This window comes from Anolis carolinensis, chromosome 1 (genome assembly GCF_035594765.1).
Source record: "Anolis carolinensis isolate JA03-04 chromosome 1, rAnoCar3.1.pri, whole genome shotgun sequence".
NCBI classification, from domain to species: domain Eukaryota; kingdom Metazoa; phylum Chordata; class Lepidosauria; order Squamata; family Dactyloidae; genus Anolis; species Anolis carolinensis.
In genome coordinates this window covers 348,963,501-349,246,305 of record NC_085841.1, presented here as the reverse complement: position 1 = coordinate 349,246,305, position 282,805 = coordinate 348,963,501, and the positions used below count along the sequence as shown (strand labels likewise).

General features: G+C 40.5%; 6 protein-coding genes, 2 long non-coding RNA genes, 1 other non-coding gene and 1 pseudogene across 23 annotated transcripts; 5 read left to right on the top strand and 5 right to left on the bottom strand.

Moving 5' to 3' along the window:
* Nucleotides 1–2,448: 2,448 nt before the first annotated feature.
* On the bottom strand, nucleotides 2,449–55,155 carry LOC134295566 (uncharacterized). Its single transcript, XR_010002196.1, has 3 exons — nucleotides 54,760–55,155; nucleotides 52,883–53,075; nucleotides 2,449–2,592 (listed from the first exon to the last, which is right to left on the bottom strand). It is a non-coding gene; the product is annotated as an uncharacterized LOC134295566 (long non-coding RNA).
* Nucleotides 55,156–101,231: 46,076 nt separating this feature from the next.
* Nucleotides 101,232–108,946, top strand: ankrd9 (ankyrin repeat domain 9). Of its 5 annotated transcripts, none has more exons than XM_008115750.3 (2): nucleotides 101,232–101,382; nucleotides 107,817–108,946. In XM_008115750.3, exon 2 carries the CDS (start codon nucleotides 107,890–107,892, stop codon nucleotides 108,775–108,777), a length of 888 nt encoding a protein of 295 aa, XP_008113957.2. In that variant the 5' UTR covers nucleotides 101,232–101,382; nucleotides 107,817–107,889; the 3' UTR covers nucleotides 108,778–108,946. The 5 variants fall into 5 exon arrangements, with proteins under 5 accessions (XP_008113957.2, XP_003224116.2, XP_062824566.1 ...); XM_003224068.4 differs by having other exon boundaries at nucleotides 101,263–101,544; nucleotides 107,820–108,946; XM_062968496.1 differs by having other exon boundaries at nucleotides 101,272–101,382; nucleotides 107,820–108,946.
* Nucleotides 108,947–121,065: 12,119 nt separating this feature from the next.
* Nucleotides 121,066–121,291, top strand: LOC134295758 (U2 spliceosomal RNA; annotated as a pseudogene).
* Nucleotides 121,292–132,673: 11,382 nt separating this feature from the next.
* Nucleotides 132,674–191,176, bottom strand: tecpr2 (tectonin beta-propeller repeat containing 2). 2 transcript variants are annotated; one of them, XM_062968491.1, is made up of 20 exons: nucleotides 191,037–191,176; nucleotides 181,093–181,340; nucleotides 180,620–180,748; nucleotides 180,153–180,284; nucleotides 177,581–177,738; nucleotides 176,798–177,110; nucleotides 174,913–175,045; nucleotides 173,337–173,801; nucleotides 169,380–170,335; nucleotides 167,261–167,444; nucleotides 165,419–165,592; nucleotides 163,055–163,235; nucleotides 161,729–161,870; nucleotides 159,392–159,632; nucleotides 154,131–154,220; nucleotides 153,270–153,503; nucleotides 147,177–147,325; nucleotides 136,637–136,778; nucleotides 135,660–135,809; nucleotides 132,674–134,824 (listed from the first exon to the last, which is right to left on the bottom strand). In XM_062968491.1, the coding sequence occupies exons 2-20, from the start codon at nucleotides 181,324–181,326 to the stop codon at nucleotides 134,667–134,669; spliced, it is 4,365 nt and encodes a 1,454-aa protein (XP_062824561.1). In that variant the 5' UTR covers nucleotides 181,327–181,340; nucleotides 191,037–191,176; the 3' UTR covers nucleotides 132,674–134,666. The 2 variants fall into 2 exon arrangements, with proteins under 2 accessions (XP_062824561.1, XP_062824562.1); XM_062968492.1 differs by lacking the exon at nucleotides 191,037–191,176 and adding an exon at nucleotides 181,490–182,106.
* Nucleotides 138,467–145,777, top strand: LOC134295565 (uncharacterized). 2 transcript variants are annotated; one of them, XR_010002195.1, is made up of 3 exons: nucleotides 138,467–140,858; nucleotides 141,058–141,139; nucleotides 144,794–145,777. It is a non-coding gene; the product is annotated as an uncharacterized LOC134295565 (long non-coding RNA). The 2 variants fall into 2 exon arrangements; XR_010002194.1 differs by having other exon boundaries at nucleotides 138,467–141,139.
* cinp (cyclin dependent kinase 2 interacting protein) lies at nucleotides 191,063–194,241 on the top strand. 2 transcript variants are annotated; one of them, XM_062968495.1, is made up of 5 exons: nucleotides 191,063–191,204; nucleotides 192,450–192,609; nucleotides 192,822–192,948; nucleotides 193,369–193,492; nucleotides 193,883–194,241. In XM_062968495.1, exons 1-5 carry the CDS (start codon nucleotides 191,063–191,065, stop codon nucleotides 194,083–194,085), a joined length of 756 nt encoding a protein of 251 aa, XP_062824565.1. In that variant the 3' UTR covers nucleotides 194,086–194,241. The 2 variants fall into 2 exon arrangements, with proteins under 2 accessions (XP_062824565.1, XP_062824564.1); XM_062968494.1 differs by having other exon boundaries at nucleotides 191,063–191,294.
* A 378-nt stretch (nucleotides 194,242–194,619) lies between these two features.
* znf839 (zinc finger protein 839) lies at nucleotides 194,620–201,927 on the bottom strand. Its single transcript, XM_062968493.1, has 7 exons — nucleotides 201,668–201,927; nucleotides 198,870–199,721; nucleotides 197,762–197,854; nucleotides 196,983–197,126; nucleotides 196,156–196,290; nucleotides 195,543–195,654; nucleotides 194,620–195,444 (listed from the first exon to the last, which is right to left on the bottom strand). Exons 1-7 carry the CDS (start codon nucleotides 201,878–201,880, stop codon nucleotides 195,146–195,148), a joined length of 1,848 nt encoding a protein of 615 aa, XP_062824563.1. The 5' UTR covers nucleotides 201,881–201,927; the 3' UTR covers nucleotides 194,620–195,145.
* A 528-nt stretch (nucleotides 201,928–202,455) lies between these two features.
* trnai-aau (transfer RNA isoleucine (anticodon AAU)) lies at nucleotides 202,456–202,529 on the bottom strand. Its single transcript has one exon. It is a non-coding gene; the product is annotated as a tRNA-Ile (tRNA).
* A 2,701-nt stretch (nucleotides 202,530–205,230) lies between these two features.
* Nucleotides 205,231–228,952, top strand: mok (MOK protein kinase). Of its 5 annotated transcripts, none has more exons than XM_008115755.3 (12): nucleotides 205,231–205,354; nucleotides 207,951–208,065; nucleotides 208,754–208,843; nucleotides 209,475–209,545; nucleotides 210,954–211,032; nucleotides 211,363–211,411; nucleotides 213,173–213,348; nucleotides 214,011–214,112; nucleotides 215,358–215,531; nucleotides 215,786–215,891; nucleotides 218,136–218,339; nucleotides 218,420–228,952. In XM_008115755.3, the coding sequence occupies exons 1-12, from the start codon at nucleotides 205,306–205,308 to the stop codon at nucleotides 218,498–218,500; spliced, it is 1,296 nt and encodes a 431-aa protein (XP_008113962.1). In that variant the 5' UTR covers nucleotides 205,231–205,305; the 3' UTR covers nucleotides 218,501–228,952. The 5 variants fall into 5 exon arrangements, with proteins under 5 accessions (XP_008113962.1, XP_016851008.1, XP_062824553.1 ...); XM_016995519.2 differs by having other exon boundaries at nucleotides 213,170–213,348; XM_016995520.2 differs by lacking the exon at nucleotides 205,231–205,354 and adding an exon at nucleotides 205,386–205,579 and having other exon boundaries at nucleotides 213,170–213,348.
* Nucleotides 223,797–282,408, bottom strand: wdr20 (WD repeat domain 20). Of its 4 annotated transcripts, XM_062968481.1 has the most exons (5): nucleotides 275,277–275,495; nucleotides 274,664–274,730; nucleotides 237,687–237,869; nucleotides 234,923–236,203; nucleotides 223,797–224,939 (listed from the first exon to the last, which is right to left on the bottom strand). In XM_062968481.1, exons 1-5 carry the CDS (start codon nucleotides 275,357–275,359, stop codon nucleotides 224,886–224,888), a joined length of 1,668 nt encoding a protein of 555 aa, XP_062824551.1. In that variant the 5' UTR covers nucleotides 275,360–275,495; the 3' UTR covers nucleotides 223,797–224,885. The 4 variants fall into 4 exon arrangements, with proteins under 4 accessions (XP_062824551.1, XP_003224119.1, XP_008113963.1 ...); XM_003224071.4 differs by lacking the exons at nucleotides 274,664–274,730; nucleotides 275,277–275,495 and adding an exon at nucleotides 282,019–282,408; XM_008115756.3 differs by lacking the exon at nucleotides 274,664–274,730 and having other exon boundaries at nucleotides 275,277–275,912.
* Nucleotides 282,409–282,805: the final 397 nt, after the last annotated feature.

Here is a 282,805-nt window from a genome sequence, read left to right as displayed (position 1 = left end):
CCATATATACTCGAGTCTAATGCGCCATCAAATCGAATCGCACCTCGAATTTCAAAACCCTGATACCAAAAGAGTATTTGCTGCTGAATGTAATGCACAGCGGCAGAAAGTGCTGCATGCTTAGGATTTAAAAGCAAAACTGTTAGAGCACCAAATTATCTAGAGTTTGCTGACTTTTATACTAACCAGGCAAAATGCCATAAAATGCCAAGTTTTTGAAAACTCTTCACACACCGTGGAGAGTACAGCAGAAGCAACCAGTACAAGTCAGCTTTAACAATTGATTTTAAAATTACATTCTGTGTTCATTGTGTTTTAACTTTTGTCTCATGTCTTTCAATATATGTATGTTTTAATAAATGCTTTTATGGTTGTATTTTAACTATGCTTTAATGTGTGCTTTTATAGCTGTATCCCACAATGTTGTGCCCTGCCTCAAGCTGAAAGGAGAGGTGGGTAAATAATAATAACAATAACAACAACAACAACAACAACAACTTAGTTATACCCCACTTTGTCTCCCCTGAAGGGGACATTATTATTATTATTATTATTATTATTATTATTATTATTATTATTATTGACACAACAACATAGCATGACACAGCAAACAAGATAGATATGCTGGATTTCGTATCACAAAATCACAAGTCAAACACTTCCCAAGTGTTTAGGACTGTGTGATGTATTTTCGGATGATGCATGCAGTCCCAGTAAGGTGGCCTTTTGCAGTTGGCAGATCGTAACTTTGTCAATGTCTATTGTTTCCAAATACCGGTTGAGATCTTTTGGCACGGCACCCAATGTGCCGATCGCCACTGGGACCACCTGTACTGGTTTCTGCCAGAGTCTTTGAAGTTCAGTCTTGAGGTCCTGATAGCGGCTGAGTTTTTCCTGTTGTTTTTTATCAATTCAACTGTCACCTGGTATGGCGACATCAATAATCCAAGCCTTTTTCTTTTCCACAACTGTGAGGTCTGGTGTGTTGTGTTCCAGAACTTTGTCAGTCTGGATTCGAAAGTCCCACAGTATCTTTGCTTGCTCATTTTCCAATACTTTTGCAGGTTTGTGATCCCACCAGTTCTTTACTGCTGGGAGGTGGTACTTGAGGCTAAGTTCCAATGAATCATTTGGGTCACATAGTTGTGCCTCTGTTTGTAATCTGTCTGTGTAATAGTCTTACAGCAGCTGAGGATATGATCAATGGTTTCATCAGCTTCCTTGCACAGTCTGCATTTTGGTCATCAGCTGGTTTTTTGATCTTGGCCTTAATTGCCTTTGTTCTGATGGCTTGCTCCTGGCCTGCAAGGATCAGGCCTTCTGTCTCCTTCTTCAGGGTCCCATTCGTGAGCCATAGTCAGGTCTTCTCCTTTTCAACTTTTTCCTTCAATTTTGTCAAGGAACTTTCCATGCAATGTTTTGTTGTGCCAGCTATCAGCTCTAGTTTGTAGTGCAGTTTTCTTGTACTGATTTTTTTGTCTGCCGTTGTTGTTGTTGTTGTTGTTATTATTATTATTATTATTATTATTATTATTATTATTATTATTATTATTAAAGGTAAAGGTAAAGGTAAAGGTTTCCCCTGACATTAAGTGCAGTCGTGTCCGACTCTGGGGGTTGGTGCTCATCTCCATTTCTAAGCTGAAGAGCCGGCGTTGTCCGTAGACATCTCCAAGGTCATGTGGCCGACATGACTGCATGAAATGCCGTTACCTTCCCGCTGGAGCGGTACCTATTGATCTACTCACATTTGCATGTTTTCGAACTGCTATGTTGGCAGAAGCTGGAGCTAATAGCAGGCGCTCACTCCACTCCTCAGATTTGAACCTGGGACCTTTCGGTCTGCAAGTTCAGCTGCTCAGCGCTTTAACACACTGAGCCACTGGAGACTCCAATGTTATTATTAACAATTATTATTATTACAGTATTATTATTATTGGTTCTTATCTCAGCACACAGTGCAAAATGTAACTGGACACTTGCACACTTGTCAGTGATTCATTCAGTCCAAAATGTTAATCAAAACTAAGGACTTTATCACTCCAGCCTGTTGTCTCATTGCAATCACATTATTTAAGCAAATGGAAACATATCTATATAGCAATGATCTCTTAAACTGGTGACACTGGTACATCGTTGTTGATGTGAATTTCCATGATCAGACTTCCGCACAGCCTCGCTTCCTACCCATGTTTGCCCTATACAATACATGCACCTTTTCTGTTTATATTTCCCCCTCCCATTTTGCAGCAACTGTGTAGTTACACAATTTTGGCGATATCGGGAGACCCCCCTCTGCTTTGCAATACTGGGACTACAGCCAAAGGTGATTAGGGCAGAAGGAAGAAAAACAGAACAGCAATACTGGTGTTATTAATGGGTTTTCCTGTCAATGAAAAGAGAAATCACAAATCAAGCACAGGGCAGCTACAGGGCAGCCACAGCGTCTTGCAGTAATTGTGTTTTTATTTTGCCGTAATTGCGTTTTAGCAGCCTTGTGCGATAAAGTCAAAAGTCTTAACTTGCAGCCTTCATGGTCACACGCACTGAGCAGATTTTCACACTTGTTTCCTTCTTACTCCATCACACCACCTGTGCAATCATAAAATAAATAAAAGACTGAGTAAAATAAGTCAAATAAATCAATGCAACCTTATATGGCTTTATAAGGCTACATGCTTTTCAAGTGAGCATAACAAGGAGAACCAAAATGTCAGACATGTGAATTCTTCCAGGCTGAACAAATATTAGCTGAAATGCCTTTTTATCTTAGAAGTGCATAAAGGTAGCCCTAGTAGAGGATGTTTCCTATTGAAAAAAAAGCCACAGCACATAATGATTTCATAAACAAAGAAAGCTGGCTGGCTGCTTCAGAAAGTGGAAGTGAGAAATAACCCAAGGACGGCCTCATCCTCTTTCACTGTGTAGCCTGAAGCAAGATGAAAGCAAATGCAAATCTTTGCAGGTTCAGCTTTCCTGAATAGGTGGTGCCAGGAAGAATAATGGTATCAATGGTATCAAAGTGCTTTTAGATTATCTTTCTATATAAAGGTCAATTTATTTGTGTGTGTTAGTTGGTTGGTTTGATCCACAAAGGCTCCTACATGGCTTGATGGATCTGGACCAAACTTGGTACACATACCAACTTAAAATATTTGAGGGATTGGGGGGAGGGGCTGGTAGAGAATGATGGGAGTTGGAGTCCAGTGACAATCAAAGAGCTGTGTCAATCCCAACTATGATGGATCTCAATGAAACTTGGTAAACATATCCTTCATGATCCAGCCTGAAATACCGTTTGAGGGTTTGGGGGGGGGGGGACTAATAGAGGAGGATGGGAGTTGGAATCCATTCGCAATGGCAAGCTGTGTCAATCCTACCCATAATGGAACTGTACCAGACTTGGTGCACATACCCTCCATGTTCCAACATAGAGTAGTGGTGGTATTGTTTGGAGAGGAGACTTGATAGAGGATAATGGGAACTGATGTCTAGTCACATCCAGAGACCCAACCCAGCCAGATCAGGGGCTGAGATTTCCAGCCAGCTAGATCTATGGCTAATGAAAGTGAAAGTTGCATTCGTTCAGGTTTGGGGATGATGGCAGATGGCAGATGGATGATGGCAGATCCAAATGGCAGATCTAGTCCTGATGGGATTCGCAGCTGGTCAGACTGAGGACTGATGAGAGTTCAAGCTGACGACATCTGGAGCTGATGGGACTAGTTGCCATACCATGTTTTGGATTAATGGGAATTCCAACTCATCACCTATATTATTTTACAAAAGGTCCCATTATATGGATATACATTTTCTAATGGGACCATGAAATGAATCATAAAGTTAACCATTACTATTTCTAATAAATAGCTTTAGTGCCAGGTACCCTGTTTCCCGCAAAATAAGGCAGGGTCTTATTTTCAGGGTAGGTCTTATTTTGGGGGAAACAGGGTACATAAACAAAAAAAGTTTGCAGTAGTCTGACTGTTCAACAGAGCAGCCCTGTCGGTCTCTTGCAACATAAAAAAAGAGGAAGGAAAGGAGAGGGAGGGAAATGTGACAGTGCTTTTAAGACTAACTGGTTTTTATTTTTACAAGGTTTCGGGGATATCAACTCACTTTTTCACTGGCAGTTAGTCTTTAAAATGCTGCCACAATTCTTTCTCTCTACCTTCATTCTTGGCAATCTGAGGACTTTTATCATTGAGCATATGACCTGAATTTGGAAACAGGTGTCTTCTTTAAAACCTCCTAAAACACACAACGACAGCCGACTTGAAAGAAATATAAACTGCACTGGAAAATCCCAGGGTTGTTCATCTAGGCTCTGAGAGGGTGATATATTTTCCAGGTTGTTGCCTAAAGTTGTGCTTTCTATTCCTCCCACTAAACTTACTGGTACTGCATCATTCTATGCTTCCCACTTAGAGGCAATATGCAATAATAGGTACTTCACACATTTTAACAAGTTCTAAAGGATATGACCAGATAACATCAGAGCATAGTTCAGATGGCCATGTTAGTTGATGAAGAAGCAAGGAGACGCTGCAGCAGGTTGCTTTTGCCTGACCCTACTGAGAAGGGCAAGACTTTGCTCCGTCCAATCATCTCCTTTTCTCTCCTCCTCCTCCCTGCCCTGGGGCTGAGTACAAAGGAATTTTGCATTTTAAATCCAGTTTCCAATAATTGAAGCAATCTGGAGATAAATTTCCAATGCAACAGCCAAATAGATCACCTTAAATCACAGTTGGTGAGGATTCGGTTGGTCCAGCTGAGTGAGAATTCAATGCATAGCCCTGTAACAATGGTCCTCCTATGTACGTATATCCCATAGAGGATTCTGGATAGTGATAATGATAGAATTGTAGAACCATAGAGCTGAAAGAGTCCCCGAAGTCCACCCAGTCCAATCACATTCTGCCATGCAGGAATACACAATCAAAGCACTCCCAGAAGACATCCATTCAAGCATCTGCTTAAAGACCTCCAGAGAAGGAGACTCTGCCATCCTCAGAGGCAGCAGATTCCACTAATGTACATCTCTTATCATCCTGTTTTTGTGGACACTTTTTTTTCTGCAGTTTGAATTCATTGCTCTGTGTCCTAGGGCCCTTGCACACAGCCATCTAACCCAGAATATCAAGGCAGGAAATACCATAATATTTGCTTTGAACTGGAATATATGGCAGTGTGAACTAAGATAACCCAGTTCAAAGCAGATATTGTGGGATTTCCTGCCATGATATTCTGGGTTAGATGGATGTGTGGAAGTGCCCCTAGTTTCTAGAGCAGCAGAAAACAAGTTTGATGATGATGATGGCAGTAAAAGGTAAAGGTTTCCCCTGACCTTAAGTCCAGTCATGTCTGACTCTGGGGGTTGGTGCTCATCTCCATTTCTAAGCCGAAGAGCCAGCGTTGTCCGTAGACCCCTCCAAGGTCATGTGGCCGGCATGACTGCATGGAGCGCCGTTACCTTCCCGCCGGAGTGGTACCTATTGATCTACTCACATTGGCATGTTTTCAAACTGCTAGGTTGGCAGGAGCTGGAGCTAACAGTGGCCACTCACGCCGCTCCCGGAGTTTGAACCTGGGACCTTTCGGTCTCCAGCTCAGTGCTTTAATACACTTCGCCACCGGGGCTCCTGGTGATGACAGTATTAACACAACTCTCGTGTTAATCACACTACTGCTGGAACCTAAATCTGTGAAGACTGTGTGTTGACCGGCTGTGCACCGACCTCCACACATTAAAAAAAATCACGCACAGGCGTCTTCCAAGAAATGGAGGACCATCATCCTCGAACTACGAGGGATCGTCTAAGACATATTATTTATTTATTATTATTTATTTATTGTTCACATCTCCCAGAGCCCTTTCATACAGCCCTATATCTCAGGATATCAAGGGAGAAAATCCCACATTATCTGAGTGTGGACTCAAAGCAGATATTGTGGGTTTTTCTGCCTTGGTATTCTGGGATATAGGGCTGTGTGGAAGGGCTCTGGGTGATCAATTTGGGATGAAACCGGAGTGTCAAGTGCTACAAGGTAATCTCCCAAACTAGGTGCCCTTCTACACTGCCATATAACCCAGAATATCAAGTCAGATAATCCGCATTTTCTGCTTCAGATTTGATTATCTGAGTCTACATTGCCATATAATCCAGTTCAAAGCAGATAATCTGGATTGTATACAGCTGTGTGGAAGGGGCCCCAGTGGTCAGCTATTAGACTCAAATCTACCACCTTTCCATAATTGCACAGAAATCTGGATAAGTGGTAGCAAAGTGAGGTACAGACAGTCATCTGTATCCATAGATTAAACCATCCACAGCTTCAAAATATTCCACAAACAATCTGAAAAGCAGACCTTGATTTTCCCATTTTATAAAAGAGACACCACTTTATTACACTGTTATATAAAATAGGACTTGAGCATCACGGATTTTGGTATCAATGGGGGCCGGGGCGGCTGGAATTAAATCCCAGCAGATACCAAGAGCCCAGTGTGTTCACAGGAGTTGCAGACTCTCACCATCATTGGCATGGCGAGGTGTTTTAAAAGAAGTTTTGCTTCTTTAGCAAAGGCCTCTTTCCTTTCATCTCAAGGTCGTTCTAGAGGTTGCTGCTGACTCAGGGTAATTGTCTGAAACAGCTGCCAGAGTCTGGGGAAAAGTTGTCTCAGGGTTTCTCCCCCACAAGCCCTTCCTCCTCAAATCGGGTCAATTTCAGGTCATTTGTGTTTAAAAGGAGCCCTGCACTCTGCCAGCATGTGCACATCAGAGATAACAACCCAGAAATCGTTGGCTGGTCCCAGAATGACAACGAGATAAGATCCTCCCCCTTTTTTAAATCCAGGATTTGCCAGCTTCCAATTTACCTCTTGAATCTGTAAAACAAGTAAGCAACTGAACACAGTTATAGGACTGATGTCTTAGGAATCATCCAGTACTACTACCCTGTTGCTGTGGTCATGACTGGAGTATGATAGATTAAAGAAGTTGGAAGATTTTAAGGACAGGTTGGAAGGGAGTTGTGTTTTATATGCTGCAATTTGAATTTTGAAGCTCTTATGGATCTTTTGCAGAGATCCACAGGAGAATCGGTAGCACATAAGGCAATAAGATTACAAAGGACACAGAAAGGGAAAGAGAAAAGGGTTTCTGATGGGATGGATGAAAAACCAAGGATCTATTTCCTCACTGAAACTCAATGCAGCGATAAGAACAAGAAGTAAAATCAAGAAAGGCGTTTTTATAATAATAATAATAATAATAATAATAATAATAATAATAATAATAATAATTGTATGTTGCCTCCATCTCCCCCAGCAGAGGACTCGGGGTGGCTCACACGGGGAACAAGCCCAATATAATCACATAAAATCATAAAATAACAATTTGGACATCAGACAACACAATTTAAAAACAATTTAAACAGGTCATAGTTAAAATCGACATAGTTAAAATGTTAAACAATCATCCAATCATTTTTCAGCTTCATTTTGTAATGGTTTTGGTGTAGGCTTTTCATTTAAGATACAATAGAGTCTCACTTATCCAAGCTAAACGGGCCGGCAGAAGATTGGATAAGCGAATATCTTGGATAATAAGGAGGGATTAAGGAAAAGCCTATTAAACATCAAATTAGGTTATGATTTTACAAATTAAGCACCAAAATATCATGTTAGACAACAAATTTGACAGAAAAAGTAGTTCAATACACAGTAATGTTATGTTGTAATTACTGTATTTACGAATTTAGCACCAAAATATCATATATATTGAAAACATTGACTACAAAAATGGCTTGGATAATCCAGAGGCTTGGATAAGCGAGGCTTGGATAAGTGAGACTCTATTGTACTACACATTTATTTGTTTAGGTAAAGTTAAAGGTTTCCCCCTGACATTAAGTCTAGTTGTATCTAACTCTGGGTGTTGGTGCCCTTCTCTATTTCTAAGCCAAAGAGCCGACGTTGTCCGTAGATGCCTCCAAGGTCATGTGGCCGGCATGACTGCATGGAACGTGGTTACCTTCCCACCAGTGACGCACCTATTGATCTACTTACATTTGCATGTTTTCGAACTGCTAGTTTGGCAGAAGCTGGGGCTAACAGCAGAGCTCACCTCGCTCCCTGAATTCGAATCGCCAACCTTTCAGTCAGCAAGTTCAGCAGTTCAGCACTTTAACCCGCTGCACCACCAGAGACTCCATGTATTTATTTATGGTATTTATATCCTGCCCTTCTCACCCTGAAGGGGACTCTGAGTGGCTTTATAACAGGCAGCAATTCAATGCCACATAAAACAAACATATAGTAACGTAGTCAAAAAATAAAATAGTCATACACATTAGAAACATAAAAATTAAAAACATATAAACTTTAAAACTAGTTTTTAAAGGTCACATAATTTGAAATCATAGTCAGGAGCCATTCCAGTCAAATTGCACATATTCCATCTTCACTTATTGCACTACATTACTGTCCTAAAGCTTGGTCACACAGCCATTTTTTTTGTTTTTTTCCTGAAGGTCAGGAGGGAAGGTGCTAACTTGATTTCACTGGGGAGGGAGTTCCATAACCAAGGAGCCACCACTGAGAAGGCCCCTCGTCCCCACCAACCGCACCTGCAAAGGCGGTGGGACCAAGAGTAGGACCTCCCCGAACGATCTTAACCTCTGAGATGGTTCAAAGAGGGAGATACATTTGGACAGGTAAGCTGGGCCAGAACTGTTTAGGACTTTATAGGCTAAAGCCAGCACATTGAATTGTGCTCAGTACCAGACTGGCAGCCAGTGGAGCGGGCGTAACAGGGGGTTTGTATGCTCCCTGTACGCCGTTCCAGTGAGAAATCTGGCTGCCTCCCATTGGACCATTTGAAGCTTCCGAACAGTCTTCAAAAGCAGCCCCAGGTAGAGCACCTTGCAGTAGTCTATTCGACATGTAACAAGAATGTGTGCCTCCGTGGCCAATCCTGGCTTCTCAAGGTATAGGTGCAACTGGTGCACAAGTTTTAATTGTGCAAAAACTCACCTGGTCACCGCCGAAACCCATGGTTCCAGGCTCAGTGATGAATCCAGGAGACTCCCAAGCTGCAAACCTGTGCCTTCAGGGAGAGTGCAACCCCATCCACCACAGGCTGTAACTCTGACCAAGAGGTCATGAGTTCGAGGCCAGCCCTGTGCCTGCGTCTTGTCTCTGTCTCTGTTCTATGTTATGGCATTGAATGTTTGCCTTTATGTGTGCAATGGGATCCACCCTGAGTCCCCTTCGGGGTGAGAAGGGCGGAATATAAATGCTGTAAATAAATAAATAAATAAAATAACTCTATACCTTGTTTGGCCTTACAACTCTTGTCTGGATTCAATTTCAATTTGTTTGCCCTCATCCAGATCGTCACAGCCACCAAGCATCGGTTCAGGACCTAAAGAGCCTCCTTAGCAATAGGTGGAAGGGCGTGATAGAGTTGTACATCATCTCCGTACAATTGACATCAAACTTCAAAACTCCAGATGATCTCGCCCAGTGGCTTCCTGTAGATGCTAAACAACTTGTGGGACAGTATTGAGCTCTTTGGACTAAGGACTAAGACTGTGGGGCTGAGCATGTGCCCCCCAGCAACACCTTCTGAGAATGAACCTCCAGGAAGGACTGGAGACACTGCTCTTTGGTATCGGAAGCAAACTAAGCTCCACAAAAAAACAACAAATCTAGGGACTCAACAATATGAAACTCTGTGGCAGTTAAGTTTGCATCAAAGTGTTTGTAATTGTGCAAAATGGATATTAAACTTCATTTAAACAAAAAACATACTGTATATCCTCGAGTATAAGCTGACCCAAATATAAGCCGAGGCACCTAATTTTACCACAAAAAAACTGGGGAAACATTGACTCAAGTATAAGCCGAGGGTGGTAAATTTCAGAAATGAAAACAGATACCAAGAAAATTACATTAATTGAGGCATCGGTAGGTTAAATGTTTTTGAATATTTACATCAAGCTCAAATTTAAGATAAGACTGTCCAACTCTGATCCATTCATTATTCTCATCTTCTTCAATATAAATGTGCTTCTGTATCATTTTTAATAATAACAGAGTAAATTAATACATATAATAATAATTATTATAAATACAGCAAAATAATATGTGTAATAATATATAGAGTAAAATAATAAATGTAATAATAATAATAATATCAGAGTGAAATAATAAAGGCATCTAATTTTACCACAAAAAACTGGGAAAACACTGACTCCAATATAAGCCGAGATACCAATAAAATTACATTAATTGAGGCATCAGTAGTTTAAATGTTTTTGAATATTTACATAAAGCTCAAATTTAAGATAAGGCTGTCCAACTCTGATCAAATCATTATTCTCATCTTCTTCAATGTAAATGTGCTTATGTATCCTTTTAATAATAATAGAGTGAAATAATACATGTAATAATAATAATAATAGTAAATGCAGTAAAATAATAAAAGTAATAATAAATAGAGTAAAATAATAAATGCAATAATAATAATAAGATCAGAGTGAAATAATAAATGTAATAATAATAATAATAATAATAATAATAATAATAATAATAATAATAGAGTAAAATAAATAATAGTAGCAACAATGATAGAGAAAAATAATAAATGTAATGGTAGCAACAATAATAGAGAAAAATAATAAATGTAATAATACCAATAACAATAGAGAAAAATAATAAATTTACCATATATTCTCGAGTATAAGCTGACCCAAATATAAGCCAACCAGGCCCCTCACCCGAGTATAAGACAAGGGGGGCTTTTTCAGTCTTAAAAAAGGGCTGAAAAACTAGGCTTATAATCGAGTATATACAGTACCAGTGATCTTTTTACCATTTTTAAATGTAGTGTAAATACATTTTTTGGTTTTTAAATAATGAACTATAAACATTAATATTTTCCAGTTAACTTTTTTTTATCACTGCTCTCATAAATACATTGAACAAAAGGGAAAGGTGCGGAACAAACACAGCCAAAAGCTTTCAGTCTCCTCTTTGATAGGAAGCCATGATATAAATTTTTCAATCAATATGGAAATAGGAAAAAAGTAAAGGAAAAATTCTTTTTCTGGATGGTAGAGGTTTAGTGCTCCAGCATGTTATTTAGTGGTGTTAAAACATGTTACATTTTTCCTTCTTTTAAGAAGATATCTCTCTTTTTTAATGATCTACCACAAGACAGAACCATCTCCTTCTATTAATAATGGTTGAAGTCACATCTTTTCTCCAAGGCATTTATCACTTGAATATATTCATTTTCATTTTCCTGTATATTTAAAGTGTCACACAGGCACTGTATTCTGTCTTCACATACTGTAAATGTATGAAGAACAGGATGTGTTGTATTACTAATAGTTGCTTTTTCATACATTTTTCCAGTGGTTATTTTAGTACATGTATTATCAGTGTCAGCCTCATATATATATCTTTGCTTGTCAGGTACTGTAAGAGGTTAGATGGAAACAGACATATGGCTGTTTTTCGGTTCTGTCAACAGCTTTATTTTGGTTTTATAGCATGTTGATAAGTTTATTTATTTATCGTGTCAGAAGCGAACCATAGGTACACTTGTAATGTATTTAAAAACACAGAGTTTTAAAACTTGGCATTATATTAAATGTCCTTTGACCAGTATCTGGCCACGTGGAGAGCCTCTGGTGTGGCTATTAGAAGGTCCTCAATTGTGCACTTGGTAGGGCTCAGATTGCATTGTAATAGGTGGTCTGTAGTTTGCTCTTCTCCACACCCGCACGTTGTGGACTCCACTTTGTGGTCCCATTTCTTAAGGTTGGCTCTGCATCTCGTGGTGCCTGAGAGCAGTCTGTTCAGTGCCTGTGCCGTCCGCCGGACAATAAAAAACTATAAAACTGAAACGTGCTGTCCTTTATCCGGGCGAACTGCAAATCCCTATAAGCTGTCCTATAGATATTGAACGACTGAGTCTGGATAACTTCAAAAAAGGATGTTTATTCATACAAGGTTGTAAACCTGGCACAGATCTTAAAGTTGCAGAAAATGAAACAAATTTCTATAGGTTTTAGGTACAGAATTATCCCTGGTTCCAGAAAGCAAAGGTGATTATAAAACCACTATACCCTAATCACGCTGCCTATATTAGAAGGAGAAACTCTTTCCTTCCCTATCTTTACAGCAAAGATTAGTTCTAGAAGCGACAGAATAACCCTGCTCCTCTAACTAGATTTCTTATTCCAGATCAATATAATTCAATACTTATCTAATTTGGATAGGCTTAGATTGGCCTGGTTTTGAGGATGATTTGTCCCAGTTAGCCTTGCACAGCTCCAGCACGTTGGAAGACTATAGCCAGAAAGAAACTCTAAAATGGAGACTAGACCCTGGTAAAAAGGGCGGTCCTAAGATGTTGTACTCTTTGACCAATCATTGCAAAGAAAACTGCAGCCAGCTCTTGCAGACTTCAAGCCACCTTTCCTGGGCTTTTGCAAAGGAGGGAAAACAAACAAACGACCAATAAGTAAGGCAAACCATCGTCCTGGGGGACGGAACACTCCCCGCTTAAATTCCCAGGATGTGGGAATTTACCACTCAAAAACATACAAACACCTTTGCACATATGACAATACAAACACTAGAACTTTAAACATCTCCAATAAGCAACACGAGGTCACTAATTGGTCTGTCCAAAATGGACACTTTGTCTCTGTTGCAAGTCTTTAATTGAACTTTCCTGACCTTACCATCCGGGCAAGGAAAGGTCTTTAATACAATGCCCATGGGCCATGCATGGCGGGGCAAGTCTTTGTCCTTTAACAACACAACGTTGTTAACCTCAATGTTGTCCTGTGGGCTTTGCCAGATTCTTCTAGCTTGAAGCTGGCTTAAGTACTCAGCTTTCCACCTTTTCCAAAAGTGGTTGGCCAAGGACTGCACCTGTTTCCACAGGGCACGGTGAGTTCCGTCCGGAACTGGCAACATGATGTCCTTCCATCCTGGCACCTTTTGTGTCAAAATAAGTGCAGGAGTCAGTGGTTGTAAGTTCTCAGGGTCACTGGTAAGGGGAACCAGCGGCCGGTTGTTGATAATTGCGGTAACTTCCGCCATAAGTGTCACCAAAACATCATGCGTCAATGACCTATGACTCAAAAGCATGGCATTAAGGATTTTGCGACTAATACCAATCATCCTCTCCCAAACACCACCCATGTGGGAGGCGTGAGGAACATTGAAAGTCCACATAATTTGTTCAGTATTCGTAAAGTTCTGAACCTTTGGGTCTCTCCCAAACCTAGACACACAATTGAGTTCTTTGGTCGCACCTACAAAATTGGTGCCACAGTCCGACCGAATTGACTTAATTGGCCCTCTGAGGGCTATGAACCTTTTTAATGCGTTTAAAAATGATGAAGTGTCCATCCCTTCTATGACTTCTATATGGACAGCTCGTATTACTAAACAAGTAAACAAAACTGCCCACCTCTTGTTATTTACAACACCACCCCTGGTTTTCCTAGTGACAACCTCCCAAGGACCAAACACATCGATTCCCACATGGGAAAAGGGTGGGTCTGTCAAAGTCCTATCCTGAGGTAGTTCTGCCATCAACTGACTTTGACAGTTACGTCTGAGTCGCCGACATTTGACACACTTAAAAATACAACTGTTGACCAACCTTTTGGCATTAACTACCCACAGACCTTCATTTCTAAGGGCTGCCTCAGTTAGAGTTCTACCCTGATGATGGATTTTCTCATGGTAGTGACGAACCAACAACAAAGCAATATGGCTATTGGGGGGTACAATGATGGGGTTCTTTGTACACACTTTGAGTTTAGCCTTAGCTAACCTCCCTCCCACTCTTAAAATGCCCTCCTTGTCTAGAAATGGGTTTAACTCACGCAAGAAACTCCGGCTGGGGGTGTCAAGCCCTTGTTCTAACCTGGCTATTTCTAGACTAAACTCATGCCTCTGAATTGACCTGAATATTACTCCCTTAGCCTTCAACATGTCCTGAACTTGCAAAGGCTGACTATCTTTGCAGACTAAGCGATGTATAAGCCTAGCAACTGCTCTAAGAAGACTGTGCCATTCCGAAAAACGTTCAAAATGGTGTCGTTCCAGGCAAGATCTTTGGCCCATCTTGATTTCTGTGGTCATCTTGCAAACTTTCACCTCTGGAACGGACTCGGGCAATTCTGTATTATCGGTGGGAGAAAAGGCTGATGGAAAATTGACTTCGGCGTAGTTACTTTGGAACATGTCTTCCATAAAGCCAACGATTTGCTCTTTTACCTTGGGGTCTTTCTGCATCTTCTTCTTCAGTGACCAGAGTCTATTTTCTGCCACATGCCTGTTGTTTGGCAAAGTGGGTTTTTCTGCTTTAAAAGGCAGAGGGGCTATCCAACTTCCCTCTGGACTCCGGGAAACTTGAGAGTTCATGATCTCTAAAAACCTCTGTTCATCTTTGGAAAGCGCTGTAGTTTCATCCCTTTCGGAGACTTCAAAGATGGAAGAATACTCTGGTGTTATCCCCTGACAATAGACCGAGACATGACTCAAACAGCTATGCATTAGTGTGGGGCGACTGCCTTGAAGCACGTGCGCATGACGAGTGCCCACCGACGATGGAGGGTGCATCCTATTTATGCACACCGGGCCTGTAACTGTCCAGCCTAGTGGTAGCAGCTGAGCAATGGGCGCCCCTGGAGGTCCCTTAACTTGGTCGTTCACATAGAACAAGTTCGGGCAGTCCGCACCAAGTAGAAGGGCAATGTCCACATCTGGACGGAAAGCAGGTAAGGCGTTCTTCAGCTTTCGCAAGTGAGGATGGGCTTCCACGACTTCTCTGGTGACAATCTGCCTTTTGTTCCGGGGAATAGAGGAACACTCAATGAGGTCTGGTAACTCGAACAGTCTCTTCTGGTCACAAGAGGAGACAACAAAGCCGGATGCTATGCGACCCTGCAACTTCTTCTTCCCTACACAGGTGGACATGGTGTAGTCGACCGTCTGGGTTTTTATGTCAAACAGTTGGAAAAACTCTGGAGTCGCCAGGGAGGCGTCGCTTTGTGAATCCAAAGCCACGTAAAGTCTCTTTTTAAGCCAAGGTCTTCTGGCTGGATATACATCTGCTAGGCAGATGGGATGGCAGACTCTGAACTGGTGCACGTCAGAGCATAGTTCAGTACAGGCGACCGATGGAGCATCCTCCTGCATCCGTGATGCGGTCTGCACGTTGGTGGCTTCAGTAGATGACCCTTCTTTGGAAGACGTGTCCCCTTTGGCGCGGGAGACAGCGTCAGAGTTGTGCATCGCGGTGCAATGCTTAAGGCTGTTACACCTTGCGCATTTGACGTCCTCTTTGCAGTTGGATGCAAAGTGAGGAGTTGCTCCACAGCACTTAAAACATATGCCCAGCTTCTGTACAATCTGTTGTCTTTCTTTATAAGGCTTCTTGCCAAATTCCCGGCAGTTGGCCAAACTGTGAGGCTTTTGGTGAATGGGGCAGAGCACCTCTTTTACCTCCGACCTGGGTTCATCAGTCTTGTGTTGAGTTTCGACTGCCTTTACGCTGACAGGTCTATTGGCCTCTCTAGGTGGTTTCTTGTCCACTTCAGGTGCCTTCTCTGGCTGAGTCCCTTGGTATAAGGTGGGGAGGCCCGTCTGCGGATCATTCCTTTCTCTGGCCGCCCTGGTGATGAACTGGACCAAATGAGAAAATGGAGGGTATGCCTGGGAGTGGGCCTCCTTGTAGTTGAAGACCTCCTGTCCCCAGCGTTCTTGCAAAGTGAAGGGCAGCTTGGTCAAGATCTGCCTCTGGGACAGGTGCTGATCGAGGCACTTCAAACCGGGCAGTTCTGGATTCTCCTTGGCCGACTCTAATTCCGTAAGGAGATCGCTGAGGTCCCACAAGAGTTTGAAGTCTTTGAGTTTCAAAGCTGGGAACCTTTGGAGCTTGTCCATAAGAGATGCTTCAATCTCTGTGCTGGCCCCATACCTCTGCTGCAACCTGGCCCAGGCCTTTTCCAGGGCTTTGTCGGGATCGGCTACGTGGGCTGCGTAGATCTTCTTAACTTGTGAGGATGAGGCTGGGCCCAACCATGCAGCCAGAAGAGTCAGTTCTTCCTCAGGCAATAACTTTAAGTCTCTGATTGCTCTCTGGAAGGTGGCCTTCCAGAGAAGAAATTCCTCAGGCTTGTCCGAAAACTTTTCGACACCCTTGTCCTTAAGATCTCTTCTGGGGCTTCTGATGATGGAGACAAGCTGGGACTCTGGCGTCGAAGGGAACAATTGAGGAGTTTGCTGTTGTGGAGTGGACTCCCACCGTGCACCTTGCGTCAACCTTTGGCCTCTTGGAGGGATGACATCGACCACTGACGAATCGGTGGCTCCCTGTGCAGCTGTCTGTAAGGGCCAACTAGCACTTGGCCTTGAGGCCCTGATTGACTGACCTAGGGATTTAGCAGGAGGCACAGGTAGCTCGGGCAAGGGTGAGCTCCCCGCTATGACGCTCTGCTCTGCAGGAAACTCAAAAGTGACTTTGGGGCCCTGCTCTGGGTAAGGAGAGAAGTCTTCCTGTTCCTCATCCGAAAACTGGCTGTTTAAGCTATTAAGATGCACAAGCACCTTGGAAGAAGGGTCCTGCTTCGGCAACTGACTTACATTTTCTTCTGTGAGTGGCTCAATTAGGGCCTTGGCCAAAGTCTCAGCCCTTACCTTTTTGGCAGTAGCATCCATCCTTATTCTAAGCATTTCTATTTCACCTTGCCTTTGGGCCTGTTCCATTTGCATTTCACTTTGTCTACGGGCCTGTTCTATTTGCATTTCGCTTTGTCTACGGGCCTGTTCTATTTGCAGTTCGCTTTGTCTACGGGCCTGTTCTATTTGCAGTCGTTGCTCTTCTTCTTTAAAGGGAAGGGTGAGATCAGCTGCCTTAGCATCAGCTTCCGCCCCCGCTACCTTGCTCTTTAGCTCCAGACGTGCAGCCTCCTTAATGTGCAAGGCAGCTAGGGAAGAGATGGCACTCCCAGCAGCAGAAGACTTGCTAGAGTGGCTATGTTTAGATGATGCACACTCCCTTAGCTTAGATACCTGGCTAGAGCGGTTGGACTTAAGACTAAGTGCCACAGCAGGTGATTTTAAAAGATTGGTCTCATGGCTGCATAAGGAAGACTGATTTCCTTTTGGCTCAGACCTTAGATTAACAGGTGGAGAACTAAATTCCAAGGCATCTAGAATTGCCCTCACCTTATTTTCTTTCTCATTAGTGTCAGCTAAGACACTCACTATTTCTAACTCTGAATCCTTGGCGTTAATGCGCTCGAGGACCTGGACTATCTTAGACACCAAACCCCTCCAGAGACCGAAGGTCTCTTCAAGGTCGGTCTGTAATATGGATGGCACCCTTGTAATACCCAAGCTCTCAATTCTGTCCATCAATGTTACAATTCGCTCCCATGCCGAACCTAACCTCACATGGAGGAGCTCCTTTTCACCTATTAGATGGGCTAGCATCTTGGCTGAAGGGTGCTTTATCCTTTGGGGCCTTTCATTCCTACTTTCAGCCTCAGAAGGAGGTATACCATCTGCATCATCTTGAAATTGCATAGACATTATGTATTCTTAATAGCAAGTAAATTTACAACAAAAGCAAATACAACATACCAGCAAGTAAATTTACAATAAAAGCAAATGCAATATATAATACAATGCACAACACTTAACCATAGCAATATATATCACTAAGTAACTATACTTTACAAAGATTGTGACCTTTGGCGCCAGATTTTAGTGGGCAAGCTGCAAAATGCCAACTGACAGCAACTTGCCACTTGATACCTCCCTTGCCCGAGTGACGTAAACTGCCAAAATGGCGACTTCGCCAAATTTTCAAGCACCTCGTGCTCTGCGGCTCGAGGCCTGCCGCCGAAGGAGCACCGAGGCTGACTTTGGAAAGGAGGAGAGAAGAGACGCCTCCTCCCCGCTGTGAAGGGAGGTCACCACCGCAGGACGATGAAACAGGTCACCACCGCAGGACGATGAAGCAGGTCACCACCGCAGGACGATGAAGCAGGTCACCACCGCAGGACGATGAGGCAGGTCACCACCGCAGGACGATGAGGCAGGTCACCACCGCAGGACAATGAGGCAGGTCACCGCCGCAGGTCAATGAGGCAGGTCACCACCGCAGGACGATGAGGCAGGTCACCACCGCCGGACCATGAGGCAGGTCACCACCGCAGGACGATGAGGCAGGTCACCACCGCCGGACCATGAGGCAGGTCACCACCGCAGGTCGATGAAGCAGGTCACCACCGCAGGACGATGAGGCAGGTCACCACCGCAGGACGATGAGGCAGGTCACCACCGCAGGACGATGAGGCAGGTCACCGCCGCAGGTCAATGAGGCAGGTCACCACCGCAGGACGATGAGGCAGGTCACCACCGCCGGACCATGAGGCAGGTCACCACCGCAGGACGATGAGGCAGGTCACCACCGCCAGGCGATGAGGCAGGTCACCACCGCAGGACGATGAGGCAGGTCGCCACCGCAGGACGATGAGGTAGGTCGAAGCCGGCCGAGTGCTCCGGCCGAACTCGCAGCAGCGTTGCCAGGCCTGTCCAGGTTCTAGCCTGGTTCTGGTGGGCTTCACGCCTCAGAGCCAGCCAAAGAACTGTCGCTGGTGCTCCGCGGCTCGAGGTCTACCGCCGAGGGAGCCCTGGACGTTGCTGGGAACTGCACAGCCTGTGCAAACCCAGAAAGCCACTGGGCCACGTGCGCACACGCGAGCCAAATAGCAAGGAAATAGAGCCCCACTATTTGACTCCTTCAGGTCTGAGAGCGGGCTCCACTGCCTCAGACGCTGGTAGAGTCTTTAGGTATGCAGACTGAGCTCAGGCGGAAAAGCCGCGGCCTAAACTAAACTTCCTAAACTATAAAAAACTATAGGCTGTGCAAGCTAGCTCAAGCGGAAAAACCGCTGATCTACCTCAAAACTGTGCCGTCCGCCGGACAATAAAAAACTATAAAACTGAAACGTGCTGTCCTTTATCCGGGCGAACTGCAAATCCCTATAAGCTGTCCTATAGATATTGAACGACTGAGTCTGGATAACTTCAAAAAAGGATGTTTATTCATACAAGGTTGTAAACCTGGCACAGATCTTAAAGTTGCAGAAAATGAAACAAATTTCTATAGGTTTTAGGTACAGAATTATCCCTGGTTCCAGAAAGCAAAGGTGATTATAAAACCACTATACCCTAATCACGCTGCCTATATTAGAAGGAGAAACTCTTTCCTTCCCTATCTTTACAGCAAAGATTAGTTCTAGAAGCGACAGAATAACCCTGCTCCTCTAACTAGATTTCTTATTCCAGATCAATATAATTCAATACTTATCTAATTTGGATAGGCTTAGATTGGCCTGGTTTTGAGGATGATTTGTCCCAGTTAGCCTTGCACAGCTCCAGCACGTTGGAAGACTATAGCCAGAAAGAAACTCTAAAATGGAGACTAGACCCTGGTAAAAAGGGCGGTCCTAAGATGTTGTACTCTTTGACCAATCATTGCAAAGAAAACTGCAGCCAGCTCTTGCAGACTTCAAGCCACCTTTCCTGGGCTTTTGCAAAGGAGGGAAAACAAACAAACGACCAATAAGTAAGGCAAACCATCGTCCTGGGGGACGGAACAGTGCCTTCCAAGTTGCCCAGTCTTTTGTGTGCCCAGGAGGGAGCCCCTCATCTGGTATGAGGTTCTGGGTTTTAGCCTGCCACTTTTGGACTCTCGCTTGCTGAGGTGTTCCTGCAAGTATTTCTGTAGATCTTAGAAAACTTGGATTTCTTGAAATCCAAACAAGGGATGAGCCAGAGATGACAGTGCCTTGGTCCTTTCATTATTGGCTGCTACTTCCCGGTAGATGTCAAGTGGTGCAACATGTTGATAAATGACAACCATATATAGTTAATTCTCATCACAGTCAATTGAACATGCTTTCTGAACCTACTGGATTGTAGTTTAACCATGTCTGAAGATCAATACTAACTAGTTTTCATGTAGCGAACTGCATTAAAGCACTGAGCTGGAGACCGAAAGGTCCCAGGTTCAATCCCCGGGAGCGGCGTGAGTGGCCGCTGTTATCTCCAGCTCCTGCCAAACTAGCAATTCAAAAACATGCCAATGTGAGTAGATCAATAGGAAGGTAACGGCGCACCATGCAGTCATGCCAGCCACATGACCTTGGAGGTGTCTACGGACAACGCCGGCTCTTCGGCTTAGAAATGGAGATGAGCACCAACCCCCAGAGTCAGACATGACTGGACTTAACGTCAGGGGAAAACCTTTACCTTTTTATAGTTTCATGAAGCACTTGAAATTCTCTGCTGGGAAAGCTCTAATGCTTTATAGTTCAAGGGAATGAATGAAAGAACAAAAAATTCCAGAATTTTGTACAATGCAGACAAAGCAGTTAAAAAGAGGCCACATTTCCAGAATGGCATGGTATGAAAAAGACTGTAGTCTTCTAGTCTAGCTCTGCTGATCAATGATGGGCAGTTTTAAGCTCCATGAGCTCCTTACAATTACAATTCATACAATTATTTTATCTTTAAATCAGATTGGACTACGCAGCCCTTCAAAGAGAGAATGTCTGCCTTAAAATAAAAGCCATAGACTCTGACAGCCCTCCACATTCTTCTCTATTAGTATTCCCCAACTCTCTTCTAAGGTGTCTCTGGCTCCGTTCTGCTTTCTTGTCCAGGCCAATGTCTTTTTCTTTGCGTGATCCCCTGTAGAGCTCAGGGCTTCAAATAATGATGCTGAGTGGACAGTGTTTGGAGGTATGCTGAATTCTCACCCTGCTGACCAAGCTCATGTCTCTCCAGCAATATCTGCGTGCGAGTGTGCAAGGAAGTGGAAGAGGCAAAGAGAACCCTTAAAGCAATTTTGGAAATTCTGATTCCATAGAAAGATGGAAATTTCAGCAAGGTCCAAACAACTTTCTTTTTCAATGCATTCAAGGTTAAAAGGTGATTGCCATGATATGTGGCATTTCACTCCTTTAAAGTAACTCTTTTCTAGTTCTGGAAAAAACTGTGGATTTTAAATTTGTTTCAATGACTGTCTGTCATATTTTTACCACCCCATATATCTGACTATGATTTCAGAGCAAGTGAAGCAGAACTGTTAAAAAGTCAGGAATTGCATTGTAAAATTAGTGCAATTTGACACCACTTTAAGTGTCGAGGCTCATTGCTATGGAATCCTGTGATTTATCGTTTGGTGAAGTAATAGTAGTCTTTGGCAGAGAAGTCTACAGACCTTGTAAAACTGCAGCTCTCATGATTCCATTGTATTGAGCCATGGCAGTTAAAATGTTTCATTATGACTGTTGTTTATTTCCTCCTGGCATGGAATGTTTGCCATTTTTGTTATACTTTGGAAAGTGCCCTGAGTCCCTCTGAGGAGAGTGGATGGGGTATAAATAAAGATGATGATGATGATGATGATGATGATGATGATGACAACGACGACGACTATTATTATTATAAATGGTGTCAAACTACATTAATTCTCTGGCGTTTATGCACCTTATGTCTCTTTAGACATGATATTAAAACACAAGGAACTGAATGTCCATTGAAAATATATCGTCTTTGCTGCACAAAGACATAAGGCCCGGGCTGTGGCGCAGGCTGGTGAGCAGCCAGCTGCAGCCAGCTGCAACAAATCACTCTGACCAAGAGGTCATGAGTTCGAGGACAGCTCGGAGCCTGCGTTTGTCTGTCTTTGTTCTATGTTAAGACATTGAATGTTTGCTTTATATATGTGTAATGTGATCCGCCCTGAATCCCCTTCAGGGTGAAAAGGACGGAATATAAATACTGTGAATAAATAAATAATTTTGCTGCCTGAGACAAATGCCCCCTGATGTATTTATTTATTTACTTATTTACTTAAATAATTTATATTCCGCCTTTTTCACCCCAAAGGGGACTCGGGGTGGATCACAGACATACATATGCGGCAAACATTCAATGCCGTTTATACTCAGACAAGACAGACAATTGAACATAGATAGAGGTGTATAGGATTTTCCCATCTTCAGCTTCTTGGAGGCTTGTGATCAGTTCCAGCCATGGGGAGGGGGGGATGCTGTCGCTCCATCTCCCTGCCAAAGAGCTTTGTTTGTAACTTCCTTTTGATCAAATCATCAGCATTTTCCTTATGAGTGCCTTAATACCTTCCTGCTTTTAAGTGGTCCCTATTTATCTACAGTAGAGTCTCACTTATTCAACACTCGCTTATCCAACGTTCTGGATTATCCAACGCATTTTTGTAGTCAATGTTTTCAATACATCGTGATATTTTGGTGCCAAATTCGTAAATACATGTGATGTCTCATGGGCCTTGTAGTCCCGTTCCTAGTACTATTGTGGCAGACGAGGAGGAAAACATGGGATTTCCACCGGTTCAGCCAGAATCGGAGCCCCTGCACCTGGAGGATGTTTGCCCTCAAGAAGTCAGCCAAACAAGCCTTGGGCAGAATTCTCCCCCATTTTCCCGAAAGAACAATTATAATAGAGATAGAGGAGCCGGGAGGCTAATCGGCGGAGCCTCAGAATCGCAGCCAAACAACTAGCTGATTAGGTCTGCTTCCCTTGGGAAATTCTAAGGAGTCATGCATCTGGACAGAGTTGGGTTTCACTTCTCGTTCTCCAAGGAAAGTGTTCTTCTGGCGGGAAACGAGACCCTATTTAGGTGTTTTGCCGCAAAGGAAACCTTGCGGAGTCAACTTGTCAGCTTGAGGAGTGAGATCGTGTGTGGACTTCGTAACCCCAGTTCCGTGTTTCCCGGACCAAGTTCCAAGCCTGCCTTGTTTCACGTTTTGCCGCGGACCTCGCCACGGACCTTGTTCTTGCTTCTTGTTTGCCTCGTATCAAGTCTTGTCTAGCCAAGAATCAAGTTTGTTTTCCAGCCTTGTTGTCAAGCTTCAATGGACTAAAAGACCTTGTCATCTCCCCACACTATTGCTTGGCAAAGTGTGTGTTTCGGTTAATGGATTATAACTTTGGACTTTAATATCACATATTGGACATTATTTTCCTGGACAATATTTGACCTTTCCTGAAAGGTCTACTTCTGAACTATATTCTTCACTTGTTTTTATTGACTTTATATATTTCTTTAATAAAGATATTAGATAGAATCTGGCCTCTGCGCTTGGTTATTGGTGTTCTGTAGCCTGGGTCTTGACAGTTTGACTCCGCCACCCTAAGCACCAATTAACCTAGGCCAGAATGTCTACAGGAACCGGGGCGGAAGCCCAACCACTCAGCTACACCATTTCCAAGGAAGAATTCGACAGGATCCGAGATACACTCCGTACGCAGGAGGGAGAAATACGGGGCTTGAAAGACCGTGGTGTCCGGCTCCCTGCCCTAGCGCTTCCAACCAAGTTTTCTGGAGAAGCCTCCAAGGTTCATGTTTTCCGTCGCCAATGCCTGGCGTACATAGAAGCCCGCCAGGCCGAGTTTCCCCAAGAAGAAGTCAAGGTGGCGTGGATTTACAGCCTCCTAGATGGGCCTGCAGCCAATTGGGCGACGGCGCTATTTGATGCGGGTTCCATGCACCTAAGTTCCGCGCACAACTTCCTGAATCACCTTAGAACGACATGGGGGATCGAGGACAACGAGGAGGCGGCCGGCCATAAACTCTGGCGTCTCTTCCAAGGGGACAGGCCGTTGTCCCAGTACATAGCCGAGTTCCGGGTGCTGGCTCAGAACACCGGCTGGAACGATATAGCCCTCAGAGGACAGTTTCGTGAGGGTCTCAACATCGAGATGCAGGAAGAAATCTCTAAGGTGGATCCTCCAGATTCTCTTGAGAGACTTATCAATCATTGTTTACGAGCCGAAGTCCTGCTTGCCAACAAAAAACAGTGGCTCCGAGACCAGAGTGGAAGAGCCGGAGTGAAACCTCCCGCTTCCGCCAGTATTCAGCCACGTCCAGTATGGAGACCCCCACCACCAGCCCCAAACCCCAGGGGAAGCGAGGAGGAGCCGATGCAGTTGGGCAATGTGCGCCCCAGACTAGATGTTGCCGAAAAGGCCCGCCGCCAACGTTTAAACCTCTGTTGGTACTGCGGGAATGGGGGGCACTTTGCCAAAGGATGCCCAGCCAAGGGAAAGCCCACCGCCCGCCTGGCGGCAGCGTCCTCCGCGGAGCCGGAAGCGGCCGCGGCGACTGGAATCAAGCCGGCGGGGGAAGCCAGTGACCGGGTGTAGAGAGGCTCGACAACCCGGTCAAAAACCCCACTCAAGAGCCGCAAACCGGGGTCCTATTTCTCCTGGTGATTACGCTGTGGTCGGTGAAAAAGGGACCCGTCATGATCCATGCCATGATAGACTCAGGGGCAACAAACAATTTCATCGATAGAGAGTATGCCAACTCTCTGGGATTACAATATCACGATTTCAAGAATGCCCGGGTGGTGCAGGCCATAGATGGTCGTCCCCTAAAGACGGGTCCAGTAAGCCAATGGACTGAACCCACCAGGATGTGGATAAGGGAACACATGGAAGAAATTTCCTTCTTCGTTACCGAGGTTCCCCACTTCCCTGTGATTTTGGGGATTCCATGGCTGACGCTCCACGACCCAAACATCTCCTGGTCCAACAGGGAACTACAGTTTGCCTCAAGATATTGCCAAAACCATTGTCTAGTAGCCAAGGTCTGCCATGCCACAGACGCTGAACCCATCATCACCTTGCCCAAGAAATATTCGGACTTTTGGGATGTTTTCAATGAAAAGGAAGCCGAGAAACTACCCCCACATAGACCCTACGACTGTGCCATTGACTTGGAGGAGGGGGCCCCGATTCCGCGAGGACACCTCTACTCCCTGACTGAACCAGAGCAAGAAGCTCTCAGGGAGTTTATAGAGTCAAACCTTCGCAAGGGATTCATCAGACCCTCTCAATCCCCAGCTACTTCCCCAGTGATGTTTGTGAAAAAGAAGTCAGGGGACCTACGCTTGGTTGTGGACTATAGAGCATTGAACAATATCACGAAGCGGAATCGCTACCCCCTGCCTTTGATCTCGGACCTATTAGACCGGCTTCGAGGGGCCAAGGTTTACACCAAGCTGGATCTCCGGGGGGCTTACAATCTAGTTCGCATCAGAGAAGGGGACGAATGGAAAACCGCCTTCCAGACCAAATTCGAATTATTTGAGTCCCTAGTCATGAATTACGGATTATCCGGAGCTCCCGCAACATTCCAGCATTTTGTCAACGACATCTTCCAGGATTATCTAGGTTGGTTCTTGATCATATACTTGGATGATTTTTTGGTGTTTTCTAGATCACAATCGGAGCACGAGCAACACGTCAGGATGGTGCTACAACGATTGCGGGATCATGGACTATATGCCAAGTTAGAAAAATGCGCCTTTGATCTGCAAGAAGTAGACTTCCTGGGGTACCGCGTCTCGCCACTAGGGCTCTCCATGGACCCGGCAAAGGTTTCAGCAGTATTGGAATGGCGGGCGCCAACCAACAAGAAGGAAGTGCAGCGCTTCTTGGGGTTTGCAAACTACTACCGCAAATTCATCCCAGACTTCGCGCGCTGGTCTGACCCAATCACCAGCTGCATCCGTGGGAAACAGCCTTTCCACTGGACGGAGCAAGCAGAGAAAGGGTTCCAGCAGCTAAAGAAGTTATTCACGACCCAGCCAATTCTACAGCACCCTTATCCTAAAACCCCTTTTGTTGTACAGGCTGACGCCTCTGATGTGGCAATTGGGGCTGTACTCATGCAATCAGTGGGAGAGCATCTTCATCCTTGTGCCTATTACTCCCGTCAACTAACAGCCCCAGAGAGAAATTACACTATTTGGGAGAAAGAACTTTTGGCCATAAAGGCAGCTTTTGAAAATTGGAGACATTGGTTGGAAGGGGCCAAATTTCCCATTGAGGTACATACTGATCATCGTAATTTGGAGCATCTAAGAACTGCACGAAAGCTAAATCAAAGGCAGCAGCGCTGGGCTTTGTTCTTTGAACGTTTTGACTTCCAGATCCATTATGTGACCCCGGCTCAGACCAAGCAAGCAGATGCTCTATCACGGAAACCGGAGTATGCTGCAGGGCGCAGAGAGACCTCAGAATCTCGATTGCTGCAACCCGAAAACTTTGCCACGCTCACAGTGGGAAACACCAAATCCACTCCAACTGAACCAACTCCCTCTAACCCAGAATCCCTTTGCTCTCAAGAAATTAGAGCCAGTCAACAGACAGATGCCTGGGCTCAAGAACAGATTCGCCAAGGACTACGTTTCCCATTCTCACTTAAAGATGGCCTGCTATGCTACAGGAACCATGTTTACATCCCTCCAGGCCCCGGCAGAGAAAAGGCACTTCGTCTGTGTCATGACAGCAAGCCAGCAGGGCATTTCGGGCTATTTAAAACCATGCACTTGATCCTGCGAGACTTCTGGTGGCCCAAGATCCGCAAGGATGTGGAGAAATATGTCAATACCTGTCCTGTATGTCAGCGCTCCAAGACACGAAGGGAGAAGCCCTCAGGGCTACTTCATCCCCTTCCCACTCCTTCTCGTCCATGGGAGATAATTTCCGCGGATTTTATCACTGACTTACCACCCTCCCTTGGATTCACCACAATTCTAGTAGTGGTGGACCTTTTTACCAAGTTGGCCCATTTCATTCCCTGTGATGGCCTTCCCACGGCCAAAGAGACTGCAGATTTATTCCTTCAACATATCTTCCGCCTACATGGTTTGCCCAAGAGTTTAGTCACTGACCGTGGATCTCAATTCACCTCTCGTTTTTGGAAGGCACTGCAACAACTATTGGGCATAGACTCTCGTTTATCTTCAGCTCACCATCCCCAAACAGATGGGCAAACGGAGCGTACCAATGCCACTTTGGAACAATACCTTCGCTGTTATGTAAACTATCAACAGGACAATTGGGCGTCCCTATTATCCCTGTCAGAGTTTGCCTACAACAACGGTGTCCAGGCTTCAACTAAAGAAACCCCGTTCTTTGCAAACTACGGTTTCCATCCACGTTTCTTTCCTTCTGTCATTGAAACCTCAGAAGTCCCCGCAGCGGAGGACTGGCTGCAAGAACTCACAGCGGTGCAACAACACTTGCACCAGTAACTGGATCAAGCCAAGGAGGACTATAAACGCCACGCTGACGGTCATCGCCAGCCGGGCCCCGAGATCAAGGTAGGAGATCGGGTTCTATTGTCCACTCGCTTTTTGCCCTCCCACCGTCCTTGCCGGAAGCTAGATGCCCGTTTCATTGGTCCCTACCCAGTGGTGGCGCAACTTAACCCTGTGACTTTCAAACTCCAACTTCCACGCTCCATGCGCATTCATCCAGTGTTTCATCGTTCCCTGCTCCTTCCGGCGGATGGTGTACGCCCTGATGCGAGCCGGCCGGCCCCCACCCCTGTTTTGGTGGACGGGGAGGAGGAATTCGAGGTTCAGGACATTTTGGATTCTCGCTTTCATCGCCGCCGCCTTCAGTATCTCATTGACTGGGTGGGTTTTGGCCCCGAAGAACGCTCTTGGGAAGACGCTTCCACAGTCCATGCCCCCGATTTAGTCCGACGCTTCCATCAGGCCTACCCTGCCAAGCCGCGCCCCCGCGCCCCGAGGAGAGGGCCCATGTTGGAGAGGGGCCTTGAGGGGGGGGGGGATAGTGTGATGTCTCATGGGCCTTGTAGTCCCGTTCCTAGTACTATTGTGGCAGACGAGGAGGAAAACATGGGATTTCCACCGGTTCAGCCAGAATCGGAGCCCCGGCACCTGGAGGATGTTTGCCCTCAAGAAGTCAGCCAAACAAGCCTTGGGCAGAATTCTCCCCCGTTTTCCCGAAAGGACAATTATAATAGAGATAGAGGAGCCAGGGAGGCTAATCGCCGGAGCCTCAGAATCGCAGCCAAACAACTAGCTGATTAGGTCTGCTTCCCTTGGGAAATTCTAAGGAGTCATGCATCTGGACAGAGTTGGGTTTCACTTCTCGTTCTCCAAGGAAAGTGTTCTTCTGGCGGGAAACGAGACCCTATTTAGGTGTTTTGCCGCAAAGGAAACCTTGCGGAGTCAACTTGTCAGCTTGAGGAGTGAGATCGTGTGTGGACTTCGTAACCCCAGTTCCTTGTTTCCCGGACCAAGTTCCAAGCCTGCCTTGTTTCACGTTTTGCCGCGGACCTCGCCACGGACCTTGTTCTTGCTTCTTGTTTGCCTCGTATCAAGTCTTGTCTAGCCAAGAATCAAGTTTGTTTTCCAGCCTTGTTGTCAAGCTTCAATGGACTAAAAGACCTTGTCATCTCCCCACACTATTGCTTGGCAAAGTGTGTGTTTCGGTTAATGGATTATAACTTTGGACTCTAATATCACATATTGGACATTATTTTCCTGGACTATATTTGACCTTTCCTGAAAGGTCTACTTCTGAACTATATTCTTCACTTGTTTTTATTGACTTTATATATTTCTTTAATAAAGATATTAGATAGAATCTGGCCTCTGCGCATGGTTATTGGTGTTCTGTAGCCTGGGTCTTGACAATACAGTAATTACTACATAGCATTACTGCGTATTGAACTACTTTTTCTGTCAAATTTGTTATAAAACATGATGTTTTGGTGCTTAATTTGTAAAATCATAACCTAATTTGATGTGAAATAGGCTTTTCCTTAATCCCTCCTTATTATCCAACATATTTGCTTATCCAACGTTCTGCCGGCCCGTTTATGTTGGATAAGTGAGACTCTACTGTACTCACATTTTGCTGTCAAACTGGTACACGGTACAAAAATAGCCAATTTCAGTTCCAAAGCCAACTGGATTGGCAGTTCTTTTTTTTTTCTCTAGCACAGGTAGTCAGAAGACATCCTCCAATGCTCTTGAAAGCGGCAACACGAGCCACTAAACTCCTTCAACACCATTAGCATCCACACCCTGAAGGAACCACCTCCTTCTCCCATTCTCTCCAACTGTCCTGATTTGGCAGAGACAGTCCTGTTAACCATATTCCATCCGTCTTTTCAGGCTGTTTTTACAAAACCCTTCCCTCTCCCTTTGTCCATAGCTTATTTCAGTTGCTGCAAACTGAATTCAAAGTGCATTAGTAGTTGACATTCAATTAATTTAGAAGGAAAAGAAAAGAGAAGGGATATAATTTTGCCTTCCCTCCGCCAGAAACAAACAGCTGCCAGCTCTCCTAGCTCATGTGTTTTGCTCATTAACACATTTTGCCATCTTGATCACACTTTATACATATAATGCACCACATTTCCCAACACTTACAATGTTTTCCAGGCTACACATGATTTATACTGTGAATATACTATAAAATAATGTATTGTACTGATGCTCAGTGGGTAGATTATCATTCTAAAGCAGAGCAGGATCGAATGACCTTTTACCTAGGATAACACAGAAAGCACTATTATTCTCATATTGATCATACCAACAAAAGGAAAGAATGCTGGTGTAATACATGTGTATGTTCGGTTGTTGGGTGCAATGCTTTGTTATGCTAGAATTGTGCAGGATAGTTCAGACTTGGCTTTGACATCAAAATCAATTTAGGGTTGGACAGACAGATAGCTAGCCATTGCCTTTATGTCTAGAATCAAAGCTTTTCTCTTGTTTGGGATGTGAATCAATCTTTTCCAAGGTCCCATCAGTTGCTTAGAGCAAAAGAAGACCTGATATTGCCTTTTCCAGCTGTTGACTGACTTTGCAAATTAAAGATACGTTTTATGCATGGACAGTCTTAAGACTCAGCAGACAGCAGATGGTGGGAAGCAACAGCAGGATTTTGGATGTAAAGCCTGTGAGACACACAGCCTCGCCTGCCTTGGTGAAGGATCAGGATTTGGAGAAGTTAGGTTTTGGTTTGGGGCCCCTTCTATACTGCCATGTCAAATTCTGATTATCTGCTTTGAATTGGATTTTACGGCAGTGTAGACTTATATAATCCAGTTCAAAGCAGAAAATATGGATTTTCTGCTTTGATAACTGGGATTATATGGCAATGTAGAAGGGGCCTGGGTCTCCAAGACCTGATGGGGTGTTTTAGAGGTCTCTCATTCATGGAGTCACCATAGGCCAAAGGCAACTTGAATGCACTTAGCAACAACACTCTACAACATTCATAGGGTCACCCTAAGTCAAATGTGTCAAGGCCTGTAGGCTGAGTCCGGCCCACCATATTTTTTATGTGGCCCAGTAAATCCTGGACTACAACTCCCGTAGTCCTCATCATTGGACATCATGACTAGAGCTGATGAGAGTTGTGATACAGTAACATCTGGAAGGCAGAAGTTTGTTCTGTTTAGTCAGGAGAGTGGGGTTTGAATTTAGAAACAAGGTTTGTGGAAATGATGCCTGATTTTAAAATGCTCTTTAACCTTTCCCCAACCTCAGAGCCACAAGTGCTATTGGGATGCAATTCCCATTATCCCCAGTCTGAATGGAGGATAATCAAAAGTAATGGGGGTTGTCGTTCAATAACATCTGGGGATCCAAACTGGATGAAAACTAAAGAGCATCAGTCACAGAGTAAAAAAAATATAGTTGGCCCTCTTTATCCAGAGATTCCATGGATTCCACGGCCCTTTGAAGGCAATGATGAAAATGAGTTTACACCCCTGCCCTAAGTCATCAATTGACCTAAAGGCTCAGGCATGCAGTGCAACCCTCACTTACTCTTCAAAGCTGCATAAACCTACCCCTATTCATGTAACATCCGGGCAGAAGCGGCCCTAGGTAATTTTGCCTTGTAGGTGAACCTAGCGGCCTGCCCCCCCAAAATAGCGCCCCCCCAAAGGCCCCGCACATACCTTTGGCAGCGGCGGCGGCGGGGGGACCATCGGCTCCCATCCCGCCGAACGCGGAAGGAGCTCTTCTCGCGAGGTCTCATCGGCCCAAATGGCCGATGGGACTCTTCTGCGCATGCGCTGGGGTTCGCTCGTGCGGTGACGTAAGGCACACAGTGTGCCTTAGGTCACCGCGCGAGCAAGCGTGTGAACCCCTGCGCAAGTGCAGGAGAGTCACGTCGGGCATTCTGTGCGCAGGGCTTCCATCGCTCACGCGGACAGGCGGCTTGGGTGCCTTACGTGCCGCGCGAGCGAACCCCTGCGCATGCGCACCGGTCGTGTCGGCCAAAATGCGCAGGGGTTCGCTCGCGCGGTGACGTAAGGCACGCAGCATGCCTTACGTCATCGCGCGAGCGAGTGAGCAAACCTCTGCGCATGCGCAAAAGAGTCACATCGGCCATTTTGGGCGATGCAACTCCTCTGAGCATGCGCAGAGATCCTGAAGCATAAAAAAGAATGGTCAGTGGCGGTGGGCGATGGCGTCGCCGCCACAGCACCACCATTACACGTGGGCGCCTTGAGTGCGCCCCCTGTTGGTGTGCGCCAGCGGTGGGCGCCTACTTCGCCTCGCGGTTGGACCACCTCTGCATCTGGGCAACCAATTCCCTACTGGTTTCTACATTTTCCCCAGCCCTTGTAGCAAAACCTCTAGAAGGGAGGTTTTGCATACAATTCCATATACAATCAATTAGATCTATTGTGCCTGCTTTTTTATTCATTTGACCAGAATTATAGAAAGCAAAGAGGCATCAATACTTGTATAAAGTGATTAGGGGGAGAGGTGAGCCTAAAAAATTCCTTCTCTTTGTTTCGCCTCCCTGCCTTTCTTTGGTCTATTTTTGCTTCCTCCTTACCTGTTGAAGTCTCTTCTGCCTTCTTCAGGAAATTATTTCCTCCCTTTGTTCTTTTGTCTGGGAAGGGAGGATCTATGGGGCTCCAACTCCAATAATGTCTGCTCGCTCAACCCTGTACATGAAGTTCTTTTGTCTATCTCCTTTCCTATCGTAAGATCCATTTCTTGGAATAATAAACATAAGGTGTGTGTGTTTTTAACATGACAAGAATAGCCTGCGTAAGCACACCTGCCTCTATCAGAAGCTCATGTTCCACTCCTGCATTCTGCTTAATATAAATACCAAATATTCCTATGACAGTCAAGGCTGGAGCGTGAATTAAAGCAAAGCGGGAATTTATTCTGCAGGATTTATTTTCAAGGTAAAAATCTAGCTTGTTTATTCTGCTAAGTGTAACTGAAATAAATAAAATCTGGATAGTTCAAGTTCAAAATGAAGACGGTGAGATTGACACAGTGAAGATTTCTGTTTTAGCTGTATGGTTGGTGTGCTGCATCTTTAAATGAAAGTCTCCCTTTTCTTTTGTGCTGTCATTTCAAATACGGAAAGCTACAGCAGGAGAAGCCATGTGGCTCTGTTCTCTTTCTCCTTCCCACTAATGGAGACTTTAGGGCAAATGCCAAAATGTCAGGCATGCATGTACTCATACACACACAGACGTTGGGATAATGATGGGCAGAAAGACTGGGTTTCTTGCTTTTTTTTCAAAAAGAAAAACCAACATGTCAGGATGAACAGTTGCAAAACATGGGATTTCTGCGAGAGAAAAAGCCTTCGAAGGATTGCAAAATGAATGTGAACAGACACAGTTTGTGGGGAAGCTACACTTGCTGAGTTTCCTTCTTCTTCACTATTACAGGATCCCTGTTTTCCTGTCTATTAATCAACAACAAAATCTGCATAAATTTGCATATGTACTAAAAAGTAAAAATGTTTCATAATTGTTTCACAATTACTCTCAAAACAAGAATACTCCGCATGCTTCACTATCTTTCAAGTGCAGAAATGTGAAGGCTCTCTCAAGATAATGCTGATCTTACACATTGTTGGCATTATGATTCCATTTTAACTGTCATGGTTCCATCCTATGGAATTATGGGAATTGCAGTTTGGGGAGCTTTATGCTACAAAACAATGATGTAGAATTTTGGGCAATCTCCACACACACACACACACACACACACACACACACACATATACTGTATATACTCGGGTATAAGCTTAGTTTTTCAGCCCTTTTTTTAAGACTGAAAAAGCCCCCCCCCCTTGGCTTATACTCGGGTGAGGGTCCTGGTTGGCTTATATTTGGGTCAGCTTATACTCGAGAATATATGGTAAATTTATTATTTTTCTCTATTATTATTGGTATTATTACATTTATTATTTTTCTCTATTATTGTTGCTGTTATTACATTTATTTAACTCTATTTTTATTATTATTAATACATTTATTATTTCACTCTGATCTTATTATTATTACATTTATTATTTTATTCTATTTATTATTACATGTATTATTTTCCTGTATTTATTATTATTATTATTATTATTACATGTATTCTTTTACTCTATTTTTGTTAAAAGGATACATAAGCACATTTACATTGAACAAGATGAGAATAATGATTTAATCAGAGTTGGACAGTCTTATCTTAAATTTGAGCTTTATGTAAATATTCAAAAACATTTAACCTACTGATGCCACAATTAATGTAATTTTATTGGTATCTATTTTTATTTCTGAAATTTACTATTCTCGGCTTATACTTGAGTCAATGTTTTCCCAGTTTTTTTGTGGTAAAATTAGGTGCCTCAGCTTATATTCGGGTCGGCTTATACTTGAGTATATATGGTACATATGGATGAGTTGAAGAGAGCCAGTATGGTAAAGTAGTGTGAACATCAGACTAGAACTCTGGAGAAAGGGGTTCAAAATGACCATGGAAATACATTGGGTGATCTTAATTAAGTCATACTCTCAGCCTCAGAGGAAGCCCCCCCAAAAAACCCTAAGAGTCATCTGACAGTTGTTGCAACAACAACAACAACAACAACAACAAATAGGTTGAAATGAGATTTAGGAACATCCAGGGAAGCTGTCTAAATTGGATGGTTCTATGCTATTCTCCCATACCTTCCAAATAGCTTCATTAAGCAGGAACAATCTCAATCAATCCTATTTTACCCCACTGTTTCACTTATAAAATGTCCTACATTCTCATTTCTTCCTTCCCTATACCCTCAGCTAATTTTGACTGATGCAGACTTAATCGACATCCTACACTATGGAATGTATGCAGTTCAACACCACTTTAACTGCCATTGGTCAATGCTATAGAATCATGGGCGTTTTACAAAGTTTTTAGCCTTCTCTGCCAAAGAGTGTTGGTGTTTTACCAAACTATACCTGCCATGATTTATCTGTAAAATATTGGAGGGTATGCACATAGACTGCTCATTGGAGGGAAGGATATTAGAGGCAAAAATGAATACCTTTGGCCACATAATGAAAAGACAGGAAAGCGTGGAGATGATAATGATGCTGGGGAAAATGGAAGGAAAAGGGAAGAGGGGCCGACCATGGGCAAGATGGATGGATGGTATCCTTGGACTGGTTTGACCTTGAAGGAGCTGAGGGTGGCGATGGCCGACAGGGAGCTCTGACGTGGGCTGGTCCATGAGGTCACGAAGAGTTGGAAGTGACTGGACAAATAAACAACAAAAACAACAATACACACAGAAGGAGTGTGTGCTTTCTTTTTGCCAGCCCTTTCTGCTACACAGAAAACTTTGCTGATTTGAGCCAGGGGGACTTCAAACTGTATAGAAATTATTTCTGTAAGCAGAGTAATCTCTTCTATGAAAAGCCACCTCTGGATCCAGCAGTGCTCAACTGACTTTGGCTACAAAAGCTGGACACATCTGGGAGAATTCTGGGATGCAGAGTCCAAAAATAACTGCAAGAGACAATGTTATCTGAAAACCCAGACCCTAAAAGTTGGAGCCCTGAAAACTCAGCCCAGCTGGATGATGTCAAGAACCTTGACCTTAAATCTTCAACAGAATAGTCAACCAGTTCAAGGTCAAGCCAGTTAGTTCATGGTAGCCCCCTTCTCCACAATCCTGGCTGAATGCCTCAGCTGAGGCTTCTCTTTCTTATGTTCCACAAAGAAAATCCCAGTGTACTCTTCCTCACCCTTCTCCTTGGATGCTTCTTAATTTTGGCCAGCAGGCTGAGTAGTTGTTACTTCTGGGTGAGGCTGAGGGAATTGTGGTTCCAGACTGGGCTCAGCCAAACCCTAATAATAATAACAACAACAACAACAACAACAACAACAACAACAACAACAACCTGGCTCTGGCTCACGAATGGGACCCTGAAGAAGGAGACAGAAGGCCTGATCCTTGCAGCCCAGGAGCAAGCCATCAGAACAAATGCAATTAAGGCCAAGATCGAAAAATCTGCTGATGACCCAAAATGCAGACTGTGCAAGGAAGCTGACAAAACCATTGATCATATCCTCAGCTGCTGTAAGAAAATCGCACAGACAGACTACAAACAGAGGCACAACTATGTGGCCCAAATGATTCATTGGAACTTATGTCTCAAGTGCCACCTCCCTGCAGTAAAGAACTGGTGGGATCACAAACCTGCAAATTGGAAAATGAGCACATAAAGATACTGTGAGACTTCCGAATCCAGACTGACAAAGTTGTGGAACACAACACTCCAGACATCACAGTTGTGGAAAAGAAAAAGGTTTGGATCATTAATGTTGCCATCCCAGGTGACAGTTGCATTGATGAAAAACAACAGGAAAAACTCAGCCGCTATCAGGACCTCAAGATTGAACTTCAAAGATTCTGGCAGAAACCAGTGCAGGTGGTCCCAGTGGTGATGGGCACACTGGGTGCCATGCCAAAGGATCTCAGCCGGCATTTGGAAACAACAGACATTGACAAAATTACGATCTGCCAACTGCAAAAGGCCACCCTGCTGGGATCTGCACACATCATCCGAAAATACATCACACAGTCCTAGACGCTTGGGAAGTGTTCGACTTGTGATATGAAATCCAGCATGTCTATCTTGTTTGCTGTGTCATACAATAAATAACAATACACTATTTATATTTATATTCTGCTTCCCCAGAGGGACTAATCCACTTTATCCATGACACCTGCCTCCTTGATGACTATCAAGGTGGAATGGTGGTGGGATTTCCTAACTCCCTTGATGAACCAATGGGAAGCAGGGCTGTGGTGATGACCTTGGACCTGCTTGACTTTAGAAGCAGGAAAAAAACCCTACTGAGAAGCCCTACCTGGCTTTCCTCCTTCCCACCAATAAACAATAGGCACAAGTCACCAGAACTTCCTCATCAGCCTAGCCACTAGGTTCAATAATAGGATCAGAATGCAGATAATCATCAGATGGCAAGCCAATCATACAAAGGGACCCAAGTACAATGTATCCCACCCAAATGAGTCCTAGCTCGTCACTGCAGCCCTGCTTCACATTGGTTCATCAAGGGAGATAGGAAATCCCACCACAATTCCACCCTAATAGTCATCAGTGACTTACAGTATAGTCTCACTTATCCAAGCTAAACGGGCCGGCAGAAGCTTGGATAAGCGAATATCTTGGATAATAAGGAGGGATTAAGGAAAAGCCTATTAAACATCAAATTAGGTTATGATTTTACAAATTAAGCACCAAAACTTCATGTTATACAACAAATTTGACAGAAAAACTAGTTCAATATGCAGTAATGTTATGTCGTAATTACTGTACTTACAAATTTAGCACCAAAATATCACGATATACTGAAAATATTGACGACAAAAATGGCTTGGATTATTCAGAGGCTTGGATAAGTGAGGCTTGGATAAATGAGACTCTACTGTAATTGTCCCCAAATTAGCTCCCATTCACCACCCGGGAAGCTCCCGCCAGCCTAAAAGGGATGGACTCGGCCAAACCAGACATATGGAAGTTTCCTCCAATGAATGCTTTATTAAAGTTCCTGCCATACACACTTTACTAATCACAAGGTATTTCGAACTAATAAGATAGGGGATCTAATCAGAATAATGTCTGTTATTCTCAAATGTCTATAAAATAATGATGTCTGAAAACAGAGGGCATGTTAGAACTGGGGAATTCCTCTGACATCCTTCCTTGGCCAACTGAAGTGATAAACCTCTGATTTAGCCCTCATCTCTGGGTGTCTTAATTGGAAAATATTGGAACGGGTATGCAGGACCTTGAGATTTTGGACAACAACAACTCATCTGAGGGGGAATCTGTAGGAAAATTGTAGTTTGGCCCTACTTTAACTGCCGTGGATCAGTACTATGGAATCATGGCAGCTGTAGTTTTACAAGGTCTTCAGCTTGCTCTGCGAAAGAGTGCTTGTTCCCCACCAAACTACAACTCCTATGATTTCAGAGGATGGGAGTTCAAGTGGTGTCAAACGACATTAACCTAAGAAACACTTCACTTGCAACATTCCAGGCATTTATCTTCATAAATGCCAGAAAAGTTTAAAAAATAAGTTGGCAGCTCTTATGAAAGAGATTAGGCAATAAAGGGAATGTAATCCCGAGCAGATCAAGTTGACAGGTCTTACGCTGAGAAAAGGAAAGACCCTCCCCTTGAAGTCTGTGATTCATAGCAAAGAGATGATGAGAGAGTCAAAGGCCTGTGATCTTCAACAGAGAGCAAGGGAGAAAGAACGCACATTCAGTGGCATTTTCCCAGCTGCTGTCATGTCTCTGCGGCTCATTGAGCGAATGGCACAAATTAGAAATGCGGACGGGGGGGGGGGGGGGGGAGGCACTCAGCTGCTCAGGTCGATAGGGCCTTTGAGGACTAGTGGATAAATGACTGAAAATCATGCTGTAATGACGAGTAAAGGGGCTGAGACTCAAGATCGTTTATCTCACACTTTTACTTAGCAAAATTGAGAACAGGGATAATGGCTTAGCCAAAGTCACTCAGCGATGTTTTGGCAAGGGGTGTGTTAAACCCCAGGCTAAGCAAGATCAGAAGCAGCGCTTGGAATTAATGTATTGCAAGTAACCGGGAGCACATTGGGAGTAGTGTTTACTCATGATGCCTAAAAGCTTGATTTTTAAAAGGTTATTTTAGGGATTTGGTGACATTCTTCTAATTTTAGAGATTTAATAACAATGATTTTAAATAGTACATTCGTAATTCGTAATGCATCACTAGTTCACTAGTTCTCATCAGATCTTGGAAGCCAAGCAGAATCAGTCCTGGTTAGTATTTGGATGAGAGACCATCAATGAATATTAGGTGCTGCAGACTATGTTTCAGAGGGAAAAACTGACAAAATCAACTCTTGCCCAAAAAGACCCTATGAATTCGAATCCAGGGAGCAGGGTGAGCGCCCACTGTTAGCCCCAGCTTCTGCCAACCTAGCAGTTTGAAAACATGCAAATGTGAGTACATCAATAGGTACTCTCTGGTGGGAAGGTAACGGTGCTCCATGCAGTCATGCCGGCCACATGACGTTGGAGGTGTCTACGGACAATCCTGGCTTTCTTTAAAAATGCCTTTTAAATTTATTTGTGTGTTTTTGTATTTGATATTTATATTTGATATCACTGTATGCTGGTTTTATATCTGTGAGCCGCCCCGAGTCCCTCTGGGGAGATGGTGGCGGGGTACAAAAATAAAATTATTATTATTATTATTATTATTATTATTATTATTATTATTATCTTCGGCTTAGAAATGGAGGTGAGTACCAACCCCCAAAGTCGGATACAACTAGACTTAACGTCAGGGGAAATCTTTACCTATCTATAGAGGAAAAATGAACAGATCTCAGATTCAGTCTTCGGGTAGAGATAGTGCTATGGAACCAAATAGATCTAGATTATTTGATGTAGAGTGCAGTTACACTGTAAAATTAATAGTTTAATGCCACTTTAACTCCCATGGGTCGATGTTATGGAATTGTTGGAGTTGTCGTTTTTTCAAGATTTTTAGCCTTCTCTGCCAGAAAGTGCTATTATGTCTTCAGACTATGGGCCCTTCTAGCCAGGCCCTATATCCCAGGATCTGATCCCAGGTTTTAACTGGATTATATGAATCCGCACTGCCAGATAATCTGGGATAAACAGAAAATCTGGGATCAAATCCTACAATTCCGATGTCTCCACAGCATTGAGCCTAGTCAATTAAAGCAGATACACCCCTAGAGATTCCTAAGAGGTGTTCTCCCAGACTGTTAAAAAGTGGGGATTTTATTCATACCTTTTTAACTTTCCAATGGGTCCTGTGTAGCTAGCTGCACCCTTGATCAGTTACTGGTTGTGGCCCAAAATATCTAAAGGACATGGAAATCTGACTGATAAAGTTGTTGCATTACCTCAGCAGGCTATTGTTAAGAGCACAATAACCTTTCAAGTACATATTTTTCCAGGTCAAATACATAGGGACATCCCATGGTTGCCATCATCACCATGAACATCCATGGCTGTTTCAGAAAGAGGGTTTTGACGTTAAAGTGAAAGTCCTGCTATAGTGGTAGTATGAGAGCCCACCAAGCTCCTAACTGAGGATGCATCTACACTGACAGTATGACCCCACTTTAACTGCCATGGGCCAATGCTATGGAATCATGGGAGTTTTAGTTTTACAAAGTCTTTAGCTTCTTCTGCCAAATAGTGCTGCTGCCTCAATAAACTCTCATGACCAATGGCAATTAATAACCTTGTATTATTTGTGGTATCAAACTGCATTAATTTGACAGTGTATGTACTCTGAGATGACAGAAATTGACTATGCATAGTTATGAAACACCCACATTTGGTGTGGATTGAATCATGTGCTACAAAGAGTGGTGATTCACACACCACCATGATCTGTGCTTTGTTCCTGGAACCTGGGTACATGGTTTTTTTTTTAAATCAAAGTTATTATTTGCATGGAACATCAATTTTCAGTTTTGTGTGTGTATGTGCCTGAGACGGACAACTTGGTTCTTTATGAATTTCAGTGGAGTCTTTTTTAAGACTACATATATCTTTTCGGCTCGTTGGGTGGTTTTGTTTTTTTAAAATTTGTGTCTTACACAAGTGTGGTCTTAGAATGAGATAGGTTAGATGCTGAATCAAAATATTGTGTACTCACCAGTGTATTTTTGACAACACTATCAACATCCTTCTCTCCCTTGTCCCTTCCTACAATATTATTTGCTCTTCCTAGAAATGTAAATCATGTTAGGTTTGAGTGAGTGGCTGACCTCTGCTGGTTGATTTTCAGCTTGCATATGTGGCTTTTGTTTTGTTCTGTTTTATGCAAAAGTCAAATTCTTTTTTCTAAATTCTGCACTATAGAATTAATGCAGTTTGACACCACTTTAATTGCCATTGCTCAGTGCTATGGAATCATGGGATTTGTAGTTTTCTGAGAGAGCAGCACTGTTTGGCAAAGGATAAGGGCCTTGTAAAACTATTTATTTTATTTATTTGTTCATTTTGTTTTATATCCTGCCCTCTCTCCCTCCTAGAGGGATTCAAAACTGCAACTCCCGTGATTGCAAAGCATTGGATCAAGGGGGTTAAAGTGTTGTCAGTTAACCAAACGCTGCAAATACTATGTCAGTAGAAGATGTGCATTGTAGAATATCCACGTTGTGTGTGTGTGTGTGTGTGTGTGTAGTGGTTTTTAGGTTACTCTCATTTTAAACTATTGATAAAACTCAACAACATAAAAATACTTAACTTTAAGGACTACAGTGAAGTATGTACTATACTAAAGGCAACTGTTAGTGAGTGAGCACTAATCTCCAGGGACAACTAGTCCTCCATTAATCATCTCAAGGGACAACTAGTCCTCTGCTAAATCCCTGGAATTAAACTGATCTTTACAGTTATTCATCCAGCATCTTGATGTATAAAATAGAATTATGTTTTCTGTTCCAAGATTTAACTTTTTTTTTTCATGCCCACCCAAATCTGCTTCATTTGTATTAGAATCTGCAGCTTTCTGTTCTTTTCTTAGCTTCAGGAAACATGTGCCATCCAATACAATCCTTAACACAACTGTAGCCCATTCATACTACAACAATGCTATAGTTCTATTTTGGTTTTGGGACCCACGGTTTAAGTAGTAGTAGTCTAGACCACCTGCTTCTTAAACTGTGGGTCCTGCCACCAAATGGGATCTCCTTAGCTCAATGTTGTGATCCTGAAAAAATTGTGACCCCAACGTTGAATTTTCTGAACCTAGTGGCTGTTTTAGATATTTACACAAATCTGTTGTGCAGTGTTTACAGTGGACTCTGCAGAAGATGCTTCAGTTGTATTTCTTAAAAAAGAAAATCGTCCTGTTTAGGAAGTCTTACAAATGCTGATTCATCAGTAAATGTTTGATTTTTATGCCTATGTTAAATACCTATATATCCAAAGTCACACAAAAATGTTTTAGTCTGAAATGAGTTGAAAGTAGAAATGTTTAAGAAGCCCTGTTCTAAATGGATGATGATGATGATGATGATGATTATTATTATTATTATTATTATTATTATTATGTTTGTTATTACGTGTATTTATGCCCCGCTTTATCCCTCCTGAAGGAGACTTAAAAGTATGACCATATAATTTAAAATATAGGATTAATCTACAATGCAGAATTAATGCAGTTTAATACCACTTTAACTTCCATGACTCGATGTTGTGGAATATGGAAGTTGCAGCTTTATAAAGTCTTCTCTGCCCAAGAGGGCTGATGCCTCATCAAACTACAAATACCACAATTCTATAGCATTGAGTCCTGGCAATTAAAGTGGGGTCAAATTACATTAATTCTACTGTGTAGATGCACCTTAGGAAAAGGCTGTTGCCTGTATTCTTTTAAGATGTCATTTTATCATATTATTTTACTATGACTGAATTATATTGTTTTGTTGTGTTTTAATCTGCTTTATTTTATCTGTATGTTGATACTGTTTATATATGCTTTTAATCTTGTTTACATTTTGTCTTTGGGCTTGGCCCCATGTTAGCCGCCCCGAGTCCCTTCAGGGAGATTGTGGTGGGATATAAAAATAAAGTATTATATTATATTATTATAAGATCTTCTGCCCAAGCATAAATTGCTCTAGTGCAATTTCTATTCATTTCCATGAGCCCTGGCCCATTCTACCTTTGCATCTAGCACCTGGGATGGGCAATCTTGTGCTTTAAACCAACACTCATTGGCCTTTCTTGTTGCAAAGGAAGACTAGGATGTTAAAATGAGATCAGAAACAGAAATAGGTGTTGATTCATGGGCACCGTGAGCTGCAACAAGGAACATTTGTTCCTAATTCAATTGCAGTGCCTGTGGAAATGTCACCTTTACAAAGGCATGCCTGGAGCACTGCAGGTATGACCTTGGAGAACTTCCAGATGATTCCTTTATTATTTGTGGAGAGTAGCATCCTGAGAATGCCATCATCTATTTGCAACTCAGCAGTGTTCTCTCATTTGCTCTTCTCCAAGATTTCACAGTTTAAAATTGGGATTTGTGTGGCCAAGCAGCACCAGACTGTGGTCAAGGTGGCAAAAGTTATTAATGGTGAAGAACACACAAACTAGAGGAGCCTAGGGTTACCCAATGCATTTGAATGGCTGAGTAGAGATTTCAACCCTTGTCTCTTGAGCTTCAAACCACAATGCTGGTTCTCTCTGGCATATTATAAGAATCTCATGAAGCATGATTATAATTATAATTTTAGAAGGAATGAAATTATAGTCAATTAATTGCAGAAACAGTAAAGACATTTCTGGATAAGGTTGATATTGAAGACCCTCAACCCTCCCCCCAATAAAAAGATGGAGGACCAGATGAATGGAAACATCCTCCGTCCCCACAGTCTCCTTGGGGCCTCCCCAGAACCAGCAGCAACACACCAAACATGGCCTCTGAACCCCCAACACACGCTTTGACCACTTGGCTAGACAGTATCTTATATTAATTTTTGTTCCCAAGGATGCAATAGGTCTTATTTTCAGTGGATGTCTTATTTTTCCATGAAGAATTCTCATTTATTGTTAAAAAATGAACATTTATTATACACTGTACAGTAGTTGTCATCACAAGCCAGCATAACCAGACAAACTGTGAATCCTATCAAGAATTTCTTGTTACTACCATTATTTCCATGTACAACAATCTATGGTACGTACATTTACCAATCCTGCACGCTTTGGTGTTCTGTTTGCCGGGCATGCTTCCAAACACAAACTTTGCTAGGTCTTACTTTCAGGGGAGGCCTTATATTTAGCAATTCAGCAAAACCTCTACTAGGTCTTATTTTCAGGGGATGTCTTATTTTTGAGGAAACAGGATATGTATTTCTTCCTATTTCTCTATCATTTATTTATTTATTTATTTGCAGTATTTATATTCCGCCCCTCTCACCCCGAAGGGGATTCTGGGCAGATCACATTGTACACATATAAGGCAAACATTCAATGCCATATAACATAGTACAGAGACAGAGACAGACACAGAGGCAATTTAAACCTTCTTCAGCTTCCAGCTTCCTGAGGATATGCTTGATTCCGGCCACAGGGGGAGCAGCTATTTCATCATCCACTGCAACAGCAACTTCCTCATTCCAACGGTGGCTGGATGATTTTTATGGTGTCATAAATTAGCCTCCCCACATATAAGTGGTACCTACATTTCCTACTTGATAGATGCAACTATCTTTCGGGTTGCTTAGGTCAACAACAAGCAGGGGCTATTTTTTATTTTAATTGTCGGGTGCTCATCTCAACACGGGCTAGACTCGAACTCATGACCTCTTGGTCAGAGTGATTTATTGCAGCTGGCTACTAACCCGCCTACGCCACAGCCCGGCCTCTTATTTTTACTATTCTTTTTCTCTCAGCGAATATGCGCATGAACGGATGAGCAAAATATAACAAAATACTACAAATGACCTCTTCAGCTGCTGCTCAGCCTTGGCAAGACCCCCCACCCCTCCCCTTTTCTCTCTATCTCTCCCCCTCTTTCTCTCTTATCAAACACCACACAGAGTATATAACAGGAAAGCAAATGTACATGAACCCAGAAACTATGAACTCTAGTAACCTCTCCCTTGAGCAATTTCCAGACATCATATCTACACTCCAGATGTCAGCCAGAGATGGGCCATAATCCTTGGACAAAGGACCTTCCCGGATCCCAGAAGGAGGCCATTCGTTCACAGCCCTGGGACTTCCTTTTGGAGATCTTGGACAATCACAGCACAAAACTGTGATTGCAATCCCATCTGCAAATCTACATCTCCAGACTCTCACTTTGTCTTTGGACATGAGAACCCATCTGTGACAACAACCTCGCATTGTGCCATCTGGCAGGTCCAAGTATTTGCAAATCCTGTCAGATCGGCTTAAGACTTTTCTGTTATTTACCATATTCTTGGACTACACTGATATGACCCCCAGAGCTCCCTTCCTCCCACGGACTGCTTCCACCGGCTGGTAGGAGGTTCTGGGTCTATGCAAAGTGCTGGCATAGACCCGCCTCCCAACCAATCAGAGGCCATGGAAAGCGCCGGCTGGTTTCACCGAGCTAGCCAATCAGGGAGGAGGGAGGGAGATTTCAAAATGGGACAATGTCAGTAAATTGAAACTTACGCGTATAAAAATGTCTGCTTGTGAATACCTTTTTACACTTGTATCTTTCAAGCATCCATGTGGTACAAGTGCCCTTTTTGCGCAAATTGAATAAAGTCTATGCCTTCATCCTGGTGAAGTCTTTGGTTCCTGGTTCCTGATTCGTTATCCACATTAGCTAGCTCACCAGGCACCCCTTGGGATTTAGGAGAACTGCAAATTTTGGCATCAAGATGACAAGCTTTCATAGACACAAAAGGTAAAGGTGGTTGATGACACTGACCTGCAAAAATTGTTCAGGTTCTTAATGGTGTGCCAGGACTACTGTTCCTTCTTCAGTTAGAATATTCTGCCTCAAAGCAATTTGACCAGGTCATGCATTATATAATACCATGTAATTATGAATAATACGAATACGCCACAGTCCAAGGGCTTATTTAAAAAGCTATAGATGGAGCTGAGATTTCCTCTGAGGCCTCCGGGGCAAATTTCACATGAAAGCAGCCTCAATTCAACTGCACCTCCTTTGCAGTCGCACAGAGATGGCTTTTATAGGGAAGGACTAGACATTTTCAGCTAAGGGCAAAGGCATTTTGCTTCCCTGAGAACAAAGCTGTGAATAGCTTACTCTTCCATGGAGGGAATAAGTTGCCTTCTATTGTTGTATGCCTTCAAGCCATTTCCTGACCCGACAGTGACCCTATCCCAGGGTTTTCTGGACTGAGAGTGTGAGACTCACCCAAGGTCATCCAGTGGGTTTCCACGGCTGAGCGGGAAATGAAACCTTGGTTTCCAGAGACACGGTCCAACTCTCAAACCACTCCATCATGCAGGGAGTTACCTTTACCTCTCCAAGACTTGAGCAAAAATGTATAGTGGTTTGAATATTGGATTATGGATGCATTTCCGCTTTAGAATTAATGCAGTTTGATGTCACTTTATTTTTTTTATTTTTTTTTATTTTTTTAAAAATTTTTAAATTTTTATTGAAGGGTAAGTGAAATACATAGACACAATTTAAAAACAAATGACAGTGAGGGATAATTGGGAAGGAAAATAAGGGGAGGGGGAGGGAGTGGAGGGGAACAAACACATAAGGACCAACACAAAAAGGGTAAGGGTACAGTGAAGACTTCCATTCTATCCCCTTTTCGGAAAACAAATTCATTAATGTATAATTGTTACTATGTCCCGGTTCAATTTACTGTTTTAATTTTCCATTAATGTATAAGTCAAAATTTTCCCAATTTGTGTTTTTGATCAGTTTTCCTCTAATTTTTTTCAAATAAAAAGTTAATTTGTCCATGTCCTTTATTTCTTCTACTTTTTCCAACCAATGTTCCAGTTGCGGAATCTCTTCTGTTTTCCATCTTTTTGCGATTATTATTCTTGCTGCTGTGCATATATACATAAATAGTTTATCGTCATTAGTATCTAGTTTCAGCGATGTGTCTAATATTCCCAATAAGTAGTACTCAGGTTTCATTGGGAATTTCATATTCAAAATTTTTTGTGACTCTACGTGGATCATTTTCCAAAATTTTTGTAACTTTTCACATGTCCACCATGCATGAAAGAATGTCCCTTCCTGCTTTTTACACTTCCAACACTTATTCTGGTAATTTTTATACATTGAATTTAACTTTTTGGGGGTCATGTACCATCTGTGAAATATCTTTAACCAATTTTCTTTTAAATCCCATGCATAAGTATATTTTAACTTCTTATTCCAAATCTGTTCCCATTCTTCCATTCTTATTGGGCGACCAACATTTTTTGCCCATCTAATCATGCAATTTTTCACTGACTCAGTTTCAGTAGACCAACCTAGTAACATATTGTAGATCTTAGAAATTTCCTTCCTGTTTGTTGATAAAATTTTATCCCATGTGCTCTCTTCTCCACTGAAACCTACTATATTATCTTTTATAAATTGCTCTTTAATTTGCGCATATTGGAACCAGGAAATACTTTTAAACCTATCTTTCAGTTCTTCCTGAGGTTTTAATTCGTATTTTCCCTCCTTTTTCTTCAAGAGGTCTTTATATCTGGGCCAATTCTTCCATCCTAGTATATTTCTCTGATTCGCTTCCAGCGGCGAGGTCCATAGTGGGGTTTTATTGTACAAAACATTCTTATATTTCTCCCAGACTTTAATTAAGGATGCTCTAATAAAATGGTCACTTTATTTCAATGTTATGGAATCATGAGAGTTCCAGATTTATAAGATGTTCAGCTTTTTCTGCCAGAGTGCTGGCAGAAAAGTAAAACTACAAATCCCAGTGTAGATGCACTTTAGGAGTCCAGGAGACCAGTGTTCAAACACATTTTCAGTCATGCAAACCCACTGGACCTTTTCAGTTTCAAGGGAAATTTCCTCTAAACAAATCAAAAATAGGTTCATCCTTAGAAACCTAACAACGACAATAGCCACAAGAACAACCATGTGTTCGATAATTGCATTTATTATTGCTATAGCTCAGTGAATACTGAAAGTATGGTATCTCACCTATCCTTACAACAGTCCTGTAAAGTAGGCAGGTTTTAGTTTTTCCTTTGTGTAGCTACAGGGGATGGACATGAGATGGCTCACATAAAGCAGCTTACAATACAATTATTTTGATGCCTGTTCATAATTATCATTAAGTCCAATACGACTATTTTCCTGGGAAATAAGTATAGGGTTGCAACCATTATGATTTTAGCATAGAGAGATTTATGGTTTGAGCCAGAGACTTTGTGATGCAGAGGTATTTAAAAAAAAATCTATGATGTGCTTTGAGCATTGACCTACAATTCCAGAAGCCAGATTTCAAATCCCAACTTGGCTATGAAACTCTGGACAGGTCACACTCTCTCCGCCTAAGAGGAAGGCAAAGGCAAGGCTTTTCTGAATAACTTTTACAAGACAAGCCTTAGGGTCGGCATAGATCAGAAACAATTTGAATATACAGAAGAAGCAACCACTTATATTGCATCAGTCTTCATAAAATACAGCTGCCATTAAAATATTCCATAGCTTAAAATCACAGATTTGTTATAAGAATGTCAGTGGAAAAATGAAACTATTTATTTTCATAGCATTCTCACCTGAGCAAATTAGTACATTGTATTGGTAAGCAAAACATATATACTCTCTGTCAGGTCTGGAAGATAAGAATCTGTGTGCTTCACCCTTTGTAGAAAGTGATGATCTTCACTGACTTGTGGCTTGGTTTGCTTTTTTAAAAAGATTCTTGTTTCTTTTGGGATTTTTCCTTTGGAAGAGTAAAGCAGACACTGAACCTGAAGGTCTGACCCTCAAATTATTTAAAAGGCTGTTCCTGTGCAGATACATGCCAAACAGCATCTCCTCCAGTCAATTCTGGTCAAAGGTCTACAAGAAACATATTGGATTGAGGATGCTTTCCATATGAAAGGTGACAATGCAAATCAGAACTGTGCCAGGTCAACCACCTTTAGAGCATACCATAGTGGATACATCTGCTGTATTTTGAAGCATGAAGTGTGGCAGGGCATATAAGCATTAGCAAATCTTGGAAAAGTTCCCTTTTTGACATTGCACAATTTGCCGGTCCAGCTGATGTGTAGAACTAGTTCCATGTGTTAAATTGTTGAACATGATGTTCTGTGTTAACATGCAGATGGGTGTGAGAGTGTGAATGGCTCGTGCCGTTCCACATCGTCCTGTGTATTGTACAGCATGATGCCAGCCATGCACATTGGCTTCCAATGCTCCTTCATTCCACTACCAGTATATTGCTGTCTAGGAAAAGGGGCTGCACAATGAAAGGGGACTTAAAATCCACAAGTGGTTATTTACACGACATGACACTGATTTAAGATCTTGATGCTGAAATTCAGCTATCCACTTAAGGAGCAGTGTGGATCCACTGCCTGGCATGCCTGCTACTTTTAAAACAGGTTTTTTTATTTTATTTTATTTTTTACAGTATATTTATATTCCGCACTTCTCACCCCGAAGGGGACTCAGGGCAGATCACATTACACATATAAGGCAAACATTCAATGCCTTGACATAGAACAAAGACAAAGACAAATGCAGGCTCTGAGCTGGCCTCGAACTCGTGACCTCTTGGTCAGAGTGATTGGTCTCAGCTGGCTGCTCACCAGCTTGCGCCACAGCCCGGGCTAACCAGATTTGAAGGCAACAGAAACAAAAGTTTATTACTTTCAAGCCCAAAAAGATGTCTGATACAGAGTTTCAGCTCAAAAGGAATTGGACATAACCTTGCAACGCAGTGCAAGACATTTTATCCCCTTTGACAGCCATACAATCCCCCCCCCCCAAAAAAAAAAAATTGGCAGAAAAGTGGTCAGTTATAATCGGGGCTTTTGTTGGCTAGGGACTCCCTGTGATGTCAGAGGTGGATGGAGTCTTTCGCGTAGTGGGGAAAATAAAAAGCTGTCATTTGTCCATTTGAAGCTGGAGGCATTTGGAAGGTCCTCTTGGGAGGAAAAGGGTGAGACTTGACAAATGGTCTGAGTCAATATGCAAATAGTTCAGAATGGGATTATATGAATACACAAAAGGAGTCCGCTTCTGAGACCATGAAGAAGCATATGCAAACACAGACAATTCAATGGAAAACAGACAGAACAATACAGACCTCATCAAGGTGTAGTTTGTGTCTAATATTTCTGAACACCTGGATATTTTCAGGAATCTGACCCTCATTGTGTGGTGTCTTTTCCTGTTTGTTTTGCCTACCTGAGGGGGTTTCCTGTCACCGGGACATAGAACTAGTTTCACAAGCACCAACAGTTTTACAAGCCCCAACAGTTCCACAATATATTTTAAGGCTTTCCTGGGTGCACGGGATCATATCTGCCTATGCCCTAGTCCAGTGGTTCTCATCCTGGGGTCCCCAGATGTTTTTGGCCTTCAACTCCCAGAAATCCTAACAGCTGGTAAACTGGCTGGGATTTCTGGGAGTTGTAGGCCAAAAACATCTGGGGACCCCAGGATGAGAACCACTGCCCTAGTCTATCCATGTCTTTTAAAACAGCACATATGTATGGGTCCCCCTTGTTCCTGTTCCATTTATAAATCATAACTATGAATGTAGACAAAAGGGAAAACTCAGAGTGCTTAGTTAGGGCAAAACCCTTTAGGTGAAGGGATTTGGGATTAGTTTATGGTCTCTAGGAACATGTTCGAGCTTTGGGTGGCTGTGGAGATGAACCCTTTTGAAAGACTGAATCACAGAGCTGTTACAATTGCAGTTGTATTAGTTTATAATTTCATAACATATTCCAGAGACTTAATTCAGCTTAATATTTTGGGAGCAAGTATTGCCCAGCCAGCATGCTATTTCTCATTTTAACAGTTATTTTTCCCCCAAGATCTGATGGGATGTTGTAGGAGACATTCACTGGATTTGCAATGAAGTTAAGTGAGATTTCCCAATTTCTAAACGCCTATTAATAAACCCAGCACTTTACTTCATTATTATCCATGCTAATGTTGCCAAAACATCACCAACACACACACATGTACATTTCTATTTTCAAACAAGCCAAGGACAAAGCAGGGAGCTCTGGCATTCCAGGGTGTGAAACAAAGAATCACAGTAAAGAAGTATACTTTTAGAGACAAGAGAGACATATGAATTCCAAACTCAGGACAGTGAAGAAGAAATGGCCACCAAAGAGGTCAAAACCTTGAATTCTAGATAAACAGGAAATATACGTGATATTACACTATTATTAGATGCTAATTGTGCTCTTACTCAAGTATCCAGAGATAGGCATGTATCAATTTTTATATAGAGTAGAGTAATTAATATTTTCCATATGGTCACTAAGAAGCTTGTATATTAATAAAGGGGAAATGTGATACTATAAATATCATGTAGAAGCTTGTAATCTTTGACTAACTGGTCTTTTGAGGGTGACCTCGCTGTTTGTTCCTTTTTGCAGACCATCTAATAAAAGTCGTTGAGTGATTGAGTAGTCATGGGCGATTTCAATTATCCCGATATCTGCTGGAAAACAAACTCAGCCAAGAGTACAAAGTCCAACAAATTCCTCACTTGCCTTGCAGATAATTTTATGGTCCAGAAGGTAGAAGAGGCAACAAGGGGATCAGCAACTCTTGATCTAATCTTAACAAATGTGGAAGACCTGATCAATACAGTTGAAGTGGTTGGATCCTTAGGGGCAAGTGACCATGTGCTCCTGCAGTTTGCAATACAAAGGAATGCTGAAACTAAGACAAGTCAAACACGCATTCTGGACTTTAAGAGAGCTGACTTCCAAAAAATGAAGGAATTACTGAGCGGCATTCCATGGACGCCGATATTAAAAAACAAGGGAGTTAAGGATGGATGGGAGTTTTTCAAAAGTGAAATACTCAAGGCGCAAATGCAAACAGTGCCAACAAAGAAGAAAAATAAGACAAGTGCAAAGAAGCCAGAATGGATGTCCAAAGAACTTCTAACTGAGCTAAAGCTCAAAAGTGACATGCACAAGAAGTGGAAAAGGGGAGAAATCACCAAAGAAGAATTCAAACGTATAGCCAACACCTGTAGGGAAAAGGTTCGCAAGGCTAAAGCGCAAAATGAGCTCAGGCTTGCCAGGGACATAAAAAACAACAAAAAAGGCTTTTTTGCTTACGTTGGTAGAAAAAGGAAGAAAAAGGAGGCGATAGGGCCATTGCAAGGAGAAGATGGGGTGATGGCGACAGGGGACAGGGAAAAGGCAGAACTACTTAATGCCTTCTTTGCCTCGGTCTTCTCAGAAAAAGAAAGCCATCTTCAACCTCAGCAACACGGAATGGACGAAGGATTGGGGGAAATCCAACCCCAAATAGGGAAACAAGTTGTCCAGGAACACTTGGGCTCTCTAAACGAATTCAAGTCCCCAGGGGCAGATCAGCTACACCCAAGAGTACTGAAGGAACTAGCGGAAGTTATTTCAGAACCACTGGCAATTATCTTCGAGAGTTCTTGGAGAACGGGAGAAGTCCCAGCAGATTGGAGGAGGGCGAATGTGGTCCCTATCTTCAAGAAGGGAAAAAAGAACGACCCAAACAATTACCGTCCGGTCAGCCTCACATCAATACCAGGCAAAATTCTGGAAAAGATCATTAAGGAAGTGGTCTGCGAACACTTAGAAACAAATGCGGTCATTGCTAATAGTCAACACGGATTTACCAAAAACAAGTCATGCCAGACTAATCTGATCTCTTTTTTCGATAGAGTTACGAGTTGGGTCGATACAGGGAATGCTGTGGATGTAGTGTACCTGGATTTCAGTAAGGCCTTCGACAAAGTCCCCCACGACCTTCTGGCAAACAAACTAGTAAAATGTGGGCTAGACAAAACTACGGTTAGGTGGATCTGTAATTGGCTAAGCGAACGAACCCAAAGGGTGCTCACCAATGCGTCATCTTCATCATGGAAAGAAGTGACAAGTGGAGTGCCGCAGGGCTCCGTCCTGGGCCCGGTTCTGTTCAACATCTTTATTAACGACTTAGACGAAGGGTTAGAAGGCACGATCATCAAGTTTGCAGACGACACAAAACTGGGAGGGATAGCTAACACTCCAGAAGACAGGAGCAGAATTCAAAACGATCTTGACAGACTAGAGAGATGGGCCAAAACTAACAAAATGAAGTTCAACAGGGACAAATGCAAGATACTTCACTTCGGTAGAAAAAATGGAAATCAAAGATACAGAATGGGGGACTCCTGGCTTGACAGCAGTGTGTGCGAAAAAGACCTTGGAGTCCTCGTGGACAACAACTTAAACATGAGCCAACAATGTGATGTGGCTGCTAAAAAAGCCAATGGGATTCTGGCCTGCATCAATAGGGGAATAGCGTCTAGATCCAGGGAAGTTATGCTCCCCCTCTATTCTGCCTTGGTCAGACCACACCTGGAATACTGTGTCCAATTTTGGGCACCACAGTTGAAGGGAGATGTTGACAAGCTGGAAAGCGTCCAGAGGAGGGCAACTAAAATGATTAAGGGTCTGGAGAACAAGCCCTATGAGGAGCGGCTTAAAGAGCTGGGCATGTTTAGCCTGCAGAAGAGAAGGCTGAGAGGAGACATGATAGCCATGTACAAATATGTGAAGGGAAGTCATAGGGAAGAGGGAGCAAGCTTGTTTTCTGCTGCCCTGCAGACTAAGACACGGAACAATGGCTTCAAAATACAGGAAAGGAGATTCCACCTGAACATCAGGAAGAACTTCCTCACTGTGAGAGCTGTTCGACAGTGGAACTCTCTCCCCGGGGCTGTGGTGGAGGCTCCTTCCTTGGAGGCTTTTAAGCAGAGGCTGGATGGCCATCTGTCGGGGGTGCTTTGAATGCGATTTCCTGCTTCTTAGCAGGGGGTTGGACTAGATGGCCCATGTGGTCTCTTCCAACTCTACTATTCTATGATTCTATGATTCTATGATTCTATGATTTCTTACCTTGGGGTGGCGTTCTGTGACATATCTGTTTGAACAGCAACAATGTCATTTTTTTTTCATGGTAACTCATTGGGTGACCTTAAACAAGTTGCAGACTGGGTTTGCAAATGCAGATTTCGCCAAGAGTACCTCATGGTAAAGGTTGATTTCCTCCGATTGTCACAGCTGCTTTTTTTTTAACTGAAGATTGTTTCTAAAAAGTTTGAAAAAATAAGGTTTGACTAGTTATCTTTTTGGGTTATAATTCCCAGAATAGATGTGGCAGCAGTTAGAGTCTAATGCTGTACAGGTATATATAGTATAGAATTAATGCAGTTTGACACCACTTAAACTGTCATGGTTCAATGCTATGGAATCACGAGATGTCAGGACCCAGGCTGCAGAGCACCAATAACCATACGCAGAGACCAGAATCTATCTAATATCTTTATTAAAGGATTATATAAAGTCAATAAAAACAAGTGAAGAATATAGTTCAGAAGTAGACCTTTCAGGAAAGGTCAAATATAGTCCAGGAAAACAATGTCCAATATGTGATATTAGAGTCCAAAGTTGTAATCCAATAACCGAAACACACACTTTGCCAAGCAAAGTGTGGGGAAATGACAGGGTCCTTTAGTCCAATGGAGCTTGGCAACAATGCTGGAAGCAAACTAGATTCTTGGCAAACAAGGCTTGATACGTGGCAGCAAGAGGCAAGAAACAAGAACAAGGTCCGTGGCGAGGTCCGTGGAAACAAGGGAAGCTTGATGCTAGAACAAGGTCCGAGAAACAAGGCTTGGAACTTGGTCCTGGAGGCAAGGGACTGGAGTAGCGTAGTCCACACACGATCTCACTCCACAAGGTGACGAATTGACTCCGCAAGGATTTCTTTGCGGGCAAACACCTATATAGGATCTTGTTTTCCCGCAAAGGAACACTTTCCCTGGGGAACAAGAAACGAAACCCATACTGTGTCCAGATGCATGACTCCTTAAGATTTCCCAAGGGAAACAGGCTTAATCAGTTAATTGTCTGGCAGCAATCCTGGCGCTTCTGCGATTCGCCTCCCTAGCGCCTCTATCTCGATTATAATAATCCCGGCGAGAAAATGGGGGAGATTTCTGCTCAAGGCTTGTTTGGCTGACTTCTTGTGGGCAAACATCTTGCAGGTGCAAGGGCTCCAATTCTGGCTGAAACGGTGGGAAACCCAAGTTTTCCTCTTCATCTGCCACAATAGTACTGGGAACGGGACTACATGGCCCATGAGTCATCACACGAGAGTTGTAGTTTTACGAAGTGTTTAGCTTTATTTATTTATTTATTTATTTACATTATTTATATTTCATCCTTCTCACCCCGAAGGGGACTCAGGGCAGATTACATTATACACACATAGGGCAATCATTCAATGCCCATAAACACATCAGAGACTGAGACAGACAGACGCAGAGGCAATTTAACCTTCTTCTGAGATGATGTTCGATTCTGGCCACAGGGGGGAGCAGTTGCTTCATCAACCACTCTGACAGCACTTCCTCATTCCAGGTCGTAAATTAGATAAACTTGCCTCCCCACTTTTATAAGTGGTACCTTATTTCCTGCTTGATAGATGCAACTATCTTTCGGGTTGCTAGGTCAGCAACGAGCAGGGGCTATTTTTTATTTTTAATTGACGGGTGCTCACCCTGCCACGGGCTGGCCTCGAACTCATGACCTCATGGTCAGAGTGAATTATTGCAGCTGCTCAACAGCCTGCGCCACAGCCCGGCCCTCACCAAACTACAAATCAAGGATTCCATAGCATTAAGCCAAGGGAGCTAAAGTGCTGTCAAACTGCATTAATTCTACAGTGTAGGTGCACCAGAATAAAATAACAAAGCATTCTGAAACAATACCTGGAAGATCTTGACCTTCAAAGGTCAGATGAGTTGGACGTGATGCTTCAGGAACAGACTGCAGGGGAAAGCAAGCAGCCTCCAATAACATCTTGGCGTGAGATCCTTGATCTTGCAGAGGTGCTCAAGGTGAAATCCGGCCAGCTTACCTGTTGCTGGTGGATGATTAGTAGGCATGTCACGTGATAAGCTGGACTGATTCCTTATTCCCCATTAGGAAACCATAGCATCAGCCAACCCAGCAGCCATGTCGCAAGTGCAGCTTTTATTTTTAAATTTGACATCTGGCTGTATCTTTTAGGCTTTGAATCTTCATTGTCAAGCAGCTGCTGTATTCCAAAGGCAACAGCATCAAAGGAGATGCCTCCAAGCAATCTCCTTTTCATACATCAGGCATTCCAGTCCATCTCTCTGTGTAATGAAAGAGTCATCTGGTTGCCCTGGAAGTCAGCCATCCAAGGGTGGAACACAGCCATTGCTGAAGGACCCATTCAAATAATTCAGTGAGGGTGAGAGGCAAGTACTTAACCAGTCAAATCAAAGAGGCAGGAAAGAAAATAAAGGAAGGAGAAGGAGAAAAAGAAGAGAAGGAAGGGGGGATGATGGTGATGACGGTGAGCCTTACCAACTCTGCAAAGAAAGAATTCTAAAGAGAAAGACGTATTCCTAAACCTGAGTTTAGGATAATAATAATAATAATAATAATAATAATAATAATAATAATAATAATAATAATAGACATTGACAAAATCACAATCTGCCAACTGCAAAAGGGCACCCTACTGGGATCTGCACGCATCATCCGAAAATACATCATTCAGTCCTAGACACTTGGGAAGTGTTCGACTTGTGATTTTGTGATACGAAATCCAGCATATCTATCTTGTTTGCTGTGTCATAATAAAATAATAATAATAATAATAATAATAATAATAATAATAATATACTTTATTTATAATCCACTCTATCTCCCTGTGGGGACTCTGAGTGGATTGCAGGTGGATATATGGCAAATATTCAAGGCCATTATACAATTGACAAAAACAGACAGTACATAAACAGAGGCCAGGCTTCCCTCTTTTCATCACCGGCATCCAGCTCTGCTCGACTCAGCCATGGGGAGGTGCTGTTGTTTCATTTTCCACGCTGAGGAGCCTGTCATCCATAGATGCCTTTCGTGGTTGGATTTTTGCTAGCATGTTTTTCAGGGTGCCTTTTACCTTCCTGCCAAAGCGGTATCTATTTATCTACTTCCATTGTTGTTTTTGAACTGCTAGGTGAACAGAGGCTGGACTGACGGCGGGAGCTCACCTCGACCTGGGCTTCAACTGCCAACTTTCCGGTCGGCAGGATCTTCTATAGCTTGCGGTTTAACCCGCTGTGCTAACCTGGCTCTTAAAACATGAGGATGTGCTCCTCCTCATGTTGTTGACCTGCAAGTCCCAACACAGCTAATAGTGAGAAGTGATGGAAGTTGCAGTCCATCACCTTCTGGAAGGCTGTACTCTGCCCATCCTAGTCTCAGCCAGTGCTTGGAAGAAAATGTGTTTGTTTGACCCATTTTGGCTGTGAGGATGGATGAGTTTGGGAAAGTAACACAATAGTAACCTTCCCAAACTCTCTTGCTGGAAAAATACAGAAATTCAAGCATAGACATGCGTTTCTGTCACACAGGAGACAGGACTCCAAGTGGGATGGAAGGTGAAAAGAACTCCAAGGTCCCAGGCTGCGCGAGAAACCACAGTTTGCCAGAGGCGCTTTTGAAGAGAAGAAACATCATGTGTTAATCCAGTACGATGGGTGAAACTCGATGCTTTCAAGGAAACACCCAAGTTACATATATCTAAGTACTTAGCTAATAGCTTCACCTGGGTATTGTATATAGACTTTTCCGTGGTTTTTTTTTGTTTGTTTGTTTGCTTGCTTTCAGGGGGAGGAAAGAAAATTGGGGAGAGGTGCCTTGTTCAGATACCACCATCCACATAATTCCTCACTCTAAATTAGCACAGTGGTTCTCAAACAGTGGGTCCCCAGATGTTCTGGCCTTCAACTCCCAGAAATTTTAACAGCTGGTAAATTGGCTTGTATTTCTGGGAATTATAGGCCAAAACACCTGGAGACCCATAGGTTGAGAAACACTGAATTAGGACCTCTTCAGCCTTTGGCCAGCACTCCAAAGTCCTAATTCGCAGATGGTGGTGTCCTTCTGCTCAGCGCTGATCGCCAAGAGCCCATTGCTTGCCCCAGGTTGACATCTGAGGAAAGTTCTGTAGCTGTTCAGCCATTGATAGAAAAACCCTGTCCCAATTTCACCTCCTCTTGCTAAGAACAGTGTATCCAATGTGGCATAAATGGGCATTGGGAAGAGAAGAAATCAGTTCTCTTGGCTTCACTGCCCAGTCCCCAATGTTTCCCAAAGTACTTCTCACTCGTTACCTACTGTTAACTTAATTGTTCCTGACACAGGCAGGAGGCAAGGAAGGCAATCAAAAGTGCTGACTTGCATTTAAAAAAATAGAAACCGGTCACCTATTTCCATAAATGCTTATTCTGCTTGGCTCAAATTAATTCCCTGTCTCCAGGCAGATGAGGGACCCAAGTACTGAGTAAAGTTATGAAACTAACCAGGCATCATCAGCCACGGTAGCGCAATGGGCAGAGGCAGTCCAACCGCCAGGCAATCTGGGCATTTGCCTATGGCGCCATCATCCTGGGGGCGCCATCGAGGCCCCCGGGTGGATGGCGCCACCCCCCGCATGGCCTGCCATGCCTCCTGGTCCACGCGGCCTGGCCATGTCTCCAATGCAGCCTGGCCCTTCCCGGCACGGCCTGGACCTTGCTGCCATGAGGCCCACACGGCTTGGCCTCATCATACGCCCTGCGCCACGCAGCCCCGGCCCCATGCCATGCGTCCCCGCCCCCGTGCATGCAGCCCCGCCCCCACTCTGTGTGGCCCCGCTCCCCACACCGCGAAGGGGGGGGGCACAAAAATTACCTTTGCCTACTACATTAAAATACCTAAGGACGGCTCTGGCAATGGGTTAAACCCTTGTGCCGGCTGAACTGCTGACCTGAAGGCTGGGTTGCTGACCTGAAGGTTGTTGGTTCAAATCTGCGAGATACGGTGAGCTTCTGTCTGTCAGCTTTAACTTGCGGGGACATGAGAGAAGCCTCCAAGCTAGCACATCTGGGCATCCCCTGGGCAATGTCTCTGTAAATAACTAATTCTCTCACACTGGAAGCAACTTGCAGTATGTTCTCTGTTCGCTTCTGACATGATAAAAAAAATGCTTAAGTAGGACTCCATTCACTTAACCCAGGGGTCCATGAACTGGAAACATCCTTCCATTTTCAAAAGGCTATCCTGCACCTCTTGATGTTGAAGGACAGCAAGGAGAGGACACTTCTAGCCTCTCTAAGGAAGGACTTCCAGAATCTAAGTAACCCCCCAAAAGGCTCTATCTAGCATCCCCACAAACATATCTGTGAAGGTGCTTCAGTAGAAGGAAGGCCCTCTCCTGAGACTCTCAGCGCATGAGCAGACTTGAAAGATAGTCTGTCAATTAATTCATAATTTAAACTTCAAGTTAAATTTCACAGTGTATTAATTGCCTCACTCAGATGTTACAAACAAACTACAAATAAGGGGATTATCTGGAAGCAGTTTGTGACATTGAAGGAGCTATTAAGCAGTAAAATAGACTGCCAAGGAGGTTGGTAGTTCTCCTGCTTTGAAAGTCTTTAAACAGAGGTTGGGTGGACATCTTCCAGCTGTGGATTCCAGCAATGTAGGGGATTGGACTAAATCATTGGTGTCCATCTTTTGATTCTCCAGGTGTTTTGGACTTCAGCTCCCAATTCCAGGCCATTGGACAAGCTGGCCAGGTCTTCTGGGAGTTGGAGTCCCAAACACCTGTGGGACTAAAGGTTGGATGCCACTGGACTAAATGGTCCTTGTGTTTATTTTTATTCCTTTGATTCTAGAATACACCAGCTGTTCTGGGCTATAACACATATAATGTTGAGTTGGAATGATGGGAAGCTTGGGATAGATTAGAAGAGCTCAGGAAAGTTCCTTTTTGGACTCAAATTCTCAGAAACACCTAGTTGATGTTTATGTCTGGCTGGAGGATTCTTGTAATCCAAGAAGTAACTTTCCCCAGTTCCAGGGATGCAATTCTATATTTGCAGAGGTCAAGAATATCATGGAATAGACTTTCAGAATAGACTCAGCAAAGGAGCTTATCGGTGATGACCTATATTTAAAATATGGGGCAAATTGCTTCTAGCCTTGATATAAGGCCCATGCTTTCAACAGACCCAGCATTTCTCAGCACCAAGAGTGGTGGTGAAAGTTATTTCCCTCCTTCCTGTCCTTCAGCACTGAAGCCTACATGGACAAATGCAATGAGGAAGTGGATGCAATCTGCTACTTCTCATATTTTGGGCCTATAAATCCCATTATTTTTTACTATGATTCCTGACTATAATTCCCATGATTCCTAATGATTGGACCATACTGCCTTTGGAAGTGACTCATATAAAGGAGCTTAATAGAAGTCTCATCTGGTCAGCAACGCATCTCAAATGTGTTGATTATCATCCTATTAGCTTCCTTCACTGTGCCTTAAATCTCTTTCAAATTGGTAGTGTGTTGAATAACATCACCAATTTTGTAGTTTCTTCAATTCCATCACTTTCTCCGCATATCCAGTAATTCCCTATAGAATTGTTCACCCAAGACTTTATCACACAGTACCATTATTCCACTAAAATTGCATTATTGTTGATGATGGATACATACCTCTTTGTGCACTTTTGATATCGCACCTCTTTTCATTGTACAATTGTGCCGATTCGCCTATTCGTAGTCCAACAATTGTACTCCCACACTCCCACAAAGCTCTCTGTTTTTGCACCACAGCTATTCCTTAATTTTATATATATATTTTTAATTCTTAAAATCAATCTGCCAGCACAGAAAGTGAAGGGACCCATTACACCAAAGTAAGTGACGGAAAAGTTGCAGGATTGGGAGCTGTAGAAGGGAATTACGGAGAATTATGCGGGGAGGAGGCAGACTGGCAGCAGGATGCACACAGCATCATATGACAGGGTATGATGTCAGTTTACCTTGTGAGTTCAGACATGCAACCCACACATCAATCAAGACCACTGTTCTGCCTTAAGCATGCTTGTTTGCATAGGCAGTTCATGCCATTATCCAGAAGATGGCAGTCATAGAACCAGGTTTAGGGCTCTGCTCTTGCCTTCAGGCAGATACAGTAACCTAGGCCACATTTACATTGTAGAATTAATGCAGTTTGACACTACTTTAACTTTTATGAATAATACTATGGAATCATGGGAGTTATCATTTTTCAAGGTCCAGTCTTCTCTGCAAAAGAGTGCTAGTGCCTCACCAAACTACAACTCCTGTGATTTCATAGCACTGAGCCTTGGCAGTTAAAGTGGTGTCAAATTGCATTAATTCTACAGTGTAGATGCAGCCCAAGTGGCAGGTGCAATGGAGCAGAGAAAAGGGGAAATTTGTAAAAGAATGAAAAGAACTGATCATTTTCTTGGAGGAAAAAAAGTGCAACTATGATATGCAAGTCTATAGTCCTACATCCTTTGAATCAGTGAGAAATTGATTCAATAGGATCTACTTTTATCCTATTTGTTTTGCCACACAATGGTGCATTTAGTGTCCCCACTGGATTACCACTGCGCCTCCTACTTCTGCTTTAAGATCTGAATGGTAGGTGAAAATGCAACAGGTGTAGCCTTTGCTGCTTGGTAATGGCAGTTGTCACACTCATTGTTTGGGCACTGATTTTATGCAGTTCTTTATAGCTTATAATCAACAAGTCAGAGGAGCCACCTATTTCAAATCTTGCTGCCTCACCTATCTAAGCAAAACTCTACTAAATATATCTTTATTCTTGCATGTTGTTTTATTTTCTTGGCAGTGTAATTATTTTGGATTAAATATGCCCAAATCTTCCACACAGAATAGCCAATGGTTGGCAGGGGGATTCTGGGAGCTCTATAAAACCACATTTCCAAGCTCTGAAGCTGTGACAAAGTTATTTGTTATTGATATGTTTTTATTGACTGGTTTTATTTGATGTGTTTTATTATGTCTGTCATGTTCAGGCTTAGCCCCATGTAAACTGCCATGAATCCCTTCGGGGAGACAGTAGCGGGGTATAAAAATAAAGTTGTTGTTGTTGTTGTTGTTATTATTATTATTATTATTATTATTATTATAAATTGCTTGTAGCTTGACTTAATATAAAACCACTTGAAACTATTCTATGAGTTCAGCTACCACTAGAACCGCAGGTTTGGAGCCCGGTGTGTCAAGCTTCCCAGATGGCCAGATGAGACACAGACAGGTTGAAGGCAAAATCAGAGGCTTTATTCTCTTTGGCCAAAGAGTATGTCAAGGAGACAGCATCCCAAAGAACTGACATACTACAATTGCAAACACATAGCATATTTATTTTCTTTTGACAGCTATTCAAGACTACCATGCTGGCTTCTGTTTAGTTTAGAATCTGCTCCCCAGTTGGTCCGGAGCTTTGTCCGACATCATCGCTGGTTGGTCCCCACTGTGGCGGGAAAGTTAAATAAACTGTCATTATATTATTTTGAAGATTGTGTCAGTTTATTGATCCACCCATGAGAGGGGTGCAATCAGAAAGGAATGTGGTGGGACATGCAACAATGGGCTGAAATGGGCTTTGATATCTCAACTCCAGTCAATACAGTGGATACCAGTCTAGACAAACAAAAGGGTGCTTAGAAGATTGACCATTTCAATGGGAGCACCAGGAAGGAGTCTGGTTTGATGGCAGGGATAAGGAAGTGTTCCCAGGAATAAAGCAGGTCATATCAGGATGAAATAGGGAAAGACCCAGAGGCTCTTGTGCAAACCCATCGTGTGTCCCCAGAGTGTCTTCCTGGGTAATTGTGAGGGCAAAAAAAATATATATGGAGCCCCAGTGGCCCCAATATACATATATATGGAGCCCCAGTGGCGAAGTGTGTTAAAGCACTGAGCTGCTGAACTTGCAGACCAAAAGGTCCCAGGTTCAAATCCTGGGAGCGGAGTGAGTGCTCACTGTTAGCTCCAGCTTCTGCCAACCTAGCAGTTCAAAAACATGCCAATGTGAGCAGATCAATAGGTACCGCTCTGGCGGGAAGGTAATGGCGCTCCATGCAGTCATGCCAGCCAGATGACCTTGGAGGTGTCTACGGACAACGCCAGCTCTTCGGCTTAGAAATGGAGGTGAGCACCAACCCCCAGAGTCAGATATGACTGGACTTAACATCAGGGGGAACCTTTATCTTTACCTATGATTACATCCTGAAGTCTGAGGTGGGGCAACATTCCAGGAGAAAATTATGAAAGGTTACTACAGGGCAATGGTATTATTCCTTTCCACCTAAAGCCAAAGATGACATTCTGGTCCTGAACCAATGCCTGTCATCAGTAATAGATGAGGAATTGTTGGATGAGGGCCAACAAGCTGAAACTAAATCCAGACAAGACAGAGGTACTCCTGGTCAGTCATAAAACAAATCAGGGTGTAGGATTACAGCCTGTGGTGGATGGGGCCGCACTCCCCCTTAAGACACAGGTTCGCAGTCTGGAGGTGATCCTGGACTCATCGCTGATCCTGGAACCCCAGCTGTCGGCAGTGGCCAGGAGAGCCTTTGCACAGTTAAAACTCATGCGCTAGCTGTGCCCATACCTTGAAACGCCAAACTTGGCCATGGTAATCCACACCTTAGTCACATCCCGTTTGGATTACTGCAATGCTCTCTACATGGGGCTGTCTTTGCAGATAGTTTGGAAGCATCAAATGGTCCAGAGATCAGCAGCCAGGCTACTAACTGGAGCGCCGTTCAGGGAGAGAACCACTCCCATGCTGTGGCAGCTCCACTGGCTGCCAGTCCGCTTCCAAATACAAAGTGCTGGTTCTTACCTTTAAATCCCTAAATAACTAATGTCCAGACCATTTGACAAACCGTATCTCTCTACAGACCAACTCACTGCGGTCATCGGAGGAGGCCCTACTATCGGTTCCACCCTTGTCCTAAGCGCAGCTGATGGGAACGAGAGAAGGGGCCTTCTCCATGGCTGCCCCCACTTCTGGAACTCCCTTCCTAAGGAATTAAAAATGGCCCCCTCCCGCCCTGCCTTCAAGAAACTGCTGAAGACATACCTTTGCTCACTGGCTTACGAAGAGGAGAAGGAATAGATGGTAATACTACCATTATTCCTCGGATTAATAGCTGTCATCCGTATCTGTGCCCCGTTCACCACACCAGCTCAATAAACATCTTAAGCAATGATCAATCTGTTTGCCCCCAAGGAACTGTTCAATGTTTTGCTTTTTGTCCAATATAACAGATTGCATTTTTAATGTAATTTTAATTGTTAAGTCATAATTTGTTTTTATATGTTAGAATGTCAAAGCAATGTGGACAATTCAGTTCAAGGAGGCAGCAGGATGACCTTAGTAGTAGAATTTATCTATTAACAATTTTGGTTAAATTAAAAACCATGTGAACTCTGTCTAGGCATGACAGAACTACACCTGGAAAATGGTTGAGCAATTCCAAAGCTTTTCAGTGGACAGAAAAGACATCCATTTGTTGTTGCTCACAGACTTTGTGAAAGCCGATATGTAACCTGTCATTAAAATAAACAGAATGCTTTCAGCTCTCATCCCTGTATGATGTTGTTGTCGTGATCGAAAGCTTCCCTTTCTCTTAATTAAAATGCTCTGCAGGTAGAGAGCATTGTGAAACCTGCTGTTCAGTTAGGCAAGATTTTGGCATGCTTCACAACATGGAAGACCTCTGTACCAAGAACGGCCCTTCCCTCACACTGGGCAAATAAAGGCTCATTTGTGTTAATATTAAACGGAGAAGTAATCAGCGGCTTGGTGCAAGTAGGTGGTCAGAGGAATGCTGTGTGCTGAAAGAGCCAAAACAAGGGCAACTTCCATGGCCTGTGTGTATGTGAGAAATATAGCCCATCTGGCATTCAAAGGCACACCAAATGGGGTCTTGTAGGTTCATTGTATCATAGCCATAAACATTTCACAGATTAAAATTGAGACACATATGACCAAACAACATCAGAGTGTAATATTTTCTTGTAGAGAGAAAAAGAAATGAGATTCATGAAAGATTACTTTTCAGGCAAAGAGAAAAACATCCAATGTTCTGACCATATAGCCACAGATAATGATTCATATTTTATATAATTCATATTTTTAGGAGTTGACGTCCAATTTCTCAGTAACATCAGAAAATGTAGCCCACTTAAGGGCAGAGAAGTGCCAGGCCTTGACAATTAGGAAGAAATAAACTATCACATCAACTCTGCAGTAACTTAATGTTGTCTGTAGAGGGTAATATCTGTATTTGCTTGAAAGTAACTCAATAACAGCATATATATATATATATATATATATATATATATATATATATTACTCAACCAACTGATCTTGCGGTATTAGTTATTTCCTTAATGACTTTAAGAAACCATAGAATGTATTGCAAGTGTGTAATTTATTTATTACGTATTTGTTTTATTTACATCCCAGCATTAGTTTCAGTGCCAGAAAGCAAACCAACGAGCCAGCCTTTTGCTTTTGTAACATGATGTACTTTTAAAAAGTAGAACTCTGCTGCAAAAATATTTATTTAATTTTAAATTATTGTCTTTCGCTTTATCAGCATTATCTTTATCAGCTCCTTTCCTATATGTTTTAAATCAAAGGCATGACATGCTAGTGTAGTGATTTAGCTAGGACCACAATTAGAGAGTCTGTGCCTGGAGTGTGTATGCTAAATCAGATAGGCCAGGACAGAGAAACCAACTCACCAGGTTGAAGAACAGCCACATAGGTTTATTATGATTTCGTCAAAAAGGATGCAAGTACCGCAATTTTGCTTCAAAATGTATAAGCATAAACATACAGAGAAGTACAAGACATCTTATATGGTTCAACATTTATTCAGACTTTATTCAGACTTCCCACTCCCTCCCCTGATTGGCTAAAAAAAAGGCAGGCTAGAATCTGTGCCAGGATTGACTGGGAGGGAGAATGGCAGCTGGGGATTGGCCAGAGTGATGGCCAATCAGCTGTAGAGATGCCTTGCTTCTGGCATTTCAAAACACACACTGAATATTGTCACATTCACATTCTTTTGATAGACTTCCCATCAGCAAAATGACTGATCATAGTAGAATAAAGCATTGGACTGAAGAGAGCTGTAGTTTGATCCAGCATTGCTCTCCGTTGACAGCCCTGAATCCACAACAAGATGCTCAGACATAGAAGAGAAAGACAAGAGATCAGGGCTCCCTTAACAGATATCGGGAGGAGAACATTTTGGCAGGAGGAGCTCACATGATGCAACAAGTCAATAATGATTCCCTGTCCTCTTCTGCATCTGGCCACCTTATAGCTGGAGACTGTATTTCTGTGAAATAATTTAGCTGGCAATACAGATTCCAATTGGTAACCCTAGCCAGAACAGTATTTGACAAATTAGTCTTTGTTCATTATCTCTATACAGGAAAATAGAAGATGAGAAGTAGTGAGCAGTAGATCTTTCTTTAGCTACTCCATGGGCATCTCCAAAATTATTATTTCATTTTGACAACCTCATACCTTCCAACCGTCCCTGTTTGGCAGCAGCGGTCCAGATTAACCCTCTCAAGTCCAGCTTCTTCAGCTGTTTCAAAATGTTCCAGTTTATGGCTGCTCCTCCCACTTCCCCCCTTAATCCTCAGCTGTTATTTCAAACCACAAAACTAGTTTGCACTCAAAATGAGTAGAAAGGAAAATAGGGCAATATTTTGCTCTTCAGGCAAAAGCAAACTGCTTCAGCCTTTCCGAACTTGTGTGTTCTCTCTCAATAATAACTTTTGCCACCTTGACCACACTCTGATGTTAACTACATGTGTCCTAGTTTTCATCTGCAAAATGTTGGAAAGTGTGGCAGTTCCATGATACCAGCTCATTGATTTATTAATGTTCAAAGCCAAGTTCTGAATGTTTTTAGCAACACTATAGATTTTAAACCATAAGCATAGCTTTGAAGATTGGGATCATCTATCTTGAGAAAGATTGTTGTGTGCTTTCAAGTCATTTGGACATGAGCCGGTTTGGGTCTTTAAAAAGAGAGAAAATTAGGGTTTAATATTATCATCATCATCATCATCATCATCATCATCATCATCATCATCATCTCATTGATTTGTGGTGACCCTAAAGTAAGCCCATCATGGGTTTATCTGGGGAGAGGGGGAGATTGTTGAGACAAGGGCTCACATTGCCTTCCTCTGAAGCTGAGAAAGTGTGACTTGCCCAAGATCACTCAGTGGGTTTCCATGGCTAAGTGCAGATTCGAACCTGAATCTCTCAGTGTCCTAGTTCAACACTCAAACCACTACATTATTTTACGTCTGTTTGAGAAAGGTTGGGTTGCTGGAATGTCCGTGACACAAAATGTCCTCTGCATTTAGATAAAACAAGAGGCAAAGAAGGGTGGGTTTGGTATTCAGTTTCTGTTTAGAGATACAGTGACAAAGCAATACAGTCAGAAACTAAAACTGAACTGTCAACTGAAGAAATGAAAGTAACTTCAAGATGTTGGAAATGAAAGTATACTGTACTTATACTGCACATGGTTTTTTTTAGGTTTCCCTTTCTGTTACCTGTAGCTTTTACAGTCAGGAAAACAAAAAGGAAACTTGGAACAGCTTGGAATCTTGTGTTTTCCATTTGTGGTAAGAAACTCGCAGACCTAAATCCACCTGCTGGTCTCAGAATACAGAGTTTAATTTAATGCCATTTAAAGCCAGGCAAAACATTTTATTTATTTATTTATTTATTTGCCCTATTTATACCCTGCCTTTCTCTACCTCAAAGGAGACTCAAGGTGGCTTACATATGGTAATTATTCAATACCCTAAAAGCTCATACAAAACGTTAAGCTTAAAAATAAATTAAATTAAAATTAATACATGTTGAGCATTTAAAAAATATTACATTCAATACTAAAATCACATCATCCAAAAAATTGTAGTCCAAGCTGTTTTAAGACTTGAAAACCACACCCATGTGCCAATTTGGGCAAAATCAATTGGGCCCAATGGGTTTTAATAAAACAACAAATGCCAGGGTTGGCAATGGTAAGTTCTTTGAAGGGAAGGTGTTATCAGACCCTCCCCCAAATTTATGGGTTATATAAAATGTAAGATAAATAAACGGACTGACACTTCAAATACATCAGTGACCGTTCATTGAATTTCCTGCCATCAGCAATGACATCGGACAAAGTCAAAATGTGGATCCTAGCTGAACGGTTTCTGAACCAATCAGGGGCTGAGGTGGGTTTCTTGAATAGCTGTCAAATGAAATAAAAGTGCTCTGTGTTCACACTTTGAAGTGCTTTCTTCACTCACGTCCCCTCTGACCATTGAGAAAAAAAACCCTCTGATTTTGCCATCAGGCCATCAGTGTCTGATTCGGTCTTCTGGAAAGCTAGACATGCCAAGTCCCCAAACCCATGCTTCTTGTGGAAGCTGAAATTCACAACAAATGTATTCATAACCGTGGATATGGAAAGCCAGCTGTATTAACATTGACAGAAAACTGCAGAATGACCTTTGAGATCTCTTCCAACTCTCTGAATCTATTTTAAAGACATTAACACTTTTACTTTATTTAGATGATCCCTCGTTGTCCAAGTCTTCCATTCTTAAGTTGGGAGTACAGTAACTGCTTTGGGAGACAGTGATCAGACATTCAGACAACATGACCAGTTCAACGGAGTTGATGGCGGAGGAGCATCGCTTCAATACTGGTGGTTTTGCTTCTTCCAGCACACTGACATTTTTCCACCTGTCTTCGCAAGATATTTGCAGGATTTTACAGAGGCAACATTGATCAAATTGTTCCAGGATTTGAGTGTGACAACAACTGTAAATGGACTACATTTTGCAGGCATATAACAGGGTTGGAGGACAATAGCTTTCTAAACAAACACCTTCATATTTCTGTGGGTGTCCTAATCCTCAAACACTCTCTGCTTCATTTGGATAAAGCACTCATAGAGTGTCCTGCTCATTTCAAACAACAAGCATGAACGCAGATCAAAGACAGCTGCTATCAGAACCGATCTTTATTGAAGAACACACGACTTGGAAAAGTCGAGAATGACATAATGTTTACATACAAGCAATTTTATCACCTTGGTTGCAACGTAACACCACACGTAAATATCATCACCAAATCCCACCCCCTGTCTCACATTTCTACTATTCCCACACAAACTACTCATTATAATTGTTTAGATTTTCAACCCCGAGTTCCCATGCTCTGCTGCCAGGTGCTTTCCTGAGGCATTCAGGATTGTTTATGTTATGGCTCCAAATCCAGGGCTTGCAAATTCAGCCCTGGGAATTGGTCCCATGACATGGCGCCCCCCTTTTCTTCATCCTCCTCTTCCGTGCTTCTTCCATCATGACTCTGAAATAAATCAAACAAGAACACTAGGTATCCATTTTGTCCAAAGTACCCATATACTTTTTCAATAAACTGCGATGGAATACTGGATGTATTTTCCCCAAACTTTTTGGCAAGGACAATTGGAAAGTCACTTCGTTTATCACATCCTGTATCCTGAAAGGTCCAATAAATTTGGGGCCTAGTTTCCTTGAAGGTAGCCCCAATTTGATGTTTTGTGTGCTTAACCACACTAAGTCCCCTTTCTCCAGTTTATCGCCTTCCACCCTTTTCCTGTCTGCGAATGTTTTATACTTTTTGTGTGCTTCTTTCAAGGATGCAGTCACCTGACTCCAACATTCGAGCATTTGAGTTTTCCATTTCCCTGCTCCTGTTTCTTCATCCTCTGCCCACCTTGGCAATTGGGGCAGAGGCTGGATTTCATACCCGTAAACTACTTCAAAGGGGGTTTTATTTGTTGCGGAATGTATGGTAGAGTTAAAAGCTAGTTCAGCGAAGGCTAGCCACTTAGACCAATCATTTTGTCTCAGATTAGAGTACATGCGAAGGAACTGCCCCAGCGTCTGTTGAGTACGTTCTACCGCCCCATTTGTCATGGGGTGAAAAGCAGAACTTAAGCTCCTTTCTGCTCCTAGCATTTCCAAGAATTTTTCCCAGAATTTTGCTGTGAATTGAACACCCCTATCACTGACCACTCTACTGGGACATCCATGAAGTTTGTAAATGTGGTTTATGTATAATTCAGCCAGTTTCTCTGCCGATGGTAGTTTAGCCAGTGCTATAAAGTGGGCCTGCTTAGAGAACAGGTCTAATACTGTCCATATGTAGCGATGCCCCCTGCTAACAGGCAGTTCTCCCACAAAGTCCATGGCTACACATTCCCAAGGCCTGGTAGGTTCTGCTACCGTTTGTAATAGTCCCATTGGTTTCCCTCCTCTCGGTTTATTTTTGGCACAATCATCGCATTGGATAACATAAGTTTTTATGTCCTTTCTCATCCCTGGCCACCAACAGTGTTTTGCTATCGCCTTCGTCGTTTTTGTAATCCCCATATGACCAGCGCTCTGGTTATTATGAAAACGATGCAAAATCTTAATCCTCAATATCGCTGGGATATACAGTTTCTTGTTCACAAACCAAAATCCTCCCTTCTGCTCCCCTTTTCCCGCGTTGGATAAGATCCACTGATCTCCTTCATATGACTGCCTCAGTTCCTTTTCCCAACTATCTTCTCCTTCAAATTTGACAGTAGCAATGCTCTCCCTTTGAGCCTGCGCTCTTGTACTGACAGCTAAACCCCATTGCCTTTCAGAAAATAACGTTCCCTCTTTTGCTGTGGTTATGTCCTCGTGCTGAGGCATGCGTGAAAGAGCATCTGCCAAAACATTCTGTTTCCCTTGGAAAAACTTTAATTGGAAATCGAACCTGCTAAAATATTGTGCCCATCTAATTTGTTTGGGGGATAATTTTCGAGGAGACTGTAAGTACTGGAGGTTCTTATGATCAGACCAAATTTCAAATGGGATTCCACTCCCTTCGAGGAAGTGTCGCCAGCATTCCAAGGCTTTTAATATAGCTAATGCTTCCTTTTCCCATATGGGCCAACATTTTTCAGTTTCACTGAATTTCCGAGATAAATATCCGCAAGGCTTTAAGTTCCCATTTTGATCTTTTTGCAATAGTACTGCTCCGTATGCACAATCCGAAGCATCACAATGTATTATGAAAGGGCTTTGAATGTCGGGGTGCTTTAGGACAGGTTCTTCTGTAAAGCGTTCTTTTAGGGTTTCAAAAGCCTTTTGGCATTCTGGCGTCCAGCTCAACTTGGCGCCAGGGGCTTTCACTTTCGCTGTCTCCCCTTTTCCCTTTTGTTTTCAAAAGTTCTGTGAGGGGTGCGGTTATCTGTGCAAAGCCTTTTATGAATGATCTATAAAAATTTGCAAATCCTAGGAACGATTGCAATTGTCTCCTGGTTTGAGGCACTCCCCATTCCCTTACGTCCGACACTTTGGATGGGTCCATAGCTAACCCCTCCGGAGATATTCGATACCCCAAAAAGTCAATTTGCGTTTTATTAAATTCACATTTGGAGAGTTTCGCATACAGTTTTGCTTCCCTCAGTTTTTGCAAAACTTCCCGGACTAGTTCAATGTGTTGCTCTTTGTCCTCGCTTACGATAAGGATATCATCCAAAAATATGAATACTCCTCGATATAATAGTGGATGTAAGATTTCGTTTATAAGCTGCATAAAACAAGCGCCTCCATTTTTTAATCCAAAAGGCAAAATTTTATATTCAAAATGGCCGAATGTGCAGGAAAATGCAGTTTTCCAAGTATCCTCGGGTTTGATTCTTAATTTATGATAAGCTTCAATTAAATCAAGTTTGGTAAATATGCTTCCTTCCTTTAACACGGTAATCAGATCCTTTACTAAGGGCATAGGGTATTTATTATCCTTAGTAATTGCATTTAAATTTCGATAGTCAATGCACAGCCTTAAAGAGTTGTCTTTCTTTCTCCTAAATAATACTGGGGCTCCCAAAGGGGAGCTGGACGGCTTAATGAAGCCTCGCGCCAGATTCTTATCAATGTATTTCCTCAATTCCTCCTTCTCCTGGACAGACATGGGATACACTTTTGGTTTTGGTAAGTTTGCTCCTGGGGTTATTTCGATTTCTACTTCTATATTCCTTTTGGGAGGTAATTTACTTGCCTCTTTCTGATTGAACACATCCACAAAGTCCCTGTATTCAGGGGGCAATAGTTCTTGGTCTATTTCCCCCCCTTCATCTTCCTCGCTCTCTTCCTCTGCTATTTTGCTTATCTCCCACTGTGTTTGTTGCTCTTTAAATGTCAGGCTCTTTCCTCTCCAATCCACTGCGGGGTTTGCCTGTTCAAGCCATGGAATCCCTAGTATGATATTGTATGTGGCAATAGGGGCTATCACAAAGGATATTCTTCCTTCCCATTTGCCAATTTTACATGGGATCCCCTGTATTTCTTTCGTAGATACTTCCCCAGCAGCAACTGATCCATCTAGCTGCGAAAATGCAATTGGGGAGTCAAGCAGCGTCTGCTGGCACTTTAGTGCCCCTGCTAATTCCGGAGTTATAATGTTCCTAGAGCAACCACAATCCACGAACGCTCTACAGGTGGCCCGATTCTCTAACCCCGACAAGCAGATCGGCACCACCAGCATGCGTTTGTCTTGACTCACCAGCCTCTCCGGAGATTCTCGCACCTCCTCCTCCGCTCGTCTCCCGGCTGCTGGCGTGGGCTTTGAGGCTTTGGGCGGTTCTCCCTTTCGGGCCCAACATTCTGCCGCCCGATGGCCCGTCTTCCCACATACAAAGCATCCCGGTTTAGGTCTGTTGTCGTCTCCTTTGAAGGGGATTCCCGGCCTCCCTCCGGGTTTCTCCTGCTTCCTCGTTTCTCCCCGACCCCTCGCCACCGATCTCTGCTGGCCGCCGCCGCCGCCGCTCCGGAAGCGCTTTACTTGGGACAGGGTGGATTCGACGCGCCCTGCCAGTTGAATCCAACCCTGTAGTGTCTCTGGGTCATCTCTGTGTGCCGCCCAACTAAACACCTCGGGGCGCAGTCCCTCTTTGAATATTTCCACTTTGGTCACTTCGAACCACTCTGGTACCCTTTCCGCGAGATGGAGGAATTCTTCTGCGTACTCGGGTACCGTCTTATCCCTCTGCTTTATTCCTTTTAGTTGGTCTCGAGCCCTCAATTGCTCCAGCGGGTCTCTAAATCGGTTTTCCAGTGCGGCGAGGAATTGGGGCACTGACCTCAAGCACGGGTTGCGTCTGGCATGTAGTTGCACATACCAGCTGGCCGCTCCCCTCCTCAGAGTATTACCAATGGCCCGCACCATGCTTCCTTCGGAGGGGACTGTGTGTGCATTGTCCTCCATGTATCCTCTGATGCCAATGAGGAAAAAGTTCAGTTCGGAAGACTCCCCTCCGAATTCTAGTTTGAGCTCCTCTCTCCTAGGCATCCATTCTGCAGCCCTCTGCCTTTGCATGGGTAGTCTGGGGAGGGGTTGCATCAGGTTCCCCTGAGCTGGCCCTTTGATCATTCCGCGTCCCAGCCCAGCGGTCGTTCCCCGCGGCCCTCGGGATTCCGCTGCTGCTGTCGGCCCTTCCACCCATTTGAATGCAGGTCCTGCTGTAGCCCCCGCACTTCGCACTCCTTCGCCGTATGGGGCATCCTCCCCGTCTTCGGGGATCTCCGGCTCCTCCTCGCCTTCATCCATTAACCCGCTGGAGCCGATCCCTGGTCCCAGCGGTCTTTCAACCCCGACACCCATTCGGGGGGTCGGTAGTACTGTTGGAGTTGGCGGTCTCAGAGTCTCCAAGGCTCGCTGGCGCTCCTCCTCGCGCGCCATCCTTTCCCTGAACTCCATCTCCTGCCAGTACTCCTCGTCTCCATCGCCGCCTGCCGCCGCCGGGCTCTGCATCGATGCGCGCTGGCCCCTTTGGCCCCAAGCCTCGTCCTTACTCGGCTCTCTTTCGGCACCGTATCGAGTGGGCTCCTTCTGGAGATTCTCCTCCAACAGCGGCACCAATCTTCCCACGGTCTCCGACAGCCTGGACAGGTTGGTCTCCAAGATAGACAACCGTAGGGCCACGGTCTCCGGCATGCTCCCTCCAGACCCCCAACTGGTCTCTGCAGCTGCTGAGACACCTCTCCCTCCTCTGGGGATTCTCTGGGTAATTCCGTTCGGTCTGGGGTATCCGGTAGAGGAAGCGATAGCTTGTAGCGTTTCCTCTCCCAGCGGCCGAGCCTCTGGCAAGGGCCCCTCTGCTCCTTTCGGGCTTTGATCGCCCCCTCCACTCATTTCCACTTCACTGCGGCTCCGCAGGAGGGTGAGAATGGGGATTCTCGACTTAATTGTCCTGCTCATTTCAAACAACCAGCATGAACGCAGATCAAAGACAGCTGCTATCAGAACCGATCTTTATTGAAGAACACACGACTTGGAAAAGTCGAGAATGACATAATGTTTACATACAAGCAATTTTATCACCTTGGTTGCAACGTAACACCACACGTAAATATCATCACCAAATCCCACCCCCTGTCTCACATTTCTACTATTCCCACACAAACTACTCATTATAATTGTTTAGATTTTCAACCCCGAGTTCCCATGCTCTGCTGCCAGGTGCTTTCCTGAGGCATTCAGGATTGTTTATGTTATGGCTCCAAATCCAGGGCTTGCAAATTCAGCCCTGGGAATTGGTCCCATGACAATAGAGTGTTGTATTTCAGTATCGATGTTGATTTTTGTGGAGACGTGGCTGCCAAGATAGCGGAAATGGTCAAAGTTATCTAAAGTTATACCATTAAGCTGTATTTCTGGCATTGCAGAGGGATTGGCTGGTGCCTGCTGAAACAGCACTTTGGTTTTCTTGATGTTCAGTTAGAGGCCGAACTTCTCATATGCTTCTGCAAAGGTTTTTAGAGTGGCTTGGAGATCTTCTTCTGAATGAGCACAGACTACGTTATCATCAGCATATTGGAGTTCTATAACAGATGTTGTTGTGACCTTGGCTTTGGCTTTTAGTCTGCTGAGGTTAAATAGTTTGCCATCTGTCTGATAGATGATTTCCATACCAGTGGGAAGCTTCCTACCAACAAGATGAAATGTCACAGCAATGAAGATGGAAAATACAGTTGGGGCAATTACACATCCCTGTTTGACACCTGATTTCACCTTAAATGGGTCACTTTGGGAGCTGTTGCTGTCCAAGACTGTTGCCATCATGTCGTGGAGGAGCCACAGGATGTGCACAAATTTGTCAGGGCATCTGATTTTTTGGAGGATGGTCCAGATAGCTCTGTGATTCACTGTGTCAAATGCCTTTGCAAAGTCAATGAATTCCATGTAAAGAAGTTGATTTTGTTCCCTGCATTTTTCTTGGAGATGTTGTGCAGTGAAGATCATGTCCACTGTTCCTCTGGAAGGGCGGAAGCTGTTCTGGGTTTCTGGGAGGGTGTCTTCTGAGACAGGGAGAAGGAGGTTTGCAAGGATTCTTTCACAGACTTTCTCAGCAGAGGTTAGAAGGGACATACCTTGATAGTTTCCACAGTCTGTTCTTTCCTCCTTTTAGAAAAGGGTGATGATGGTGGCATCCTTGAAATCTGCTGGGATGATTAACACTTTTATCAAGCCATGAATGGGATAGGGAAGACTAGGAAATGTTCACTGTCCAGGGACCACTGGAGAAAAGGAATGATTAATTATAGCATTTTAAAATTATATTCAGCCACCTGCTTTGATCTCATATTTCCGACTGCTGCTAAGCTTTCGTTTTCCTGGGTTTAATTTATGGTGTGTCTGTGTGTGGTTTTGAATGAGCATGAACTCAAATATGTCCCTCAATCATATTTCTGAGGAAATGAACTCCAGCTGATGAAAGTTTAATACATTTGTTAGTGTTTAAGTTGCCAAGAGTTTCTTTGTTTTTAGTCACCTTTCTGATAGCTGCCCTCAGCCCTTGAGATAGGGAGGGGCACCAATCCAAATAACAACTACATAAAATAAACAAACCACATATGGTATGGAATGTTAATCTGGACTGAGGTTGTTTCATGGCCTATTCAAATGTTTTAATCAGAGTTGGATTTGCGGAAGGAATACATGCCTATGCTTGCAGATTGCATGCTTCATTGGCTAGATCTGTGTGCAAGATGTGGGTCATGGGCCACATATTGCCCTTCAAGTGATCAGTAAAACAAAAATGCTGAAAAGCAGGGAGTGGTCAAAAGGAGGACTAGATACAAACAGAAAGTTAAGTCTTAGGACAACCCGCAATTGCAACAGGATGAAAGCACTCTTGGAAGGGGCTTACTGCATGACGCTGTGGTTCTGCCACTGTTATGTTAAGCTTGAATCATGATTGAGATGTCAATGCATCCACTATCACTGTTCTAACAGCACTCTTCCTTGTGCAATAATGCCCTTCAGCTGCAGTTCCAATATTGCAAAGTAGAGAAAAGTCTTGTGAGAACAGCAACACTACATAACGACACCATTTCAGCAAAATGAGGGGGGGGGGGTTAAAAATGCAGGGCACATGCACTGAGTAGTGAAAACATGGGCAGTGAGACTGTGTAAAAGAGTGATTATGGGAATTCACACCAACAAAATGCCAGCAGTACGCAGTTGCAGAAAACCATGAAGATGATAATTCCAATAACATTATGTTTCCATTTGCTTAAACAACATTTTAGAAGAACAGGCTGGTGTGATAAAGTCCCCAAATATTATTTAACAAAGGTGGCATGGGATCCTTTTAAATTGCTTACCTCATTTTGATGTAAGGATGCTAACATACTTTGGATGCAATGCAACATAGTGTCAGCAAAGTACAAATAGATGCCACACTAGCACTAAGCAATCCCTCATATGGGATGCTAACATTGATCAATACAGGCCTCATCTACATTGCTCATTTTTTGCAGTTCCAAAAGAGTTTTGAAGAAAGTGGTTTTGCTACGCAGATGATTTTTTAATTATTACACATATGTAATAATACTGGCAAGAAGATCGGCAATAATTTACCCCCCATATGCACCATGACTTATGCATATGTCTATATATGTAACAACAACAACAACTTGCCAACAACAACAACTTAAAAATTAGGGAATCCTGCAACCAGTTTGAGGCCCAGATGGTGATCACACAAACCACAGATCACTGATGCACATTAAGAGCTTTCTTCAGTGGACTTTTGTGGGAGCTTGTTGTCTGGCTGCCACTGTTTGAAGCTAGCTTGGAACTGCAATAAATGGTTAGTGTAGATGAGGCATGTGTACCACAACGCAATGCTCAATACACAATAAGTAATGTGTAACTAGAGTGCATAATCACAAGGCATGCTGTATGCACAACTTCACTTCCACCATCATCCGCAGAATACATATTTTGCACTCTGGCAAATAATTCACTTTACATGCGCACCATGACTTATGCATGTGTATATCAGTAACAGAATGTCAGAACCTAAGCTCAATTGGTACTCAGCAAGAGCCACAATTGATCAGTTTAATCAATAGGATTTGCAGAAGGGTAGACTGACTATTTAGTAATTACTTCAAAAGGTCTACTCTGCTTGAGAATAACAATTGGATTTCGGTCATTACCACCAAAGTGGGGTGTGTGTATATATAAATAATAATCAATCCAAAGTGTAAATGGCCTAATTGCACCACTTATCAGTTAGGTAGAAGATGAGATAATTTTCTTTATATAGTTGTTTTTAATGTATTTTTGGCAGTTTCATTTGAAAAGCACAATAAAAAATAATGTTCAGTACCCTATTCTTTCATGAATGTGAGATTTTTATCCATTCAATTGTTAATCTATTTTGATTAAGTGCCATGGCTGATGATTTCTCTAAGGTACCTTCCAGATAGGGTAGAAAGCCATGAGAAAGCGGGTTATTTTAACCCACTTCCTCCTGGGTTTCTTCCCCCACCCTCAATCCAAACACTGTTCAACTTTCACAACCATACACAGAAATAAGGAATTAAGGAATATGGGGAAATATGAACTGTCAAATAACTTGGACCTGAACCAGATCCTCATTAATCTTTGAGATTACATAAATTGTGGCTAATTTGTGACTGAAACAGGTTGCACACAAACTACCAGCACTAAATTTCAATGGCTAAAGCAGACAGTGTCCACAAACAGAGAGCATAAAAAAATTCCCTACATTGCCATGTGAATATGCTATAGTTTCCACTTGGGAGACTATGTATACAGACTGGGCAGTGTCCAAAACTCCGCCTTGAATTCATGTTTTCTGTTCCATTGTGGAGACAAAAGTCGACACAGTCATTCAAAGAAAAGGAAGTTCTACTTAAGCACACCCTGAAATTGTTAAGGCTTCTTTTGTGATCATTGCAAATTCATAATAACACTATGCTTAACCCAGAGAGCAAGGAAAAACCAAAGGTGAAGGTTGGTTAATAGTATCTACTAAGTATCTAAGGGCCCTTCCAGACAGGCCCTATGTCCCAGGATCTGATCCCAAGTTTTCTGCTTTAAACTGGATTATATGAGTCAGCACTGCCAGATAATTTGGAATCAGATCCTGGGATATAAGGTCTGTCTGGAAGGGTTTTAAGAGATATTCAGGGTGAACCAAAAATGTGCTTACAAGTGCAGTTTGAGGATATGAGCTGATCTTTTGGCCTCCCTAGACTTTGCTTACTTATGTCAAGGCCTGGCCCTCACCTCTTGTGATCAATGTTTATACTTGCTTAACCCTGTTAAAGCACACTGCCAAAGCAAACACAAATCTGCAATGGTAGACTAAGTCTGTGAAAGGCAGTGTGTCCTTTTTGGTCTTTGTTCAAAGCGAAGGGCTCTAAAGTGGCATCTGGACTGTCCAGAGCTTGTGTTTCTATCAAATCCATTTGCCTCAAGATTATTAAAACTCACTTGTAACTTTGGCTGAATCAAACAACCTCAGCCCCCCCCAAAAAACATGATTGGCCTTAGGGTCACCATAAGTCGGAAACAATTTGAAGGCACACAAGAGCAAAGTATCTTTTAAAATTATATTATCTGACATGAATCCCAATCTAGGGACGAGGAAGGGAGAGAAGGAGGCCCAGAATTCAATTCAATACCACACATGCATATTATTATTATTATTATTATTATTATTATTATTATTATTATTATTATTATTTGAAATACAACAAGATGAGTCCACAGCAGACACTCTGCTGGCTGTTGTATTGGATCACACGTCGGACACTTCCCAAGTGTCTAGGACTGTGGCATTGAGAATTTCTTCCGCTTCTGTAGTTGTTTTGCTTCCAGTTGTCCTACAGCAATGGGTCCTGGTTCCTGTAGCCCACTTGTCGAAGGGTGCGCAGGAGTAGCACTCGCCGTGGTCCTTATTATCCTGGGTGACGACCGAGCCAGTATAGACTTCTTTAGAGTTTGTTTTACCATATTTAAATGGATTGGGTGCACTTAATTCTACTTCTCAGTTGAGACCACTCTGGCTTGGTTGAACCTGCTGGTTAAGCCCCCCGCCAACGACAAGGTGGCACCCGATGGGGGGTTGTTGTTGTTGTTATTATTATTATTATTATTATTATTATTATTATTATTATTATTTCTACCCTGCTTTCTCTTTCTAAAAAAGACCCAAAGCAGTTAATACTTGCCATGATGCACTGGGGGTCAGGACCCCTGGGGGGTCGCGAGGGAGGTGTCAGAAGAGTCGTCAAAAACTACCAGAAAACACATATTGCTCTTTGATTGTAGGTTAACTATAAATCCCAGCAACTACAACTCCCAAATGACAGAATCAATCTCCACCCCCAACCCCACCAGTATTCAGATTTTGGCGTATCAGGTATTTGTGCCAAATTTGGTCCAGATCCATTGTTGTTTGGTTTCACAGTGCACTCTGGATGTAGGTGAACTACATCTCCCCTAAATCACTGTCAATTCCTCCCAAATCCCTCCAGTATTTTCTGTTGGTCATGGGGGTTCTGTGTAGGAGGTTTGGCCCAATTCTATCGTTGGTGGGGTTCAAGGGGCTCTTTGATTGTAGGTAACTACAACTCCCAAATGTCAAGGTCTGTTTTCCCCAAACTCCATCAGTGTTCACGTTTGGGCATATTGAGTATTTGTACCAAGTTTGGTCCAGACCCATCATTAGTCCCCAGTGCTCTCTGGATGTAGATGAACTACAACTCCAAACTCAAAGTCAATGCCCACCAAGCCCTTCCAGTATTTTCTGTTGGTCGTGGGAGTTCTGTGTGCCAAGTTAGATTCAATTCCATCGTTGGTGGAGTTCGGAATGCTCCTTGATTGTAGGTTAACTATAAATTCCAGCAACTACAACTCCCAAATGACAAAATCAATTCCACCTCAACCCCACCAGTATTCAAATTTGGGCATATCGGGTATTTGTGCCAAATTGGGTCCAGTGAATGAAAATACATCCTGCGTATCAGATATTTACATTACGATTCATAACAGTAGCAAAATTATATTTATGAAGTAGCAAAAAAAATTATGGTTGGAGGTCACCACAACATGAAGAAGGAGTCGTGGTATTAGGAAGGTTGAGAACCACTGCACTAGATTGAAGGCATAGAGATGAAATCAAGAGCAGTTTCCACAATCTATAGGGCTCTGTGTCATCCAGTAGACATTAACAGAATACATGCAGAGTTTGGGAATATTAATGTTAGTTCTCATATTAAATCATCAGATTAAGGTAACTCAACATGAATTTGCCAAGAAGTCATAACATTAATTTTTGGAATAATTTGTTAAACAGAGCCTATTTTAAACAAATATTTAAAATTACTAAAGCAGCAGTGATGAATTCTTGTCTCACAAACCATTAATTGCTTCTCTAAATTCATGGTGCTGGCATTAAATGATTAAAATAATTAATGCTTCATTTGCTGCGGAACATTATAATGAATCAGAGGCAGCAAATTAATTCTTAACTAAGTATTTCCGAGCCTTAAGTACATGTAATGCATGTACTGGAAAAAACACAGCACTAGCAGGTTATTTATGGAGGAAAGTGTATTTTTATGAGACTGTAGATATTTTGAATTGCACTTGGTTTAAAAAGGAAACTTCAGGGGTTACTGGATCAGATGGATTATCTAGATTCATCTCAATCAGGTTTAGGACTTCTTATGAGATGGGGACAACTTTGGTTGCCTTGGTGGATGACCTTCACTGGGAACGAGACAAGGTCCTGCTGGACTGTTGATACCCTCAACAATAATGTCCTTTTGGAGTATATCTCTGGGCAGAACTTGGGAGAAAACCTGTTTTGCAGCAGTTCTAGTGGAACTAGTTTTATGTAATATTTTGGGCTTTGGACTATGAATCTGGAGTCCAGGGTGTGAACTCCTTATTCGGCCATGGAAACCACGGGGTGGCCTTGAGCAATTCACACTCTCTTAGCCTCAAAGGAAGACAATGGTAACTCTCTTCTAAGCAAGCAAACCTTGAGGTTCAGTATCACTATTTATTTATTTATTTATTTATTTATTTATTTATTTACAGTATTTATATTCCGTCCTTCTCACCCCGAAGGGGACTCAGGGAGGATCACATTATGTACATATAGGGCAAACATTCAATGCCCATAAACACATCGAACTGAGACAGAGACAACAGACAGACAGACGCAGAGGCAATTTAACCTTCTCCTGAGGGAATGTTTGATTCTGGCCATGGGGGGAGCAGCTGCTTCATCATCTGATGGCACTTCCTCACTTCCTCATTCCAATGTTGTAAATTAGTTAAACTTGCCTCCCCACTTTTATAAGTGGTACCTTATTTCCTACTTGATAGATGCAACTATCTTTCGGGTTGCTAGGTCAGCAACGAGCAGGGGCTATATTTTATTTTTAATTGACGGGTGCTCACCCTGTCACGGGCTGGCCTCGAACTCATGACCTCATGGTCAGAGTGATTTATTGCAGCAGCTGTTTACCAGCCTGCGCCACAGCCTGATGACACGCTTCTCTTTCTCATTTCCATCCAATTTCAAGAAGACTGTCTCAGTACTAAACCTGTGCCAGCTGTCAATTGACAGACTAGATGAGGGCAGACAAATTAAAAGGAATAAATGTGATCTTGATCACTTGAAAGACAGATCAAGAAATAAGGATTCAGCCTGATCTGGATGGGGTTTCATATTCCCTGCAGTCTCGAGTTTGCTGTTTGGACGGACTCATGGGCTAGGATCTGAGTCCAGATGCTCAGCTGTGGCGAGGGGTGCTTTTGCACAGCGAAAACCAGTGCCCAGCTGTGCCCGCTCCTGGAAGCATCAGACTAAGCTGTAGTGACACATGCCTTCATTACATCCCATTTGAATTACTGTAACATGCTCTATGGGAGGCTGCTGTTAAAAACTGTTGGGGAACTGCAGTGGTTCGAATATGCTGCACCTGGACTGCTGATTGTAGGAAACACATTACTCTTTGGTTGAAACCATGTCACTGGCTACCAATCTTGTTTCCAAACACAATCCAAAGTGCAGGTTACAACTTATATAGCCCCCTGTGACTTGGGTCCAAACTACCCAAAATGATTTTTAAGATCTTTAATGGAGGGCTTACTACCATTGTAAGACAATTTATCTCAAAAAGGAGTTCTGGCACAGGAGGCAATGAGAGAAAATCCAGTCTCATGAGAGTACAAAAGCAAAGTTCATTTTCACATAGCTATGAGAAGGCGGGACAGCCGTACACCCCAAAAGGTTTGTACTTGCAAATGGCTGCCGCGAAGCGTGGTGTCGTAAACAAAGGATATACAGTATATCTCGACTTATCTAAACTTGACCAATTTCTGAGCGTCTTCTTCACCTTCATACCTCTTTGGCACAAGTGGTGTCTATGATCTCACTTGTTGATCTCAAGCTAGAATTTGGCCTTGGTACTTTCTGGAGAAAGGTACCAGCTCAAGAGAAAGGGAGGGGCACAGGTCCTTTGTTACTTTGGCTCATACAAAGAGTTTGTTGTCTATATGAAGCTAATATGATATAAGCAGAGGCAAAGCTATATATGCCAAAGTCTACTAATTTCTGGTCCATGGTCCCTTCACCATCACAGGTGTGTTTAGTGTGGCAGGGTTTTCTTGGTGGTTGTTCCCATGTTGTTGAATTTCTCTCCCACTTAAAGTTCGGTTGACTCTGTCTGTTCTTGTTCCACCAGCAGGCAAATATATTTGTATTTAAGCAGCCTTTTAACTCTTAGTATACATGTCTTTAACGGAGTTTGGTATGCTTTCACTAATTTAACTATGGGTTCATCTCTACCCTGTAGAATGAATGCAGTTTGACATCACTTTAACTGCCATGGCTCAATGCTATGGAATCTTGGGAGTTCTAGTTGTACAAGATTTTCATCTACTTTTGAAGATTGGATTGCTGACCTGAAGGTTGCCTGTTCAAAACCAACCCAGGAAAAGTGTGGATGAGCTCCCTCTATCAGCTCCAGCTCCATGCGGGAACATGAGAGAAGCCTCCCATAAGGATGATAAAAACATAAAAACATCCGGGAATCCCCTGGGCAACATCCTTGCAGACGGCCAGTTCTCTCACACCAGAAGCAACTTGCAGTTTCTCAAGTTGCTCCTGACACGAAAAAAACTACTCTGCTAAATTGCAAACCCCATGATTCCATAGACAGTGAAAGTGGTGTCAAACTCATTCATTCTACGATTTAGATGCACTCTACATATTAATTTAGTGTTTATGTCTTTTTCTAGATATGCTACATAGAACTGGGTGTAAATTATGCACAATTTAAATTTGGCCTAGGAAGGGTGGAAAACATCCATGCGGAATATGTGAGTCTGCCATCCTAGACATGTTTACTTGGCCTAAGTAAGCCCCATAGATCTCAACTGAGCTTATTGTGAAATGGGGCCGGGCTGTGGCGCAGGATGTTGAGCAGCCAGCTGCAATAAATCACTCTGACCATGAGGTCATGAGTTCGAGGCCAGCCCGTGGCGGGGTGAGCACCCATCAATTAAAAAAAATTAAAATTAAAAATAATTAAAAATAAAAATAGCCCCTGCTCGTTGCTGACCTAGCAACCCGAAAGACAGTTGCATCTATCAAGTAGGAAATAAGGTACCACTTATAAAAGTGGGGAGGCAAGTTTAACTAATTTACAACCTGGAATGAGGAAGTGCCGTCAGAGTGGATGATGAAGCAGCTGCTCCCCCTGTGGCCAGAATCAAACATCCCCTCAGAAGAAGGTTAAATTGCCTCTGCGTCTGTCTGTCTTGGTCTCTGTTTGATGTGTTTATGGGCATTGAATGTTTGCTCTATGTGTGAATAATGTGATCCGCCCTGAGTCCCCTTTGGGGTGAGAAGGGCGGAATATAAATACTGTAAATAATAAATAAATAAATGGATGCCATTCCTCACCCGTTTTGCCATGTGTGGAGAATAAGCATTATTGTTATTTAGCCACGCACAATCTGTAAATGGGATGCACTTGGAATACTTTGAATGAAACACCAACAGAATATGTTTCCTCTGTACATCTTGGGTTGTGGGTCACAGATGCCCCTTCTGCTTCCCTGTTTTGCTGCTATATTTATGCCCAGCCTTAGGCTCATCGTGTTCCCGTCAGTTCAGCCTATTCCACTAATATGTATCTAATGCAACATTGCCAACAGTCTATATTGAGATGACAGCAGGAGTGCCAAACATCTACTCTTGCAAAAGGTTATCCCTTATTTTAATTATTTTAAAACATAGTTCTGAAAAAGGGACATAATGAATGTTCTTTGCTACAGAATATCATTCTGCTGGTTAAAATTAGGTGTGGGAATAAGCAAGCCTTGGATCACATGTAGCTCCAAGGTCATTTTTGTAGTCTCCTCGCCAAAAAATACATGAATGTATAAAAAGAGTCTGCCACATTTAAAATTCAGTGACAATTTTTTTAAAGTGTCTCCTCTTTCTCAAAATGCCCTTTCCCACTCTGTCATCCAATATTTGATGATTTGCCACTGAATTTGAGAAAGTAGGGATGGCAGCCAAAGACAGGTCCCACAGGGCAACATTGGCACTGGAATCCAACCACTCTGTCTCTAAATATTCTTGTTCCCAAATATCTTGAAAAATGTCACCCTTGCAGCATCATAAAGTTGGAAGAGATCCCAAAGACTTCCCAGTCTAACCCCATTCTGCCATGCAGGAATACACAATCAAAGCACTCCTGGCAGATGGCCATCCAACCTTTGTTTAAAAACTTCCAGGGAAGGAGACTCCACTGCGCTCTGAGGCAGCATATTCCACTTCTGAACAGCTACAAAGTTCAGGTTGAATGTCTTTTCCTGCAATTCGGATCCATTGCTCCAATGTTGGAAATAGAAACCTTCTTCAAGTCTCCTATGCTAGTTATTTGTTATGTATATATATATAATTGTGATTGCTTATTATATTGTATGTATATGTCTGCGTTGTTTGAGGCTGTGAAGGGACTGCTGACCATGTGACCTGATCTGGGACTATTCAGACTGAGACTCCGTTTTAGAAGCTAGTTTGCATCAGAAGTAGTACAGTACAGTTTATGAAGTCAGCAAAATGCAGGTGGTAGTGTCAATATGCTGCAGTGAGTAGTCAGTCTTTATTGAGTCAATGTTCAGTCACATATTAGACCAGGCATGGGCAAACTTCGCCCCTCCAGGTGTTTTGGACTTCAACTCCCACAATTCCTAACAGCTGGTAGGCTGTTAGGAATTATGGGAGTTGAAGTCCAAAACACTAGGAGGGCTGAAGTTTGCCCATGCCTGTATTAGACTGAAGAGAGTGTTAGTCTATATGCAACAGAGAAGAGACTGAAGCAGAATGCTAGAGAACAGATTGTTTAAATCAGTGGTTCCCAATCTTTAGTCCTCCAGATGTTTTGGACTTCACCTCCCACAATTCTTAACAGCTGGTAAAATGACTGGGGTTTCTGGAAGATGAAGTCCAAAACACCTGGAGGACCAAAAGTTGGTAACCACTGGTTTAAACTATCAACCAATAAGAAATGTGCTTGTATGCTGAGTACATGAAGTTTGTAAGTAGATCAACTATGTTACTTTTAACTAAGACTATTTATTTTTGGTCTCTTGAGAGCATAATTTAAAAACTAATATATTTTATGGGAGAGTAATTTTTTTTGGGGGGGAACTTAAATAATACTTCTGAAGATCTGCTATATATTATCTCAGAGAGATAACCAGGTATATCAGTCTAACAACCGAGAAGCCTAATTTGCCTCGCATGAATACTAGTGGATATTTACCACTAAGGAGAAGATTATTTATTTATTTATTTATTTAAATTTTTTATACCCTGCCCTTCTCACCCGAGGGGACTCAGGGCGGCTTACAAGTTGGTTTACAATTGATGCTGTTACACCATTATACAATGAACTAAAACATTAAAACAGTTAAAATGGTCATAAAATATAATATACAAAGTTTAAAACAATGCAAAGTGCTTATGCCATTCATTCACCAGACCTTATAGGTAAATGTTTCCTCTGACGTTGTCCAGTCATGTCTGACTCTGGGGGTTGGTACTCATCTCCATTTCTAAGCCAAAGAGCCAGCATTGTCTGTAGACACCTCCAAGATCATGTGGCCGGTATTACTGCATGGAGCGCCGTTACGTTCCCGCCAGAGCGGTACCTATTGATCTACTCACATTGGCATGTGTTTTGAACTGCTAGGTTGGCAGAAGCTGGAGCTAACAGCAGACGCTCACTCCTCTCCTGGGATTTGAACCTGGGACCTTTCAGTCTGCAAGTTCAGCAGCTCAGTGCTTTAACACACTTCGCCACCAGACCTTATACAAGAGCCTTAATTCACTCAAATGAGTATTTAACTCTTCTCAAGAAGATCATACTTCTTGATTAAAAAGATTATGATTATTCCAAATAGTGTGAATGCCAGTTAATCTCCAAAAAGGGGTCACGCTTCCAAAAGGCTATGGAGATTCCTGGTTTTCCAAAAGGTTATGGACTTTAAAAAGTCATGCCTTTCCAAAATACAATTCCTATTGTCTATAGCAGCTGAGAAAATGCTTTCACCTTCCTCAATGTGACATCCTTTAAAATATTTAACATGGCTATCGTGATGATTTCAACCCTATGGATCCTCAAGCACAGGTTTGGTGGACCCACACCCACCAGCATTTCATAGAAAGTGTCTAGACACCTAACCTTCCTGTGGATGCAGCTTAGAATTGCATTGGGTACAAAGTTTACTTAACTATGAAATACAACAGAAGAAATATTTTGTTTGTTTCATACACAACCAAGATTTGTTTGTAGTCTAGAATGGGCAAAGAGACAGACAAATGGTCGTTGTATTGGGTGGGTCTTGGCCAGTCTATGTTAGAATGGAACGGTATAGTCAAGAGCTGAGTAACATGAATACTTTAAACGGCTCCGTGCCTTGAATTAACCTTGATAAGAATTTCAGTGTTGTTATCTGCCTTCAAGTTAAACCTGACATATAGCAATCTAGTCATAGGATATTCTTGGCACGATCAATTTGGAGGAGATTTGCCATTGCCTTCCTCCAAGGCTGAGAAAAGGTGCCTTGCCTAGCAGTTTTCTAGCACTGAACAACAATTCGAATTCAAACAACACTCAAACCGCTATACTATGCTAGCTCGGTAAGATCATACAATGTGTTGTTTGCCCTATGACAAAGGGATGCTATTTTTCCTAACATGCCATTTATCAATATGGTACTGAATTTCAGACCCCATCTACACTTCCATATAATCCAATTTCTGAAATCAGATTAATTCTGCATTGAACTGGATTATATGCAGTGTAAACTCATATAGGAGCCCCCGGTGGTGCAGTGGATTAAACCACTGAGCTGATTAACTTGCTGACCACGAGGTCGGCAGATCAATTCCGGGAAGCGGACTGAGTTCTCGCTGTTAGCCCCAGCTTCTGCCAACCTATCAGTTCAAAAACACGCAAATATGAGTAGATCAATAGGTACTGCTGCGGTGGAAAAGTAATGGCACTCTATGCAGTCATGAAAGCCACATGACCATGGAGGTGTCTACGGACAACGCCGGCTCTTCAGCTTAGAAATGGAGATGAGCACCAACCCCCAAAGTCAGACACGACTAGACTTAATGTCCAGGGGAAAACCTTTACCTTTACTAAACTCATATAATCCAGTTCAAAGCAGTTAATTTGCATTCAAAAACTGGATTATGTGGCAGTGTAGATCTTGCTTCGGTTGTGCTGGGGAAAAGATCGATTATATATCAATGGATTTAAAAAAAAAACTCCAGCTACACATACACACACACACACTCCGTTTGGGGCTTTTGGGCTTTAATTTGACTTTTTGCCCTAATTTTTCGAGAACGTTCCATTTGTACAATGGCTTGGGTTTTCCAGTGTTTCCACTGGCACTTACACATCTCCAATTTTGCTACGTCTTTGGGGATATTTTTCTTTCTTCTGGCCATAAATCTTGTTGTGATGTTTACACAGAACTTGACTTTTACTAGACCATATTTTTGGCTGGGAGACAGTTCTCAGCAAATCTTGATTTCCTAAGCCACTCTCAATCCTTCTATTACTATTTTTTTATTTTTTGTGTTCCTTTGGCTTGACAGTGCTCAGATTGTTTTATATATTTTCTTTTGTTACTTCTTTATCTTTCCATTTAATGTTCCTCAACCAATCTTCCTTAACTTCAGGAATCTAACCTTTGAAAAAGGTAGCTATATATTTCCTTGTTCTCAACTTTTAGAATAAATTCCTAAACAGTTGTGAGTACAGTAAGCTTTAACCAGAAAGCTAGGAGCCGCAGTGGCGCAATGGGTAACCCTTGTGCTGGCTGGACTGCTGACTTAAAGGTTGAGTTGCTGACCTGAAGGTTGCCGTTTTGTATCTGTGAGATGGGGTGAGCTCCCATTTGTCAGCTCTAGCTTGCAGGGACATGAGAGAAGAATCCCAGTAGGATGGTAACTCATCTGGGCGTCCCCTGGGCAATATCTCTGTAGACAGCCAATTCTCTCACACAAGAAGTGACTTGCAGTATGTTCTCAAGTTGATTCTGACATGATTTCTAAAAAACCAGTAAGCTGGCAAAAAATCAAAGATAAATACAGTGCTTTATAAATCATTGTGTCTAATTCTACTTGATGATGAAAGAAGTCATGCCATCTGATACACTAATTCAGGTTGTTCTAATAAGAGTCTTGGCTTTTCTCTGAAATTCATTGATTTATTGTGTCTTCATTTTTAATAGACTTGAGCAATGATGATCTTCAGTTATCTAAATCAATTTAAATTGATTAGTCCCATAAATAAGCATTGGCTCCTTCGGTTATACAGTTGTTGGAATGTGCTCACAGGATGCATCTAGTCCTGGAAGTCTCATTTGTAGCTTGCCCCTGACCATCCAAATGCTCCTCAAATTCTACCCATCTTTTAAAAACTTATTTTACTGCCATTTAAAAAAAAATTGGCAGGAAAGTCCTCCCAATACATGCAAACTTGCGAAAACACCGTCAATTCTACAAACATAACTAAGAGAACCACCAAAATAGTCACTCTCAAAATGGCAACAGAAATGGATATATCCTAGTTATCAATTTGAGGAGGACTGCACTGACGGGAAGGTAACGGCGCTCCATGCAGTCATGCCGGCCACATGACCTTGGAGGTGGCTATGGACAATGCCGGCTCTTCGACTTAGAATGGAGATGAGCACCAACCCCAGAGTTGGACACGACTGGACTTAACATCAGGGAAAACCTTTACTTTGACCCTTTACAGGGCAACATGAGAGCATTTGGATTTGTGAGCTGAGGGTAAAAATGCATGTGGATATAGGATGAAAAATTGCCCTCTGCCTGTTGTGTCATTGCCCACCCTCTGTTGGAAATAGCAACCTTCTACAAGCCTCCAATACTAGATATTTGTTATGTATGTAATTAAAATTGCTTACTATATTGTATATATATTGGCATGCAGTTTTTCCTTAACTCTATGTTGTTTGAAGTTGTGGGAGGGGCTAAAGACCATGTGACCCAGATCTAAGAATTTTAGATTGAGACTCCATTTTAGAATCTGTTTGAATCAGAAGTCAGTTGGAAGTCAGTTAAGTTCGTTGATGTTTTAGAGTATGAATCTGTTTTACCTCAGAGTCAGTACGGTACAGTGTGTGTTGGAGTTTGCGTCAATCTGTTTGCATCAGTTGATTTATGAAGTCAGTTGAAATATAGTTGAGTATAGCACAGAATTCTGCAGTGAGAAGTCAGTTTATATTGTCAATATTCAGTTCAAACTCTAAACCAATAAGAAATGTACATGTATGCTCAATCCATGAAGTGTGTAAATAAATCAGTTATGCTAACCTTTAACAACAACTATTTTTGGTCTCTTAAGAGCATGATTTGAAAGGAATATATTTTATGGAAGAGTATATGTTTCTTTTTGGGCAGCTGAAGTAATAATTCTGAAGATCTGCTATATATTTTATGTATTGGCACATCTTTGTTCCTAACAGTTCAAAGAGATAACCAGGGATGTCAGTCTAACAGCTGAGAAACCTAAATAGCCTTGCATGAATACTAGTGGATATTTACCATTAAGGAGAAGATAGACTCAAGCGGGTTTATAACTCTTCTCAGGAAGGTCATGCCTTTTGAAAAGGTTATGGTCTCTAACAAGATCATACTTTCCAAAAGGTTATGATTATTCCAAACAGTATGAATGCCAATTAATCTTCAAAAGGGTCATGCTTCCAAAACTCCATGGAGATTCCTGGTTTTCCAAACTACCTGTTGTGTCATTGCCCATCCCTTTGAACCCTCTTGCTCACTTAGAATAATAGAATACCTTAATTCTGCTAATACATGGAGACCAATAGGTTTCACATGCCTGCCATCCATACATATGTATGGATATGCATGTATGTGTGCATGCCTGTAAAATGTGGACCGTCACTCTCAACTTCTGGAATAATTTCATCAGCGTTGCCTCTGAAAGATCCTGCAAATCTCTTAAGAAGAAGACAGGCGGACAAACGTCAGCATCCTGGAAGAAGCAAAAAGTACCAGCAGTGAAGCCATGATCCTCCGCCATCAACTTCACCGGACTGACCATATTGTCCAAATGTCCGATCAAGTAATTGCCCAAAGCAGTTACTTTACTCTCATCTCAAGAATGGAAAATGGAATGTCAATGGACAACAAAAGAGATTTAACAGGGTTAGAGCTAACTTTAAAAACTATGTCAGAAACACCAAGAAAAGGGAAGCCATGGCCCTCGAGCATTGTAACTGAGGTCAGATGTTCCCAACGGTGCTGTGGATTTTTAAATTGCATGAATACAGGGCAAAAGGGAGAACCACGTCAAGAGGAAGATGCGTCAAGCCAACCATTGTCGGGACCGCCTTCCATCTGGAAATCAATGTCCTCACTGCAGATCAAAAGTAGGCCTCTACGGTCACCAGCGGACCCACTGCCAAGACTCTACACTTGGAAGGCAATCAAACTTGGACACCAGTGATATATAATGATGTGTCTCTGTGAGTGAGTGTGTGTATATGCACGCAGACATATATAATACATACACATAAACATACACATACCTACATTTTATAGGAGGGAGAGAGAAACGGATATAATGAATGGTTGACTCTCTGCATTTATGAGTTTGACTTTTGCAGATTTGATTATTCATGAATTTTATTTTTTAAAAATCACTTTTTTATTCTCTTGGTCCTCCAGTGTAACTCTGTAGTCACCTTATGCCAGAGAGATGTTCCCTCTGGTTTAAAAAAAGGCAATTTTTTTTTGCAGGGATTCTTTGCCCCTAACCACTACAAATGTGGCTGACTGTACAAATAATATTCCTGCTACATCTATTTGTATAATCTGCTACATCTATTTGTATAGTAATGATGATGTAAATAAATAAGTAAAGGTAAAGGTTTCCCCTGACATTAAGTCCAGTCATGTCTGACTCTTGGGGTTGGTGCTCATCTCCATTTTTAAGCCGAAGAGCCGGCGTTGTCCATAGATACCTCCAAGGTCATGTGGCCGGCATGACTGCATGGAGCGCTGTCACCTTCCTGCCGGAGCGGTACCTATTGATCTACTCACATTGGCATGTTTTCGAACTGCTAGGTTGGCAGAAGCTGGAGCGAACAGTGGGCGCTCACTCCGCTCCCGGGATTTGAACCTGGCCCCTTTCGGTCTGCAAGTTCAGCAGCTCAGTGCTTTAACACACTTCGCCACCGGGGCTCCTCAAATAAATAAATAGAACCACAAATAAACAAAGAGAACCCGGGGTGGAAGCAGGGATGCTTTCCAGTACCACATTTAGAGACTGACTCAAAGTGGTGCCAAGTCACATGCTTTCACATCATTCCTAACTTGTATCTGGGGAAGGGCACATGTATTTCAAATGGAAACTGCTGGTTAAATTAGAATCTTATCCAAGACGAAGAAGGGTTAATTTAGTGGCTAAAAGGAAATTCCCCTCCAGTCAGTCTCTAGGACAAAGTACAGAAATCTGTCTAAATAATGGTAAATATTTCGTATTAAATGCTGCCTAGAAGGAGGGAATAGCCCATCTTCCCGGGAAATGAGATTTTCCTGCAGCTGGATATCCCTGTATCTAGGCAACAGCAGCACCGATATGGAGATCGCTGTATGTAGGTGGTTGTCAGGTCAAGTACCATATATTTCCTTCAAGTGGATGATTGACTCAGACATTGCTACCTTTGTGTTAAGCAAAGCACCTAGGACGTGCTGGCAGGAAAGCAAATGAACACCCTGAATATTATTAATTTGCTTTGGAGGGCCTGCCAGGCATGAATGTGCTTTCCCACATCCCACAAAAGACCCCAGAATCCAAAGATAATTTCATTCTGTGTGAAGAACGTTTGCTGTATCAATCTTTGATAATGTTTCCTAGAAGAAGGTTTCCAGCTTCTCATCTTGGAGTGCATCTACACTGTAGAATTAATGACGTTTGACACCAGTATAACTGTCATGGCTCAATGCTATGGAATCACTGGAGTTGTAGTTTGGTGAAACACCAGCATTCTTTGGAAAAGAAGGCTAAAAACCTTGTAAAACGAACTCCATAATTCCATAGCATTGAGCCATGGCAGTTTCAGTGTTATCAAACTGCGGTAATTCTAAAGTCACACTGAGTCACAACATTGGTTTGTCTTTCCCAATATTGTTAATTGACAGGCAGCTGCCCTTCCAATTTCAAGCAAGTTACTTTCCTAGCCCTTTCTGGAGATTCCTGATGTTCTCTGGTGGTCTCCTATCCAAGTATTAACTTATGTATATATGTATGTATGTATGTATGTATTTAACACACTTGAATCGCACCTTTCTCACCTTGAAGGGGAATCAGGGTGGCTTTACAAAGGCAACAATTCAATGCCATATATACATATACGTACAGTAGTCTCTCACTTATCCAACATTCGCTTATCCAACATTCTGGATTATCCAACACATTTTTGTAGTCAATGTTTTCAATATATCGTGATTTTTGGGTGCTAAATTCGTAAATACAGTAATTACTATGTAGCATTACTGCATATTGAACTACTTTTTCTGTCAAATTTGTTGTATAACATGATGTTTTGGTGTTTAATTTGTAAAACCATAACCTAATTTGATGTTTAATAGGCTTCTCCTTCATCTCTCCTTATTATCCAACATATTTGCTTATCCAACGTTCTGCCGGCTCGTTTATGTTGGATAAGTGAGACTCTACTATATATATAACTAGCTGTGCCCGGCCACGCGTTGCTGTGGCGAAGTCTGGTGGTATGGGAAATAAAGTATTGAGGAATTGGTGGTAGTTAAGGTCAAGGGTAAAGGTTTTCCCCAGACATTAAGTCCAGTCGTGTCTGACTCTGGAGGTTGGTGCTCATCTCCATTTCTAAGCCGAAGAGCCGGCGTTGTCCATAGACTCCTCCAAGGTCATGTGGGATGACTACATGGAGTGGCGTTACCTTCCCGCCGGAGCAGTACCTATTGATGCACTCACATTTGCATGTTTTCGAACTTCTGGGTTGGCAGAAGCTGGGGCTAACAGTGGGGGCTCTCTCCGCTTCCCCAATTCAAACCTGCGGCCTTTCAGTCCAGAAGTTCAGCAGCTCAGCGCTTTAACACGCTGCGCCATCAGGGGATATTATTTCCTAAAGGTTGTGAATATACAATATTTCTGATTGGTTTTTTTTGTTTGTTGGAGGCAAGTATGAATGCTGCAATTAGGAAAAATGATTAGGATGTAATGGCCTTGCAGCTTTAAAGCCTGGCTGTTTCCTCTCTGAGTGAACTTTTTGTTGGGAGGTGTTAGCTGGCCCTGATTGTTTCCTGTCTGGAATACCCTTGTTTTCAGAGTGATGTTGTTTGCGATATTTTATGTGCTTCTACTGTCTGTGGCCCTGAGAAAACAGAGGATTTTCCAGACTTTGATGATGGGAATACTTTGTTGGGAGGTGTTAGCTGGCCCTGATTGTTTCCTGTGTGGAATTCCCCTGTTTATTTACTGTCCTGGTTTTAGAGATTATATTGTTCTGCATTATTCTATCCCGGTAATTATTTCATATTAAAGAAGAATCTCACTTATCCAACATTCGCTTATACAATGTTCTGGATTATCCAACACAGTCTGCCTTTTCATAATCAATGTTTTTGTAGTCAGTGTTTTAAATTCATTGTGATATTTTAGTGGTAAATTTGTAAATACAGTACAGTAGAGTCTCACTTATCCAACATAAACGGGCCGGCAGAATGTTGGATAAGCGAATATGTTGGATAATAAGGAGGGATTAAGGATAAGCCTATTAAACATCAAATTAAGTTATGATTTCACAAATTAAGGACCAAAACATCATGTTAAACAACAAATTTGTCAGAAAAAGTAGTTCAGTACACAGTAATGCTATATAGTAATTACTGTATTTATGAATTTAGCACCAAAATATCATGATATATTGAAAGCATTGACTACAAAAATGCGTTGGATAATCCAGAACGTTGGATAAGCAAGTGTTGGATAAGTGAGACTCTACTGTAAATACTACATAGCATTACTGCGCATGGAACTACTTTTTCTGTCAAATTTGTTGTATAATATGATGTTTTGGTGCTTAATTTGTATAACGATTACCTAATTTGATGTTTAATTGGCTTTTCCTGAATCCCTTCTTATTATCCAACATATTCACTTATCCTGCCGGCCTGTTTACGTTGGATAAGTGAGACTCTACTGTATATTTCTAATCTTATATTATCTGCTCAGAACTGGATTATATGAGGCTCCTTCTTCACAGCTGTATAAAATGCACACTGAAGTGGATTATATGGTAGTGTGGAGTCAAGATAATCCAGTGCAAAGCAGATAATATAAGATTATAAATGGGTTATATAGCTGTGTGGAAGGGCCTTGAGTCTACACTGCCATATAATCCAGTGCAAATTAGATAATCTGTGGAAGAAGTCTAAGGGAGGCCTAAATCTGCCTGTCCCCTAACTGAAACCTGGCTGTCCCTTGGTTGCTAGGCAACCAAGTGGGCAGAGATTAGCCCTCTAAACTGGCAGCAATTGGATAAAAAAAATTATTGCTCTCCCTCTAATTAGCACTTTATTTTTCTTTTCTTTTTGTTGTATCAACCTTGAGGCGTGGATGATGGGTTGTGTTGTCAAATTTTGAGGTTGGGGGCCTGTACTTTTGTTGTTATGTGAATTGCCGTGATGCCATCACTCTTTTATATATATAGATTTGGCCTAGCTCTGCATATCTTTTAAAATAAAAAACAATCAAGTTTGTTCAGGATGGTATAGTAGTCCACATTATCACATGAAGCTCTTGGAAAAGTAATTATTCGACTACAATTCCCAGCATCCACAAGTCCTTAAAAAGTAACTTTTCTATACTGTTTTCTACTCCAAAGCCTCCACAATAACAGCACAGAAGGTAGCTTTCTATTAAGATTCAATTATTTCATTTTGATTCTGCATCGACTGTCATAACTCCATCCTATAGAACAGCGGTTCCCAACCTTTTTTTGACCAGGGACCACTCTCTAACATTAGTACCAAAAGGATTACGAATCAATTTTTTGGTCAACTTTAGATTTGGTTTGGTTATTTGGGGTGCTGATTCAGAAAATTGCATTGCATCTAGTTTCTGATACAGAACATATGCCACCCAGTAGTCACCATCTGCTCGCCCACAGAAAACTATATTTAATAATCTAGAGCTGATGTGGTCTATCCAGAGCAATTTTCTGAATCAACACCCCAAATAACCCCAGGAACAGGCCTAAAAACCTGTTATTATCCATAGTAGCAATGGTGAGATCGCGGACCATGTTTTAGTTCTTCTGGACCTCTGATGGTACATGGACCACAGGTTGAGAACCAATGTTATAGAATCATGGAGTTTGTAGTTTGTTGAGACACTATTTATTTTATTTATTTACAGTATTTATATTCCGTCCTTCTCACCCCAAAGGGGACTCAGGGCGGATTACAATGAACACATATATGGCAAACATTCAATGCCAACAGACAAACAACATGCAGTATAGACTGACGCAGAGGCATTTAACATTTTTCCAGCTTCATGATTCCGGCCACAGGGGGAGCTGTTGCTTCACCATCCACTAGTGGCTGTACTTCCTCATTCCTTTCCTCATGTTTTGTTGGCAGTTTTATGATGTTGTAAATTAGTTAAATTAGCCTCCCGCATAAAGTGTACCTAAATTTCCCTACTTGACAGATGCAACTGTCTTTCGGGGCTGCATAGGTCAACAGCAAGCCGGGCTATTTAATGGTCGGGGGCTTAACCCAACCCGGGCTTTGAACTCATGACCTCTCGGTCAGTAGTGATTTATTGCAGCTGTTTACTAGCCAGCTGCGCCACAGCCCGACCCACTAAAGACACTAGAGCTCTCTGTCTGAGGATTCAAAGTACCCCTTCCCAAACCAGAAATCCCTGTATTCAATTGAATGGTCCATATCAATTGCAGTAGTATCAGTGATATATCAATGTGACCTTAAAGGGCCCTTCATTTTGTTTATGCATAAACATAACACAAAGGAGAAACGATACATTTCCAGGATTTTTGCTGCCTTGGACTTTCCATTAAGGTGGCATGGAAAGTTTTGATTTCCAGCACATTTTCTTTTAAAGATTCTTTTGATTCTGCAGATGGAATTTGACATGTTTGGTTTTTGTCAGCTCCATATTGAACTGGCATCAGACTTCAGGAAACTCCAGGAATGGCTGGCGTCGGCCCCCCGTTTGGTCATTGTTTCCAAGCCACATCCTCGGCTCCTTCGCCGTCTGACTCATTGTATGGAGTTTCCAAATGAATACAGAAAAGACAGGGAAACAAAAGCATGAAGCAGAGGTCTTTGTTAGTGCCAGATATTTTGGCACACTGCAGTGTAAAACAATGGTTAACACTGAGCAGGCTTTGTCTTGAAGGGTCCTTGTCAACAAACCCAATTGGAGACATTCTGCAGCCCAAAATAAAGCAGTAGTTGGCACACTCTGAGTAATAACCAAGGCGAGTAGCATTCCGGGTTAGCCTTCTTATTTTGGCACACACCAAGGAGAACCTCAACCCAATATCCTGTAATTATGTCCAATTCTGGGCACCACAATTCAAGAAGGATATTGACAAGTTAGAACGTGTCAATGATCACAGGTTTGGAAACCAAGCCCTATGACAAATGGCTGAGGTAGCTGGGCCCGTTTAGCTCCCTCAGGCATATTTAAATATTTGGAAGGATGAACATTGAGGAGGGGCAGGCTTGTTTTCTACTGCTCTGGACATTGATCAATGGATTCAAATTGCAGGGAAAAGAAGAACTCCTTGACAGTAGGAGATGTTTTGTAGTGGAATAGGCTGCCTCAAAGTGTGGCGGAGTCTCCTTCTCCAGAGTTTTTTAAGAAGAGGTTGGATAACCATCTGTTGGAGGTGATTTGATTGTGTATTCCTACATGGCACGGGGTTGGACTGGATGGCCCTTGTGATCTCTTCCAACTCAAGGATTCTATGAACTTATATCCACAAGTCTATGATCTTTATTTCAAGGAGGTGACCAACCAGCATAGGAGCAAAAACTCATTGTTGTTGTGATGGTTCCTATTGCACAATGTCATGCACAACATTGGTGGTACATCGCCTCCTAGCCATTCCCTGCTATTGATGGGCCAAAAGGTTACAGTTTAAAAGTTTTTAAAATAAACCTCACAGAAATTTCAAATTACATGTTTAAAAAGTAATTATAAAACAAATCCATGGAACTATGGGAGGCAGAGTTCCCTCCCCAATGGGACGTCCACAGAGCAGAAACTATGACCAACAAAGCATTCTCAAGATTAAATTCCCAGGATCAACGATCATGTAAATGCCATGGGACTGTTTTGTGTGATAAAGTCCATCTTCCCCCTGTGTATGTTCTTCTTTGTCATTGTGGAGGTTGGTCTTCTCTTTTAGCCTATATTAAAATGGAGCCCCCAGTGGCACAGCGGATTAAACTGCTGAGCTGCTGAACCTGCTGACGGAAAGGTCAGTGGTTCGAATCCGGGGAGCGAGGGGAGCTCCCGCTGTTAGCTCCAGCTTCTGCCAACCTAGCAGTTCGAAAACATGCAAATGTGAGTAGATCAATAGGTAGCGCTCTGGCAGGAAGGTAACGGTGCTTCATGCAGTCATGCCAGCCACATGACCTTGGAGGTGTCTACAGACAATGCCGGCTCTTCAGCTTAGAAATGGAGATGAGCACCAACCCCCAGAGTCAGACACAACTAGACTTAATGTCAAGGGAAAACCTTTAGCTACCCTTAAAATGCAAAACATGGCTTTGGAACTTGAGCATAAATAGATTTTGTATCTCCAGGGGTCAGGGAACCAAACCCAACCAGATACTAAGGACCCATTGTAAGTGTTCAGGAAGACATTGAGTCTTGTGCAATAATGAGAGCAGTAGTTGAGTTCTGCCCACGAATGCTCACACTGGGACAGGCAATGTAAGGTCTACTATAAACTAACCTCAAGCACCAGAGAGACTCTGAGGCTCACATTTTGTTGCAGAAACTTGCTGTGACAATAGTTGGCTTTCAAGCCTGGCGTCTAAACTCAGAACAGTAAATAAAGAACGACACTCTGAAAACAGAGGAATTACAGACATGAATCAATCAGGGGCAGCTAACACCTCCGAACAAAGGATTCCCCCAGGCAGGAATGAATCTGGCAAGGCCATTAATGCTAATCAAGGTGATTAATTACAACATTCACACTGGCCTCCTACAGACAAGAGTCCTTTCTCATACCCTGGACCTTCCACAGATATATAAACCTCCCTTGCTTAATGTATTGTTGAAGGCTTTCATGGCCAGAATCACAGGGTTGTTGTGCATTTTCCGGCTGTATGGCCATGTTCCAGAAGCATTCTCTCCTGAGGTTTCACCCACATCTATGGCAGGCATCCTCGGAGAGTGTGAGGTATATTGGAAAAAAACTAAGCAAGGAAGGTTTATATATCTGTGGAAGGTCCAGGTTGGGAGAAGGAACCCTTGTCTGTTGGAGGCCAGTGTGAATGTTTTAATTAATCACCTTGATTAGTATTAATGACCTTGCCAAATGCAAGTCCTGGCTTCTTCCTGCCTGGGGCAATCTTTTGTTCAGAGGTGTTGGGAGTTAGAATCAACAGAGGTGTTGATTAATGTCTGGAATTCCTCTGTTTTCAGGGTATTGTTCCTTGTTCTCATTTTAGAGTTTTTTTAATACTGGTGGCCAGATTTTGTTCATTTTCATGGTTTCCTCCTTCCTGTTGAAATTGTTCACATGCTTGTGGATTTCAAGAGCTTCTCTGTGTAGTCTGATATTATAGTTGCTCAGCATTTCTCCCTTGCTTAGTTTTCCAATCTACTTCACAACCTCTGAGGATGCCTGCCATAGATGTGGGCAAAACGCCAGGAGAGAATGCTTCTGGAACATGGTCATAAAGCCCGGGAAATGCACAACAACCCATGCACAACAACACCCTGGTGCCTGAGGCTGCGGGTGTGAGCTGCCTCCTCCCCAAAGGCACCTCGGAGTGTCCTTTCCTTCCTGCGCGAAGGTCAAGTTTTGAAAGAGCCTTTCCTTAGGGCTGGGTGGCCAAAGAAGTCAGAGAATAGCTCACAACCTCTGAGGATGCCTGCCACAGATGTGGGCAAAATGTCAGGAGAGAAAGCTTCTGGAACAAGGCCATACAGCCCAGAAAACTCACAGAAAACCAGTGATTCCGGCCATGAACCTGACAGTTCTCCCCAGGAAACAAGGCCAGAGAATTTCCAAGGGGAAGGAAACCAAAAGAGGGAGGGGGGACATGATAATCATAAATAATACAATAATATAAAAAACTTTATTTATATACTGCCCTAGCTCCTCAGGGGACTCAGGGTGGTTTCCAACGTGATAAAAACAATACAAAACACATAATAAAAACATGCAGTGGTGCAGTGTGTTAAAGCGCTGAGCTGCTGAGCTTGCAGACCGAAATGTTGCAGGTTCGAATTTGGGGAGTGGAGTGAGCACCGGCTGTTAGCTCCAGCTTCTGCCAACCTAGCAGTTCGAAAACATGCCAATGTGAGTAGATCAATAGGTACCGCTCCATTGGGAAGGTAACGGTGCTCTGTGCAGTCATGCCAATGGCCACATGACCTTGGAGGTGTCTACGAACGCCGGCTCTTCGGCTTAGAAATGGAGATGAGCACCATCCCCAGAGTCAGACACGACCGGACTTAACGTCAGGGGTGTTGTGGTAATCTCTGAGTGGTTAGACTCAATTTAACCCTCTCTGGGGGAGATTCCACCAAAATGCAGCAGAGTAGCAAAAGCAAAAGCTTTCAAATGCAACAGTTACTTACACGGGGTGAGCAAAGAGAAGCCTTTCAGCTTAGGATGCCAATCGATTGCAGAGACTCAGTAAAAGTTCAAAAAGTATTTATTCAGGTAAAAAGAACTCCATTGCAGATAGAAAGGCTTGGGAGCTGTCTAGTCTACTCTAGACTGGTTTCTAAGGAAAAATAAGAAAGGAAAAATAACAAACATCTAAATACAGTAGAGTCTCACTTATCCAACATAAACGGGCCGGTAGAATTTTGGATAAGCAAATATGTTGGATAATAAGGAGGCATTAAGGAAAAGCCTGTTAAACATCAAATTAGGTTATGATTTTACAAATGAAGCACAAAAACATCATGTTAGACAACAAATTTGGCAGAAAAAGTAGTTCAATACGCAGTAATAATAATTATAATTCACTATTATAATTGTATATTTATATTACATGCAATATTACTAATAATATTGCGATATAGTTGTATAATATATTGTATGTATATATACTTGTAAACCGCCCTGAGTCCCCTTCGGGGTGAGAAGGGCGGTATATAAATGTCGCAAATAAATAAATAAATAATGCTTTGTAGTAATTACTGTATTTATGAACTTAGCACCAAAATATCACGATATATTGAAAACATTGACTACAAAAATGTGTTGGATAATCCAGAACGTTGGATAAGCGAGTGTTGGATAAGTGAGACTCTACTGTAGTTACATCTTGCCAGGAGAGACAGCAAGATGCTGCTTGTTAGCTGGAAGAACAAAGAGAGAAGAGAGAACCAAAATGGTTCCAACCTCATGGTCCAGTTTATTGGGACCATAAAATACATTCTGACCAATGAGAAGTTAGTGTCCCTAAAGATTCACATTTCTACTAACTTCAAAGTAAGAGATGTGACATACACAGGATAGAGTGAAAACACAGTAAAACCTATCTAGGCATGCTTTGGAAATAGGGAAAGGATTCCCTCAATCTAACTCTATCATCTATCTGACTACATTTAGACTTGAGTAGTCCAGGGTGATTCCCAACAAGGGGAAACCTTTACCTTTACCTTAATAAAAAGCAGAACCATACAACAATTTAAAAATAATACAAGCAATAAATATCAATACTCAACAGGCAACCCAACAATGAAAAATAAAACTAGTAATCATGACTTTCCTCCCATAGCTAAGCTCTCTGTGTTGCAGTCCCGAAGAGATTGCCAGCTCAGGCAAGGGCACTGAGGGCAGCCTAAAGTTGTCCTTCTTCCTCCTGCTCCTCCTCTTCCTCCTCCCCTTTGGGTCTCTATGGCCCAGAGGCGAAGTTTCTTGGAACTTCGCCTCCTTGTGACGCAACAACCCTCTCCGGCCAGCCAATCGCAAGCGGGGGAGCCCTGTCCGGGGACCAATCCCGAGTGGCTGGACAGTTCCCCGGTCCTGACCGGCCTTCCCGAGGGGAGGGGGCCAAGGAGGGAGGGAGGGAGGGGAGAGCATAAAAGAGCCCCAGAAGGAGCCCCGGAGCTTTGGCGGCTCCGCAAACGCTTTGGGGCTGCAGTGGGGAGACGAGAGAGAGAAGGAAGAGGAGAAGGAGAAGAAGGAGGAGGAGGTGTGTGTATATATATATATATATATAATTGTGGTTGCAACAGAGGGAGGAGTAAGAGAGGCATTGGCTCATTCATTGCAGCAGCAGGAACAGCCGGCTGGCAAGGGATCCAAGGAAGCCGGAGTTCCCCAAGAAGCAGAGGAGGAGGAGGAGGAGGAGGAGGTGAGGAGCCTGCGCGTTTTCTCCTTTTCCCCCAAGATTTGTAGATCCCAGGATCTATAGATCTCCCCCCATTCCAACCCGGGTGGGCGACTTGGGGTGGAGACCTATGAGGTAAGAGATTTGGGGCGGAGGAGGAAGGAAGGAAGGAATTAAGGAAGGAAGGAAGGAATTAAGGAAGGAAGGAAGGAAGGAAGGAAGGAAAAGGAAGGAAGGAGGCCTTGGCTTGTGTTTTTCCTTCTGGTCAAGGAGAGAAATCGCCCAGGGTTTGCCTCTGTGTTGTCGAAGGCTTTCATGGCCGGTATCACTGCGTTGCTGTGAGATTTCCGAGCTGTATGGCCATGTTCCAGAAGCATTCTCCCCTGACGTTTTGCCCACATCTATGGCAGGCATCCTCAGAGGTAGTGAGGTCTGTTGGAAACTAGGCAAGTGGGGTTTACCTATATATCTGTGGAATAATGTCCAGGGTGGGAGAACGAACTCTTGTCTGTTTGCGGCAGGTGAATGTTGTTATTAATCGCCTTGATTTATATTGCACTGTATAATTTTTATATATGTGTTTTTTGAAAGCCGCCCTGAGTCCCCTGTTGGGTGAGAAGGGCGGGATATAAATATTGTAATAAATAAATAATATAAATTAGCATTGGATAGCCTTGCAGCTTCAAAGCCTGACTGCTTCCTGCTTGGGGGAATCCTTTGTCGGGAGGTGTTAGCTGGCCCTGATTGTTTCCTGTATGAAATTCGCCTGTTTCAGAGTATTGTTCTTTATTTATGTCCTGATTTTCCCCCCCAGTATTTAAAAAAGCTCTAAAATCAGGACAGTAAATAAAGAACAACATTATGAAAATCAGGGGAATTCTAGACATGAGACAATCAGAGTCAGCTAATACTTCCCAACAAATTATTCCCTCGGGCAGGAATCAGCCAGGCTGTGAAGTTGCAAGGCTATTCAATGCTAATCAAGGTGATTAATTGAAACATTCACACTTGCCTCCGGCAGACAAGACTTCTTTCTCCCAACCTGGACCTTCCACAGATATATAAACCTCCCTTGCTTAGTTTCCAGCAAACCTCACAACCTCTGAGGAAGCCTGCCATAGATATGGGTGAAAAATCAGGAGAGAATGCTTCTGGAACATGGACATACTACCTGGAAAACTCACAGCAACCCAGTGATTCTGGCCATGAAAGCCTGCAACAAATTGCTGGTTATGTTGGGCAGCTTGAGGCTGGATCGACACTGCCAAAGAATGCAAAGAATGGCCTTATAATGTAGTTTAAACTGCAATATTTAGCAGTGTAGATCCAACCAAAGAATCAAGGAGGGTGGCAAGTAGGAGAAGTTGGCTTGATGTTGTTGCTGTTTGCCTTCCAGTTGTTTCTGACCTATGAGGACCTTAAGGTGAAGCTATCGCAAGGTTTTCTTGGAAAGATCGGCTCAGAAGAGAATTACCTTGTCTTCCTCTGAGGCCGAGAGAGTGTGGATTGCCCAAAGGCCACCCAAGCAGGTTTCTGTCTCTAAGCAGAGATTGAAATCCTGCTTTCCAAAATCATACTCCCACCTTCAGCAAGTTGAGATGTAGACTGTGAGAAGATCGCCCACTTGGTTTTTTTTTTAATCGTGTCAGAAGCGAATTGAGGTAAGTCGCTTCAGACATGAGAGAACCAACCGTCTTCAAAGACATTGCCCAGGGGACACCCAGATGTGTTACCATCCTGCGGGGGCTTCTGTCATGTCCCCACTTGGGAAGCTAGGGCTGACAGATGGGAGCTCGCCCTGTCTCACGGATTCCTACCATCAACCTTCAAGTCAGTAGTTCAGCCGGCACAAGGGTTTAACCCAGTGCACCACCATGGCTCAGATTGACCCGCCCACAAATTGTATTGTTCTTCCGCAAAACCCAATTGCCCTGTTATGCTTGCAGGTTGTATAAATTTCTCTTGCGGGAGAGGTTATTTAAGGTAAATCAGAGAGTGTTTTTTCGATTCTTAGAAGACAAACCTGCTCAGAACTCAAGGAGTGGCTCACAATGTTTTCTGTATCTTTCTTAAAAGAGATGTGGCTGGCAATGTGAGGCAGTAGGCATACCGAAGGATGCTCGCCCACACCATTGCCTCCCTTGACCAGCTGCTTTTTTGTGTGGAGCCACTCAACCAAGGATTTGCCTGGTGCCAACTTGGTCATGTGAACTGACAGCTTTTGTCACAGATCTATCAGCCAGTTCGTTGGGGAACGCTCTCTGTGGCCTCAGAGGAATCAAATGGCAAGTTTCTTCTAAAGGAGGTGGAAGTGAAGAGCTTCTCCTGCGTTTTATAGCCAGTTTTCTGTGAGTCAGGAAATGAGCATTTTGTCCCTTTTCTGGCAGGATAAATGAGGGTTCATAGGAGCCCCGGTGGCGAAGTGTGTTAAAGCACTGAGCTGCTGAATTTGCGGACCAATAGGTCCCAGGTTCAAATCCCGGGAGCGGAATGAGCGCCCGCTGCTAGCCCCAGCTTCTGGCAACCTAGCAGTTTGAAAACATGCACATTTATTTATTTATTTACAGCATTTGTATTCCGCCCTTCTCATCCCAAAGGGGACTCAGGGCGGATCACATTACACATATAGGCAAACATTCAATGCCTTTTAACATAGAACAAAGACAGACAAACATAGGCTCCGAGCGGGCCTCGAACTCATGACCTCCTGGTCAGAGTGATTCATTGCAGTGATTCATTGCAGCTGCTCTCCAGCCTGCGCCACAGCCTGAACTCAAATGTGAGTAGATCAATAGATACCGCTCCGGCGGGAAGGTAACACTAGAATTAATGCAGTTTGACACCACTTTAACTGTCATGGCCAAATGCTGTATAATCTGAGGAGTTGAAGCCTGACGTGGTCTTTAGCTTCTTCTCCCAAAGAGTGCTGGTGTCCCACCAAACTACAGCTCCCAGGATTCCATAACATTCATCCATGGAAATTAAAGTGGTGTCAGACTGCATTAATTCTACCATGTAGATGCACCCTGAAACAAAAGAAGATTAAAGCTGCTAACAGAATTCACTGCTAGCCCAAGAGAGCACCAAATCATGCTCCCACCTCCACCCAAGCCTACTTACCTAAAATTATTTTGGCCACAAGCATTGCTCCCACTCCATAGCAATAGAAATACAATGTGTACACATACAGTATATGTCTTCAAGTCAAGTGGCAACCCCATGAATTTCATGGGGTTTCCTTAGGTTAGGAATATTCATGGGTGGTTTTGCCAGTTCCTTCCTCTGAAATACATCTTTCAAGAGGAATAAGTGTTTGGGTGCCTGTTAAGAACATCTCTAGAGCCAGTGTAATGTAGTTGTGTGAGCACTGAACTATGACTCCGGAGACCAGTGTTTGACTCTCATGGGAAGCCACTGGGTGACCCTGGACAAGTCACACTCTCTCAGCCTCAGTGGAAGTCTCTTCTGAATAAATCTTGCTAAGAAAACCCTGCGATAAGGTCATCATAGATCTAAAATATCTTGAAGGCACACAGCAACAACGGCACCCCAGATGTGTTGCTCTGAAGTTGTGGCCTCATTCTGCCTAATGATAAGATCAGCCCTGCAGATATCAGTAGGAAGGAAATCAACAAAATGAATGATATGGTTTAAACAACAACCCTAATTAACATGAACCCAGTTTGCTTAGGAACATCTTTTCAAAACAACAGCTTTATTAATTATCTGATATTTTCATCAGCTTTCAAAAGACCATGGTGGTTTACTAGGGAAGAGGACTTTACATGGATGGAGAAAGGATAGATTTGAACTTTGCTACTCATTTCAATTTGAAATTGATACTGAATCTGTATGTTTAGAGAGGAACGATAAGAAAATCCTGATGCAGAGGTTCTTCTCATTCTGATATAACCCCTAAACAGAGTTCTTATTGAGTGTTTAGCTCTGTTGTTTATACCTCTTTATGTTTGATTTTCCTAACCTGTATTTCTAGAATGGCAGTTTGGAAGTTGCTTTTGCAATCCCATGTAAATGTAAGGAATGTGTCTCTACTTTTCCACAACTAGGAATCACTAATCAAGGCAATGGAGACTACTTTGTTCATAAAATAAAAATAATGCATATGGCATGTTTTTTCAGTGTATTGGACATACTCCGGAGAGCAATGTAGTCATGTTAGTCCTCTGGGAAAAAACAGCAAAGAATCGTGTGGCATCTTAAAGGCTTTCTTAAGCATACGTTTTCATAGAACACACCCTACTTCTTCAGATGCCTGAATATAAAGGAGGCTGAAAGCTATGAGAAGTTAATCCATATATAATCCATATATACCAGGCATGGGCAAACTTTGGCCCTCCAGGTGTTTTGGACTTCAACTCCCACAATTCCGAACAGCCGGTAGGCTGTTCGGAATTGTGAGAGTTGAAGTCCAAAACACCTGGAGGGCCAAAGTTTGCCCATGCCTGGTATATACTAATTAGTCTTTATTGCATTAGAGATATATACGGTATCTCTTATCACATCCAAGGAGACCTCAAAGGCATTGGCCTCCAAAGAGATCACCACACAGAATTTGTTTGTCTCCAGTTATCTAGTTAATCACCATCTTGAAAGTTTTCCATGTCACTTGTCTTGAGGGAAATTGGTTTTTGTCTAAACCAGATTTAAGTTACTTGGCTTCTTTGACCATTCACAACCTTCTCTTTCTCTACTATGTCTTCTAAGGACACTAAGGCTTAAATGTAGAGGCACACTACAGAATATAGCAGTTTGACATCACATTAATTACCATGGCTCAATGTTATTATGGGAGGTGTATATACCCTTCTCTGTCAGAGAACTCAGGGCCCATAACAAATTACAAATCTCAAGCTTCCATAGGATGTAGCTATAGCAGTGGTAGTGTTATAATTCTGCAGTATGGATAGGAGATAAAAGACTAAGCTCTGAATCAAGTATCTGGCTTCCTATCTTTCCATTTCAGCCTATCTCACATTCCCACACACAATATGTGAGAGCTGAGCAACCCTCTTTTCATATCCACTGATCTCTCAACTTTTAAGAAAAGATTCTGCAACAAACCTAGGATTGGTTGGTCTGTTTTTCCTCCTCTTAAAGAAATTTCATGATACTTCTTCCAACTCAGCAAAACAAGGGACTTAACACACCATCCCTAGAGCCAATTTGTTATAGCGATCAGAACATTGGGCTAGGACTTGAGATACAGTAAAGTCTCGCTTATCCGACCTTCGCTTATCCAACGTTCTGTATTATCCAACGCAGTCTGCCTTTTAGTAGTCAGTGTTTTTGTAATCAATGTTTTCAATACATTGTGATGTTTTGGTGCTAAATTCGTAAATATAGTAATTATTACATAACGTTACCGTGTATTGAACTGCTTTTTCTGTTGATTTGTTGTAAAACATGATGTTTTGGTGCTTAATGGGTAAAATCATAACGTAATTTGACTTTTAATAGGTTTTTCCTTAATCCCTGCTTATTATCCAACATGTTCACTTATCCAATGTTCTGCTGGCCCACTTATGTTGGATAAGCAAAACTCTACTGTATTACATTCCCACTGAGCTATGAAACTCACTGTGAAACCATCGGTCTTTCTCCTGGTCTTAACTGGCTCACAAAGTTGTGAGGACATATTGGGGCAGAGAAGTACACTATTTATTTATTTATTTATTTATTTATTTATTTATTTTATTTACAACATTTATACCCTGCCCTTCTCACCCGAGGGGACTCAGGGTGGCTTACAAAAATTGGCAAAATTTAATGCCCAAATTGCAATCATAAAAACAAAACAATATAAACAGATCTGTTAATAACATTGTTAAAACACATTATAAAAACCTTAAAAACGTATATATAATTAATTCCATTCGTCCGAGATCCTCATGCTTCATCCTTAAATCAGGCCATGTCAACTTTGTCATTTACTCATCAAAAGCTTGGGCACATAACCATGTTTTCATGACCCTTCTGAATCCCAGCAGGGTAGGAGCCCGTCGGGGAGATATATATATATATATATATATATATATATATATATTGTATTTTTATGTAGTTGATAAACATCTTCTCTTCAGTAGCAAAACCTTACATAATTAAATTAGCCTTCAATTTTATAGAACTCCTAGAGAGTGTAGGAAAATTAAGACATGTCAAGTTATTTTCACATACAATGTCACCAGGGAAGAGTGTCATAACTGCACTGTCCATTAACCCACATTCTGCTTTGGCTTCTACATTGACCGTTGTATGTTTTACTTTTTCTTTTAAAGCAGTTCGGTTGCTCTTGGGTCTTCATGAAGAAGACGTTTTGATAGCCATCCTCCTTGAAACCCTCCCTCCGCGATGCCCTGGAACGTCAAATGGCTGAACGGCTACAGCAGCCACAGCTCCCAGTCCCAGAAGCAATGCAAGAAATCCTCCTTTGCCTTCTACCAAGCTGTGAGAGACCAGTTGCCCGTGTGGCTCTTGGAGGACATGCGGCGCATGGAAGCCTTTCATTGGCAAGAAGGAGGCAAGGTCAGCAGCTACTCTCCTTCGGAGGCCCTTCTCTATGCTTTGGTGCACAACCACCAGCCTTATGCCCACTACCTCCTCAGCAAATTTCCTAAGAATGCCCTGGCGATACCCAGCCTGCATTTCAGCTGCTGCCATTCGTCGGCCCCTCACTTGGCCATGGCCGTCCGGTACAACCGCGTCCACATCCTTTTAGAGATCCTAAAAGCCATCAGAGACTTCCCCGCAAGCGAACGAGCCGGTTACTTAGACCGCCGAGGCTGCAGCCGCGTGGAAGGGGGCAAGACGTCTCTCCACTTGGCCTGTGAACTGGCAAGGCCCGAGTGTTTCCTTTTGCTGCTGGGCCACGGTGCCTCAGCTTGCCTCTGCGATGGTGCTGGAAACACCCCTCTGGACCTCTTGCTGCAGCAGATCTGGGAAAACCCGTCATCCAACCTACGCACCAAGCTGCTCCTCCTGGACTCCCTGTTCCTCTTTATGCCTCAGGGTTTCCATTTTGCACAGAAGCCGCAGCTCCTGGAGGACAGGCAACAATGGCAAGAACTATTGGGGAAGCAACGGTTTGAGTGGCTGGCAGGCTTAGCACCTTCTTCCCTCTTTGTCCAGTCTATGCAAGTCTTACTTGGGACCATTTCTCCAGATCAGTTCCCCGAGGCGCTGGAGGCCCTGCCTTTGCCACAATTTCTGAAGCCCTTAGACCTCAAACTGAAGAGTTAAGAACTTCATACTAGAGACTCTTCCTTTCTGCTCTCCCACCCTGCAGTTCTTGCTTGTGTGATGAAAATAAGGATTTTGGCTGTTGCCTGGAGAACTCATGTGTTTAATGTACACAACTGTGTGGGAGATGGGGAAGCCTTTGTTTTAATTAGAACCTTTTTTAAAAAGACTGGAGTGTGACACTGTGTTTTATTTTAATATTGCCTCCATCACGTTTGAAAGAAAGAGTAAGATTGCTTTATGAGAGGAAATATGGCTCGCGAAAGGGTTGGGCAATCAAGGGGAGTTTAAGGGTCCAATTTTTGTCCTGGAACACTCTGGGAGCTCAATTGACTGTGAGAAATAACCAAAAAGAAGGGGGCAAATGCTCTAAGCAACTGAGAATATATCTCTAGTTTTTAAAATCGATGGATGGCATCCTGCTCAGTAGGAGAGGTGCCAGTATCCCTTATCTGTAATTCCAAAATAATCCATAATAATAATAATAATAATAATAATAATAATAATAATAATAATAATAATAATAATAAATCTTTATTTGTACCCTTCCACCATCTCCCCAAATTGTCCACATGATTAGCTAAAATAGTGACACCTTTGCTTTCTGATGGTTTAATGTACGCAAACATTAGGTTGCTGTGAGTTTTCCAGGCTGTATGGCCATGTTCCAGAAGCATTCTCTCCTGACGTTTCGCCCACATGGGATGCCTGCCAAAGATGTGGACAAAATGTCAGGAGATAATGCTTCTGGAACATGGCCATACAGCCCAGAAAACTCACAGAAGCCCAGTGATTTTGGCCATGAAAGTCTTCGACAACACATATGCAAACATTGTTTTCATGCGCAAAATTATTAGAAATATTATGGATAAAATTGCCTTCAGGTTATGGGTATAAGGTGTATATGAAACATAAATGAATTTAGTGTTTAGACTTGTGCCCCATCCCCAAGATATCTCATTATCTATCATAATCAAATACAGGTATTCCAACCTGTAATAAATTTGTAAGATAAATATGCAATCCTGCAATGCTTTGAATTCATATTTCCAGCCAATGACAATTGAATGTGACCTTTTCAATGTGGCAGCTCTCCAATTAAAGTATTTCTGATATGCTGCAGATCACAACACTGGGAAATTACATCTGCTATGCTCTCACGGTTTGGGGGGCTCTGGAGACAAGCAATTATGACAAGGACCCCAAGGGTTCCCTCCAGCTGCCTGTTCTTGACCTTTCCCGTGGAGTTGTGGACAACACTTCTAACACCCCAATCTAAGCATCTCAACAGTCCTTTCATTGGGGCACTGCCAAGCTGAAATTGTAGGGGTTTTTTTTCAGAGGCTGCATAGTTAGATGATGGAGTTCCATCATCATAGTTATATTTGATGTTGCAGGATCTTTGCAATTTTAATACTAGACAGTGCAGTTGGTCTTAAAGGTGAATTGGCCCACATAGTGCCTTCGGGAGATCCTATTCTGTCACAGGATAGGGGAGATAGAAAAGCAGAAATCCAAGAAATCTGGAAGTATAAGAACTGCTAAAGCTGGGTTTTCAGAATTGTGTATTAGATTAAATTAGTGGTTCTCAACCTATGGGTCCCCAGGTGTTTTGGCTTACAACCCCCAGAAATTCCAGCCAGTTTACCAGCTCTTAGGATTTCTGGGAGTTGAAGGCCAAAACATCTGGGGACCCACAGGTTGAGAACCACTAGATTAAATAAACAAGTAACCTCTATTCCCATCCCACAATGTTAGCATAGCAGGGCATTGGCAGTAACAATTTCCAGAGATCAGTCTGAGCTAGGGAAATATTTAAAATGAGGAAAATATATATACGAGGGTTATCCAGAAAGTAGATTACGTTTTGGAATTAAAAATGAACAAAGTATAGGAGAAAACATTTACCATATGAAGTTGAAAGCCACACCCAAATACCACTTCTCAACATAGTTGCCATTCAAATCTAGTCACTTATCATAGCGATGAATGAGCTTGGAAACTCCTCCCACACAAAACTCTGCCGCTTGCGTCCTCAACGCAGCGTTTTGGCGACGATGCGCAGCTGCGGAAGGGGTGACTGGTTGGTTGAGGACGCAAGTGGCAGAGTTTTGTGTGGGAGGAGTTGCCAAGCTCATTCATCGCTATGATAAGTGCCTAGATTTGAATGGCGACTATGTTGAGAAGTGGTATTTGGGTGTGGCTTTCAACTGCATATGGTAAATGTTTTCTCCTATACTTTGTTCATTTTTAATTCCAAAACGTCATCTACTTTCTGGATAACCCTCATATATATAAAAAAAACTTTTGTCATCCCATTTTCTTTCAAATGACAACAAAAGAGTGGTGGATTTGATGATCCTCGATAGGGGAATTGATAGTGTAAGCACTATTTCCTTGTGGCGTGTCTTCAAATTGTTTCTACACTATGGTGACCCCATCACAGTGTTTTCCTGGCAAAATTTGTGCAGAAGAGGTTTGTCATTGCCTTCCTCTGAGGCTGAAAGAGTGTGATTTGCCAACCAATGGATGTCATGGCCAAACAGAGGTTCAAAAGTTGGTCTCATTGTCATTGTCCAGTGCTCAAACCATTACATTGTGGTGGCTCCTAAGTACTATTGGAGCCTCTCCCCGATAGTACTTAGCCACCATAATGTAATGGTTTGAGCATTGGACTATGACTCGAGGCCAATATTTGAATCTCTGCTTGGCCATGAAATCCATTGGTTGACCTCCACTCTTGTATCTGCTTGGTGCCAACACAACTTTACAGTCAGTGGCTAATGTTGAAATGTCACTTCTCATCACAACTGTCACCATAACTGCCCCACAGGGAAGAACCTAAAATGCAGCCAACTGTTTCATTCCATATTATCAGGTTTGGACAAGACAGAACCTTTGGTTATATAAATATAAATACTTTTTGGGATGACGTGTCTTTGCCTTGGCTCCGCAAGAGGAACAACTCTATGCATGGTGCTGGTCTTCATATCCAATTTGGATTAGAATTCCTAAAAATCAAACTAAACTAGATAGACGATACTCAGAATGTGGCAGAAAAAGCAGGTTTTCCAAGTTGTGATCTTTTCTGCCAAGAGCAGGTGTTTTACAAAGATTAAGAGCCTCCATTGCTGTTTAAGAGTAAACAGCACGCACACAGACACGTCATTACTTTGCATTATAAGAAGCATAGTCTGCAATATTTTATTGCTAGGGAAAATCTGATCCTCCAATTTTATCCTCGGCATCTATGAAGACTGCAGCTAATCTCTGAGCAAACAGTAATGCCTGGGATGGTGGAAATGCATGATGTCACGATCCTTTCTAACTAGAATGGCTCAGCATTTCAACACGGTGAACTTGGACTCAGTTACAACATCGTGTCAAGAGCTTTGAAGCAGAAGCTCATTTGAAAGCCAGAATACTTGGGGAGTTACATATGGAGAAGGACAGTCCTTAAAATAGGATGTAAATAAAACCACAGCCCAAAGAAAGCTAAGAGGACTTGAGGCCAACTGAAATTAAACACTCTTGATCTGGATAAACATGTAAATGTTAGGTAACCTCTAGTAGTAACTAGATGTTCTATGTTGTTGTGTAACTTCAAGTCATTTTTAACTTATGGTGACCCCATCATAGGGTTTTCTTGGCAAAATTTATTCAGAAGGGGTTGCCATTGCCTTCCTCTGGGGTTGAGAGAGTGTGATTTGCCCAAGGTCACTCACTGGGTTTCATAGCTGAGTAGGGAGTCAAACCCTGGATTTGATCTTCGGAGGGAAGGGAGCCGCGTTGGCTGAACTGCTGACCTGAAGGTTGGTGGTTCAAATCGGCAAGATGGGGTGAGCTCCTGTCTGTCAGCCCGTCTTCGCATGACGGGACACAAGAGAAACCTCCCATAGGATGATAACACATCAGGGTATCCCCTGGGCAATATCTTTGTAGACAGCTGATTCTCTCACACCAGAAGCAATTTGCAGTATGTTTTCAATTTACTTCTGACACGATAAAAAAATCTACAGTGGGTTCCTCATCTGGTTGCACTCTTCTTCTGCTATTATCTTCAATCAGTCAAAGTGTTTGTAAGAGATTGTGGCGTTGAACTGAGCTGTGCTTTGCAACTTAGAGAACGGTTGCATTGCAGCTCAATCCTAAATATCCTAGAATCAAGATGAGGTTTGTGTGTGCTTGTGGTGGGGAATCTGAATTAGGTACAGACTACCTCTGGCCACATTTCTCCCTTGGCCCTGCCTTGTGCTTTCTTCCCAAATTGGAATAAAAGAACAAATTAGATGACCAGGCTGAAAGAAAGAGAGAACAGTCTCCTCATTTCGTGGTTTATCTCAGAGGCAGGTTGTTGTCCAGGTAGCCCTGTTGGTTGTTCTTACTCCCATATCTGAGCAAATTTCCTGGCTTCCCAAGGACAAGATAACTCCCTTACTTATGTCAACAAATATATATTTTTAAATCCTGGTGTTCCCCCAGTATCTGTAATAAAAACTTTAAAATGGGAGCTGGTGTGTTCCTGGCAGATAGATAAACCAAAACATTGGCTAAAAATGCCCGAAAGACATACAACAACATTGGCTAATGTTAACTCAGGCTCCATCTACACTGCCATGTAATCGAGTTTTTGAATCCAGATTATCTGCTTTGAATTGGATTATATGGCAGTGAAGACTCATATAATCCAGTTCAAAGAAAATAATCTGGATTCAGAAACTCAATTACATGGCAGTGTAGATCCAGCCCCATCCAGCTCCTAGAAACGCATGAAGTTGCCTTGTGTGACATACTCTCCAAATTTTCACTGAAAAATCCAAAATACATCTAACCAAGCAACATCTGAATGTGGTAAAGTTAACAAAAACAATTAATGAGGAAGAGCACACCGGCCAGAAGAGAGTGCAGCAGTTCGCTTTGTAGGAATCTACAGGGAAGAAGAGCAAGATTCAGTTTCCTCTTCTCCTTTCGCTTTTCCACCAAAGTATTGTAATGCAAACAACTTTTGCATCCCAAAGGCAAGTCGCTTGTGAAGTTTCCAGCTTTAGGGTTTTCTTACTTTATCCTTGATGCACTTGTAAAAAAAAAGACTTTCTTTCCTTCCTTCCTTCCTTCCTTCCTTCCTTCCTTCCTTCCTTCCTTCCTTCCTTCCTTCCTTCCTTCCTTCCTTCCTTCCTTCCTTTCTTTCTTTCAGGGCCCTTCTACACAGCTGTATAAAATCCTGATTATCTGCTTTGAACTGGATTATCTGGCAGTGTAGACCCAGATAAATCAGTTCAAATAATATAACCAGAAGACAGGAGCAGAATTCAAAATGATCTTAACAGGTTAGAGAGATGGGACAAAACTAACAAAATGAAGTTCAACAGGGACAAATGCAAGATACTTCACTTAGGCAGAAAAAATGAAATGCAAAGATGCAGAATGTGGGACGATGCCTGGCTCGACAGCAGTACGTGTGAAAAAGATCTTGGAGTCCTCAGGGACAACAAGTTAAACATGTTTAGCCTGCAGAAGAGAAGGCTGAGAGGAAACATGATGGCCATGTATAAATATGTGAGGGGAAGTCATAGGGAAGAGGGAGCAGGCTTGTTTTCTGCTGCCATGGAGACTAGAACAATGTCTTCAAATTGCAGGAAAGGAGATTCCACCTGAACATTAGGAAGAACTTCCTCACTGTGAGAGCTGTTCATCAGTGGAACTCTTTGCCCCTGAGTGTGATGGAGGCTCTTTCTTTGGAGGCTTTTAAACAGAGGCTGGATGGCCATCTGTCAGGGATACTTTTAAAGTGATTTTCCTGCTTCTTGGCAGTGGGTTGGACAGGACCACGAAGTCTCTTCCAACTCTATATTCTGGATTATATGGCAGTGTAGAAGGGCCCAAGAGCATCCAGAGTAGTTACATTTATTTTATAATCCCAGGTTTACAGTACTAGTCCATCCTGTTAGGATATATATACACCAGATATATTTTACAACAGCTTAGAGGCATCTGGTGACTGTATTATTTGAAGGTTATTTGGAAAGAATGTCTGCCCTGCATGGAATTCTTTCTATTAAGGCCAAAGCAAGCTGCTGACTTCATCATAAGGAAACACCAGAGAATACTTCATAGAACAGATGTTTGAGAGAGAAAATACTCGTTCCAGGTCAAGATCATAAAAATCCCTTCCAAGGAGCAAGCTGGTTGAACAATGCGGTGCTGCAGAGCCTTTGGCCCTCCAGATCTCTTGGATGTTGAGTTCCCAGGAGTTCAAACCCATATGGCCAAGGTTGAGGGATTAGACAGCGGGTCCATACTTCACACTTCTAGCACTTTGGTTCCACTTAAGCAACTATGACCCCATCCCAGTTTGGTGAGAGGCCCAAAGTACCCTAAATTTCCTTGAACTACATCATTAAAGCTGTGTGGTAATGAATGAACAAAACTCAGATGGCTACAGGATGTTTGAAGTTGTATGAAATTGCTATCATTGGGCAGTGTGGACAGAGCCTTACTTTAGAAGGTAAAAGAAGTGGTTCAAAGCAGAGTTGAATTAACACAACTGAACCAACAGCATGACGTTTTCTAATTTCCCTTTCCAATTCCTATTTAAATAACCTGGGCTCACCATTCGTTGTATGAAAGGCTGGATTGTCCAATGCCTGGAACAAGAAGCCTACTGTTTAGGCATTTGGTGTAACTTCACAAGCAACAACATTGTTTCCTAACTCTTGACACTCTGCCCATGAAGGACTTTGCAAAGTGGCGGGTGCTTTAACCATCCTTCTCACGGGAGACTTTCTGCAGGGATTGCTGATTAAAATAAATGCCAATTAGTACCCATTACGAAGGTGCTGTCAAGCTCAATAAAGCCATCTGGGATTGCTATGTCAACCAGACTAATATGTAGCAAAAGCTGGGTTCCAGAGAGAAGAAAAACATAGCGGAAACAAAGGAGAAAGAAAAGATCCGACTTTATAAATGGACTAAGTTCAGTTCCAGTTTTTGATGAATTCAGCCCTGGGACATGGGAAACATATAAAGAGGATTACTATAGCCATATGCAGAATGACTTCCTTTACTGGCGGCCACACATGGAGAATTAGGGCAGATATTATTGTTGTTGTTGTTGTTGTTGTTGTTTGTATTGCATTCTTTTTCTTCAAGACTGAGACTCAAAGCAGCTCGCAACTTTATAAACTACGTAATTAAACACATACAAAAGAGAAATATTAAAATAGAATTAAACATAACTATTAAAATATAATTTAAATAAATAAACAGCTGTTTATAGGCAATAGTGAGGTTTGACGTCAAAGACAGTCCAATCAGAAATAGAAGGCCACATGTTCCCTGTCTCTAATCTACAAACATAAACAGAGATGGCTCATTACATCAATGTCATACTCCCCGACTGTCCCAACTTGTGTCCAAGCAACATCAGAGCAAACAAGATGGCAAATGTTATTAATGAGGAGGGACACATAAGCTGAAAAAATGAAATGCAAAGATACAGAAAGAGGGATGTCTGGCTCGGCAACAGTACGTGTGAAAGAGAGCCTGGAGTCCTCATGGACAACAAGTTAAACATGAGCCGACAATGTGATGCGGCAGCAAAAAAAAGCCAATGGGATTTTGGCCTGCATCAATAGGAGTATAGTATCTAGATCCAGGGAAGTCATGCTCCCCCTCTAGTCTGCCTTGGTCAGACCACACCTGGAATACTGCGTCCAATTCTGGGCACCACAATCGAAGGGAGATGTTGACAAGCTGGAAAGCGTCCAGAGGAGGGCGACTAAAATGATCAAAGGTCTAAAGGACAAGCCCTATGAGGAGCGGCTTAAAGAGCTGGGCATGTTTACCCTGCAGAAGAGAAGGCTAAGAGGAGACGTCATAGCCATGTATAAATATGTGAGGGGAAGTCATAGGGAGGAGGGAGCAGGATTGTTTTCTGTTGCCCTGGAGACTAGGACACGGAACAATGGCTTCGAATTACAGGAAAGCAGATTCCACCTGAACATTAGGAAGAACTTCTTCACTGTGAGAGCTGTTCAGCAGTGGAACTCTCTGCCCCGAAGTGTGGTGGAGGCTCCTTCTTTGGAGGCTTTTAAGGAGAGGCTGGATGGCAATCTGTCAGGGGTGCTTTGAATGTGATTTTCCTGCTTCTTGGCAGGGGGTTGGACTGGATGGCCCACGAGGTCTCTTCTAACTCTATGATTCTATGATTCTAAACTGGGATAAGCTGCAGCAGTTTGCTTTTTCCTGATTCTTCTGTGAAGGGCAAAATTTCACCTTTCCTCTCCCCTCCATCCTAAGAAGTTAACGGAAATGGGAACTGCTTTTTAACTTTGAACTCAGTTTGCATGGATTGACATAAACCGAGGACAAAGAGAAACAATTTTAGGAAGAGAAGAAAGAAACTGAGGCCCCATCTGCATTGACTACTTAGATCGGCGCAGATTTGGATCAGCCCCATGACAGCTACACTCTGCACAAGGCTGATCTCCAGTAATATTGGGAAAGCCACCTTAACATCGCCTTGACCCACATTACTGGAAGCTAGAGGAGAACCCAAAGTCTGAGCCACCAAGCTTTCTCCCTTTGCTTGCTCTGATATCAACCAGAGTGAGAGGGAGTGCTGGGAAGGGAGGAGGGAGAGGAAGGGGTTTTCTCCTCTTTCCTTTCCTCTAGGGCCCCTTCGCTCTGGCTGATGTCAGGGCAGGAAACAAAAAAATAGGTGCCATGACATTTGGAGGGGGAAGGGGTCATTTTGGGTGCCTTGATTCAGCGTCCAGCTCTCCAGACCAAGCCCAGTTTAAGGTTCAATGTACTGGGACATTTTCAAAGTAGCTGATAAAGCAGTACAGCAGAGGATCAATTAACCCTGCACCTGCCAACTCTGGATTGTTGATGGGTTCCCCATTATGTAGGCATTTTGTACTACTGCTGGGAACATGCAGCTCACAGGGACGGATCAAGAGGAAATTTGCCATAAACTTAAAGGCTGGTTAAACAGGAATTTTCTTTGTGTTGTCGAAGGCTTTCATGGCCGGAATCACTGGGTTGCTGTGAGTTTTCTGGGCTGTATGACCATGTTCCAGAAGCATTCTCTCCTAATATTTTGACCACATGTATGGCAGGCATCCTCAGAGGTTGTGAGGTCTGTTGGAAACTAGGCAAGTGAGGTTTATATATCTATACCCCCCAGGCAGGAAGAAGCCAGGCTTTGAAGCTGCATGGCCATTCAATGCTAATCAAGGTGCCCAATTGCAACATTCACACCTGCCTCAAACAGACAAGAGTTCTTTCTCCCACCCTGGACATTCTGCAGATATATAAACCCCACTTGCCTAGTTTCCAACAGACCTCACAACCTCTGGTGATACCTGTCATAGATGTGGGCAAAACGTCAGGAGAGAATGCTTCTGGAACATGGCCATATAGCCCGGAAAACTCACAGCGACCCAGGAATTTTCTTGCTGGACCACAGTTCCACACTGATCTTCCAAGCTGTTAATATTCTCTGAAGTGCAAAGAAGTCACATCCTGTTTTTAGGAAAGTTAATTCTGTTGAAGACAAAGTCCAGGCAAGTCATTCTGTTCAACTCAACCTTTGTCTGGCTAAGAAGAATTCTTGCAGGAAGCAGCTATCCTTTTTTAGGCTAATTGATGCAGCACTCTACTCCTATCGCTTCCTGTGTAAACAAATAAAGCCAAGGCCGGAAACCAGTGAATTATCCCAGAGTATAGGATAGATAGATCAATCCCAAACCAGTGTGGATTATGAGGTCTGATCTAAAGGTCATAATCTCTGACCATTGACCATATTAGCATCCTAAGAGTGGAACATTTTGGGTATATAGTCAGTTCTGTCCTGTGAAGGAAAAAAGGCTCATAAGTGCATGATCCAAATATATTGCGTACCTTCCAACTGTTCAGAATTGGCAGAGATAATTCTCTGTGATTCCAATTTTTCATCCCAGTTTCTCTCTCCTGCTACTACTCCCCCCTTGCAAATTTGCAAAAGTGGTTTGCATTCCATAACTGAGCAAAAGGATATTGCTTATCTCTGTATTCAAAGTAAAAATGAGAATGTACTGAATAATGACATTATATTATTTCTGGTTTTTTACTATCTCCATCTACAAGGATGAAGATAGTCAGAGTATGGGAAAAAGTAGAGAATTCTTCACTATAGTATTGGTAAAATGGAATATGGGCCATACCTTTATCTGGAAAATTGACATACAAAGATTAGAGAGAGGAGAAATAAAAGAATTTGTTGGGGGTTCTATGGAAACTGTTTATCAGCTATATGTGCCAGAGCAATAGCAAATTTAACACACACACACATCCCTTCAACCAGATAGACTTTGGATAAATGACTAAGGGAAGATATGCCTATTATTAATAAAATCAGACAATTCATAAATGATAGAGGATAGACAGGGAAGTACTTTGTAAAGGTCTAGTGGAGAGAGAGAGGATGCAATAAAAACAACTCGTATTTCTATACTGTAATGTTGTATAGGTAGGTAAAGGTAAAGGTTTTCCCCTGATATTAAGTCTGGTCGTGTCTGACTCTGTGGGGTGGTGCTCATCTCTATTTCTAAGCCAAAGAGCCAGCATTATTCGTAGACACCTCCAAGGTCATGTGGCTGGCATGTCTGCATGGAGCACCGTTACCTTCCCGCTGGGGCTGTACCTATTGATCTACTCACATTTGCATGTTTCCGAACTGCTAGGTTGACAGGAGCTGGGGCTAACATCGGGAGCTCACCCTGCTCCCCGGATTCGAACCGCCGACCTTTCAGTTAACAAGTTCAGTAGCTCAGTGGTTTAACCCACGGTCTACCGGGGGCTCATAATGTTGTATAACTTAGAAGATGGAGAGGAAACGAGGGACTGAGATCTTGTCTTTCCCAGTAGGCTCAGGCAGAAGCAAACTGCTGTAATTTCTCATCGTTTATCTTTTCTTTTTTATTAATAACTTTTGCCATCTTGATCAAACTCTGATGTTGCTTGGCCACACTGAAGTTGGAAGGAATATTATTGTCATAATGTATATACTTCTCCCTGTCTCACAAACCGTTGCCATATTGACCTCACACTGATATTGCTGGGTTACATGGGCCCCGATTTGATGTTGTACCATAGCTTTATTTCATATGCTACATGTAAATGTTAGATAACCATCAGTAATGAACCTGAATGTTCAATGTTGTTGTTATGTGCCTTCAAGTATCACAGGATTTTATATTATTATTATTATTATTGACACAACGATGTTGTATGACACAGCAAACAAGATAGACATGCTGGATTTCGTTTCACAAAACCACAAGTCGAACACTTCCCAAGTGTCTAGGACTGTGTGATGTATTTTCGGATGATGCGTGCAGATCCCAGTAGGGTGGCCTTTTGCAGTTGGCAGATTGTAATTTTGTCAATGTCTATTGTTTCCAAATGCCGGCTGAGATCTTTTGGCACGGCACCCAGTGTGCCCATCACCACCGGGACCACCTGCACTGGTTTCTGCCAGAGTCTTTGAAGTTCAATCTTGAGGTCCTGATAGCGGCTGAGTTTTTCCTGTTGTTTTTCGTCAATGCGACTGTCACCTGGGATGGCGACATCAATTATCCAAACCTTGTTCTTTTCCACAACTGTGATATCTGGTGTGTTGTGTTCCAGAACTTTGTCAGTCTGGATTCGGAAGTCCCACAGTATCTTTGCGTGTTCATTTTCCACGACCTTTGCTGGTTTGTGATCCCACCAGTTCTTTGCTGCTGGCAGGTGGTACTTGATGCATAAGTTCCAATGGATCATTTGGGCCACACAGTTGTGCCTCTGTTTGTAGTCTGTCTGTGCAATTTTCTTACAGCAGCTGAGGAGATGATCAATGGTTTCGTCAGCTTCCTTGCACAGTCTGCATTTTGGGTCATCAGCTGATTTTTCAATCTTGGCCTTAATTGCATTTGTTCTGATGGCTTGCTCCTGGGCTGCAAGGATCAGGCCTTCTGTCTCCTTCTTCAGGGTCCCATTCGTGAGCCAGAGCCAGGTCTTCTCCTTGTCAGCTTTTCCTTCAATTTTGTCAAGGAACTTTCCATGCAATGTTTTGTTGTGCCAGCTGTCAGCTCTAGTTTGTAGTGTGGCTTTCTTGTACTGGTTTTTTGTCTGCTGTGCTTTGAGGAGTTTCTGATTTTTGACTTCAATCAAAGCAGGTTCTTCACTTTGCTTTACATATTCTGCCAGGGCATGTTCTTCTTCTTTGACTGCTTGTTTTACTTGTAAGAGTCCTCTGCCCCCTGATCTTCTAGGCAGATATAGCCGGTTGGCTAAGATCAAGTGTAGTATCTGTTATTATTATTATTATTATTATTATTATTATTATTATTATTATTACACTTTATATTCCACTCTATCTCCCCGGAGAGACTCAGAGCGGATTACAGAACACATATGAGGCAAACACGACAGACAGAGGTAAAGTTCTTCCCCCTTTTTCATTTCTGGTGTCTGGAGGCGATGCTTAACTCTGGCCATGGAGAGCTGTCCTTTTCCAATTTTTTTCATGTTGAGGAGCCTGTTATCTGCATTAGGTTTTAAATGGTGGGTTATGTGTTTTTATGATTGTTTGTTATGTACATCTGTTTGGTGCCGAATGTTTTAATTGCTGAATTTTAACTAACTGTATGTTTTTAATATGTTGGAAATTGCTCTGAGTCCCTTGAGGAGATAGCGCGGTATATAAATAAAGTTTTATTATTTATTATTATTTATATCTCTGATGGTGTTGCCGGCATGTTTTGCATATCTGCACGGAGTGCCCTTTTACCTTCCTGCCTTCCTGTGATCTACTCACATTGACTGCTTTCAAACTGCTAGGTTGGCAGAAGCTAGGGCTGACAGTTGGGAACTCACCCCGACTCACAGCTTTGAACTGCCAACACTCCGGTCAACAGATTTCCTGCAGCTAGCAATTTAACCCCCTGCGCTGCTGCAAGATTTTGCAAGTGGTTTGCCATTGCCTTCCTCTGAGGCTGAGAGTGTGTGACATGCCCAAGGTCACCCAATGGGTTTCATGGCCAAGTGGGGATTCAAATCCAGGTCTCTAGACCCATCGTCCAATGTTCAAACCACTATACCAGTGGTTCCCAACCTTTGGGCCTCCAAGTGTTTTGGACTTCAACTCCCAGAAATCCCAGCCAGCTAACCAGCTGTTAGGAATTGTGGGAGCTGAAGTCCAAAACACCTGGAGGTCCAAAGTTTGGGTATCACTGCACTATACCATGCTGATTTCTAGGCACTACTACAAATGTGGCTTGAGATCTTGCCTTTCCCAGTATTTTAAGGCAGAAGCAAACTTTATCTTGGTTGTGGGATAAAAGTGGGATAGGTAAAGGTAAAGGTTTCCCCTGACGTTAAGTCCAGTCATGTTGGTGCTCATCTCCATTTCTAAGCCGAAGAGCCGGCGTTGTCTGTAGACACCTCCAAGGTCATGTGGCTGGCATAACTGCATGGAGCGCCATTACCTTCCCGCCAGAGCGGTACCTATTGATCTACTCACATTTGCATATTTTCGAACTGCTAGGTTGGCAGAAGCTAGAGCAACAGCGGGTGCTCACTCCGCTCCCGGGATTTGAACCTGGGACTTTTCAGTCTGCAAGTTCAGCAGCTCAGTGCTTTAAAACACTTCGCCACCGCGGCTGCTGGAAAAGTGAAAAGTGGGATAATTATAAATAAATAAATATATAGTAATATGCTCTTGCCAGCTAGTCAGAGTTAGTACAACAGCTGTGAGAAATCTTGACTCAAAGTAATCCATTTTTTTTTAAATTCCGGAGTCAAGAACACTCCTTCCCTGCCTTCCTCTTTGGCACTGATGTGTTGGAAACAGTTACCCAGATACAGACCAAATCATGTACAGCGTTTTCACAGAGAGAGAGAAAGAGGAAAATTTGAGACCTCCTCCATCTCGAGACCTCCTTGTAGCTTGTTTTTCCTTTGCCTTGTATCAGCTCCAAGGAGCTGCAAGTTGTCAGATGAAAGGCTGCCAAAGAGCAACTGAAGCGGAAGGGTGATGACTCGGAGGCTTATCTTCCTTCTGCTCTCTGAGAGGACTCTCGTAGAAGGGAGGGTGCCTTTCAGCCCCATGGAGAATGCTGACTTTATAAAGTTACCAGATCCAAATATGGTTACCTGAACAGCACAGCAGGGCCTGTCTTGCATCACTAATATCCACTTATCTGTACTCTCTTTCCACATTTTATCTTTAGCCACAAAGAGATCCACAGCCTCTTTCACATGATACAGCTATCTCCTTTAACTACAAAGGTTCCATCCTATGAAGTCCTGGGCTTTGTAGTTTGTTAGGGGTTCCTTATTTAGTATTGTCTGCCAGGCAGAGCGATGGTATCAAGGGTGCTATAACTGTGTATTGTTGGGGTGGGGAGTGCTAAGGAACCTTTTTTTTGGCTGACTTTCAGTTTGGGAAGAATCTTAAAGAGATCTACTGCCCAAGAGTGGGCATAATCAGGTACACTGCGCAGATCAAGAGTATAGCCTGCAAAGTACACATTTCAGTTCAATGTCACAGTTTTCAACATGACCATCCATATATCTTCACGGTCAAAGGACTAGGGGTGTTTTATTTTTAAAAAAATATTGCAGAAAAATCCTGTGCACATTTCCTAGGAAGTGTTGCAAGTTTCTTTTTGTTGATCTGCTAAATTTCCATAGGTTTCCAGTGATACTGAAATCAATTATTCCAAAGCAAAAAAAAAAAAGTTAGATATCTTTTAGTGGTATAGTAGAGTCTCACTTATCCAAGACTCGCTTATCCAAGGTTCTGGATTATCCAAGGCATTTTTGTAGTCAATGTTTTCAATATATCATGATATTTTGGTGCTAAATTCGTAAATACAGTAATTACAATATAACATTATTTATTTATTAAATTTATTTATTTATTAATCTTATATACCGCTACTCCCAGTTTGGCTCAGAGCGGTTTACAAAAATAGATTAAAACAATACACTTGGCTTTAAAATAACAATAAAAACAATAAAAGCAACAATAAAAGCAACAATAAAAGCAACAATTACTGCGTATTGAACTATTTTTCTGTCAAATTTGTTGTAAAACATGATGTTTTGGTGCTTAATTAGTAAAATCATAACCTAATTTGATGTTTAATAGGCGTTTCCTTAATCACTCCTTATAATCCAAGATATTCGCTTATCCAAGGTTCTGCCGGCCTGTTTAGCTTGGATAAGTGAGACTCTACTGTACCTTCAAACTTTCTTTTGGGGCACTTGTTTAGGATGGCAGGACATCTTGGTCAATAAAATATTTTACATATGGTATGTTAACCAAGAATCAATTACAGGTTGGGTATCCCTTATTCAAAGTGCTTTGGCCCAGAAATATTTTGGATTTGGGATATATATTTTATTTTGGAATATTTCCATATACAGAATGAGGTATTTGGAGATGGGACCAAAAGTCTAAACACAAAATTCTTGCCATTTCACAGACTCTTGCGTCTCTCTCCAGCCTCATGACTCCTTCATTCGCTAGTTGTGTTGTGTGTGAAACGTGAGGCTAAAGACAGTCTGAGGATATAAGGAACCAGATATTTGGGAGGAAATACATTATGGCACAATACAGGAGTGATCCAGGGAACCTGCCAGCCACCATTGTTTGTGAACAATATTCTCGGGTACCTTTCTTGACTTCATTCCTCAATATATGCACTTTATGGTCCAGTTATTTTATGCGTTTCCATGTTTTTATTCTATCCATACTTTATTGATTTGATATTGATATGTTTTTATTGACTGGTTTTATTTGATATGTTTTTACTATGTCTGTTATGTTCGGGCTTAGCCCCATGTAAGCCACCCTGAGTCCCTTCGGGGAGATGGTGGCGGAGTATAAAAATAAAGTTATTATTATTATTATTATTATTATTATTATTATTATTATTATTATTATAACAAACAATCTGGAGCACATTGAGTTGAAGATGGAATGAGGCAGCTGACTGCAAAAAGTTTGGATTTTGGAACATTTTGGATTTTCATACAAGGGATGCCCAAACTATACATGGCGTTTTTGGATCCAATGAAAGGTGACAAGATAACTTTAAAAGATGAGATGTTACTGGTGGTACATAAAGTTTACCAAATAGTGTATTATTGGATCGAAAAGCAGTTTAAAGGTACAAGAACAGAGTGTGAACCTCGACTATCAGCAAATCAGGTCAGTTGGAGGGTATGGAATTAAAGTGGGATCAGAATTATATTGAAATCTCCTGCATGAACCTGATTCTGTTAATGAAGAAAGCAATATCCACTTCATCGCATTACATCCTTTTCACACTGCGTTCTGGAGCAGGATCATATTTAGGGTCAAGTGGCTCAAGTAACTATGAGAATGTTCCTGCCGTGTGCCGTCTACCCAACAGGTGAAAAATAGTATACAAAGTCCTAAATCTTATTTATTAGTTCTAACTAGAGTAGACTTAATGAATCAATGGGATTTACATAAGCATTGACTTGATTGGTCAATTTCGGCTTGCTTTTTACTTGTTTCTCTCTTCCTCACTTTCTTCCCCTTCATCCTCAGCTTACTTGTATTGCTGCAGATGAAGAATAAAATTCAAATTTTTTGGCTCAGTTAATTCAGCAGAGAGGACAAGGCAGGCAAAATCTTGCTCTTCCCACTCGGCTCAGGCAAAAACGAACTGCTGCAGTCACTCCAAGCTTGTACCATCTTCTTTATAAATTACTTTTATGATCTTGACCACACAATGATGTTGTGTAGCGACATGTGTCCCAGTTCCCATTTGTGAAATGTTAGGGAGTATGACTTAGTTTGGGATTGAACAATAAAATCACAGGCCAAATTGTTCATCTTTGCTTGTCATGCTGGCAACAGATTTCTGCATGAACATGTTAACTTTAAAACATTTCAGGCCAATGCCATCAGTGTGCATTCAGTGAATGGTGAGTGAGTGAATGTGTCAGTCCCCTGAATGCAAACTGATTATTTTCTATGATTAAAATCACTTAGGCATGCAAATTGGGAATCGTAGTCATATAGCATGCCGCATAGTCATCCAAGGGGAAAAAATAAAACAAGACTCACAGTGCAGCTTAAACATTTCTATTTGTTACAGCACATGCGTTTCTACAGCCCACAGCAATGGTTATGTTCTAATGGTTTTGTTGATTTCCCTGTTAAGGGTAAACTTAGTGACTTCTCTGGAAAGGAAACAAAAAAAAGGAGGCATCTTTTTTATCATGTTAGAAGCGAATGGAAAACATACTGCAAGTCACTTCTGGTGTGAGAGAATCGGCCATCTGCAAAGACGTTGCTGAGGGGACACCCGGATGTGTTACCATGTCCCCACATGGGAAGCTAGAGCTGACAGACAGGAGCTCACCAATCTTGTGGATTCGAACTGCCAACCTTCAGTTCAGCAGTTCAGCCTGCACAAGGATTTAACCCATTGTGCCACTGCAGTCCCTAGCATCAAATAAGTAGACATGTTAAAGGGGGGATGGTGACAATATTTCATGCCAGAAGTGCTATTTGTTTGCTCTTCTAAAGTTATTTCTCCTCTCCTCTAAGTAATATTTCTCAAATATCTCTGCTGTGTGGACTCCAGACCAAGGCTAGCACTGAAAATTTAGCAAACACCAAACTCTAAAATAGGGCTGGGAATCCTCCAGCTTCCACTGGACTGCAACTCCTAGCATGCCTCGGCACTGCCTGCTGGGCTGTAGAGTTTCCACATCTGGAGAGCTGCATGATTTCCACCTTGACACTATACTTTGCTTCAATCAACCTGGTTGTTTTAAAGTGAAAATTGAACTTCTCTTGCAGAGTGCAGATACCCGAGAGCTTACCTGGCAAGGAATAGGATACTTCCATTGTTTAATCTAATGGTTCCCAACCTGTAGTCTGTGGACCACCAGTGGTCCGCAAGAACCAAAATATGGTCCACAGCCTCACAGTTACTACTATGGATAATAATAACACAGCCCACCTCCCCCAAAAATTTTTCTTGGTGTCTTCATTTTCAGGCCTGCTCCTGGGGTTATTTGAGTTGCTGATTCAGAAAATTGCATTGGATAGACCATCTAGAGCTGTGGGCGAGCAGTGGTTCCCAACCTTTTTGTGACAGGGACCACTTGATCAGGGACCATTTTGACTGGCGGGAACCACTCTCCAACATTAGTACCAAAAGGGTTATGAATCAGTTTTTGGTCAATTTTAGATTCAGTTTGGTTATTTGGGGTGCTGATTCAGATAGATCACATCAGCTCTGGTTTCTGATACAGAACACATGCTACCCAGTAGTTGTTTGGTCTCTTGCGTAGTTGTGTCAAGTCCCGCAGCTATTTTCTTCCTCCAAGGACAGGAAGGGAGGACACAAAACAAAAATAAGCGCTAACCACTTCATGTCCAATTTGCATCTTCTATTTTAAAGCTTTAGGGGCTTGGTGGGGAATGAATGACACATCAATCATTCTCTAATAAATCTCAGTTAATAAATCTCTATTCAATTCTTATTTATATATGTAAGGACTCTCTGCCTTAGAGAATCCAGCTGGATGTGCAGAAAAAGCTGTATTTTAAAATTCCAGCTGCAAACCATTGAGCTGGAAACAATGACCTTCAGTTTCATCCAACCTTTGGCAAAAAGCAATTTTTCCAAAGACTGGAGAAGCTGATATGAAAAAAGCAGCTGTTATGTCTTCTGGCATTAGCTATAGCTAATGTGAATGAGTTCTTTTCTCGGGCAGAAGTCTACCGGTATATCATATAGGCATCCGAAATAATCTCAGAAATCACAAATCAGTAATTTATGAGACAAGAGAGAAAAAATATGGTTTTGAGCTTCTCCAAGATGAGCAGCCAGTGCTGATAAGACAGAACACTATAAATCTAATATTAGTACATAAAAAAGTAAAAGGCTTAATCCCGAGTGCTGTTCGTACTGTACAAATTAACACAAGCAGAACCTTGCATAGCGTGGCCATGAATCAAGGAATAACGAAACTAAATTATCTTCCCATTCAACAAGACAGCTCGCATAGTATTTGGTGATCTTTCTATGTATACATCATATACATAGAAATACCTTTCACAGAAGTATATGAAAAACTTGGCTTCTCACTAAATATTGTGATAACCAAAGTGCTCAACCAGCAGGCACTAAATGCCTGCAATGGCTGCAATAAAGCACAATGCTGTAACTGGGTTGCTGTGAATTTTCCAGGCTGTATGGCCATGTTCCAGAAGCATTCTCTCCTGACATTTCACCCACATCTATGACAGGCATCCTCAGAGGTTGTGAGGTACCTCACAATCTCTGAGGATGTCTGCCATAGATATAGGAGACATGCCAGGAGAGAATGCTTCTGGAACATGGCCATACAGCCCGAAAAACTCACAGCAATCCAGTGATTCCGGCCATGAAAGCCTTTGACAATATAATGGTGTAATGCTAGAAAATGTTGACCATTTTCACTTCCTTAGCAGCCACCTCTCCATGAAAGTTGACATTGACACCAAAATACAACATTGTCTGAGCCCTGTGAGTGCAGTATTTTTGGAATGAAGCAAAGAGTGTTTGAGGATCGAGACATTTGCAGAGATACCAAGATGCTTGTTTATAAAGATATTGTCCTCCCAACACCTGCAAAACGTGGACTACAGTAGAGTCTCACTTATCCAACATTCGCTTATCCAACACAGTTTGCCTCCTGCCCCTATCCACGGCTGTTTCTCTAGGCAGCAAAGATGGAACTTCTTATGGATTTAATTTCCAACAGTGTTGCTACTGTAAATTCATTTTATACAATTCTATCTTTATTTGTAGTCAATTTGTTAGTAGCCAATGTTTTTAGTCAATGTTTTCAATATAATGTGATGTTTTGATGCTAAATTCATAAATACAGTAATTACTGCGTAACATTACCATGTATTGCTTTTTCTGTTGATTTGTTGCAAAACATGATGTTTTTGGTGCTTAATTTGTAAAATCATAGCATAATTTGACATTTAATAGGCTTTTCCTTAATCCCTCCTTATTATCCAACATTTTTACTTATCCAACGTTCTGCCAGCCCGTTTATGTTGGATAAGTGAGACTCTACTGTATCTACAAATATCACTCTCAACTTCTGGAAAGATCCCATCAGCATTGCTTTCAGAAAATCTTGCAAATCTCCTGGAAAGACAGGCAAACAAATGTCAGCATTCTGAAAGAAGCAAAGACCACCAGCACTGAAGTTACAATCCTTCGCTATCAACTTTTCTGGACTGGCCACATCATCCAAATGCCTGATCACTGTCTCCCAAAGCAACTTAAGAACAGAAAAGAGAATGCTGATGGACAACAAAAGAGATTTAAAGATAACTCCCAAAATGTGGTATAAACACCAAGAATTGGGAAGTCCTGGCATGTCAACATTCTGATTGGAGATCAGCTGCCATCAACAGTGCTATGGACTTTGAAGAGGCACGAATGGAGGGCAAAAGAGAGAAATATGCCATGAGGAAGGCGCGTTATTGCCTTCCATCTGGAAATCGATGTCCTCAATGTGAAAGACCATGTGGATCCAGAATAGGTCTCCACAGTCACTTAGACCACTGCAAAGACCCTACCCTTGGAAGACAATCATACTCAACCACGAATGATAGCCTATGATATGATATGGTACAGTATACATCATATACCTTCCAACTGGCATGTCTTTTTAGGAGTTGTTCTGATTAATCCTCTGTAGTCTTGCTTTTTCAGCTACTTTAAAAATGTCCCAATGTTTCTCAACTTTCCTCTTTCCCCCTTTTTCCACACTTTCCTTCAGTTGTTGCACACTTGTACTTAATTTTACATCAATTGAGGTCATCTTGGAACAATGGGGGGAAAGCAGAAGAAGTAGAGAAAAATTGGGACTTTGAAAAACAGCTGAAAACCCAGAGGGTTAATTGGGACAGTCCTTGCCCTAGTTTGAAGGTATGTTGTTATCCAGGCATTGTGTCATTAAAACAGTTTTGTAAGATAGAGCCCCGGTGGAGCAGTGGGTTAAACCACAGAGCTGCTGAACTTGCTAACTGAAAGGTTGGCGATTCAAATCCAGCGAGCAGAGTGAGCTCCTGCTATTAGCCTCAGCTTCTGCCAACCTAGCGGTTCAAAAACATGCAAATGTGAGTAAATCAATAGGTACAGTTCCAGCAGGAATGTAATGAAGCTCCATGCTGTCATGTCAGCCACATGACCTTGGAGGTGTCTACGGACAACGCCGGCTCTTGGGCTTAGAAATGGAGATGAGCACCATCCCCAGAGTCAGATATCACTAGATTTAATGTCAGGGGAAAACTTTTACCTTTACTAAGATGTATAACCCACTGTTTTGGCCAACATAGTAGTGCAAATATGTAGTTGTTGCGTTTTGTTCTTTTTATTATTTTTCTCTCCTACTAAGGTCAATGCTCAAGATCAGCAGCATTAAAAACAGATTAAAATCAAATTATAGACGGATAAGACAGCAAAACCATTAAAACGATCTAATTAATCAAGCAATTAACATCCCACAGTAATCAGTAAAGCAACGGAAAAGGTCACTTTGAAGAGAGGTGTCTTGCCACCCTTGCTAAAAGAAGCAAAGATATAAATTAACCCAGAGCTTTCCAAACTGTGTCATGACATGTAAATGTGTCATCCGCAGCGTGTAGGTGTGTCACATGAACATAATGAGAACCCTCTGAGTCCATCTGAAATAAGCAATACATCCTTCATTTAAATGAATATAAATGGAACATTTTCATGAGATAGGTTGTGTCCCCATACATTTTGCTATTTATGTACTTATGCATCTGTATCTCTTATAAGGGGTTGGTTTAACCTCCAGTTTGACAGTAAAACTGAATTAATATGTTGTGAAATGATGCATGACTAAACAGTGTGTCACTAACATGAAATGTTTGGAAAGCTCTGAACTAATCAGAAGTCTAAGGGGAATATGTCCCACAGTCAGAAACCAAGATGGGAAATTCCTGCAGGCCGCAGGACTCTTGAGAAGGCCTTTTCTGAAGATCTTAAATATCTAGAAAGGTCCATACCAATACCAGCAGACCCAAGACAGTGTATTCTACTATTGGAACATTTCTTGCCTTCAGGAAGTTTTCCTAATCTTTGGGTAGAATCTTTTATTTTCCTGTAGTTTGAATCTGTTGCTATGTGCTGGTCTCCAGAGTAGCAGAAAACAAGCTTGCCCCCTCCTCAATGTGACATCCTTTCAAATATTTAAACAAGGCGGTCATGTCCCCTCTGTCTTCTTTTCTCTGAGCTAAACATACCCAGTTCCCTAAACTGTTTCTCATAGACCTTGGCTTCCAAACCATTGATAATGTTGGTTGTCCTTCTCTGGAGATATTCTACTTGTCAATATCTGTCTTGAATTGTAGGCACAGAACTGGATGCAATATCCCAGATGAGGTCTGACCAAAGCAGAATAGAGTGGGACTACTTCCCTTGATCTAGCCACTATGCCTCTATTGATGTAGCCTAGAAACTTGGGGTGACCATTCCTAAAAGTCCTTACCAAAACTCAACCAACTTATTTTCCCCATGTTGGCCATAGGTTTCTAAGGCTTCTTCCACACAGCTGAATAAAATCACGCGTTGGCTGCTGGTTCAAATCTGAGGAGAGAGCAAATGAGCTCCCCCTGTCAGCTCCAACACAAAATGGAAGGGAAAATATTGCTCTTTCAAGGATCCCAGGAACTCATGTTTGGGTAACCAAGCATCCTCTTTTGGATCTAAAAGATACAGGAACAGTGAAAGCTAATATAGCATTAGAGTTCAGTAGAAAAACTGGGACAGCCTATTCTTCTTCTTGCATACTGGAAATCATGACAAGAAATAAACAGTAGAATGCAACGGATTTGAAAATAATGGGGAATAAATAATGTGGTCCTCTTTACCTGCTTCAATTCTTATCTTTTTACCACCATAGGCTACATAATCCAACCCACACAATTGTGTTGAACTTGTTAGCTTTTGTAAATTACTGTGAACATTTATTTAGATTTTATGTCACTATATAATTCTTGTTTTGTCGAAGGCTTTCATGGCCGGGATCACAGGGTTGTTGTGTCTTTCGGGCTGTGTGGCCATGTTCCAGAAGTATTCTCTCCTGACGTTTCTCCCACATCTATGGCAGGCATCCTCAGAGGTTGTGAGGTATGGACATATTCCATACCTCACAACCTCTGAGGATGCCTGCCATAGATGTGGGCGAAACGTCAGGAGAGAATACTTCTGGAACATGGCCACACAGCCCGAAAGACATACAACAACCCTATATAATTCTTGTCTGATTCTGTCTGACTATATTGGTTTAATTTATCAATGTCATGTTCAATTCACTGATATTAGGTTTAATTTGATGTTAGATTTTTAACAATGTTTTCATATATGGGGTTTCGTTGGGATTTTATGCCAGTATTTATCTGTTTTATGGAGGCATCTAATGTATGCTGTTGTTTGTTGGAATCCGCTCTGAGTCCCTTCAGGAAGATAGGGCGGAATAGAAATAAAGTTTTTATTATTATTATTATTATTATTATTATTATTATTATTATTATTATTATTATGTCCACTGCCATCTCTGCAGTAGTGCTGCAATATAGTTAATTAAAAACAAAACCTGGAATTCTGCAGTCTGTAGTACCTGTTTTTGTATTTCAGTATTACAGTATAGATTAGAAACCTCTGTTTGAGCACATGATTCACTGAGGCTGAAAATCTTCTCTTAAGCTTCAAGTAAAATCTCTCATGCTGTTGCCCCCAATACCCACCTAGTATTGCTATATTAAAAACAAACGTAAGAGTTATTTTTTAAGAAAAAGGCTAGTTTATTGCACTTATCGGAAAGCACTAGGGAAGGGAAATACAAGTGTACAGAAATGAAACTAAGGATGGTAAACATTTCAGGTTGTTAGATAGGACAATACGGAAAAAAAACCCACCCCTCATTGGCTTAGAAGAGTTGTCAACACCAATTCATATTCAGGAACAAAGCAAGGTGCACTACTATTATTTGGAATACAAATGGCTAGCAAGCCAAACCATTATCGCATACCTTTTAGAAAGTGTTAAGTATATATAAAATTGTATCTTTAATTCCCCCCACCCACCAAATACTGTAATGTGAATATCTGGCCGGTAAGAGTGCAAAATCAAGTTGCTTCCCATTGCTCTGAAGTTCTTGACTTCGACGTAAGTGTGTTTTGGGTTCTTTTTACAACTTTGAAGTCCCACTTGCCAAGAAGCTGCTCAAAGTAGTCCACCGAGTGAATTGGGTAAACTTCGGTAGCTGCGTAGTTAGTGACGATCCAGTGACAGACTAAAAAAAGAAACTCTTGAGGCCAGCTCCATATATAGATGAAGTAGAGATGAAGCAAAACAGATCAGCTCTCAGAGGGAAACAAACATGACCTCCTAGTTGCTCTAAATTGAAAGAGCAAAGCAACAACCAAGGACTAATTATGCAAGACTTTTACAAAGCAGGTGTGAATGGTGACTCTTTAGTGTAGAGAGGAACCATGTTTCCTGGTTCACGAATCCATCAGAGGTCATCTTAACGAAAAAGCATGTTGCTTTGTCTCAATCTCAAATTCACATATTTCTCCTCATCGCTATCACAACTGGGCTCATCTGCAGATTCATTAGCAGCTGTTCAAAACATTCCCTATTAAACATTAAGGAAAACTTTAAGTCTAAGTCACTGGAATAACATTTATTTTTACAGCTTTTTTTTAAAAAAGTAGCCTTCATGAAATATATGCTGCAGTGATTCGTAAATTATAAAGTTATGCACCCCCACTGTAAACATCTCATATAGAAGACATTGCCAAATGTAGCTAATGTAGCTAAAGAATTGACCATTAAGGAGAAAAATCCTGACAACTATCACAAACTCTCTTATGGGATACATTTCTTTATTATCATAACAACTTTGTTGTCATTTTAAATTATGGTACAAAAAGGAAAATTGGAATCTACTCTGCTTACAGGCACAGTTTAATCTATCTCAGTGTGGTGCTAAAGCCCACCCAGAGAGCCATTTTTAGTTTACAAGTCTAGCTTACGATGTTTCTTTTAGCCTTGGAACAAAAGCCATTCATATGCCGGTAGATACACAAAGGGATCTAATATTTGGAGACTGGTGAATCCAAACTCATCTGCGATGTGTGAAATTAGTGAGTTTTTAACCTAACCCACCCAAAACAAACACTTAGTGGTGCTCTGGACCTTAAAGTGAAAATTATCTCAAAAAGATTTTCAGTTGAACTACGCACAATTAATTTGACTTTCTGTCAGGAAATGTTATAATACATTGTTCCTTTCTGTAACAGCAAGTTGAAACGGGATCTGCATCCACATAATAACCATGTTCTTCTGCTCAAGTGTTTTCAAGTATTAGAAAAACTGGGGTGAAAACACTGCACTTTGCTGGAAGTTAATGTAACAGACAGCCTTTCCTCTGTAGTCACAGATACAGTACTTATTTGCATGCGAGAGCAAATTAATCTTGCTGCTAATATGGTTAAATTGGTAAGCTATATTTGCAAACAGAAGACAAGTTCACAATTTCTGCAAACCATGTTGCCCATCGCATCTGAGAGATAAAGAAAAAACTGAAGCAAGACACGTTACTACACAATTGAGGGGCTCATTGAATAAGTCAGGTTTTTTAAAAAATATACTCCAAAGTGCAAATACTGCCAAATGTCTGGGGCTTTACAAGTCTGACGTTTGGCATAGAACAGGATTCCCAACCGTGTTTTCTCACTATTTTATCATTTTATAGCCTTGAGGACCTCAAATTACTTCCCATTCATCTTCAAAATCATCAGAGTGAAACGACATAGAAGCACTGCCATGTTTCTGTAAGGGGCGAGAATGGTGGAAGGTCTTTGTGAGGCGCTGAAGGAGGTTCCCTGAAGGACCAACTGCCCAGAGTTCATCTTGGGGTGTAACTGTGGAATAAAAAGTTACCACATTCAATTAGTATGATAGCAGAGCACTAAGATAAGGAGCAGTATAAGAAAAGGCTGGGAAATCTGTAGTCATCTAGATCACTGCTTCTTAAACTTTTTCCACTTGTGACCCCTTTCCATCCGAGAAATTTTTTACTTGATCCTTGGTATATAGATATATAAATATGTATAAAAATCAAATGTGCACAGGACTGATAATAAATCAGCATTTACAAGGCTTACTAAACAGGCTGCTAAACAGGCTGGTTTTCCTTTTTGTGAAGTAAAGCTGAATATTTTCTGCAAAGTCCACTGCAGATACTGCATGTTGTTGTAACAGATTTGTCTAAATGGGTGGCAGCCAGAAACCTTTTACTGTTATCAAATTTTTGGGACCCCAACTTGAACTAAGGGGCCCATTTGGGATTGGGACCCACAATTTACAAGCAGTGGTCTAGATGTTGTTGGGAGTCCACTTTCTAACTGAACCAGCCAGCCTGGTCAATAGTAAAGGATAATGGAAATACTAGTTTATTAACATTTGGTGTCTCCACCCCAATCCATCCCCTTATGCTCCTATGGCAACAATACTTGATTTTTTGAGGAACCAGAGACTGAAACCCTATACTCATTTAATATCCTAAGAACCTCTAGAAGAGAAAACTGTAAAGTTCAACATCCAGATACCATGTTCATCTTTTAATCTGTTATCTTGTGAACATAAAAGCCAGGTTGGTTGAAATAGGCAGCATCTTTCAAGCATTCAAAATCTGTGATAACAGATTTCTGTTACAACCCTTGTAAAGTTACCTAGTGCTTCAAAAGACACCCTTACCTGTCAGACAAGAGACATTGCCTGGAATCTTCTTCCAATAGTCTCCAGCCGGGTTCTTATCTGTAATGCCATACCGCCGTGCAATATCCCCATTTGGGCAGCGTGCCCAAACGGTCCGTATACTTATGGCCAGTTCACAGGCCTGAAGCCCTAAAGCCAGAGACATGAGAAGGACACGCTTACTTAATGTGAAGCCCCTGCTCTCCAAGCCTTCCGCACACAATTAAAGACTGGCTTTTCCGACAAGCCTTCAATCATGATTAGACTTCCTAATAATACTAGATTACAGCATTTAACCATTACTTGTGCTGGACAGGGCTGATGGGAGGTGAAATCCAGAAACACTGAGCTATGGCTTCGTCTAATTGCCTTTCACAGTCATCTCATCTAGTGACTGCCATCATCACATCTTGTGGATGAAAATTCCAAATTATCTCCCTTTGAGAAGATTATTCCTGCAATAGGGGTAGCATGCAGAAAAGAGAGACATTTTCAAAAGTATTGGGTAAGGCAGTATTGTACGACATTGACAGAAATTAAGCTAGTAACAGTAAAATCAGATTGAGACCGCAGACTGTTGGCATTCCAACAGCATCAGAATATGCACATCAGAAATACTAATTAAAGAACAACATTATATGTGTTTTTCTGGAAAATTGAAAGTTAATGTCTTATGTGTTTATTATTTCTATTTTAATGGAGCCCCCAGATGGCGTAGTGGATTAAATGACTTGAAGGTTGGGTTGCTGACCTGAAAGCTGCCAGGTTTGAATCTCACCCGGGAAGAGTGTGGATGAGCTCCCTCTATCAGCTCCAGCTCCATGCGGGGACATGAGAGAAGCCTCCCACAAGGATGGTAAAAACATCAAAACATCAGGGCGTCCCCTGGGCAACATCCTTGCAGACGGCCAATTCTCTCACTCCAGAAGAGACTCAAGTTGCTCCTGACACACAAAAAAAAATTAAGTAATATCTACCTGGAATCTGTTCCCAGTCTGTGCCTACAGGCATCTCTTCAGTAATCCCAATTCGGACATGAATGTTCCATTTGCTGTCTATCGCCCACAGGCTCTGATCGTTAGAACTTGAGTATACACTGATCAGATTGACTCCAACTGGCTGGAAAAGTCAAAACATGATATTTAATGTTAGAATTGTAGGAGCAGCCCTGCTGGACCAGATCAAAAGCCTATCTAGTCCAACATTTTGTTCACATAGCAGCCAACCAGATGCCTATTGGAAGTCTGCCAGGGAGATCTGAATGGAACGATGATGCCTTCCCTCTGGTGTTATCAAACACCCTTTGATAAAGAAGGCCTGTTATGAATCACTGCTGACAGAAAAGGGAGGGGGAATAATAAACAAGACCATTATAGTGAAGAGAAAGCTCTGAATGTCAAGAGGACTTTGTAAATCTTTTGGGAATCTAACATTCTATCTGTTCAGCACTGAAATGGCAGAGAAACAACTCTAAAGATCTGAGTTCAACAACAACTCCTCCAATATTTTTACAGATCCTGTACTTTCATTTTAAATCTGGTATCCTTGAAATATGCACATGCAAATCTGTTAAAAAGAAATAAGGAATGAGAAAGTAAAATGTTCAGAATCTTCAGAAAATGTCTTCCTTCTCTGGAGGTTTTTAAGCAGAGGTTGGATAGCCATGTGTCGGGGATGCTGTGATTTGTATATTCCTGCATGGCAGGGTGTTAAACTAAATTGGACCTGTTGTCTCTTCCACCTCTATGATTCTATAATTCAGCTAGTGTTAGACATGCCACATTGGTGGCAGTTAAAGTGGTGGTGAAGTCAGAAGACCCCTCCTCTAGGACCCTTTCACACTACATACATATTGCATGATGATCACACTGTAATTGCCATGAGTCTAACCCAGTGGTTCCCAAACTTATTTGGACAACTGCCCCCTTTCCAGAAAAAATATTACTCAGTGCCCCCTGGAAAGGGGGGCATGGCTTTGAGGAGTGGGCGTGGCTCCTGCTCAAGGGGGCGGGGCTAGGCCTCTCCCCTACTCTAGTCCAAGATGCAGGGCTGGGAGGGGGAGGTGGGCGGGGCCACAAATGGACGGCCAGGACTGGGATGGGCGGAGTTACAAGCCCTGAGGCAGGGCTGAGCTTCTATCCCTGTCCTACAGCACCTGCCAGGACATACGGGGCAGGGCTAGAGAAGGGGGCGGGACCTCTTCCCAAGTGCCTGACGGGGCTGAACCTCTATCTCCCGCCCCCATGTTCTAACAAGCGCCTCAGGAGAGGTATACAAAGGCTCAGCTTTGTCTCGTGCTCTTGGGAAGAGGCCCCGCCCCTGCACCTAGCCGCCCCCCTTTAGTCCTAAAAGGCCTCTCAGGAGAGGTATAGATTCTCAGCCCTGTCTCGGGCTCTTGGGAAAAAGCCACACCCACTCCTCCAGCTCCGCCCCCTGTGTCCTAACAGGCGCCTCAGGGGCTCAGCCCTGTCTCCGGCACTTGGGAAGAGGCCCCTCCCCTCCCCTGGCTCCACCCTCAAATGCACCTGTGGCCATCACCGCCCCCTGGATCGCTGCAGCGCCCACCAGGGGGCAGTACCGCCCACTTTGGGAATCACTGGTCTAACCTATGGATCCTTGTAGTATTATGATTTTAGAAATTCCAGCTCAAGAGCTCTACGAATCCCAGGATTCCACAGGAGCCAGTCATGGGAATAAAGTAGAATTGTCATGCAATATCTGTGTAGTGTGAAAAGGGTACAAGTGACCCCAGGACAGCCTTTTCTGGGCCAGCTCTTGCCCCCCCAATATGTATCAGACTAGAGTTGTTAGGATCTGCAGCCAGCATACCAGTAAACTCTATCAGCTGGGGATGATGGAATTTATAGTTCAATATATCTCTGGGGAGATGGTAAGATTAGGAATGACTGGTTTAGAATATTCCCCCTTAATGTATCATGTAATTCAGCAATCTGTGCCACAAGTTTAATTTATTAGGTCCACAGATTACACCAAATTATATTTGAATTTTACCGTCTCTGTCTCTCTTTCTAACATAGCCAGATTGTAAGCAAGCATCCAACACACCTGAATCATGCCTTTCCCAAAACCTGTGGGACACTGGGAGGATCATCAGATCACTGTCTAAACTGCACAGATAATTTTTAATATTCTCTCCCTCTGGCATGTCATGCTTAGGAGATATCTCTATCTGAGGCATTTTTAGAGCCTCAGATATGTTGACTGGGGGCTGAACAGGTTTTCCTGCATCTATGCCATGGTCTGGATCAGGGGTCCTCAAACTTTTAAAGCAGAGGGCCAGTCCACAATCCTTCAGACTGTTGAGGGGCCAAATTATCATTTGGGGGAAAAAACCGAACAAATTCCTATGCACACTGCACATATCTTATTTGTAGTGCAAAACAACAATAACAATGAAAGAACAATGCAATATTTAAAAATGAAAATAATTTTAACCACCATAAACCTATCAGGATTTCAATAGGAAGTGTGGGCCTGCTTCTGGCCAATGAGATAGTCAGGTTAATTAGGGTTGTTGTTGTTGTTGTTGTTGTTGTTGTTGTGTGTCTTCAAGTCATTTCTGACTTCGGGCGAGCCTAAGTCCAAAATTATTTATTTATTCATTTACTACATTTATATCCCACCCTTCTCACCCCAAAGGGAACTCAGAGCAGCTGTATGTACATACAATATATTATATTATTAGCATAGCACAATATTAGCATTATACTATATTGAACTATACCACTATACTGTAATATTATATGTAATATATAACATATAATTAATATTATTATATGGTATTATTGTTAGCATTATATTGTATAAAATGATAATATTCTTATCAATATTATATGTATATACAATATATTATATTATTAAAACTGATATAAAAATATTATATTATAAATGAGGGTGGGGGCCAGGTAAATTACCTTGGAGGGCCGCATCTGGCCCCCGGGCCTTAGTTTGGGGACCCCTGGTCTGGATGGTGGGAGCAAATGAAAAAGGCAAGAAATACCTTGCCTGCTGAAAATCAAATGTTTCAAAATGAAGTTCTTGCTGAACATTAAGAGGAATCATTTTCTATGACAACGAGAGCCATGGTAAAATCTGCCTGTGCTACCCCCTTGAAAGACAAATTATAGACAGAGAAATACAGGTCCTTTTTCTACAACTCTGCAGGAACAAACAGTTCTGTCCTGTTCACTCACTTCTTCTGCACAGATGCGTAATGCCTTATCACACCTAAAGCAGACTTTGTGAGCTGGACTGATAGACAGAGCACAGCTATCTCTCTGCACATACTACTTCACATCGCATACTGTCACATCACGAGTCACTCTGTGCTTGATGTAATCGAAACCACCAAGAAGTGATTGTCCCTTCAAAATATAGAGCTGAAACAAGAGCACCAGTGCCATTTCAGACCCTTTTTTCCATGCCTAAGTACTAGAATGGCCCACGTTGTTTATACAAACAATTGGTTTCCATGTATCTACTCCAAAATAGGACTGAGAAGGGAATATTGAGAGCCTTGGTCAAAGATTGCTCCCAGGTAGGGCTCCACAAACTCCTATTCCACTGTTTCTTCCCTGCAAATCATTTGGGAAAGCAAACTATATTTCTAACTATACTTCTTTTATATTTATAAAAAACCAAGGCTAAATTTATGAGACCAAAGACTAAACAACAGGATTTCTTAGTCCTTGGAGTTTATTTCAGACCTCTAGCCAGTCAAGCAGAATTGCGGAACTCTTTGCCAAAGGCACACTGTAACTTACTATCTAACAAAGTGAGCTTTAAGTCACTTAAAACTACAATAACATAGTTAATTGGCACAAAACGGTGTTATTCTATATGCTGGCTGGGATATTCTGGGAGATGTAGTTCATACAGACAAACACACACATATTAAATGTTAACTGGAGCTTGTTACAGGGTACACATTGTTCCCTTGTTGTAACAGGTTCACTGTCTGCCAGCGCATTTCTGGGCATAATTCAACATGCTTGTTATGACTTACAAAGACCTGCGCAGGCTATCTGACTGACTTTATTATCCTATAAAGAACTGCCTGAGCACTGAGATGTAGTTCTTTCAGTCCTACCACGCTCACAGGTGTTAACAGATGTACTCATTTCCCAGGGAGCCTTGAATGAACCCCTCTTTGCTGTCCTTCTCTCATCAGGCATGGAGGTTGTGTTATTCAATAGGCTTTTAGAATTGAAGGTTTTGCAAGGGAAGAGTGCTAAATTGTTTTAAACTGTGCTGTTTTAAAACTGGCTTTAATCTTTTTATACATTAAATTTGCTTTAATACTGTTAATAGTTTAATACTATTTTATGTCAAATTGTTGTTTAATTTTAACTTTCTTACAAACATTTTGATTTTTAAGCTCCCCTAGATTTGAAGGAAAGACCAGATGTAACAACAACAACAACAACAACAACAACAACAACAACAACAACAAAGCAGAGGTGAGCGTGACCCAGAGTGTTGTCAGCCTTTCACTTTTAGCCACACAGCCAGGGATAAAGAATGCTGGAAGCTGCATGCCAACAGGTTCTGCAGGGCCCAACTCCGTCCATTCTGATGAGAGAAACTAGTTAAACAAAAATATATTATTATTATTATTATTATTATTATTATTATTATTATTATTATTATTATTATGGCACGATGCTTCATATGGACTTAGAGAACTGGCAGGAATATCCTTCCTTAACCCTCAGCTCCTACTTAATCATCTTATAAAGACTCTGTGGATCCTTGCAAAGTCATTGAAGTCGAAATGTTCCATTGCTTCCATCTTTGTACTGTTAACTCCAGTCATTCTCTTTCTCAGTACTTTGAAATACTTCAAATAAGCTTCTCTCTTCGTTCACACACAATTATCCTATATCATATTTTGCTTGCCTTCCATTGATCAGCTGCCTTCCGATTCCTTTAGAATGACCCCACAACCTCTCCTTGGCTTTTAAAATAAGTTTTATACTTATTCATTTTATGTCATTTTTAAATTGTTTTAATAACAGTAACACTGAATTCTATTTTAATATTTATATTGTGTAAGTTTTTAAATTTAGTTTTTTTTAAGGTGGTGAGCTGCTCTGGATCTCTGGTCCTGAAACAATTGGGGACTACTACTACTACTACTAATAATAATAATAATAATAATAATAATAATAATAATAATAATAATAATGTGTTAAAAACAAAGTGTGGATCATCGATGTTGCAATCGCAGGTGACAGCAGAATCAATGAGAAGCAACAGGAAAAGTTTACGTGTTACGAGAATTCAGTGATCGAACTGCAAAGACTCTGGCACAAGCCAGTAAAGGTGGTCCCAGTGGCCTTGGCCTGCACTTAAAATCAATTAGCGCTGAGAAAATTACCATTTGTCAGCTGCAAAAGGCCTCCCTACTCAGATCTGCACGCATTATTTGCCAATACATCACATAGTTCTAGACACTTGGGAAGTGTCCGACATGTGATCCAATACAACAGCCAGCATAGTGATCTTATTTGCTGTGTACTATCTTGCTGTGTATCAAATAACAACAACAACAACATAACAACAAAATAAAACCCCTTGAGGAGAAGAGAGCGGGTTATAAAATTTTATTATTATTATTATTATTATTATTATTATTATTATTATTATTATTATTATTAGAAACTCATCTCAGTCTGTATCCCATCTGGCCACAAAGCTTGAAAGCAGGAAGAAAAATGCTCTAACTACTTCTCATCTCATCTGCATCTAATATTCAATGGTTTGTGGATTTGATAAACGTTGCTTCTATAAATTTGTCGAAATGGTTATCTTATTTATTTTTATTCTTAATGAAACACAATCATTGGTGTAAATTCTGAAGTGAACTAATAACAGAGATATCAATGTCTGAAAGCACCCTAAAAGAAAGATGCATTTCAAGAGGAATGAGGCTGAACTTCAATATAACTGGACGTATATTGAAAAAAAATTGAGCAGGATAGCTTTAAGAAGAAAGCCCAGAGATATTTACAACATCTGACATCATCATGTCAACAACTCAGAGACAAGTTTATCCTCACAGCTGTGTTGTGAAAACAGGATTGTGAGAAAAACCAGTGAGGGAAAAGTTAAATATGGATGGCATAAGCAATACAAAAAAGTAGTTTGTAATTCCATCATAACTGCAAAATGCACAGCAGCTAAGCAAGGGCTATACCAAAAATCATTGAAGAAGGGGGGTGTAAAAGCAGAACCCAGTACAGAACTTTATCCTGCAATCTCATTTTACAGGCTTCATTCCCAAAATACAACTGGGCACCCCGAGGAAAATTCAATGCGGCAACTTTGAACATGTGCTTAGACAAACACGTACATGCCCTCTTAACACCTCTGAACACGTTTAGAGACTAACTTGTGCCTATCTGTGATATTTCAGTTGAGAAAATACAGTAAGCTGTGAAATGTGGCTAAAGAACAACTGCATGGCGGATGTGTCCATATGTGAAATAGCCGCTCCCTCCATGAGAGATTTCTTTACGGACAAACCGTAAAGAAATTGTACCTAATTTAGCAGTTCGTGCAAAGAACTGGAGACTTCAGATTCATTTCAGTGCTTTATTTTCACCATTCTGATTATACTATTATTTTTAAGGTTCCAATCCTGCCTCTCAACCGCTCTCCAAGAGTGCATCCCCACACCACCTCCTTCTTAATCTTCAAAACAATCCTATGAACCAGGGAATGGTAAAAGACAGGATCAGTAATCTTAATGGAAATCTGAATTGAACTACTGCACCCACAACGCACCTCTCCTCAAGACTGGTTAGCAATCTTGCATCATTTGGGAAAGCATTTATCGATAATTACCTATCAACTTATGGCAACCCCATGAAGTTCATAGCATGTTTTAAAGGCACAGAATATTTGCCAGAAATCAATGGCACAGATTCATATTCATATTCTGATTCAATAGGAGAGGTAAAGTTTAGTTTCTCTGAAGGGCCGGTCAAAATCCAACTGAGGCAAATTTATTTTAGGCTGCAATTTATTATCATTGTCAATACTAACAGAAGCCACATAACCCTAATGTTCTGGTATGTTACACAACTAAGAAGAAAATTCAGTACTTCACAAGCAAATTTTCTAAAAACCCAGGTTATGAAAAAGCAATAATTCACATTCACTTTTTCATTGAGAAAAGCATGCAGTTATGCTGGGACTGGTGCACAGAACTGCTTATTCATGAAGCTCACATCTACTGGGAAGCTGCTCAGTGTTCCCTGGTTGATTTATGAAGCTGTAATTTCCTATATAGGCCAACTGAGCTTTAAGATCTGCAGGAGAGATTCTTTTCTCCGTTTCCTCATCTTCCTGGGTTGATAGGAATGTAGGAGAAGGCCTTCTTTGTGGCTGGCCCCATACATTGGAACTCCTTAGGATGGCTCCCTCTTTGTTTTTCTTTCTGTACCAGATTAAGACCTTTCTTTTCCTGAAAGGTTTGGGTTTTGACAAAAGGGAGATTTTTATGGTTTGTTACCTTTTTAAATATTTTTAAATCTTAATTTTGTTTTGTTTTTTGCTGAAAATTACAATTTATTTTTAACAACTGTTCAAGCAAACAATAAATTAAGAGTCACACCAAATGGCTAATTTTCCAAAATATATCATCTGACATTGCTGAAATTAAAATACTGAATAAATATAGGAATTAAAATAAAATATTGAATTAAATAACATAAAATAATATTAGCTTTATAATGAAAGGGGCTAAGAAACTTCACTGAATGGTGCTATGTCACCTTCATAATATTAGTGTCCATGTGAACACCCAACAAAAATACAAGCACATGAATCCATGACTAATGGATTCTAAAATGGAAATAGTGCAGACTGTAATAGCAGATTATAATATTTTTCTATTATTCTAGGTATAGGTATTTTAAAAATAGTTAATATATTTTTATATACAACAACCCATATGGCAACTCAGAGTGCTTGTACAATTTTACTTAACATGCATCAAGCCTGCTGCTTCATTTTTCTGCTAAATGGTTGTGCAAATGTTCTGGACCTTACAAATTTTGTATGTTTTTAACGATCTATGTTTTATTGTATTCTTTCCTCTTTTGCAGACCGCTTTGAGTCCTAGCCCGAGAGAAAAACAGGATATAAATAAAAGGATGGATGGATGGAGTAAGACTTTCATGTGTTTTTAAGTGCATTTTTTTTCCTGGATGGACATGTACACTTGGGAATATTGAAGAGAGGAAAACCCCTTCAGGGAAAGCATTGTATGAAATGCTGCCTTTCGTTTCTTCCTACCAAATCCTTTTCTTCTCAAGGAACGTCCTCCTAAAGACCTGAGGTCCACAGCAATTACAGAACACAGGACCCAAGACAACTAAGGAGACTTCATTTTGCAATCAGATAGAAAGAGGCAACCAGCATTCTCCCTTTACTCTTCTGTTCTCCCTCTGCTCACCTACCCTACTAATGCCAGCTGTCTGTCATGAGATAAGCAGAGCTCAGTAAATGATGAGTAAGAAAACAAGTTATTGCAACTGGGCTCTGAATATAGACTGGTATCTTGTTACAGAGAGTACAAAGGACTCCTTGGGAGAAAGAGGAGGGGAAGCATCAGTACCACTCCTAGTGGTACAGGGGAGACCTGCCAAGAAAGCAAAGCTATTGAAATACAGGCAGTAAGTTAAAACTCAGGCACTAGGGTAGCATTCATTTTTTCTTATTACTTTAATGTTCTTTGAACACTGACATTTGTATCATGTTGGCTTATGCATTATTCAGATTTTATTCTGTCTCCGGGGTTGTGGCTAGGCTGGCTTACTCTCTGTTGTCCTACTATCCTTTCATCCAGGCAGGCATTTAACAACTGACTGCTATTAAGAAAAAGACTTTTAATTAGTGAACTCTATAATTTTTTAGACACTAATACATTTTTAAATTACTTTGCAATTGAAGACTGTTTCCATTTTACAATTTGTTTAACTCTAAATATAATTTATAGTCATATCGGGAATTTTGTTCAAAGCAGCCTTAAACTCCAGCACTTGGACAGAGAAAGGATATAAAGTAAATAAACAAGTCAATACATTCCATAGCTTTAGGATAATTGTGTGATTTTCCTCTATTACTTTAGTGTTTGAAGCAATGACATTTATACAAGATTGCCTCAGGCCCTGTCACAGTTTTATTTCATGTCTTCCGCATTTCATTTTTAAAAAAACAAACAGAAAAAACACTTGAAAAGTTTATAGAGACAAACCAGTCAAGGATAAACTTCCAGAGATTTCACTACTGCAAATACTGCATTGCGAACTGTGTTGCATTTGCAGTACTGCTTTGCTTCAAAAACACATACCAGAACAAAAATGTTTGTACCTAAACTGACACATAGTGCCCTGAACACAGATACAAACGCTACCATTCATCCCAATATCTCATTCTTCAAGGAAGCCATCATATGGTATAGTCTCTTTTCAGACCATCTTAGATTAATCACTTTCGTAAGTACCATATTTAGTGAAGCTCCAAGATTAAATGACAACAAAAACAAACACACTAACAGTAAGCTGAATGGTTGAGTTAAATCACCTCATTTGTTTAGCAAGTAAATAAAGCAGGGCTGGCCCAAGACATTTTGCTGCTGAAGACGATGGATGACATTCCAAATACAAAAGCCAACTGCAGTATCTTAATAAATAAGTAAAACAGATAAACATGAGCTGCCTGTGGTCACTATAATATTCTGACAAATGATAGGGATGATCCTGCAAAAAAGATGTGAGGAAACCTTTCTAAATAAGTTTAGAACAACCTTCAATGACTTGGTGTCATGCAGATGGTTGGACAGCAAACTAATTCTCTCAACTACCAAGGCCATGTTCACTAATGAAGAACACAAAATGGAGGTTTAGTTTAGGGTAAATAAAACTCTTTTGTTCAAGATGTCTGGGTAATAGTGAGACTCTATTATGGAAGCATATAGAGGAGTCTCCGGTGGTACAATGGGTTAAACCCTTGTGACAGCAGGACTACTGACCAAAAGGTCTGCGGTTTGTATCCGGGGAGCGGGGTGAGCTCCTGTCTGTCAGCTCCAGCTTCCCATATAGGGACATTAGAGAAGCCTCCCACAGGATGGTAAGACATCCGGGCATCCCCTGGGCAACATCCTTGAAGACAGCCAGTGCTCTCACACCAGAAGCGACCTGCAGTTTCTCAAGTCGCTCCTGACATGAAAAAAAAAAATAGAAGCATTCACAATTTTTGTTATGATGTGAGAGGGAGATTAGGGAATGTGAGAATAGCCAGAAGCAATTTCTTCTCCATAAATTGTGCTTACTTTCCTCTCTTCTAATTTAGCGAATGAATTTAACAGGGTTGTATACCATTTGCTAAACAATTCCATGTCCATGGCATTGTGAAAGCAATGATATAAGCTCATGCCAGAGGAAAGGGGAGAAAGTGATAGATTAAAAGAAAGATGAACTGTTTTACCTGGATTGGTGGCTCAATCATTATCCATGCAGGTAACATCAAGCTTGGGTTCAGAGGCTGAGTTCCAACCCGGAAGTAGATACCACCAGACCTATCACAGGCCCAGATGTGCTGATTTCCACATGCCAAACTCCTAAGTTTCACAGCACCTAATTAAGAGAAAAATTGTTTTCGGGAAGATAGGTATGTTAGTCTGTTCTAGCAAAAAAAAAAGAGGGAAAACAAAAGGAATCTCATGACCAATTTAACATTAAACAACTTATTTCAGCATGAGCTTCTTTACATTTAGTCAAAAAAGTAAACTTCAATTCTGGTTCGGACACTACCAGTGTTTCCAGTTCAAAGTGTTGCTTATGACTTATTAAAAACCCAGTTAGTGACCTTGGACAAGTCACACTTTTTCAGCATCAGAAGAATCACCCCCTCCCTTCTCTCTTTTAAAAAACAATTAAAAACTTATCCCTGCTCAATGGCATATGGAGAGGAAGAGGATTAGAAGTTTACATACAGTTTACATGCCATCTCCCAGATACTGCTATTAAATTCTAATCTTTGTTGGTCTTGGCTCATTTGGTACGGGTGGCTTGCTGGCTTTATAGGCCGTTTAATATTTTAGTAACTATTTTAATGATTGTTATGTGTATTTTATATAATTTATACTTAATGTTTTTATACAAGATCTGAGGTAACTGGTCAATCAATCAACTTTATTTTTGTATCCCACCAACATCTCCCCAAAGGGACTCGGGGCTGCTTACACAGGGACAAGCCCAAATAACAGCATAGCAAACATTACATGCACAGTAATCAAACAGTAAATTAAAAACATTCCAACATAAGATAAAAACAACATAACGTAATAATTACTTTAAAAGCCTAAGCATCAATTGTTAAGCACGGCAGAAGGTGACTTGGTGGGTTATGTTATCATTTAATTTTTGTTCAATCTTCTTGTAGATGTTGTTTAGTTTTGTATTTTTTATTTATGAATGTGTTCAGCATTGAATGTTTTCAATTTTTTAAAATTGGAATCCACCCAGAGTCCCCTTGGGGAGAGAGGGCGGAATATAAATAAAGTTATTATTATTATTATTATTATTATTATTATTATTATTATTATTATTAAAGAAGAAAATTATGACTAAATCTTTCCAGAAATACCCTTGGGTATGTCACCATAAGAAACACAACAATAATATAAAATTTGTACAGGATCTTTTCATATATAATGAAAAAAGGCTGGAATTGCAAGCACAACACCCTGCTTACAATGGAGGCATCATTGGCTTCTTATTTCACCTGAGTCACTAGTGAGGAACAGGATCATCTGAATTAAAGTATTTGTCACATGATAAAATCCAGTAATCAACAGCAAATGCATGTAATTTTGGACCATGGGTGCATCTGTAATGCAGAACTAGCATTAAAACCAAACAAATGAAGGAAAACTTAAAGCACTGGCTTCATTCACTTAGCAGGTCCTCTCCATTGAAATATCCTAGAATAGCAAGGGCAATGTATTTTAGAATGAATTGTTAAAATAATAATTTTCCAAGAGGAATGGAGGAAGGCACATTCTATGCAATGTAATTGGACAGTAATTCTGTGTATAAATTAGAGATGAAGTTTTCACATGACCTCAAGTGAACTTTTCCGGGGAACCAGTCATGCTTACAGACTAAAGTCTATAAATACATTTCAGTGCTTAACATTCCAAATGTTACTAGCAAACAGTGGTTCTGGGATGGGCCTACAGGATAAATTTTTCAAGGTTAGCCAAGCTTTCTTTTCTAGCACACAGTGCAAGACACAAGTTGCTTTCTAAAAGAGCAGGGACATAAATGGGGTATTTTATTTGTGAAACAGCAGCATCAAAACTTTGCCTGCTTGCTTTAGGACCGAGGATGGATTTACACTGTCATATAATGCAGTTTGAACACAATGCAGTTCAATGCAGTTCAAACTGTATTATATGGCAGTGTAGATCCAGCCTGAAATAGAAAGTGTAAAGCTGTGAAATAACTTTCATCTCATTAGTCAATGACAGTACATACTCCTAGAAATTTCAACCATGTTATTTACATTGAAGAAGGTACAAAGAATGCCTAGAGGTTATCAACCTAGATGCAAAATCCAAATCTAGAGTTTCCATACTCTATGCCAGCAGTCCTTGGGGAGGGGGGATGCATTCCATACAGACACAATAGCCAATTACGTAATTCACAGTACATTCACACTGACAAAACAACAAACGTAAAAGAGCCAAAGTTAATCTCACCCATAAACAGAATGTTCTGAACTATGACTAAGATATGTCATTACCAGATATAGTGTTCCTCTTAAGAAAGGAAAGCCTAATATCTTATTTGCATTAAGATTAAGTAAACTACGGATTTGCAAAAGCTGTAAGCAAAATGTCTTACAATCCATCCCTCTTATTCTAGTTGATTCTTTAGCAACTTCAGAAGAAAGTGGAGAGCAGTTTTAGCTTAGTGTTTTCAGGTATTAGAAAAGTGGAATCCTACATTTGAACAGAATGTAATAAGCATTTATGTCTTGCTACTGAGAAACCCAAAAAAGCCCTTTGTCTCAAGATGCCTGGGAGAGATTCAAAGGATACTTGGACAGTTCTAGCCTTTGGACAGCCTATAGTAATCTTTCCTTGGCTTTCATAAACTGACTTAGATCCTCTTGAACACCCCAAATAACTCATACAGGAACTTGAAGAAACTTTCGTATTACAGATTATTGTTTTCAAAGTGCTGCAAATGGAGAAATGGCTGTTTAAAATATTGGTTTTGACCAATAAAGCCCTATGCAACTTGGATCAAGGGTATTTGAAAGTCAGCCCAAGCTTTGAAATGTATAGGAGAGGATTTTACAGGAGTGCTTAATGTAGAAAGGAAACAGGAGCATCTAAGTGACTGTTCAGAGTTTATAGACATTTTTTTACAAAGGAGATCAGCCTAGTTCCCACTTTGTTGTCTTTCTGCCCGCAGACAAAGACCGTTCTGTTCAGGCAAATCTTCCAACTGCTGCTTGCCTGTTAGGGTCACAGGTTTTTAAAATTGATGCATTTGTTAATATGTTACTGTTTATTTGTATGTTATTATTACAGCTTTAAGGTACTAATGAAAACACTTGTGGAACCTGACAACAAGAGAAAAGGAACCCACTTGAGGCAAATATCTTCATGCTGAGTAATTCTGCAACTTTTGTCTTATGAGCTTTGTATCCAATAAGTTGTATCCAATTGTATCCAATAAGTTGTATCCAATAAGTTGTTAACGTGAGTTTGGAGATCATGGCAATGTTGTTTCCCAAAAAGGGCTTGTGATCACTAGAAGAGCAAAAGTTCTCACCTACTACAGAGTTCTATACATTACTCCTGATGAAATGCAGCCTTTGATAGAAAAAAAAAACCCAACTCTTCTAGGCATGGGACAAAGGCAAAGCTTTTCCATTCAAAAGAAAAAGGAGTGCCAACTCCTAGCATAACAAGAGCGTATTAAAAGAAAGATGGGAAAACCATTTTATGTGGCAACATAGAGACTGCAAAGAACAAAGTAGGACAAGACTGACACATGTCTCGTTAAACTCCTCAAATTAAAGACATGACACAATGCATTAAATACATCAGGGATGGGCAACTTTAGCAGATCTAGGGAACAATTTTGACTGAAGACTCATTGTAAGCTGTTTTTAAGTCGTGTGCCTTTCAGTTATTTCAGACCTACAGTGAGTGTTTTCTTAACAAGATTAATTTGGAAGGTTTGCCATTGCCTTCCTCTGAGAGAGTTTTACTTTCTCAGGGTCACCCAATGAGCTTCACGTTCAAGTAGAGATTCGAACCCCAGTCTATAGAATTGCAATCCAGTGCTAAAACCACTACACCATGCCAGTTCCCTTGCTGAGAGACGTACCTCTGTCAGTATGTATGTATGTGCATATAGATTTAATGGGGGGGGGGGGGGAATCCAGCTATACCCTTTTACTAAAACAAGGCCTTCACCATTTTTATTCTTCCCCCTCAGCAGCAGGAGAATCTAGGGGAACAAAAACTGAAGCGGGAGGGTATTTACATACAGCATTTGAACTGCATGTGGCCCACGTCAAAATAATTGGATAGAATAATGATTGAGAATAATCTTATGAAAACAGGGTGGCAACAACAGAACATTAAAGAATTAGAATTCTCCTGCCTTATTTAATAATAATAATAATAATAATAATAATAATAATAATAATAATAATAATAATAATGTTTATTTATATCCCTCTCCCCAGGGGACTTGGGGTGGCTTACAACATAAATAATACAATAAGTGCAATACAATAAAATACATGAAATTGAACAAACAATTAATAACACATTCAATCGATGTAAAACACAAAATACAGCACAATCAAGTAACAAAATTAAGAATAAAATTATGAACATTAGATTAAAAACACAGTTGTTCCTATGTGCTAAAAGGGGCTTGCTACCTTATCAAGGTAAATTCATATCCTAGAGATTGACTAATCACTGTCAAAAGCCTGTTTAAATAACCAGGTCTTCAAGTCCCTCCTAAATGCTGTGCGGGTGGATGACTGTCCCTTATTTCCCTGATAGTTTCTTGACTTCTGTATTTTACCCCTGTTACATAAAGCCTGCTGGACTCAAAATAGCCAGAGGGGAGAAAAACAGGCATCAGCATAATTCTGCTGCTCCTTTGGGTTTGACATTCAGCAGTGTTAGTTAAAATAAAATCTTATTACCCCTTCACAGCACAAAGCTTGTTGGATCACAGGGGCCGCAGTGCTTGATGGCTCAGCTGTTGGTTTTGATCTAAATAAGCGCAGGGGCTTTTAGAACAAGGAATCACATATCACCTGCTCTGAGTTGCGTAAATGGGCACTTACTTACATGAGCAACACACCTACTATCCAGAGACGCCCTCCTGAGGCAACATTTCCAGTTTCTTCTCTCCTTTGTATATATATATATTCCCCATATTAAAACTGATACTCATTGTTCGTTCACAGATAACAAACTTTCAGCTTGCTAACACACTGTCATAGCTCATTTGGCTTTCTTTTTGAAGGGCTGGCGTATAATGGCACAAAGTTAATCAAGTCAAATGTTCAACTTCAGGACTCAGTGTGCAAAGAATAGGCTGTGTAGATCTCAAGTCTAACTGTTTATATAATGTTACTTCAACAGAAGCTATCTGACTTTGAATTTATTATCCAGAGGGCAAAATTGTATTTTAAAGCTGAACACTTGGACACAGAGTGGGAGAGAAAGATTAACAGAGAGAGGTGGAAATAGAGATGGAGTGTTTTGTGTGGTTTCCGGGCTGTATGGCCATGTTCTAGCAGCATTTTCTCCTGATGTTTCGCCTGCATCTGTAGCTGGCATTTTCAGAGGATTCAGAGGATCCGGCCATACAACCCAGAAACCACACAATGCTCCAGTGATTCTGGCCATTAAACCTTTGACAATACACAGAAATAAAGATTGACATCATTTAGTTTTTATTTTTACAAGATATCTTTGACAGTCATCTACAGAAAACGGTGGGCAGGGCATACTACTGCTGGTTCCTCCTTTTTGTTCTCTCCTGTTTAATCACCACTTACCTGCATGAAACGTCACAGATCCTATCATCCTGTAATTCTCTTTATAGTATTGTTTGCTATTTACACTGTTGAGCAGGGTAAAGGAGCATCACCCTAATCACCTTGCAGTCCTTTGGATGCTGTGCCCTTTGCTCTGTGGTCTCCAGTCCTGCGGTTGGGTATCCAACAGCCTTTCACTGCTAGAAATTATCTCTCTTATTGCAAATCCTGATCACTTTCTTTCATTAAGAAAGACTGGTCACATAGAACTGATCACCTCCCATTATTTATCTACCCCTTTCACTGTGAGCAACATGATCAAAAACTTTAATACTAATTTAAATTTCTGAACCTCTAATGCTTTAGCACCGGACTTCAAACACTAGAATAAGAAATGTGTTCTAACTTCAACCTGTTATACTGTAGAAAGGTATATATGTCAACATTTAGGTTGGCAACTTTTATAAGACAGTGCTAGAAAAGACTTACCTAACTGAGAAAGGTCCAGTTTGGTCCAGTGCATCCCACTTGGACAATTTGGTGAAAGTGTCCTTATGAAGACTTGTCCCAGACTATCTAAGCTCCATATGGCATCCTGACAGGCAGAATAGTATACAATTTCACTATCAGTAGGAAGCTGAACAGTCGAAGGATGGAATTGAGGGTTTTGATCACCGACGCAGAAGAGATCCTTGCTACTCTGGCACAGCCACAGAAAGCTTCCTGCAGGAAGTATAAAACATTCATTGCAAAATCTGTTATTCTCCAGAATGTGCCTTCTGTTACAAAAATAATTATCTCTGCATTTTTTTAAAGTGAATTCTTTATTCCATTTTAAAAAAAGTTAAACCCAAGTGTTAAAATCTAGTGTTTAATACAAAGTAATTAATAATTGTTACTGTTTCTATAGTGGATCTCATATGCACAATCTTCTCAAACCTTAGAGGAGACTTGTAAGTTAAACTAGTATTATCCTCAAATTCACAATAGGAGACTAAGGTTAAAATATATCACCTCATTTTCCATTGTAATCAGTCACATGGCTTTGGAAACCCACAAGCAGAACATAAGTAAACCACTTCTGTCTTGTTGTGGGGATAGCTGGAATGAACCTTGTTCCTTTTATCACGTTTTGTCATAATTAAGAACAGAAACTACTACTTGAAGCAGGGCCTGCTCAATTCTATATTTCTTTTCCATCTGTTATACTGTTTTTAGACTTGAGTGTATACACACACACACACACACAAGTAAATCAACATGTCTGCAAACAATAAGACATGCATATTTCTTCGCCTAGCAGAAATGCTCCATAAATTCAGACAGCACCTGCCATAAAACACACTTTACCTTCTTTTGTTGGAGATGCAGAAGCCAACACAAAAGCCCATTTTGTAGCTGAAGCGGTACCACGTGGCACAACATTATTCCAGTAAGTACCTTGGGAATGAAACAAGAATCAAATCAATATGAAAGCACATGTGCTCAATGAAGTCAGCTTTATTTATTTCATTTCTATTTTGATTTCTCCTTGCCCAAGATCTAAGGTGGCTTATATTCAATTAAAACAAAGTGCAGATAAAAAACAAAAACCTATTAGTACAAAAGTTAAGAAACACTTGAACAAATAAAGAGTTTAAATCATTTAAAGCATACTAAACATACACAAGCACACTCCTATTGGGTGTTTCTAAGACGGGTGATTCAAGTTACATACTCCCATCTGGATCACATGATGAAAATGATTATGGAATGATGGAAAAGTTTCTGTTCACAGTGATACTTCCCAATAAACATACTATACAGAATCCAGTTTGAATAACTAGAGCAATGGATGCCCCCTCATATATTGTTAAGACTGCTACACCTTCCATTCTTCATTATTGGCTATGGTGGTTTGGCATCATGGAAGTCAATACTCCAACAATATCAGGAAGCCCATAAATTGTGTTTTATAATTTTGATGTATCAATTTGCTCTGATTGATATGTTTTTATACTGTTGTATTTTATTGTATACTGTTGGGCCTGGTCCCCATGTGAGCTGCCCCGAGTCCCTCCGGGGAGATGGGGTGGGATACAAGAATGTTGTTGTTGTTGTAAATTGTCCATTCTTGAATTTAAGCTCTGAGGTGTTTCCAGCTACATTTTACCCTACAATTTAACTCTAGCTCAGAAAGCCTATGGACTAACTTGGCTGAGGCACCTGAACCATTTCATATCACACTGCATGCTTCTGGAACCTGTACTCCATGTGTGTTGAATGACAATTCTGCTCAGCGTTCTTGCTCCTGATGCTGTAATCTATTGTCCAATGTGTCTGGATGGTTTCTATTTAGAGGAGTAAGTTCTTTGACTTAGACATCTAATATTAACTATTGTTCAAAAATGCTTTTCAGTCTTTTACTTCCCAAAATCACTCAGTTGTCAGACTAATCAGGATATTAATGTACGACAGTATTGCTTTTTATTCACTATGCAAACTGTTTTGCAGCAGTGAATCTGTGGGGACTGCCAAGTCTATTCTCTTGAAACTATCCAGGAACCACTCCTGGACAATTTCCTTTTCATTCTGCAAATACAGAACTATGCTTTTAACTACCATGACTGCATGATTGCAATTTGTATCATATCAAATTCTGGGATTTGTAGTTTAGTGAGGCACTGAAATTCTCTGGCTAAGAATTCTGAACCTCCCCCAAGCTGCAAATCCCAGGATTCTATAGGATGTTGCCATGGCATTTAAAGTGGCATTACAGAGCTATAATCATGTACTGTGAAAGGATTCCTAGAATGTGCTTCCTGCCTGCTGATTCTGTGCTTAGATTTGTTCAAAAATGCACTTGTCAAATACATTATATAGGCAAACACACAAAGGACATGAGTCCTTAAATGGACTACAGAAATTTCAAGAAACTCTCTCAAATGAATAGCTATTGGCCTGCTACATGGAAATACCAATCTTCATTAAATTGTGTATTAATGGACTTGATTGCAACCCTTGAGCAGTGGATAGAGATTACACTTGTGAATACAGAAATGTCTTTTACTGCCCAACAGGACAGCCACCTAACTTCAATTATATTTCCATTTTATCTGTGACAGTTTAAATCTTACACAGACACAACATAATTATGACTTAGAATAAAAGTGTGGCAACTTTATCTATATATCAGCACAGCTGGAGTTCACAGCCCCGATTTAAACATGAAGCATTTCTTATAAATGTCAGAACAGCAATTCTGGAACTGCGTGAGACAACTCTGGAACTTGTCTCACGCAAGCTGTTGAAACAAATGGCTTTTGAGTACCAGTAAGTACTCCAGCAACTCCACTGGGAGCTGTATTTGTCGTGCACAAAAGTGTCACTGAAATAAATGGTTATTGAGTACAGCTTCCATTACAAAAATACCACTCAAGAGCCACTATTTATTGTTAGTGTAGCCTGGGCAAAATAAGGTCATGGTCAGCTGCATATCAGAAAAGAAATCTTCTCTGGCCATAGCAGGTCAAGAAAGGAGGGGGGAGAATGGGAACAGCAACGTAGAAGCAGCCCATGCAATCAAGACAGGGAGTTCTGCATTTAGAAGATGTTGGATATGGAATGATTTATTTATTACTTTACACAAGTATAAAATAAAACACAAGTATGCATATGGTGGCCTAGAAGGTTAAACCACTGAGCTGCTGAACTAGCTGACCGAAAGGTCAGTGGTTTGAATCCAGGAAGCAGGGTGAGCTCTCACTGTTAGCCCCAGGTTTCTGCCAACTTAGCAGTTTGAAAACATGCCAATGTGAGTAGATCAATAGGTGCCGCTTTGGCGGAAAGGTAACGGCGCTCTATATAGTCATGCTGGCCATATGACCTTGGAGGTGTCTACGGACAATGCCGGCTCTTCAGCTTACAAATGGAGATGAGCACCAACCCCCAGAGTTGGACACAACTTGACCCAATGTCAGGGGAAAACCTTTATCTTTACTATGCATATGAAACCACCTGATCACAAAACAGCACATAGGAAACAGCATTTTGCTACATGACTTCAGCCAGACTGTGGAATTGTTATCGGAGCTGTAGTCAGTCTTCTAGAAAGTACCAGGTGGGTACTGAATGAGAGAGGGGAGCAAGGGGAAGAGGAGGATCATTAATACTGTGAAGGAAAAGAACACATTTTGCCAATAGAAATAAAAAACCGGCACAATTTTCCTTGTTCTTCTTTTGAGATATTAGGCAAAAAGGGAGCACATATACCTACAGATTTATTGTAAAGACCATATTGATCCCAGAAACAATTATGAAAAAGCCTATCTGATCTTAGGAGAATTTCAAAAAGTTAAGTTGCTTTCTCACTGGCCACCCAAAGGGGCATTTAAACACTTAGATTGCCCATATGCGACCACAGATTCAAGGAAAGAAAACAGGGCATTAACTCTAACACAAGGTCTCTATATCTGAAAAATGATGTTGCAAATAGCAAAATGATTTCCATGCAGTTCGTAGTTGTCCAAAGTCCTTTCACTGTCTGAAACAGAGCAGCAAATGATGTTTCCCATTGACTTAGGTCAAGATGTATACTACAGCCGATTTCTTCTGAGAAGAAAGGCAGAAAAATCTAATAAGCATTTCTTTCACAGCCAAGAGTAAAAACAGAATAGTCCCAAAGTGTATAATGTACACAATTTGCTGTCCTTCCATGACATCAAAGAGGTTACTGCTTTATTTTACCTAAAGTGAAAGGTAGCCCTGATGCTAAATACTGTGATAGATTTCAATGAAAGACTGCCACTGAATAGCCTTCTTTCTTAAGACATTTTGAGTCATGTTATGCTACAGTATGAAGAACACCTTTGTCAAAGGGTAAGTCTACAGTGGTTGCAATCCAACATCCCATAAGTATAGCATAAATACCTGCAAGGGAAGTTTAGCTATGGCAACACTAGGCCACTCCCATGGAGCCACATTGTGCAATGCATGGTGCTCTAACACATGAATGCCCAAATCCACTTCTGCTGTCAGAAAAACGCTCCCATTCTCAAACTATTATTTGCCCAGTGCACATAATGTGAATAATTGCCCTGCATGCACAGTGTGATTTCTGCATATTTGTGTTGCCAACAGGATGCCACTTTATACTTGTTGTTACGGTATTTTCCCAAAGCAATCAGGCTTGAAAGCATCATGCTCCAAACATTGAGGAAGAAAATGTTCATATGACCTCACCATTCAAGAAAACATGCTTCTTTTTCAAAGGTGGGTACTCAGCTCAGTAGCAGTAAGCACTAATCACCAAATGGGTAAACTTCTAGACTTCTAGAAACACCAGTCTTCCACTCATATTCTTATTTAATAGCTGATGATTTGGACGACATATGTAGGAGCATTTCAAGAAAAAAATGGCAGTACACAGTAAGTCAGAGACACTTTTGCGGCACACAAGATTCGTTCTTAGGCATAGTCTGGAAGTATGTAATGCAGCAACTTTGCTGATGCTGAACCAACACCAGGTTTGGTCAGTGCCAGAAGAGAAATTGCCTGGGAATTCTTTGTACACTGCTAGAAAAAATAGATGGATAGAAATGTAACTGATTCTGGCTATGATATAAAATAATGTCACAAATAGGTCAAAGCTCCTGACATTACTGGTTGGCTCTTTCCCATGTGAGAGTAGAAAAATATGGACACCAAACTAAAAAGTGATGTAAATGTTAATGTATAGCAGATTGTCCTTGATTAGTACAACTACCAGTACTATATTTTTAAAATGCAAATAGAGATCTGTCTAGATGTCTATATATATATATATATATATATATATATATATATATATATATATATATTATAAATAGGCATATATATTGAGTATATTACTAAGTGCCAAAGTCAGTCTCATCTATGCCATTACATTTCCCATTACTACATACATTTTTGAGAATGGACAGTGAAGAAAGATGACAGAAAGAAAGTCAACTCATTTGAAATGTGGAGCTGGAGAAAAGTCCCAGAATAACCATGGATTGCTGAAAAGACAACTAAAGGAGTCCTAGAGAATATCAAGCCTGCACTCAGCCGAAGGCAGGTTGATTTGGGACTGTTGTATTTGGGACATGTCATCAGAAGACAGGACTCACTAAAAATGATAATCATGTCTGATAAGGCAGAACATACTAGGAAAAAAAGACAACATTACGGATAGATAACTCAATTAGGAAGGCCATGGCCCTGGATCTACAAGATCTGAGCAGGACTGTTAGTAACAGGATGATCTGGAGGTCTCCGATTCATAGGGTAACCATAATCAAAACTATATTGACAGCAATTATAACAAATAAATGTTTGTTTCCAAAGGTACCACATCCAATACACACACACATACATATATGGAAAAATGAGTTATAGGTGGCAGCTCATTGTTAGCTAGGAAGGGCTTGGAAAATTGCATTTTATATCCAAAGAATCCACATCCTCAGCACATTTTTTGGATTCTTGTAAAATATATTCAGATGGCTTTGGTACCTTTTGGAAGCAAGCTCCACAAATGGAAACATGTTCCTGTACAGTTAAATGTGCAAAAGCCAGTCAATCTTGCAAGAAAAAGAAAAAAATGGTCCTACCTATTAGACTTCCCTTTGCTACATGGAACTCATTCTTCCCAGATGAGATCCAGACACCGCTGCTGTTGACTGCAAGGAGGCTTGGCTGGCACTGCAGTGGCTGAGACCAGAAAGCCATCCGGAGTTTGTCGGCTACTTTCTCAACAGGGGCCTGGGCTGCTGTGGCTACTGTTTGAGTTGCCTGGAGTATAGTCTGGAAAAGGCTGCTCTGGTCAAACACGACATAATCCGTGATGCTTACCTGAGGGAGAAATATGTAAAGACCAATTCAGATGAAAAAAATATAAAGAGTAGCCTTGCTATATCAGACCAATAGTCTATCCATTCCCAACTAGTACCCTCAATATGTTTTGCACTACAGCTCCCAAATTTCCTAGTCAAAGTCAGCAGCAAGCAGTATTAATGACCATGTTGACTTGTGGATTCTGAGAGCTGTAGTTCAACAGGTTTAAGGAAAACTGGATTATTCCAGCATCCTCATTCCAACAACAGTGGATCTTCTGCTACTGAAGTCCTGTGGAGACATAATATATTCAAAACTATACTTTAAAGATTTTTTTATGTCACCAAAGCATTTCAGCCTTTTTCTTTTGTATTCTTCACTTTCAGAAACTCAGTCATGTGTGCAGCTGAAAAAGATCCCAAACATTATTCCAGAGGCAAACATCAGAATCCCTCATACAGGATTGGTAATGATATTACATGGATTTTTGCTCAAGGACCAAAACTAAAGTGTACAGTACATTATGTATGATTAGACATTTTAAAGCCATATTTCTGTGAAATCCCCTTAAGGATTCTTGGGGAAAAAAATGCCATGGGCAAGCCAAAATTAATAAACAAATGACATACTCAACACTGCCTCAGTACCAAAGGCTAGATGAAAACACAGGTAATGGAAAAGAAGACACTGCTTCTATCTATATATATAAAAGAGTGGTGGCATCAGGGCAGCGGACAAAACAACAAAACTACAGGCCCCCCAACCTCGAAATTTAACAACACAACCCATCATCCACGCCTCTAGGTTGATATAACAAAAAGAAAAGAAAAATAAAGTCCTAATTAGAGGGAGAGGAATAATTGTTTTTATCCAATTGCTGCCAGTTAGAAGTCTAAGCTCCGCCCACTTGGTCTCCTAGCAACCGACTCAGCCCAGGGGACAGGCAGAGTTAGGCTTCACTTAGGCCTCTTTCACAGATTATCTAAAGCCCCAGCTTCTGTCCACCCAGAAGTTCGAAAACATGCAAATGAGAGTAGATGAATAGGTACTGCTCCAGCGGGAAGGTAATGGCGCTCCATGCAGTCATGCCGGCCACATGACCTTGGAGGAGTCTACGGACAACGCCGGCTCTTCTGTTTAGAAATGGAGATGAGCACCAACCCGCAGAGTCAGACACAACTGGACTTAATGTCAGGGGAAAACGTTTACCCTTTACCTTAACTACCACCAATTCCTCAATACTTTATTTCCCATACCACCATACTTCGCCACAGCAACACATGGCCGGGCACAGCTAGTTTTATATATAAAAGCCAAATTGACTGATAGTTACTGTATATATCAGGCATAGGCAAACTTCGGTTCTCCAGGTGTTTTGGACTTCAACTCCCACAATTCTAACTGCCAGTAAGCTGACTGTGATTTTGGGGAGTTTTAGTCCAAAATACCTAGAGGTCCGAAGTTTGCCCATGCCTGGTATATACTCATGTATAAGTCAACTTCATGTGTAAGTTAAAAGCAGATTTGAGGTCAAAATTGTGGGTTTTGATATGACCTGTGAATAAGTTGAAGGTCATTTCATGGAGACAGAAAAGCATCAATGTCATCTCAGGAGACCAGTTACCCTAGCTGCTACTGCCATTTTCCTGCCCAAAAAACCCAGAAATAGTATTGCAGCAGAAATAGTAGAGTAGATCAGTGCTTCCTTTTAGGTTCTCCTTGAATATACAAAGTTCTTGATTTCACCATTCTATTCAGCAAAGGGGATGGTTCCCTTTTTGATAAGGGTTATGGTACAGTACTCACACTGACTCATGGATAGGTTAACCCAGGTTTTTTTGGGGGGGGGGGGGGCGGGCTATCATTTCTAGATTTATACATGAGTCTATAGAGTAATAATATTCTCCATAGGCCCTCACTGAAGCACAACTTCACTAAGGTAGCATCTGATTGGAGGCAGCTCTCTAGGTCTCAGATAGATACCTTTTCCAAAGACTCTTCCTGAGATTCTCTGGTGAAAAATGAATCCATGATCTTATACATGCAAAATACATGTTTTATTAAAAAGCTAAGGCCCCTCTGCATTGACTGAAAGCAGAACAAGGTATGCCTACTTGCCACCAGTGGTTATCATCCCCTTGTGGCTTCTTGGAAGCAACACCTGTCCTGAACCACAAGTTTCCATGGATGTCTAAAATCCATATGGTCTGCTGATCTCCAAGAGTGACACACATGGGCTCTAGAGCTTGCATTTCACTGTGGGAGGAAGAGAACAAATTCATATCATCTTAACAGGCAAACATGTCTTCTTTAAAAATTAGTACACATAGAAGTTAACTTTCTTTATCTAGTCATATGAAGTCAATAAATTGAAAGCAAAACTATTCCGTATAATTTAATATTTTGGTCACTGAACATGCCTCAGTTATCGATTCTACTGAAAGGGAACAAAAACAATTAAGTTATAATAAATCATATGTATATGTATGGTACAAGTGTAAGTATTATTCAGTTATGCCTCCGCCTGTCTCAAAAGTTTCCAAGAAAATACTAAGGGATAACTATGTTTTAAAAATAGTTAACATTTTGAACATACTAAAACAAATAAAATATAACACCAATTATACCAAATAAAATATCAACGCCAACCCAGCCAGTTTTATTCGTGAATTTTAAATTCGTGACCTGTTTTAATCTGTTCTGTTTTAATAGAACCATTTTATAGAACCATGTTTTAATATATATCTTTTATATAAATACAATTAATTTGTGTATTTATATAATCTTTACAATGTTTATGTATTTTAATTATATTGTAACCCACCTCGAGCCACAAGGAAATGTGGGCAAGAAATAAAATTATTATTATTATTAATTTGATAAAGAACTACTAATACAATGAACCATGCAACCTTTGTTACTATTGTCGACAATGAAAATGAATGCAAACATACTCAATTTGTATAGCTCACTTGCGAAGCAGAGTTTGCTTTGGGCACGAGAGGGGACAGAATCTCTATTTGCCTGGATGTGGTTGGGACCATAATCAATTCACTTATTTGTTTCAGTAAACTGCACACACACAGCCCTGATTATGATCATATAAATTAAATCAATATTTAAGAGCTGCTCATTGTAATGTGGTCACAAAAATACCCAGCTGCATTAAACTCATCCCAGGCTTATGCAACACCAAATGTCAACTGGCATAACTTCCAGTGTTGCTCCACTGACACAGTGGTGTTTTCTCCTTTTGTGTGCAATTTCAAAACTGCATATAGAAGGCTGATGAAATTTACTGTGCTGATTTGGAAAGTGGCCTTCTCACATGATACACTATGCTCTCTATGCAAGTTCAAACTAAAATGATGAAAAACCCAACTATTGCAAAACCATGAGGAACTATTACAGAACATCCCTATTGATCAAACACTGCTTACCTGATAATATCACATTTCCATTGCTCTCCTTCAGGGCAGAAGCCGCTCACACCTTCACGGAACAGAAGTGCCCGTTGCTCGGTCAATGCCCAGACAACATTATTCCTGGCTGCCACTTGCGATAGTGGATACGGACAGTCCACCTTTACTGCCCTGGCACAGGGACGATCCACGCTCAGACCTTCAAGGAAAATACAGAGCAGTAATTATTTGCATCACTTTTTTCTTATTATTGAAATGCTTTCTTTTAAGGTTCATTTACAAACATACAGTATATACTCATGTTTAAGACTAGACCTTTTAGTCCAAACATTGACCCAAAAATCTGGCCCATTTAAGGTCAATATAAATAATGTATCTCAACACACACACACACACGAAACCATTACCTTCTCTAAGTAGAATAGGAAAAGGCAAGAACTCAATATGTCACAGGAGAATCTAAAATGTGTACTGAGTGCCTCTACTTTTTCCACTGCAGCATTGTTTCGGGCCTTTTGGAATGGCTGAGCAGGAAAATAGCAGAAGAAGCCCTCTGTGGCCTTTTGAACCAGCCCTGGCCCCCTCCCCTCTCCATATAATGACTCTTGACATCCCATCATCAGTGATTCTTTATGCTCTATGATGACTACAATACAGCTAGTTAAACTGCTTGTTTTCTTGTTGCTCCCACCTCCTAGGATTCTCTGACTCTAGTCCAGTAACAAAGTACTACAAGATGAAGGGGATATCTGCAACTGCTCATTAATAAAGTAAATGGCATGATGTATAATCTATAATTCTGGTCATGTATGTAATTTAAAATGTGTTTCCTGGAATGACTGCATTCTTCTTATAGTGGAGCCTGAGATCTAAATGACTTCACACACTTGTAGTGGCAAATTATGTAATCCCCTTCCCTCCCTTTAGCCATTCTTGCTTGTGTCTACTTCTTTTGTTCAGCTCTTTGTTCATAACCATGATTCTGGCTTTCTCTCTAGAGATGGCTCCAGACCACTCAGGTAACATATACATCCAGTAGATCCCAACGTGTTACACTCTAGATCTAGATTAAGGCTATTCTTCTCTCCACTATAGTTCATCACATGTTCAGTAAAACCTTATTTCACACCAACAGCTCATGCTACTCCTGCCAATTTATATCTGTTTCAGCCATTTATCAAAATTATCCATTAAAATTCTACTAAGCTTCCAGCATTTCCCCCCAGCCAACACCTATTTGGTCTCATTAATCCCTCAATTACAGAAATGGCTTTAGCTCTGTGGAAGCTGTCCAATCCTTTCCCCTCATGAGCCAAAGAAATTAACTAAGTAAATAAATAAATATTCAAATACATTTTAAACTGTTCTGAACTGTTGCTTAATGTTTTAAAAATTTATTTATTTACTATATTTATACCCCGCCCTCTCTCACCCGGAGGGGGACTCACAGCGGCTTACAAGTAGGCAACAATTCAATGCTGCATAAATATGCATAAAATAAAATAAACATATACATTAAAATACACAAAGTTAAAAACATCTAAACATTAAAACCAATGGTTAAAAACCACACAATCCAAAATCATAGTCCAGGAGCCATTCCGGGCTGTGGCGCAGGCTGGTTAGCAGACAGCTGCAACAAATCACTCTGACCAAGAGGTCATGAGTTCGAGGCCAGCATGTGCCTGCGTCTGTCTCTGTCTCTGTCTCTGTTCTATGTTATGGCATTGAATGTTTGCCTTATATGCGTGCAATGTGATCCGCCCTGAGTCCCCTTCGGGGTGAGAAGGGCGGAATATAAATACTGTAAATAAATAATAATAAATAAATAATTGCATTTATTCTGTATCCACTTATTGCACTGAATTTACTGTCCAAAGGCTTGGTCCCACAGCCATGTTTTTATTTCTTTCTGAAGGTCAGGAGGGAGGGAGCTGATTTGATTTTGCACGGGAGGGAATTCTGCAATCTGCATTTCAGATTGCTTTAACTATATTCTTTTAGCATATAACATATGCCACTTTGAGTCCCATATGAGGAGAAAGCAAGATATAAATTAATTAAATCAATAAATACATATGATAGAGAAAGAAAGGGGCCACAGAGAAAAGACTGTTGAATCATCATACAAAGTATTTTGCCATCCATAACAAATTGCATAAGAGCAAATGTCAGAGGAAGCAGATTAGTATTCAACTTCCATGTAACTGAAAGTACATACCACAACATGGGAGAAAGATGATGAAGGGGTCAAAATTTCCATTGAAGTAACTGCTTTTCTTGTGCCTTCTCACAGAGAAACCCTCAAAGTGTGCAGATTACAGTATGAAAAGGAAATCAACACACATACCACACCAGAAGACTATCAACTCATTTCAGTACCTGTCTGCAGATACAGATCACCATTTGTTCGAATAATCCAGGCAGTATCATCGCTCAAAGATACAAATGCAGTTTGAGGCAAAGCTTCATACCAGTGACGTTTGCCTTTTATTGTTACTTTTCCACAGGCAAAAGCTTTGCTGGTTTTTTGTTCAATCTTCCAGAGAAGAGCTCCTAAGGAACAAACCTTACATTAATATGATGAGTGACACTTATTTCAAGATAAATAACTTATCTATCTTTTCACATATGTACTTCACTTTTGCTCATTCACTGCAGTTAGTACTAATGTTTGACAACCTCCTCACATTTCTGTCTTTGCAGAGGAAGGATAGGCATGTTGTTCAAAAGAATAGTAAAAAGACTGGTTCAGGAGAAACAAAAGGAGACGGGAACTATAAAATACCAACTCAAAAAAATCTTCCAAAATTCTCACTTTCCAGCAAAGCTGGGTAATAAAGCACTTCCAAAGGACCTATTTTGTTGCTCAAAACTCCTTTTCACACAACTATTAACTGCAACAAAAAACATATTAAATAAGCACAAGAAAGGTCCTACAAAATGTGTGTTCCTCCAAATCCCCCTTCCATTCATGTAGTGCTCTTTATACTATAAACCTGCCTGAATGTGAGGGCTTTTTCAACTACAAAGCTTTGAAAACTATTCTGGGAGTTTTGAGCTGGACAGTAAGGTACAAATACTTTGGCTGAATAAGTCACCCATTGCAACAACTCTTGTGCCATTTTCTGTGGTTATTATACTCAAGTGTGAAATGTGAACCACCCAAGGCTGTATGGCAAAATATATTTGCAAAGTGACTGATTGTGACTTGCCTTTGCATGTTTAAATTTGTGATATAAAATTTCAAGTTTATACTAGCTTATATAAGGGGTATTTGTAGAAATTAGATGCAGTTTAAGTGAAAGATATGAAGCCACATTTATACTATCATAAAAGGAGAAATTAAACATCTTCCTATACTAAATGCGTCAGAGACATTCAGATGCCACCTAACTGCCCCATCTGCAGCCTGAAGCACTCCAGTCCAGGAAATTTGTTTCTACAAAAAGGCAACCTGAAACTTCGATAAGACTCCCATATCTGCAGAACCAGTACCCAGTGTTTTACTCACATTTTACAAAATATGTCCTCCTTAAGCATTTTCTCGGTCCTCTAGTCCTGTGTTTCTCAAACTGTGCTACTCCAGATGTTTTGGACTTCAAACCCGAGAAATTCCAGCCAGTTTATCAGCTGTTAGGAATTGTGGGAGCTGAAGTTCAAAGCAGCTGGAGGAGCAGTTTTAGAAACTCTGCTCTAGCCAATTTTGTTGAATGCTTTTGCCAGAGGTGGACCATAGATCATGCTGTCTGTCTTAGCAATGTCTAGAAGTGTCTTCTCTAAGCATTTCCTAGGTCCTCCAATGCAACTCTATGTTACACTTCAGCCAGAAGTAATTCATTCAGCAGAGTTCACTATTACCAGAAGTTTCACATACCCTTACAAAATCCTGAATAGATCCCCTGCGGATACAAGGGTTGTACTGTATATTCAACCTACCTTATTTTCATTTGTCTACTTATGCAGTAAAGTATATCCTGCATCTACAGTACTTCATTTTGAGCACCAAACATCCATATTAGACAACACTGTATCCATTTGCGCTTCCATGTTTTGTAAAGTGCTCATATTACAGCAGGCACTGATATTATTTGCTCTAATAATGGCCTCTGTATACCGTATATCAATAATGAAGACAGAATTTAACCCAAGCAAAGAAAAGCATTTGAGTTTTTTCACAAGTTTCCTAGCCAACCACAAAAAAAAATGCTGTCCTAAACCAACCTGAAGGCGAGACTGCCACCTGCTGGACATTGTCTTCAAATCTCTGCCAGCGCAGACCAGCGCTAGGTAAAGCACTGCAGTAGAGGCCACCTTTGTAATCCAGGCACCAAATGTATTTATCAGAGACAACCAGGCTCAAGATCCCGTAGCCAGGGCCTGCATAGCCCATCCAGCTTTCTGCAAACTAAAGACTGGAGAGTTAGAACAGGGTGAGGTATCTTCATGGGTACAAACATTGCAAGTCACAGAACAAATATTTTATTTGCCTGGAAAACTCACAGCAACCCAAATATTTTTATTACTGTGGCGTTAAGTACTCAATGTCCAGGAGGTAATTTCCTTATGGATCCACATCACCTCTCCAAAATAAAACTGGAAAGGATCAGAAATCCATTTATGATTTGCACTTCCCCCTTTGGGGATGTATCAAGATGCATAGCATACGTTTTGTTTTAAAAGAGAATCATCACTTCTTAAGGCTTACAGGAATTGTAACTTTTTGCGACTTTTCCCCCCAAACAGTTTTGGAGTGGGAAGTGTCCTAAAGGCTACAAAAGTAACCAAATCCTAGTGACTTACTCTTGGTGACCTATCCCAAGTGTGAACCATGTCTATTTTTATTTAGCAGAAGGCACATGCTTAGTTCATGTACAAACAACTTTATTGACTCTTTGTAGTCTCTTAGCAAAAAGATTTAATTAAAAATGGATTCAACCAGGGAAAGAGCAATCACACAACACCCCAACCTGAATCCTATTTGTGCACAGAGGCTAACTTGCCTCCTACTTCTTCTGAAGCCCTCCTCCAAACGCTACTTCTGAAGTTTATAGAAAATGTGTTGTCGAAGGCTTTCATGGCCGGGATCACAGGGTTGTTGTATGTTTTCCGGGCTGTATGGCCATGTTCTAGAAGTATTCTCCCCTGACGTTTCACCCACATCTATGACAGGCATCCTCAGAGGTTGTGAGGTATGGAGAAACTCAGCAAGGAAGGTTTATATATATCTGTGGGAAGTCCAGGGTGAGGGAAGAACTCTTGTCAGTTGGAGGCCAGCGTGAATGTTGCAGTTAATCACCCTAATGCTTGACCACTCCAACAACTATCATGTCAGACTACACAGAGAAGCCATTGAAATTCACAAGCATGTGGACAACTTCAACAGAAAGGAGGAAACCATGAAATGAACAAAATCTGGTTACCAGTATTAAAAAACTCAAAAATCAGAACAGTAAATAAGAAGCAACACTCTGAGACATGGGAACTAGGGGCAGCTAACAAAGGATGCTCCTAGGCAGAAAGGAGCCAGTAGATGAATATAGATAATGCAAATTAGGGTGATTAACTGCAACATTCACGCTGGCCTCCAACTGACAAGAGTTCTTCCCTCACCCTGGACCTCCCACAGATATATATAAACCTTCCTTGCTGAGTTTCTCCATACCTCACAACCTCTGAGGATGCCTGCCATAGATGTGGGCGAAATGTCAGGAGAGAATACTTCTAGAACATGGCCATACAGCCTGGAAAACATACAATAACCTTTTATCGAAAATATTTGGGGACAGTATGAGTGTGTCATAGGTATGGGTTTGCAAAGGCGAAATAGCAGAATTTGCTTCTTGAAAGGTAAAAAGGCTACCATATATACTAATGTATAGGTTGACTCCATGTATACATTGAGGGCAGATTTTCAGGCCAAAATTAGGGATTTTGATATGACCCGTAATTATTTGAGGGTCACTCCATGGAGAGGGAGATGCTCCAATGCTGCTTCAGGGGGCCAGCTGCCCCTGGCTGCCACCACCATTTCCCAACCCAGGCATTCATAAAGGGCAGAGGTGATGACACAGCTGAAAGACTTAAGGGGATTGGTGCTTCTGTTGGATTTTCCCAGGGCAGACTAATGCTCTTGCCTTTTGCCTTCTTTACAGAGAGAAGAGGGCAATTCCCTTTTTTGATAAGAGGTAAGGTACAGTACTAACACTGACATGTGGACAAGCTGACCCAGTTTTTAGGGTTGATTTGATTAAAATTGCTTGACTTAATCATGATTATATAGGGTAATCTTGTTGCAAGTACATGTTGGAGACCCTCTGACAGATGTTGCAACTGTAAATACCTGGTCTGATTTTAAAAGCACTCCTTCTTCCATGTGTGTTCGGATCTTGTCCTGCAGAGGAAGACAGGCCCCAATTTCTGCCACACTCGCCTCTGAAGAGGAGTAAGACAAGCCATGCCCATAGATGTCCTCTTCATCACTCGATGCAGATTTCTCAGCTCTAACATCACAAGTGTCACTGATCCATTTGCGGGCAGTGTGGGTGTTGGGCATTGCTTGAAATTCCCCCCAAAACACATTCTCTTGAGGACATACTTCTTTTTTAGAAAGAACAGGGGGGATGGTGTCCTCCAGAGGCTGTTGTTGCTTCTGCTCTGAGTTGTTGTGTATCGCTACAGTGTAACCAAGTAGCCCATTCTCGGCATTAGAGGCTGCATGCACATTTGCAGGCATCCCTTTCTCAGAGCTTGTGTTTTCCAAAGAAACTAAATCTCCTGATTTATCTGAAGTGCTCTCCATGTTACATGGGAAAAGAGCATGTGCTTCATCTTGACATGGCAGCTCTACAATGGCTTTGGTTTGTTCAGATTGAGGGAATGTCCAACTACATTCAGTGTCCTCAGAACCTAGTTTATCTTCAGGCAGAAGCAAGGAGGGATCAGAGGTTGAGAAGTCCATAGTAGACAATGTGCCTAATGCACTTTCATTGTTAGAAAGTTTCAGCAATTGAACCGCACCATTGTCCTCAGGTGAAAGAGCAGCCATAGACTGTGGAGACTGAAGAACACTGAATGTTTCAGAGCCATTTTCTTCCCGCAACACGTTTTGTGATTCAGAACTAAATATACTTTCCTGGTCCACAGAACTCACACTTAAACGGTCTGTGATGCTGCCCATGAGGCTAGAGTTAATGGAGAATGAATCTGCATTTAGAAATGAAGAGCTATCACTGAAGCCTTGATCCTCATAGCATGGTGTGCTTTCCAGAGAGCTGGGATGTCTCTTGGCTCCATTTGCTACATTTGTACATAGTTGGGAAATAGTAGGAGAAGGGTGAGAGAAGTTGGGGACAGAAAAATGCAGTTTGTCAATTGAAAGAATACAGTTCTAGGTCCAAGTAAAATCAAGAAATAATTTCATCCTTCAATTTTGTCCAGTCTATAAAAGTATTTAGAGAGGATAAACCATTAAACCATTGATATAAATAATTAATAAACATTAAATAAACATTAAAACAATTTAAAGGGTTAGCTTGAAGAGAGGAATCTTCATGTCTTTCCTAAAATCACTGAGAATGGAAATGGGTCACAGTTCTAAATGTGCAATCTGGAAGCACAGAGAAAAATCCAAGCCCTTTCTTGGATGTCTGTCCGATAGGACTCTGCAGGCTCTTTTCAGGAGAGGGTTGTCACAGGCCACAAAAAGACACACAGGTCACGGACCAGCTTTTGCTAATCCCCGATACAGATGTTGAATGTGGGCGACAAAATACAACCCTGTGGATTATATGACAAAGGATATGGTGGTTCAACAGTCATTCCAGAATACAGCTTTGTTGGGACAGCTGGGAGAAAGGATCAGAATCACTCCATTGTGATTCTGATCCTCAATAACCTATCCAGCAAGGCTGTCCAGCTAGTATGTTTTATAATACTGAAATCTACTAGGAGGTACAGGAGAACCTACTAGGAGGTACAGGAGATCACAGAGTCATAGAATTGGAAGAGACCTTGTGGGCCATCCAGTCCAACCCACTGCCAAGAAGCAAGAAAATCACATGTGCTCAGTCCAGTTCCCAGCATAGGTCATTCATCAAGGTAAGCAAATCAGACCCACATACATATTCCATTCAAACACTGGATTTCAACAAGTCTAGATAATAAATTGTTCAGATGTGCCGGAGTTATAGTACCCCCACTATTTAGATCAACAAAGCATGATACATGGCTCATAATTTATAAATATTGTTCGGCTGAACATAGTTTTCTTTAATAAAGGTCACGGCTAACCTCTTTGAAGTAGAACAACCCCTTTCTATAAAGAAACATTAATTTCCCTCACCCATAGCCATTACTTCTACTTTAGCAGATTGAATTAGTCAGGAGCGATAAGGATCAAGTAAACAGATGGTAGCTGTCTCTGTTTCAAACAGTCTTGTTCATAATCACAAGATCCATAAGCTAAAAAGGATCTCATATAAGAGGGACAAGCAGGCACAGTTACATCAATCCAAGGTGTCCCAATATAAGAGTCCATGTCATCTTATCAATTCTGTGTGCTGGCTATGAAACAAATACATTATTTGCAGACTGAAGTGCTCCCATAAAATGGAGGCAATCATATAGACTACTTTCTCCAAGGCTACAGAAACAGACCTTCAGATTTGAGGCTTGAAATCTTTTTATCAAGAAATTACAGGCAGTCAAAGTGGAGCTCTTAACACGAATACATGTGTTCTACCAATGAGCAACAATACTCTCAGCTACACTGGCTGGAACATTATATTAGCTAAGAGGCAGTTAAAGGGTTGACCTACAAACAAGGAAGCCCTCTTATTTGAAACTCTTTTCTACTACAGTTTCACAAAGGGGGATATAAAAAGCCTCAATTTTCCATATCCACAATATGGAGACAGCAACCTTGGCCTTTCTTACAAGACTATTGTAAAGCTTACAAGATGATGATAGATGTGATGGACTTTGTATACTCTAAAGCAGCCCTACTCAAAGTGGTAATCTGTTGACCAATGCTACTTCACATTGAGTTTCCAACAAAGAAACAGCTGTAGTCAAAAATGTGGAGTTTGTTCCCAAAGGTACCAAATCCAAAAAAGAATGAAAAATTAGATATAGCTCCAGCACATTTTTGGCTAAGAGTAGAATATTATGTATAGATCATAACAATCAAATGTATCAAATTACTTCAGTACAGGGCTTGGAAAATTGCATTTTATAGCCAAAGAATGCGTATCCTCAACACATGGGTTTTTTTTGCCAATTCCTGTAAAATTTGTTCAGATTGATTTGGTACTTTTGGAAATAAACTCTATAAATAAACTCTATAAACTCCTATGGTACTTCACACCAAACAGCTGAAGAAGGCTCTACAGTACTATAGAAAAGTTTCTGTCATCATCTTTTCAAAAGATTTGATTCTGCGTTGCAGGTCACAGTCTTTCATCTTTTGGGTCAGAAGGAACTTTTCTACTGTAAATAGGTATCAGATTCACTGAATAAGTCACAAGTATCACAGTGGCCCTATGTACCAAAGGTCACAGGCAGCTATTTAAGGCTGCAGTTCAGCATGGATCAGCATAGCACAGAAGTTCAACGCACAGATCTACATTACGATAAGCCCACAGACTTTCCAGACAGCCTCTGAAACTCTTCAGCACAGCCGTCCCATGTCTCACAGAGAGGAGAGGAAGTATCAAAGAAGCTTTTGGCTATCTCCCTGTAGCCAGGAATAAAATAATTACAGTAATGTTGAGATCTGCTAAGGGCCCTCAGATCCTGCCCACTTTTTGCATGAAATGGCTATGGGGAAGACCTTCAAAGACTGTCCAGTAAGGGCTGGGTGCTTTGGATGCTGAAGTGGGAGGAGGGATTATCAACTTCCACAGCTCCCCCACAGATGTAAGGAAAACATAACTGTACGTATATCCCAAATAGGTAATCCAAAAGATGGTAATCCACAAGATCCAATCAGTGAAAGCTTTCACTAATGAATTAAGTTAGATTTGTTTGCTATTGTTTTAATCCAGCTCTACTGATGTAAATAGGATTAACATTGCTTGAATGCAAGTAAATACCAAGACCCAAGGAAGGAAAGCAGATATCTGTGTGAACAAACTCTCCAAACAAAACCAAAGTCCTTCATTCTTGTTCTTAATATTACATGTATATCATTTCTAAAACACAAACATTAACAAGAAACATCTGGAATTGAAATTTTTGTGAGGCTCTAAACCAAAAGGTTCAACGCAGAATGATAACACCTGATTAACTCACTGATTACCTGGCCTTCTCTTCTTCTTTTTCACTTTGATTGCTTTTACAATCAGTTCCTGGTTGAAGTCTTCAGAACTAATCAAGCTGAAGCGCTGAGAAGAAAGTTGCCCTTCCCTCTGTACTTCTGAGGTTTGATCCTCACCAGTCAAGAAACTGGAACTGCTGTTCATAGAGCTGCTCCTACTTCTTGATCCACTTGCTACTGAATAGCCCCTTCTTCTTGGGTTGGTGCTCAAATCCCCTAGTTCATCAAAGCTCTGCGAGCGCAGTTTCTCTATTACTAGCACTCCATCCGGGTCAGCTTTACCTATGGAGCCATTTTTGTCACCAGGTGTTTGGGGTAAAGAGGAGCTACTCAGTATTTGGTTTGTTTCTGGAGAAGGCTTGGATGGCATCGATTCAATGACCAAGTGTGGACTCTGTAACTTGGGGCTCAAATCTGATGGTGGGCTCATCACCTTTGACCTGAGGTCTGAAATGCAAAGTTTAAAATGGTAAAACTGAGGAAGAAATAAACTGTTCACAGTGTCAGACATGGAAACACCAAGAGAGGATTCTGCAAAATTATCAATGGGGACATAGAATAGGTGGAGAGAGAAAAAAATCCTCTTATAGTAAACTGGAACATTAAATTGCTCAATGAAATGAATTGGCACTAGTTGGAAGATCAACCAACCCCCTCCCAAAATAAATACATTTCACATAACTAATAATTAAGCCATGATATTTGCTGCAGTGGTGTGGAATAATGGCTGCTAACCTAGAGGTACATGTATGCAACAATGGGACTTCATCTACTATTTTCATTGTTCATCACAAGCATTGCCACCCATGCAAAGAAGATCTCAGAAATCCACTATACTGCATGACACTCCAGAGAATCCTCCCAATTTCAAGAAATTGTTTTAGGGAAATGCAACAGGGTGAGTAGTAGTTAATAGCACCTGGTAAAGTTACCTGTTTGGTTTTAAAACTCTCAAGAGTCACTCCTCCAGGATTCCCATGGTGATTTGGAGGGAAAATATCTGAGAAATTGAGTGTAAAATGTAACTTTCTGAGCTCTGTTTACTAGGTGTCCCAAGGCAACAAGAGAACAATTTTGTGTGTGTAAAATCCAAGTCACAAATTATTCAAGTCATTGTTTGAATGACAGATAATTTGGGGCAGCGTAGTTCTGAATTTTAAACTGAACTAGTAGCCATGATGGTTAGAGAAATCTGGGAATTGTAGTCCAAAGAGTAATTTTTCAAAGTTCTACTAAGAAAATTTGCTCCATTTCACCTATATGGAGTGAAACTTCAGAATCAAGTCACTACCCACATCTTAAAATTCACTGAGAATTACAACTTGTTTGCCAAGAGACTGATATAACACAAAACGTTGGATACTCTTTTGTCAGCCTCATCAAATTCCACACACGCAAGAAGCAGCAGTCAATGGGGACCTGTGTGCTAAATGGTGAACGTCTCACCACATGGGTGACAAAGTCAAGGTCAAACTGCATCTATTCCAAGAATAGACATTCACTCACACATTGGGTACTTTACATATGGTACACACTCAGCATACTAATATATACAAACCTGTTGACATAAGCCCTTCAGGTCTGCTTGAGATTCTAATGATATCTCTGTCTCCCTTTAAAAGAAAAATCTCATTTTCAGTGCAGGACACGGACACAATATCGCCAGACCCTTCCAAACTGCCAATCATTGTCTATGAAAACAAAAAAAGTTAAAGGTAAGTTGCGAATGTGCCAAGAAGTAATTTAGAATGCAAATAACATGTCAGACTTCTTATTGTATTTTTGTCAAGCAATGTAGCAAAATGTCATGGCTGAACTGCTGAAGAATTAATGTACAATTTATGTAAATCTTCCCTAAGAGCATGAAACGCGTTATAAAATGTTTTAGAATTTAGCTCTCTTGCGATAATAATTCACTCTACTCGGCATGAGAAATGCAATTTCAGACAACATTCTCAGACACTTCCAAGTCCCAAAATAGCATACATTAACAAGTAGTAAGAAGAGAAAGAAGAAGGATATCGCTGCATTTTGGAGCATGGTGAGACATGCACCCAATTTGAGAAAAGTAAACCTTTCATGCATGGTATCATGCCTTAGGCGTGAAACTAGGACACTGAGAAACAAGTGTTGATCTTGGTACATTTTTCACAGCTAACTGATATAGTCTTGGAGCCTCATATCACCACAAGGTCAGACAAAAAGTACAGCATAACACTCCTGTTCAGAAGCAGCTACTAGACCAAGAATAGGGAGCCTCTTTCAGCCTATGATGTGATCTGAATCTCAGATGAGTCCTCAGTAGGGCTGCGAAGTCAGAGACAGGAGCAATTTTGGCTGGAGTTGGTAAAAATGACCAACTCCAATTTCAAGATAAAAACTTACTATAGCAATATACAAAGTATCATTTTATACTTACATTTTACCCCAAATGAATTAAATATGTTGATGTTCTATCAATCTAAGTACCTGATGACTCACGTGGTAGTGATAAAATGCTTTGTGCTATCATTTCACTACAGTAAGTTTATTATTAGTATTTATATTTGCCATTTATGAAGGTATCAGAGTCAGACTTGAAATCAGATAATAGAAATATATGAGTCAGGAGTTAAAGATTTGGGATACTGACTTCACTGTCTTGGTTCTCATGGTCTGCATTCCCTTGTAGGCACAGGAAAGAGAGAGACTGAATATATTTATTTACCATATTTATATCCTGCTTTTCTTACCCTGCAGGTGACTCAGAGCGGCCTTACAAAAAGGCAACCATTTGATGCCTAATAACATACATACAATAAATTAAACAAATGCATTAAAACTAACACGTTAGAACCATCTCAACATTAAAATTAAAAAACAACTAATGAAAACCACATACCACTATATTTGACCTTTAAACTCTAGTTCCAATGACTAAGCTGCAGGATAGGCATTTAAAGCTTTTAGAACTGCGGAGAAAATCTTGGAAACTATCTAAAAATTGTGTTAACAAAGAAGGAGGCATGGCTACTGGTGGAAGTCTGAAGTGCCAAACTGGCAATACAAGAAGGCCAATTTCGGCCACAATACTAGCCGCATATGTTAACATCAAGTCGCAAAAATAGAATGTTGCAATGCCAAAATCTTGTCACAGAACAGATTGATCTAAATATATTCTTCAGATCAGAACTACTCAGTGGCAAAACATGGACCAGTGCCGGTGCATGAGTCAGTGACTGCCAGACTGTGATGAATTTCCAGCAAATTATAAAAATATCGTAATAACATGGCAGAAATTTGGCACCAGTCTCTGTCACATTGAGAAATTAATAGTTGTTCTGCTACATCAGGTAGCTGTAGAAGCGCTGTTTTGGATCACAAGTATGTAACGATTACAGAAAGACATTTTAATGGGATGGTCTTTAAGTGCAAAGAATCAAATGTCTGTTGGCATTACTCACCTGGTTTACTGTGTCCAATAAATAGATGCTATATTCATTCCAGCTCAACACCCACCCTTCCTGGAAAAAGCAGGAAATGAGTCCAATTTGCCTCTCTGGGAAATTATAGCTATTCTTGTTTAAGGGTTCCACTCGAGGATATAATTCAAAAGGCTTCATCCCAGCAGCAAATACATCTTTCAAAATGAATGTAGCCTGAACAGTCCCATGGACATCCGATTTCCAAAGACGAATCCCTGGTCTTCCAGCAAATAATGTTAGGTCACTTCGTTTACATAGACCAGGTATAAAGCATGCTCCAAATTTGCCAGTACTACAATTTTAAAAAAAGAATAGTCAAACGACACAATTATATTTGTGGGTGAAAAATATTGATTCTAAAACTCCAGGTTGGAGTTGACTGACAATAATAATCCAATTTTTAAGGACCTACATTCAACTGCCAACCCCAAATAGAAAATACTCATTGAATCACGTTAACGTTTCAATAAACTTCATTTAATCAAATGCCTCACTGTAGTTAGGACTGCTAATTGTATAGACAATAAAAGGGCAGTTTACGAGATTAACATACTAGCCCTCAACATCCATATTGTATATTTTATGGTAATGAACTGAAGTTACAGGAACAATACATGAAATTATCTATTATGCTTCTTTTACTACTAGTTTTGGAGATGAAACATTTCTTATAAAACATTTTAAGAAAAGCTGTAAGGCTCTCAAGAAGCCATTCAAACCCATCTCCATTTACAGCTGCTTGGAACAAAATTTAAGAGTTACTTTTTTCTGGGTTGGGCTCCAACTTGCTTGACAGACTTTTCTTCAGTATAAAAAAGTAGACTTCGTTGTAAAGTGGAGACCAGCAGTACTTTCTGACTATAATCCAGCTGCACAATTGAACATGGCTCTTCCAATACCAAAGTGGAGGTGCAGAGTCCCTGGAAAAACAGAACAAAGGGTGAGATTGTAACGATTTTTCAAGATAAGATCCTGTGTACATTAAAACGTGCTAGGTACCTATGTTAGCTTGGTTAAAACTGGTTCAAATAACAGCTGACTACCTGACAAAGACCCATCTTAATTCAGTTTCCATAGTTCACATCATATAAGACAAAACATTATTCTTGCCAAGATTTCCTTAAGTTGGTGGAATCTCCTTGTCTGGAGATTTTAAATCAAAGGTTGGATGGCCTTTTGCCGGACGTACTTTGATTGTGTGTTCCTTCATTGTAAGAGGATGGACTGGATGGCCCTTATGGTCTCTTCCAACTCTATGAAAGACTTGCAGTATTCAAAATTACTCATTAATTCCAAATATGAGCAGAACTGTAGACCTAAGCTTTGCAAGCCGCCACCACAATACATGAGTAAATATATGCATGCTGTGTGCATGTGAGGGTATCTAGGTTCTAGATCAAGAGTGTGTAGTATAAATCTCTGCATGTGGAGGTGTTATGGTTGAGCCTTCTGGCTCCGATACTAGGAGACGGGGTCGTAAGACTCCTCGTGAGTCAGACTCTTTTGAGGAGCGTGAAAGGAAACGGCTCCGGGACTTATTTGCAGAACCAACAGATGAGGACTCTTTTGAGGGTTTTACCGAGGGAATGGAGGAAGAAATGGTCAGCTCGGAGGAGGATGACATGGAGTGGACTCGTGTGAGGGAGGATTTGGGTGTCACCGGCAATGAAAGCATGGGAGGCGATTGGCGGGTTGCAGGATCAGACCCATGGATGGGCTGGAGGGATGGAGCGGGATCCACAGCTGGGGATGCTGTGGGGCGTAGTCAAAGGTGTTTTAGCTCTGATGAGGATGACGATGATGAGGCACCTGGGATTAGGATGGCAGCTGACAGCGATGATGAGCTTGAACTGGGATAAAATGGGGTTTAGGATCAATGTCTAATTGCGTTGGGCAAGGTAATCTGGACGAACGCTTGGGCTCTTGTTGGGGAACTTCCTGAAGACGGGTGTGATTCGTTGCTGGATACGTAAGTTACTAAGGACACTGGGCATAGACGGCGGGAGGTACTGTGTGGGGTTTTTCTGTGCAACTTGTGTTTAATCTTAATAGCTTGGACCTCCGTCGTCTTTTTGACGGACATTAATTACCTACTCTGGATTGACGCTGGACTGACTGACTTCGACCCCGGATTATCCCTTCTGTGGCTATCGGTGGGACTTGTGGAATTCTAGACGTCTGCACTTGGCTTTCGACCTTGGACCGGATTGAGACCCTGCTGACTGCCGTTACCCTGATTGATGTGCCTGGACCCGGATTTCGCTCGTTGCACGGAGGAGTAAACAGCCTGATTTACTCATCGGTAGATTTTGAGTAGCAGAGAGGAATCTGCTGCCAATTTATTGTGTTCATTCTGACCTTCTGTTAATCCTCTTGTTTGCTAAATTTGCAGGCTGAAGTAAGCACTTTTGATTTAATCCGGATTAAACTCCTGTTTAATCCGGTTTATCCTTTTTGAACCGTTTTAGTTCAAACGGAGCTGTTTTTTGTTACTTTTCACACTGAAGTCAAGTGTTTGCCTAATCCTTTGTTTCCTACAGGCATTTTCAGTTTTGTAACCTCAATAAACTGAGTTTTACTCTATTTGGTGGCGTTCTGTCTTTGACAGGAGGTTTACATTAATGGCACTTTGCAAATTTTGTGCTAACTGACAACAGTGTCAAGGAATCAAAACACTGAAATTACAACTGAATGGATAATTAATTTTACGTAAAATACACACAACTGCACAGCTGTATTTCTGTAGTGTTGGACTGAGTGCAACTGTTTCACATTCAACAAATTGGGAGAGATAAAAAGAAACCATCCCTCCCAATGAATTCTGTATCAACACAGAAAGACTTGTACATGACTGCTCCCTTACGTACTTAGAACAAGCTGGCTCTCTCATGTCTGTTCCAGAACTTCTGTTCAAGAACTTTCTTCCAATAGTTCAGGGATTTTTGCCTGTCGAACAGTATTAGAACCTTGGGTCCTTAAACTGAACATAATGGTGAGATTCCACATAACTGATATTTAAACTATGGAAGCCGCTTTCTCAATATGGGAAGATGGCCTGTAACGTAGTATGATACTCCATCTTTTTATTAATGGCTACTATCGTAGTCATGATGGCTAGATATTACAGGTGTCATGACTCTGAATGCTAACTGCAGAGGAGAAAAGTAACAGGAGAAGGTTATGCTTCTTATGCCTTATTTGTAAGCTTTTCAGAAGCATTTAGAAGGCCACCATGGAAAACAAAGTCCTTTGGCCTTATTTTTAACATGGGACAGGGCAAGAAGCCTAGGTCTCTAGTATCAAGAGTTTGCATTTCAAACAACCAACAATTTACCTTATCTAAATCCAAAGCAGAATAGACTATTTTTCCTTTGTCATCTCCAGAGAATAATTTCATTCCATTAGGACTCCATGCCAAGGCTGTGATGCTACTTTTGTGGAAACCAGAAACATTAAACCTCCGAAGCTGCAAGCGAATGCACCACGTGAACATACAAAGGAGAAAGAGGAGAAAAGGGAAGACATACAGTGACTTGATTCATTGGGCCAGCTTAAATATTAGCACATCTTCCTATCAATCAGACTACTTCATTGTCACACGCATCAGATATTTAACAGAAACATGTTACCAAACAAGTTGTCCTGTCTAATTACAACTTTCAAGAAAGAAAAACCCACCAATGAGTGCTTGCAAGGTGTTTCATTAAGTACAGTTTTTCCTGACTGCCATAAATAAAGAACTAGACAATTTAATGAAACTGTCTTGGACATCTTAGAAGTTTAATTATGTTTGGCTCTTACTTGTTTATTTCTCCCAGGCAATGAAGAGACAAGCTGAAAAATAGCAATTTTGCCTGACGCTGTCCCAACAGCAACCAGATCATCAAAGCAGCTCAAAAGCTTCACAACAGTAATTGTCTCATTTTTCCCCTAATAAAACAAAAGCAAAAACATAGCAGAATTAGTATGCTAATATTTGAGCATCATATGGTTGCTTCTTCTGAGTGTTTTTCTCCCAAACACTGGCAAAAGTACCATTGAGGAGTGTTCCTCTTACAAAATTTGTAAAGCCTGTCTATCAGGATATTATGATTACAAATGGGATTAAGAGATTTAAAAAATCAACAGGGCCACACTCTCCCATCTCTTTTGACAAAGTATACCCCATTAATGTAACCAAGGCAGATTATCCAACACAACACAGAAAGCTCAAAAGAAAATGAAATATTTTGAAAAATGGAGCCATGCTGTAATTAGAAAATGTTTGTCCTTACCTCAAAATTGTATTTTTTCATCTGGTTAAAGTGCCTGCAGTACAAATACAGCATTCCAATACTGCTGCCCACAGCAATGTAGTTTCCATTTGTGTCAAGCGCAGTGAGATACACCACAATGGAACGAAATCCCTTTTGAATTTTTGTAGGAATTGCATTGAGAAGGTAGTACAAAGGGCAGAACTCTTTGAAAGAGGAAGATGGAGTTTCCGAGGCCATTGTAAACATCTGCATGTGCTACCTCCAGGCTGGGGGGAAAATATAAATATCAAACTTTATGGGGGGAAAGACTTTTCCTGTTATGTGAATTACATTTCACTGAAAGGACAAAAAAGTTAATGTTCTCTCTCCCTCATTTTCCTCTGAAAGGGTTTTTTTAAAATATGGTATCACATACCTAATGTACATCTTGTTTAGCTGAGCATAATTTTCATACATCATTTTGCTTTACATAACCTGGAAAGAAAAATATTATAAAGTTTCTTTACATTCTATAGGACACTTTATGAGATTTGAAGGAACTTAACAGCAAGGGCAAATTTTATTTGTTGAAAAAACATCTTGCCCTCCTATTCCATTATTTCGGTATTATATGAACCTATCTTGTTTAATATTATATGAACATATCTTGTTATAACCACCTCTCTTTCCCTCCTACAGCACAGCTGCCAGAAGATCAAAAGATTTTGCTTCCATTTTGAACTAAACAAAATAACATTTTGTCTCAATCTGCACCTGGTGAATCTTAACTATTGTCCAATGCATGAATCATGTAGCCCTCTAGATCAGGCATGGGTAAACTTCGGCACTCCAGGTGTTTTGGACTTCAATTCCCACAATTCCTAACAGGAAGTAAGTAAGTAAGTAAATAACTTTATTTTTCTATCCCGCCACCATCTCCCAGCGCAGCTAACACGGGACAAAAGCCCCAAAATACAAACAGGTAAAACAGTTTTACGATAAAATACAGTAAAATCAACAATTATACAAACAGTTACCTTAAGCAAACAATGCAATAGGCCATCAAAACTCAATTAACAATTAAAATCAAATTAAAATAAAATAGAATAATGGATCAACCAGGTTGGTGGAGGGGATAGCATGGAGGGGGCCACTTGACTAAAGTGCAAAATATAGTTCTAAAGTGCTTTGGGGTCAAGGACAAAGTGCAAATGTTTCTAGACCGATGGAGTGGTAGACAGATGTCCAAATTATTATGTCTGCTCTAAACGAATTCAAGTCCCCAGGGCCAGATCAGCTACATCCAAGAGTATTGAAGGAACTAGCTGAGGTTATTTCAGAACCACTGACAATTATCTTCGAGAGTTCTTGGAGAACAGGAGAAGTCCCGGAAGATTGGAGGAGGGCAAATGTGGTCCCTATCTTCAAGAAGGGAAAAAAGAACGACCCAAACAATTACCGTCCGGTCAGCCTCACATCAATGCCAGGCAAGATTCTGGAAAAGATCATTAAGGAAGTGGTCTGCAAACACTTAGAAACAAATACAGTCATTGCTAATAGTCAACACGGATTTACCAAAAACAAGTCATGACAAACTAATCTGATCTCTTTTTTCGAAAGAGTTTTAAGTTGGGTAGATGCAGGGAACGCCGTGGATGTAGCGTATCTGGATTTCAACAAGGCCTTTGACAAGGTCCCCCATGACCATCTGGCAAACAAACTAGTCAAATGTGGGCTAGGCAAAACTACGGTTAGGTGGATCTGTAATTGGCTGAGTGAACAAACCCAAGGAGTGCTCATCAATGTGTCATTCATCCTGGAAAGAAGTGACAAGTGGAGTGCTGCAGGGTTCCATCCTGGGCCCGGTTCTGTTCAACATCCTTATTAATGACTTAGATGAAGGGTTAGAAGGCATGATCATCAAGTTTGCAGACAACACCAGATTGGGAGGGATAGCTAATACTCCAGAAGACAGGAGCAGCATTCAAAATGATCTTAACAGATTAGAGAAATGGGCCGAAATTAACAAAACGAAGTTCAACAGGGACAAATGCAAGATACTCCACTTAAGAAGAAAAAAATAAAATGCAAAGATACAGAATGGGGGATGCCTGGCTCAACAACAATATGTGTGAAAAGGATCTTGGAGTCCTCGTGGACAACAAGTTAAACATGAGCGAACAATGTGATGTGGCAGCTAAAAATGCCAATGGGATTTTGGCCTGCATCAATAGGAGTATAGTGTCTAGATCCAGGGAAGTCATGCTACTACTCTATTCCGCCTTCGTCAGACCACACCTGGAATACTGTGTCTAATTCTGGACACCGCAATTGAAAGGAGATGTTGACAAACTGGAATGTGTCCAGAGGAGGGCAACTAAAATGATCAAAGGTCTGGAGAAGAAGCCTTACAAGGAGTGGCTGAAAGAGCTGGATAGTTTAGCTTACAGAAGAGAAGGCTGAGAGGAGACATGATAGTCATGTATAAATATGTGAGGGGAAGTCATAGGGACTTATTTTCTGCTGCCCTGGAGACTAGGACACGGATCAATGGTTTCAAATTACAGGAAAGAAAGGAGATCCCACCTGAACATTAGGAAGAACTTCCTCACTGCGAGAGCTGTTTAGCACTGGAACTCTCTGCCCCGGAGTGTGGTGGAGGCTCCTTCTTTGGGAGGCTTTTAAGCAGAAGCTAGATGGTCATCTGTCGGGGGTGCTTTGAATGCAATTTCCTGCTTCTCGGTAGGGGGTTGGACTGGATGGCCCATGAGGTCTCTTCCAACTCTATGATTCTACTATTCTAGCTGTTAGGAATTGTGGTAGTTGAACTCCGAAACACCTGGAGGGCCAAAGTTTGCCTATACCTTCTCTAGATGTTGTTGGGGTACAGTTCCCAGCATTCCTCATCACTGGCTATATTGGCAAGAGCTACTGAAAGTGAAGTCCAACAACATCTAGAGGTACACAAGAATCCCACCTTAAACTATAATTTACAAAGGTGATATTTCAATAAACCATAGTAATGATCAGAGAAACTTTGAACACAATCATACATTATGCTAAATGTTAATACCTTTGATCTTTTTACATTCTCATAGGTATAAGCAAATACCTACCCGAAGTTCATTGTAACATTAAATCATAATTAAGCATAGTATCTGAATCTAGTTATCGAACTATAAAACAGCACAAATTAATGTGCAAAACATGAGTCTTTTCAAATAAAGATGACCACACCTGCGGAATTTAAAAACTTGTCTGAAACCACTAAATTCTATTGCCATAGAAATGTATAAGGAGACATTTGGGGAGAAAGAGCAGGTTCTCATTTAACCTTCTGGAGAAAGCAAACAGCAGTAAGAGTCTCTCCTGCTTCTACATCAACAGTATTTGCAGGAGTGAAACTAATGTACTGTTTCAAGAGTATGAACTTGCTGTTGTTAATTCGTTCAGTCACTTCTGACTCTTTGTGACCTCATTAACTAGTCCACGCCAGAGCTCCCTGTCCACCAGAGCTCCCTGTCCGCCATGGCCACCCTCATCTACTTCAAGGTCAAGCCAGTCACTTCAAGGATACCATCTTGCCCTTGGTCAGCCCCTCTTCCTTTTTCCTTCCATTTTCCCAGTTTGAACTAAGAAGCTGCAAATCCAGATATTGACTCCAAATCAAGATAGTCTGTGGAAAGTCATCATTCTTTTTGTCTCACTCTTCCTATGGCACAATGGAGACAATCATATTGGCTAATGTTATCAATTTAGATGCACCTACACCAAAGAATTAATGCAGTTTGGCAACACTTTAATTGCATGACTCAATGCTAGGGAAATATGAGAGTTGTAGTTTTACAAGTCTTTTAACCTTCTCTGCTAAAGAGCACTGGTGCCGCACTAAACTACAAATCTCAGGATTCCATAGCATTGGACCACAGCAATTAAAAGTGATGCCATCTTCATTACTCCTACACTGTGTGTAGACACATTCAGAATTTTCTGAAAGGATTACTTAAGATACTATATAAAATCTATCAAAAGATCAAGATGTGCTACATAAACACAAAATATTATCACTAGACAAGAGCAAACATGTTTGGATCTTTGATGTCATTGCCAGCATTGTCAATCTGCACAGCACCATGTTCTGTCACGGATCTGACTATTAAACAGGTTGAACATCTATGTCCTAAACATGTGTTTCTGATGTGAGGCCAACACCTGACAGATCATTATGCAAAATAAATGCCTACAAGTCAAAGCAAGTATAACAGATTGAATCTAGCTGAGCCAGTAACTGCATTTTCAAAACACACTGGTGAGAGAGAATGAAAATGAAAGTTATTCTCCGAATATTGTCCCCAAGCTGACAGAAACGTTTAGTGAATCTTATGCCTGAGATCTAGGAATGTATTCCTTCTGCTCCAATCACCAAGGGACAGTCAGGAAGTTCAACATTTCTACATTCGAAAGGTTTCCTTCTGCTTTATAAAGCACAAATGTAACAGATGGACTAAAATTTACCTGGTAAACATGGAGGATCACAATCGGGGAAGCATCACAACGAATGTCCTGCCTAATCCAATGCCCTGTTCTCATGTGACAGACAACTTGCGTAACTAAGATTGCAACCACTAAAATTCATGATTAGAACACTTTTAAAGAGTTTTTACCCACTCGCCCCCATTTAAGCAGCTTTGGCTTAAGCTGTAAAAAAAATAACAGATTAGGTCAACCACTATGGCATCTACTGCAATTAATTAATGGAGCTCCTTCACAACAACCGACAAGATATCACAATTAAGTAATTTCAATGTAAGGATTACAAAATAATGTATGCAATGTACGTACATTTAAAATTTGAAAGTTTTAAATGAATATTAAGTATGATCATTATGTATAAAGCTGGAATAATTGTTCAAATGAGAACAGTGAATTATTAAACGGTTAGGAAGTTTTCATTCCCCTCTTCTTCAAAACAAATATATAGAGAGTCATAATGATACTTATAAGCTAAATGTATGTGCTTTCTTCTCCAGAATGCATATTATTCATATGCTAGAGCAGAAGCACTCACTCAACTAGTCTTCTATCAAAGCATTTTATGGTTATAAGGAGGCCAGAGGTTCATCCAATTTCCAACTTTAAAGCAGGATATATCTGCCTAGCAGAGAAATACATTAGGAAATTACAAATATTTACTTCCCTAAAAGCAACAGGGGAGGGGAGGAAAGACTTAAATGAAGAAGCACTCTCTGAAAGTCAACATTAATTATAGCCACCTTTGCATGGTTATGCTCTTTAAAGAACAAAGTAAAGGCTCTACTCTCAGATCCACCTGACTCAAAAACATGCATAAAAAATTAATACCACATCAAGAGTTTCTCCAGAGAAGAACTGAATAGAATCATGCAGAATAAAACACTAAACTACAGAAAGCTATAAGACAATTGACGTCTATAGTTAAAAGGAGACGCCAATTTTCTACCTTTAATAAAGGCAGAATGATCCAAATGATCAAAAATGCATAAGATGGAAAAATCAGGAACTGGTCACTTTCCAATCTACACATATACAGAAATGAGAAGGTCCACAAAAGCTATTTTTGGTTCAAGAATCCAACAGGTGATAACAGTGGATATTGCAAAATTAATTTAGCAAAGGATGCAGGTAAGAGTGGAGTATTTTAAAGAATTCTTCCTCTTTACCACTTAAGAAAAAAAGCTCCAATGTTAGGGCCTCATCCATAAAAATACAGAAAATACAACTAATAAATCTTCTTGATGTCTTAAGCCCTCTCCATCTACCTGATTGTGTAGAATCTAAGGAGTTTCAATACCTTTATTTATACCTCACATTTTCCCCAAGATTGGGATTTTCACACATTATACACCATATGAACTCAGAAATATGAAACAACAAATGGATATGACAAATGCACAGAGGGAGGAAAATCAAGGGCTAAAATTAGGGATAAAGTGATTTAAAAGGAAAGGGAATTTCCTGAGTAGATTTCTGCCCATTGTTTTAAATACATAGAGTTTTAATCCATGAAGAATAAAGCTATTAAAATTATTCCTTCATATTCCTAAAATTTTGAGATATTACTAGTGTTTTAAGACAGAACCTCCATTATGGTGTTTAACATATACATTGAATAAACTATACCAAACAATAAAGAAAACAATAACTTTCAATTCCAAATTGGATTCCTATAGTCTCCATCAGCAATGCTTTTTATTTCTACTGAAGCAAAACATATATAGAGTACTCTTAAGTTTCTCAGAGGTGAGAGAACAAACCATAAATATCTCACATTCACACTTTCTACATATGCAAACCTGTGATTCTGACATTAAGCATGAATTCACAACCAACTTGTACTGGTTGAGTATCCCTTATCCAGAAATTCAAAATGCTCCAAAATCCAAAATTGGCCACATGGGAGGCTGAGATAGTTATCCTTTTGATTTCTAATGGTTCAATGTACACACATCTTATTTCATGCACAAAATTATTAAAATATTATATATAAAATTTGTGTATAGGGTATATATGAAACACATGAATTTCATGTTTATGTTCAGTCCCATCTCTAAGATATATCACAAAATCTAAAAATAAACCAGAAATCCAAGCACAAGGAATAAGTAATACTGAACCTTTATTTTCTGAGTGGTCTAGAAAGAATTTACAAGCAATAATGAGAGAGGTAAAGAAAGAAACCACAGCTTGAACTGAGGCTTGTTAGAACTCTACCCCAAAATGTGTTCTCAAAGTTGGCTGAAGCAATTCATCAGAGTTCTCTTGAATATGTTGTTGTTGTATGTTCAGTCACCTTTGATACTTCATGACCTCATGGACCAGCCCGAAGAGTTGGAACCCTTGAGTATGTACAAGGTTTTATTACTTTCCAAAAAGAAACCTCTAGAAACCCTGAAGAGTGGTTGTGGGTACTGAAATGATTTGATTTCTAGCACTTCTTTTTGGGAAGTTGAAGATGAGGAGAAAAGGGAGAAATGACATGAAAGCTCCCTTTCCCATAGTAATGCCACTATGGTTGGTGTCACCCAGAGTGGTAATTCATGGTGTCACTCCTATGGAACCCTGTCATACCAAACTGCACAATATTGTAGCTAAGCTACCCGAAATTTTGACAAAATCAGCGACTACAAAACACCAGCAACAATAAAAGCAACTGTGAGTGCTTCTGATATGTGAAGATGAGGCCACCCGATTCAAAGAATGACTGCAATTAGATTATAACAACAGCTCTAACTGGAGGACATGCACATTAGAAGTGTCAAAAAGTAGATTAGCACACTTATAGCCTTATGTTTATATCAATACAAAATGTGTAAGATGGGCTTATAAACAATGTTTTTTTATTATATTTAATTTTGTAGCTGTATGCCATCAAGTAGCTTCCAATTTATAGTGACCCCATCACAGGAGTTTCTGAACAAGATTTGTTCTGAGGGAGGATTGGCTTGCCTTCTTCTGAGACTGCATCTACACTGTGTAATTAATGCCACTTTAACTGCCCTGCTTCAATGCTATGGAATTCCAGGAGTTGTCATTTTACAAGGTCTTCCTTGCCAAAAACAACTCCCAGGATTCCGTAACACTGAGATGTTATGGCAGTTAAAGTGGTGTCAAACTGCATTCATTCTACAGTGTAAATGCACCTTGACAGAGTATGACTTGTCAAGGGTGGGCTTCCATGTCAAGTGGGGAATTTGCACCATGGCCTCCAGAGTTTTGTCCAGTGCTCAAACCAAGATAACATACCTCTCACTCTATCTAACTAGAGAAAAACAACAACAACAACAACAACAACAACAACAACAACAACAACAACAACAACAACAACAGATTGCATGTTCCTGCATGGCAAGAGGCTAGACTGAATGGATGCTGTTGTCTCTTCCATCTCTAGGATTCTAAATAATAACTGCAACTGCAACTACTACTACTACTGCTGCTGCTGCTGCTGCTGCAGACTATATGTTCCTGAATGGCAGGGAGTTGGAAGTGGATGGCTCTTGTCATCACAAAGTTGGAGGAGACCACAACAATAATAATCATAACTGTAATTATTATTACCAGTATTTGTGTGTTTCTATATGGCAGAAAGTTGTAGTGGATGGCTCTTGTGGTCTCTTCTAACTCTAGGATTTTAAATAACTCCAGCAACAGCAGCAGCAGCAACAACAACAACAACAACAACAGATTGTGTGTTCCTGCACAGCAAGGAGTTGGATTGGATAGATCTTTTGGCTCTTCCAATTCTAAGATTCTAATTAATAACAAAAACAACTCTATGATTTTAAAATAATAATAATGTGTTGTCGAAGGCTTTCATGGCCGGAATCACTGGGTTGCTGTGAGTTTTCCGGGCTGTATGGCCATCTTCCAGAAACATTCTTTCCTGACGTTTCACCCACATCTATGGCAGGCTTCCACAGAGGTTGTGAGGTCTCTGAGGAAACTAGGCAAATGGGATTTATATAATTGTGGAATGTCCAGAGTGGGAGAGAGAACTCTTGTCTGCCTGAGGCAAGTGTGAATGTTGCAATTAGCCACCCCACCTTGATTTGCACTGAATGGCCTTTTCAGCTTCAAATCCTGGCTGCTTCCTGCCTGGGTTAATCCTTTGTTGGGAGATGTTAGGCAGCTCTGATTGTTTCATACCTGGAAATCCCGTTTTCTGAGTGTTGTTCTTTATTTACTGTCCTGATTTTAGAGGTTTTTTTTAAATACTGCTTTCAGAAAACAGAAATGCTGGACCACTCAAACAACTACCATGCTAGACTACACAGAGATGCCATTGAAATCCACAAGAATGGACACTTTGAGTGTTTCAATATGAATCATTCTGGCCAATTGCAACATTTACACTTGCCTCAAGCAGACAAGAATTCTCCTACCCTGGACATTCCACAGAGATATAAACCCCACTTGCCTAGTCTCCAATAGACCTCACAACCTATAAGGATGCCGGCCATAGGTGTGGGTGAAACGTCAGGAGAGAATGCTTCTGGAACATGGCCATACAGCCCGGAAAACTCACAGCAATCCAATAATAATAACATCAATAACCAGTGCAGGTGGTCCCGGTGGTGATGGGCACATTGGGTGCTGTGCCAAAAGATCTCAGCCGACGTTTGGAAACAACAGATATTGACAAAATCACGATCTGCCAACTGCAAAAGGCCACCCTACTGGGATCTGCACGCATCATCCGAAAATACATCACACAGTCCTAGACACTTGGGAAGTGTTCGACTTGTGATGTTGTGATACGAAATCTATCTTGTTTGCTGTGTCATACAATAAAATAATAATAGTAATAGTAATAATAATAGCATGTTCCTGCATGGCAGGGAGTTGGGAGTGCATGGACCTCTTTCTTCCAATTCTAAGATTCTAACTGATGGACTGGATGTACCTTGTGGTCTCTTCCAACTTGTGATAACAATTATTATTATTATTATTATTAACGTGTCCCTGTATAGCAAGGAGTTGACGTGGATGGACCTTGTGGCCTCTTCCAATTCTGATTCTAATTGATAACATAAAAAACACACACACACATTGTGTGAAGTCCTAGACACTTGGGAAGTGTTCGGCTTGTGATTTTGTGATACGAAATCCAGCATATCTATAATTGTAGAATTCTAATCGCAATTATAATAATCATAATAATTTGCTGAAACTGGATAGCCATTTCAGTGCTTCCCCCTCATCCTCGTTTAAAAGGTTCCCATCCTTTTAAAGTACTGACAATAATAATAGGAACAACAACAACACACTTCAACTGCAAGGGCAGGAAGAGTAGCTGAGTAGCTTGAGCTTGCCCAAGTGGGAGCTGCCATTACCCATCATCCCCAGCAACGTATTTCCATGGCGACCACAGGGAACCCCCGGATTCCTCCTGCCCGTCCCACCAACGACTAGGCCGCAAGCTCTTCCCTCAGTCCCTCACTCACCTCAGTCAGGTTCGGCGGGGCCCCTCATGGCGGCCTTGCCTGGAAGGGAGACCCAGCCAGGCCTCGGAGGCCCCCGGGAGAAGGAGGCGGAGGCCGGGGCGGAGCTTGAGGCGAGAGGTTGGGCCTCGCTTCCTCCTCCTCCTCCTCCTCCGGCGACGGGGATGGCCGGTAAGCGCGCTACGCCAGGCCGCAGCTGCACTGTGAGACTCACTGCACAACATGGTCACTGTGTAGACTCACAATGCGCTGCATTACAGGGTTAGTGTAAGCCAGGCCTAGGCCAGCTTGGGCCCTGCAGTTGTTTTGGACTTCAACTCCCACCATTCCTAACAGCCTCAGGCCCCTTCCTTTTCCCCCTCAGCCGCTTAGCAAACCCTGCAAATGCCCATTTGTTATCAGTAAATGTTTGACTTTTTATACTTATTTCATATACAGTAGAGTCTCGCTTATCCAACGTTCTGGATTATCCAGCACATTTTTGTAGTCAATGTTTTCAATATATCGTGATATTTTGGTGCTAAATTCATAAATACAGTAATTACAACATAACATTACTGCGTATTGAACTACTTTTTCTGTCAAATTTGTTGTATAACATGATGTTTTGGTGCTTAATTTGTAAAATCATAACCTAATTTGATGTTTAATAGGCTTTTCCTTAATTTCTCCTTATTATCCAACATATTCGCTTATCCAACGTTCAGCCGGCCCGTTTACGATGGATAAGCGAGACTCTACTGTATCTATATACCTGGGTGGAAAAAGGTTACGAGTGCTGTAGATCAACAGGACAGAAGATCCAGCAGCAATATCTTCAAAGACCTTTTTACAATCAAAACTTGTATCAAATATTTCTGTACCAAGCCACTTATTAGCTCTTATTTAAAAAAGACAAATGCCATTATTTTGTAACATAGTTAGAATAAAGGTATATAAATATCAAGTCGAAGTTGATAAATCTCTGCAGCAAGGGATTTTGAGATTTGTCCTGCATAATTGTTATTGTACTATTGATTTTCTTTGGTGTGCATTGAGCGTGAACACCATATGAACGTTCTTTGTCCTCTTTTGGGAATTGAAGGTTGACAGCTTTTTCTTTTCTCTGCTCTCAGTAAATCATGCTGGTAGTGTGCTCACATGGGAAAACAAATTGACAGTATGGCACCATATTATTAGTGGCAGGTTTTGTATGTTTATTGAATTGTAACATTACAGGGATATTATCTGCATGTATGAATCAGCCCTGAAATTCCATCACACAAGCCAAAGTTATACATTACAAAATGTTTCATGTTATAATTGTAGCTTAGTGATTGGTTGTGCAGAAAAATTTGGAACTGTGATCAGCATAAGATGAAGCTTTTTTTAAAAATAAAAACGATCTTGACTTTTTGATTTTGTGTTTTTGACTAGCTAAAAGTTCAACTCCCAAGACACCTTCATTATCTGTCAGTGCAAGAAAAATTAAAGATAATGCAGCAGATTGGCACAATCTAATAATGAAGTGGGAGACGCTAAATAACAATGGATTTACGACTGCTACAAAAATTGTGAACATCAAAATTGCTACAGAGTGAGTATATTGAGAAAAAAACTTGTGATCCCTATGCAAAGGTAATCTTTCTATAATGGGATTGTAAACAAATTTAATGAGCTTCTAAATCTGCTTTCTTTTTCACCCTTATCAGATATGTCCCTTTGATAGAGACATGGTATAAAGAGATCCTAGAGTATAGGGCAGGGAGCTGCTACAGTAATTCTTACATACTGATTATTTTTCTCTAGATCAAAAGAAAACAAATTGGAAATAGAGCATGACGATATTTCCTCCGAACCTGGAAAACTGTCATCTGACTACAATGTAGAATTAGAGGCCTGCTGTACAGAACTACTCGAGATCTTCAAAAATATGGTACTATCTTGTTTCAAAACATTTCCATTGTTCTCTGTTGTGGATCAAGAGAGGTGATACCCATATGGCAAGTCTATGGAGAGCTTCAATAACTACTTTATGTGCCCCAAATCCATTAACTGGAGAGCAGGAGGGCATGAGAAATAATGGCCAGTTTTAAAATGAATCTGTACTATACTTATCATTCACAAGTCTCAGAAGGAAGCTGTTATTAATGCCTGTTATAAAAATGTCCTTCCGTAGCCATTAATGGTAACCATTTATTACTGACTGCTCATCCTGATTTGTGGTTAGTCTTCACATTTCCACCTCTGAAGCCCTACTTACTGATTATGTAGATCAGATAGCTGACGCAGATGAAAATTATGATCATTTACTGACCACAAGTTTAAATTAAAATGTTAAATATTAAATTTTTAGGTAAAAATACATCATAAAATGGAAAGACTATGTTCAACAACCAAAGGGATCTGCAACTTAGAAACATACCATCACGGAGATCATGCAAAACCATTCTTCCATACGTGGCCCACTCCTTACTTCTGTAAGTTTTTGTCTTTTTGATTGAGGAAGTTTTATTTTAAAATGAATAAATTATATCTTAGCTCTAAAAGAGAGTGGTTCACTAGAATACAGGGGCTTACTAAAAGTTCATAATTCATGATATTCTGGAATTACACAATAATTTCCAGATTTTGTACAAATAAACCAGCATGGACATCACAAAACTTGCACCAGGATTCTGGTTATAGATTTGGATAGACACAGAACTTTAGGAGCTCACGTAGTGATCTCATTCTGAAGGGTTGATTTAGCTTGGAAACCAAAGGCACACAATCTAGATAATATTGAATATGTACAGAAACAGGTTTCTAAAAACAGAACACAAGAGGACACAGTTGAAGAAATAACTCCTTGATTTTTCCCATTTCAGATGAAGTTTCAGTCAAGCTGTTGGACATGTATTCAAATGAACTGAAACTGAAAGAAACTATTGTTCAAGAGATTGCTCATACTGCTGACCAAAATCTCATGATGGTTTACTTATCATCATGGTTATACCAGCCGTACATCGAGAATACCAGCACAGTACTACTAGAAAGTATGTTATTGGAAACCGGACACAGACCTGCCTAACCCTTTCTACTTGAAAATTGCCATGATGACTACTATGTTAATGTTGAGTTTGAAATTGTATTTTTGCTTTTGTACTTCCAACTTTAAAAGTGGATTATGTTTATTTTCTGTAACCTTGGTGGGGTCGCAAAAAGAATAAAAATAGTTCTAAAGCAATGTTTCTGTCTTTTAACATCTGTTTTCTTTGGTGCTGTTTTAGCATCTTTTCAAACTTTGCTTTTTTCACTCTGAAGGTTTGAGTTGATTCACCTACTATCAAAATATCTTTCTGCATGAGGCATCTATGCGTTAAATGCAAAAATTGTCATGGAATGTCCCACCCCTGAATTCATTGAATCTATGCTTGGAAATACTTTCCTATTCCTTGGTTCAGGATGATGAGCCAAATATATTTCATTGTTTTAGAGATGTTTTCTTTCTTCCAAATCGACATGTTACTTTCAAGTAAGTGGAAACACAAGTACTTATCAAGCACATAGTCCAATCTTAACTGGGACTGAGGTGTGTTTTTAAAAAGAACACCTACTGAAGCAGTTCTAAATCATAGATCATCATTTATTTTGTCAATATCTTCTGTAAAGTATGTATGCTATTGGATATTACCTTCCCATGCCATACACGTTCATTTTTCAGGCAGGTTAAAGACTGAGGAAATAGAACTGCAAATATTGATATTTAATAAGAAAAATATATACATTTTAAGAAGGTTGCATAATGCATTTACAAATGTTCTTATATTTTAATTCCCACCAAGATCCTTGCTTTATCATGGCCTTGCAAGCATGATATTAAACATTTTCACATTTTCCAAAGCAATTGCTTGAATCTGAGTCATAGCAGCATTAGCTTGTTTCAAACAGCTGAAATAGAAAACTCTGTCTGAGATTCAACTGATCTGCTTCCATAGTGTTAAGACTGTTTACAAAATCGGACCATTTAGGATGCTCAAAATCTGTCAGTAGATTGTCTTGGTTCCTTTCACCTGAAGCCTTTTCTGATTTTCAATTTGATCGTTTCCTTCATGCTCTGACCAAGTAGGATTCCAATCATTTATCAGATGCTAAATATTTCCGGAACTCAGAGTCACTTCATTTCCTTTGCTCCAACTTGAGCTTGTTTGCATGAGCTTTTCATCTGAACTTACTGCACTGTTAGTTGGCAGTGTTTCACCCCATGAAGATAAGCGGCCTGAACAATCCATTTCTGATTTCTCTGAGGGTTTCATACTCTCAAGCCTCACTTCTGTGCTTTGATCATATAAATCCAAGCCATCTTGATCATTTACAATTTCTTCAAGTAATTCATGTTCCTCTTCCCATAATGCATTCCCAGACTGAACATTTGCTGCACAGTTCCCTTCTAGAATAAAATAATGATATAAGTAAACAAACACATTTTAGATGCATTGGTTGGTAACCATTTTTGTTACTGAATATTGCTAATTGAAAGATTATTACCCATGGAGCCACCGCCTTCTTTTCTACTATGGTTTGAATAATCAATATTTATGTTCTCCGGTAGATAATCCACTCTGCATTTTTTTGCTAATGGTAACATTTCATCTGAAGGCTGTCAACAGAAGTAAGGAGTAAACACTGTTTAATTAACTTTGGAGTGATTTTTAAAAATTTAAAATTTCAGTAATGTAGAAGTAGCCCTACTTCACAATTTCAGTAGTACTTTTTGCCACATATGAATCCAAGATGTATAACTCAAGTTAAATTCAACATTATTACATGTATTACACATAGAATCAAGCAACAAAGAATATCCTGAGTTAATGACAAGAATGTTTTTAATATCTCTAGTTTTATGCAGAAGTAACATAATTCACATCATTATGTCACTAAGTAAAACATTTGATACAGCTACAGTGGACAGTCAGATTTTTGAAAGAAGAATTTCAATCCAGCCATGGCACATATGATGGCACATATGATGGCACTTGTTAAGGTAAGACAAACCCATACTTTCAATAGGCATCAAAATGTTTAGTCTATGATTATGATTCTAGTGTACTGTCGGACTGGGACATTCTTATTAAGATGGCAGAATTCACAAGTTCACTACCTCAGTTGCACATTTCTGTTCCACAGTTTTGGTAAACACACAATCACTAGTAGTCTCAATATATTCAGGAGAACAGTCTACTTGAGTCTTTTTCAACAGAAGAAAACAGTCTGTAATTCCTAGTGATTCAGCCACCTATGAAAGCCATAAGAAAAAACAACAGGAATTCAACAGTACTGCAAGTGCCAAGAGAAATTTCCCCATAAGAAATCAAGCATTAATATTAAGATTGATTGAGTAGACTGCCTGCCTCCATATCTAGCTGTTATATAGGAAAGACCTTGTACATCTGTCCTAGACTAGAAAAGAATGTTAAGCTCTGTAAAGTACTCCTGAAGCCTTATCTATATTTAATCATTAAATTGAGCAGTTCATGAATGTCAATGGTATCTTCTTACCTCATCAGGAAGTTAACCTTCCTAGAATGCTCTATATACAATAAGACTTGAAAACTTGCTGCATCTGTTTTTAAATTATTGACCTAATTTAAAAACCAAATTGTTGTGTTTAACTGTTGTTGAAGGATTTCATGGCCAGAATCACTGGGTTGTTGTGAGTTTTCTGGGCTATATGGCCATGTTTCAGGGGCCTTCTTTCCTGACCTTTTGCCCACATCTATGGTAGGCATAGATGTGGTGTTTACTTTCTAAGAATAGCAATAAGGTATAATATTAAAAAAAACAAGATAAGGATAGTTTTGATCAGGGATATTCTAGGTCCAACATTTAAAGTTAATCTTTACTTTCTTTTTAAAGAAATTATGCTGTCTGATTTCACCCACATATAGTTAGGTAATAGAGAATGGCTAACAACAAAAACACAAGTACCTTCTCATTGTTTACTTCCACTGGCTTTCTTAATTCAGGGTTACCAAAATAGTCTTGGCACATCCTCTTTACCATAGCATGAAGCTCTTCAAATTCCCGGTATACATCTGGAAAGAGTGCTTTTTTCTGGTACTTTTGCTCTACCTGGTAAAAAACAAAGCTATTTAAACAGCACAAATCACAAGTAATAAGTCCCATTCAAACGGTAATCATGAAAAATAGGCACTAGGAGATTATACACATGATATGTTAACTATAGGAAGAACCTTTTGAGTCCCATCCAAGAAATCTTACTTTTTTTTACCCTCACAATTCTTTTGACAAAACTAGCTACTTTGTTATGTTTGGAATTCAAAGTAGAGATGCAAGTTCCACTGGCTGGCTGACTTAAACCAATATTTTAAATGAACAGTAAATAGGCAACTGAGTTTTAAGGTTAATATAGATAATCAAGACTGAATTTCAAAGTCCACAAGCTTACTTAAAAAGCATAAATCCTGGCTTCAAGAAAGACACCAACTATTGTAAGCTTTGAGACAAGCCACTCGCATTGGCTGGATTGCACTTGCTGTCTGATAAGAATTGTTTTATTTACAGGAACGAAGTTTAGAGCAAAGTGAGAAATACGATACAAATCTTTTTTGCTTCTCCCCTGCAATTCCTCGTGGACTTTGTTAATTAGGATCACTCAGTTTTTAACTCATTGCTATAATATTAGATTAAATGAGAAAATGCAAGCAAAATCTTCATGAGAACTGAAGTTCTCTTAAGAAACTTACCTTCATCAGTAGAAATTCAAATACAGTAACAAGTTTTGTAAAATGTGGAACAGCCTGCTCCATGAAATCTTCATTAGGAAAATGCTGACTCAGCTAAAGACAAAATAATGTATTTAGAGAAGCAAATATTGCTTCTACGTCCATGTACTTACTTCTAAATGATCCAAATCATACATGAACCTGGGGGCAGGGTCCTTCGCTGCCCAGACTTTTTCTCACTGCCCAGACCCTTTCCCCTCATCTCCCTTTCTGTCCACTTTTTCTCACTGTCCAAACCTTTTTCACTCACCCCCCTCGCTGCCCAGACTTTTTCTCTCCACTCAGACCTTTTCTCCTAGCCTCCTTCACTGCCCAAACTTTTTCTTGTGGCCCAAACCCCCTCACATGTTCTTTGCTTCCTAAATCCTATTTCCTTCCCATTGCTCAGGGGATGCTTTGATTGTGTTTTTCTTGCATGGCAGAAGGAGGTTGGACTGGATTGTTTCTGCTATTATTATTATTATTATTATCATCATTATTACTACTACTACTACTACAGCTGGTGGCCATCTGTTGGGATGTTTTGATTGTTTTTTCTGGTATGGCAGAAGGTGGTTGGACTGGATGGCCCCGGAGGTCTTCCATTGAAATACTGTTAAGTTTATATTGGTTAAAACTGTTCTTCACTTTAAATATTGTACTGTTCTCTTTCCTTTTTTGCACTGTGTGAATTAGTTCACATGAACATTTGCCATCCGACACTGGCCTGGCCCATTCCTGATATATATACATTACATATAATATATAAACATTTCTTGGAGCGCCACAAGAAACTTTTGCTCCAAAAAGGGCTCCGTTGCTGAAAAAGTTTGTGAACTCCTGGATTAGAAGATTTGGGAAAACTTAAATGTCCCTCGCCTCCCAAAATAAATTTTACCTGAAAAAAATTAGGGGTGATGAATATTTTTCCTGATTATTTCCTTGACTTTCACATCTCTTTCTCTGACTGAGGTTAGAGGAAAGTGGAGGTAGGGATATTTAATGGAAGACCAGAAATGAGCACTACACAAGTAGCTTTTAAAGATTATACCCAGGACCCTGACAGTTCATTAGAGAAAATATATATTACCTGTCTCTCGTTCTCTTTGAGAAAATCTTTTTCCAATTCTGTGTCTATTCCGCTTTTGTTTACCAAGGTAGCAGTAACTGATGGTGCTTCACTGCTTCTTTTTCCAATGTTTTCTAGCAACGTCTTCTTTTGCGGTCTATTTATAAGGAAAGATTGAAATGGCTCTTGTTGTCCATGGTTTGGATTAAGTTTATAGTGCCGTGCCAATCCTCCTTGTCCTATGTAGGATTTTTCACAACTTTGACATTTAAACAATTTTGGCCTGAGGTCATTTTTCAAGGAATCAAATAATGTACATGTTTCTGTCCCCTTGCCACCTTCATCATCTTCTAAACTCAGCTCAGAATAGTCATCAGAATCAGACTGATGACAGTCAGCCAAATCTTCTGTTTTAATGAATTTATAATCCTTAGCTTTATATTTAGGAGGACATGAAACTCTCCCAGAACGGGTCTTCACCTTCAAGGCCTTTTTAATCTTCTGCTCTTTTTGCTTCTTCTTATGTTTTATAAGTGAGTTTGCTGAAATCAGACCACTATTTGAAGAATCTGTGGGAGCTTTTTCAGCTGGTTTGTTTTTCTGTCCATGTGTTGTTATCTTACCTACAGAAATTTGTCCAAGGAGGTGTAAAGGGCTATGCAAAAGTAACTGAACTGTAGGTTTGGAAGAATTATGTAAGAAAATTTGCTGAGACTCAATTCCCATAGTAGGGTGTATCTGAATAATTTGAGGATTTACACCAAGTCCTAAAATCTTGGAATTTTTTTCAACTGGCTGAACTGTTGTTAAACTTTTGGGATGAGCCACTGCAGGACCTGGGGTTGATTTGTCCTCCTCTTTTTTCTTCTCAGGCTGTATTTGGACACAAAAAGTTTCCAACTGATTTTAACAAAGCTTTAAAAATATTTAGACACAAATTTACACACACACCTCTACAGACTTAATTGTCCACTTCTTATATATAAAATGATTCCTGCAAAAGCTCAAGCCTCACAAATGACTCTGCATAAGTGTGATTCATTCAAGCATGTCCATTGCTTAAAGTGGTGGTTCTCAACCTGAGGTCCCCAGATATTTTTGGCCCACAACTCCCAGAAATCTCAGCAAGTTTACCAGCTGTTAGGATTTCTGGGAGTTAGGGCCAAAAAGATCTGGGGACCACAGGTTGAGAATCACTGGCTTAAAGCCTAGGTATCCAATAATGCCTTACAAGTATAAGGAATAGTCTTCGTGGCCTACCACCTCAGAAGTGGTTTGCAGTTGAGGCAAAGAAAATCACATACTCAGTTTGAAATGTACCTTAATCAAGTGTAGCCAAGTGATTTTAACTTTTTTTCATATCAGAGGAGCGACTTGAGAAACTGCAAGTTGCTTTTGGTGTGAGAGAATTGGCCGTCTGCAAGGATGTTGCCCAGATGTTTTGATGCTTTACCATCCTTGTGGGAGGCTTCTCTCATGTCCCCCATGGGGAGCTGGAGCTGACAGAGGGACCTCACCTGCTCTCCCCAGATTCAAACCGTCAACCTGTCGGTCAGCAGTCCTGCTGGCACAAGGGTTTAACTCATTACGCCACTGGGGGCTCCACTGTTATTTTAACTAACCTGTAAGTTTAATTCTATTTTAATTTTTATATGTTGTAGATTTTAAATTGCATTGTTTTGTAATGGTGTGAAATGATTTGATAAGTTGGCACCAAGAGATCAGTACAGCATTAGTATTTCTACAAATAAATATGAGAGTATTGTTGAAGGCTTTCATGACCGGAATCACTGGGTTGCTGTGAGTCTTTCGGGCTGTATGGCTATGTTCCAGAAATTTTCTCGCCTGATGTTTCACCCACATCTGTGGCAGGCATCTACAGAGGTTGTGAGGTGAACCTCAGAGGATGCCTGCCAGAGATGTGGATGAAACATCAGGCGAAAAAGCTCCTGGAACGTGGCCATGTAGGTTGAAAGACTCACAGTAACCCAAATATGAGAGTAATCGACATAAGATTACATAAGATAAGCATACAGTTAAAAAAAAAACTGTACAGTTAGATAAATTGTAGGGAGAAAGCGGTTATAAGCCAAAACCTCTAGTCTGCAACTTCCTCTGAAGGAACACAAGCCCTTTGTTTAAAGGGAAAATATTACAAAAGCCATGGACAAACACCTGTCAGGAAACACACATTAATAATGCATACAGAGAACCACGTGTACGCAAAAAGTCAATTAGAGTCGTGTAAGATAAGGATCATTAGGCAATTGGAGAACAACCTGCAAACACTAAATGAAAGAGTAAAAATCCTTTAAAAAGAAGTTTGCTAGGAACCCACTAAGCTTTGTGCCTAGCACCATGTAACTTCCTATTTCTACAAAGAAAAAATGTTTCTGAATATATCTCTGTATTGACTTGAGAGACCAAAGCCCAGACATGGGAAAACTTTGGTCCTCCGGGTGTTTTGGATTCCAACTCCCACAATTCCTAACAGCCTCATCTACACTGACCCTTTAATACAGTTCGAAGCTAGCTTCAACAACAAACTCCCATGAAAAGAAAAACCTGAATGCGCCTCAGTGCTCTGTGGTTTGTGTCATCACCACCCCGGGCTTCCAAATGGTTCCAGGATTTCCTATGTAACCATTTGCACAGGAAAACCTTTCTTTAATACTGGTTTGGAACTGCATTAAATAGTTAGTGTAGATGAGCACTGTGACCATTTCGGGACACCGAGGACTCAGGTGACAGCTTTGAGTCTATAATAATCGTCGTCATAATAATAACAGGCCTCAAATAAGCCAGAAAGTCTATATTACCTTTGGCGGAAGGAGCCTAGTAAAGGCCTCAGCCGCCTTCCCCGATTTCTCTTGTAGCTGAGCCGTTTTCTGCAGCTCCTGGAACGCGCTGTAAAAGATGCTGGAAGCGGGCGGCAGGGATGCCGGAGAAGCAGAGGTCTGTGGGTCCAAAAGAACCCTCGAGGAAGCCGACTTTTCCTGAGAAACGACACTCGTTCGCTCAGGAGCCGCCATCTTGGTAATTAACTAAGGTTGAAATCTCATCCTTCTGCTGCTCACGCGAGAAGCGAGAACGTAACCAATAGAAACGTTTCAGTCGGCCTCATCTGACGTCATCAAAAAGCAGGAGGGTGGCAGCGGAAGCCGACAGGAGACATATTTCGATTAAAAAAACGCAGTCGAGCTTCCTACCACTTTCTGTCCTATTCTACAGTATAGAAACCAAAGGGAGATTATAATGGTTAAAATTCAGTAGGAGAATGAATCTACACTGTAGAATGAATGCATTCTGACCCACCTTTAACTACCATGGCTCAATGCTCTGGTATGATGGAAGTTATAGATTTGCAAGGTCCTTCACCAAAAAGTGTTGTGTCTTCAAAATGCCAGCCATGGCAATTAAGGGTGGTGCCAAACTGCGTTCATTCAGTGTAGATGCGGCCATAATGTTAAATCAGTGTGCTGCTTTCGTAGTCCATTTTCCTTCTTATATGCATTGGAATGGCTTTTTAAATACATATTTTGCCTTTCTAAGGTTTTTTATTTAAATGTACAGTATTGCTATTTTTAAAAACAAAATAATTTCCCTTTGGCCCGTACGGGGATCGAACCCGCGACCTTGGCGTTATTAGCACCACGCTCTAACCAACTGAGCTAACCGGCCACTTGGCGCAGCAGATTCCTGCACTTCTCCTTGGTTACTGACACATAGCAAATGTTGTTTATTTGTGTGGAATAAATTAGTACAGTAGAGTCTCACTTATCCAAGACTCGCTTATCCAACATTCTGGATTATCCAACGCATTTTTGTAGTCAATGTTTTCAATATATCGTGATATTTTGGTGCTAAATTCGTAAATACAGTAATTACTACATAGCATTACTGCGTATTGAACTACTTTTTCTGCCAAATTTGTTGTCTAACATGATGTTTTGGTGCTTCATTTGTAAAATCATAACCTAATTTGATGTTTAATAGGCTTTTCCTTAATGCCTCCTTATTATCCAACATATTCGCTTATCCAACATTCTGCCGGACCGTTTATGTTGGATAAGTGAGACTCTACTGTAATTAGTTTTAGGTGAATATTCAACTTCCTTAAATAAAAAAAAGAGTTTTATTTTCCATTTTATATTTTAAATTAAAACTGCACAAATAAAATCTGTACAGTGCTCCATTTTATGTACTGGAATAATATTAAACTATTTTATTGTATGTTGTTGGGCTTGCCAACAAGTCATGCCAGACTAATCTGACCTCTTTTTTCGATAGAGTTACGAGTTGGGTCGATACAGGGAATGCTGTGGATGTAGCGTACCTGGATTTCAGTAAGGCCTTCGACAAAGTCCCCCACGACCTTCTGGCAAACAAACTAGTAAAATGTGGGCTAGACAAAACTACGGTTAGGTGGATCTGTAATTGGCTAAGCGAACGAACCCAAAGGGTGCTCACCAATGCGTCGTCTTCATCATGGAAAGAAGTGACAAGTGGAGTGCCGCAGGGCTCCGTCCTGGGCCCGGTTCTGTTCAACATCTTTATTAACGACTTAGACGAAGGGTTAGAAGGCACGATCATCAAGTTTGCAGACGACACAAAACTGGGAGGGATAGCTAACACTCCAGAAGACAGGAGCAGAATTCAAAACGATCTTGACAGACTAGAGAGATGGGCCAAAACTAACAAAATGAAGTTCAACAGGGACAAATGCAAGATACTTCACTTCGGCAGAAAAAATGGAAATCAAAGATACAGAATGGGGGACGCCTGGCTTGACAGCAGTGTGTGCGAAAAAGACCTTGGAGTCCTTGTGGACAACAAGTTAAACATGAGCCAACAATGTGATGCGGCTGCTAAAAAAGCCAATGGGATTCTGGCCTGCATCAATAGGGGAATAGCGTCTAGATCCAGGGAAGTTATGCTCCCCCTCTATTCTGCCTTGGTCAGACCACACCTGGAATACTGTGTCCAATTTTGGGCACCACAGTTGAAGGGAGATGTTGACAAACTGGAAAGCGTCCAGAGGAGGGCGACTAAAATGATTAAGGGTCTGGAGAACAAGCCCTATGAGGAGCGGCTTAAAGAGCTGGGCATGTTTAGCCTGCAGAAGAGAAGGCTGAGAGGAGACATGATAGCCATGTACAAATACATGAAGGGAAGTCATAGGGAAGAGGGAGCAAGCTTGTTTTCTGCTGCCCTGCAGACTAGGACACGGAACAATGGCTTCAAACTACAGGAAAGGAGATTCCACTTGAACATCAGGAAGAACTTCCTCACTGTGAGAGCTGTTCGACAGTGGAACTCTCTCCCCGGGGCCGTGGTGGAGGCTCCTTCCTTGGAGGCTTTTAAGCAGAGGCTGGATGGCCATCTGTCGGGGGTGCTTTGAATGCGATTTCCTGCTTCTTAGCAGGGGGTTGGACTAGATGGCCCATGTGGTCTGTTCCAACTCTACTATTCTATGATTCTATGATTCTATGGTCCCCATGTGAGCCGCCCCAAGTCCCCTCAGGTAGATGGGGTGGGATACAAAAATAAAGATATTATTATTATTATTATTATTATTATTATTATCTGTGCTTAATTTGAACTTGTTAGCATTCAAAGGCATAGCAGAGTTAGGCCCCTTCTACACTGTGAAATAATCCAGGCTATCAAAGGGCCCCTTCTACACTGTCATATAATCCAGTTCAAAGCAGATAATCTGGATTTTACATGGCAGTGAAGAAGGGCCTTATATCTATGTATTTGTTGTGTGTCTTCAAGTACATTCAGTCCTATTTTGCTTGGCCAGATTTGTTCAGAGGTGCCTTTGCCAGTTGAATAAAATCCCACATTTTTTTGCTTAGAACTGAAACATATGGCAGTGTGGAGTCAGATAACCCACTTCAAAGCAGATATTGTGGGATTATCTGCCGTGATATTATGGATTGTATGGCTGTGTGGAAGGGCCCTGAAAGTGGGCCCTATATCCCAGGATCTTAACCCTGGTTTTGTTTATCCCAGATTATCTGGAAGTGCAGACTCATATAATCCAGTTTAAAGCAGAAAACCTGGGATCAGATAACCCAGAATATCAAGGAAGAAAATCTCACAATGTCAAAGAGATAAGCAAACACTATGAAGGTTCAAAACATAAAAAGAATAAAATCCCACATTGTCTGCTTTGAAGTGGAATATATGGCAGTGTGGACTCAGATAACCCAGTTCAAAGCAGATACTGTATTTCGGGTTATTCTGCCTTGATATTCCAGTTTAAAGCAGATAATGTGGGATTTAATTCAGCTGTGTTGAAGGAGCCAGTGTCACTCAAAGAACAACAAAAGGCTTTTTTCTCAAGGGGACTACTGCGCATGCGAACAAAGGAAAGGCGGAGGGGGGGGAAGAGGGAGACGGCGCGCATGCGCACACCTGACGCATTCGGGTGGGAAGACGGTGTGCGAGCATGAAGACCTCGCTGGGCTTGCCGCAGTCGATCGTCGGCGAGGGCGGAGGTGAGTGACTGCGCTTGCGCCGACCTTTGATAGGCAGGGCAAGGCAGGGCGTGGCGTGGCGTGGCGTGCGCCTGGCTGGCTGACGCTCTGCTGGGGTTGCCAGGGTGACGGGGAAGACAACATGGCGCGCTGACAAGGCGAAGAGGAAGGGGAGGGGGAGAGACTGTGGCTGTTCTGCGACCGCGCCCCCTCCCCACCGGAAGGAGACCCGGCGGAGGATGAACAGTAAGGGGAAAAGGGCCCGTTGAGGAGGGTCGCAGGCCTGGGCTGGGCCTCTTTCCTTTTCGGGACATGGGGGGAAGAGAGGGCCCAAAGTATAGGAAGGAAGGAGGCGGGACATTTCCTCCCCTCACAGAAAGAAGCCTTGTTTTGTTTCATTCTGTGGAGAATGAGATGAGGGAAGGGGTTTCTGGTTCAGAGAAAGGAGAGAAAGGCTTCCTCCATTTTATGCAGGCACTGAGGGCCCTTCCACACAGCCCTATATCCCGGAAGATCAAGGCAGAAAATCCCATATTGTCTGCTTTGAACTGGAATATATGGCAGTGTGGACTCAGATAACACAGTTCCAAGCAGATACTGTGGCGTTTTCTGCCTTGATATTCTGGGATATTCTGGAAGGGCCCCCAGAATATCAAGGCAGAAAATCCCACAGTACCTTCTTTGAACTGGGTTTATCAGAGTCCATATATTCCAGTTCAAAGCAGATACAGTACTGCCATATATTCCAGTTCAAAGCAGATACAGTACTGCCATATATTCCAGTTCAAAGCAGATACAGTAGAGTCTCGCTTATCCAAGTTTCTGGATTATCCAAGCCATTTTTGTAGTCAATGTTTTCAATATATTGTGATATTTTGGTGCTAAATTCATAAATACAGTAATTACAACATAACATTACTGCGTATTGAACTACCTTTTCTATCAAATTTGTTGTATAACATGATGTTTTGGTGCTTAATTTGTAAAATCATAACCTAATTTGATTAGTAGGCTTTTCCTTAATCCCTCCTTATTATCCAAGATATTCGCTTATCCAAGCTTCTGCCGGCCCATTTAGCTTGGATAAGTGAGACTCTACTGTAATGTGAGATTTTATTCAGCAGTGTGGAAGGGGCCTGAGTCAATGCGTGAAGTGCATCTACATCAAGCCTGGGCAAACTTGGGCCTTCCCTCCAGATGTTTTGGACTCCAACTCCCACAATTCCTAACAGCTGGTAGGCTGTTAGTAATTGTGGGAGTTAGAGTCCAAAACACCTGGAGAGCCGAAGTTTGCACATGCTTGCTATGTGCAGTATATGTGTCTCAGAAGTATTTTTCAGTGCCCGTCAAACAACTTGTTTTATATCATGCATTCAAGAGACAAAATTAAGATTTTGATTAAAAAATAACAAATTTGGTTTACTCACAACCTTCATGTGCTCAGCATACACAGATACAAAATTTCTCAGTCCAGTTTCAGATATGTTTGAGATTATTCTCTGTGCCAACCGATCAGGGCATCTCTTACAGTAAAACAGCAAGCGTGTGATCGGAGGTCTGAAGTAGTCTGTAGTCTGTCTGTCTTTTATAATGATCATTAAATCTCTATGCCATACTACCTCTCATACCGTAAAACTGCCACACATAAGCAGCTTTTGTTGTAGCAACACCTGTAATCTCCTTATGCTCTTCAAAGGCATAGCCATGTTCGGCTGGAATATCATTAGGGCAAGGGACTGAGAAAATGAAGTTGGTGTAATAAGTTACAAAAGTTTATGCTACTAGCTTTGTCTTCTGTTTGTCTTTAAGAGGCTACAAGATCCTTTTGTATATTCCTTGTGCTTTGCTATTTGTAAAGTTTGACTCTAACATCTGAAACACACAGGGACCTGGAACACAAATGATAACGATATTAAAATATCCAAAATAGAAGTGTTCAGTTGGGTGTTCTATCAGCCACTCTCCATCCTTGTGGTGAAAAATCTGCAGAACTTGTCAACTCTAATTTCCATCTAATTCTCTCCGCTCCCATATACATCGCTTCTATAGAAGTTGCTTCTAGACATCTTCTAGAATTTCTCATGACAGTTAACATCTTTGGAATGCTGCTAGCTGTAATGAAGTTCTTTCCAATATAAATACACTACTAATACATATAAATAAGACTCTTTACAAACAGCTCTACTGCAAATCCACTTCCACAGTGTCATGCTTTTCTATTGAAGCAAATGTCTATTTGTGGGATTGTTTACAGTGTAGCTTAAACATGCAAGATTCTGAGCTCCCGAATTCTGTATTTCCAAATCTGTGTTTACAAAGCAATAAACCATTTTATGCCAGGGGCATATATTCTATTGACATTATTTTCCTGCTGAACTCAGATTTAAAATCAATGTAATTAAAGGGCAGAAATCCACACTGTACTGTAATAATTAATCTGTGCAGTTATTCAAACAAGGCTCAACTCCACCTATAAAGAAGTGTGTGATTTGAATAAATAACCCACAATTCTAAATTTATTTTTATGAAGCAAAATGTTTTTAAAACTATCCTAAGGAAATTAAGCATACAATCTGTACTAGAATTTAGTTTTCTTTTTAAAATTTGACCTTTATAGAATACAAAACAATTGGCAAGATTGGAGAGGGAACCTTTTCTGATGTTCTGAAGGTCCAAAGTCTGAAAGGTGGACAGTATTATGCATGTAAACAAATGAAACAACATTTTGAAAGGTAGGTATAGCTGCATTTTGAATGCTTTTTTAAAAAAAAATGGAACTATCACATGTAAATATTTCTTTAATCTTCATAAACAACATTTGATATAAAATGAGATTCTAACTATTATAAGTGTAATAATAATATGCTGTGGATGCCTTGGAAGAAGAAGAGGGATGTTGCAATCATGACTTTTCCTCATACAGAGCTTGACTGACATGAGCATATATATACAAGCTTGCTCTTCTTGATCATGAAGAGCAATAATAGAAACCAGAAACCATCTGTTGCATGAATTTGTTAGTGCATTAAAATATTCTTTTGAAACTCTGTTTCATATATCACCGCTATCAAAAGTGAGAGAGATGATGGCTACAAGTAATGCCCTCCAGCTTTGAAACTCTTTTCCAAGAAGCCTCCATGCCCATGAGAACTACTATTAAAACATTTTTAAAATAATAAAAAGCCTCCAGTGCAGTACTAGAAGCTTTTAGAGAAGAGAGACCATTAGAAGGTCTTAGTGTACTCATATAACCATGGGCATGCATCTCAGATGGCTTCTAGAATTATAGCCTGTATGCGCTGGGTGTGTTTTGAATAAAAAAGGAAATCATGTTGAATTTGGGTGGGTGTAAGAATGTCTTAAGAGAAGAATTATAATCTTGCTGTAGCCTGATCTTTTCATTTTCAACTCCTTTTTTAGTATTGACCATGTGAACAATCTGAGAGAAATACAAGCCTTAAGGCGACTGAATCCACACCCAAATATCCTTATATTGCATGAAGTGATTTTGTAAGTCTACATGAGTTCTTTACTTTTGCAACCCTCGGTATTCTTCTCTTGAATTTATGTCCAAGTATTTAATGGCTATTTAACTTTCCCAACAAGTCTTAATCTCAATAAAATTAATTTGAAGCACGATTGTCTCTATTTTCTTCTGGAATGATGAAATTCAATCTGTTCTTGCACCTGTACCCCCAAAATAGGAGGAATTATAGTGGTATGGACAATTTGGAAAGGCTGAGACTGTATTTCTTGAATATGATATTCCTCATGATGAATCAACATTTTCTACACAGGCCATGTGTACACATGTTAAAAAAGAAATTAGTTTTATTCCACCCACACCAGAAGTCTCTGATTTACTTGTGGTACCAAAATGGAAACACCAATAGTATAAGAAAAAAAGGAAACAAAGGTCCAAGAATGAAAGTGTTTCATTTGTAATTATGGAGGGCCATCTTATGCTATGTTCCCAAAGATGAGCAAGTAATACTATAATATCAAATCTAGTATCTATAATACTGTAATATGATATCTGCTATTTTTGTGTGAGAGAACATCTCTACCCCCCAAAGATTAAAGCCATTACTTTCCCTTTCTTTCATAACATTAAATTTAAACGGATTTTTTTTTTCTTTAGTGACAAGAAATCTGGTGCTCTTGCATTAATATGTGAACTTATGGACAAGAATATTTATGAACTGATCAAAGGTATGTAGATTATGCTGTCTCCAGAATAATACTTTAGTCACATTCCATTTATTCCACTATGCAAAAACGCAGTTGAATGTTGAATATGTCCAAAAATAATAAATAGAACATAGTGACGATCACATGATGCTTGTAGCTGTGGAAAGACCTTACATGGACAGACACAATATATCTTATTGGAAGTAGACTGCGTTGTCAAAGGCTTTCATGGCCGGGATCACAGGGTTGTTGTATGTTTTCCGGGCTGTATGGCCATGTTCTAGAAGTATTCTCTCCTGATGTTTCGCCCACATCTATGGTAGGCATCCTGCCATCACAACCTCTGAGGATGCCTGCCATAGATGTGGGCGAAACGTCAGGAGATAATACTTCTAGAACATGGCCATACAGCCCGGAAAACATACAACAACCCAGTAGACTGTTTCTTTTGTTATATATGAAAGAAAGCAGATAAAAGGATTAGAAGGCAGAGATGATACCTCTGTGTGGAAAATGGTATTTTTCTTGACATAGCTCCCAGAATATTTCAGCCAGAATACTCAGTTATAGTCCAAAAGGGTAAGATTTTCCAGGTTCTTGTAATAAGATCTCAGTTGAACTTCAGTTCTCTTATTTATTATGATTAAGACAAAACTATGTTCCCTTTGGAGCAATCTGGTGTGAAGAAGTTCCTTCCACTAGTGGAAAATATTTGTTAAAAGACCTCTAGTCGGTTTTTTTGCTTTTAACAGCTCCCCCCAAAAAATGATATATTAGGAACAGAGGATCAAAAGCTGACCTTAAATTTCAGTAAGTTTTATATGGGAGTCTTGGTTTTCAAGTAGTTCAAGCCTTATTAAAGGTAAAGGTTTCCCCTGATGTTAAGTCCAGTCATGTCTGGGGGTGGTGCTCATCTCCATTTCTAAGCCGAAGAGCCGGCATTGTCCGTAGACACCTCCAAGGTCATGTGGCTGACATGACAGCATGGAGCTTCATTACATTCCTGCTGGAACTGTACCTATTGATTTACTCACATTTGCATGTTTTCAAACTGCTAGGTTGGCAGAAGTTGGAGCTAACAGCGGGCGCTCACTCCGCTCCCGGGATTTGAACCTGGGACCTTTCGGTCTGCAAGTTCAGCAGCTCAGTGCTTTAACACACTTCGCCACCGGGGCTTGTTGCGTAAGGAAAAACCCACTGTCAAACAAAAAGGCAGTGTATAGATCTCTAACCAGTTTAATATGTGTTGAAAACCTATACCAGAAATCATACTGACTACTGCATTTTCCACCAATGCTAAAAAACACAAACAGTGCCACAATTTATATGTAGAAAATCTCCTAACAGCATTAAAAAATTAGCCAATGGCAATTAGCCAATTAGCCTTTTATATTTAACTCCCATATTTTCATTTGATTCTAAATTCTAGGGAGAAAAAAACCACTGCCTGAAAAGAGAATAATGAATTATATGTACCAGTTATTCAAGTCTCTTGATCACATGCACAGGTAGGACAGCCCTGTTTTTCCCTTCTGTGTTTTTCTCTTACTCTTTCCCCAAATGTATTGCTAATTGGGCTAATATTTGGAGCGTCCCATTTGCCCATCTAAGATGCTGCTGTGAACACATTGAAGTAGAGGAGGGATGGATGTTTCTCACAACACATCAGTTGCCTTTTTTGGGAAATCCTCCAGCCTTAAGGGATGGCTTTACAACGGAAATGTGAAAAACTATTTTGGAACGACAATGGTGGTAAAGGGGGGGGGGGGGGGACTTTAAATCACTCCCATCTTGGTTTATACGTATTCACCTTCCTCTCAAATCCTCTTTTTGTATAGGAATGGAATATTTCACAGAGACGTGAAACCAGAAAATATATTAATAAAGGTAAGAATTCTCTATCAAGTTGTGCTGACTTCATGAATTTCATAGGGTTTTCTTACGCAAGGAATACTCAAGAGTTGGTTTCCTATTTCTTTCCTCTGAATGCAGCCTGTAGCATTTTAATTTCATTAAAATATCTGTATTTCACCAAATATCATAGGAACCCAAGGGAGCATATAGGTAAAATATAGAAGAATAATTTTATAAGACTACTAGCTTTGCCCGGCCACGCGTTGCTGTGGCTTATGCTTTCAGAGTGTTGTTCTTTATTTACTGTCCTGATTTTAGAGATTATATTGTTCTGTATTATTATATCACAGTAATTATTACATATTATATTTATAATCTTATATTATCTGCTTAGAACTGGATTATATGAGGCCCCTTCTACACAGCTGTATAAAATGCACACTGAAGTGGATTATATGCCAGTGTGGACTCAAGATAATCCAGTTCAAAGCAGATAATATAAGATTATAAATGGGTTATATAGCTGTGTGGAAGGGCCTTGAGTCTACACTGCCATATACTGTAATCCAGTTTAAATCCAATAATCTGTATTTTATAGGCAGTGGGGAAGAGGCCTAAGTGAGGCCTAACTCTGCCTGTCCCCTGGGCTGAGTGGGTTGCAAGGAGACTAAGTGGGCGGAGCTTAGCCTTCTAACTGGCAGCAATTGGATAAAAACAATTATTCTTCTCCCTCTAATTAGGACTTTATTTTTCTTTTCTTTTTGTTGTATGAACGTAGAGGCATAGATGAGGGGTTGTGCTGCCAAGTTTAATGTTTCTGGGATGTGTAGTTTTGTTGTTTTGTCCTAGGCCGAAATTTCATTACCCTTTTATATATATATAGATAATTGTTTTAAATTATGCTGTGGGTTAAAATGGGTTAAACAGGAAAAAGGTGTAAAATAATGGGCATTTGGGGGGGAGGGGATAAAGCAGTCAGAACCCATAGTAAAAGTTAAAACACTGAGTTTTTAGTGCATTCCAGAATTCACCCAGTACCGCATTGGCTCCAATTGGTCCTCCAAAGGGAAGGGATTTCACCATCAGGTTTCCACAGTTGAGAAAGTCCAAAAACTCATTTTTGTTTTAGGTCCAGGGTTAAAAAATACATTTTGCTTCTAATCTCATAATTTTCTGATCAAGATTCAGATGCCCTTGCTTTTCAATTTATGATGCTCAACTATTTTCAGTTTCTGTCGGCAAAGAAAAGCAAGATACCTTTTGTAAACCAGGCCAATCTATTTTAATCCATTCCAAAGTGACAAACTTGTATTTTTTTCTTGCAGCTTTCTAAAGTGGTAGTGTTCAAATCTATATTCATGTCTTCCAAATATTGTAGATACTAGCATGAGTTCAGTTTTTAGACCAAATTGAATTAATTGCACTTACGTGCTGACCTAATCAAATTTGTATTGATTCAGGGGGTCTGTTTTAGTTGTGATTAAGATTTGAGTAGATGCTATTGCATATACAGTTAATTCAAAAGTAATGCGTGCCCCAGATATTAACACAATGAGAACGGGAAGGAAGATTTCCTTCTGATCTTCAGTTTATATATTAATTATATATCCATTTAAAATACTTCTGTGTCAGACCCCAACCCAGAAAGGCTTCCGAGGCAACATATAAGAAAACAATTACAGCAATACAAATATCATTTTTAAAACATTAAAATATTGTTATTTTTAAAGTAGATGTTAAATTTTATCTGAATGTCTTTTCATTTGAGATATAAAACTTACATTCTTGCAGCAGGACCTTCTCAAATTAGGGGATTTTGGATCCTGTAGGAGTATACATTCCAAACAGCCGTATACAGAATACATCTCTACCCGATGGTACAGGGCACCTGAATGTCTTCTGACAGATGGCTACTACAGCTACAAAATGGACATCTGGAGCGCTGGCTGTGTGTTTTATGAAATTGCAAGGTACATTATTTATCTGTAAAGAATAGATTGTTTGACCTTCTATTACATCCACACTGTAATCAGGCTTGTGCAGATGTTAGAACTGTTCAGACATGATAAACACTGAGAAGCTGCACTCAAGTGGTAACAGCACATGCTTAGTGTGGAGAAGACTCCAGATTCAGTGTCTGGTACCACTAATAGCACAGTCTTAAGGGCACATCATCGAGAACTTTTGCCAGTTAACAAACATTACTGAGCTGTGTGGATGTATGGATTGAATTGTAAAATTCAGTAAAATTGTTTCAGATGTTTGAGCTTTCCCCCTTTTTTGCAACCTTCTCTTTCCTGCTACTGAAATCTTTTTCCTAAAGTTGCTTATAGCATTCGTGCTGTTCCATTTTTAAAAATGCTGAACACAACACATTGCCGGGGGGGGGGGGGGGGGGGGGTAACTGAGCATCATATGTCAGTTTTATAGTTAGTAGTCCTCATTGTCCTCTCATATCTGATACCAAAGCAAGATGACAACCACCACTAACATTGTTAAAATATTGTGGTAACTAAATAATACTATTTAAGATTGAAAATGAACAGTTCTCTTAACACAACAAAAGCTTAGATTTGTCTACTCGTGCGTAATTTTCACTACTTACCAGTTTAATTCCTGATTTTATTTCTAGTTTCCACCCTCTTTTCCCTGGATCTAACGAACTGGACCAAATCTCAAAAATCCACGAAATTATAGGTACTCCCCCCATGAAGGTCCTTAATAAATTTAAGCAGTAAGTATAATGTAACTTCTCAAATCTAACAGTGCATTCAATATATTATTAAGATTATATAAAGTTTCTGATTTATATTGTCTGCCAGCTTATAGATGCATTAGGCTTTGAAATTTAATGCAGCCTGTGCCCTATTTCATCAGAGTTCATTGTATAGTCATACAAGAGATTGGGGTCATTTTATGAATGTGTTTGATTATTTAGCATCTACGTTTCCATTTAAAAATAAGCTTCGAGTTTGCTTCATTGCAGGTGTGCTGTAACTAGCAGAGACATTTCTGCTCATAGCTCTCGAAACAAGATGCATCTCGAACCCCTTTCTAGTTTTCAGTAGACCTGTTTTCACTCATCTGATTCCATTCTCTACCTATACACTTTAAACCAGGGCTTCTTAAACTTTTTCTGTTCACATCTCTTTCTGCCAGAGAAAGTCTTGCATGACACCAGGTATATAGGTATATAAACAAAATAGATATAAAGATCAAACAGGTTGATGATATCTGGAGGCCAGTTTTGGTTACTAAGTTTTAAAATGCTCCTGCCATGGCTATGTATAAGTAAAAGATTCACTTGTATGAATCACAAAAACTACCACCATAATCCCTATTTACTCAGGTTGCTTACCAGTTAAAACAAACATGGGCAAAAGCCCACAGCAAGCAAAAAGTTTAAAACATACTTAAACTATCAAAAAAGTAAAACCAATTGAAACCATAAATCAATAAAAGAACCCAACAAATAGGAAATGTAGCACATTATGCAAGGCCTGTTCTTCCTAAACAGCCATGTCCTCAAAAGGCCTGCCAAACAAAAAGGTCTTCACCAATTGTGGAAAGAGCAAGGGAACCTGCCTAGATTTCCTCAGTGCAGCGACAGTGATGTTAATACTGTAAATTCTAAAGGTGAGCTAATTTATTTGTCAAGCCTACATCATTTCATCACGTTATCAGTAGCTGATGAAGAACTAAATCCAGGCTTCATTTCTTCTTTCTTACCTGTGTATTTACTCTTAATAAGAATACATTTTGAAGGAAATGATTGTACTGTTCCTTTTCTGATGTAAAAGACAGTATTTTAATTGAGATTAGCTGGAGTGGGGAATCCTTGGGGTAACTTCCCAACCTTGAAAGAATAGAGTGGTTGAATGAAGAACAAACGTGTCTTCAACTATGAAGATTGGATTTATAAGGTCTAGTGTTTCTCTTCCTTATAAAATAAAAGCTTTCTTTTGCTGGCTTAATGCAGGTCAAGAGTGATGAGCTTTGATTTTCCAATAAGAAAAGGGAAAGGAATCTCTCCATTTATGCCTAGTCTATCCAATAAGAGCCTTTCACTTATATATGCAATGATACAATATGATCCCGATGAGAGAATTTGTGCCCATGAAGCATTACAGCATCCTTACTTCCGAGAACTGAGGTAAGCAGTGTCCCAGTTGTTTGACAAGAACTAAACAATTAACTTGGATTTGGAAATGATTCCAATAGGAGCATGACTGCTATTTATAGCATCTACAAAAACTTAACTCACAAGTTCTAGGTAATTAACACCTATATTTTAACTAATTAGCATAACTGGGAAACTGACTATGTTATGATGATTTGACTCTCTAGCTGATATGAATGAATTTCAATTTTTGTATCTGGTATTTTGTCTGGCTTTGCACTGAACAGGTGGGCAGAGAAACAGGCCATGCGTAGAAAAATGAGATTAGTAGAAAATCCATTAGAAAGAGAGTCCCTCAACTTGCGGCGTATTGCAAAGGAGGATCAAAGGCAGGTAATCTTTAAATCAAGGACAAATAAATCTATTTAACTAGTGTTGTTTTGACTTGCAACAAAATAGTCCTGTGTCAGATTTGATTAACAGAACCCAAAGGTGAAACATGTTTTAAGATTCTTGGCATCAGAAGCTTACCCGATTTGTGAATATTTTTGCTATATCCTAACATTGCCTGTCTAAGTACGACACATAAATTCAACAAGGCTTTGCAAAAATACACTGCCATAATTATAGACTGGAATAGCAGTGTACTGTGGTAGCACGGCATTCAGTCTTTTGAAGTAACAATGTAACAGCATGCAGTGAAGCCACACTTGAATACATTACTCACACATTTTCTGGAAATTATTATTTGAGCAAATTTGAACTTGTACCCAGGCTAATATAGCCAATATTCATTAATCACAGAATTATTCCAAGGGCACCAACAAAGCACTCTTTTATTAGTTCCTAAAACAGATTTTATGGAAGTAGCAGAATTCTTAGGTGGGAATTACCATATTCTCCTGGGGTTGTTATACAGTAGAAGGGGGAAATCAAGCATAGTGAGACATAATATCTAGACTTTAAGAAAGCTGACTTCAGTAAAAAATTAGGGGAAAACCAGCTGCAATCACGTAATCAAGACCATTAAATGAGAAGGGAATTGATGACGGGAAAGCACTTCTTAAAAGTGAGATATCAAAGGCACAATTTCAAACTGTTCTAATTAGGAGGAAACATGGGAGGTGTCTACAGAAACCAAGATGGATGACAAAAGAAGTTCAAATTGAACTAAAACTTAAAAGGGATGCACACAAAAGGGAGAATTCGCCAAAGAGGAATTCTAACAAATAGTATGTGTAGAAAGAAAGTCAGAAAAGCAATGTAAGAGTGATCTCAGATTTGCTAAAGAGGTTAAAAACATTGAAAAGCAAAAGAAGACCTAAGGAGATGGTAGAGTCACTGTGTGGAAATGGCAAAATGCTAACAGGGGACAGAGAAAAGGCAGAATCGCTCAACACTTTTCCTGGTCTTTTACCAAAAGGAAAACCATGCTTAATATGGGGGAAATGGAGCAGATGGTGCAGTAGGGGAAATGCAGCACAGAATTTGTAAAAAGGTAACACAGGAATACCTGGTAACTCTAAATGAATTCAAGTCTCCAGGACCAGATAAACTACATTTAGGGGTATTAAAAGAACTGGAGGGAGTAATCTCAGAATCAGTGGCAGTAGTCTTTGAGAATTCCCAGAGAACAAGAGATGTCTTATCTTCAAAGAGGGAAAACAATTACCAAACAATTACCATCCAGCCAGCCTGATGTCAATTCAAGAAAAGATTCACATCATTAAACATACAGTATGTAAGAACTATAATCACTAAACGTCAACATGATAGCATTACAAGCATGGTAGAAGAAAGCTATGGATATAGCATACTTTGATTTCAGTATGGCCTTTGGCTAGGTTCCATGATATTATTGGAAACAAGCTAGTAAGATGTGGGCCACACAATGCTACAGTTAGGTGGATTTGTAATTGAAAAGCTAAACCCAAGGGGTGTTCAACCAATGGTTCTGCTTCAGATGGAAGGCCATCTGTCAAGAGTGCTTTGTGTGTTCCTGCAGGGAATATTGGGGTCGGATTGGATGTTCCTTGTCTCTTCCAACTCTGATTCAAAATGAGTTTGTTTTAGGCTGAATTGGAATGTTTGTCCCTCCTCTAAAATTAATGGCAGTGAAGAACACTAATTTGTTTTCCTGTTATCCACTTTTGGCATGGATACTTTTTTCTTAATTAGGCTTTTACTAATCTATTTGAAAATAGTTTTCCTAAAACATGTTAAGCAACATAGGAGAGCTGCTAGTAATTTAAAAGTAAAATTGCTAATCCAGGAAATATTATGTTCAACAGAAAGAAGTATTGGGAGTGTTTGTGCAAGGGATGTAAAAACAGGCTTGGGAACCACATGCTAAGGCAGTGCTGCACTTGGCCCTTCCCTGCTTCAAAAATATTGGAATGACTAAACTAGATGTATTTGTTCCCACTTTGATCTAAGTACATATCAAGACTACTATGCATGTTTTATTTTCATTGACGTGACACATGCATGTATGCATGGGGTGGAAGCATTTGCATATATGCAGACCAGCATGGGGCAGCAGCAGAGGGCCATATGTGAGTGGTATCAGACGTTTGACATATCAAAGTGCTAATTCTGTAAAAAAAAAATGAACCTGTACTTTTATATTTCAAAAAGAACTTTTTTAGGCAAACCCAGGAGTATCCATTGGGACTTCATGGACTTCCCTATGCAGTAGAGTTGCCAAAAGTGACAGTCCCTGCAGTCACCAACCTGACTTCTTACTCTAATCCTACATTTCAGTCAATTTTTGCCCTCCCAGCAACAAACAGACAAGTCCAGTTGTTGCAGCCTATAACTTATTTTGGGACACACCATAAGGTAATTTTGCCTTGTCAGATTACATATAATTTTACAGAGACAAATTACAGGCCATTGTAACTTCTATTGTCTTTCAACAGTCTGAGAAACAGAAAGAATTTAAATCTCCTGTGAAACAGTACCATTTGCCCGCTCTGGAACGAAGAGGTGGAGGATACTGATGGACCAAGAATCCCTTGTGCTCTCCATATTCTTTTAAAGGTACACCAATGGCAACAGTGCCTTATACCCTCACATGCTGCATCAAGACATTACAATAACCCCATTCCTTTGGGACTTACTTTTTTTTTTAAGGAGCCAACTGTAAAAGCACCATTTTTGTAGCTCAGAATGCACCTTGATTCTTTTTAATTTCCAAATATACAAAACTTTTGTTTTCCCATAAGTGGATCATATTTTTAATTGTGCTGCGTTGTTAGAATGATTTTGTTACAATTTTTATATTAAATGTTATATTGTCTTTATTTATGACATGTTAAAATGGTATTTGTACTTTTTAAAAACATTACTGTAGAGGTATTATTGTACTCCGCCTTATTTGATAAGTCATTTGGTCGTTTTGACATTTGTGCCTGCTTATTATCGTCTGGTATGTGTCACACTATCAACTTTGAATGTAATCATACAGATAAGACTCTCTGAAATTATATATGTAAATAAGCAGATTGTTTCTGCATGGATTTATAATGGCACAGTTGAATCATTGTTGCTATTGCCTTTAGACATTTTCCTATAGTATGGAAGTTTGAACACTGAAAGCAAATTTTGTACTTCAGTCATTTCAGGTTACATTGTGCATTTGTGCTAGAAGACCCACTAATATATGAAAGTAATCTTGGGGCAGAAATAGTTTCTTGTAAATACATTATTTTTTAATCCAAAAACATAAATAGCTGTGTTCATCTGGAATATAAATATGCAAAGGGATCTTGTAGCCAGGCCCCGTCTAACGTTGAAGCAGCTGAAGCCGCCGCTTGGGGCGCACGTCAAAGGGGGGCGCTGTCGAGGCTTTGACAGCGCCCCCGAGTAATTATAGCGCTGCTGGTGTATCGCGCGTGCGATAGAAGCACCGCAGAAGGAGGAAGGCCTCCAGGAAGGCCTCCAGGAAGGCCTAGCTCTTCTCGTGAGGCCTGGCGAGAACTCGCCAGGCCTCACAAGAACAGCTAGGCCTTCCCAGCCGCCGCCGCCGGTATGTGGGGAGGGGGGGAGCAATTTTGGGGGAGGGGCGTGGCCCTAGGTTCGCCTACTAGGCGAAATTATCTAGGGCCGGGCCTGCTTGTAGCATTTTAGATACTCGCTTGAGAAAGAGGTTGGTAGCATAAAACTTTAGACTTGTGTGTGCACACTTAAGTCTATGAAAGGTTATGTTACCAACTTCATTCTCTAAATTAGCCTATAAAGTACTACAAAAGATCCCTTTCCATAATTTTTAAAGTTTTCCTTCCAGAGTTACCAAAAGGCATTTAGATTCTCTCTCTCTTTTTCGGGGGGGGGGGGGGAAATCTAGTTTTGAAAAGAAACCATCAACATTAGAGAGATTATGTTCTTTGGAAAAGATATTATTTTCCAAAGTAAAAGGATAGTGTGATTTTAAAAAAAAAATAATGCTACAAATTAGTCATCAGAGTAGGGAATCTTAACAGATAACACTGCATTAACTGGTTCTTATATCCATCAACAGAAACCTTAGAAGAGAAAACCTGTCAAAGAATCATGGCCATACAATTTTTCCAGAATTCAAAAAATGAACAGTCAGACAGATAGTAGCCAAAATCTTACCTTGCAGCTTGGAGGTAAGCTTTTCTTAGCATGTTTTGCAGAAAAGCTGCAGGGATATTAAAGAGGCGTCTGCCCATGCAAATCTCACAGTACAGAAATAATGTGTTTTTCTGTGCATTAAGAAAGAATTATCTTAAAGTGACATTTGGGTAAAGCAACAAGATGCTACTATGAGTTGAATTCAGATTTGCCCTTTGGCAAACAGAAGCTCTTATATATTTATGTGAAGGACTGAGAGACAGTGGAAAATCCTGTTGTTAAAAAAGGGTTATTCCCATCCTCCTCCCCTCCACAACTGTTGTGACCATCCAGACCAAATTGAGGGAGGTACTTCATGGCAGAGATGATGAAAAATGCTTCTCCACCCTCCTTCCTCCAGCACGATGTTCTGTTCACACAAAGCAATAAGAATAAGAGGCATAAAAATGTCAGATGCTTCCTATTCTTGCAACAGAGCTAAAAATACAAGTACAGTAATTTCAAATGAAGCATTTACAAACACCAGCATTTTGTAAGTTTAATCATTTAATCCAGAATGTCAGGCACATGACACTGGGCATGCTCTTGTTAAAACAATAAACATAAATATTTTGGATCTGGGGATATTTTTGTTTTAAGACTTCAATTGCTATTGGAAAAGTGTAATGCAATTTAAAGACTCATGGATCCTGAATATTTTGAAGCATAAATGGGAATGATCTAGGATCCATGTGGACCTTTGAGGAGACACAGTACTGTAGAGCAGGCCTGCACAACATATGGCCCATGGACTGCATGTGGCCCACACAAGGCCTTGGTGCAGCCCACCGAGCCCACCCACCTTCACCCCACTCCCCCGAGTTGCTTCCCTTTCTAATCATTTTTTGTGGATCTGGGTGGGCGGGGGGCTTTCCCTTCCTATCCATCATGGGGGTCTGAGGGGAAAAGGGGGGGAGGGAGGGAGGAAAAAGAAGCAGGAAAAATAGAAGGCAGGGGGAGGGGAAAAGGGAGGCAGGAAACGGAAGGAAATCAAAATTCAGAAATGGTGTATTGGTTTGAACCTTGAACTGTGGCTTTGAACTGACAGGGTGTCTTTAGGCTGGTCACATTCTCTCAGTCTCAGAGGAAGACAAAGGCAAATCATCTTTGAATAAATCTTGACAAGAAAACTCTGTTAGAGTCACCTTAGAGTTGCCCAAAGTCTGAAATAATTGGAAGGCACGCAACAACAATCCTAATCATACCTTACTTGGAAAGTGAAGTGCTAAACTATTTGCAGCCTCAAGAGGCTTCGCCTACCTAATGTTGGCCCCTTTCTACTGACAAGTTATGCAAGCCTGGTCTACAGGATCCTCATAAATCCTTTGAGCCTTTCAGCTCAAAGAAATTTTTTGATAACACTCCCCCCCCCCCCCCCCCCCCAAAAATTACAGTAAACTGTTAACCAGCACCCATGGGGACTGGTAGATGTCAGGCAAATGCAGTTTCTGGTTAAGTTATTATTAGAAATAGGCCTAACAAATATGATAACCCATACTATACCATAAATTCTGTATTAACTTGATGTTAATATTAAAATACAGTAATTAAAAGCAAATTAAGACATAACTCTACCCTGGATTTTCAAAATTCTGAAGCCACTCATTACATTATTAACTTCTGGAGGGATTTCAGATTGAGAACTTTGGAAGAACTTGGGATCAAGAACAAGTTTGTAAGTTGGACTACATTTGTTCCTGGTATTTCCTGTGCAGATAGTTTCAGTTCATGGGTGGGTGGGAAAGGACCTTTTTTATCTGCTTGATATCCTGAACAGTGCTTGCAAGAACAGAGAACTATGATTTAATAATAACCTTAATAATAATAAGCTTATGGACTTGAGTTCTTATAGCAACCAAGGTAGATCTATTTTTATGAGACAGAGCTGGGCTCCCTGTAATTTTCTATAGTCAGAAGATAGGGCTTCAAATCCAGCATTTGTTTGAACAGTTCCCCACCACCACTAGTCATGCAGAGTTATCAAAGATATTCATTATTATTTTTACAGCACTCTTTTTATTTTAATATGTTCCCAGACCTAGTGACAAGCCTATATAGCACATGGGAAATTGAAAAGGTGTATCCAAAAATCCACCAGGTAGTCATGTCTATGTACCAAAAACTAAAAATAATTTAATTTTGGAAAAGCTTTGTTTTTAGGCTAGAAATTGTTAAACCTTTACAAAAGCTAGCATTTTAGGAAATATTTGTCCCCAGCCTCTTCATGCGGCCACCTTTTGACATATCACACTTTGGACAAAGTAAGTGCTTTGAGGAATGGATACAGATTCCTTGTTAGAAGGAAGTGTGTCTCAAGGCAGATTACCAATACTAAACTATATGTGATAATTTGAGACAACTGCTCATGAAGCCTCTTAACGCACTGCCTTCTGAAGTACATGAAAACACAGAAAAGTTACTTTTGAAGTAGATAGCTATGCAAACTCACCTGCTATCCAAATACTGCAAAAAATCCAAAAACCCAGAGCCTTGTATTTAAGTAATATGTAATAAAGTCAGGTGTAGTTAAATAGTTTAGTGATTACAGTAAGTCGGAGCCAAATTTCATTCTTGCCACCGGAAAACAAGATGAAGGTGACTACTGCTTCCTGGGAACCATACAGAGCCAATGGTTGGATGTTGCAAATGGCTTCAGTAGAACTGGAAGGGAGAAAGCAGTAAATATTGCTACCATCCCCAAAATACTGAAGGGTTCAGATATCTTCAGTGGTTAGAAAGAGACATCCATAGAACCTGAATCTAGGATAGCTTGCTGCAAACTGAAATAATCCCTTTAATCTTTTTTTCTTTCACATTTTAAATGGCAGGACAGAGGTGTCTCAAAAGTGCAGTTTCCCCAGTGCAAACCTACTAAAATGTCTTGATTGCAATCTAGATACGTCATTTAGGTATATCCAAGGGTAATATATACTCATATGCTTCTGAAACATGCTGTTCAAAATGGGATTCATTCCCATGTAATGAAGATGATCCTAGAAATGTATACCTATTTGAGTTTTGGATCCAGCAAAGAAGCATAAATAGATGTACACTGTTAAGATTGAAAACAAAGAAACAGTCCTTCTCAACAAGGCAGTTTGAAGAAATTCAAATCTTGGAACAGAGTTGTATAACCAAGTGTATCCTTTGAACTGCAGCCCCAACAGTTAGAATTTTTTCTTTTCAGCAGCAATATCAAGAATTCATGGCAGCCCTTTCCCCCCTAGTTACACAGCCGTGTTTAGGCAATGAACTGAAATTGAGAAGGAGAAAACTAAGCACACATTTTTGCTGCAAGTCAGGCCGATATCGTTTTTGGTATCACAATATATGGAACCAATCCCCATAGTTCTTGCTGTTGCAGGTCACATTTTCTTTCATCAAAAATACTGGATGGAATTTTACAATCTTTAGTATGTTCAAATGTTTTTAATAGTAAGTAATCAAACAGCAGGTTGTATAGATTTTCAAGTCTATCTCCCCACACAAGGCACCTGTTTTTCTTTAAAACACCGCTTACTTTGGCAAATTATTCTGTATTGTTGATGCATTTTGCAGAATGTGGAGCACACACTGTGATTTTAAACAATACCTGAAGTTATCTACTGCCATTAAAAGATGCTAAACTATATATTCCTAATATATGAAAACAGCTAATAGCACTGTTAAATAACCGTTTATTTAAAAAAAAAACTTAGACATATCTCAGAAATTAGTGTAGTGTTCCAAAGCATAGAGGTGGAAGAAAAAGAAAACTGTTTTGAATAAAGTGCAGGGCTAAATCCAGTCTCAATAGGTAGTGAATCTGACCTGAGTAGTTTTTCAAACGGAGTATATCTTTTACAGGGATTAAAACATGTCCATACCAAAAATATTACATTCAAAATGTTACATCAAAGTTGATTTAATTTAAACAGAACATAAACAAAACCGTATATTCAAGATAGTTTAATGTTTTTTTCTGAATTAGAAATATCACTTTCTTAAATGATAAAATTACTAGTGTAATGACTGATTCCTCCCCAATCACTGAATTACATTATATACATATATAATACAGACTGATTGTAGCTGAAAACATTATTAAAATAAAATGTTTAATATACAAAGGATCTCTTCTTTCAATAACATAGCTTTAGAAGGTGTCTAAACACCCATTTAAAAGTAATTCTCTATTAGCATTAAGCTATTTAAGTGCAAACAATCTTTTTAGAAAAAAAACAAACACCTACGATTGCAGCATCCATCTTCCTGAATTACATTTCCGAAGTCAGAAAGGAATGACTTTCATTTCCCATGATAGCATTCCAGGCTAACCATCTCTGGTTTTTTAAAAAAATCAGTGCAAAAAACTCAACAGTGAATTTCTAATTTATAACACCATTATACTTTGATTTAAGAAACATTTTATTTTACACGCATATGTGTATGTTACGTATATGATTCAATTACAGTGAGAAGTATAAAGAAACTGGAAAAAAAGTTTTACTATTTTTTAATTGCGGCACCAAAAGAAGCATTTTTAAAGCAAAATTCTTCTTTGGATGAGCAGCCTAAAAATATTAGCTTTAAAAAGAGTTCATTACATTATTATTATTTTGTAGTAAAACACTATGTGATTCACATAACTCCAAGTTTACACTCTGCCTTTTAGAATTTGTGGTGTTCTCTGGCTCAACGGCAGCTCCAGATTCCATTGCCATTACTTCTTGTTCTGTGTTCAAAGATTTGCTAGTAGGAGTGTGATGGCTATACTACAGTTCCACTTGGAGAATTGGCCTGGTTTTGAGATGGCAATAAACCCTGCAAACAAAGCAATTTACATTAATCCAGCAAGAGAACCCAACATTTAGTTTTCTAGACAGTAATGTTTGCAGAATTTTAGCAGATGGTATAATTGTCTATTGAATGAATTAACTGGTAGATCACACTGCTTGAAAACCTTACAAGAATGATTTCACTATCATATAGCGTTGCTTAAAGTAACTTCTAATATTTAGCACATCATTAGGAACTGAAGGGAGGAAAAGTTGTATCTTTTGCAACAAAAACAAACAATCCAATGGTCCTTTGGAATAAAAGCTACAGTATGTGTTAAGTTTCCATGGACTACAGTTCATTCCAGATGTCTGAAGCATCCTCAACCTGATAAAGAGAGCGGTAATCCATGGAGTGATTTAAGTTTGGCTTGTGTTTTACAGAACCTCTGTTATTTTTCTTTATCCATGACCTCTCAACAGCAGCGAAAGACGACTAAGCTACAGGTTTGAATCTCTATTTGGAAGATGAAACATTCTTTCCAAATTATTGGTGTTATTTGCAGCAAACATCCAGCATACCAGTGTTTCTAGACTGAGTGGCACAGACTTCCGCATATCACCTAAAATAACAATCTCAAGTTTTTCTCAGATTCCTTATATATACCCAGGTCAGTTTGGCTTTTTTCTTGGATATAAAACTGCTTCTAGAAAAGATGAGTAGCAATCAAACCTTCCCAACTTGTAGATAACTACTCAGGCAAGCCTTGTGTCATTAGTTTCAGACAACTCATGGAAAATCCCATGGAAGTGAGTATCTTCTTATGAGGAATTCACTCTACTTTTAACTAGATCTCCTTCCCACCTCAAAGGTTAAATAAGAACTATAGTCACAGTCCACAGTTCCTAATTAATGTGTTTAGGTTTAAAATGGGGAGTTCACAGCTCTATCAACTGTTTTGTTTTCAGTATACAACTTTAGGAAGCAACTGTGGCTTATTGCCAAGCTTGTCAAAACAGCCTTTAGAAGTGGTGAATCTTGTGAGCCATTGAGTTTCACCTTAGAGTTCACTAAAAAAAACAGACTTGTTCTAAGCATCTAGAGAAGGAAGGCCTTCCAATACTTTTATTTCCAAACTTGTTTTTCTTACCTTAACATCCGCAATTCATGTTAGTCAAGCTCAAGAACAAAGTCTGTTTGTAATGCAGAATTAATTACATCCTCAGAGACTACAGGAGCTCTTTCTGACTCTGACCTAAACACCGAAATAGAACAAAAGCAGACTTCCTAGTCTTGAACTTGGGAAGATGTACAAGGAGATCCTGCATTAGAAAAGATAAGCCACTAGAACCTGCTCTACCATTTTGTCCCTTGAAAACATCTACATTAAAATGTTTGTTCCGTTTCTTGCAGAGGCAAAGAAATGACACATAATCTACACACATTAAAATTTGTTCCACACTGTAATAATTTTACATCCATATAATCAAGAACTGTTGTTCTCGATTTCTATAATACTGTGACTATATTCAGTTGTGATGGAGCAGAACACTCAACCTTTGCATACCTCCCAGCACAACCTGCCTATATCTATGGCTTTTTCCTTCTAGTGATTGGTTCTGTGGGTCTCTGGAGCCAAGACAATTTACGAAGGTTGGATTGGGGCATAGGCAGTTGTTGAAGTCAAACCTTGCTACTGCCTAGTCTTCAAAGATTCCGTAGAACACGGCATTTAGGAAAGAAGCAGCCATAAATGAATTAGATCTGTCAGAAGGTCCACACTGAATGCCTGTTTCCTCCTCAGGCAGCAGTGAGTAAGTGTAGCAAGTGGCCAGTTTTGCCCACTGCCATTTGTTGCTGCTCTTTCTCACAAGCTATTGGCTGCTATAGAATTCTAATCATTATAATCAGAACTACATTGGAAAACTAACAGAGCTTTTAGTCCTAGAGAATAATGTGTAAAATTACTGTATTGAACTAAGGGAGTCATTAAGAAGGCATTCACTCTTTTTTAAAAAGTATAGCATGAGTAAGAATTGCATGGGAAATGAGAAAGCGGAAGACAAGCAGCAGTAGCTATATGTAATGTTGATATACAACATGATAGCTTCCATGAGGCCAGGCAAAAGAGAAGCTGCTTAATTCACACTGAAATTCAAACCTCACTGTGTTGTATTTGTGTATATTATGCTGAAAACTTCAGCTGTTAAGCAACTCGTGTAGTGGTATATTGTCATTTTTACAAGATAATCCAGTACAGTATAAATGTAGGTTATTTTCTGTGTATATTATTCTACTATAATCTATTGTTATGGAATATATGCTGGACCATCATGCTGAAACTTTCTCTGCTCACCCCGAGTCATTCTTGGATTTCATCCAGAACAGGCTTCTGGGGTGCATGAGGTGGGTATCACTGAGAAGAGGAGTTTTCCCTACTCTACTGTTCCATTACCAATGCTCTTCATTAGAGCTAAACCAATAGTTACCATTACCAATGCTCTTCATTAGAGCTAAACCAATAGTTACCATACTCTTCTCTCCCCCTTTCTCTATTAAGCCAATACCTGCTTAAAACAGAAAAAACAAAAATACCTTGCTTGTCCAAACGATTTATCTCATCCGACACCAGCTAACCATATGAATGTAGCCATTCCAGCGGCTCCCATGGACCAGGAGAGGGAGATATGGTAGTGCAGTACTAAATTCAGTGGGAAATGCTTCCATCTGCACTTCCCGTACCTCTATATCAGTGATTCTCAAACTCTGCTCCTCCAAGTGTTTTGGACTTCAGCTTCCACAATTCCTAGCAACTTGTAAGCTCGCTGGGATTTCTGTTTCTAGGAGCTGAAGTCCACAACACTTGGAGGAACAGAGTTAAACACTGCTCTATACAAATGCAGTGCTGAACAAAAAGCACACATATATGGCTGTATCTTCAAATAAGCATCCATTGTGCCTGAGTGGCTAAGGAAGATAAATTCCAATTCTCTCTCTGGAAACAATCCTGAAATATTAGTAAGAAGCATCATCTCGCAAGTGCACAAAACCTGTGTATTATCTTTCGTTTCATCTTAATACATGGTAGTTGCAGATTTGTTTGGTCCATTAGTGCCTTCCATTCTTAAGTCAGATTTCTGCACCAAGAGATACAAAATCCTATGACAAACAGTTGAGGAAATGGGAGTTTTCCAGATTTGCATAGTGTTCTGTTTCTCATATGTATCAGAAGCAAAAAGGAACTCTGGCAATAATCGCAATCAAAATCATATTTCACCTAGCCGCTCTGGATTCTTAGAACTTCCAGGTTATTCACCTCCTCGTGCTGAATCTCCCCATGTTACATGATTTTTAAAGAGTAAGAAGGAGAACATTCCTTGCAAGGTATTAAATACTGTACTATTTTGATGCTTGTTACCCTGCAGAATAGGATTTTCCCTAGTATTCCTATTGGGAGTTTCTCCCAGCTCTACTACCTGAAATCATTTAGAAAAAGTTTGTTTCTAGGATTAAATCTGGGACCCTCTGTCGCTTAGTAGAAAGAGGCTGCCAGTGACTACTATTAGTGCCATAGCAATTAATAAAGTTTTCATGTTCAAAAGTAATTTTATACGAGACAAAACCATTAATTTAGTAAAATATCAGCTTCAATAACATTCAAATTCGTTTTGGGGGAAACAAGATGTAACTGAACAAATACACGGAGACTCATAAGTCAGCAGAAACCTAGATGTCCAGCTAATTCTTGTACCTCTATAACCTTAAGTAGCTGGTGTGTAGTCAAACAGCTGTATGACTAATTTGTTAGCCTAATGGCTAAATATACTGTAATCCATATGGAAAACCTTGCAATGTGATGTCTCTTATAAGAAAGTGAAATTTAACAAGGCCTTTGGTGCATTTTGTCCTTTAAATACTTTGAATGTTCTATTGAATCCAAGTCTTAACATATTTTGCATTGGTCATATAGTATAATGGTTTCATCTGCGCCTGGATTATAGTGTTCTGTAAATTCCAGAGATGCTGAACTAAAAATAAATATTTTTTATTTATTGCAATTCTGGTGGTTTCTTTTTAAAGTATGTATTTGATATTGGAGAAGTTTGATAAATTATATAAGAAATAAGAAAATAGTAAATATATTTCAGTTGCCCTCAAGTGTTATGGAAAATTATGTTTCTTCCCACACTAACAAAATCTCTGGAAATTTTACATCTTTATGCAAGCTACCTAAAAACTCTTATTTAGTTGTCTTAATTTTTTTTTAAAGCAAAAGTGTGTGGTGTGGGCCAAGAAGAACAGACTTGGTGTTTACTGAGCACATGCAAAATATTTCAAAAACCAGATGAGTTTCACTTATGCAACTTTCCTTAGTTAACATATATATGCAAATTTTAATTTTCACCCAATAGAATGAAAAGGTTTCTATTCTTTATATATGAGCTATTACACCAAGGTCTATAGATTTCTACTTTAGCACAACTCAGAAGCCATGGTAATATTTATAGGGATTGTCTTTTTTCCCTTTGTTAGTTGTGGAAGTTTCTCCAAGCTCACCCAGTTATCAAGACTAGGGACAACCCATTTAAGGATTAAAACTGGCAATGGAACAGTGAATTTCCATACACTGTTGCTGAAGCTTGAACTGAGACTCATTTGAAAATAGAAATGGCCTGGCTCTTGTCACAGGATAAAGGCCACGCAACTCAAACACCAGCACCTATGATCTCTTCAGGAAGAAATTTGTGCAAGTTCCCTGCACTGAAAATTTACACTTTAATTCCTACAGTATCAAGAGAAAAGTACAGGCAGTCCCCAAGTTATGAACACGATAGCCTGTTCAGAAGATTTCACCTCATTTTCTGTCTTTGTGATAATTGGATTTTGAAAAATGTGCATTGTTGTGGAAACAAGGATTGGTGAAAAAGCTTTAGCTGAGACACCTTTTCCCCATGACAACTCTTCCTTTCCTAGGGGAATATTTCTTTCACTTTCTGTTCTCACCCTCGTTATTAACTATGAGTAGCTTGTAAGTCAGATATTTGTAACTCGAAGACTGCATGTAATAGAAAAAGAAAGTGAAATGCTTTTAATTTAAGTAAAATTTGAATTTTTCCTTTGAAGAGAACACAAGATCTATGTGTTACTCCAGCCCTACTTGGAATTGAACATTCTCAGACTTGCTTGCAAGGACAGCAAATATACCTGAACAAATGATTAGAAATATTTCTGGTATTTGGCTATACAAATTCAGTGAAATCTGATTATTTGTTTATGTATCTTCTTAATTCTGGTGAACATTCCCAATGTGCTTATATACTAATATTAAAAAAAACTGAAAGAGCTCCTGTAGAATCCAAAAGGCATCAATTCTCCATTCCAGTGGCTCTTTAATAGAACTACTTAACCATCATAACCCATTGTTCTCTTGTTTAAGCCAGAACACCAATTTTCCAAACCCCATGTATTCTTCCAGTTATGTACAATTTAACAGTCTAGCATACATTTTAACACAGTTTGAATCAGCATACATGATGACGGATCAATATTAGAAGTATAAACTCTCTAAGTCAACATTTGAAATAGATATGAAATACTCAAGAGGTTATATATAATTCTTTAGAATCATTTATAAAAGCGGCAGTTACAGAGACAGCAGTTTCACAGTGGCTATTTGTTCAAGAAAGTGCCTGCTGCATCATAGGAGTCTCAGCTGTGGCAAAACATTGCAATTTCAGGCATGAGAAGCACTACTGACAGTTATCTACATTTTATAGTTCAGTCACACTTTTTTATTTAATGTCAGTATACAGAGGACAACCCCGGTAAATTATTCTGTAATGTCAAGTATTTAGTGGGTTCTTTCAGCTGAAACAGTGACATAAAATACTAAAAAATAAGCAGTATGAAACAAACATGATTTCTTAAAATTATAAATATACCAACAATACTTATTAAAGCTTTATCATTATTGCAACAGTCAATTTAGTTTTAACAATTTGTCATGTTAGAAAGGCTCTTATGAAATTTATTCAAGTTGTCAAGAAATTAGATGTATGTTTATAAAGAAAATACATATGAATTTTACTGTTGATTTTTCACTTTATCATTACAATTTTGTACAGTATTACCTAATGTGTCAATCTTAAAACAAATTCATGTATACAGACCATAAGTGCAGAAAAAGAAATCTTGGCTTTATATCTTTACACAAGTTATGTGACAGTTAAATTAGCTGGTTTCCTTTCTTTTCACATAAGCAGGCCAGCAGTATTCTAAATGCAAATTTAGTAGATTTAATGTGATAGGAGGGAGACATACAGTCTTTTCAAGTACAAAACTGAGTTCCAACAGATGGAACATTGCCCAAAAAAGAGGTCTAAGAACCTTTTCGTCCTAGTTTGAAGACTGACATAAAAAGGCTCTTTCTAGGCTTCACAAGAAGAAATTGATCCATACCTGACTGGGCATCTTCTTTAAGAGGTGCATTTGGTCTCCATGCCTTGTTGTAATAACTGTGTATGGCAATATTTCAAAGGACTGAAAAACATCTGTTTCTGGAGTGTATTTTTTAAGATCTTTCATTTGCCTCCAACCTCAAGACTGATTTAGCAGTTCTCAAACTCTGAATGAGATATTATGCCTTACGATATAAGGATAGTATTCAACAGCACTTTATATTTCAATCGCAAAAAATAAAATATCCTTTGATCACAAGAATGGAGTAGTAAATGTGTCTTTTACACATGTCCAGATATAATAATTCAATATATCTGTTAAACACCTTTAGCTAATACGGAACTCATTTAACGAGGATGCTGAATTATTACTTGTTACTGGAGAACTGAAGAATGTTGTATAATTTAAAAACTAGATTTTCCCCCTGTATGATATAGTTCAAATAAATATACTCAATTTCATGTGCATTTTGTTCTACAAACTGGTAACACATTTGCTCTGCCAGGATATACACTGCCATTATAAACTGGTAACACATTTACTCTGCTGGGATATATGCTGCCATTACACTTTGCTCTTCATTTGTTTTTAGGTTCACCCTTATAGTGAGCCTTCAGAATAAGTAGTGCCAAGTTTCTCTAAACTTAAAAGTGGTTGCTGTGCATGATTTGGGAAGGACAGAGCTTTGCCACTGAAGGCAACATCTAACTGGTATGACTAGTCTTGCAAAAGATATTCAGCAGCCTACCTGTTGTCTCAATTAGGTTATAATTGCCAAAGAAAAGGACAAGATTTATACGTTTAACTTTTCCCAGTAGCACAGCAAATATTTTTATACGGTCAGTACTGAGGAGCTTTGATGCCCCCAAAGTAGGCAGTTGCTTTATAAATTAGAAAAGACCTACATTTCTGCTTAATATGCAACATGGATTTATCCCACATTTTGGACTGGACACCACACTTCAAGCTTTTAAGAACATTTCCTAAAAGCCATGTGAAATGGTTGGGGTGTGTGCTGTACATTCTTTAAAGTACTCTCACATTTGACCTTGAAAGGGGGGCAAAAACCCCACAAAAAACCAAGGAATCTCAGCATCTGATGTGAATATTAAGAGGACCTCCTACAGTCGTAGTACATGAAGTTTTATTCCAATTTAGCAGCATATCCATCTGCCCTCTGAGTTCTTGATATGGAAACTAAAATTTGATTTTCCAGCCAAGGCAAGTAAGCAGTCAGATTATTGCTGCTTATTTTAACCCCATTCTAATATCTCATTCCATAGAAAACATATCATTTGCTATCCTGGCTGAACCAATGTGGCAAAAACAACTGAGATCTTCTTGCAAAGGTGATATTTTGCTGAGGAAAATAGAAGCTATTTTTCAGGGTTTTCAAGGACAAATGACAACATAAACAGGTAGCAGCTTAAAATTCTTTTTTAAAGTTAAATATGGGATCAAACATCAGGTAAGACCCAAACATAATGCAGTATATAACCCGAGGGGAAATATGTTACCACTACAGTTTTTGAAGAGTCATTAAATAGACGTAGAGTTAAGTGCTCTCATATAAAAAGAAAAGAATGCTTATTAACTCATTTCTGGGGAAAAGACCTCCCTGGCCAGAACTCTGTAAACATTTCATCTATCTTGCTAGTTTAGGCCAGCTGAGTGAGCTCACCAACTGCAAAAATAAAGATAATAATAATATAATTATATAATAATAATTTGAAACCCAGTCTAAGTAAACACATCCTAAAAAATATGTCATTTACATCAGTGTGCGATATTAGTTTTCAATGATCTAGTGAATAGAATCAGCATGAAACTTACCTTTAATTAAAGATTTCCGCATTGGCCAAATATAAAAATCCTAGCTTTTGGTACTGCATACTCTATCTCTGAAATATTTGAAATCCATTCCAAATCAAATTGTTGCTGTTAACAAGTTGAGTTTAACCAATACAGTTTGCAATTCCTTTACAGAACATTTAATTTATAAAAAATGAAAGTAGCCCAAGGGCCAGAGTTCCGTTACTTTGCAATTAAGCAGAGCATTGAGAATTTACTTCCAGGACACATCTGAAAAGTTACTCTCAAAACTGTCCCTGGGCAAATGAACAAAATCATAGAGCATTTCCATAATTTTAGAACAGATAAATAAATAAATATAGTTTTGCCATTTATCTTCACAGTTTGTTCCCCACATCCATGAAAGCAATGCCACACATCCCTGGATTGTCTAAGGCATACTGGAGATACCACATCACAAACACACACACATACGATAAGTTTTCGGTGAAATGTTGAATTTTTGACACAATTTAGATCTTATAGTCACAATGGGCTTCAATTTCTGTAGGATAGCTTTTTGAAACCTGTGCACTTCAGTAGTTCTCAGTGACATTTTTCAACTATTTTTCAGGACTGACTTTCAGGAACAAATGAAAAAAATGTGCAACTTTACACCTAAAAAAAAGATAACTGCCAGTCTTTTAGGGATTCATTACTAGTTTATCTATCAATACCCATGTGCCTAATGCCTAAGATATTTCCACACAAACACCAGACTTTGCTAATCTTTACTTCAAGCCAAAGAGTCCCCAAAGCCTTCATGGCTAGCTTATGGGGAAGTCATCTTCTAGGAGGATGAGCCCAAAATGACCCAAGTGCGTGTGCAGAAGCTACATCAAGTTTCTTTGGATCTTGGCCACTGAATTGCAAATTGTTAAATGAGCATTTGAGTCAAACCAAGCATAAAGTGGTAAAATTACATAATTACTTTAGCTGTGGTCAACATAAAAGAAAACGTGAATGTCACATTTAAGTGGATATAATGGAAAATGGATGATTGAAAAAAATTCTTAACAAATACTTTAAGGTGAATGGAAAAATATAATATGAGATCCATTCCACATGGGGACGTTCTAAAAATATGACTTCTGCACATAGAAATGCTTGGAGGAGATTGATATTAAAAATCAGAATATTACAGTGCATATTTAATACCAGTTTATTCAAATTTTAAATGGAGACACTACAAATTGCCTTGATGATCACTGGAGCATTAAACGTTCTCAGTACTATGACTAGCTTTTGGAAAAAGTGAAAATACATCCTGCTTTATGGATTCCTGCCAAGTAAGTGTTCTAAATTCGATTGCCCAAAATGCATGTTATTTATACCAAGGTACAGTCTACCCAAGCTGTGAACAGACTATATTCTTGAATGCCCTTACAATTTTACCCTCACTAATTGGTTTTTAGATTTGTCTCAAACATGTTATACAAAAATAGTTTTGAAAATATAGGAAAACTATCACTGACACTTTGGATACACAACACATCTCCGGCTGGAAGGCAACTATATTTCAAAAGGACTTTATCCGGGTCAGACACTTCAAATCGTTCAGAAATATGGCATGCAGTATCCAAAAGTATGGCTCTGAGGAAATAATTTTTTTTACATTAAGCATAAAGAAATTTATATTCAACATTCAATTATGTTTTGAGAAAAACTACCTATTCAAGTTCTACTTCTTTGATGCAGCATTAAGGATTAAAACTTACCACTTTACCAGGCCTTGCCCATGTGCAAATAAATCCCTCCTGACAAGCAGTGACTATACAGTCTTCAAGAAAAATTAACACAGTCAGTCTTTCATGTGCTATCTTTTTACAGATAAGAGGCTCTAACAAAGGAACATCTTCCATTCTGGGACACAGAGGCGTTCCCAAAGTTTTTGCTGGGTCTGTTTTGGTTTTAGTAACTAGGTTCAGTTTGTCACTGCTCTTGCTAGATATATGTCCCATACTATGGTTTCTCTTGTGGTCTTTTTCATGGTGTCTTTCCTTCCGGTCGTGTAGCGATAAGGTTGCAAACTTACTAACACCGGAGGCAATGGCACCATCCATGACACTGCTTTTACTGCCAGAATTGGAAACTGCAGAGTGTGGAAGGCTATTTGATCGTGGAAGAGGAGGGGGCACAGAGTTCCCAGGTGTCGAGATGCTGTTTCCATTACTTCCTGGGTTAGCCCCGCCACTTCCTGCAGGCGGACTTGTGGCATTCATGACGTTTGTGTGTGTCCTTGCCCTCGAGAGGGGTTGGTGTGGGAAGAGAATGTCTTCTGTTAGGTCCCATAAACACAGCTGCGTGTCCTGGCCAACTGAACCAAACCTATACGTTACGCTTACTGGGCGACTGTCCGTAGAGTTCCTTTTTGACAGCCTAGACTGTGTGCTGTTTGCTCGGTCTCTTCCAAAATGAAGAAGATCTTGGAAATCCTCATCACTGCCACTAAATTCCATTGGGTCACTTTCTTCTACACTAGTGGTATACGGATCAAAGGCCACAACGCTCACCCATGATTTGTGTCCATGGCCCCTAGCTATAACTCGACAATCCACAAAAGACCAGATAGTCACCAAGTCGTCCTCTCCCCCTGTTACAATATATTTTCCATCTGGACTCCAACATGCACATAGTAGTCCTCCAAAGTAGCTTTTCATTGTACCATGCAACTCTACTGAATCAAAGTTAAATACTCGTAGAAAGCCATCCTGGCTTACACATGCCAAGAACTTCCCGTCTGGGGAAAAAGCAAATTCGTTCAGGGCACCTTCACCTACTGTCCATTTAAGCAAAGGATTTCGCGTTGATTTGCTCTTGCATGTGTGGACTGCAAAGCTTTCTCCTTGTTTAAGTAGCTGATAGTGTGGGGCTGTGGTGCCACAATTGTGTTCCACATTATACAAGTACATATTGCCACTGGAATGAGCTACTAGGAAGAGACTTTCTGAACCAGGCACCCATTTTACACAAGTTACTCTCGACTTGTCTATTAGTCTCTGAAAAACAAAGAAAACAAAATCAGAGCCATCTCAGTGCTGTAGTTTTCGTTTACTGTTATCTGTGCTTAAAATATTAAATTATTCTACTTGCAGAAGTGTGAGAGGGGTTCAATTAAGCTGTGCCCAAAAGTTGGCTTTTTAAGGCATATAAATATGAACTAACAATGCAATCGTTGGCTTAATTAGTGAAAGAAAGAAAGAAAAAAAGTAAGAAAGTCTGATCCAAAACACTGTAAACCAAAAAGACTCACCTATTAAAAACCTGGTTAGATATGTAAAATCTAAACAAAAACTTAAGGCATTAGTGGGAACATTCATTTTTGAAACAAAGTAGTTACATTTTAGAGATCCAGCAGATTAACTGGCAAATTTGTGTAGTAATGGGACCACTGTCGATATTATAATATAGTGATGAGAAAATTACTGCAAGTGAAAATTATGGATTTTTTTATAGCTATACAGTGTGTAAGCATATTACTTAGAAACCTGACTGGTGGTAGAAGAGGGAAGATCCAAAATCTGGATAAATTAAAATTAAGCAGTCATACAGAATATAATATTTTATGTAACTAGATACATCACGGCAACTAGTTAAATGACAACAGAAGAGATTTTCAAGTTGCTGATAGTACCTTCCATGACCTCTGGTGAGTTCCTGTAAATAAACTATGAGATGTGGCCTGTGAATTTGTTAATTTATGTAATACTACTACTAGGACAGGGGGAAAGGTGGGACAAATACATACAGAAACAATAAATAATAGCAATAACAGCAAAAACAAGAACAATAATATGCCAGTTCCAATTGAGAATACTGGATTATTTCAATTTGGAAACAGTGAGACTTGGTTATACAAAATATATAACTCTTGATTAACAAGAGTTATTTGGAACTGGTAATGATTTTCTAAAAACATGAGGAATCCCCCTGAGAATTATTTTAAAATTGTACTGAAGTATGAAATGTGACAACTCCATTTTACAGTTCTTATATGTCATATTTAATATACTGTTAAAAAAATTAATTGAGTAGCTGTAATCAAAACATTATTTACAGAAGATGGAATGAATGACACAAACATTAGCATAACCTTATAGGAAGCATGATCCTAATGATGAGAAGGAGAAATAGAAAACAGTGGGAGGTATAAATCCAATCAATCAGTCAATCACAAATATATAGGATTAGAAGATGATGTTGCTGTAACATTGAGTAGGTTGGAAAACATTGCCTTCTGATAACAGCCAAAGGATAAGAAACAGTTTGGGAAGTGGGGAATAGGGAAAAACTGTCATATTATCTTTTATCGTTGAATATTGTAAAAAATAATCTCTATCATGTTTTCTTACACTCATACTTTTCCTGTTTTCAACCAAACAAGCGGACTCTTAGTGGGAAGGTAAGTTAACATCTGTATGGATAATAGATAAAATAGTACACATATGCTTGCATGCACCAAGAATAAGGACATCCACTTACTTCCTCATTAAATAGTTTGCTAGTTTCTTTTTTAATAGGATCTATAAGTTGCACCTGCCCTGCGGAGAAGCCCACTAATAGAGAAACACTTTCCGCTGTGGCTGTTAAATGATTGAAGTCATGACACGTCGGTTGTGTTCCTTTGTATATCCTTTTATCTATTGGTTTACTCAAATCAGCAGCCTGGAAAAAACAAAAACAAAAATGAGATTAGCAATGGGTAACTATTCAGGTGCTTTACAACAAAACAAAAGTGTAATGTTTGTTGCAACCATAGCAACAGAATTAAGGAGCAGACAGGTTGAAAAAGCCAGCACATCAGACATTTTACAATCAGATCCTATGTTCTATCAATGTTTAATATATTCAGCAGTCATATTATTATTATTATTATTATCAACACAACAACGTTGTATGGCACAGCAAACAAGATAGATATGCTGGATTTCGTTTCGCAAAACCACAAGTCGAACACTTCCCAAGTGTCTAGGACTGTGTGATGTATTTTCTGATGATGTGTGCAGATCCCAGTAGGGTGGCCTTTTGCAGTTGGCAGATGGTGATTATTATTATTATTATTATTATTATTATTATTATTATTATTATTATTATTATTATAGTCTCTTCTTCTTCTTCTTCTTCTTCTTCTTCTTCTTCTTCTTCTTCTTCTTCTTCTTCTTCTTCTTCTTCTTCTTCTTCTTCTTCTTCTTCTTCTTCTTCTTCTTCTTCTTCTTCTTCTTCTTCTTCTTCTTCTTCTTCTTCTTCTGGTGGGAGTAATATTCTGGCACATACAAACTGAAACCAGGATGCATTTCTTTTGTGGCTCTTTGTTTCCTTCCTCCATTTTCCTCATATACCTTAGCCCTCTCTCTTTCCTTTCTTTCTTTGCTTCCCCTTGTATATCTCCCCCCTCTTCTTTCCTTCCTTTTCTTTCTTCCCTCCTTCTTTTGTGCCTTCTTTTCTTCCCTCTCCTCATACATATATCACCTAGCAGTAGCCAATTAATTTCACTCCTTTCCCTGCCACATCACACCTAGCAACAGCCAACCCACTTTGTTCCTTTTCTTTCCCTTAGCTCTGGGCCCAAAAGGGGTGGAGTTTTTTTTTTTTTTAGTTCAAACTTCTCAATTATTTTAAGTTGGATAATGAATGGTATGTAGTTCAGGTCTGGTCCAGATTCATGAAGCCATATATGACCCTTTATGGTACAAGCAAACAAATAAACACATACATACTTTGACTTTTATATATACAGTAGAGTCTCACTTATCCAACATAAAAGGGCCGGCAGAACGTTGGATAAGTGAATATGTTGGATAAAAAGGAGAGATTAAGAAGAAGCCTATTAAACATCAAATTAGGTTATGATTTTACAAATTAAGCACCCAAGCATCATGTTATACAACAAATTTGGCAGAAAAAGTAGTTCAATACGCAGTAATGCTATGTAGTAATTACTGTATTTACGAATTTAGCACCAAAATATCACGATGTATTGAAAACATTGACTACAAAAATGCGTTGGATAATCCAGAACGTTGGATAAGCGAATGTTGGATAAGTGAGACTCTACTGTATATAGAAGATACCACTAGCCAAAAGCAAAATGCTGCAACAAAAAGTGGGGTTTTTTTCCCTTCCAACAGGGATGGAGAACAGCGTCTTTCCAGATATTTTTGTGCTGCAATCCCCTGCAGCCTTTTAAACACATAGTCAGCGGTGAAGGCCGAGAGAAGCTACTGTCCAACATCATGATCGCACCACGTACGTTTTTCCTGGCGTGTAAAAACAGTGAACATAGCTTTGGCTGTCTTAAGGTCACTCTCGTAGACTGATCTACTGTAGAGTACCTCTGTGTTCCAAATCCATATAGGCAAATAAGTTTCTGACCCATCTGAACTGAACACAAGTCAACGTCTTTCAGTCTTCCAAGTTTTGAGGGCAAAGGAAAAGTAAGTACCCCTTTTTGTAATCCACTGAAAATGTGATTTGACTCAGCTTGGACAACAGGATCAGCAATTTCATAGGAAAAGTCTATGCATCACTATCTCAAGCAAAATACTGTATGCAACAGAAGTCATATGATAATATCTTCCAAATGGCAGTTCTCCGAAAACACTGTCAGAAAGTAACTCAAGCCAGAAACATCATTAATGGGAGATGCATGTGACTGCCTGTTTTTGGGTATACAACATAAAATACAGTTCATTGTTTAGTAATTTATCTCATCTACACAGGGCTTCTTTATTTTTTCCCATGACGAAACTGTGGTGAAAGATGGTCTAATAGGAACAGCAAAGTCTTTGAGTTAAAAACAGACAAAATATTCAGCATGGAGTTAAGGTAAAAAAACAACAGTTGTACAATGAGACCTTCACTTTCTCATTGTAATATTCAAGCATACATATCCATGTCACTACTGTGAGCCCTTGGTATCTATTGGGGTTTGGTTCCCAGATACAAAAATCCATGGCTGTTCAACTCAAATCTATATACAGTAGAGTCTCACTTATCCAACATAAATGGGAAGTCAGAAAGTTGGATAAGCGAAAATGTTGGTTAATAAGGAGGGATTAAGGAAAAGCCTACTAAACATCAAATTAAATTATGATTTTACAAATTAAGCACCAAAACATCATGTTTTACAACAAGTCTGTCACTTGTTTGGGAGTGTGGTTGCACTTGTGTTGTTGTTGGGTGTGTCGGCCAGCTGCGCGTTGCTGCCTAGATAAACAGTTGTGGCAGACTGTGTTGGATAAAACAGAATGTTGGATAAGCGAGACTCTACTATATAAAAATGTAATGTACGTTTGTAGGACTGAATAAACAACAAAACCACTGAACCAAATCACACCAAATTTGGCCACAAAAGACACAGTCATCCAGTCTATGTCTTTCAAACAAAAAAACTAGAAAAATAAAGTCCAAATTAAAGGACGAGGAAGAGCCATTTTCAACCCTGGCTACCAGTCAGAAGGGTAGGCCCTTCCCCCTTTAGGCCCTGCCTTTCCACACATCTATATAACCCAGAATGCCAAGGCAGATAATCCACAGTATCTGCTTTGAACTTCTGCCATATAATCCAGTTCAGTGTGGATTTTATATAGCTATGTAGAAGGGGCCTCATATAATCCAGTTCTAAGCAGATAATGTAAGATTATAAATATAATATATAATAATTGCCATGGTATAATAATACAGAATAATATAATCTCTAAAATCAGGACAGTAAATAAAGAGCAACAATAGGAAAACAGGGAAATTCCAGACAGGAAACAACCAGGGCCAGCTAACACCTCCCAACAAAGGATCCCCCAGGCAGGAAGCAGCCAGGCTATGAAGCTGAAAGGCCATTGCATGCTAATCAAGGTGGCTAATTGCAGCATTCATACCTGCCGCACCAAGACTATTAATTGCTATTCAACCTGGCCAACCAAGGATTCCGCAAGGTAGAAAGCAGCCACGCTTTTAAGCTGCAAGACTACTCAGTGCAATTCAAGCTGGCCAAACAATGATTCCCCTACAAAGGAGGTAGCCAGGCTTCAAAACGGCTCTTTGATTGCCAGCTCACCAAACAAGGATTGCCCTAGGTATAACACAGCCAGGCATTGAAGCTGCAAGGCTATTCAGTGCAACCAGGACCGGCCCAAGGAAATTTCAAGGGGTACACAAAAGGTTTTTTTGCGCCCCCTCCCCCATGCCGTGGGAGGCGGGGCCAGTCCTGCCTCCTGCGCTGGGCGGCCACGCCTCCTGTGGCGTGGGCCGCGGGAGGCGGGGCCAGACGTGGCCCCTCAGCCAGGCTCCGGCGGGAGTTCTTCCAGGCTGCAGCCTGAAAGGACTCCCGCCGCAGCGGGCGTGCGCCGTGGGAGGCGTGGCCGGTCCCGCCTCCCCCGGGGCGCGCCCTGGCCGGGCTGCCAGGCTGCGTGCGGCGGGAGTCCTTTCCAGGCTGCGGCCTTTGTCATGGCCTGGAAGGACGGCTGCCATATGCAGCCTGGCTGCGCCAGGGCGTGCCCCGCGGGAGGCAGGGCCAGACCTGGCCCCGCCTACCGTGCCACACGGCCCCGCCTCCGCCAGGTGTGGCCCCGCCTCCCAGGGGCTCAATAGCGCCCCTGGGAAGGTGGCGCCCAACGCGGGGGCATGGTCAGCGTGCCATGTTGGGCCGGGCCTGAGTGAAACAAGGGATTAACTTTGGTAGAAGGTGGCCAGGCTTTGAAGCAGCAATACTACTCTGCACTATTGAAGCTGACCAACCAAAGATTGCCCTAAGTAGCAAGCAGCCAGGCTTTGAAGCAACTAGGCTATTCATTGCAATTCTAGCAGCCCATAAAAATTCCCCTAGAACACAAGTACCCAGGCTTCTAAGCAGCAAGCCTATTCTGTTGCATTCCAGCTCACCAAACAAGGATTCCCATAAGAAGAAAACGGCCAGGCTTCGAGGCTGCAAGGCCATTCACTGCTATTACACCTGGCCAACAAAAGATTCCCATACACCACAGCAACACATGGCCAGGCACAGCTAGTTTTATATATATAATGGCAAAGTAAAATTGTGCCCTTATGTAAAATGGCAAAATCAAAAATTGTTTTTTGGACTTTCTGTGGATGGTTGAATCAGCAAATGCAAAATATGTGGATACAGAGAGCCAACTATATTAGGGATGTGAAAAAATCTTACAAAATTAACTTTTCTCAACAAGAAGACTGTTGTGAAACACCATTTTACACATTTAAATTTCTCACATCTAGGGGCCCCTGGTGGCATAGTTCGTTAAAGCGCTGAGCTGCTGAACTTGCAGACCAAAAGGTCCCAGGTTCAAATGCCGGGAGCGGAATGAGCGCCCGCTGTTAGCCCCAGCTCCTGCCAACCTAGCAGTTCGAAAACATGCAAATATGAGTAGATCAATAGGTACCGCTCCGGCAGGAAGGTAACAGCGCTCCATGCAGTCATGCCAGCCACATGACCTTGGAGGTGTCTATGGACAATGCCGGCTATTCGGCTTAGAAACGGAGATGAGCAACAACCTCCAGAGTCGGTCACGACTGCACTTAACGTCAGGGGAAAACCTTTACCTTTACCTAGTGCAAAAATAACAAGAGCTCTTTTTCTTCCTTGTTGAGGCTCAGCACTGTGTGTGCAGCGTCTCTGTAAAAATAACAAGTCTTTTGCCTCTGTGAACCAAAGTACATGCTTGTGTGAATGCACACACAACCTGCAATACAGATACTGAATCAAAAAAGTACAAATAAGCAGGAGTTACGATCATTCAGCTAAACAGTTTGTACAAAAATTGTTCTCATGTATTTGAAAACTCCTGAGACTAGCAAAAAGTATCTGTCTCACAAGCAAAAGAAAACTATGAGGCCACTCCTCATAGGCCTTGGCTTCCAAACTTTTTATCATTTTGGTCACTTTTCTCTGGATACGTTCCAGCTTGTCAATATCCCTCTTAAATTGTGGTGCCCAGAACTGGACACAGTATTATTCCCAGTAAGGTCTGACCAAAGCAGAATAGAGAGGTACTGTTACTTCTCCGTCTTCTTTAAATCTTCTTTAAAGAGGGAATCCCATGAAACGCCTAACACTCAAACTATTACACCATTCTGACTCTCATCTTTAGTATCACTTTATTTGGTACTAGTCTTTCCACTCCATAGCCATTTTTATCATTTTTATAGATAAAAAAACCATGAAGACTCTTAAAATCTCAACATATACACTTGCTCAACACAGAAGTGCCTGAAGCTGCCTTGATTTTGTGTCATGCTTAGGGACTAAACTACTACACACATTCACAAGACCTTGATTCGAGACTCATTTTCCTTTTGTAGTCATAGTATCGCCCTTAGTTGCTTTATACCCCTTTGCACACTTCCAAAATTCGAATGCCCTTCAACACAATTACAAACTGTTAAGATTCACTGTTGAATATTTGTGTAACTCCCAATAAGTAGAGATGGCGAGTACTGGCATCATCTAAGAGGCATTGATTCAAAACACATGCCACTACTGTCCATTATGAATTACAGCAACTACATTTTTTGAAAAAACTCCACAGATGGGACTTCAACACTGGGTCATCATGCAACTACACTATATGAATGCATAAAGATTTTCATTCTTTTGATAAGCTAACAGCTATCAAAACCAATTTGTTTCTTCTGTGACAATTAACCCTGAGTGTGTAAGCTGATGACAAATGGGCAGTATATGGATACCTGCTATTATAGAAAATGTATTACCTTGGTAACTGACTAGGAAAGTTTTCCACTAAGCTCTTCCCATGATGCAAGTTTAAGATATGTGCAATGGTACAATGAGACATGTCCTATAAATTCTCAAAAATAATTTTCCAACAACTACATTTTAGAGCTAAACCAGACACAGGTATATGTAAAATTACCACACTGGCCTTTAAATAAAACCAATATAGATTCAGGAACAGAGTGATCAAAAGAAAAGGAGTCAAACAGCAGAGATGCTTCATCATTTCACCTGTTTTTCTTACTTCGTATCAGCACTCACCTGGCTCCAGGTTTCCAAATGCAAGTTTCCATGTGAAAAATGAGATTAGGGCCCTTGATTTGGAGTGTGTGTGTGTGGGGGGGGGGGGTGGTACTAGATAAGAGAAAGTAAAAAGCCAATATTCCCAATGAGCTCTTCCCAGTGCTGCTCTTTATTTTAGTGTAGTAGCTGAAGCACTGGGCCACAGCTCTGTAGAAGAGGGACTAACTCCATATTCAATCACAGAAACCCAATGGGCGACCTTGGGAAAGTCACAATTTCTCATGCCTCAGAAAAAGAAAAAGGGCAAATTCCTGCTGAACAAGTCTTGCAAAAAAAAAAAACCAAAAACCCAAGAATGGTAGTAAATGATGTGAAGGCAAACAACCACAACAAAAATCGTACACACATCTGTCTACTTTGGTAGTTAAATAGCACATTTTCTCCATTTCCAATACCCCTATACAAGTCCAAGCACTTAAATATACTAGTTAACAAACAATTATAACAGCTACAGTAAAATCCCAGTAAAATTTGCAACTGGATCAAAAACTCTACAATACAACCAACACTCATCTCAGACCACACCCCACTATCTGTGGAAATAAAATTAATACCAAGAAAATTTACATGAAAACTGAATGAAAATTTATTAAGACAAAAAAAATTGTAGAAAAAGGTAAATAAGATCAGTGAATTTTTAAAAACTAATGTGACTCTGCACCCCTGCTGGAGCAACAGGTTAAACCACTGAGCTGCTGAACTTGCTGACCGAAAGGTCGGCGGTTCAAATCCAGGAAGTGAGGTGAGCTCCCGCTGTTAGTCCCAGCTTCTGCCAACCTAGCAGTTCAAAAACATGCAAATGTGAGTAGATCAATAGGTACCGCTCTGGTGGGAAGGTAACAGCGCTCCATGCAGTCATGCCAGCCACATGACCTTGGAGGTGTCTACAGACAACGCTGGCTCTTCGGCTTAGAAATGGAGATGTGCACCAACCGCCCGAGTCTGACACGACTAGACTTAAGGTCAGGGAGAAACGTTTACCTTTACTAATCTGACTCTGATAATGTAACTAAGAACTATTTGGGACACAATGAAGGTCTATATGAGGGGCATACAAAAATATTGTGAACTTCTTTAACTACTTTTACAAAAGAAGATAAAGATGTGTTACATAGCCCCATAATTACAAACGAAATCACAATGACCATTAAACATTTAAAAAACAATAAAGCCCCAGGACTAGATGGGTTTACTTCAATCTTCTACAAAAAATGGAAGATGTTCCATTTGTGTAATTCCTCAATTACACAAATTAATGAATGAGGCTGTATAGAATGGATTGATTCCTGATTCATAGAGAAAAGCTAATGTTATGTTATAATCCCAAAGAAAGACCAGGATATTAAAAAGATTCAAAACTATGACCCATCTCTTTGTTAAACACAGATTACAAATTATTTGCAGCCATATTGGCCAACAGAATAAAAAGGTATTAAGAACTTGGATAAACGTGGACCAGACAGGTAGACAAACCAAAGAAGACATGACAACGATAAACAACTTAATTGAATTTCTATAATGTAATAGACACAAATGGGGAGCCTTTATGTTCTTGGATGTGGAAATAGCGTTCAATAAGATCCATTTGAAATTCATAGAGGAATCTCAAAAATGATAAAGTTCCTCAACAGAGTAAAGAATATATACTTCAACCAAGAACACTCTTATTTTCCAATCCAAAGGGGAGTTAGGCAAGGATGCCCACTTGCTCCCCTGCTGTTTATCTTAACAATAGAAATTTTGGCCAATAAAATTCAAGGTTCTGAAGAAACTCCAGGTATTGTTGTTAAACAAGAAATAATTAAAATCAGAGATGTTGCAGACAATGACAGAAAAAAAATTCAAATCTGTACCTAAAATAATAAAAAAATGGTTGAAGAATTTGGAAGATATGCTGGCCTCAACAAAATTAAAATGGAAAGCAAAATTTTGACTTAAATTGTGGAGATAGGGTAGGATATATATAAAATTTATTATTAATGTTAGAAGATCAAATCAAAATCAAGAAATAGACAAATATAAATTGTGTAAAGAAAATAAAATATTTAGGGATACAACTAACGACAGTCAATCTTGACCTGATGAAAATTTGGGCCAATATAAAGTCTGATCTGACCAGGTAGTTAAAACAAAAACTATCAATAATGGGCTTGATAGCATCAATAAAAATGAATGTCCTCCCCAAAATGATATATTTATTTCAAAATATACCAATTTTACAAAATGACAATTACTTTAAAATTTGAACAAGGACATCTTAAAGTTTATCTAGAATGTGAAAAAACCACAGATAAAATTAAAGGATCTAGAGAGTGCATCAGAGAGGGAGGGGATTCGTACTTCCAAATCTTAATATATATTACAAAGCAGCAACGCTATCTTGGATTAAAGAGTGGATCACCTGAGAGAACAAAAAACTACTAATGCTAGAAGGATATGACCTGACATTTGGGTGGTACACCTATTTAGTATACGGAAAAGAAAAACGGACACTAATTTTTAAAAACATATAAGAAATAATCTTTTTTTAGACTATGGATTAAACAAAGTTCCAAATATATTTCTAAAATCTCAAACTGGACATCACCACAGGAAACATTCCAAAAATTACAATACAAATGTACACCCTGGCTGACATATAAAAACCCATTTAAAACAGTCAATAATAAAAAGAAACTATTAAAAAGAGGATCCATGAGAATTTTTATAAGATAATGTATCACAGATATATGGCACCAGAACAACTAACTAAAATCCAACCTAAGAGAAAGCAGTAGTTACACCACTGCTGAAAAACCCCTCCCTGGATCCAGACCAGTCTCCAACCTTCCTTTTATTAGCAAGGTTGAGAAGGCAGTAGCCCTCCAACTCCTGGTGGTCTTTGATAACACGCATTTCCTTGACCAATTTCAAATTGGCTTCAGAGCAGGAAATGGAGTTGAGATTGCTATGGTCGCCTTAGTGGATGATCTCCGTCTCAACACTGACAGAGGGAGTGTGTCCTGTTGGTACTTCTAGACCTCTCAGCAGCCTTCGATACCATCGACCATGGTATCCTTCTGGAATCGGAGGCACTGTGTTGCAGTGGTTCCGGACATAGGCAGGTTCCAGGTGGTGGCGCTTAGAACAGCTGCTCCTCAAAAAAGAAGCTGTTATGTGGTGTCCCATAAGGAGCCATTCTATCCCCAGTGGTCTTTAATATTTACATGAAGCCGTTGGGAGTGATCATCTGTGAGCATGAGGAGAAATGTTATCAGTATGCTGATGAAACCCAAATATATTTCTCCATGCCTTCAGAAATAGCTTCAACTAAGGATAGTGTGTTTCCTCTGAATGAATCCTTGGAGGAGGTGATGGGCTGGATGAGGAAAAACAAATTGAATCCAGACAAAACAGAGATGTTTGCCATCAAAGGTCCTAATCTGGGGATGGAGATGTGTCAACCACTTCTGGATGGGATTACACTCCCTCTGAAAGCCTGTGTTTGCAGCTTTGGAGTGCTCCTGGACTTAGTTCCTCTGGGGGGCGCCTTCTCCAACCAGCCGGAGACTGACTGGCAACCATAACCCAGAGGACTTTTTCATTGGCTGCCCAAGACTGTGAAACAATCTGCCAGTAGAGCTACGACAATTAGATCAGCAGTTGGAATTTAAAAACCATGTAAAGACCTCTCTCTTCCAGCAGGCCTACCCAGTCAGTCTTTAAGCATGAATTTTAAATGTGTGTCTTGTTTTAATATCTGTTTTGTGTATTTTAATATGTATTTTATAGAAATATGCTTTAATATGAAGCTTTTATAGAAATACATTTTAATATGTGGATTTATAGTACTTTTATAATGTTTATGTGTTTTAATTATTCTGTAACCCGCCATAAGGAGAGGCGGGTAAGAAATAAAATTATTATTATTATTATTATTATTATATTGAATATAAATAAAATATTTTTCAAAAGATAACATATACACTTGCATATAAGTCAACCTTATGCATAAGTCAAGGGCATTTTGAGGGCCAAAAATTTTATCTGACCTGTGGATAGGCTGGGTGTCATTTTGCAGAGAGGTGGAAAGCACTAGCGAAGAGAATAGAGGGACTTTGTGCTTTTTTAAGGTATGCTTTGCTACTCTACTCACAGTTCCTTTTTTGATAGGAGTTGAGGTGGAGTAAATCACATTGACTTGTCCCAGTTTTGGGAGTCGATTTTAGGATTAAAATTTCAAGACTTATACAGGATTATATCTGAATGTATTTATTATAAGAGGCAATTCAGTTCTAAATAAGCTGTTCACAAAACAAAATGTACATCTCTTCTTTCAATCAAATTTTACTTAGAAATTATCTGACAACAAGACACAGTTTGTTTAATTCTATCTTGGGTTGCTATGGAAAAATTCTAATATGGTGGTGTTCTCTTCATTCTAATGCTTGTGTCAAAATTCTGAATTTGTACTTCTGCCAAAATGTACAGATGCTGGTTTTCACCACAGCATGAGATGTTTGGTTTGAAAATAAATTTGACAATGTTAACATTAATTAGGATTACATTAACTAACTTAAAAACTAATAACTGGAATGGGCTGGGTTAGCACTGATGGATTAACATGTTGGTTAATCAATGAGTGTGGAGTGTGACAATGGGAATGACACACAGAATGTCAGTGCTGAACTTACAGAAATATATTTTGTTTCTGGCTCCTTTCACTTTTCTTTCAAGTTGATTCCCTCCAACCTAGAGTTTGCCCCCCACATGGACTGCAAACCCATATGAGAATTGCTGTGTGGGTATTTCGGAAATTTATATGGGAACTATCAGACTGAGGAAAACTATCCCAAAGCATCTTACTTATGTTTTCAATTCAGTTCATCATGCACCTGAATTTTCTATTTCTGTTTAAACTTTCTTTTGCCAACCAAAGGTCTCTAGGCCAGTCTTTTGCAAAACAGAGAACTCAAATACCATTTCACTTTTCAATTTCTTTCACTATTCTGTTTAAATTATTTTATCCATTAGCATGTTCCTGGTATAACTAATAACCAGAATTCATAAAACAGAAAATAACTCACAATGAGATGCAAATCTATCCAAATACAAATGAAGTCTAAGATCTAATGATGCTTTACAAAGTTAAAACATCAAAGACAACTTTAAACACTATTTCTTAACAGTTAGAAGGACATCAAAGAAGATTATGGTTTCCAGGAAGAGCATTCCAAAACAGCACAGAACATGTGGAAATCCTCTCCAATATCAATTTATGCCATCTTACCCAGCAGCAGTACATGGAAAACAACATCTGTATAAATGCAAACCAGAGGATTGCAGCTTTTGGGCAGCTGGGAGCAATACTGTTTCTGTAACTGACCTAAATAACCTTCCTCTGACATGGAGTGAAATTATTATTATTATTATTATTATTATTCTTTCTACAAGCACTTGCAAATGGATTTCTTGGGAAGCAATGATATGGGAAGGGTTGTGAAGCACCTTTCATACAAAGAGAATCACCATTCATTGGGTCAATGAGCCCAAAAATAGCTGAGTCTTGTCTGTTGATTTATACATTTATTTATACCACCTCACCTGAATTAAAGAAAGATGGCATCTTACTCCAACTCTCCAATGCCTTCACCTGCAGTTTTCATGACTAATGAGTCCATGAAGAAACGAAGAGGATACATACATATGAAAGAATCCTCAATAACACTATCATCTGGAAATGCTTATTTAAGACACTGCAGTGCTTTTATCCAAACAACTACACAGAATGATAGTAGTTAAAGTCACTGAGAGATCCAAGAGAATCAACAGGACTTCTCTCTCCCCTTTGCTCTTCTGTCCTGGCAAAAGTCATCGATCAGGGTAACAAGTGCAGCTTCAATACCAAAATCAACACAGAAACCTGACTGAAGATAGATGTAGTGCTCCAGCTAGAATAGGCATGAAGAAGGAAAGCAACCATATCAGTTGAAGCAACATGCATGAGAAGAAATTGATGGCTACTGTCTAATAGTTTTTAAACCAGTCAGTCTCGTTTGAAAGTCCCTAATGTCAAATTGTATTACAAGGTTTGTTGTTTTGTATGGCTGAAGGAATGGATATTGCTTAGAGAGCTGAAGGACACAATAGAGAAGAGAAAAACTAGTTGGCTGAAAGAAATGAAACTTATTTGTTAGACAAAATATTTTATAGTAAATTCTTTAATATTCTTTAAAAAATATGTATGAATGAAAGTGATAAACTTAAAGGACAAGGATCAAAAATACATGAATGGCCAATTGATATTCAAAAATGAAAGATTGTAGGAGAAAATGAGAGTTTGGCAGGATGATTTTGAGAAACAAATAAATGATATTAATTAGAATAAAATATAGACATCAGTGCCATACAAAGCTATTCCAACTCAAATGACTAGAACCCGTTTTAAAAACAGTACAAAAATGACACTGGTATGCTATTAAAAAAAACCATATAAATATACAATCTTTCTCCATTATGCTGAAGAAACCATAAAAGGAGATACATATTTGTTCAGATGTGGGATGAACTATACCAAAAAAAAGCACTTTTGGGATACACTGATTAATCCAATTGGTGACATCATGGTCAAGAATATACATAAGACTGTCACATTATTGCTATTCTCAATATTTCAGGATAACAATGGAACATCTAAGCACAAATAATTGATATCAATGTTACTAGTGGCATCAAAACTGGAAATAACAATATGCTGGAAACTGCTAAAAGGACTTAACATTAAAAGATTGATAATTGTCTGGGAAATTGCAATAGCAAAAAGACCTATCAGAAATTTACAGAAAATGAAAGGAATTAATACCATACATGGCTTTGTGACAATTTGGTAGCACTTCATTAATTTAATCATCACACTTGAAATGGCTTATGGATCCCAGAGATTCACAAAAGATTTTTAGAAAAATTCCCTCTACTGTATATGAATTAATAATTTTGATTGAATGCCATGTTATAATAACTTTTTTTAAACAATGAATGTATAGCTATTTGTTATTTTTTAAATTAAAATTAAACATAAAAGAGAAAGCTCAAGATGGGGTGTGAAAAGCAAAGAGCAATGAGAGAGTGAAAAAGTACAAAAAGTTGAAGGAAGGAAACATGAATGGTGGGAAACTCAAAGCAGATGAGCTTAAGCAAATGATCTTCAAACAGAAAATGTGTTTTCCAATAAGTGACAGGAGATAAAGAAAGAAGCACTGCAAGGTTACAGATCAGGATGTGTCTAATATAACATTTGAATCCACCACAATATGTCATCTTGACAAGTCTATCAGCTTTTTTAAAAAAACATACTTTTGGAACATTTTAACCAAATCAATTATTAATATCATTAAAACAGACACAGCACAGAATGTTATGGCAAAAACCAGCTTTTAACTAACAGAAACATCCAAAGAGGAGAACAAGCCATGGCAGAGCTAATGCAGACCTACAGTTCATATTCTTCAATAACTATGATTAGTCATGCCATTTAGCTTAGCTAACTACAAATACACCTAAGCAGAGTTATGCTGCCCAGCCAGAATAGACTATGTAAGTGGAAATTAATATATATTAATTTCCGATTCAATGTGATCCGGAAAATTAATAATAGAAAGAAGTAAATGTGTATGTTTGTTTGTTTGTTTGTTTGTTTGTTTATTTATTTATTTACAGTATTTATATTCCGCCCTTCTCACCCCGAAAGGGACTCAGGGCGGATCACATTATGTACATATAGGGCAAACATTCAATGCCCATAAACACATTGAACTGAGACAGAGACAGACAGACAGACGCAGAGGCAATTTAACCTTCTCCTGAGGGGATGTTCGATTCTGGCCACAGAGGGGAGCAGCTGCTTCATCATCCACTCTGACGGCACTTCCTCATTCCAACGTTGTAAATTAGTTAAACTTGCCTCCCCACTTTTATAAGTGGTACCTTATTTCCTACTTGATAGATGCAACTATCTTTCGGGTTGCTAGGTCAGCAACGAGCAGGGGCTATTTTTTATTTTTAATTGACGGGTGCTCACCTCGCCACGGGCTGGCCTCGAACTCATGACCTCATGGTCAGAGTGATTTAATGCAGCAGCTGTTTACCAGCCTGCGCCACAGCCTGGACCCATGTTGCTAGCAAATTACTGTTGGGCAACTCATAATTTGGCTTTCTGGAAGCATGTCTGTCTTAAGTCCATAATCCACTTGCCATACTGAAGGGTTTCTTATCTCTGTCAAACATAATTAAGATAATTAACCTGACTCTCACATATCAATCAATAAGTCTCCTTTCTGCCTCTCTAACAGCTTTCCTAGCACCAAAGATGACAAGTTAACTCATGCTTCTCTTCACTTGGCACTAAACATAACATGGTATCTGAGCCACCTATATTTTTTCTTAATGTTTACACCTTTTCCAAATTAATCAAATGGAACACTTGAAATCAAAGAAAGATGGTAGATGCAACAGCAGCCACAGAGACTGGCAAACGGAAATAGGAGTAGCAGTTTTCCAAACAAGAAGCGAGCTGACACAGCATTCAGATTTGTGCTCTGGTTCAGCAGCAGACCAGAAAAACCAAGTGTTGTCAACTCTCCATCTTTATTGATTTTATGCATCTCACATTTTGAGCAAAGTGACAATAAGTAAAAAATGGCAGTGAAGAGATAAGGCCAGAAAGGTGGGTGGTAATCCAATGCATTTTACTGAAGCGCTACAAAATTCCATAAACTTCCTGCTATAAGCTTGTCAAGATGACATATTGTGGTGAATTCAGATGTTCCACATGTACTGAATAGGAAAAACTGAAGCATCCAAATGATTATTCTTCTTCTTGCTTATACAAACTGATCAAGTTTCCCTCCCCAAGCAGGTCTAGCTTAATTTTTTAAAAAATCCTGTCATGGGATGAAAACTGAAGAGATAAAACTTGTAGAACAACTCTAAATGTTTCTGCTATGAATTTGTCCCTTTCTGAAATAATCTCAAGATGCATCCCAACAGCCAAAAAAGTGAGTGTGAGAATAGCTAACCTTGTTTATGTAGTAATCATGAAACCTGACAATCTGGTTTAGTAACATTTGGATGTTTGGCTGCAGTTTCAGGGCCCAAGACAAAACCCTTTGTGTTTTCTCAAAACGCTACCTTAATCAGAAGGGAACACTGCAGCCCTTCAGTAACTGAATTGTAACTCTCAACAAATCTAACAAGCATAGCTAATGGTGAAAAAGGTGAGGAGTTGTAATTCAACACGTGGAGGACCAGATAAGTTCCACTCGATATATAACCTAACCACTCAGCTTGCAGGCAGGTCTCTCAACTCGCAGAAAAGAAAATGTAATCCTGGGGATGATTTAACACTAATGCATTGAAATAATTTACCACTACCACTGTTATATAAAAAGTGCTCTTTTGAAGTGTCACCTTCTTGACAGCTTATTTTTTCCATATCCAATTCCACACCAGAAGTCAGAAGACCACTAGCAGTAATGTGGGACAGAAACATTTCCACTGCTGCATTTTTGTGTGGCAAAGATGCATTTCTAAAAAAAGCACTGTTTAATGAAAAATGTTAATAGTTAATCAGGCAATACCACTGGGCAATTTCAAAATTCTAATAAGCTTTCATTCAGATAACTGTAGATCTTGTCACATATTCTGTTTGTGTAAGGATAGAAGCTATTAGTTTCAGTTTTACCTGCCATGTTTCTACTATTTGACCACACCTACTGGAAAGCAAGGAAAAACTAGAAAAATACCAAAGTCCTCTACTTGCAACTGATAAACCAGGCAGGCCTCAATCATGTCAATTCACCACAACAGACATGGAACAGCCTAAGGGCAAGGACGAAAATCAGCCAGCATTCCTCCGTGTTGCAATAACGGGATGAGATACTTCCACAGCTATGTAGAGAGATTCTGGTCACCTCCCATTTTCACAGCTCTTTAGAGTGGTGGTGATGTTTTTCAACCACAGAGAGCTGGTGGTAGAAACATCTAAGGAGCTCTAGCCATGCAGGGCCTAAACAGGTGTCACATTCACTCACATTTTTTTCTGATCAGGACCAGAAATGATGGATACCATGCTTAAGGATGCTCAATGTGGTAGCCAGACAGAGATATCCAACCTTGCATGGTCTTCTCTGACCCAACTTTCACCTGGGAAAGACCAGAAAGTCTGTGAGGGGAGAGGAACATTGCAAAATCCAACTTGGTTAGCCAAAGAGATCATTAGAATATTTTTAATGAACTTCAGTAAAAAAAAAAAAATCAAACTACATGAACGTGTCACACACAATTAACATAACACACATTTATACTAAAATGAACATGTTAAATAAGATCCTGATACATTTAGTGCAGCAAATGATTAAATTAAAAATGCACCAAGATGAGTATATGTGATATGAAATATGACTGGTGGAAACTCCAACAGACGCAAGAAAGTAAGACATTGAACCCATTCATCTTGGAACAGTGCCTGGAATCTCATTTACCTCTGATCTTCCTCTTATCCTTCTGTTTACATGATCAGGGCCACTCCTTCACCACTGAATCACTATACCTTCCAGGAAACCATGCTATGCTAACCTTCTCTCAAACTGAGGCGAGATCTCACTTGCTTCCTCAGCTGAATACTGCTGATTCCTTTGCAGGTGGATTAGACCCAGCTAAGAGGTTGTGGTGACAAGAGAAATAGGAGAATTACTGTTAAAATATTTGATATTAATTTAAGAAACCATTTGCATATAGTAAGCTATAAAACTGAGTATTTCAGTATGTATATTCACTAATAACAACTTAACAGCAGAAACACTAATTTCTAAAAACTCACATACACTATTCCTCTGCTCTATAATCTTTTCCAGCTTCATAGCCACGTTCTTAACTTCCTCATGTAGACTACTGTTCACCATCTATATATATAATAAAAGTGAATGTTTGTATGTTTGTATCAGCGTTTTGATTGGTCGGGCGGTGTATGTGCTCGCGTTTTGATTGGCCTGGCGGAATATGGGTCAGCATTCTGATTGGCTGGGCGGAATGTGCCAGCTTTCTGATTGGCCGCCACTTTCATAGGCCACTGGGATCGCTGAGGGAAAAACTACTACCAACTGGCTTCGTTCGGCCTACTTCTCTCCTCAGAACGACGCTAGCTTTGGGACAGTTAACAGCCTTCGGCCTACACTTTGGTAATAAAAAACACCACTGCCACCACCAGGAAGGCCCAACATGGACCAAACTTGACACACATAACCCCTACGACCCATGAACCCACTGACAACGGATGGCCCCCTTTGGCCCCTCTGCTGACATGTTTAAGGCCTTCCAGGCTGGCCCCATGCTGCTAGGCCCAAAAGGAGGACGCCATCTTGCCTCAGCTTTCAACTTCTTTGTAAGGCCCTACTTTCTTCAAAAGACAGCAGAGAACATTGTTATTATCTTTTTAATGATATGCTTATGAACACTTCTAGCCCCCAAAGCCCCAATCCAAGCCTACTTTGATCATTTTGCTAACACGTTTCAGGCCTTGCAGCCTGGCTCCATTGTGCTAGGCCGCAAAAGAGGCGGCCATCTTCCCTGTTCCACATGGTTCCAAACAGAGCAGCTTTTGCCTGTGTCTTTTGGATACAGCACTCTCCTTCAACAAGGTCAGGTGGCAGTACATAAATAGGTTGATCTTGGGCTGATGGAAGTAGCACCACATCAAGTAGGAAATAAGGTACCACTTATAAAGTGGGGAGGCAAATGTAACTAATTTACGACGTTGGAATGAGGAAGTGCCATCACAGTGGATGATGAAGCAGCTATTCTCTCCTGTGGCCAGAATCGAACATCCCCTCAGGAGAAGGTTAAATTGCCTCTGCGTCTGTCTCTGTCTCGGTTCTGTGTGTATATGGGCATTGAATGTTTGCCCTATATGTATATAATGTGATCTGTTTATATATATATATATAAATGGTTCTGTTTATATGGTTATGCATTTTCTAATAGCTTTATTCTTAAATCCAAAATCCAACAATGCCTATTTCTAATATATATATCCTTACCAAATGAACCCAGGCAACATCAGGTACTTAGGCAGCATTATTTATTTATTTATGTAAGGTATTTATATTTCGCCCTTCTCATCCCGAAGGGGACTCAGGGCGGATCACATTATGTACATATAGGGCAAATATTCAATGCCCATATACACATAGAACCGAGAGATCATCCACTGTGATGGCACTTCCTCATCCCAACGTCATAAATTAGTTAAATTTGCCTCCCCACTTTATAAGTGGTACCTTATTTCCTACTTGATAGATGCAACTATCTTTCGGGTTGCTAGGTCAGCAACGAGCAGGGGCTATTTTTTTTAATTGACGGTGCCCACCCCGCCACGGGATGGCCTTGAACTCATGACCTCATGGTCAGAGTGATTTATTGCAGCAGGCTGCTCACCAGCCTGCGCCACAGGATGTTGTGGATGTTGTCCATCTACAACCTTATGCATTTTATTAATGGGATAATTCATTTAAAAAAAATTAAAATCCCCTTTCAAATAACCCGGGCATTGCCAGGTACCCAACCAGGTATATAGTAATAAAAGTCAGTGTTTGTGGGTATGTATGTGTGTATGTATGTGACAGTGTATACTTCCGCCCTGGGATCCGACTCCCACAGACCCACTGCAACCCCCCATAAAAGATGCATCTGGAGCAGTTTGGACAAGGATGTACCACGGACGAAGGAATTTGCAGTACCATCACCTGCTTTACAGACCACACAACCCCCACCAATGACAGACTAGGACCAAGCTTGGAACACAAACTCCCTATGACTTTCAACCCTGGAGAATTTGGTGAAGGATGGAACATGGATGATAGGATCTGAAGTACCTTCACCCACATGCAGAGACTATTGCTAACTCCCTCAGTCATGTATCTGTACCAAAGATGGCACAGACCCCCATGACTCTTCTTATATACTGCTGAGGTTTTTGGGAGGATTGAACACAGATGATGGGATTTCCAGTACCTTCAGCCCCATCCAGAAACTACTGCAAATCCCATCGGCCATAGATCTACATCAATGGGTCCATTCATAATATCCAAAACAACTCAATGTCCGCTACTAATAACCCGGGCACCACCGGGACCCCAAGCTAGTTTTCAATAAAGTGCGAACTTTAAACTCTTAATCATACAGATTCTGAGCACTTGAGAAACAGCTATAGTCAGGAAACTTATTATAGGCATCCAGTGATTATTGACAAGTTAGAAACCAGAGCATTGTTCATAACCGGAAATTGTCAAAATGGAGAATCCCGACTTTTTGCAAATGCATTGTAAAATGAAAAAAAAAGGTTATATTCAGATATATTTATTCTTGCATATATGGACAACAAATATATATTTGATTGTGATTTATTTAAAAACATATAGCCCGGGTTGCAGCAAGGCTACTTTTGAGCCTACAAAACCAGCATGTCTGGTTGGATTGCATGGGATGGGAGAAAAGGAAGAGTGAGAGATGGATGGAAAACACAACAAAGAAGAACAATTTTTCAATATAAAGTATGCCTGTGAAATATTGCTTTTTCATAGACATTTCTGATGGGGTGAGATTTTGAGAGGGGTGGAATGGAGTAGAAGAAAGTAAGTACTGTAGTTCTGATAGGATCTGAACAACTGAAAAGTGTTGAAAAAATTGATTGTCAAAAAAGCAGACTATTAAAAGCAGGAGATGCCAGCATTTAAGATACCAAATAAATTAAAGAATGTGACTTTATACAGTCGTTGCTCTACATTTGCGGTATTGCCTTTTGTGAATTTGATTATTCATGGATTTGGTTAAAATCTCCCTAGTAGGTTCTCCAGACTGACTATGGTTAACTTCCTCTAGTCATGTTGGAGGGCATAGAGATTTTTAGACAACACTTCAGGTCAGGCATGGGCAAACTTCAGCCCTCCAGGTGTTTTGGACTCCAACTCCCACAATTCCTAACAGCCTACCTGTTAGGAACTGTGAGAGATAAAGTCCAAAACACCCGAGGGCCGACATTTGCCCATGCCTGCTTTAGGTCCTGTGATGTGATTCTATGTTAAGCTTCCAGCAGATGTTGACCATAGAATCATGTTGGAAGACCTAGACATTCCCAGAGAGATGTTATCTCAGATATTAAAAAAAAAAACCCAGCAATTTGAGGTTTTTCATTTTCACAAGTATCTTGTGCCTCTAAACCTAGTAAACATGGAGAGCCAACTGCATAACAAAGAATAAACAAATCAACTTAAAACTAGTTTAAGATAAAAACCAAGAGTGGGGTGCTGATGAACAGGGTACAAAATTATTTGCAAACATTTTCAGAGGTTCATTTATATCCAAATAGGCAGAATGCATTGTAAGTTTCCCTTGTTGGCTTGTTAAAACAATCCTAGACAGAGAAAGCTATACTCCTTATCTGTTAACAATACACTGCCTATGAATTTAGCACTTTCCTGTGCTGGTTAACCATTTAAAATATGACAATCATCTTTGATTTCTGAAATCAATATATATTCCCAAGAACCTCACCACCAGAGTATGAAATTCATTTACTGTCACATATACAGATGCCTTTAAGAATTACAATTTCAGGCAGATTCCTATTTATGCTTGAAAATGTAATTATATGTCTCCTGTGCTGTGAGGAGCCTTTCAACCATGCTTTCTCACTTGGTTTTATGAACCCTATAAAGATGTAGGAAGAGTGTTATTTTCCTGTTCCAACTCCTCATTTAGTTATATCAGTTTCTTTTTGTTTTCTATAACTATTCTCTGCCTTTCAGATTTTTCCGTTTTTCATGTTGATTAGTAATCTTTCAGATAGATTCTAGATATTTATTTACAATTTTTTTATAGTGGCCTTACATGTTTTGCATGTTTGGGGAGAAAAGAGCGCTGATTAATTATAACCTAAATTTTCTACCTGAAGAAATGCATTTTTTTTTCATAAAACAAAATGAGAGGAACACTGGAATTTTGAATTTCAGAGTATCAAAATATCTCCCACAACCACATGTGTGCTTTTCTATTATCTTCAAGCAAAAGGTATGAGGCAGGATGAAAAGTTAACCAACCAACTTCCCTGAAACTTTCAACTGGATAAAAGAGCTTCTGCATCTATTTGCTTTGAATCCAACCAACGAACAATTCTTTCAAGACAAGCATACTTTCCCACACTTAGAAGCTCAAATTGCTCTGCAGAACAAAGACACTGTGATGAAATAAAATATTTGTGGGCCAACAGAATGTTTTATTGTTAGAAAGAAGCACTATAAAGTTTTTTTGTTGTTTTAAATCATGAGCATTTAAACACAGAGAAAAACCTGTCAGAAGACTGCCAAAACATATGTCTAATTCCGATTTTACACCAAATCAAGTAAGCTTACAGTACAATCCAAAAGTCTCATGACACTAAAGGAAGCTCTCTGGAATTTGGCCAAAATCCCTTGGCACTGATAGACTTGGCTAAGTACCACCACTAGAATTGAAGCCAGCAAATCTCCAGGGAAAAGCCAGTGAACTTTCCTAGCACAATGGACAAAAATTGGGTAAACAGAAGTGGTAGGTAGGCTTACAGTATGTTCACTTAGATCCCCCTGCCGTGATATGCTAGCAAAAACATACCAATTTATCTCAATAGGAAACCAAAATATGCTGTCACTTTCACTTCTCCTATTTGTGAAATTGCATATGTAAAGATAAAGGTTTTCCCCGTAGACACCTCCAAGGTCATGTGGCCAGCATGATTGCACGGAGCGCCGTTACCTTCCCGCTACTCACATTTGCATGTTTTCAAACTGCTAGGTTGGCAGAAGCTGGAGCTAACAGCAGCTGTTCACTCCACTCCCCGGATTCGAACCTGCGACCTTTCGGTCTGCAAGTTCAGCAGCTCAGTACTTTAACACACTGTGTCACCGGGGCTGCATAGGCTCCAGCTAATTTTGTGAAGTCTACCCTCAGAGCAAATATAAGAGTCAATGAAACTGCTGCTCTTCTCAGAATGACTCCTCTGCTCCAGGTTTCAAACAAAGCAAAACACAGGTTCTATTGTACCACCACAAATAGAGTATGGCCATATTTTACCACTGAATTCTGCTTCAGTTTTGAGATCTTTGGAAAAGAGCCCTCTATGAGTCTCATCAGATCACATACAGTTCTAGAAAGGGCATAAAAGAGGATTTTCTGAGTAGCCATCTCAAGCTCTGGAACTATCTGCCAAAGAAAGTAACGGGACAAGAAGTGCACCTCGGCAGCAGCGCTCAATGTACTTATTCATAAACACTTTCTGAGAATTTAAGACTTTGAGAAGTTGCAATTGCTAATAATTGTCCTAAATTTCAGAAACATACACATGTAGTAATCGTAAGTATCATGAAGGCCACAAAGTATGTCTATGTAGTAAAGCCAGCAGAAGACAATAGTTCCTCTATAGCGTTGCCTTGTCTGATCTGTTTTCCAAGGTATGAGGTAGCACAAGATTCCTGTTACAGCAAAAAAAAGATGACAAGCCTATTTATGTGACCTGTTTCTCCATACTGTCATATTAATTCATCTGTCTTATAAGATGCAGTTGATTTTGTATGCCATCACCTTCTGAGAAATGGTAGATGGTGATACATTTAAAAAGGCTTTTTATGTGGATTCAGATTCTCTAAGAGTATAAATTTGCTCCATTTTTATTCATGGGCCATTTTAGCTATTGAAGACTTCTTTTTCAGAAAGCCCTTAATTCTGCTGTTTTGCTCTGGTTCTCCAGAATGTTTGCTTTTAGTTTAATATGTTTTTCTTTTATTTTAGCTCTCACTGAATTATATATATTTTTAAATGTTTTCATAAACTGTTAGGCACTGAGGGCAGTGCCTTCAAAAAGTGGAACATGCCTATCTAGGTGAAATAAAAATATTTTTAACCAGCTGAACTAAGACTAAAATGCAAACTAACGCCTTTATTTTGTTAACAAAAGAGTAAACAATACACAGGTATGAGAAAAGAAACTCCTTAACTGTGGTTGTTGAATTAAATCATATTCCCATCCACACTCTCACAATCTCATCCCTAGCACAAGCTGAAATATGGATGTACACAAATACAATGAAGAGATGGTGACCATCATGGTGAGAATCAGCCCAGACTGCAGCCACACTTAGTGAATAAGAAATACAACCAGAAAAGGGATGAAGTTGATATGTGCAGAATGCTGGACAGTTGTTTCATAGTTATAACTATCTCAAAAATGCAAACACAGTTGTTCAGCAATAGCTGCAATGTTGTTTTCAGACCTTTGTTTTAGGCCGAGTTGAGTTATGTTACTTGTCCAGATAACTTGCTAGTAAGTTTATTTTATTCTGTACATGCAGTTCTAAGCATGAAATCAAACTGGAATGGCATGTGACAGGGGAATTAAACAACCCCTTTACAGCCTCTGTGCCCCCATCTGCTTAGAAAAGTGGGCACTTTATTCAACAAATTTTGGGGGCACATAGGAGGCCCCAGGAAGGAAACAGGATAGGACATATTTGCTACATAAGATAAACTATGACCATGCAATGTTGAATGAAGCTCGAAGGCCCCAACAACAATGTCCATTCAATGCAGTTGGAAGACAGCAGATGCAACAGACAGATAACAACCCACACAAAAAACAACATGAAAGAAAGCCCTTAATGCACACCAATGCTCTATAGTTTGTGTAATCACAATCCATGCCTCAAACTGATTCCAAGATTTCCTATGTACAGCAATGATCTGTACAGCAAAACCACTTTCTTCAATATAGGCTTGAAACTGTATCAAATGGTCAGTGTAAGGGGGGGCCTAAGAATAATATTTTAATTGAGCATTAAATTATGGCTACTTGCAATGAAGATACATAGGGTATCCACATGGGGCCTAGCTGGGATACTTGTGCTCTATTCTGCTTTTTAAAAAAATCTTGTTGGAAGTCTTTAGAGGCTGGATGGGTCTTCTTTAGTTGTGTGTTCCTGTATGATATTAGAATGGAACTAGATGACCCTTGTGGTCCATTTCAACTCTGATTCTCTAAAGAACAATTAGGTATGGAGGAAGCTCTCTTATGGGTCAACCAGTAATCAAACCGCAGTTTGCACTCTGATTTCGAAACTTGGTCATTACGCGCAACAGCAAAAATAGGCAACAATCTCTTATCAAAACATAATACCGTAAATTACCAGGATGATATATAATTCATATAAGATCATTTAAGTTTATTGTTCGTGAGTTAATAACTCTTCAACTTAAAACTAACAGCAACAAAGTATACAATACAAAATGACACTACACATTTATTCTAATTCAACCAACAGTTTTGTTGTTGTTGTTATTATTCTGAAATAATCTGTAGGTAGCATGTAATTATACATGCATACATTGGGAAGTTTCATTCATATGCAGCACAAGAAAGCTACTTCCAAACTACATTTTCTAGGGAGAGAGCTACAAGTTCAACAGCTGTACAAATTGTGTATCACCGGACCAGTTTTTCAAAATTATTAAAAGCAAATATTTTAAATGCTATTGAATATCATCTTTCTTAAAAGGAAGTTGAAAACTGCAGTTTCCTCATTTCCCCTTTTGGTCTCCCCGTGGCCTATAATATTTGTACAAGTGATGCATTTTATTTGTGTTACATACTTGTTTATTTATAAAACGTCTCAGCTGTACCAACATCATAGCCCCACTCTCACTCTGCATGTTTATAAATGCCATTTACACAACATTTGGAATACAAAGGTAGTGTGGTAGTGTGTCAGCCAAGATCAAGGACATTGTTTCTCTAATCATATTTCAGCAGTCTCGGGTTAAAAAATACAGTATATGCTATCTTCAAAAGAGAAGAATTCTCCCACATCTCTTTAATTTGTACTGCATTTCATTTCCAGGATTTAAGAGTAAAGATCTCTGGCTTATTTGGGATGACCACAGATTGTCTTCAGACTTCAGATATATCAATCTTCATGTCAGTTAAGACTGAACTGCTTGGAAAGTGACCATAGTGCTATCAAAATTTAATGTATGTGTGTGGAAAAACGAAAAAGAAGTCCAGTACAGTTACAACTGATTAGAGAAGGCAGAACTTCTCATAACTGAAAGGACTGCTAAAAGAGGCTGTAGTGATCGGGAGAATGCACAGCTGAGGTCTATCACTGGCTCTTGCCCAAGGTATCCATGCCCAAGTACTAAAATAAGATGTACAAAGGTTACATCAAATGTTTTGGAAATTGTAGCAATCATCACAACATTAAACAAAAAAATCAGAAGCAAGCATAGTACTCTCCCTACAAATATCAAGCATGGAGTTATGGCCAAAATATTTTTCCACTGTATAACTTTCGGCCGTGGAATTCCCTCTCCAGAGATATTTGATAACCCCCTCCCTCCAGACCTTCCGAAAGAGAGTGAAAACATGGCTTTGGTATCAAGCATTCGGAGCAATTGTAGTGCAAAAGATAGATATGAAATGCAATGAATACTGGAATGGCCCTGATTACGATTCCGGATAGTGTGGTTTTAATAGCGAATTTAATGTTTTAAAATGTTTCAATGTGTTTTAAATTCAATATTAAAATGTTTATTTTAATTGTATATTGTTTTAAGGCATCAAATAGTTGCCTATGTGTAATGTCGCCTTGAGTTATCCTTCAGGGTTGAGAAGGGTGGGATATAAATATGGTAAATAAATACATAAATAATAACTTTTCTTTCAATCAGAAGTTTCAAAAATCTGGATTTTCAAAAATCTCAAAAAAGAAATAGAGTAAAAGAATGACACCACAGCATAAAAAAGAACAAATGGAAACATTTAAGCCAGGAGGGATTGGAACATTTAATTTTATGAAAATGGTACATGGGAGTATAAGAGAATTAGCTTTTTTTCCTCACCCACAGTTTTCTATCCTCAGATAGATATATCTATGCATAACTCATTTCTACTACTGACATTGAAACAATAATGACCAAGCAAAGAACCATTCCCACATTTTGTATGTTATTCATATAAGCATAGGTGTGGTTGTTGCTGTCACATCTAGGTTAGCTTAAAGACAAAATAGTATATTCTGCCAAACTGGTTTTGATGAAGAAATACACATTTTTGAAAATGAAGAGTTCTGAGGATCTCTAAATGTTTGGTTGTAAACAAATTCATTACAACTAGGTTTTTTTATAAGAACATTACTCAAGCTCTGAAAAAAGTTGCATAAAATGTAGGGGAGGATCATAGCTCAAAGGAAAGACTTATGCTTTGCATGCAAAAAAGTCCCAGGCTGCTTTGATATACACTTTCAAAACAATTTACATTGACACAAATAAAACAATGCCATAAAATGAATACAAATAAAACTAAGCAATGAAATGAACAGCTACATAAAAACACCTTGATAGTTATATTTATTTATATCCTGTCTTTTCCCTAGTTCAAGCATTAAGGCAGCTTACAACAACTAGAACAAATATACAGTAATTAAAAAGTCAAGCAATTAAATAATTTAAAAGTTAGGAAGCAATTAGACCATCATAAAAGTGAAACCACTCATAGCAAATTAAAACAATATCAACTCAAAGTCCAGCACATTAAACTGCCAATTAAGATAATTCAATATTAATAACAGTATCTTAAATGTTATAATCTAAAACAGAAATGTCTAGACCTCCTTCAAAAGCAGTGCTATATGCAAAAAATAACAGGGTTTGAAGTTCATGGACTGAACCAATACACACAACATACCGTACCACCTTGGAAGAACTTGTCATGAATTTAGGGATTATGGGTATTTTCTTTCAAGTTAGCTACACATTAAGTATGTGTGTGCTGTAACTTTTATATAGTAAGAGTCATGCCTTCCAAGTCAACTAGGCCATGAATTGCATACTTTATACAATTCTCATTACTGACATAACATCTTGACTTAACTTTTAAAAAGTAACATTACTCACACGGACAGGGGAGTCCCGATTCCAATTGGAAAAACTGATGTCATAAGATTCAAAATTCTAGTAGTTAGTGAGTCTGCAGATTTGTCATCCACTTTGACTATAGTCTGGGATTCTATGGGATCCATAAAACATAGCTGTAAACGGCTGGACTATCTGCCTCTGATCTAAGAAGCAAGTACTTTATCAGTAGGCAACTATTTAAAGCTCATTGTCCTGCACACAGAAAGCCAAAGCACTGAAACAATCATCATTATGTCTTTGAAGCTCAGAAAATATATATAATTAAGTTATGAAAACTATTAGCTTTCAAACATAATTTATACCACATTAAGAAATGCAGGTTGAGCATCCCTAATCCAGAAAACCAAAACTCTCCAAAATCCCAAACTTTTGACACTAGACATCGGCTTTGAGTTTTGAGGTGGCAGCTGCTGCACTCACAAGGCAGAAGCAAGTACCCAGCAGGCTCCTTGGAGATCTCCTGTTTTGTTTTTTTGGTTTTTTTAAAAAAATATCATGTCCTTTATATCATCAGTCTCTGAGATCCTCAGTCTCTCTCCAACCTGCATCTTACACACAATACGAGCAGCAAATGAATGCGATGCAAAGGTAGACAGAGGCAGACCAGTGGTGAGAGGAGAATCTGTGAAATGGTGGAACATGTAGATTCCCAACCAAGCACTCTGGATTCCTTGCCATTTTGCTGATTTTTCAGAACAACATCTGAAACACTTCTGGTCCCAAGCATTTCAGGTAAGGAATACTCCACCTATATTTATCACAAGTCACCTGGGTATCTAATATAAATGTCATTCTGGGAATGTCTACATTTTCAATGTCTAATTAAGGAAACAAACTTTTTTTCTAGATGCTATCTAATAATGAAGGACAGTTAGACAGTAGATAATGGTAAACAGTGGGCCCATTTTTTGGTAAGTTCTCTACTGATTGTTAAAATTGCTGCTACATTGAGGAGGTGGAATAAAGGCCTAGGGCCTGTGAAGCCCCCAAATCCTCCAAAGCACCTTTTTCTGACAAAAAAGATGGAATACCTCTACCAGAAGCTCCAGGAGCAGCAATACAACAGAGGCTCTCGTGCCCTCATACTGGTGTTTCTATACCAGTAAACTTCTAACCAAGGGTCTTCAAACTTCAAACAGAGGACCGGTCCACAATCCTTCACTGTTGAGAGGCCGAATCATCATTTGAAAAAAATATATACAAACAAATTCCTATGCACACTGCACATGTCTTATTTGTAGTGAAAAAAAATGAAAGAACAATACAATATTTGAAAATAAAAACAATTTTAACCAACATAGACGTATCAGGATTTCAATGGGAAGTGTGGGGTTGCTTCTGGTCAATGAGACAGTGAAGTTAATTAGGACTGTTGTTGTTGTGTGCCTTCAAGTCATTTCAGATTTTGGGCAAGCCTAAGTCTAAAATTGGGGTTCGCATCTGGCCCACTGGCCTTAGTTTGGGGACCCTTGTTCTAACCAATTGGGTTTTTTAACTGGAAACATAAATGGTCTGCAGTAGTCTCTGAGAATAAAATTTCCTCCCATACAGATGGAGGCTTATCCACCTGAATACTGAACATGGTCTGATTGAACAAGTATTTCTTAAGTAAGAATGCACACAGTATTTTCTTAAAAGCAGATGAGTTACACCTTCAATTGTCAGAGAATCTGAGCATATGCTGGCTGAGCAAGCACAGAAAATATCATATGTGAAATTTCAGTTGACCCCAAGAGAGAATTCACCCTTTCTTACTACAGCTGGATACATGAAACAAACAAGAACAATTTAGAATGCAGTAATGATTTCAGAATCCTATGGTTGTGTGTCAAACTAGACAAAGTTAAATAAACTCTAAGTTACCAGGTGCTGGGGGTAGTGAGGGAGCATATCTTTCTTTATTGTGCATATGTACATATAGTCACCCTGAAATCCGAAGTCTTCAATAATGGTTTTCAAAACATTTGTGTTCAGGTAGGGCAAAGGAAAAGAAGAGAAAAGCATAAAAGCAGAACAGAACAAGATATTTCTATAAACATGTAGGTAAAACTTCCAAACGTTCAAAAAAATAGCCAGGATGAACACTCAACAGATTTAAGTTCAGCAGTCACTATTTATCAACAGATTGTCTCAACAGGCTAGAGCAATGGTTCTAAACCTGTGGTTCTCCAGATGTTTTGAGCTTCAACTCCTAACAGCTGGTAAACTGGCTGGAATTTCTGGGAGTTGTAGGCCAAAACACCTGGGGACTCATAGGTTGAGAACCACTGGGCTAGAACACTATTTTGGGGCTAGACTCCTGAATAAACAAAAACATCTTACAACAGAACTACAGTGCCTGAATTTTCTGTATCTCATTTTGTTTGGCTGAGTATTACAGCCTTTTAAAACAGTCTACATTTCAGCAAAGCCGTGTTCTTTGATATTCACCTGAAAACAATGCCAGCACATGCACACACAAAATTGTTCAGACTAATCATAATTTTCCATAGGCAAATGCAATGCAAGATAATATGTATATCATATGAAATGGAAGAATTTGAATCTGCTTCCATCACCAGCAAGGATTACAACACTCACTTCAAATGTAAAGTCTACCCTACCACAACTTTCCTTAAGATTACTATTTATTTAGTTACATTTTGCCTTCCTCCCAAGACTCAAGTAACAAACACAACTTACTTAAGTAAGTTGGAATAGATAGCAATCTTAGCTGCAAGCCCTAAAATACAAATATACCTCCTTCTGAAAAGGGTAAAAGTATTTGCTATTAAGAATGTTAATATGACCAATCCAGGTTATACAAATGCTTAAGAGATTGGATTACATTAGGAATGGGATTGAATCGTAATAACCATGTGCCACAGAAGCATGAGATCTGCTATGACCACTAAGAACATAAAACTTATGGAGTAAATCCTGTAAAAACTCTTGGATCCTAAGCATTTAGTAAATGTTAAGATATTACAATTTAAGGAAAATGTTTTAAATATTTTATTAGGCTAAAATAATCTTCAAAATTCATTTGAACAATGGGGGGAAAATCACACAAATCCAATGTACTAGGAAGGTGATCTAGATGGAATTTTCCAATGAGCACCACACTCAGAAAAGTGAACTAGTTTTGAAACTGCTGTTAAAGTACCAGAATCAGTAATGCACATGTGATTTTGCATAATAAAGAAGTCCTACCCCAAGAAGATTATGATTTAATTCACAATATGAATAAACAGAAAACATTTTTTTAGTTTGCTCAAGGGCTTGTAAGGACCCAGTGGAATTTTTCCTTTTCCCCTCTGTACAACAAAGAACCACAGCATGTGATATAACTCGCTGTGCCAAAGAGAGAAACAAAAATTCAGCTGGGTCTATGTAAGACCTTGAGCGTACTTAAAAGTATCTATTTGTATTGTATTCATGTTGTAATTGTTTTTTCAACACTGTCATCTCAGATTTCTTTCATTGTTCTTCAAAATACGATGCACGCTCATTACATTATATATAAAAATCGTAAAAGTTATAAAACATTACAAGTACAGGTTCTGTGCTCACAAATTCAGCCAACCACAACTTGAAAATATTGGAGGGAGGGGGTGTTCCAAAAAAGCAAACCTTCATTTTGTGCACACACCCTACTGATACACAGCCATACCTGTTGTAGCCCCCCATCACTTCACAGATCATCAGGCTCTCTCAGAACTTAAGTTGCTTGCCATTATATATAAAGGACACCTTTTCACTATGCCAATGTATATAAAAGGACTTCAGCATCTATTTTTGTATCTACCGAGAGCTCCTAGAACCATATCCCAACAGATACATACGGCCTACTGTACTATACTTTAACTTTCTGATCAACGAAGCTTGGGAGGTTGAGAAGATTACGATGTTCAAAAACAGGAGGCATTTATTTCATTAATTTCAAACAAAGATTAGAGTTTAGTTTAGTTTTTTAAAAAATGATATGCAATCCATGTGCTTTCAGATACAGCTACAATAAGCAGGGTAATTCATGGCTGAAATCTCTCTCAAGTCCAACTCAGAAAATGTACTGTGTAATCCTGTATATGCTTTCCTATAAGTCCCACCACCTTCAATGGTAAATATTTTCTAGTCAGTGAGCGAAGGATAGTAACCGGAGAATGCTTTGCAGTCAACTACCAGAGAACTGAGTAACTGCTGAAGTCAACAGGATTTAAAGAACCAACTGTCAAAAGAAAAAAAATCCACACCTTAAAGCAAAATTCAAAAGCTAGAAAAACCCACTATTTGTATAGTATTTGATCTCTAAATAGAGAAATATACATTGTAAGTGTCTTCATAGACCATATTAATGTTACAGGTATCCTTCACTCTCATTTTTATTATGTACTTTCAAGTGTTTTCCAACAATGAAGTATCATATGATTTCCTTGGCAAGATTTGTTCAGAGGGGGTCTGCCATAGCTCTCCTCTGAGGCTGAGAAAGTATGACTTTCCCAAGGTTTCCATAATTTGAACCCTGGTCTCCCAGAGTCCTAGTTCAACCCACAAACTCTATGCTGCCTCCTAGGTTACACTGATTTCTCTGGAAATCTTCTTTGAAAAGTTGTCTATAATGTATCAGCTGAACCAATAAACACCTTACCCCCAAAAATCTTATAGATTCATCATAACACTGAACAATAAAAAGTATTAATTCTATAGACCAAGGTTTCTTAAACTTTTTTTTCCATCTAAAAACTTTTATGCGACCCAGATATATAGATATATTGAATAAAACAGGTATAAAAATCAAGCATTTAGTGATAATATATCAGCATTTGCAAGGCTAATTTTCCTTTTGTGGAGTACTGCTGAAGCATTTTCTGCAGAGCCCATTGTAAATGAATGGCATTTAGAAACCGGTTTTTTTTTCATGAGCTAAGACTCATTTGGCATTGGGACCCACTGCTTAAGAAGCAATGCTCTAGACCAGTGGTTCTCAACCTGTGGGTCCTCGTGTTTTGGCCTACAATTCCCAGAAATCCCAGCCAGTTTACCAGCTGTTAAAATTTCTGGAAGACCAAAACATCTGGAGAACCACAGGTTGAGAACCACTGCTCTAGACCTGTGCCAACCTGGCACTTTCCAACTGACGATGATGATGATGATTATTATTATTATTTATACCTCGCTTTTTCTCTCCACAAAGGAGATTTACAGTGGCTTTCATTAAAAGCATTTCAACACGATTTAAAATCTACAAATATGCAAACATTAAAATAATATTAAATATCAGTTATATTAAAAACCAGTTAACATCCATAAAAACTTATTAAAAGCACATTCAAAGCTAAAACCACAGCATCCCCTGACTTGATATTAAAAACCTTCTTCTTTAAAAGCCTAACCTGCCAATAGAAGCACAACGGGGAGAGGGCCATTCTGGTTTCCTGAGCAGGGAGTTCCAGAATCAAGGGCAGCCACTTAAAAGGCCCTCTCTCTCATTATCACTAACCAAGCTTGAGATGGAGGTGGAACCAAGAGAAGAGCCTCTCCTGACGATCTCGGGACCCAGGCAGACTTATACAAGCAGACGCCATTAGTCAAATAGCCTGGAACTGAGCAGTATAGGGGGTTTAAAGGTCATAACCAGCACTTTGAATTGTGCCCAGAAACAAACTAGCAACCAGTGGAGCTGCTTCAACAGAGGTGTTAACTACTCCCTGTAGCCAGTCCCATTCGCTGTAGTAACTTGGCTGCAGCTCTTTGGACCAGCTGAAGTTTCTGAACACTCTTCAAAGGCAGCCCCACACAAAGCATGTTACAGTAATCCAGATGGGATGTAACTAAGGCATGTACTACCATGGCCATATCCAGCTTCTCAAGGAATGGGCAAAGTTGGGACACAGGTTTTAATTGTGCAAAGGCCCTCTTGACCATCCCAGATACCTGGGCCTTCAGGTTCAATGCTGAACCCAGATGGATCCCCAAACTGCGTCTTCAAGGGGAGTGTAACTGCATCCCTTTTCTCTGATATGCCTTCCAACTGACCAGAAGTACCTCTGTTTTGTTTGGATTTGTTTGCCCTCATCCAGTTCCTTTACTGATAGCAAACACTAGTCTAGGGTCAGGACAGCTTCCTTGGCTCTAGGTGAAAAGAAGTAATAGAGTTGGGTGTCATCTGCATATAGGTGGCATTGCACTTCAAAAATCCAGATGGCCTCTCTCGGCAGTTACATGTATATTTCAAACAGCATGGGGGACAAAACAGAACATTGAAGAACTCCACAGGACACTGGCCAGGGGTTTGAACAGGAACCGCTGTTTAGACTACAATTCCCATCATCCTCACCTAGCACAGCCATTGGATTTGCTAACATGAGATGGTAGTAAGTCTCATTTTACAAACATACGACTTACATATAACAACTAGTTACAAACGAAGTGAAACAACAGGAAGTGAGAGAAATCTTCTCCTAGGAAGGGAAATTCACTCCTGAAAGCTTCATGGGGAATGAAGCTTAATGACCAATCCTTGTTTCCATGACAACCCAAAATTTTCAAAAGCCAATTGTCACAGGGAGAGAAACTAAGTTGAAACAGACTGAACAGGGACACAGACAGCAAAAAAAAAAAAAAAACATTACAGGAGTATTAACCCTTTCCCATGTTGTCAAAAACTAAAAAAAAAATTGGTTGGCACCATATCTAAAAATATACCTGTTCCAAACTGCATACAAAGTCAACTTAAAAACAAACCAAGAAAAACTATCTTGTTGGTAACCCAGGGACGGGCTGAACAGATTTGACAAACGACATAAGTAGAACAACGCTTACATATTTAACAATATGAGAAAGTTCTTACAGAACCCAGACATAAGAATCTACTCTTACATTAAGTGCACACAAACTCCCACTACTTTTTCTAATTGAAAAAAGACATTCCTACCTGGTCATCTATTCCCAAAACAAACTGTTGAAAAACAAGAATTCTGGACTTTCTGATTAAAACCAAGATATTAAAAACCACATGCCCTTCAGGGTGCTGCCATTAAACATATTTCTGCCCTCGGCTCACTTTGGATACTACTATTCACATCTAGGTGTCATAATAGATCACCAAAAATAGCACAATTTTCTCCCTGAAGAGAAAGACATAGTTCTGGAAGTCCAAAGAATACCAAAGCCAATTTAACTAAGAATATTTTGTTGTAATAATTAAGGAAATAACAGAGGGAATGAGCTCCAGCCATTCTACTCTACTTCCATCCCATAAGAGCTTAATTAATCATTTTAAAGTCATCTAATGTCCAAGCCACACAGATTTCCAGAGAGAACCTTTATGCTACCTAACAAGGAACGATGGCATCAAAACATTTCAAGGTAAGGACCTAGATATCTCTGCTTACTCTTTCAGAAAAAGACAATGACTTCTCATAATATTAAGAATCCCATGTAACGTGGGTCATCGAGGAACCAGAAAAACCACATCACTAAACCATGTGACTGGAATTCTATCAGTCATCCGATATGACCATGTCACCTTCCCCCACTCTGTTAGACAAAAAGACATACAAAAGAAAAAGCTTTAAAAGGGGCAAGGAGGAGCCTTTGACAAATTCAAGTTGAGTATCCCTCAAAGTAAAATTGTACACATGGGAGGCTGAAATAGTGACACCTCTACTTCCTGATGGTCCAGTGTACAAAAGATTTTTTCATGTGCAAAGCTATTTTAAAAGTACCTATAAAATTACCTTCTGGCGGTGTGTATATGAAGCATACATGAATTTTGTTTTAAGTCTTGAGTCGTATCTCCAAGATATTTCAATATGAACATCTAAATAAGTACAAGTATCCTTTCAAATTGCAAACTATCAAAAAATTCAAATGCCAAAACATTTTAGGGAGGTATTCCCTCAAGCTAAATTTGATCATCTTGATACAATGGACAGATATGGGACCATTCCTTATAATAATAATAATAATAATTTATTTATATACCGCCCTATCTCCTCAAGGGAATCAGGGTGCTTTCCAACATAGCAAGGAAACCATACAACAACTTAAAACCATACAACAAGTAGACATAATACAATAATGAGCACAAGTACACAAAGCATACAAATCAATCAATTAACCACAGAATTCAGAAATAATAATAAAATACTCCATTCACGGGCCAAGATACAGAGACTGGGGGTTCAATGTTGGAGTGGCCAACTATAAGGTGCTATGCAGGTCAAGTGCAACAGTATGGCATGGGGCCAAGAAGTGGATCAGATGCTGAGTGGAATCACAGCCAGGAGGGCCAAGGACTAGCCCTGCTCAAAGGTCTGCGGGAACCACTAGGTTTTCAGTTCCTTGTGGAAAGGAGATAGAGAAGAGGCTTGCTTAATCTCTCTGGGAAGGGCGTTCAAGAGCCGGGAGCCACCACCAAGAAAGCCCTCTCCCTTGTCCCCACCAACCGCGCTTGTGACGGTGACGGGAGCAAGAGGAGGGCCTCCCCAGCAGATCTTATGAGTCCACACCGGTTCGTAGGGGGAAATGTGATCATAGATCGCTTATAATGAATGGATTTGTCTCTACAGACCACCTGAAATTGAGGATATAGCACACATATTTGATTATAAATTGTATCAGAAGGTTAGACTTGAACCTTGGTCCATATATTGAACGGATAATTTATTAGGAATCTCACATCAGAACAACATATTTATGTGTGCCCAAGATCCCAAAAATAACATATAAAACAGCTCTGTATTCATCAAAGCAATATGTGGGGCTGATCGGGGTAAACTGTAGGGAGGAAGAGGGAAATATGATGTATATATTCAGTTTTATCATACTTACTTACAGTATTATTATATCTTACCTAAATTTATTTAAATTACAATAATACAGTAAATAAGTATGATAAACTTACTTAACTTGGAGACCCTGGTGACGCAGTGTGTGGAACCGCTGAGCTGCTGAACTTGCTGACTGAAAGGTCAGCGGTTCGAATCCGGGGAGCAGGGTGAGCTCCCACTGTTAACCCCAGCTTCTGCCAACCTAGCAGTTTGAAAACATGTAAATGTGAGATCAAAGTACTGCTCCAGTGGGAAGGTAGCAGCACTCCATAAAGTCATGCTGGCCACATGACCCTGGAGACAACGCCATACTTTCTATCTTAGAAATGGAGGTGAGCACCACCCCGCAGAGTCAGAAATGGCCAAACCTAATGAGGGGAAAGCCTTCACATTTACTATTTAAGTAACTACACAAAGATTTATTAAGTTGTATTAAGCTTTGTTGTTTGTTTTGGTTCTGTGATAATGGCCTATGGGCTAATCAATAAAATTTATTAAAGTACAAGTATCCCTACTGGAGGAGCCCTCAGTGGCGCAGCAAGTTAAACCACTGAGCTGCTGAACTTGCTTACCAAAAGGCTGTAGTTCAAATCCGGGGAGCGGGGTGAGCTCCCGCTGTTAGCCCCCGCTTCTGCCAACCTAGCAATTCAAAAACATGCACATATGAGTAGATCAATTGGTAATGCTCCAGCGGGAAGGTAATGCTGCTCAATGCAGTCATGCCAGTCTAGAAATGGAGATGAGCACCAACCCCCAGAGTCGGAAACTAGACTTAATATGACAGGGAAAAACCATTACCTTTACTATCTCTACTGGCTGTTAGGAATTCTGGAAGTTGAAGTCCAAAACATATGGAGGGTCAACGTTTGCCCATGCCTAAGATAAATGATACTCAGCCTGAGACTGTTACAACAGTCAGCCTTTCCTTCCTGATAGTTCAAGGAAAACTTTGTTCCACACACAAAAATATTAAAAAGCCATACATAAAATTACCGTCAGACTATGTGTGTGAAGCATAAAACCCAGGGGAAAAAACTCAAAATACTTCTAGTACCATTAATGTCTGAGAAGCGACACTCCACCTGTGCCAGAGCCTATTATAACTGCCAGCCTCTTTCTAAAGGGGAAGAGCCTCGGGCCCAGTCACCCTCAGGCCCTCCTCCTCCTCCCTCTTGGACGCGTTACCTTGCGGACCCCCTTGTAGATGTAGAAGTAGAGCCCCCAGCCCACATTGAAGCACAGCCGGTCTCCGTTCCCGCTCTGGTCATTGACGTTGACGAAGGAGACGCGGACGGGGTTCGAGCCCTGTGAATTGGGCATCCGGTTGGGCCGGCTGTACTCCGAGTGGCTCAGCAGCTTGTAGAGCCCCTCGCGGGTGGTAAACTGGGTCTTAATCTCGTTCATCTCCTTCCCTCCTCCCTCCGCCGCCATCTTGGAAAGGAGCGCTCATCCTGTCCCAGGCCCCGGATGTACGGACTAGCGCGCAGGCGCACGAAAGGCAGAGAGGAAATCGCCTTTCCCCTTCGGTCCCAGCGCCGAAGTAAGGAAACCCACGGAGCGCTCGCGCCGGAGAAAAAACGGGGCGGAGCCAAGAGCCCTTATGCGCCAGATCAGGTTTCTGAGGCGGGGCGGAGAGAGAGGGAAGGACGATGAAGACTGAGAGGAGGGGAATGGGTAGCAGTGCGCGTGCGCAGAAAGAGATACTCCTTCCTTAACAGTTGTGGGATTTGGAAGGATGAAAGTAATTGGAAGGATGAAAGTAATGCATTTATGTGCCTATCGAGTTAATATATAGGGTATGAGCAAACTTCGGCCCTTCGGGTGTTTTGGATTTAAACTCCCACAATTCCTAACAGCCAGTAGGTTGTCAGGAATTGTGGGAGTTGAAGTCCAAACACCCGGAGGGCCGAAGTTTGCCCATGGCTAGGACATACCATCCTTTGCTGGGAGGTGTTAGCTGGCCCTGATTGTTTCATGTCTGAAATTCTTGTTTTTTGAATGTAGTTCGTCGTTTGCTGAACTGAGTTTAGGGTTTTTTTTAATACTGGTAGCCAGATTTTGTTCATTTTCATTGTTTCCTCCTTTCCAATCAGGGCCAGGTAACAACCCCCAACAAAGGATCCCCCCAGGCAGAAAGCAGCCAACCTTTGATGCTGCAATGCCATTTGATGCTAATCAAGGTGACAAACTATAACATTCACACTTGCCTCAAGCAGACAAGAGTTCTTTCTCCCACTGTGGACATTCCATTCCACAGATATATAAACCCCTCTTGCCTAGTTTTCGACAGACCTCACAACATCTAAGGATGCCTGCCATAGATGTGGATGAAATGTCAGGAGATAATGCTTCTGGAACATGGCTATACAGCCCGGAAAACTCACAGCAACCTAATAAAAATTTTATTTATACCCCGCCCCATCTCCCTGAGCGGACTCAAAGCAGCTTAAAACACTGTAAATAACATAATAATCAAAATAAAACAATATTAAAACAATAAATCAATAACCAATTTATATCTCTCATCTTCATTCGTATCTATCTTCTATTCCTTCTCCCTCTCTCTCTCTCTCTATATATATATATAGATAGATATATAACATATCTGTATAACTATTACCTTCAAGTGGTTCTCAACCTTCCAAATGCCATGACCCCTTAATACACTTCCTCATGTTATGGTGACCCCCCATCATAAAATTATTTTTGTTGCTACTTCCTAACTGTAATTTTGCTATTGTTATGAATCGTAATATAAATATCTGATATGCAGGATGTATTTTCATTCACAAATACCCAGTATGCCCAAATTTGAATACTGGTGGGGTTAGGGAGGATTGATTTTGCCATTTGTGAGTTGTAACTGCTGGGAGTTATAGTTCACCTACAATCAAAGAACATTCTGAAATCTACCAACGATGGAATTGAACCAAACGAGGCACACAGAATTCTCATGACAACAGAAAATGCTGGTAGGGTTTGGTGGGCATTGAACTTGAATTTAGGAGTTTTAGTTCGCCTACATCCAGAAAGCACTGTGGACACAAGCAATTATGGATCTGGACCAAACTTGGCTCTAATACTAAATATGCCCAAATGCAAACACTGGTGGAGTTTGGGGAAAATAGACTTTGACATTTGGGAGTTGCTGGGATTTACAGTTCATCTACAATCAAAGAGCCCCTTGAACCTCACCAACAACAGAATTGAGCCAAAGTACAGGCGGAGAGATCTTAAGCCAAGAATCACCTGAGACCATCACAATTAATACTAATCAAGGTGATTAATTACAACATTCACACTGGCCTCCAACAGACAAGATTTCCTTCTCCCACCCTGGACCTTCTACGGATATATAAACCTACCTTGCTTAGTTTTTTCAATATACCTCACACCTCTGAGGATGCCTGTCATAGATGTTGGCGAACCATCAGGAGATAGATAATACTTCTGGAACATGGCCATACAGCCCGGAAAACACACAACAATCCTGTGATTCCAGCCATGAAAGCCTTCAACAACACAAATGTTTTTTGATGGCCTTCAGCAACCGTCCTGAAGCCCCTCATGACCCCCCCCCCCGGGGTCCCAACCTCCAGGTTGAGAAACGCTGATCTATATCTATGTATCTTATCAATAGAATCTTTGAATCATAGAATCATAGAATAGTAGAGTTGGAAGAGACCTCATGAGCCATCCAGTCCAACCCCCTGCCAAGAAGCAGGAAATCGCATTCAAAGCACCCCTGACAGATGGACATCAAGCCTCTGCTTAAAAGCCTCCAAACAAAGCGCCTCCACCATAGTCCGGGGGAAATATTTATATATTCCTATGTATCTCTATAGTAAAAGTGAAAATATGTTTTGTATACAATTTCCAAGACAGCTCTCACATCCAGAGAGCCCTGTGAACCCCCCCTCCCACACATACACACATAGACGATGAATCTGGACCAAACTTGGCACACAGACCCTACCCCCCATGACCAACAGAAAACACTGGAGGTTGTTTGAGGGGAAATGACCCATGATTTTGAGAGTTATAGTTCACCATAGATCAAAGAGCAGTCTGAACCCAACCAACGATGAATCTGGACCAAACATAGCAGTCCACCACATCCAGAAAGCCCTGTGGACCTGGGGTGATGGGAGTTGTAGTCCACCCAAATCTACTGGCCACTATAAATCCCAGCAACAATGGATCTGGACTAAATTTGGCACACACACCCCTGATAACCAACTTTAAGTACTGGTGGAGTTTAGGGTGTTTGACCCGGGAAGGTGGTTAACTGCAGTTCACCCATAATCACAGAGCACTTTGAACCCCACCAATGATGCATCTGGACCAAACTTGGCACACATACTCCTAATGACCAACTTTAACCATTGGCAATGGGGTTTCTTTGGTGGGGAGGATAGACCTGGGATTATGGGAATAATAATTTACCCATATTTTTATGCGTTTTCTAATAGGATCATTCATAAAATCCAAAAACAAACTGACCTTTTCTAATACATAGCATTACAAATTACCTAATCTGGGCATTGCAGGGTACCTAAGATAGTATCCAGAAAGTAGATTACGTCTTGGAGTTAAAAATGAACAAAATATAGGAAAAAACATTTACCATATGCAGTTGAAAGCCACACCCAAATACCACTTTTCAACATAGTCACCATTCAAATCTAGGCACTTATCATAGCAATGAATGAGCTTTGCAACTCCTTCCCCACAAAACTCTGCTGCTTGCATCTTCAACCCCTTGTTTCCAACAAGGGGGTGTGGCTGGCAACGCAGCATTTTGGTGAGGATGAGCAGCTGCACCAAGGAGTGACCGGCTGGTTGAGGACGCAAGTGGCAGAGTTTTGTGGGGAAGGAGTTGCAAAGCTCATTCATCGCTATAATAAGTGCCTAGATTTGAATGGCGACTATGTTGAGAAGCGGTATTTGGGTGTGGCTTTCAACTGCATATGGTAAATGTTTTCTCCTATAATTTGGAATCTCCTTTAATTCCAAAACGTAATCTACTTTCTGAATAACCCTCGCATATAACAAAAGTGAAAATATGTTTGTTTGTATGTATGTATATTTCTGGGCGATTTCCAAGGCACCTCCTACACCCAGAAAGCCCTGGGACTCCTGCCAACAACAGATCTGGACCAAACTTGGCACACAGGCCCCTCATGACCAACTTTAAGTACTGGCGGGATTCAGGGACAATGGGATTTGCAGTCTACTCACATCAAGAGACAACTGTGAACCCCACTGACGATGGATCTGTTTTTATGTTACGTTGTGGGCCCCATTTCCAAAAAATCGCATTGCATGTATGTAAAAACAGATATACCAAAAATCCAAAAGGAAAAATCCCAAGCACTTCTGCTCTTAAGCATTTCAGATAAAGGATACTCAGCCTGAGACTGTTACAATAGCCAACCTCTCCTTTCTGATAGTTTAACAAACAAAAACTTGGTTTCAATCATAAAATTGTTTAAAAGTCATATACAAAATTACCTTCAGGCTACGTATATGAAGCATAAATGAATGTTGTGTTTAGATTAGGATTAAATTATATATATATATGCTATTTTCAGAGGTCTAATTAGTCTTTTAAAGTGTTTATTTATTTACGTTTACACAACTGTGCTAATTTTCTTTTATTAATTGATATGTGATTATTGCCTGTATTATATCATTTACTGTATTTGTTGTTTTGTTGTAAGCCATCCTGAGTCCCTTTGGGGAAAGGAGGCAGGATATAAATAAAGCTTATTATTATTATTATTATTATTATTAAACATAAACAGTATTTAAAGATTCACAGTTAAAATCATCCCAACATATTTGATGTATATTCAAAGCTAAAACCACAGCACCCCTGAATTGATCCTAAAACCTTCACGTTTAAAAGTCTGCCTGAATAGAAAGGTTTTAGCCTGCCGCTGGAAGGACAGCAGGGAGGGGTCATTCTGACTTCCCTGGGAAGGGAGTTCCAGAGTCAAGGGGCAGCCACCGAGAAAGAAGGCCCGCTCGCTCTCTTGTTCCCACCAACTGGGCTTGAGATGGAGGTGGGACCGAAAGAAGGGCCTTCTCCAGAAGATCTCAAGGCCCAGGCAGGTTTGTATAATGGGATGCAGTCAATCAAATAGGCTGGACCTTCATCTAGGGCAGGGGTCCCCAAACTAAGGCCCGGGGGCCGGATGCGGCCCATCGAAGCCATTTATCCGGCCCCCATGACACAAGGGCAAAAAGGGGTTGGGCTAAATGACCCAAGGGGTCTCTTCTTCTCTTCCAACCCCCCCCCCCTCCTCCTCCTCCTTCTTCTTCTTAACATTGAGGCTGGGTGGCCATCTGTCAGGGGTGCTTTGGTTGTGCTTTTGGTGCACAAAGGCATAAGGGGATTGGACTAAATGTCCCAAGGGGTCTCTTCCAACCCTCTTTATTATTATTATTATTATTTTATTATGTCACAGCAAACAAGATAGATATGCTGGATTTCATATCACAAAATCACAAGTCGAACACTTCCCAAGTGTCTAGGACTGTGTGATGTATTTTCAGATGATGCGCGCAGATCCCAGTAGGGTGGCCTTTTGCAGTTGGCAGATTGTTATTTTATTATTATTATTATTATTATTAACATTGAGGCTGGGTGGCCATCTGTCAGGGGTGCTTTGCTTGTGCTTTCGGTGCACAAAGGCAGAAGGGGATTGGACTCAATAGCCCAAAGGGTCTCTTACAACCCTCTTTTGTTGTTGTTGTTGTTGTTATTGCTCGGTGGCCAACTATAGTCCGGCCCTCCAACGGTCCGAAGGATCGTGAACTGGCCCCCTGTTTAAAAAGTTTGGGGACCCCTGATCTAGGGCTTTAAAGGTCATAACCAGCACTTTGCATTATGCCCAGAAACAGACTAACAGCCAATGGAGCTGCTGCAACAGGGGGATTGACCGCTCTCTGTAGCCAGTCCCAGGTAGCAACCTGGGCTGCAGCTCTTTGGGGCAGCTGAAGTTTTTGAGCACTCATCAGAGGCAGCCCCACAAAGAGCGTGTTACAGTAATCCAGGCAGGATGTAACTAAGATATGTACCACTGCGGTCAGATCTGGCTTCTCAAGGAATGGGAGCAGTTGGCACACAGATTTTAGTTGTGCAAAGGCTCTCCTGGCTCCAGGTTCAGACCTGATCCTTGGATGATCCCCAAAGTGTGGACTTGTGTCTTCTGCAGGAGTGTGACCCCATCCAGCACAGGCTGGATCCCTATTCCCTGGTCTGCCTTTCGACTGACCAGAAGCACCTGGATTAAGTTTCAATTTATTTGCCCTCATCCAGTCCATTACTGATGCCAGGCACTGGTTGAGGGTCAGGACAGTTTCCTTGGCATTAGGTGGAAAGGAGTAGTAGAGTTTGTACAAGGTTCGGCAAAACAGCCTGGACCTCAACTGTCTGTGTAGGATGCATACATGAATTTTGTGGTTAAGAACTGAATCCCACTCCCAAGATATACATATATACTGAAACCTGGGGGGGAAACCCTCAAAATCCAAAATACTTCCAGTCCCAAGCATTTCAGGTAAGAGATATTCAACCTGTACCATGTACCACAGTCTGTTACAATCAGCCTCTGCTTCCTGATAGTTCAACTTTCTAATTGTGTAATAGATACAAACAAAATTATTGTTTAAAACTACGTATAAAACAGGCAAGGGTAAACTCCGATCCTCTATGTGTTTTGGACTCCAACTCCCACAATTCCTAACAGCCTCAGGCCCTTTCCTTAGGCTCCGCGGCTGAGGGGGAAAGGAAAGGGCCTGAGGCTGTTAGGAATTGTGGGAGTTGGAGTCCAAAACACATGGAGGGCCGAAGAGCCGCCCTCTCCCTGCCCTAGGCCGCCCTCCTCCCTCCAGCCTTCGCCCCTCTTCGTCGCGTTACCTTGCGGACACCCTTGTAGATGTAGAAGTAGAGCTCCCGGCCCACATTGAAGCACAGCCGGTCGCCGTTCCCGCTCTGGTCGTTGACGTTGACGAAGGAGACGCGGACGGGGTTCGAGCCCTGCGAATTGAAGGGCACCCGGTTGGGCCGGCTGTACTCCGAGTGGCTCAGCAGCTTGTAGAGCCCCTCGCGGGTGGTAAACTGGGTCTTAATCTCGTTCATCTCCTTCCCTCCTCCCTCCGCCGCCATCTTGGAAAGGAGCGTTCATCCTGTCCCAGGCCCCGGATGTACGGACCAGCGCGCAGGCGCACGAAAGGCAGAGAGGAAATCGCCTTTCCCCTTCGGTCCCAGCAGTGAAGAAGCGAAGCGCACGGAGCGCTCGCGCCGGGGGAAAACGGGGGCGGAGCCTAAGAGCCCTTCCCCTGTTTACTGCGCCTTTGCGCATGCGCCGGATCAGGTTTCTGAGGCGGGGCGCAGAGAGAGGAAGGACGATGAAGCGCCTGAAAGCGATGGGGAGCAGTGCGCATGCGCAGAAGGATATGCCACTTCTGGCCATGTTCCGGAAGCATTCTCTCCTGACGTTTCGCCCACATCTATGGCAGGCATCCTCAGAAGTTGTGAAGTCTCTTGGAAACTAGGCAAGTCTGTTTGTGGACGATTTCAACAGAAAGGAGGAAGCCATGATAATGAACAAAATCTGGCTACCAATATTTTAAAAAATCCAAAATCAGGACAGTAAATAAAGAACAACACTCTGAAAACGGGGGAGTTCCCGACATGAAACAAT

What these genes read in the sequence shown, in the direction of transcription:
- wdr20 (XM_003224071.4), bottom strand. Translation starts at nt 282,267, where the DNA reads ATGGCGGCGGAGGGAGGAGGGAAGGAGATGAACGAGATTAAGACCCAG. An exon ending in TCTACAAGGGTGTCCGCAAG is followed by an intron (nt 237,870 to 282,018) that starts GTAACGCGACGA and finishes TGTTTTTTCCAG; the next exon opens with GCTGCTGATTTGAGTAAACC. An exon ending in GCAAACTATTTAATGAGGAA is followed by an intron (nt 236,204 to 237,686) that starts GTAAGTGGATGT and finishes TTTGTTTTTCAG; the next exon opens with AGACTAATAGACAAGTCGAG.
- znf839 (XM_062968493.1), bottom strand. Translation starts at nt 201,880, where the DNA reads ATGGCGGCTCCTGAGCGAACGAGTGTCGTTTCTCAGGAAAAGTCGGCT. An exon ending in CTAGGCTCCTTCCGCCAAAG is followed by an intron (nt 199,722 to 201,667) that starts GTAATATAGACT and finishes GTCCAAATACAG; the next exon opens with CCTGAGAAGAAAAAAGAGGA. An exon ending in TTGAATTTCTACTGATGAAG is followed by an intron (nt 197,127 to 197,761) that starts GTAAGTTTCTTA and finishes GTTTTTTACCAG; the next exon opens with GTAGAGCAAAAGTACCAGAA.
- ankrd9 (XM_008115750.3), top strand. Translation starts at nt 107,890, where the DNA reads ATGCCCTGGAACGTCAAATGGCTGAACGGCTACAGCAGCCACAGCTCC.
- tecpr2 (XM_062968491.1), bottom strand. Translation starts at nt 181,326, where the DNA reads ATGCAGATGTTTACAATGGCCTCGGAAACTCCATCTTCCTCTTTCAAA. An exon ending in TGAAGGGCTTATGTCAACAG is followed by an intron (nt 173,802 to 174,912) that starts GTTTGTATATAT and finishes TTTGCATTTCAG; the next exon opens with ACCTCAGGTCAAAGGTGATG. An exon ending in TGATTGAGCCACCAATCCAG is followed by an intron (nt 136,779 to 147,176) that starts GTAAAACAGTTC and finishes TGACTTTTCCAG; the next exon opens with CCAGTTGGAGTCAATCTGAT.
- mok (XM_016995519.2), top strand. Translation starts at nt 205,306, where the DNA reads ATGAAGACCTCGCTGGGCTTGCCGCAGTCGATCGTCGGCGAGGGCGGA. An exon ending in TATTTATGAACTGATCAAAG is followed by an intron (nt 209,546 to 210,953) that starts GTATGTAGATTA and finishes TCTAAATTCTAG; the next exon opens with GGAGAAAAAAACCACTGCCT. An exon ending in TCTCTTGATCACATGCACAG is followed by an intron (nt 211,033 to 211,362) that starts GTAGGACAGCCC and finishes CTTTTTGTATAG; the next exon opens with GAATGGAATATTTCACAGAG.
- cinp (XM_062968494.1), top strand. Translation starts at nt 191,063, where the DNA reads ATGGCGGCCTTGCCTGGAAGGGAGACCCAGCCAGGCCTCGGAGGCCCC. An exon ending in ACAATGCGCTGCATTACAGG is followed by an intron (nt 191,295 to 192,449) that starts GTTAGTGTAAGC and finishes GTTTTTGACTAG; the next exon opens with CTAAAAGTTCAACTCCCAAG. An exon ending in GTGGCCCACTCCTTACTTCT is followed by an intron (nt 193,493 to 193,882) that starts GTAAGTTTTTGT and finishes TTCCCATTTCAG; the next exon opens with ATGAAGTTTCAGTCAAGCTG.